At 35.0% G+C, this 262,687-nt stretch overlaps 2 protein-coding genes, 1 long non-coding RNA gene and 1 pseudogene across 5 annotated transcripts; 1 reads left to right on the plus strand and 3 right to left on the minus strand.

Annotated features, from left to right (window-relative positions):
- Positions 1-69,439: 69,439 nt before the first annotated feature.
- On the plus strand, positions 69,440-70,542 carry LOC148940305 (uncharacterized; annotated as a pseudogene).
- Positions 70,543-86,508: 15,966 nt separating this feature from the next.
- LOC148940306 (uncharacterized) lies at positions 86,509-99,748 on the minus strand. The gene is made up of 4 exons (XR_016143463.1): positions 99,688-99,748; positions 94,117-94,313; positions 90,461-90,595; positions 86,509-86,628 (listed from the first exon to the last, which is right to left on the minus strand). It is a non-coding gene; the product is annotated as an uncharacterized LOC148940306 (long non-coding RNA).
- A 6,332-nt stretch (positions 99,749-106,080) lies between these two features.
- Positions 106,081-157,341, minus strand: LOC148940307 (uncharacterized). 2 transcript variants are annotated; one of them, XM_089105831.1, is made up of 5 exons: positions 157,276-157,341; positions 146,240-146,389; positions 143,414-143,563; positions 139,533-139,682; positions 106,081-107,894 (listed from the first exon to the last, which is right to left on the minus strand). In XM_089105831.1, exons 2-5 carry the CDS (start codon positions 146,322-146,324, stop codon positions 107,224-107,226), a joined length of 1,056 nt encoding a protein of 351 aa, XP_088961957.1. In that variant the 5' UTR covers positions 146,325-146,389; positions 157,276-157,341; the 3' UTR covers positions 106,081-107,223. The 2 variants fall into 2 exon arrangements, with proteins under 2 accessions (XP_088961957.1, XP_088961958.1); XM_089105832.1 differs by lacking the exon at positions 106,081-107,894 and adding an exon at positions 135,371-135,847.
- A 9,130-nt stretch (positions 157,342-166,471) lies between these two features.
- On the minus strand, positions 166,472-243,579 carry l(1)G0289 (plexin domain containing lethal (1) G0289). 2 transcript variants are annotated; one of them, XM_089106350.1, is made up of 11 exons: positions 243,453-243,579; positions 234,813-234,962; positions 226,050-226,156; positions 220,680-220,808; positions 214,119-214,399; positions 205,812-205,933; positions 202,091-202,251; positions 199,982-200,112; positions 183,467-183,648; positions 178,368-178,498; positions 166,472-173,486 (listed from the first exon to the last, which is right to left on the minus strand). In XM_089106350.1, the coding sequence occupies exons 1-11, from the start codon at positions 243,505-243,507 to the stop codon at positions 173,421-173,423; spliced, it is 1,515 nt and encodes a 504-aa protein (XP_088962476.1). In that variant the 5' UTR covers positions 243,508-243,579; the 3' UTR covers positions 166,472-173,420. The 2 variants fall into 2 exon arrangements, with proteins under 2 accessions (XP_088962476.1, XP_088962475.1); XM_089106349.1 differs by having other exon boundaries at positions 234,768-234,962.
- Between the last annotated feature and the right edge of the window lie 19,108 nt (positions 243,580-262,687).

Genomic DNA, 262,687 nt, shown 5'->3' on the forward strand with positions numbered 1-262,687 from the left:
TGTTTGTTTTTATGTTTTATAAAACCTTATGGCAGTTTTAAATTTCACGCAGTTAAATTTAAACAAATTTCAGATATTAGATTAATGAAATCATTGTCAAACCCATGTTTGAGTATACCCTTCCTAAGCAATGGTTTTGAAGGGCTTAAAATGGAAAACAGATACCGTTGTTTTTGTAGTTTCTTCAGAGTCATAATGGCGACTAATAGTCTTTTCTACTGTTCACCGGAAGATATACTGTAATCTCAGTGTTGAAAATGTCGGTGACTACACGTAGATCCTCGGGCGTGTTCTGATTAAGATCCATCAAAATGTAACCGTAGGGCTTGATAGTCGCCTGAGTGTACGCTGAACATGGACATTTAGGGGTGCCGGGATATATCTGCTTATTGAGAGTTAGGAGCGAGCTAGAATCACGAACAACTTGATAGATAATATAGACGGTGCAATTCAAATCAAGGGTTTGTATACATTTGCTCTGATGAAACAGATTGTATAGAACCAGAGTAACGGAGATGTGTTCATGATGGGAGCGAACGGTGAACAGTTGTAGCATTTCCTGTGAGAACTGTTCAATTGATTCAGCCAAATAATCAATAATCAACCACGAGTTCGATTCAATACTATTGAAAACATCAAGCCCTCGTATGAATTGTCGTGGTATGGCTGTGGCAATTGCTTTTATTTTATCATAGGACTCCTGCCAAATACTATAGCAATAGTAAATTTTTTTCGGTTTTTTCAAAAACATTTTATAACAATTTTGAATTATTCCAGCGAACAGCGTTGTTTTCACTGACATTGAAGGGACACACCAAAGTGATCCGAATAGTGTTTTAAATTTGTACATGCTGCTGCTGTTGAAAACAGTTGGACTGCAATTAACTTTAGAACATTCGTGATCAATCAATAAGTAGCAATAATTTCCCCCATGGATCTATATATTCAAGAACAACAAAAAAAACAATATTTCATTACAGTAATTATTTAGGAACCGCATGAAAACGAATATTCAACAAGAACAGTGATAAAAATAACACTTGTTCAACAAGAGCAGTTGACAAAATTTCATGGTGGTCAAAATAAAAACTCTATTTGTTCAACATGAACAACGATAACACTTTATAATAAAACACTTATTGTCTTTAAAAACACTTTTTTTTGTTCAACATCACTTTATGTACATTAACACAGAGTAACACACTTTTCTGTACAACAACAACAACAACACTTTGTCTGTACAACAAAAAAACACTTTGATAAACAACACTTGAAACAGAAAAAAACACTTGAAAATTGCTAGTAGCACAGTTTAACATTATGAATTTAAAGGTGGTGTCCCCCCCCCCGGGGATCACAGGGCCGAAGGCTGGCCGGCTACGGACGGGACCCCCACCCCCCTGGGCGGCCGCAGGAAGGGCCCCTCCCCCCCCGGGAGTCGCGGGGGAAAAAAGAATAGTTGTCGTCACTGCGACTGCTACAGGTTTGTGGGTGGGTTAGTGGTGGTGGTGATTAGTGCTTGGGTTAGATGAGGTTGAGTTAGGTTAATTTATGTAGAGGTTGAGTGGTGGTGGTGATGGTTAGTTCAGGTTAGGTTAATTTATCCAGACCAAGTTGATTGCGATAGTCAACTCATTCAAATCTGTCTGAAATACGGTAGTGGCTATGGGGTAGAACAGTCAAACCATTCTCGAGAACATAGACCTTGTTGGATATACATGATATTGCATTCTTTTCCACTCTCACAGTATAATTTATATACTGTAGAGAGCGAATTGCAAGAACTTGTGCTCTCGGCACTAGGCTACTTTTTACACAGTCTTTGTATACGCTCATGTTAAAATTGGTCTTTACAAAATATGTAGGCACCCCTTTACACGCCTGCTTTTCATCCCCATTGTGTGTTTTAACACAATAAAATTTAGGATCCAAGAACACCCCCCTGGATATCAAATCACTCCCCGTCTCTGATTTTAACATTAATAGTTGGTTAGGGGCTTGACTTTTTACCAGCTCGGGGTAGAGTGATGGATTCCAGTTGGTGAAATCCGTTCACGTGCTGATATACACCCCCGGTCGAAAATCCTCAAATAAATACAAGTCTGCCTCATTCACATTGAACAGCAGAGAATCTTTATCACAAGATTCAAATTTAACCTCCCTCTCTCAGTGTTAGTTCACCTTGCACAATTTGTAAAAAAACAGCAATGGGAGCTGCTAGGAAATTTCCAGTAATGAAGTACCTCCTGCAATATTCTTGTTCAGTACCAAATTTTACTTTTGCCTGTGTAGAAGAACCATGCAAGTCTCTCTGCTCGTGAAAGATGTAAAATTGGGGTCGGCAGTAATTCTTGCTCACTCTCGAGTATCAGTCACGATATCACAATGAGATCCATTGCGAACGCTTACACACATTTTGCCAAACGCTGAATTTAGAATGAGCTTATACAGGTCCTTCACCACCATTGAGTGTGCCTTATAGTGTTTATCGACAAAGGTTTCGATAAATTTTTTCAAGTAGGGTTGCTGATCTTGAACTGTAGGACCCGGGGTATTTTAGTGATCTTTAAACCGTGTCTCACCATCCAGTGCAAGAGCATAATGTGAACAACGATATTCTCTTTAAGGTCCAAATAAGCAATCAGTTTAAGGTTGGAGGGGTTCCAATGCATCCCCATATCCTCAACCAATGACCGATTGTAGGGGCTCAGAGAGTCCCTGCTCAAGGGCTGAGTGATACAGGGAAAGACAAAATCTTTGACTGAGTCGTGAAGCGCCAGTGGAATGTGGCCAGCAACGTCCAAGAGCCATCCTTTCGGCCCATGGCTTTTATCAAGTTGAATTTGTGGGAAACCACAAGGTCTCCCAAGACATTGATATTTCCCCCATATCCAAGATAAGTGTTGCCTCGCCGAGCTATCCCCCTAGTTTATGTCCAAGAACACTGAAGTTTTCATTACAACACAGCGTTGTCCATATGGATTAGTTGATAAGATGCGGTCCCCATGAAAAACATACCCTCCCCTCATTGAAAGCTGGACAAAAAGATGCTGATCTACATCGGTGATTAGGCCTATTTACTCCCTGCTAATTTTAAAATTAAATCGATTACTACCTTAGGTGTAGAAAATTAGTAGCCTACATCTAACTTAAAATCTGAATAGATCTGGTCTGTGTTCTTACAGATTATTTCCAACAGAGTTAGAACGTCACAGGCCAAGTACAGTCTACAATAATCCCACCAATTTTTACAATCCCCCTTAGACCACACCTTCTTGGAAAACTCATACTCCTCGGCTGTGCATTCACTGTTGGTCAGTGAATTGTAAAAAGCTTTAATTGGAGGTAGTTTCTCCTCACTTAAGCGTGCACAAGAACAGTAATAATCGTATGCATAGATACCTTTGAAGGTCAACAGGTCATACATTTCACTGTCTGGAAAGTGCTGTTTAAGCAAGGGGAAGCTATCAAAATTGTCGCTTTTTTGCACTTGAATCAATTGAATCAATGCCTTGGGGAAAAAACTATAGGAATCTAAAAACCTGATTTTATTCCAACACATATGCCCATTATCCATTACTTGCCATTTCAGTTCGAGAAGCAATAACTTCTCGGCTGATTTGAGAATTCTCTTATAGATAAAAGAAATATTTACCCATGGACCATCTACTCCCCTTCTTTCCCTATGCCTCCGTGCCAGTGCCGGTCCAATAACTTTTAAGTCATAATTGGAAATATCAATAAAAACTGGGGTAAAAAACTGATGTCTAGCGTTTATATGACACGATTGATGCGCACCCCCCCTAAAATTACGACCCCCCAAGGATAGTTTCTGCCACAAATGATTATGATCTCTAACTTTCCCCCGCCTCCCACTGGTCCCGGTAATCCCTGTAACCACCTAGACCCCCAACCACTTCCCCAACCCCACTCTGTTTTTTTTTTTCTTATCGATACAATCCTCGGCCGACAACTCCATTGGATAATGGGTACTTCTCAAACAATATATAGCACCATTAGCCCCGCTAATCAGTTTTGTCAATTCCTTCACATTGCAATCTCACTCCTCCAATGTTACAACTATTTCTAACAATTGCAGGGTGTTAGAACAATCTCTTTGTGCAGGGGCATAGAACACTGCAATAGCCAGGTGTTCTTTGACCCTGTTTGGATCATTAGGGTCATTCACCTCCACCATCTTAGCCTCATAGTCCACAGATATTTTGTTGCACTGGAGAACGGTATTTTGGTAAATTTTGAAACGTAGAATGGCCCTACCCCCTGAAACCGTTTCAACTCTCTGGTATCCATGCTGTCTACAATGCTTCATGTGACTCCGTAGTTTCATATCACTACAAAATTGTGAGAGGCATGTTGGACAGTAGAAACATTCCCCTATAAGCTTACCACCCCCCAGAACTCTACTAATGTCAGTGATAGGGTTAAAATGACAAATTGTCTTCGGTTGACTAGGCAGTGAGTAAAGCAACCAAACCCAGTTTTTAACCAAATCAACTGAGTAGCCCCTTACGGGAAAGACCACCCCCATCTTTTTAGAACGAGTCCCATCTCCAAATTCAGTTTTATATTTTAGCACAGTACTGCCGATATTTAAATGAGCATTGGCCCTTTCAAACATATCAATAGATCTTATCGTCACTTGGTATTTCCCTTCTATGCAAGAAAAATTTACAACTGGGAAATCGGAACCTTCCTTCCCATGTACAGCCCAGTGATCTAAATTCTTCTTGGTAGCGTCATCTGCTAGAGGCTGAAAGGCTGATATGAGGAAAGCATATCGGAAACACTTTTGATCTGTTTCAAAACAAATCCGCTGGACACCTTGACAACCTACTAGATCTGGATTATAATTTAAAACTACTGCTTCTCAGACCCACCTGCCCCCCCTCTTAAAATAAAATCTTTCTTTATTTTATAAATATTTACACTTAAATTTTCAACAAAAAGAACTAAAGATCCACTTCCGTTTTCGTTATAGTTCTCAAGATGTCCTATAATTTGTTCTACCCAATCCAAGAAAACACCCTCAAAATTTTCTAAATTTGAATAAACCAACCGCATCTCGGACTGTACATAATGATAATAAACTTCACTTTTCCACTCATTCAAATGAAAAACTTTTAAAAAATGTAGACCTTAATTGAATCCCTACCTCCCCATAGTTTAATCTGGTTTTCCAGAAGTGCACGAATTTTGTCTACATGGAAATGCACAATCTCTATGGGGTTAAAAACAAATTTTCCCGCCATAAGCGAATTAAAGGGGTCCCCGAACATCGCAGTGTAAACTAATATATTATTTAAAATTCTGTTGGACAGCTGACAGTCTGGGAGAGTTTTATCCCCTTCCCCCGCTGGGCTATTACCCCCTCCTTCCAAGGGGGAACTACAAGGGCTATGGGAAGCCGCGGCCTTAGATGGAAGGGGGGCAATTCATTTTATAATAGGGGGCCGGGTTTAACCTCAAACCACCTACAAAAACAAGCAAAAGCAGCATAGTATTTGGGGTTACCAGTGCTAATTCTAAATCTGAGTCATCTACAGTACCCTGCTCAGCTGTGGTACTATCAACATTAAAAAAAATCACTTAAATGGTCATCAATTTAAAGGGTATTTCTAGGGAATTACCATGCCATTCACTGATAGTAGATGCTTCATTATTGTAAATCCCCATAGGCGCGTCCTCTCCTTCTCCAACTGACGAGCAGGGGGGGATGGCGAGTATGGAACCAGGACAGCCTATAAATGAAAAATAGCTTATTTTCAAAGTGTTCAAATCATCCCCTACTGTTTAAAATTTGGATTATTATTTACGTATTTTTAAAAATGTACTTAGTAGTAGTAGTAGTAGTAGCAGTATGCACATAGTAGCATATGTCTATTTTACTGTTCCCCCTCATCTATTTACTTTCTTAAATTTCAAATTTACAAATTAAGATATTATTTTTAAAATATAATACGTCGCTTTAAATAGAATTGTAAATTTTAAGTTGTTCAAACCACTCCCCCCCTTCCCCATGTCCCCTCTTAAACCCCCCCCCAGAGCCGGTCATCACGGTACGCCCCCGTGGCGCTCCCCGCTGGGCGTCCCGAGCCCGTCCAAGACTCCCCGCTGGCCCCACCTTAAAATAAGAAATTTACAATCTAAATCATTGCCTAGTATGTTTTGATTTGTTTCAAACATTTCCTCCAATAAAATTTAACGTTAATACTATTTCTTTGCTATGAAAAAAAAACTTTTTTCTGAAAGGATAGCAATCTCCACTCATGATAGAAAAATACTTAAGATATACAGTTTTTTTTTTATAATATTTTTATATGCAATGCGAAACATTTGCTTATATCGCGATAGAAATTATCTAGACTTACAACGACTAAAATAAAGTGTCTTTTTTGGCTTCACTAATCTAATTTAGCAAAAGGGCGAATGCACGCACTTGACGTGATTCAAAAGGTGGAACATTGTATTTCCTTTTAGGAGAAAAAATCTTTCAATATTCCTGCTGAGATATAATTTTACACAGTATTCGAATATGGTTCATGTAGAACAGGCATATAAAAGTTGGAAGAAAGTTATCAATATTTCTTTATAGAAAGGTAGGAAAAAAATACAGAAAGCTGCATACCTCAGCTACACGTTGGAATCCAAAGGACCAGGTAGTGCATGTTGGATGGCCACTTCCCGACCTTGCATAAGTGAGGCGGCTCTTAAAGGCCCAGGTAACACATGATGGAAGTTTGACGGGCCGGTGGCATTATATTCTTGTACAGATGATTGCACTTGTTTTGGCGGCTTCGGCCACCTACCATATTGCCGGAAAGTAGCCTTTGCATTGCCCACATTATTAACCCTTGCTTTCTTAGCTGGTGTTGGCAATTGGCATTCTTCACAATTTGCCTTAAAAAGAAGAGAAAAAATTAATGTTTAAATAACTTGCCCCTTTTTTACAGAAAGAAAGTTATTAACTACGATTTTATTTAGAAAAGTATTGCATTTAGTAAAGCAAAAAACCCATATTCTCCCCCCCTAAATTTAGCAAAATTAACCCACCCTAATTCTACCCTCTCATTGAGCTAATCAGGTATTTTATTCAAGTGAAAACCATGTCTTACTATCTTTTATTCAAATGTTATAGCTAAAATCAATAAATGATGAAGAAGCAATTAAGTTAAGAAACAATTATCTTTTCTATTTTTTCAGTATTAAAAGTGCTAACCCCCTCCCCAGCAAAAAATCCTGGATTCACGCTCCCCTCCCTGGAATATAAAAGAAACTTTATCGAAAGAAAGCTTGAAAATAATCTGTTTCTCTTCTCCAAAATAGCACATTGCGTCTGGGCCTAATTATTACAATTGGCTCAAAGTGTTTTAATTTTGACGGAGAAACAGTTCCTTTTGACTTTGGCTGCTGCGTTCGTAAACACAGAGGGGAAAGGGTGACAGCTAATTATAGGCCTCGTGCCGGAGAGCCTTGTGTCAAACCAGAGCGGGTTAATAACAACAGTGACGGAAGTCAATGGTCGATTTTAGCTAGGATATATAAAACTTAAAATTACATAAATTTAACGAAATGATAATTATTTCTTTTTCGAGAGTGTTGTTGTAAAACGATGAGGGGGGGGGGTTAGGTTTTGAGGGTAAAATAAAATATTTTATTTATTTAATTTTGAAGGAGAAACAGTTACTTTTGACTTTGGCTGCCGCGTTCGTAAACACATAGGAAAAGGGGTGACAGCTAATTTTAACCTCGCGTAGAGCATTATGTCAAAACCAGGTTCAGTTAATAACAACAGTGACGGAAGTCAATGGTCGCTTTTAGCTAGGATATAGACACTTAAAATTTCATAAATTTAACGAAAGAAAATTATTTGTTTTTGCTAGGATTAAGGTCGTAAACAGAGGGGGAAGGAAGGATGGGTGTTACGTAACGAAAAAAGAGCGTATTTTACAATTTTTATCGAGTATAAACATCATATCGGGACGTGTGTATCGGGGGGGGGGCGTACCAGAATATAGTAGAGGGTGACCACGGAAAAAAATTTTATTTTGAAAATAAAAATGAAAACAGAACTTACATTGCTAATTGTGGCGGCCAAGGCTTCAAGTTCATAAATAATTTCATATGTTCTATCCATTGTGTTCTGGAACTTTCTGATAATTTAATCACATTGCATGCCCGTTATATACGAAATCTCAAGGGCGAATTGTTATGTAACGGGGAAAACATATGTAACCAGTCCTCTGATTAGCTGAGAAGGAGGATGTATCCGAATCGCTGATTGGCTGAGAAGGATGCATGTGATCTAACTGTTTCCTATTCCAGGACACCTTGACATTCATCCTTCGCATGCACTTGTCCAAAACAACAATAATAAATAAATCCCTCAGGCCTAAAGATTAAAGAACCCATAATGTTTCTTAATTCCCCCACTCGTGAATTAATAATTTCCCCTAGCGATTATGTAAATCGAGTTTACAGGCTAGGTTCACCTAAAGATCAAAGAAGCCATGTTTGTTTCTTAATTCCCCCTCGTGAATCAATAATTTCCCCTAGCGATTATGTAAATCCAAGTGAGAAAACTCCTGTTTTTTCATTCTCAGTGAGAAAACCATAAAACAGACATGAATTGCTGTTGACATCCATAAATGTGACAAAGCCCCTGTTTTTCAAATTCTCACTGACAAAAACCATTAAACATCCATGAAAAACATCAAATAAATCGAACAACACACAAAACCATCCATGAAAACATACATAAATGTGAGAAAATTCATGGTTTTTAAAGTGAGAAAATTCCTATTTTTTCAGTCTCAGTGAGAAAACCATATAACAGACATGAATTGCTGATGACATCCATAAATGTGACAAAGTTCCTGTTTTTTCATTCTCACTGACAAAAACCATAAAACATCCATAATTTGATGTTGACATCCGAGAAAAACATCAAATAAATTGACCAACACACATAACCGTCCAAGAAAACAACCATCAATGTGAGAATATTCCTGTTTTTTCAAGTGAGAAAATTCCTGTTTTTTCATTCTCAGTGAGAAAACCACAAACCACGTGGTACTCGTCGGACTCAATAATGCCATTCTACTTTCAAGTTAGTTGCCAAAAATTATAGGAGCTTAACTCTCCTCAGAGGTATCATAAGAGGTATTATAGCTGAGCTTGCTATCTATGTCCTAAAAATTTAATTCTGAAAAAAACGGAAGAAAATCATATAAAATTGCCTTTTGCAGATGTGAGTAGACCTAAGATGGGTCTAAACAACGAAGCGTCTGGAGGGCAACATATTACGGTTACTAGCATTAGTGTTATCCCTATCATTATCATTGCATTGTTTCGATTATTACTATTATTATTATGCTTATTCTGCTATTATTTTCGTGTATAAAAATTTAGGTTTTATATGTATAATGTGTAAATATAAATGAATAATTTATGCTTAAGTATGATTATTATACATCACATTATTATGATTACTAGCATTAGCTTTTTCACTATGACTGTTAATTTTGTAATGTCATTATTTTTACTATTATTACCATACGTTTTGGTAAGGGTGGTATTGGGGCAACATGAGCAAAATCCATTGAGCGAAAAACAAATATTCAGGTCCAATTGAGATGTCCTTCTTATGATATCTTAATTACGAAAATTTGAAAAGAATTGGCCTCTCCCTACATTTTGAACAGTAATTTTTTTTTATAATTGAGACTGAAGATAATTTTCTGGTGCCACGGTTTATCAAGGGTGGTCCCAAACTTGGCCAAATTCTTCTTTATTTTTTACTTTATTGTTTCTCTTTTCCTCCATGTTTTGCAGTGTTGGTATATAAAGAGTTTTTAATAAATAATAATAATAATGTCCTTTCTTATAGAATGAAGAGTAGCCGACGATCTCTCATATCGGCAAACAATGCTGCTTCTATAGTTCTGTACGAGAATTGAGCTGACGAAGACATGTCTTCTGGTAGTGCTGACGGGGAGCAAAGTCTTAGTGCTTATTCAGACTGTGAAGTTTTGGCTACAGAATAAGTACTTTCAGATGCTCCGGCCACATCCTTGAGTGTGACAGATGGAGCATGTTTGGTTTCTTTTTATGTAGAAACAAAAGCTCCAAACATAGCTTGTTTAAATTTCGTTGAAGAAGACATAAGAGCTCCTACTACCGATCATACTTATCCTGTGTCCCGATTATACCTACCCTGTGACTCAGGGGCGGATCCAGTCTTTCGTTCTAGGGGGGCAATTCTTACAGAAAAGAGTGGGGTTAGTGTCCTTTTTGTCGGCCAAACAATGCTGATTTATTTCGCGTTTTAAGTGTCCCTGTCGGTCTCTTATTTAACGAAAATGGGGCTTTCATATATTACAAAAATACTTACAAAAACTGTACTTGATCAACTGACTACTGTTTACAAGAAAAATTCAAGCTTCCTAGGCCTCTGATCAAGCTTCAATGCTGATATCGATGTCACGGTGCACATTAAGGAGGGCCAAACCACTGAGTCTAGTTTGCCCTATTTGGGCTTTGAGCCAGTTTTTCAGTCAGATGTCAGATGTCAGAATAGGCAATAAATCCATGGTAAAATTCAAGTTTTGCTACTTTTTGCTATCTGGAAAAGGATTTAAATTAGGAAAATGAATCTTTCAGTAATGTATCTACCACAGTTTATATAATTAGCAGTAAGAGTACCGCAGATGATTTCTGGCTCTTCATTCTTGGTGCGAACAAAAAGCTCCTCCCACTTATTTGTGCACTTATGGATTAGTGTGTTTGCGTCAATCAATGAGAAATGGTTAGATAGTGCATTATTCGTAATCGTGAAAGCAGAAAAAAACTTGGTGAGCCGGCCAAGTGGTTTGCAACTGTCCCATCTCACAGGTATTGCTTAATTTAGTTACAAATTATTACAATCTATTATTTATATACAGTGGACTCAACTGATTGGCCTATGTAGGATTTTATAAAAAAGGGGGCGGGGGTTGATGAAATTTGTGAAACTAAGGAATTTTTTTTCTTCTAATAACTGGTGGAATAGGTGTGATGGTTTCAGGGGCGGATCCAGGATTTTTTTTTGGGGGGGGGGGGGGGTGCAAAATAGGTTTATCCGATAAACTTGCTTTAGTAGCTAGTTTAATTAATGCAAAATTGCGTTAATTAGATAAATTACACTACTTTTGGGGGGTACCCCTCGCCCCCCCCCCTCTGGATCCGCAACTGGATGGTTTATTATTTTTTTTTTCACGTCGTGATATTTATTTTCTCAGATTGTAGTTCCTGTGATGCTTGAAAAGTCTAGTTACCTGTTTTGGCGGAGAGCCGAGATAAGACTTTTTTCGTTTTCAATCAATGTTTTCGAATTAAATGGGCAGACCTTTCCTGAACTTAAAACAATAAACACCTCTGTTTGAAAATCTTTGCACATTGTGAATTTAGATAGCGATAAGGGTTCCTGATTGAGACCAATTTTATGACTTGGGTCTAATTATAAATATATATATATATATATATATATATATATATATATATATATATATATATATATATATATATATATATATATATATATATATATCGGCGCGTACAAACAGCTTCTCTCATTTGATCTGCCATCAGCGGTCCAATTACCCTGGAACACGTTTTTTGGCAGAAACTTTCTCAAAATGCCTTTGAAACCAACTTGAGGCTTCGAAACCTATTTTTAATTCCTAAAACCATCTAATAATAACATTGCACTACTAATTACCGATTTTCATGTATGTATTGGAATAAATTAATTTAAAATTAGTTTCTTCAAAATTAGTGTTCCAACGTTGAAGCCAAGTTTTGCGTTCAAGAGAAATCTGACTTGTCTACCCGTGAAAAGATCTAATGTCGCTTATGTTATAGGTTCTCTGGAGCAATCGCACCTTGGTCCGGGTTTTTATAATGGGTGAGATAGGGAAAGATCATACTGCTAATTATATAAACTTTGGTATCTACAGACTAAAGTCTCGGGATGCCACCAGGGGCATCCCGAGGGGGAGGGGTGCTACGCCCCCCCCCTCCAACTTTTCGGAATTCGGTAAAATGTTTGCCGAAGGCAAAAATTTTTGAAGTAATTTTGTAAAATCGGACGAAATTTCGCAAAATTCTTGATTTCTGCAGAAAATTCGGCATAAATCAGTTAGCAATTCGGTGAAATTTACGAAGATCGCCCCCCCCCCCAATAAAATGAGCCTTGGGACGCCCCTGGTGACCACTAGGGCCCCTGTAGTGTGTTGCTTCAGTAAGGTTTGATCTCTGGGTCCTATATCAAACAGTCCGGGGTAACAAACTGTAAGCAAGGAGCGACCCGGCTCAATGGTAACCGAAACTCTAGAAAACGGGATTATGATACCAAGAGATACATCAAAAGAATCAAAATTTAATGCTGATTTCAAATATATAAGTTTCATCAAGTTTAGTCCTACCCATCAAAATTTACGCGCCTGAGAAAATTTGGCTGATTTTCAAAAAAGGGTGAAAGACCCCCTTAAAGTTTTAGAACCTTAATGAAAATCACCCCATCATATTCAGCGTATCAGAGAACCCTACTGTAGAGGTTTCAAGCTCCTATCTACAAAAATGGGGAATTTTCCGTTTTTTGCCAGAAGACAGATCACGGATGCGTGTTTATTTGTTTTTTTTGTGTTTTTTTCCCCAGGGGTGTTGGTATCGACCCAGTGGTCCTAGAATATCTTAGGAGGGCTCATTGGAACGAAAATTAAAAATTCTAGTGCCCTTTTTAAATGATCGAAAAAAATGGAGGGCAACTAGGCCCCCTCCCACGCTCATTTTTTCCCAAAGTCGCCCGATCAAAATTTTGAGGTAGCCATTTTGTTTATTATGGTCGAAAATGTGATAACTATGTCTTTTAGGATGTCTTAATCCCCCGAAGCCCCGGGGGGAGGGCTGAAAGTTATGATCTTTACCCAATGTTAACATATAGTATTGGTTATTGGGAAGTATACAGACGTTTTCAGGGGGGATTTTTTCTGGTAGTGGGGGGGGGGGTGGCAGGGGGTTATTTGGGATGATCTTTCCATGAAGGAAGTTTTAATGGGGGAAGGGACATTGCTATGAAGGGGGCGCCGGATTCCCCAGCAATATTTAAAAAAAAATCAGAAACTAAATATAAAAAAACAAGTTTTTCAAATGAAATTAAGGAGCAACATCAAAACTTAAAACGAACAGAAAATATTTACTATATGATTGGGTTCACCCTTAGTCAATACCTCGCTCTTTAAGCCAAACATTTTTTTAGTACTTTCATAAGAGCTATTTATTCTAATTAACGGGCTTTGTGATTAAGGGGTCATTTTTAAAGAATTGGAACAAAATTCAAACTTTAGCTTAAAGAGCAAGGTATTGACTAAGGGAAGAACCCCCTAATATACATATTAAAAATATATGAATATAGAAGTTCGATACGTAAGTTAATTCGTAAGTTACGTCTATTTATTGCTAATAAAAACATTCGGAAATTAAATTAAAAAAGTTTCGAGAAAGCTATTTAACCAAATACATATAATTAATATGCAAATTTTGTTTTGATTATTCATGTACGATGAGCCAAAATCAAAACCTGCATTAATTCAAAAAAATTCAAAAATTAAATAAAAAAAACAAGTTTTTTTTAACCGAAAGTAAGGAACGACGTTAAAACTTAAAACGAACAGAAACTATTCCGTATATGAAAGGGGCTGTCCCCTCCTTAACGCCTCACTCTTTACGCCAAAATTTAACTTTCTCACAAATCAATTTTTCTAAACAATAAAATTTTGTTTAATTACAAATTTTATCTTAATTAACTTTAGCGAAAATCACACCATCAGATTCAGCTTATCAAAGAACACTATTAAAGAAGTTTCAAACTCCTATCTGTAAAAATGTGGGATTTTGTATTTTAATTAACTTTAACGAAAATCACACCATCACATTCAGCTTATCAGAGAACCCTATTAAAGAAGTTTCACGCTACTATCTGCAAAAATGTGGAAATTTGCATTTTTTATTCGAAGAAAGATCACGATGCGTGTTTTTTTTTTCAGGGGTGGTCGTTTCGACCCGGTGGTCATAGAATATTTTGAGAGGGCTCATTCGAAAGGAAAATTAAAAGTTCTAGTGCCCTTTTTAAGTGACCGAAAAACTAGAGGGCAGCTAGACCCCCACCCACGCTCCATTTTTTCCCAAAGTCACTTGATCGAAATTTTGAGATAGCCATTTGGTTCAGCATAGTTGAAAAATGTAAAAAGTATGTCTCTAAGGATGACTTAACCCCCCACAGTCCCAAAGGGAAGGGCTACAAGTTTCGAACTTTGCTCATTGTTTACATATAGTATAGGTTATTGCGAAGTATACAGACATTTTCCGGGGGGATTTTTTCTGGTAGGGGGGAGCTTGGGCAGGGGTTTACATGGGAGGATCTTTCCATAGAGGAATTTTTCATGGGGAAGGGAATTTTGCATGAAGGGGTGCCGGATTTCCCAGCATTGTTTAAAAAACGATCATAAATTAAATTAAAAAAAAAAAACGTTTCTCCAACTGAAAGTAAGGAAGAACATGAAAAACTTATGCTAACAGAAATTATTACATATATTAGGGGGTGCGGCCTGTCGTCAATACCTCGCTCTTTACGCTAAAGTTTTTCTTAGTACTTTCAAAAGAGCTATTTATTCTAATTAAACGGACTTTGTGATTTTAGCGTAAAGAGACCAGGGGGCGAACCTCCTCATATACGTATATCAAACCAAACAGAAATTATTCCGTATGTGAAGGGTTGCCTCCTCTTCAATACCTTGCTGTTTATGTTATATTTCTACTGTTTGTCCCATTTCTTAAGAACGGCTACTGAAACACAAGGGCCGTATAATTAAAACAGGAAGCCTTATTAAAAGTCCTAACAGCTATAGCTTAGACCATTCGACATCAGATCGAGAGATCACTGGTTCAAACATGTCCACTGATATTAGTCAGAAGAAAGTGAACAGCTGTGACAATTTAAGATAAAGTAACATTTTTTTTTAACACGAAATAACATTTTTTTTTTAACATAAAATAACTAAAAAAAAAATATTTCAAATAGTTATATTTTGCTCCTAAGGTAGAGGGCGAAGGTGCAGCTGGTTCTTTTGTACAACTACAACAGCAATATTACAAAGCAAAAATAAATTTGCTCTGCTCAGAGCTTCCACCATCCCCGAATTTGGGGGGGGGGGTAAAGCATAGCAAATATTAAATACGTAACCTAACCTAAACTAGGTACCTTTTGTTTGCACCTTCAACCCCAAAAACAAAAGTTTAAACATATTTCAACGAGTGAGCAATACCTCACAAGGCAGCGGAAACTTGTTTTTCATTAGGATTTCATTAGATTTTAGATGTGGTTCTTCGCGTGTTTACTGGATTCTTAACAAGTACCCCGTTTTTTCCGCGGGGGCATTTTCCGGAGGGGGGGGGGGTAAACACCTAAACCTTTAGAATCAGAATGAAAAACCAATTTCGTTTAGTTCTTGTTTGTTTTAAGTTTTAATGCTGCCCCTTACTTATAGATTGAATTTTGTTTGTTTAATTTACCTATATAGAAACCGCAAACAATATTTGTTTTTAATTATTATTAATACATTGATGACTTAATGAAAAATTGCTACTAGTATTTACAGTCCACATGTGTTCACTATTTTTCCTTAGACAATTTTGAAGTTTTCGCCGCAATATCAGCAATTAGTGTTTTCAGCTATGGTTTCCAATCCCGTGCTCTGGCTCTAAAACCTACTTTGTAAAAGGCTTGATTTACTACGCGGATCCAAGCCCTACTTGAGCCTGAAAACGAAGCTAAAACCAATTTTGGCTTCAAATTTTTGCAACGAAATTCTATTTTATTTTTTCCCCGAAAATTCCCCGAATTTTGAAGACATCTCCCGAAAACTCCCGAATTTTTAAGATTTGTCCCCAAATCTTAAGATTCGAGAGTGGAAGCCCTGGCTGTGCTGTTCTTGTTCTTTTTTCCTGTTGATTTGTATTCATTCTTTTGGATTAGATTATCCCGCTGATTAACATTTTTGAACTGGTGCCTCATGTAAATTTATTGTGTATATAACATCTATCGTCCTTTTCAAAAACTTAGTGTTGACAAAACTGTCTAGCCTACAAAACATCTGTGTTTTGTAGCCAGTGAACTAGTGACATTTTGCTGAGGGTACCCTGAATTGGGCCAGGAAATCTTTGACAGGTTAAGTGAGAGTTTACACATTTAAATATATGGGTTTAGTTTAGAATTTCCTGGTTAGCATATCTCTTGGCTAGCCTAGCAACAGGTGTGATTAGGCATAGGCTATTAAATTAGAAACAAAATGGCTAGTAGCCTATATATTTTCTGTTCCATAAGTAACAAGGCCTAGGCTACTGTTGAAAGATGCAGCTTTCCTGAAAGAGTTAAAGCCACACTGATGGTGTTTTTGAACCAAGATCCCAAACATGACATATCGTAGGCCTAGGCATTATGACAAAACACTAGCCTATGCCACAGCATAGGTTTTTGATCTATTGAAATTTTGACAAAAACAACATTTTACCTTAATTTTCAGTTATCAGTTTCAACTTCTCTAGGTTTAGTTCTGAAAATGCAATTCCTCTTAGAGTAGAATTTTAAGCCATATGAACATTTTTTTTCCCCAAAATTTAAGAAATGTATTTGTCTATCTTTTTGCATACCCAATGGCTTAAAAATCCCTCATCATATATCATATATAGGCTAGGCAAAGTAGAAATAAATGACATGTCTCACAAATTTATCCAATAATTCTCTATTCAATTTTCACACCAATCTAGGCTAATTCAATAAACAAATTATAGCCTAAATGTTTCAAAGATGCCATGTGTAATTTCAATCAATTAATGTTACTCTTGTTGAAACCTGAATACTTGTAAATTGAATTAACTGTTAAAAAACCAAGAACCTAATAAAAGATAGGAAATTTAATAATAATAATTTTATTTTTGCCCACTCATCCTACAAAACAAGGGAAAAAGCAGAGTAATACAAAAGAAGAAAAAGGAAAAAAAACACTCAAAACTAAAGAACAAAATTATGTACCATAGTAACTGCTTCACTTGCACTTGTATGCCTAGATGTGATGTAGAGGCAAAAACTCAAACAATGTTTCCAATGCCTTTTTTTCATCTAAATATAATGGTTATCTTGAAACAGGGGGTAATGTTTCAACTCTTAAGTTGCTGATCTTAAGGAGGCTTTCATGTCTTGAAGATGTTTTCTGACTTTTAATTTAGAGGTGGCTTCACAAAGGGTTTGAATCCCTTCTCCTATGAATTGAATCTATGGGATCTGATTGAGTTTTGTGGCCTCTATCTTGAGATTAAGGAGTACAGATTCAGGACTGCTTGCTGTCCTCTGATACTGATTCCCAATGGGAATGTTACCTAGAGTACACAAGAGATCTGACTGACATCTGACAATACAAACAAGAAGATCATAATAAACAATGATTTTATTGTACTTACATAAATTGACAATTGACAAAGTTAAAGATGACAACTCGGTAAATGAGCATAAAAATTGTCTCTGGATGCTCTCCTAAGACTGCCTTAAAACACCAAATTTTCAGTTTATATCTATTGTAAAACAACTGGTTTGCTGATGTCTCCCATGCGTGGGAAGATACAAAAAAAAGTTATCGCAATTAAATTCACGTCTGCATCCACAAAAAAAGTTGGATGCACAAAAAAAACATTGTTTATCTGACACTCCCACTAATTCGTTTCCACTAGATAAAAATGAAGCCAAAAAAACTTCAGATTTCTTCTTGGAAAATTCCAAATGTGCAATACTCAGGACGTATGCTATGCTTTGCATGTAAGCCATTACCCATAGCTTTTGCGAAATTGTAGGGTGCTTTAAAATGATACTTTTTTCAAAAGATGCAATTTTTGCTTTTGTGCAAAGGAAACACTTTTCTTAGCTATGCAATACATTGCAATCTTGCCAAATGAATCACATTACACTAAGAGACAAGGTAAAGCTTAAGGCTATTTATTTTTTTATTGCCATTATTATGCAGTAGGATCCAATGACATTAGCCTAGGATTTGGGCTACTGATAAGGAAGAAATTTTTATCTCATAGTATGCAGTATTATCATATTTTGAAAGAGCTGTAAATTTTTTGATTCATATATTCATATTGACTTAAGAATAAAGTAAACATACCCCTTGATGTCTTTTTTTATGCTTTTTACAAATATGATAATCATTTTTATCAGAAATGAATTTTACCCCCACCCCTATATATACCAATTCAGGGTATATATTTGCACATTAGGGGGGGGGGGTGTTGGTAAATTTTATTTCTGATTTAAATGACAGGTAAGTTTAATCCCCACCCCCTAATTTGCAAATATGTACCCTGAATTGGTATATATAGGGGTGGGGGTAAAATTCATTTCTTACTAAAATTATTATTATATTTGGAAGGAGCATAAAAAAGGCATTGAGTGGTATGTTTACTTTATTCCTAAGTCAATAATATGAATTGCAAAAAAATTACTGTTTAAACCTACCTCTCATTTACATCATAAATAAAATTTACCCCCACCCCCCTAATGGGCAAATATATACCCTGAATTGGTATATATATAGGGGTGGGGGTAAAATTCATTTCCAATAAAAATGATTATTATATTTGGAAAGAGCATAAAAAAATGAATCAAGTGGTAAGTTTACTTTATTTGTAAGTCAATAATATGAATAACAAAAAATTTACCACAAGAGCTTCTACTATACTTAACCTCCCTCCCCTATTTGGTAAATTTATAGGCTATAACCCAATTTATATATTGCCCATATTTTTTACTTATTTTTTCTGCTTTTATTAACTTTTTAAAAACGAGTGACAATTTGTATTTTGTTTGGGATATATTTTGGAAAATTAGGGGGCGGGGGGGAGGGAGGGGTTTAATATTTTCTGCATAATATGAAGTAAGCATTATTTTCTTTACATCTTTCCTGCTCTATAGTTTAAAGTTTTTGCTAATATAGTACCAAACCAATTTAGGATGGGAACTAGGCGCTAGTGTGCAACATTTACCAGTAAGTTTCAAAACTTACTCCTACCAAATAAGTTACTGGTGAATTTGGTAAGTTACCCCACAAGTGGTAAGTTTCAAATACTCATGAATTTAAAAGAAAAAATTCTCTCTTCTCTGACACATTGATAAGAAAAAATAGTTTTGCATCATTTTGTTTGTTTATTTCCTACTTTGGTTACAAATGGGAAAAAATTATAATAAATTGCACTTAAGGCTTCAGATAATTCTTTATAAAAGATACACTGTTGTAGCTGCTGCTCCTCCTCCTCATCTGGTGCATCTTCAAATGCTGTCTGGCAGATCATCTCTACTATCATTCAGCAGTGAACTATTGATAGGAAGACATAATAGCAGTGTGAACATCCCTTCCAGCCTCTCACATCAATTTCCAGGCATTTTTTAAGCTGTACGGTGATGCTCATTTTTTCCTATTGAGTAACTGACAAACAATTAGAATTTTGTTTGATGTTTCATGCTTGATGTGGTTTCTATGATGGGTCTGTACTAGTCCATAACTTGACCAGAGTCTGTTGTAGGAGTCTACAGTAACACAAATTATTGAAATTTTTACAGCCACTCCCATAAGCAGCAACTTCACAAAAAATAGCCTACCAACAGGCTGCCAATTTGACAGCTTTTGCAGTCTCAAAGTACAATGATTTGGAAAATGGGACACTTTTGGACATGTAGCTACAGAGTTCTGTGTTCAAGACCCCAACAAAGTCAACATCAGATCTTTTGTTAAATGAATCACCATCCTTCCAAAATTGATTGGAAAATATAGCAAGCACATTGATTCAACTTACTGCATATGTAAATTCACCCCTAAATGAGAGCATGGGAAACAACTAAAGACATTGAAGCAGACTTGGCTAAGATTGTAAAATACAATAAAAAAGCCAGCACAAGTATCCATTTCAAAACAAAGATTCATTTTGATTTTGTGATGACCTTCTTATAACAACACTTTATCCAGAAATAATTAAGAATCTATTGGGATGATGGGAAAGATTTAAGTTTGGGCACTAGTTGTTGCTGTGTCACCATTGCATTGCTAGATTAGAAGAGATTGGAGTGGAATATTTCTTATTTATAGGCCTTACCACCTTCATTATAGCTGAATATATAATTCACTGATTATTAATTCTATTGTTAAAGACAGCCAGTCAAAAAAAATCAAGTCAAAAACTCAACAAATTAAATTGACCTCTGCTATGAACACCTTATTCATTCAGACTGACTGACTCATTGCATATCCATTTTTTTTCTTTTTTCTTTTACTCTGGCAGGAAAGGACAAAGAGGTTGTCCAACAGAGTAACATCAGCATAAGCATTAAGGGGTATGGCTCATGCATTGAATCTGTTGAATGAAATTTTTTTTATGATAGATTTTAGTGAAGTAGCAGCTCTCTTAGGGATGGATTTGCTTCAATTGGGAACATTTCTGTTCATCAAATACTTAGACTTAGCACAACTTATTAAACTTACCAGTTAGTTAGACAGAAACAAATGTAAACCAACATCAAAGTCTTTTACTCAAGCCTACTATTACCATAGCATAGGATGGTTTTAGCTATTCTTAGTTAAACTGCAAAGTGTTTTTCATTTTTTGGGGGATTCTTGTAAATATTTCATGGATGATATCTGCTGTAGGGCAACAATAGCCTACATTGAATTTTTTGGGTTATATAAAAGTTGTAAAATTTGCAATTTTCAATTATGCCAAAGTGTAAATTATGGGCTAAATTTCTTAGATTTTTTTATGTTGTAAGCTAAACCATTTTACCTTTGAAATCATAATGCTGTTTTGGTCTAGCTTATATGGGATATTATTATATTATATAGGCCTGAATGTTTTTTTGCTTGGGGGGGAGGGATAAATGATGGGCTTTTAAGCAAGGAAATGTACAAGCTCCTCCAAATATGATGTAACTTTCAATAAAGATGTCTTGACTTAATTTATGCAGCAATGTTTAGATATGGTATGTGATATTTTTTGAATTGTCAGCTTACATTCAAGCTTTTTGATGTATACAACTTTATTGTGTAAAGTTGCTCAATGTTTAGTGTGGGGATGTATATTGAAATTAATTTGTAATTAAAAAACTTTTTTCTAGGTTGCTCTTCTCATTGAAGGTTTTCAAGTTGAATGAGCCTGTAATGGATTAAGGTAATCAGTGACATTTTTGGAAGGTGACATTATGCTTACAATCTTTTATAACCTCTAGTTTATTAGCCTAATTCTTGATAGATTATTTACGCCTAATACATGCTTCTTTTGGTTGAAGCACAAATTCCTACCTTGTAATTTTAATTTATTTTGTGCAAGACAACCTACTATTTTTATTAAGATAGTTCACTTATTTTTTCACACTTATGAAACATTTTTATGCAAAAGGAAATTGCTCATCCTGTTTTATGTTTTATATCTGCATTCCTAGAACACTAAACCAGAACCCCTCCAGTGCCTGTACCTAAGTCCAGTATGTAAACCAGTACCTGGATATTATAAGCCAAACATCCAGTTATTTTGATTCTTATAAGATTTAACATTTCCTTTAAATCACAATTGAGTAGCATCATGTATGCATTATCAGCACACTTTTGAGTACACAGACAACTCAACTAGAAATAATGACACAAGAGGTTTGAATGCAGCAGATAATCATTATAATCTTTGTATTGAGTACAAAAAATAACTATAAGACGAGAGTTTAAATTTTCTTTTATTCTTGTTTGATATTTTGTCTTTTGCAAGTATGCTGTTAAACATTCTATGTTCTTTGGAGCTTTTTTTTATTTTAGTCTACTTATGTTTCCTCTTTGGGGAATTTTTTATTTCTTATTCATACATTAAAACTTTTTCCTTTGTTTTATCTTGTCCTAATAATAAGATAATAAATTCTTTATAAATAATAACACAACAATTCTTTTGTTCTTTTTTGAAATTTTGTCTTTGGCAAGTATGTTGTTAAAGATTTCATGTTCTTTGTATATTTTTGTGATTTTAGTCTTTTTATGTTTTTTTCTGGGGGTAATTTAGATTTTTTATTCATAGTCTACCTTTTCTCTTTGTTTTATCTTATTTTGCTAATACTAATTCTCTTTCATTTCTTTTTTCAGGTGCTGTATCTAAAGTAATATTGATGGTCTTTTGTCCTAGGTTAGGATAATCATACTAATCATTTTCATATTTGCATTTCCTTAGGGATTTTTTAGCCTTTGTAGGTCATATATATTTTGAGAAAGAAGACAGCTCTAGGTCCATAGGGTATAATCTGATAGCAATTGCAATGGTTTCACAAGATCGGAGGAAGAAACTCAAAGAGAAGGAATGATACGAAAGTCGAGCCAAACAAGTAGCTGGCAAAAAGAAAGCACACTATGAGAAAAACAAGGACGTTCTCAAATTGAGTGCCAAAAACGGATCTAAGCAGGATGAGAAAGCAGCAGCTCTGAATAAACGTCGAGTTTTAAAACAATATAACACTGAGGAGGAGTATCATCAGAAATGAATCAATTCATCATCAGAACATGTGAAGAACAAATACAGAAATGATGAGTCTTATTGCCTGAGGACTATCAAGTCTGCATCAGAACGTGTGAAGGATAGATATAAATATGACAAGACTTACCGCCTGAGGACTATCACGTCTGCATCAATCCAGAGAAACACTAAATACAGAGATAATGAAGAGTATCATCAGAATTACGTCAAGTCTGCATCAGAACGTGTGAAGGATAGATACAAAAATGATGACACTTACCGCCTGAGGACTATCAAGTGTGCATCAATCCAGAGAAACATCAAATACAGAGATTATGCAGAGTATCGTCAGCATTACGTCAAATCAGGCTCGTCAAAACAAACAAACAAATACAGGAATGATGATTTGTATTGTAGAAATCACATAGAAAAGGTTACTGCTTACAATATATTGAAAAGATGCAAAGGGATTGATTCTTTTGTAAGGAACAGATGAGAAAAACATCAAACAAAGTAATCAAATTCTACAAGTTTTCTATAGAAGCCGCAGTTGACGAAAAAAACGTGACAAAACATTCTCCTTTCACTCAAATCTCCCTGAACTGGCAATAAGATCTACGCAAAAGAAAGTGAGAAGTTATCCTTCAAAAAGGATAGAGAAAAGTCGTAGCCAAGTACAAACCAGCGTCAAGTCTTTAGATATATCTTGCTTCGTAAGCCAGTCTAAGCACAATTCAACTCAGGCTAAAAACAGGCGGCAAGTTTATTTGCAAGAAATTACAGAACAAGATGGGCATATAGGTCCAGGACGTTAGCAAACATGAAATCAGATTTAGAAAAGTTAAATACTATCTTTGAAATCTACAAAAAACATAATAGAAAGTATTCAACCATTGAAATTAAACTACTGCTAGAAAAAACTAATGCTGTCATCAACATGGCTTCAAATTCGCTAGTAAAGCTATATGCAAGCATCCAAAAGCAGTGTTCAAAGTTTTTGAAGAATCTATCAAAAACATATTATGTCCCTGATGTTGAAGAATTTAACCTTGCAATGGGAAATGCCAGGGAATCATTTTGTTTATAATGAAGCATATCATCTCAAATCAGTGTATAACTTCTTTGTTGTCAATCATTGCTTGAGATGTGGTCACATTGGTGACTTTTACACAACAATTCCAATTAACAAGGAAGGAAAGCCATGTTTTTTGACTATGGTAATAATCAAGCTGTAGAAGTTGGTAACAGATGCTTGTGTGTGAGGACAACACAAAACCAGCAAGATGATGAAACTGGACACAGCTTTCCTAATTTTGTACCTACTTTTTTCAATAGGTTAGTAGCAAGACCAGAAATGGAATCTACTAAATTAGATTATGAAGAATGGAATACTAAGGTACAAAATAGCATCAGTGATATTTGTCAGCGATATAGGATGGAGGATTTAAATGAAAACATTTTAGAGGATAAGACCACTGGAATAAAATCAACTGTAAAAAGTAGGTTGACTGACAATCACCCAATTCAAATCACCCAATTAAATGGAAATGTCACCAAGACCTTTGCAAATATGAGCCTATTGACATTGAAATGTGTCAGATACTCTTTTACACAATTTCCGAGATGAAAAAAGAAGATTCGTCAATGGATTTTCTTGTAGAATTGTATTTGGATAAATTCAATTATTGTGCAAACCAGTCAATTCAGGTGACAAAAAGGGACATTCAATTTATTGTCATCCACGCAATGGATGTTACAGCTTTTTTCGTGCTCTACGAGCATTGGCGCCACATTTTCCTATTCTAGCCAACTTTGTAAGAAGCTTATACAAGACAGTAGAAAGATGCAGAATCATTAGAGATGTAATAACAATTAGGAGCAAAGGTAGTATTGTACAATTAAAATCCATTGTAGAAGCTGCAATTTCGAAATTGAGGATGAAAAACTTAAAAAACTTTCTGGAGCCTATGCGTCCTCGGGTATCTACAGAAGAATCGGAAATTATTAATTTCTTTGGGAAAAATCTAACAAAAGTAGCAGAGATAAGAGACGATTACCCATCAATTCCTTGTGATATTTGCGAGTCAAGTCTCTTACTTTTGTTAAGTCAAAAGTAAGAGGTTCTCGACCATATTTTCATGCGTTGGCTTGAAAAGTTAAGTCTATGGTTGAGCAAGACGGGCTACTAACGTTGTTTCTTATAGCCGCTTGTGCAGAATGGTTTTCTCCAAAATTCATACAACACTCAAGGGACATAACATCCCCGTTGCTGGCGTTGATGAAATGATATAAGCTGAATTAACAGTAATGTATCCTCTATCTATGGCTACACGTCTTCACAAAAAATGGAGGGCCATATTCAATGATCTTATCTCTGCAAGGTTGAATCCTGTCTTTGGTAAAATCAAGGATTACTTTTGGCGAATTGAATACTAAACGAGAGGTGCACCAAATGTGCATTCCATTCTCTGGGTAGACGATGCACCAGTAATTGGAAAATCATTACTGGATGAAGTTACAATGTACATTGATAGCATTATTACGTGTCAATTTCCTGACAAACCATTGAGTCTTACCCTGAACAAAGTTGTTGTTGATCACCAAATGCACCACTGCAACAAGTACTCCCAACGGACATTCAAAAAAAATCCAGGCAAATGGATTAGTTATTGCAGATTCGGCTTTCCTGCCCTTCTAAAACAAATTGAAGTGCATGATGTGATTGTTTGTTTGGTTCATGGGACAAACCACAAAAAAACAAGAAAGAGAATATATGACATTGCTTGTACAGATAAGGAGAGGCAAATCAATGATTACAATACCTCATTGTTATTGGCAAATATTTCAAATGTTGATGTTCAATATATTGGTCATATTGGCTCAAAGTTGCCATATTATATAACAGACAACATAACAAAAGGTGAGAAGTCAGAAATTAATGAGATGTGGCACGAAGCGAATAAATCATACACCGGTCTGGGCCCCTGGGCCCAACCATTTTTATTAAACGCAGTTAAAACACGTCACATTAGAGCAGCAGAGGTGGCAGATAGGTTTCTTGACAAAAAACTGTAAAGTTTCTTGAGATAATTTAGATTTCTGGATTTATCCATTCAACCAAATATATATATATATATTTATATATATATATATATATATATATATATATATATATATATATATATATATATATATATATATATATATATATATATATATATATACATATATATATATATATATATATATATAATATATATGTATATATATATATATATATATATATATATATATATATATATATATATATATATATATATATATATATATATATATATATATGGCAAAGCCTACCCTCTTTGCCAAGAAGAGGATGAGAATTTGGAGCATTGTCTGAGTCGTTGTCGAGGTCTTTTGGGGGTAAGGGAAAATTTATTTGGGAATGATGGAGTGCTGCTTCCAGATGCCTTGAAAAGTACGTCGTCACAATTTATTTGTCTAGTGGGAAGGTATCTTGATGAGTATTTTGCAAAAAGAAGAGAGTAGTTTTTATTTTATTTTGATTTTTATCTTTATTATTGTGACGAGTGCTGTAATTTGCTGTAATTTGTTAATCTTTTATGTTATTTGTGTACATGGCCACATTTTGGCTTGAAATAAACGTTATCTTATCTTATCCTATCATACATGATCACACTGAATACATAACTATACCTGGCACAGAGACAAGTTTGTAGTTATAACTGTAACAGATAACTGTAACAGATGTTTGTGTATAACTGTAACAGTTGTCATTGCCCAATTCTCTGAAGATTTTAAAAAAATGCCATTGAAACAGTTTCATTCGTGTTGGTACGACCAACTGATTGCAGGCTACAGGACTTAAAAAATCTTAACAAAAGAAGCTGCAAAATCGGCGGGTTTGGGGGGCGGCAGCCCCCCCAACTTTACCTCCTAATCCCTGTGTGGCTTAAGGTTCAAACTTGTGACCCAGTCTCATTAACTCTTTAGAAAACGTAGTTTTTTTCAAATCATTCACAGAAGAGTCACTTTGATCTAACCAAAAATGTGCTGTCACAATTTTGACATAATTTTGTACAAGCACCGGCAAGTTTTCAAAAACTGCAAATTTGCATACTCGCTTTTTATATACCCTTGATGGGCACCTAACAATAATTTGTTATGCATTAAGGCAATGGTTGTGGAGATAAGTTCTTTTGGTACCAAAATTTTAAACTTATTTACACGTCTTTTATCTCCAGTACTATAGACTGCACAAACTAGCCCATTATGAATTACCAGCTCATATTTTAGAAGCCACCTTGGTAATTTGTTTGCTTCAGTTGTCTCAATTTTTAGCCTGGGCTACTCTAAAACCAGAGTCAGGTACATGATTTCCCTGTGAGCACAAGCTTATGCAACCTTTGGCGCGAGAATGCCACCTTTTTCCGCATCTCCATGGATGCAACACCTTTTTTATATCCCTTAGAGGGGCCTCAGTGGCTTCCCTCGGGATTGCATCACCCTTTGTCATGACTTGCCCGTGACTAATAGGCACAATAGGACTACCCCTTACGGTCGGCCGACTTCTATAAATTACAGAATTTGGGTCCGAGTCCTGAGACTCCATTTGCCGAAAATCAAATCGTATTCTGGGTACAGTCTCTTGCAAAAATCTTTCTAGTAAGACTGAAGAGTAATGACCTTCATATATTCTTTACCTTTTAATATAGACCCACGATTCCCAACGTGGGGCACAGGCACCACCGGCTGACTGTACTCTGGAATCCCAATTTTGAAAAAAAGAAACATTTTTCATGTGAATGACGTCATCATATGAGTTTAAAGAGCACAAAAGATACAAGATAATATGGTAATAACGCCATATACACACAGCCAATATTTTTCATTAGCACAAAATATGCCTATAAAGCATGGCCTTTTAAGCTTCCACGTAAACATGCGTAAACTCTTGAGTAACAAAATTTGAATATCACGAGGGGAGCATCAGTATTTAGAAATGCCTAGGTGGAGTATGGCCCAAAATCGGTTGGGAACCTCTGATTTAGACCCATCTAGATAAAGTCTAGATAATGCCATTCAGATACAAAGCTAGCATACTCACCATCTTCATTTTTATCAATAGACGAAAACACAAGCTTTAAATTTTTCTCATGTTCCTTTAAATAGATAATGAATTCCGCCATTGATAAATCCCCACTTCTATCTTTATCTGAACGCTTCATGAATACATAAAAAGAAAGTTATGGACGATTTAAATTCAAGTAGACACAGTTCTATTCTCTGGAAACGTATATTTGAAATACTGCAACAATCGCTTTAACTCTTCTAATTATTTATATAATAATTAGAGCCATATATCTCTTATGGCTCTTTCTTGCTCCGACCAAATCCGACTTGTTACTCTCTCTCGCTCCTGTCAATATTTCTTCATGGTAGCTCCTTTTCTAGTTTTCTTTCATTTTTTTTCTTTTCTGTTTTTTCAGCTTTTAGAGTGGCATTATTTAATAGACTATGTTAACCATTCGTGATAAGGTTTTCGCAACCCCATGCGAACAAACTGGCTTTATTTTTACGCACATAATTCTAGTGGAGGCCCATTGGCTAGTTGAATGACTCAAATCTCTCAATATACGCATAAAAAATGTATCAAGATGTGGAAGTAGCAAAATGGTTCCACTTACATGAATATACATTGAATAACAAATTCTAATTCCTTTAGTTTCCACACAAGTTTACCTAGTAGGAATGGCAGAGAAGGAGTTTGCTCAGCTATGTTGGTCTCAAGCGGCATGGTATTGCAACCATACCGTTTGTAGTATTACTTAGTAGTAGTACAATATTTTAAGTTTTGTCTATGTATAAAAACTAATAGAACCGTTTAAAACAGCTTCTTTTAAATAAACATTACTACTAACAACTCATCACAGCACCAAGCCGCCCGAGGCCAACATAGCTACGCTTGCTCCTCCTCCATCCCAGTCTATTCAAAGCCTCTCTCTTTACACCCTCCGAAAAAGTTCCCATTTCCCTTAAATATTTCCTTAGAACATCCTCCCACCCTAACCGCAGATGGAATGAAATGAAATGGCAAGAAGTAGGCTTAAAAGCCTGTATTAACAGTAAGTTAGTTTAGATATTTTCCACTAATAATATGTTTTTCTATCTTTTCACAGATTTATAATTCAAAAGGCATAACTGTTTTTTCAAGCTCGTATCTGAAATTACTTAAAATCAAAGTTTATTGATAATTAGCAGAAACGTCCTTCTATAGTTCTGCAGAAGTCAGATTACGGATCTAACGAAATGTATCTGCACGATCTCAGTTGTGGGTCCATATACAACTACCCATGACAGTAGAACCTATATATTATTTATTTTTTTTTTTTTTATCAAAAATTTACTATAATATTGAAAAGATTCAAAATTATTTTTTAATGCATATTTTAAATTCTTCTTCTTTTCTTTTTTTTATCCAGCGGTATTTGGTCCTCCTTTCTGCGCTTCCTCTTCATATGTGTTCTCAATAATAAGTGGTGATACATCACGTAATGGATAGAATCAAACCGGTTTTTGTTTCCTTTTCGTACCCCTGAAAAAAAAATTAATCCTGTTTTTCTCTTCTTTTTTTTTATCTAATACTTTTTGCTTATTTGCAATCTAATTTGTACCTATTTCTCTATTATCCCTTCACTGTACTACCTATCTATCTTACTTCTTACTCGACGTCCCATTGCTTTCCTTTTAAAATTACTCACATGCATAATTTTTTCTCTCCTAGTACATTTTATCTACCTTTCTCCTAAAAACCTTTTTTTTCATTCATACAATTCTCCATCAATTAATTTACCATACAACAATTTCAAAATTCTCATTCTAGCTACCCACGGCGGCAAGGGGCTGCTCCCATTCATTAGGCCTATAACATATAACATTAAAATACAAATTTACAATGCATGTACGTTGTTGTAATTTAAAATATATTCACCTTTCTTATAACATTTTAAAACACTTTTAACTATATTTACATAAATAAAATAAAAATTTAAAATAAAACACCATTTTTTTTTTAATACATAACATTTCAACAAACTGTATTCACTGGGACTTGCGTTGTTAGGTAGCTACAATAATCCTCAAAACAATTCCCAAAAATCAAACTACTCATGACAGCACAACCTATATTTGCCGAGTTGAGCTGTGTTGAACTTTCAAGCGTAATTTTTATTTTTGGTGTCATGATTTTAAGTCGTAAGTTTTTGAAGTTATGGTTTAGGTTTCTTTATTTACCAACAGGAAAATAATTCTTGTTATTTACAAACGCTACCCAAATGAAAAAAAAGTACGTTTTCACTTGCTTGCAACCTAAAATAATAGCCAGTTTATTCATCTCTAATTGCAATAATAAATAACAATAAAAAAGCTTGAAAAAAAAGGAACAAAATGGTCAAAGAACAAACGAGACTCTTTCATTAATACCTTTCCATATCATATCCATATCACACACACCCTACATTCCTGCAACCTTATCTCCCTAGCACCCATACTCCATGCAGCCCCACCTTCACCCATCCTCCTCACTATCAACCATCATATTAAACCGTCAAAATCAATCTTTAAAATAGCAACCCCTCCCTATCTTCAAGAATCTGGTGACATATCTTTTAATACTCTTTTAGTTTTTTTATAAAATCTAAAAGATGTTCAGCCATTCTAATGCTCATTGGTAACGAATTCCACACCGAAGTTCCAAGAAACTGCAATATAAACCTGGGCCATGTACTGCTCCTATGCTCATGGTTCATTTACACATTAGGAAAATCCATGCAGAAATCCGTCCATATCTTCTTGAACGATGGCATAGAAAACGCTGCATTGTAGGGCAAACTTAAGAGTTTCATTGAAAAAGTTTCATTCGTGTTGGTACGACCAACTGATTGCAGGCTACAGGACTTAAGAAATCTTAACAAAAGAAGCTGCAAAAGCGGGGGGTTTGGGGAGCGGCAGCCCCCCAACTGCACCTCCTAATCCCTGTACGTTTTAAGGTTCGAACTTGTGACCCAGTCTCTTTAACTCTTTAGAAAACTTAGTTTTTTTCAAATAATTCAGAGAAGATTCACTTTGATCTATCCAAAAATGTGCTGTCACAATTTTGACATAATTTTGTACAAGCACCGGCAAGTTTTCAAAAACTGCAAATTCGCATACTCGCTTTTTATATACCCTTGATGGGCACCTAGCAATAATTTGTTATGCATTAAGGCAATGGTTGTGGAGATAAGTTCTTTTGGTACCAAAATTTTATACTTATTTGCACGTCATTTATCTCCAGTACTATCGACTGCATAAACTAGCCCATTATGAATTACCAGCTCATATTTTAGAAACCACCTTGGTAATTTGTTTGCTTCATTTGCCTCAATTTTTAGCCTGGCAGACTCTAAAACCAGAGTCATATACATGATTTCCCTGTGAGCACAAGCTTGTGCAACCGTTGCGCGCTGGAATGCCACCCTTTTCTGCATCCCTATGGATGCAACCCTTTTTTGCACCCCTTAAAGGGGCCTCAGTGGCTTCCCTTTGGATTACATGACCCTTTGTCATGACTTGCCCGTGAATAATAGGCATGATAGGCCTACCCCTTAGGGTCGACCGACTACTACAAATTACAGAATTTGGGTCCGAGTCCTGAGACTCCATTTCCCCAAAATCAAATCGTTTTCCGGGTACAGTTTCTTGCAAAATTCTTGCCTGTTACAGAAACCTCTCCTTTTCTATAAAAAATAAAAATAAAGGTAAGTAATACGAACTCTCAGTCCCCCCCCCCAATACTGTGTAGCTTTTTCATAGCCACAACTGGGAAACTAGAATCCCATATTTGAATATTTTACCTTTATGGTTTGGTTGTTTTCCCCTGAGCAAGCTCGGAAGCATGCTCCGGCAAACTAAAGTTTGTAGAAGTTTGGATTTAGTTTGGCTTAAATTTCCCGGAAAAAGATTTTCTCCTGGAAAAAAGTGTTATATAAGATTCCAGATAAAAGTAATTACTATGGAAAAACGTATGGTTCCTCCCATCTGTACTATGTACTATGAAAAACGGAAAGTAAGGAGCGATCTTGTTCAACGGTAATTGAAACTCTAAAAAACAGAATTTTGATATCAATAGTTGCATCAAAAGAATTTTCCCCAATGTTACGCAATCGAAACTTTGAGATTGTCACTTTTTTGGAAACAGTTAAGAGTTCCAATAAATATGTCTTTTGTGGTAAAATGTCCCCCCCCCCGCAGTCCGTGGGGAAAGGTCTGTAAGTTATGAATATTGCTTATTGCTTACGTTTTGTATTCGCTATTGGGAAGTATACTGACTTGTTTTTGGATGAGTGGGAATGCATTTTGTGATTGGGACGAGTTTCCATAGGGAGAATTTGCCGAGGGAAGGGATATTTCTGGAGGTCAGGTTCTCAGGGAAAATTTTTCTCAGGGGTTTGACAGAATTCCCATACGAAATTCTGCTTCTCTGTCTCACACTCTCTTTGCCAACTAAATTTTGCATGTGTGGATGTTCTGGGGGAACTATCCACCGGGCATTTCTAGTTTTTTTATTTTTTGGGTTAAAACTACCACGAAAGGGAGGGGGGAATCTGGAGTGTTTGAGAAAACAAACTAGAAATTAAAATCTTTTTCAAATGAAAGTATACTCAGGAGAATTTTTCAGGATGAAGCGTTCGCAAGAAATTTTACTAATGGGGGATTTACATGATAATAGTATTGGGGGCATTTAAGGCTCAAGCGCATACCCTCTCCGGATTTCTAGCGCATGTCCTCCCTTTTCACACAGGATTCAAGCACGTGCCCTCTGACGTCACACGACACCCTCGCACCTGTACAATTTGGTCAGCTTTTTCTAGCACTTGCCCTCTGATGTTACGGTACACACCCCTGTGAATTTCTAAGAGAGTCCTCTGACGACACAGAATCCATAGGGAAAATAGCATTGGATTTTTACCGGAGCCCTGTTTCTAGGCAAAATTTTCCTCTACGTGTCTAGACGCTTATAAAAAATCATTTCCAAACATGTCTCCCAGCAAGACTCCCCCACGATGCTTTCTAGACGCGTATACGAAATCACATCCAAACATGCCTCCCCGCATGACTCCTACGATGCGTTTCAATTAAACTCCTTAGAGGGCTTTCCAGGTGTCTCCATCCAAGATCCCTTTGTATACTGGGAACTCTATGAATATCCAGGGTAAGGACGAAACAGCATCCATCTCATATAACCAGTTGAAGACGTCACAAGTATCTGTAATAATGGATAATTCCTACAATGAAGTAAGTGTCTTTTTCTCTGGTATAGCCCCTCACCCCACCTCCCAAAAAAATCCTTCCACTTTTCTTTGTTTATATTCGTTTTGAAGAATAAAATACCCTCTTTTCACCCAGTAAAAACCCCATCCCCTCCATTCATTTGAAAACAATTAATCCATTCAAAAAGAATTATTCTTTAACTAAAAAAAGTGCTTTTCTGCAATCTCCCACCCTCATGTCTATAGACACTTGTTAAAACCTTGGCATAGCATTCATTAAATGTGGTCAAAATCTTTCGCGCGCACTTTGTTTAAATTAACATATGTGAATTTGTCCCAATGTAGAAAGGGTGTCTTGTAAACAATGAACCTCGGAAAGGGTTGCTGTCACTAAAGCTTACGGAATGTAATGCTATAATTCTAGGTTGTCTGAAAAAGGTTCTATTTTCCGCAAATTAATACATAATAGAGGCAAAACAATTTTTGTTTGATATTTTAGGCCCTGAAAATTATTTAAAGGAGAGGATGCTAACAGCCTTTAGAGTACACATTTTTTAGGTACTTTTTTTACCATTTTTCAGAGAATAAAACCGAGTAGGCAGAGAATAAAGGCTCTCGTTTCCCCCAAGCTAAGCCCTTTAAGCCCTTTGGGAGGGGGGAGGGGGAGGGGCTATACCTGAGAAAAGGACGCTTACTTCATTGTAGGAATTATCCATTGTTGCAGATACTTTTGACGTCTTCAACTGGTTATATGAGACTCATGCTCTTTCCTCCTTACCCTGGATATTTATAGAGTTCCCAGTATAGACAGGGATCTTGGATGGAGACACCTGGAAAGCCCTCTAAGGACTTTAATTGAAGAGCATCGTAGGAGAGTCATGCGGGGAGGCATGTTTGGATGTGATTTCGTATAAGCCTCTAGAAAGAATCGTGGGTGAGTCTTACTGGGAGACATGTTTGGAAACGATTTTTTATAAGTGTCTAGACATGTAGAGGAAAATTTTGCCTAGAAACAGGGCTCCGGTAAAAATCCAATGCTATTTTCCCTATGGATTCTGTGTCACAGGGGTGTGTACCGTAACATCAGAGGGCAAGTGCTAGAAAAAGCTGATCAAATTGTACAGGTGCGAGGGTGTATCATGTGACGTAAGAGGGCACGCGCTTGAATCCTGTATGAAAAGGGAGGATATGCGCTAGAAATCCGGAGAGGGTATGCGCATGAGCCTTAAATGCCCCCAATACTATTATCATGTAAATCCCCCATTAGTAAAATTTCTTGCGAACGCTTCATCCTGAAAAATTCTCCTTAGTATGCTTTCATTTGAAAAAGATTTTAATTTCTAGTTTGTTTTCTCAAACACTCCCGATGCCACCCCCCCCTTCCGTGGTAGTTTTAACCCAAAAATAAAAAAACTGAACATGTCCCACGGATAATTCCCTCAGAATATCTACACATACAAAATTTAGTTAGCAAAGAGAATTTGAGACAGAGAAACAGAATTTCGAATGGGAATTCTGTCAAACCCCCGAGAAAAATTTTCCCTGGAAACCTGACCTCCAGAAATATCCCTTCCCTCGGCAAATTCTCCCTATGGAAACTCGTCCCATAGGGTAACATTGGGGAAAATTCTTTTGATGCCACTATTGATATCAAAATTCGGTTTTTTAGAGTTCAATTACCGTTGAACAAGATCGCTCCTTACATACAGTTCGTTAACACGAACTGTTTGATGCACTTTGGGGTATCTTCCCCTTAAACACCTGTTTTATGGATGTTCAAAATCATGTGTCAATAATTGTATTTTAATCACTTCCACTTTTTTATACTTTTTTTATATGAAAAGTATTTTTGTTAAATAATTCCCTATGAATATTTCTACAGCAGAAATTGGAGTGGACATAGATGGATATTATTGTAGATAAGGATGAATTTTCTTTTTGTTTTTTAATCTTTTATGTAGGTGAACCTTTAAAATGCAACGATGACTTTAGCATTTGCACACACTTTCTTCGAATTTTTCATCTTAACGTTTTTTTAAATTTTATGCAAGTGTTTATCCTTCCCATGTACACAAATATGCTGATCGAAACATGCAATAAACTGGGTAATGTCGTTGACCAGCCATAGATTACCACTGAGAAAGCTGCATAAGAAAGAAAAAAAAGTTAAAAATATTTTTAACTCCAAAAAATTCTAAATAAAAAAAAATATTACTAGAAATATTATTTTTCTAACAGTAAAAAATCACGACTAACATATCTAAACCATCTTCTTTTCGTATTTTGGAAATATTATAAGTGAATTTTTTGTATTTTGTATATTATATGTCATTTTAAGACATGAAAAAAGTTGCAAAAATTGATAAGTGAAAAAACTAAAGTTAAGAAAAACTAACAAAATTAAACTAATAAAATTAATAAGAACGGAGGGGGGATAAAGTTTGGGGGAAATCGGGGCCCCTTGAAGGCTTGGTCAGGGATGACCAAGCCTGTCGTATTATTGCTTGAAATATATGTGATTTTATTAATTTCAACTTCATGCATATCCCCAATACTAAATAATATTTCCAAAAACCATCGGTCTCATACTAACATCATCAAATCCATAACCCCCTCACTACTGGATTTCTTTTCCTCGAACTTTGTGTAAAACGGTGTCCAAAATGTATTTTGTATTTTTTAAGAAGAATTTGTAGTAGCTCCAATTGTATATTGACCTAATTGAACAATCTTCTGCTAGTACCGAATTTATTAATAGAAGTCTATCTAATGAGTTATACTCGTGTATAAACATCTCTTCAAGAATTACGAGAAAATTGAAATTTCTCAGCACTAATATTATCAAATTTTTATTTTTGTTATTGACTCTTAAAATAAATTCCAGCGTAGAAATTTACTCCAGCTCCCCAGAGTTTTATTGCTTTTCTTATAATTGGTCTATTATTTTGTCAGGAATAGCATTCTGTACTTGTTCATATGCTGAGAAAGGAAGTCTCACTGCCCACCATATTTTCATGCGCAGGGAGAAAGGTCTCCAGACTCTCATTGAAAATTCAATTGTTCCTGAATTTCTTAGTACTTTTTTTTATTCAAATTATCAAATGATAATTTTTGCTACTGACTCCAAAAAGTAACTCTTATGTAGGAGTCTGAACCATCCCCTCAAATCTTATGCATCTTGACCTCCTTGAAATTTTAATTGCTTTTGAATTTTTGAGAAGTTTTTATCCAAATTATAAAATATTTATTTTTATTATTGACTCTATAAATAAATTCCAGATTATGAATTTGCTCAACTCCTCAGATTTTATTTCTTTTCCTATAATTAGTCTATTATTTTGTCAGGAATAGCATTCTGTACAGATTTATATGCTGAAGAAGGCAGTCTCGCGGCTCAGCCTATTTTTATACACAGGGAGGGGGTGATGTCAAGACTCCCATTGAAATTTCAATTGTTCCTGAATTTCTTAACACTTTTTTTTATTCAAATTATTATTAATAATTTTTATTCAAAAATTAAATGATAATTTTTGTTACTGACCCCATAAAGAAACTCTTACGTAGGAGCCTGAACCAACCCTCAAATCTTATGCATCTTGGCTCCCTTTAAATTTCATTTGCTTCTGATTTTCTTAACACTTCTTATTCAAATCATCATATATGTTTTTTTATTGACTCCATTATAAATTCCTACGTAGGGGTCTGCCCGATCCCCTCAAATTTTATTCCTTTTCTTATAATTAGCCTATTCTTTGTCTGCATAGTGCATGACGTCTCTGTAGTACACCAAGTACGACTAAGGGCATTAAGTGGAAAATTTCACTTCTGGTCTAACAATTTAACTAAATTTAAAGATAGCAAATGTATAGAGGTATTCAAAGAGCATAGATAGGATTTTTATGAATAGTATTAAGTTTTATTTTTCAAGTCAACTTGAGGAGGTCTAAAACTAAATTAAGCAATACTATTTGTTTCAATATTTTCAAAAGAGTGTATATTGTTAAAAGCTGCTGAAAAAGTTTCTCTAACCTACAAATAGCAAGTCAAAGTATTGACTCCTAGAAAAAATCTAAACGATACAAAATATTATTTTCTTGCTTTCCCAAGACCAGAACATAATTTGCGCTTTGCTGAAAGCAAAATATATTCTAAACTTTCTTAGTTTTGACTTTAAAAAATCAAAATTTTTAAGAATCATTGGAATTACTATAAGCATATGTTATTTAAACTGGCAATCCACATTCATCTTTTTTTTTATTGTTTTTCTTTTTATCAATAAAATGCAAACTATTTTCAGGTCTTCAGAGGATTTAGGGATCGTCTGTCCTACTCATCTTAATTTTTGCTCATTTTGAGTTTGAATTGGTTATTTATTGTAATTTCTGTTCTTCTTGGATTTCATTTATTTATTGATAATGAATTTTGGTAGTTTTACGCTTAGAAAGTTATTTGGCTTTATTTCTTTTTCCTCACTCTCTCTCTCTCTCTCTCTCTCTCTCTCTCTCTCTCTCTCTCTCTATCTCTCTCTCTCTCTGTTTCTCTCTCTCTCTCTCTCTCTCTCTCTCTCTCTCTGTCTCTCTCTCTCTCTCTCTGTCTCTCTCTGTCTCTCTCTCTCTCTCTCTCTCTCTCTCTCTCTCTCTCTCTCTCTCTCTCGTCTCTCTCTCTCTCTCTCTCTCTCTCTCTCTCTCTCTCTCTCTCTCTCTCTCTCTCTCTCTCTCTCTCTCTCTCTCTCTCTCTCTCTCTCTCTCTCTCGTCTCTCTCTCTCTCTCTCTCTCTCTCTCTCTGCTCTCTCTCTCTCTCTCTCTCTCTCTCTCTCTATCTCTCTCGCTCTCTCTCTCTCTTTCTCTCTCTCTCTCTCTCGCTCTCTCTCTCTCTCTCTCTCTCTCTCTCTCTCTCTCTCTCTCTCTCTCTCTCTCTCTCTCTCTCTCTCTCTCTCTCTCTCTCTCTCTCTCTCTCTCTCTCTCTCTCTCTCTCTCTCTCTCTCTCTCTCTCTCTCTCTCTCTCTCTCTCTCTCTCTCTCTCTCTCTCTCTCTCTCTCTCTCTCTCTCTCTCTCTCTCTCTCTCTCTCTCTCTCTCTCTCTCTCTCTCTCTCTCTCTCTCTCTCTCTCTCTCTCTCTCTCTCTCTCTCTCTCTCTCTCTCTCTCTCTCTCTCTCTCTCTCTCTCTCTCTCTCTCTCTCTCTCTCTCTCTCTCTCTCTCTCTCTCTCTCTCTCTCTCTCTCTCTCTCTCTCTCTCTCTCTCTCTCTCTCTCTCTCTCTCTCTCTCTCTCTCTCTCTCTCTCTCTCTCTCTCTCTCTCTCTCTCTCTCTCTCTCTCTCTTGGACTCTCACTTTCCATGCATTTTATAATCACATTAAGCTTATCCATGAATAAGGCTGCTTGTTTCCATTGTCCTCTCCAGTTTTTTTTTATACACCTCTTTTGTTAACACGTATTTTGGTAGTTTATTGTCCATATAAATTAAATCTTTTGAGTATTACTGTTTTCTTTTTATTCATCCAAAGCTGGGAGCAGTAAGAAGAACCAGCCGGACAACAAACATCAGACAAGCAGCAACAAACATCTTCAAAGCAATAGGAGACTGAATGGAATGAAGAAAAAAGAAAAACCATCTATGATCAGAAAGATGCTCAACAGGATAAATTAAAAAAAAAAGAAATGATAAAAGGTATCTTTCTTATCTTTAATTTGTACCTGCATAAGAGACTAAATTTGATTGCTGTCTTTGGAGAAAAAAGAATAGTTCCAGAGTAGTTCCAAAAAGTAGTTCCCTCCAATCTCTTTGGTTACTTAAAAAGGGCACTATAACTTTTGATTTTCGTTTGAATGCCTTCCCCAGATCTCCTAGGGGTAAAAAACCAAAAACCATCGGTTTGATATGATCACCCCAGGAAAAAAATAAATAACTAACCCTCTATTATCTTCCAGATAGAAAAAATAATCCACGTGTCTTTAGAGCTTGAGAACTCTAAAGTAAGGCCCTCTTATCGGCTGAATCGGATGGTGTGATTTCTACATTTGGGGGGGGGGTCCCCTTTTTTCAAAAATCCGATAAATTTTTTTCAGGTTTGTGGATTTTTATGTGTATCACTAAATTTAACTAATTTTAAATATTTTGAGTCAGCATAAAAAGCAAACTCTTGATCCATCTATTGTTATTAGATATTACGGTTTTTGGAGTTTTAGTTACTATTTGGCAGAGCTGCTCACCAAATTTGTTTTCTTTTCCTGCTGAGGAAAGTTACTCCTCCCTACTCTTCAATGATCAAGGAAACTAATACCTAACGTCTAGATCTTTAGTTTATTTCGTTAATTCTTTGCTTAAATATTCTTTAAAACAAAGACTCCACTCCTAATTTCCCTAAAATCAAAGGAAATAAAATTGAGAAAATTCTATCCAAATAGTATTTCAAGCGTAAAAAGACCTTATATCTCTTTCTAAAGATAAATGAAAGCCAGAACAAGTGCAACGCGATGGGTTTGCCTATAGTAAAGTTCACAAGGCTTCAATATTTTATTGTTATTATGATTTTCTAGAAGCACTTAATACAGAAAAAAATGGTTGTATATAATTCAGTGGGGGCTTCTTTGATTGAAAATCAGAAGTTATAGTGCCCTATTTAACAGTTGCAAGCGATCTGAGGGAAACAAGCCCCTCTCCACGCCTTTTTTACCCCAAATACATCCGGTAAAATTTTTTCCAATTGGAGAAATTTGTTATCAACTAAATTAGAATAAATTGATCAGAAAATACACAGAGAGTAGGACGAACACCCCAGGTGGCTTATAAAAACCGGAACTTAATTCGTACTTTACTGAAAACAAGTTGGTTTTTAGCTGTAATTTTTATTTCTCATAATAAGACAAAAAATTACCATAATAAAAAGGATTGCTGAAAAAGACAAACAAATCTGAATTGATATCCATTCCTGAAACACTCTAAGGTTTGTAATAGTTTTTGTTTTCAGTAAAGGGCAAATTAGGTTCAAATATTTAGCATAATTAAGAGAAAGTATTTACAATGACTTATAATCTAAGTGAACTGCAAATTATGTCTTTGTCTTTCAAACCCAACGGTGCATTAACGTTACTTCTCTGTGTTCTAGTTTTTTGTCATTTTAAGTTCGGAATGGTTATTAATTGTATATCATTTATTTAGGATTTCATTTATCTATTGATAGAGATTTTTATCTTTTTTTTTTATTTTGGTGCTTGAAATATTAAAAACGTTTCCTCTTTGGTTTAAAGTGGCTATTTACTTTCTTTGAAAAATCTCGTTTGTGGATTTAATTTTTTAATCATTTCTGTTTGCTTTTAATTGACATTAAAAAAAACTTTTTCCACAAAATAAGTTTTTCAAAAAAAAGTAAAGAACTCCATTAAACCAAAAATGAGCAAAAATAAAATCAAATAATCTACCAATCGTGTAACTACCACAAATCAGCATCGATAAATAAATGAAACCCAAAATGAACAGAAATTACAATAAATAACCGAGTCAAACTCAAAACGAGCAGAAATTAACATAAGTTGGGCTCAAAACTCCTATGCCTTCCCAAAACCAGGACAAAATTTGCACTTTACAGAAAAAAAATATAAATGTTTTTACTTTTATTAATTTAATAAATCAAATAATATTAAAATTTTGATTACTAGATATCAGTATATGTATATTAAACTGACAGTGCACAGTCATTTGAATTTTTTCAGTAAAGTGCAAATTTTGTTCTGGGCTTGGGAAGGCATAGGGGTTTTTCCCCGAGGATTGTGGGGGAGTATCCTTCTCAAAAACATATTTTCTATGTGGAAATCAACTATGCTGAAATAAATGGTCTAAACAACCATTTACCCTGGTCTAAACAACAACAACAACAAAAATATTACTAATCAGTTTTGACTATTAAAAGAATACTAGCTCTTTGAATTTAAATTCGGATGAGCCCTTGTCTTAAGGTTCCACGATAAAATATTCTATAAAAAAACTTAGATGCACCCAGGGCATAAATTAAAACCTTTGCCTTGAGGGATGTGGTGGAGTATCCTCCTCAAAATCATATTTTTTATCCGAAAATCACCTATACTAATCACCATAGATTTCTACACAATTTTATTGGATGTGTTGGGGGGACGGATGGGCGTGGGGAGGGGGCTAGTTTCACACCAATCTCTGTTGACTAATAAAAAGGGCACTAGTCCTTTAAATTTCCAATCGAATGAGCTTTTTTGAAGTTTCTACTACAACACCTTCTTTAAAAACTTTATATGACCCCAGGGCATAAATTAAAACCCTTCCCGTTTGGGCTGTGGGGGAGTCCTATTCAAAAACATATTTTCTATCTGGTAATCAGCAAGGTTGAACAAAATGGCTATCTCAAATTTTTATTGGATGTGATGGGGGAAAGGATGGCCGGGGGGGGGGGAGTAGTTACCCTCCTATCACTTTCGACTATTAAAAAGGGCGCTAGCCCTTTGAATTTTAAATAGAATGAGCATTTTTTGAAGTTTCCACAACAACGCCTTCTATAAAAACTATGCTGAACTAAATGGTCTAAACAACCATTTACCCTGGTCTAAACAACAACAACAACAAAAAATATTACTAATCACTTTCGACTATTAAAAGGGCACTAGCCCTTTGAATTTAAAATCGAATGAGCCCTTTTCTTAAGTTTCCACGACAACATCTTCTATAAAAAACCTTATATGCCCCCAAGGCATAACTTAAAACCTTTGCCCTGAGGGATGTGGTGGAGTATCCTCCTCAAAAACATATTTTCTATCCGTAAATCAACTATGCCAACCAAAATGGCTATCTCAAAATTTTTATTGGATGTGTTGGGGAGAATGATGGGCGTGGGGAGGGGGCTAGTTGCCCTCCAATCACTTTTGACTATAAAAGAGGGCACTAGTCATTTAAATTTCCAATCGAATGAGCTTTTTTGAAGTTTCTACGACAACGCCTTCTTTAAAAACCTTATATGACCCCAGGGCATAACTTAAAACCCTTCCCGTTTGGGCTGTGGGGGAGTGTCCTCCTCAAAAACATATTTTCTATCTGGTAATCAGCTAGGTTGAACAAAATGGCTATCTCAAAATTTTGATTGGATGAGATTGGGGAAATGATGGGCGTGTGGGGGGGGGGGGGGTAGTTACCCTCCTATCACTTTCGACTATTAAAAAGGGCACTAGCCCTTTGAATTTTAAATAGAATGAGCATTTTTTGAAGTTTCCACAACAACGCCTTCTATAAAAACTATGCTGAACTAAATGGTCTAAACAACCATTTACCCTGGTCTAAACAACAACAACAACAAAAAATATTACTACTCACTTTCGACTATTAAAAGGGCACTAGCCCTTTGAATTTAAAATCGGATGAGCCCTTTTCTGAAGTTTCCACGACAACATCTTCTATAAAAAACCTTATATGCCCCCAGGGCATAACTTAAAACCTTTGCCCTGAGGGATGTGGTGGAGTATCCTCCTCAAAAACATATTTTCTATCCGTAAATCAACTATACTAATCAAAATGGCTATCTAAAAAATTTTATTGGGTGGGTTGGGGGGAAGGATGGGCGTGGGGTGGGGGTTAGTTGCCCTCCAATCTCTTTCGACTATTAAAAAGGGCACTAGTCCTTTAAATTTACAATCGAATGAGCTTTTTTGAAGTTTCTACGACAACGCCTTCTTTAAAAACCTTATATGACCCCAGGGTATAACTTCAAACCCGTCCCGTTTGGGCTGTGGGGGAGTTTCCTCCTTAAAAACGTATTTTCTATCTGGTAATCAGCAAGGTTGAACAAAATGGCTATCTCAAAATTTTGATTGGATGTGTTTGGGGAAATGATGGGCGTGGGCGGGGGTAGTTACCCTCCAATCAATTTCGACTATTAAAAAGGGCACTAGCCCTTTGAATTTTAAATAGAATGAGCATTTTTTGAAGTTTCTACAACAACGCCTTCTATAAAAACCTTATGTTCCCCCAGGGCATAACTTAAAACCCTTGCCCTGAGGGTTGTGGGGGAGTTTCCTCTTTGAAAACATATTTTCTATCAGGAAATCAACTACGCTGAACAAAATGGCTATCTCAAAATTTTGATTGGATGTGTTTTGGGGAATGATGGGCGTAGGGGGGGGGGGGGCTTGGTGCTCTCCAAATACTTTCGACTATTAAAAAGGGTATTATCCCTTCGAATTTCCAATCGAATGATCCTGTTTTGAAGTTTGTACGACAGCAACTTCTATAAAAACCTTATTTTCCCACCGGGCATAGCTTAAAACCCTTGCCCTGAGGGTTGCGGGGGAGTGTCCTCCTCAAAAACATATTTTCTATCTGGAAATCAACTACGCTGAACAAAATGGCTAGCTCAAAATTTTGATTGGATGTTTTCTGGGGAATAAGGTGCGTGGGGGGTAGTTGCCCTCCAATCATTTTTGAATATTAAAAAGGGCACTAGAGCTCTCAATTTCCAATTGAATGACCCCCTTTTGAAGTTTCTGCGACGACTACTTCCATATGAAGTGCCCAGCTCTAAAAGAAAATAATAATAAATAATACATTGTGCCAACATCGTTCTTATATGCCCTCAGGGCATAACTTAAAACCCTTGCCCCGAGGGTTTTGGGGAAGGTCCTGCTCAAAAATATATTTTCTATGTGGAAATCAACTACGCTGAACAAAATGGCAATGTCAAAATTTTGATTGGATGTTTTTGGGGAAATGATGGGCCTTGGGGGTGGGCTAGCTGCCCTCCTGTCACTTTCGACTATTAAAAAGGACCCTAGCCCTTTGAATATCCAATCGAATGAGCCTTTTTTGAAGTTTCTACGACAACGCCTTCTATAAAAACCTTATATGAGCCCAGGGCATAACTGAAAACCCTTGCCCCGAGGGTAGTGGGGGAGTGTCCTACTAAAAAACATATTTTCTATCCGGAAATCAACTACGCTGAACAAAATGGCTATCTCAAATTTTGCTTGGCTGTATTTGGGGGAATAATTGGCGTGGGGGGGGGAGCTAGTTCAATCACTTTCCACTCAATGACATTCCACTATTAAAAAGGGCACTAGCTCTTTGAATTTCCAATCGAATGAGCCTTTTTTGAAGTTTCTACGACAACGCCTTATATAAAAACCTTATTTGCTGGGGGTTGTGGGGGATTTTTCTTTTCAAAAATATATTTTCTGTCTGGATATCAACTACGCTGAACAAAATGGCTATTTCAAAATTTTGATTGGATGTGTTTGTGGGAATGCTGGGCGTGGTGGGGAGGGGGCTATTTGCCCTCCAATCACTTTCGACTATTAAAAGGGTACTAGCCCATCGAATTTCCAATCGAATGAGCCTGTTTTGAAGTTTCTACGATAAGGCTTTCTATAAAAGCATTATATGCCCCAAGGGCATAACTCATAACCCTTGCCCTGAGGCCAGTGGGGGAGTATCCTCCTCAAAAACTAATTTTTTATCTGGAAATCAACTACGCTGAACAAAATGGCTATCTCGAAATTTTGATTGGATGTGTTTGGAGGAATGATGCACGTGGGAGGGGGGCTAGTTGCCCTCCAATCACTTTGGACTATTAAAAATGGCCCTAGAACTCTCGAGTTTCAATCGAATGAACCCCTTTTGAAGTCTTTACGACGACCCCTTCCATATGAAGTGCCCTGCTCTAAAGTAAAAAAAAATATATGGTACATTGTGCCAACATTGTTCTTTTATTTCCATAGGGGATAACCCTTGCCGGGAGGGTTGTGAGGGAGTGTCCTACTCAAAAAGATATTTTGTATCTGGAAATCAACTACGCTTAACAAAATGGCTATCTCAAAACTTTGATTAGATCTGTTTGGGGGAATGATGGGTGTGGGGGGGCTAGTTGCCCTCTAATCCCTTTTGACTATTAAAAAGGGCACTAGCCACCCCAATTTTCAATTGGATGAGCCCTTTCCGAAGTTTCTACGACAACTCCTTCGATACAAAGTGCCCGGGTATGGAAAAAAAAACTCATTGTGGCCACATCGTTCTTTACTTAGGCAGCGCTAGCGCGCTGCCTATGATAGTCTTTTTCATTGGTTAAGGAAATAATTTTTTTTTCAGTTTTTTCCCTAATATTTTAGACAAACTTTAAACTTTACAACAAGCTTTGATGCGATTGGTACGGGAAATAATATTCAATAAATAAATAGATTGAAAATTCTCATAGCTTTTCGGGTTCTATAGTTATGTAGGAGTTCTCACCTCAACCATGTTACAATTTTGAATTTAGACAAATATTAGTCACCCATACTACTGAACATGAAGTTCCCTTATCCATTCCTGATATATTACTGATCAACCCTTTTCCAAATCATAGATGCATATAGCTTTTTACGATTTAGTTAAACTTCCTACTCAAAATACCCTGACTGTTTTAACCCTTTTTAAAAAATTGAATACTCGTAGTGTCTGTTGAATTAGCACAACATCCTAAACAACACGCTTTGATGTTCCAACGTAATACCCCTGCTTTTTCCTGGGATATTGCACAAACATCCTTTTGATAATCTGGATACACATAGTTTCTTTTTGATTTTGTTTTATATTCTTGTATCAAAAAATCTTAAGTTAACAACCTATTCGGTTTCTGAGCTATTGCATTTTTATCTTTTTGATAACCTGAAGACACTCCACTGATTCTATTCTGTTCAATAGCAGTCATAGTAGTAGTAGTAGTTGTTGTTGTTATAGTAGAAGTAGAAGCAGTAGTAGTTTTAGCAGCAATTGCATTTGCAGTTATAGATGCAGTCGCAGTATTAGTAGTATTTGCAGTTGCGGGTAGTCAGAATTGTATGTAGTTGTAGTTACAGTAGTCAAGTAGTTGCAAGTAGTCAGAGTCGCAAGCAGCAGCAGTCAGAGTCACAGTCACAAGCAATAGCAAGCAATCGCAGTTGCAGTCGTAAATAGTCACAGTAGGATCCGCAGCTGTAGTAGCAATACTTTAAGTAGTAGTTGTAGTAGCAGTAATTGTTGCTGTAGTTGTAGAAGTCTTGAAAGTTTTAATTCAATACCCTCAACTGTCCCAGAGATGTTGCTGGTACGCTCTTTTTACCAATTTTAATGAATTTAGTATATTTTGATTTAGTTTTCAATCTGCATTAACATCGCCTTTAAGTTTCACCTTAATGCCCATAGCCATCCGAGAGATAATGTAGATAGGATACGGCCCTTTCAAAAACTTTATGTAGTTAAAAATCCCCCAAAACATTCTCTGAAAGATCTACCTTAATACCTTTAGCTGTTCGTAAGATATCGCAAACACGCCCTTAAAATAGGCTTTGGTGCGCATAGTGTCTTTTAATTTAGCAGTTCAACATCCCAATAACATGCTCTGGAAGTTCTCACGCAACACTCTAGCTGATCTTGTGTTACTGTACATATTCCCTTTTGAAAATCCGTCTACATATCACACTTTTTACTTATTTTCCCACTCACCTCCCTCAAATTTCAATGAAATTTAAAACTGAATATCCCATACTGTTCTTGAAACATCGTTTCAATACCATTTTGACAACCTGGGTATCCTTAAGCCCTTTTGTTTAGTTAAATAGAAGGAGCAGTAGCAGTAGTAACGGTTGTAGCCCTGAAAGTTTCAAATTAATACTCTCAGCAATTTTAAGGTATTTCAGACACGCCATTTAGACAACCCGCATGCACATGATGTCTTAAGATCTAATTTTATATTGACATAATTTTTGCCGGAAAGGCTCTAGTTAAAAGCCTAATCTGATCTTGATCTTGGGACGTTACATTTACATTTCGACAGGCTTGATGTTCTAAAAAGATTTACTTCAATAGCAAATTATCGCTTTATCATTGGCAAAGCAGAGAACAATGTTGGCAAAATGTATTGTTTTTTTTTCTTTAGACCAGGACACTTCGTATCAAAGGAGTTGTCGTAGAAGCTTGGAAAAAGGCTCATTCAATTGGAAATTGGAGTGGCTTGTGCCCTTTTTAATAGTCGAAAGTGATTGGAAGTAAAAAAAAGCACCACTTCCATGCCCGCCAATTCCCCTAACACATCCAATCAAAATTTTGAGATAGCCATTTTGTTCTGTGTAATTGATTTCCAGATGGAAATTATGTTTTTGAGGAGGACGCTCCCCCACAGCCCTCAGGGAAAGGGTTGTAAGTTACGCCCTGGGGGCATATAAGGTTTGTATAGAAATTATTGTCGTAGAAACTTCAAAAAGGGCTCATTCGATTGGAAATTCAAATGGCTAGTGCCCTTTTTAATTGTCGAAAGTTATTGGAGGGCAACTAACCCCCTCTCCCGCCCATTTTTTCCCCCAGACATATCCAATCAAAATTCTGAGATAGCCATTTTGTTCAACGTAGTCGAAAAGTCTGGAAATTAGGTCTTTGAGGATGACAACCCCCCCCCCACACAAACCTCAGGGAAAGAGTTGTAAGTAATGCCCTTGGGCCATATAAGGTTCTTATAGAAAGTGTTGTCGTACAAACTTCAAAAAGGGCTTATTTGATTGGAAATTGAAATGGCTAGTGCCCTTTTTAATAGTCGAAAGTGATTGGAAGGCAACTAACACCCCTTCCACGCCTACCATTTATCCGGACACATCCAATCAAAATTTTGAGGTAGCTATTTTTTTCAAGTAGTTGAAAGTTCCGGAAATTATGCCTTTGAGGATGACACTCCCCCCACAGCCCTCAGGGTAAGGGTTGTAAGTTGTGTCCTGGGGGTATATAAGGTTTTTATTGAAAACTTTGTCGCAAAAACTTGAAAAGGGGCTCATTCGATTAGAATTCAAAGGGCTAGTGCCCCTTTTAATAGTCAAAGTGATCTGAGGGCAACTAACCCCCGTCTCACGCCGACCTTTTTCCCAAACACATCCATTCAAAATTTTTAGATAGCCATTTTGTTCAACGTAGTTAAAAGTTTTAGAAGTTAGGTCTTTGAGGATGACAACCACCTCATAGCCCTCTGGGACAGGGTTGTAAGTTTTGCCCTGGGAGTATATAAGGTTTTTATAGATAGTGATGCTGTATAAACTTAAAAAAGAGCTCATTTGATTGGAAATTAGAAGGGCTTGTGCCCTTTTTAATAGTCGAAAGTGATTGGAAGGCAACTACCATCCCTTCCACACCCACCACTTCCCCAAACACATCCAATCAAAATTTTAAGATAGCCATTTTGTTTGACTTAGTCAAAACGTCTGGAAATTATGCTTTTGAGGATGAGAATCCCCCCCACAGCCCTCAAGGCACGGGTTGTAAATTATGCCCTTGCGGCACATAAGTTTTTTTTTTATTAGAAAGCGTTGTCGTAGAAACTTCAAAAAGGAATCATTCGATAGAAAATTGAAACGGCTAGTGCCCTTTCTAATAGTCGAAAGTGATTGGAGGGTCAGTAACCCCCCTCTGACGTCCATCATTCCCCCAAACACATCCAATCAAAATTTTTAGATAACCATTTTGTTCAACGTAGTTGAAAGGTCTGGAAATTATGTCTTTTGGGGTGAAAACCCCCTGACAGCCCTCGGGACAGGGATTATAAGTTATACCCTGGGGCAAAAAAGGTTTATATAGAAAGCGTTGTCGAGGAAAATTTAAAAAGGGCTCATTCTATTGGAAGTCGTAAGGGCTAGTGCACTTTTAATTGTCGGAACTGATTGGAGGGGAATTAACGCCCCTCTCACACCCACCATTTCCCAAAACACATCCAATCAAAATTTTGAGATAGTAATTTTCTTCAACGTAGTTGAAAATTCTGGAAATTAAGTTATGCCCTGGGGGCATATAAGGTTTTTATTGAAATTGTTGTCATAGAAACTTCAAAAGGGCTCATTCGACTGGAAATTGAAAGGGCTAGTGTCTTTTTTAATTGTTAAAAGTGATTGGAGAGCAACTAACGCCCCTCTCGCGTCCCCCATTTCCCTCGCGTCCCTCGCTTCCACAATCAAAATTTTTAGATAGCCCATTTTGTTTAACGTAGTTGAAAGTTCTGGAAATTAGGTCTTTGAGGATGACAGCCCCCTCACATCCCTCAGGGCAAGGGTTGTAATTTATGCCCTGGAGGCATTTAAGGTGTTTACAGAAAGCGTTCTCGTAGAAACTCAAAACGGGCTCATGCGATTGGAAATTGAAAGGGTTGGTGCCCTTTTTAATAGTCGAAAGTGATTGGAAGGTTTGAGATTTTTATAGTAAAGATCGATGTAGGTACAATGTATTAATATTTTATTTTTTTTTTAGACCCGGACATTTCGTATCGAAGGAGTTGTCGTAGGAACTTCGAAAAGGGCTCATTCGATTGAAAATAGAAAGGGCTAAGGCCCTTTTTAATAGTCGAAAGTGATTGGAGGGCAACTAGTCCCCCTCCCACGTCCACCCTCCCATTTGCTCATTATGTCTAAAAACTAAATGTTGCCTTAAGATTAAATGCAAATGCACTGTGTTAATGCTAATTCCCAATAAGCCATCTCAGTAGTATCCCAATAAGGACTGAGGGTATTATGTTCAAACTTTTTGGGTTACTTCTGCTGTTAAAATTTTACAAAATCAAAATAGTGTAAGTGAATCCAAGCTATCAAAGAAAGTAAATAGATTTTTTGCGAATGGTATCAAATTTTCTATTTCAGGTCAACTAGAGGAGATATGAAACTAAATTAAATACTAGTATTTGTATCCAGATTTTTAGAAGGGTGTATGTTGTTAAAAAATTGCTGAAAATTTTTCTCCAGCATACAAATAGCAGGCCAAACTATAAAGTCTTAAAAAAACGAAAAGACTTAAAATATTATTTTCTATTTCCCTGAAAAGACTATGTCAATATAAAACGAACAGAAATTAATTAAAAAATTGTTCCACAAAATAAGGTTTTCAAAGAAAAGCAAAGTACTCCATTAAACCAAAAATGAGCAAAAATAAAATCAAATAATCCACCAAGGTAGAAACTACCACAAATCAGCATCAGTGAATAAATGAAACCCAAAACGAACAGAAATTACAATAAATAACCTAGTCAAACTCAAAACGAGCAGAAATTAGCATGAGTAGGGCTCAAAACCCCTATGCTGTCCCAAGGCCAGAACATAATTTGCACTTGGCTGAAAAAAATACAAATGAATGTGCATTTTGTTTAATAAACATATACTGATATTTAGTAATCAAAATGTTAATATTATTTGATTTATTAAAGTTATAAAAGTTAAAAACGTTTATATTTTTTTGAGTAAAGTACAAATTATGTTCTGGCCTCGGGAAGGCATAGGGGTTTTGAGCCCTACTCATGTTAATTTCTGCTCGTTTTGAGTTTCACTCGGTTATTTATTGTAATTTCTGTTACCCTGAGCATGAATTAGAGATCCGAAAGCATTGCTAATGTCATATGCACCCATAGCCAAAGGACTATCTAATCTTTCAGCATCCTTTAATATTGTACATAAACTCCTTAAAGCGTGGTAGCAACCAAGATGCAGTTGAAACCCAAACTGAAAAGGAGGCATGACACACTGTTGACGAATATGATCAATATTCAACAACTCAAAATCTTTGAAAACACACTAGAAACTATAATGGGCCTGTAAGACGAACATTGAGAAAGCGGTTTCCATTTTTTCAAAACTGGAGTTACAACACCGACACATAAGCAATCGGGCATAACTCCTACTGTAAAAATCATCTGGAACAAAAAAGCAATATGGTCAAAAAGGTAATCGCTGGCTAACTCAAAATGGCGTACACAAATCTCATCCAACCCACAAGAAAACTTCTTTTTAAGCTTTAGTATGACCTCTTTAATCAAATTACCTCCAACGATTACCTGCTCAGATCTAGCTCAACTGTTCAAAATACTCTTAATTTCATCATCAAACTTTTTTGCTTGCGGAATATCAGGGGCTTTAAACTGGGCAGAAAAATGAGCCACTCACTCAGACTCGGATGTATCTAAAGCACTAAAAACAGTAGATCGACCGGGGCGAGACTTACAAAGCAAATTTGGATCGTCTGTGATTTTTGCCGCCAATTCTGCTTTGATATTGGCAACATGATTACGGAGCGCTTTGCAAAACTTTCTTTTCGTAGAAATACGGACAGCACTTACAACACCAACTCTAGGCCTATCACACTCTTGCCATATAAGTAGCCATACTTTAGCTTGGGAACAAGCACTAGCTAAAATTGGATTTCGAGACCAACCATATCTTTCCGTTTTCACTCGAGACGTGCGAACAGGTACAGCTACATGATCAGCACATCTAATAGCATGAACAATTTATTAACAATATAGTTTAAGCTGTAAGCGAAGCTGAGGCTTATCCATAACTGCAGAATAAGGTTGAAGGAGGTGGTAGAGAACTTTTATTTTAGTCAAAATATCAACACAAACTTTTCAGAAAAGTACTACGTCAGTGAGATCCCAAGATTTCCGGACAGACCATTTAGAACGTAGGGAGGCCCTTGGAGAACTAGATACTGGTATACTCACGTTAACAGAAATGTGATCACTACACAAGAAATCATTCAAAACTGAAACTAAATGCACAGGTTCGCCAGAGAACAGAACATGATCAATGTTTGAAGTAGTGTTAGCTACGGATATGAAGGTAAACTATCGATTTTTTGGGAGCACGCGGAACCCATTAGGCAATATCTTATTTAAAATTTGAGCTCGGGGGCACGATCATTTGATAAATCTCAGTTGAAATCGCCAATAATGAGACAACGTGGGAATGAATGGAGCAGTTGTTTTACATATTTAGCCAACTTACGACATGCGTTATTAAACCTCATTTCTGAGGCCTGATTGCAATAATTAGAGAAAAAAACATTCACAATAGCAAAATCATTGCAACTAACGGCAAGAAAGTGTTCATCTGAACGTAAACATTCAAATTTATACTTGCTCAAGACAGCCAGCCCTCCGCTAGGTCGTCCCTTTTGTTTTTGAAGAGAAGCAGGGTATATTAAAGTAGAATTAGCACGAGATATTTGTAGTATGTTTTGCAATCCGGTAGTAAAAAGCGTTTCTGTATGCACACTATGTCATGTTTTTCAACCATATTTTCAAGCAAGGTGAGTTTATTCAGGAGGCTACCATTTATGTTCCAAGATAACACCGATAAGAACTGTGGTTAGTTGCCATTTCTACGAATTTGCAGGGATTCTATTTGCTTTTGGTTTTTGAGATAGCTGAAAGAGTAACAGCTGTTTTTTCTAGATTGGCATGATACACGATATAGACTATTAGTGTAAAGTGATTCTTTGGTATATCCGTGTCCAGTTTGCACACAGTTTCCACACATCTGGGGAACTTGCAATCTTTGCCACGTGACCATCGTCTTTGTGGCAATTATAGCATCTGTGGGATATATACCGATATTTTTCCACGTGGAGGATCTCGTATCCAAGTTCAGGGGGGGGGTCAAAAAATTCTTCAGATCATTCTGAGAAGCGAACGATAATTTAAAAGTTAATGAAAGCCCACAACGTTCGGCCTTGATGCAGTTAGGAATCAAGGCTTGTAATCCATAATGAAATTCAAATGGTACCTGCATTAAGATGCCCAAGAACTGTTTAGCTTTAATTTTTACAGCTACACTATCATCCGAAGTTTTTAACGAACCTGCGATTTTCTCAGCCATTTTAACATTGTCTACAAGAACTTTAAACTCTGATTTGCGGTGACGAACTTTGATCTTATTTCTTGAAGGATCCGTATTACATACTGAATCGATAGCTAATTTACAAGCTTCAAGGGTCAACGAGAATTTAGGGGGATTTTTCACCACTACAGAATATAGTAGAAGGGTTACAACAGTATTTCTATCCAAATCAGGGATAGGCTTACATACGGACTCTTGTCTGAATTCGGTTAGAGTTTCTTCCATCCTTCTACACATTTGATTCACCGTAGTGGTTGTGCACGCCGAAACTAGTTCAGTACCTGCTGAGACTTCTGAAGGGTCCCAAATCATAAATTTGGGAAGTGTCTTTTTGTCTTTTGAGCATTTATGATATATTTTTGGAATATCCATGACATTATCCTCATCATTAAAGTACTTTACGTATCTATCATTAGAGCCACTTGCTTCATATAATAACTTTTCCCCTCAAGAATCGTTTCATTAGGAAAAAACTCCCCGCTACTCTTGACAAATTTATCAGTTTTTACGCCAGCATACATGCATCGGCTAATAAAGTTCAGTATAGGACGATGCAAAAATGATCGGAAGCCATAATTTCATACCAGGTCCATGCAATGCAGTCGTGAAATAATCCAACTTATAATCCTCTATAATTGCTCACTGCTGAATGAATACTGATTTTGATGGAGAGTGCAGCTGGATTTATTCTATAAATACTCTGTTGCCAACTTCTTTTTAACTCGGGAGACTCGAGCAAGCGTGGTGGGGGAACTTAAACTGAACGATTTGTGTCGTGCTATCAATGAAAAAATTTCTACTCGTAAAAGTGATGCCTTTCAATTCAACGGTAGGGGGTAATATCTATATTAGTTCACCCATTGACAATGAAAAGGTTATTCTCAACGATAATCTACGATATTTTCTTGGTTTTAAACATAATATTATCAATGGTAAAAGTTCTGGAAGCGCTAGTGTCATGGATCGTGTCCTCGGACATTTGTATATTTTTTTACGCATTCTTTGTCGAGAGATCAAGAGTCGGTAATTCGAATGCACCCCTCCTACGTGTTCTTGAACTAAAAACCTCTAATCACCTTATTCATCATTAAAATATACTTCAAGACATTCCTGTCAACGTTTCGTATCCGGAGCTCTGTCAGTTAACATTAAGGAGCGAAATGGGCAATCCTATAGCAATAACAAAGTGCTTGGCTGTAATTACATTACATTCAATTTTTAGGTAGCCACTTAGTTCAGTATAGTCGAACTATATAATAACTATGTCTTCAAAGATGACTTGTCCCCCCACAGCCCCCGGGGAGGGGGTCAAAGCTATGAACTTTGCTTATTGTTTAGATATAGTATTTGGCTATTGGAAAGTACACAGATGCTTTTCGGGGGGAATTTTTGGCAGAGCCGGGGGGCTTCGCGGGAGGATCTTTCCACGGAGGGTTTTTTTATGGGGAAGGAATTTACAATGCAGGGGAGCTGCATTTCCCAGCATTGAAAAAAAAATCATAAATTAAATTAAGAAACAAATTTTTTCCACTGAAAGCAAGGATCAACATTAAAATTCAAAACAAAAAGAAATTATCATGAATGTGAGGGGCATCTCAACCTTATCAATACCTCGCTCTTTATGCTAAAGTTTTTTTTTAGATCTTTAAAAAATTGTTATTCTTATTAAACGACACTTGTGTTTCATGAGTCATTATTAAATATTTAGAATATAACGTTAAACTTTAGTGTAAAGAGCGAGGTATTGAGAAGGGGGCACCCCCTCCTCCATCATATTTGTAATAATTTCTGTTCATTTTAAGTTTTAATGCTGCTCCTTACTTTCAATTGAAAAAACATGGTTTTTTAGTTTAATTTATAATCGAATCCTTAGTTTGGTTTGTTATTTGTATGTTGGAAAAAATTTCAACAATTTTTAACAACGTACACCCTTTTGAAATCTGGGCACAAATTGTATTGGTTAATTTAGCTTTATCCCTCCTCGAGTTGAGCTTAAATACAAAAATTAATATATTCCCAAATAATTCTATTTATTCTCTTTGACATCCTGAATACACTTAAACTCAATTTATTTAGTTAAGTCTTAAGAAAAAAAGTAGTAATAGTAGTAACTCTGAAAGTTTCACTTAATACCTTCAGTCGATCTTGGCATATTTCTGAGATTTCTTATTAGCAACCTGCATACACGCACTGTCTTTTAGGTTAGATTTAAAGCATAATGGGCAAGAAGAAGTAGTAGCAGTAGTAGTAGTAGCAGCAGTATTAATAACAGTAGTAGCATGAACATGTTGCCCATTGGTCAGTGACACCTTTTTCATCTTAATACTCTTAAGCTTGCAAGTACATGCAGTTGAAGTAGTAGTTAGAGTATTTTAGTTGCAGCACTAGTAGTAATAGTATCAATAAAACTGTTGGTGGTAGTTGTAGCTTCTACATATTACCTTTTTCTCAAATGTTTCCCCTTTCAGTAGTCTCTAAAAGTTCCAACTTAATACCTAAGTCCATTATTGAGATACACCCTTTGAACGATCTGTATAAAAATAGTGTGTTTTGATTTAGTTCAATTTCACCCTCAATATTTTTTTTAATTTTTACCTTCATAAGCGTAGCCTTACGAGTACTAGTTCCATAGTAGTAGGAGCAGTAGTAGCAGTAACAGTGTTGTATTAGAATTAGCAGTAACAGTAATAGCAGCAATATTAATAGCAGTAGTAGCTGGTACATGTTGAACATCCCTCTTATGATGTCCCAGAAGTTTCATCTTGATGAAACTTTGGTAACCGCTTCAAAAATATTGCTGATAAGCCTGTGTTAGCAATCTGTATGCATATAGTATGTTTTGATTAAGTTCAACTTTCAACTCTTCAAAGTCACCTTAGAAATTTATTCCAACATTCTCAGCCTTGATAGTACTCGCTACAGAAGCAGTATTTTTATTGGTAGTAGTAGTAGTAGCAGTAATAGTAGTGGTAGCAGTAGTAGTATTGGTAGCTGTAGTAGCAGCAGCGTGCAAATATCTCATTTTTGGTCAATTGATCATCTCCCTTATAATGTCTGAAAGTTCCAAATTATCAAATTTAGTCACTGTTGAGATAAGCTCTTTTGACAACCCTTATGCACATACGGCGAGCTGGTTGCCCTCCAATCACTTTTAACTCTTAAAATGGGCAGTACAACTTCAGATTTCCAATCAAATGAGTTCCATCCCAAGTTTATGCGACTACTCACTCCATACAAACCTTGTAACTTACAAACCATATCCCTAGGTTCTGGGGATGGTATCCACCCTGGAGGCATCGTTATATATTCTTTGGACTTTTTTGAGACAATGGCTATCTCACAATTTTGATCAGATATGTTTGAGAAAAAGAAGGTGTATGGGGTGAGGTGGGACTTTTGGCCCTTCAGTGACCGTTAACTCTTAAAGTAAAAGTAACTCTTAAAGTAAGGGAGCAATAACTTTCAATTTCCAATCAAGTAAGCCTCCTCTAAAGTTTATACGACCACCCATTCCATAAGAACCTTATAAGAACCTTACTTCCCCTAGGCTCAAGGTGTTATGCCAACCTCGAATATCTTGTTATATGATTTTTGGACTATTTTTTTTAACAAAAAGGTAATCTCAAAATTATTTTACATTCGTCTAGGGAAAAGAGGATGGGGGGGGGGCTAGGTACCCTCCGATGACTTTGACGCTTAAAAAGGGCACTAGAAGTTCTGATTTTGAATCAAATAAGCCCCCTCCGAAGTTATAGAAGACCCCTTGCACAAGAGCCATATATGCCCTCAGCACATAGCTTACAACCCTTAGGAAACTCCGAGGGCTGCTGTCATTCCCAAAGATATAATTACTCGACCTTTCAACTATGCTGATCACAAATGGCTATCTCAGAATTTTTATTGGATGTGTTTGAGGAAATGATGGTTCTGTGTTGGGGAGGGGGTATTTGACTCGGTTTTTATTGTAATTTTGGCTTGTTTTTGGTTTCATTAATTTATTAATGGTAATTTGTGGTAGTTTTACTCCTGGAAGATTATTTGATTTAGTTTCTGCTTATTTTTGGTTTAATAGAGTTCTTTACTTTTCCATGAAAACTTATTTGTGGAGAATGTTTTTTAATTAATTTCAGTTCGTTTTTCTATTGACATGTCTTTTTCATGGGAAAAATATTTTACATCTTTTTGTTTTTTTCTATAAGAATCTAAATTCTGGATTGCTATCTCATACTGACACAAATAGTATTGTTTAATTTTGTTCTATAGCTCCTAAAGTTGACCTGAAAAAAACTTGATACCATTCCCCATTCCCAAAGAATTATATCTATGCTCTTTGAAAATTTGTGTGCACTTACACTCTTTTGATTTAGATAATTTGTAAGAACAGAAGTAGTAATACTAACATCCCTGAAAGTTTCTGCTTAATGCTCCCAGTTGTTCTTGAGATATTAGTTAGATGTCTTATTAGCAACCAGAATACACACATTACCTTTTGATGCAATTTTAAAGAATAATGGCCAAATTCCTTAACTGTGGGGGGGGGTTGACATACCCAATATTTCCTAGAGACACAGTTACTGGGCCATTCTACTAAGCTGAACGAAATGGCTGTCTCAAAACTTTCATTGGATATGTTTGGAAAATGAATGAGCCTTGGGAGGAGGGCTGCTTGCCCTGCAATCACTTTTGACTGTTAAAAAGGGCGTTCTAACTTTTAATTTCCGGCCGAAAAGCTTCTTTAAAATTTCAATGACATGGCTAGCTATTATAGAACAGCACTGCCTATGATATTGCTTATATGTCCTTTTGAAAACCTGCACGCATATAGTTTATTCGTTTAATTGAAACTCCCCCTTAAAGTTTCACTTTAATACCCTTAGTGTCATCAGTTAGAGTAACGGTAGTGAGACTATTAACTGTATACACTTAGTACCTTCTGGCTAGTTGAAAATTCACCACAACTTACATTTAAAGATCTAGCTTAATGCAAGTCGTTCTTAAAATATTTCTTTGTGCGCATTAAAAGTTTTTAAATCAAAGAAGCTCATCCCCTGTAAACCATGGATAACAGAGGATAGAATTGAGAAAAAAGAATTAAGAAATCGGCATTATGAAATATATTTGGATTCCAAAAGGGATGAGTCTTTTATTTTATTTACAAAGCTGTGAAATCTGGTGAATAGCCTTAGAGGGAAAGCAGTGTCTGATTATTATGGAAATAAGTTAGCGGGAAATAAAGGTAGTAAGAAAAAAAATAGGGGAATAATTGAAATGAAATCATTGGTGGTAATAGAAAAGAGACCGCAGAAAATTTTAATTTAGGAGGGTGTAACCAAGGAGATTCAATTAAATTTGTAATTAAGTTTGCTAATTTTTTTCGAATATTGTTTCCGAGGATCAATGTAGTGTTAGCAATAGATATCATTAAATTTTGTGCAATACTTCTAATGACGTCCGTGGGGAAATATTACTCATGGAATTCTATCAATGCACGAGTGAAGAAGTTCAGAAAGTTGTGCAGTCACTTCTAAGTCTGATTCTGCTGATGTTGATGGTTTGTTCACCTGAGCTTTTAAAGTGATTTTAGGATATATTCTTCCCTGTATAGCTTTTATTATTAATCTTACCCTAGAATCGTTCTAGGGTATGCTTATTGACATTAAAAATGTCTCTCTTTTAAGAACAGCCTCTCTGTACATGCTGACGATTTCTGAAAATTTTTAGATCCATGGACAAAATGTTGAATAATTTTCTGAATTTTTGTTTGGCAAAATAGCATTTAGTTTTTACTTAGGTACAATCAGACACATTCATTGACAGGGTTTCCACTTGTACTTAAGGTCCTACAAAGTCACTTAAACTGGAAAAGGTCTCTAAAATTCCATAAAACAGCTCTCAATTCCCTAAAAGTTCCTGTTTTGTATAATAAATCCTGCCAACACTTCAGCCAAGAACTCTTTTTTAGTATATTAGTAACCTTTTGTGTCCTGAAGACTGCACAACAATTTTAAGGCTACCAGCATCCCAGTCTTATTGATAATGATGCACCAAAATTTTTGATGCGCTTCGCTTCTGAAGTCACTTAAGCTGCTGCATTTCTTTGTAATCATTGTTTTAGATATGTATTGCCTGAGATTTGATATTTTTTCTTAGCTTGCTCTTTATACACCTCAGATATTGCTTGACGAATTTTTATTGCAGTAAAAGGTTAAAATTTACGATATGAATAATAATTGTCATGTTTATTTACTTTAAAAAAAAAGGCGAATGAAAGTCAGTTTAAAACTGAATTTTTTTCCGCAGAGGTTAGGAGTGAACTTGAATATAAATAATAAACAAGTTATTACTTCGCAATTTATGCAACATGTATCAATAAAACTACCTCACTTAACAAAACAAATTAGAGTTTCAAATTGGGAATGGTCCTTTTTTGTTTCGTTTTGTCATAGAAAAGGCAGTGTAATTTCGGAAAAAATGCCTACATCACATAAACGGACTCATGAAATTTCCTTTTATTTTTCGAACTTTTTGCAATATTTGTGCTTTATTGAAAAAACAAAATGATAGGCCGGTATGATTTTGTGGAGTAGAAACATTAAGCTCTTGATTTTGTTTTACATTGCAAATGCAAGTATGTTGGGATCTTTTGTTTTGAATTTGCTTAAAATGGTACTCCTGAAAAGGGCATTAGAACTTACCGTTTCAAATCGAAACAGCAACTCTCGAAGTTTTTCGGACAACTCATTCTATATGAAGTGCCATGGTCAGAAAAAAAAACAAGTAAATAAATAACACATTGTGCCCACATCGCTTCATGGGATGTTTCGCTCTGAACTCACCTAAATTCGTATGCTTTGTGGTTATTATTATGTAAACAAATCTCAAGTGAAAGTGAAATTCTGATCGAAGCTTTAAATTCTCTTGGTACTTGTATGAAATACCTCCTACCTACTATTGTTCATATAAATTTTTCCGGCGCTCAATCCTAATAAAATATACCAAAGTAAGATTAAAATATAATACTTCAGAAACAAATTTGGGCTATATATTTGCAAATTAGGGGGGCGGGGATAAAGTATAGCGGATCTGTTTCTCTGACGATCAATCCTAATGAAATATATGATGAAAATATAATACTTTATTAACCAAATTTCTGAAACTACAGAGGTAATTAGCCCCCCTCCCTAATGTGCAAATATATAATCCAAATTTGTTTGTAAAAAAAACATCAACAAAAAAAAAACAGTTATGCTTAGGTTTTACTTAGATGAAGAATATTACTTAGGGGATATTTTATACAAAAATTTACCATTCTCTTTACCAGTGATAGAATTAACGCTATAAGTTCATTTTTTGTTTTGTGCTTATAATAACTCTTTAGTTGAAGAAATTTTTTTTTTTTTCATGAGATTTTAGAGAATTTAGAATTGAGATTTTATAGAACTAACACTATAAGTTCATTTGTTGTTTCGTGCTTATAATAACTCTTCAGTTGAAGAAACCATTTTATTTTTGCATGAGGTTTTTGGAGAATTTAGAATTGAGGTTTTATAGAATTAACACTATGAGTTTATTTTTTGTTTCGTGCTTATAATAAATCTTCAGTTGAAGAAACCATTTTTTTTGCATGAGGATCTTAGAGAATTTAGAATTGAGGTTTTATAGAATTAACACTATAAGTTCATTTTTTGTTTCGTGCTTATAATAACTCTTCAGTTGAAGAAACCCTTTTTTTGCATGAGGTTTTTAGAGAATTTAGAATTGAGATTTTATAGAATTAACACTATAAGTTCATTTGTTGTTTCGTGCTTATAATAACTCTTCAGTTGAAGAACCAATTTTTTTTGCATGAGGTTTTTAGAGACTTTAGAATTGAGGTTTTATAAAATTAACACTATAAGATCATTTTTTGTTTCGTGCTTATAATAATTCTTCAGTTGAAAAAACCCTTTTTTTTGTATGAGGTTTTTAGAGAATTTAGAATTGAGGTTTTATAGAATTAACACTATAAGTAAATTTTTAGTTTCTTGCTTATAATAACTCTTCAGTTGAAGAAACAATTTTTTTGCATGAGAATTTAGAGAATTTAGAATTGAGGTTTTATAGAATTAACACTATAAGTAAATTTTTAGTTTCTTGCTTATAATAACTCTTCAGTTGAAGAAACAATTTTTTTGCATGAGAATTTAGAGAATTTAGAATTGAGGTTTTATAGAATTAACACTATAAGTAAATATTTAGTTTCTTGCTTATAATAACTCTTCAGTTAAAGAAACCATTGTTTTTGCATGAGGTTCTTAGAGAATTTAGAATTGAGGTTGAATAGAACTAACACTATAAGTTCATTTGTTGTTTCGTGCTTATAATGACTCTTCAGTTGAAAAAACCATTTTTTTGGATGAGGTTCTTAGAGAATTTAGAATTGAGGTTTTATAGAATTAGCACTATAAGTTCATTTTTTGTTTCGTGCTTATAATAACTCTTTAGTTGAAGAAACCCTTTTTTTTGCATGAGGTTTTTAGAGAATTTAGAATTGAGGTTTTATAGAATTAACACTATAAGTTCATTTGTTGTTTCGTGCTTATAACTCTTCAGTTGAAAAAACCATTTATAACTCTTCAGTTGAAAAAACCATTTTTTTTTGCATAAGGTTCTTAGAGAATTTAGAATTGAGGTTTTATAGAACTAACACTATAAGTTCATTTGTTGTTTCGTGCTTATAATAACTCTTCAGTTGAAGAAACCATTTTTTTTGCATGAGGTTATTATAAAATTTAGAATTGAGGTTTTATAGAATTAACACTATAAGTTAATTTTTTGTTTCGTGCTTATAATAACTCTTCAGTTGAAAAAACCATTTTTTTGCATGAGGTTCTTAGAGAATTTAGAATTGAGGTTTTATAGAATTAACACTATAAGTTCATTTTTATTTTCGTGCTTATAATAATTCTTCAGTTGAAAAAACCCTTTTTTTGTATGAGGTTTTTAGAGAATTTAGAATTGAGGTTTTATAGAATTAACACTATAAGTAAATTTTTAGTTTCTTGCTTATAATAACTCTTCAGTTGAAGAAACAATTTTTTTGTATGAGAATTTAGAGAATTTAGAATTGAGGTTTTATAGAATTAACACTATAAGTTGATTTTTTGTTTCGTTAATTTAAAGCTCTAATGCCCTTTTTAAGTGAAAAAAAGAAGATTTGAGGTTAAATAGGCACCCTCCCCGTTCCTTCGCAAAATAGTCCAATCAAAATTTTGAGATAGCCATTTGAGATAGAAAAAACCTTGATATATGATCTTTGGACTATTTTGAACACAATAAAAGTCTCCAAATATCCATCAAATGCATTGGGGGAAAAAGAGGGCTTAAAGGGGGAGGCTCAGTTACCCTGCGATCACTTTTGACTCTTAAAAAGGGTACTAGAACCTTAAGTTTTCAATCGAAAGAGTAACTTTTGAAGTTTCTACGACAACTCCTTTATATGAAGTGCCTTGGTAAAAAAAAAAAAAAAAAAAATACAAATAAATAAATAAAACATTGTGTCATATATATATATATATATATATATATATATATATATATATATATATATATATATATATATATATATATATATATATATATATATAAGATGTAAATATATATACAGCCTGCATGCAAGCTGAAAAGGAGGTTGATTTGTAAGGAATACTCTGCTTAGATTGATTTGACAGACCCCTCTCTGTTAAAGAAGAATTTAGGTTTTTCACCTAAAATGGACTATTTCATGTCCCTTCCCCTGAAAATATTGAATGAAATTGGGAAGGGGAGTCCTAAGGTTTAATCCTTCGTGCTTTCCTGTTTCAAGACGATTAGGCTGTGGGGAGGAGGATATGCTGTCTGAAAAACAGCAAGGATCACTCAGCTTATTTATTAGACAATCATCCATTCGACAACTACATTACTTGCCGTTGTTTAATGTTTATAATTTTTTCAGTTGTCTGTACAAATATGGACAATGGCGAAGTTTTTTTTAAAACTTTAGGTTAGTTCAATCTACGCAGATGCGTAGGAAAAAAAGTAATGCACACCTGGATTCTGTGCCTGAAATGGAGGAACTTCAGCTGGATGAACTTGAATAATTATGTGTTACAGTCAACATTCAGGACATTATCCCTTCAGAAATAAAAGGTAAGACTACAATAATTATTTCGTTTTAAAATTGGTGGATTTCTACATGAAGTGTTTGGTCAACAACTATTCGGAAATTTTCTATTAATTAATGTTTTTTGTTTTGTATTTAATAATTTTCTTCACTGGTGGATTAAATAAACTTGTTTTTGATGTTACTTAATTAAACTTTAAAGTTACGCTCGAGTAAGCTCTCTCCAAATTTTCTATGACACTTGTTTCATGTGATCATCCCTGAGAAAAAAATAATTAACACGCGTCAACGATCTTTCTTCTGGAAAAAATAAAACAGAGCGACTTTCTCTAAGATCTGTAGTTTTAAGGAAGGGTTTTGTTTGTTTTCCAAAAATCAGGCAAATTTTTTCAGATTTTTCGCTTTTGGTAGGCAAAAATAAACTGAACGAATTTTATACATTTAGAATCAGCATACAAAGCCTAATCTGATGTCAATAAGTGTCAATTACCATCAAAATTCTGTTTTTAGTTTTAGTGAATAAATTTCCAGATCTCGCCAGGAAGTCTCCTTGGAGGGAGAAACCTGCTATTTGAAACTTTGTTTTTGTCAACTTAGAATGGTATTATTTCTCTTCTTCTATTTATATAAAATATTTTAATGTGTTATACCATGTGTATATAATGTGTTTACTAATCAGAAAATCCTATTTTAAAGGTTGTGATGACTTCACCCACATAGAAGATTAAAAAACACAAAGAATTTTCATCCTTATCTACAATAATATTCATCCATGTCCACCGCAAATTCTGCAGTAGAAATATTCATAGGGACTTATTGAACAAAAATATTATTTATATAAAAAAAAGGATAAAAAAGCAGAAATGATTAATATACAATTATTGACACATGCTTTTGAACATCCATAAAACAGGTGTTTAAGGGGAAGATACCCAAAATTGCATCAAACAGTTCGTGTTAACGAACTGTAAAAACACATGTTGTTGACTTTTTCTTTTAGTTATTATTTAGGATATTTTTATTATTAGTATTATTGAGTATAATTTCATTTCTGTCTTTATTGGTCGATAGAAAAATTTCCGTACTTAAGAAAAAGTGGACATATCATATGAAGACAGTATACCCTTGGAGTTAGAGAGAGGTTTAAGAAACTTTACTATCTTAAAAACACGATAATGGCTTCCATTGGGAGACCTAAAAACTAAAATTCACTAAATTATGCGACTGAGCCACCGAAATTTTTACATTATGAAAGATTATTCATTTTGAGACAATATTGAAAAACAGTAAGCTTGCGTGGATAAAATTCCACAAATTTTTCAAAGTAAAAAATGATATAAGGGGAGGGGGGTCTAAGAATACATAGCTTTGTCAGTACGTTATAATAAAAAATTTGATTGGTGAATTGAAACTAGAATAAATCCTGAAAATTTTAATTACTTACAAAAGCAACTAGATGCAGTAATTTCCTTCAAAATAAGGCCTGTTTTATTTGCAACAGAAATAATCCAGGGTTCCATCTTTCTCCGATTTTTCTATGGCTTCATTATAATCACAAAGAGAATAATTCACCTAAACTATCAGTCACCGGTAGTACGGTGGCTTGACGACATCCATTCAAATTAAAAAGATCTAGGATCAAATCACTGTAAGGTAACGTACTGTAGTAACTTGGAATTCTGCTCAGTTGATGTGTGCGAGCTGGCCAGATGCCTGCCCAGTGCTTGTCTCCTCCCCGATCCTAATGTGGTGGTCCGGATCCTAATGTGAATTGCAACAGGAATTCAAAGCGCAAATGGACCTCAATCCAATGGCCCCAATGGCGGTTTGAACCAAAACTCCAGGGATAAAACAGCCCCCCAGAATCCGGGCAAGTGTTGTAAAATGTGCCATGAGGGCATATAAAATTTTTATAGAAGGTGCGGTCGTATAAGCTTCGGAGGAGGATCATTCGATTGTAAATTAGCTCAATACCTTGCTCATTACGCTAAAGTTTGACTTTTTGTTCCAATTATTTAAAAATGACTCCTGAAATACAAGGGCAGTTTAATTAGACTACAAAAACTAAAAAAAAACTATAAAATTGAAAATTAAAGGGGTTTGGTGGCCCAGTTAATTCTCAATTATTAATATAAGAGTGACAGTTTGGTCATCGCATATTTGGTTCACGCACGATTTATTTTTAAATCTTTTTTTTTGTAACAAAAAGTAAAACTATAATGTTTTTATGCTTGTGACATGTTCATTATTTTTCAAGAAGGTGAATAATCAAAAATTCTATGCAGTTAACTACGTTTAGGTCATTGAGTAGCTTCATTATAGCCTATGCTATAAAAAAAAACAGTGTTTCCAACTTAAAGTACAGAGGAACATTAAATCTTAAAACAAAGAGAAATTATTATTTATATTAGGGGGGTTGCCCCCTTCTCAATACCTTGCTTTTTACGCTAAAGTTTCACTTTTTGCCCCAGTTATTTAAAAATGACTCCTGAAATACAAGGGCAGTTTTAGACTATAAAAACTTTTAAAAGTTCTAAAAAAAACACTTTAGTGTTATTTATAGGCGACTTTAGCTATTTATTAATTATAGTCATTATTTATGTATTTAGCATTATCTTTTATTCCTATGCAGGGCCTTCAAGAATATATTTTTGACAAGAAGCATTAATAAACCCTTTTTAATTACTAATCTTGAACGCCATTTTCAAAAATAGACAAGCTTTGGTAAAATACCGCCATGTTAGTGGCTGAAATTAATTTGTTTGAAATATCAAACAAATTTAAAATATTTGTATATTAGGTACTTCAAAAATGTTATTTATCACTAGACGAAATCCTGATTAATAACAAAAGTCAATTCAACCAAATTAAATAGTGGTATAGCCCAGTACAAGGCAATTATTATGCTGTTCTTGTCTAAGAAATTTTAGGACGTTTTGTAATGCAGATATAAGAGTAGAATGCGGAGGATTGCAAACTCAGTAAGTCTCTTTAGCCGCTTATTTCCAAGCAAAGAAGACGCCTGCGCCATGTCCATTAGTTTTCTAATGTACATGGTTTCTAATGCTCTGCAAAAGTAAGCCACTGAGTTGACCATCTGTGTCCGAACTTTCTGAATCCCCCGATAGGTTCAAGGTCTGATTTGGCCAGGTTCCACCAGTTTTTCCTCTGTCCTCCTTGGCGTCTCTTCCAGGAGCTAATAGGCTCGACTAGAAGTATTTGGCGAGGCAAGTATTCTGGCGGCTTCCGTAAAACATGGCCCAACCATTTCAAACGGCGTTCTTTAATAGTGAGCGCAACATCTCTCTGAATATTGCAAATTCGACGTAGATCCGTGCTGGAGATACGGTCACGCAGCTGTATTCTGAGAATTCTTCGCAGACAGGTATGCTCAAACACCTTCAGCGTATTCTCATGCTGTAGTTTTACCGACCATGTTTCGCACCCGTAAAGGAGAACGGTGCGGACTAGTGCCATGTAGATTCGAACTTTCGTTAGGATACTGACTTCGTGGCGATTCCATAAGGGTTTCCGAAGGGAGGCAAAGACTGTCTGCGCTTTCTGTATTCTCTGTTGGATATAAGCGTCGGAGGATCCGTCAATACATATTTGGGAGCCTAAGTATGTGAAACAGTTGACTTTTTCCAGTTGAACTTGATTGACAGTTAGTGTGAATGGTCCTGTGTCGTGGTTAATAGCCATGAATTTCGTTTTCTCTGTGCTGACTTTCAAGCCGATCAGGTCTGCCCAGGCCACCACGTTGTCAAGCATGTTTTGAGCTTCTACGAGTTCTGACAGGAGGCCAACATCATCCGCATAATCGAGGTCAGTCAGTGAGAGATTCTGTCCGATCTGAACTCCTGGATAGGACGACAGTGCATTTTCAAGCACCCAATCGACGCAATAATTGAACAGAGTCGGAGAGAGGATACACCCTTGTTTTACTCCGAACTCAACCAGGAATTCTTCAGTTTCTTCGCCATAGACTCGAACTCGGCTCACTGACGCGTTATAGTATGCATTCATCAGTTTAACAAACTTCAGCGGCATTCTGTCATTCTCTAAGATCTTCCAAAGTTTCTGGCGAGTGACAGAGTCGAAGGTGGCAATAAAGTCCAGGAACATTAAGATCAGGGGTAGATTGTACCTTTCAAACTGCTGGATAATGAGGCGAAAAACGAAGATATTATCAGTACAGCCTCTACCTGGCCGAAAGCCGGCTTGATTTTCTCGGGTTCTTTCCTCCCTAGCCCTTTTGAAGCGGTTCAAGAGTATGATCCCAAATATTTTGACCGCAATGTCTATAAGACTTATTCCACGGTAATTTTTGCATTCAGTTTTATCTCCTTTCTTAGAGAGGGGAAGAATGTTGGATGGCTTCCAATCTTTTGGGAAAGAATTTTTCCTCCAAACTTCTTCAAGACTGCCCGGGAGCTCTTAAGCAGTGACCTCAGAGCCGTATTTGTAAACTTCCGGGGGGAGGCCATCTTCACCAGGGGCGTTGTGTGTCTTTAGGGTCTTGATCGCTTTTAGTATTTCGGCTCTGGTCGGTGTATCCAGCTCGACGTCGTAGGGTTCTTTAGAAACGGCAGGTGGGAAAGCATCAGGAGCGGATGATGGGGATGGGCTTAGGAGGATCTGAAAGTGATCCTTCCATCTTGCTAAGCGCTCCTTCTGACAACTGATGATTTTTCCTGATCTGTCTTTGACTATTTCTGAGACAGCAGCTTTCTTACCAACGGACTCTTTCAGGATCTGGTAAAGCTTGCGGGTATCATGTGAGCGTGCTGCTTTCTCTAACGACACGGTAGCATCTTCCCACATTTGGCGGCGGTCCAGACGAACATATATATATATATATATATATATATATATATATATATATATATATATATATATATATATATATATATATATATATATATATATATATATATGTATATATATATATATATATATATATATATATATATATATATATATATATATATATATATATATATATATATATATATATATATATATATATATATATAAAGTGGTGAGAAAATCAATATTTAGCGTAAATAGCGAGGCGTTGAGGAGGGGATAGCCCCTTTCATAAACGGAATAATTTCTGTTCGTTTTAAGTTTTAATTTTGCTCCTTAGTACAAAAACAGAACTAAAAAGGACACTTGAAACATTTAAGGAATTGGAAGAAATTGCGAGTAAAGATCCCCAAAATTCGGATCTGTATGTTGCACACTGGGTAGCTGATGTTTATCCAAATAGACCAGAGCATATGGAAGACTTTAGGATATATGAACTGTTGCCTTGGCATGAACGTGAACTATGGGGCAATGATGAAAAAATGCTTCTGAAAACAGGCTCATTTTTGTTAAGACGGCGCACTCGAAAACCATATATTATACAGCACAAAAAGGTCAATACTTTTGAATCTGACGAAAAGAAGGACCAGTACTATGGTATGTTGTTGAAATGGTTCAAGCCATGGAGAAATGAATGCGATATTCCTGTTTGTGACTTCAACAACTTTGAGACATATTGCATATAAAGTGAAAAATATCCAGCCATGATTGCCTATCATGAGAAGCTGGTAAATAAAACCACATGCGATGCCGAATTTGAGACAAGAGTACGCCAGCGAGTCACAGAAATTCAGGCTCATCAAATGAATTACTTAACTGATGGGCAGCAGGAGATTGATGATCCAGAAAACGCTATACAAGGAGAAATCATTGATAGAGTGGCTGATGCCATGGAAGATTTAGTCAATGCAAATAGACAGCTACTAGAGTCAATCACAAGTGAAGAGGTGTCAAATGACTTCAATTCCCTTAATTTAGATCAGAAGAGAATTGTTGACAGAATTATAGGCAACCTAAAAAACGGCAGCAATGACAAACCCATTTGAATGATAGTTCCTGGCTTTGGGGGAACTGTGTACTAGGAGGTTTGCGAGGGAGGATTGTCCAGTAGTTGTTATGGCCCCAACTGTACTTGCTGCTCATAGTATAAAGGGTGTTACCATTCATCGATGTTTAAGTCTGCCAGTTTACCAGCAGACAACTGCAAAGTATGCATCATTATCCACCAAACAATTGCTGACGCTTCGAAAAACACTTAGACGAACTCGACTGTTCATTATAGATGAAATAAGCATGGTTTCTTCTCTTATGCTGATGTATATTCATTTGCGCTTGGCGGAAATTAAATCTAATAATTTACCAATTGGAAATGCCAACTTTGTTCTCTTTGGAGATTTTCTTCAATTGAGGCCCGTGTCGGCAAATCCGCCGTTTATTCCTCTTACTCGTCTAGAGGTCAAAAATAGACTTGGATCCATGGGATCCTTTAATCTATGGCATGAATTTGAGTATGATTAGCTGACAATCAACATGAGGCAAAAAAAGGACAAGCCTTATGCAGATACTCTTGCACACATAAGGCTTGGAAATTGTGAAGAACAGCATCTCCAGTGTCTTTCTACACGAAAGTTTGGATGCATGTCGCGAGCCACCTCAGAAGAAATTACCAAATTTTATTGTATTTTGTGTAAGGAAAGGCAAAGTGCCGGTTATTTTGATGCCCGCAAACGAGTAATGCATCAAAGAAATATTGCTGTGGATCCGTAAGTAAACGGATCTATGGGCTACGTTAAAAAGTTTAAAATTATGCCGTCTGGTGAGATAGTGAATTTTTTGGTACAATTTGATGGTCAAGAACAATTGACAAGCATAGGCCGTGCTACAGTTCGATTTGAAGCACTCAAAGAGGTTTATTATACTAGGAAACAGTTTCCATTGCAACTAGCATTTGCAATTACTATTCACAAGTCTCAAGGCCTGAGCTATTCTCACTATTACTATTCTCAAGGCCTGAGCTTGGAATGTGCTATCGTTGATGCAGGAAGTCGTTGCTTTGGACCGGGGATGATTTATGTTGTATTATCCAGGGTTACAACTAGCGCAGGGCTGCATCTTGTGGAACTTGATCCATGTTAAATTATTGCTGACATAGAAGCCATCTCAGAGTTTAATCGTCTTAGGAGCAGTTTTAGACCAGATCTTACATTACTGAAAATCATCCAAACACCAACAACTAATTTGAACGATGACGTCATGAAAATAGGTAGCATAGAAGCTGTTTCTCCTAGAAGGAAGAAAAGTAAGACTAGTGTCAACTAGTGTCATCAACTACCCTCAGTCCTCTTGGTAGACTATGTCAGTTCAAGAATAATAAATTTTTGGCCTGTCACCGCTGTAACTTGAGCCAAAGTGGTGATAATATGACAAATAGAAAAGTTTGCTATTTTCCAGTTCCAGGAGTTCTTAATCCTGAGGCACCACCTTATGAAGAGGTTGTTGAGACGTCAGCCATTCAATTTAGTGCAGTTTTAAGTCCAAATCCAGTTGGAAAATTTTGCCCAAATGAACATCAAATAAGATCACAGACAGTTTTTACTGAAATTTCGCAGTTTCTTGCGATTAACTTGGACAGGAGTGCAATGGCACATAAATTTACGAGAAGAATAATTGGTTTTGATCCAGATCACTTGTTGATGAAAAGAACAATGTGTGAGGTCATATCTGACGTTAGCTACAATGACATCGTGGCATCCTTGGAACGATATAGAGCAATACCCATTGTCGTTCATTCAGGTATTAATTTCAACTCCGGTCACTATTACGCTTACAGGCGAACGTTGGAAGGTACAAGGTGTATTTGCGATGATTCAAATATGAAATTGATGGGTCAATGAACAATGGACTGTTAAGGTATGACTTTTGCTGTTCTGCAAAGATATTGCTAAGATTTTTTTAAGTGTTTTTAAAATTTTTAAATCTATGTTTTGAACTAAAGTATACCTAAAGGAAACATAACATAAGGGAAGATATTTGAAAATGGTTTTAACTTTTTTTTTCTATTTTATGAACTGAATTCTACTGAAGGAAAATATATCAATTGCACTAAATAATAACAACTCAGAAATATTCAACTGCTTCTAGTTCCTATTTAATTACTTCATAACAAAATTTATTTTTGAAAATAATTAGGGAATTTGTATTTAGTTTTAAGACCATATGGATCGACATTTGTATATGAATGAATTGTACATTGGTTTAAAATAAGAATGCTGGTTGGTTACATACACCTGAAGCTAGAATCATAGCTGATAGTGAACCAAAGGCACACCAGCATACCCGGAAAACTTGGTGTGGAAGCCCTGTGCCTGGGCACCACAAATAAGAATGCTCGTTGGTTACATACACTTGAAGCTAGAATCATAGCTGATGGTGAACCAAAGGCACACCAGCACGGCTGGAAAACTTGGTGGTAGCCCTGTGCCTGGGCACCACATTATGGATTTGACCCGGGTTAGCCTGGATAACAAATCCATACATTTTTCTCTCCTGGTGCATCTTAATTCATTGTATTTTTATTTTTTTGGAAATTGTGATGAAATTAGGGTCATCATCAGCGGCGCCTCCACGTTATTTCATGTGGAATTAAGCTTTTTAAATTTTTATAAAAATAAATTGTAAAATTTCGAAAAATGGAAAAAATCTGGTCATTAACATTGAAATTGAGAATTTTCAAATTCATATGGAACTGCCGCGTCAACCTGCGAAACTTTGTTCTCTAACACGTTCCTAATGTCTTAGTCTTTTCAAATATATTCGTAATAGGCCTAAGGCAATAATTCTAAAGAAATTTATTATTTTTTTAATGGGGAAATAGAAAACCTTTGAATAGAACGATTTATTAAATTATATTTTTGAGGAATGCCACGAATTCATGAACAAAAGTGTTTAACTCCATTCTGGCAAAGTTTGGTGAAATAAAATGATTTCTAGTTGTTTTATATTCAACTCAAGTTCTAGGGTGAATATTGGATATAGGTAACACATGATGACTACAGTTCACTTAATAATGGCCAACTGATGTCAACTGTTGAGATATTCTGAGCCCGAGAGTACTCAAACATAATTGGGAAATCATAAATTTAAGAACATTATTGCCATTCTCATCCGTGTACACTGAATTATAACTTTTTTGTTTTTGGTTTTTTCAAGTTAAAAAGTAAAACATTTTCATTTTAATGTGTCTTAGGAAACTAGCAATGCGCTACTAATATTGTTTTACACTTCATCTTGGAATATTTCAACATTCTGCATATAGTTGAAAATATTTTTAACGCTAAATTTTTTCTGTACATTTAAGAGAGGTTCTTATTATGAAATTTTAACGAACTTTATACTTCAGTAGTCGTTCCCACAGAATTGGTAGAAAAGTAGAATTTTAGCGCAGATACAGAGGTTTTGAGGAGGGGACAGCCTCCTCACATACATAATAGTAAAAAAAAATTTTATACGGGTAGAGATTTACATTGGAAGGGTTTTTTCTGGCGTGGAACTTTCCACATACAGCTCAGTTTAGGTTATTGGATATTATAATTTGTTAATTGTTTCTTTTCCCAAACTATTTTTAATTTTTTGTAAATAATTGGTCTTACTTGTTATGTAATAATTAGTCTGACTTCTGTTGAGTTATTTTTTTCATTATATTATTTTATTGCGATTAAGCATGGGCACTGTTCTGTTTTTCTGAAGAAACAGGAAAAAATAAACAGGGCTTGAATGAAACAGAACAGGTTAACAAAAAAACAGAAGACCTGTTTCTGTTCTGTTTTTTGGTAAAAACAGAAAACAGCTGTTTTCGTTCAAAAAACGCTGTTTTTCGAACACCTAAAGCTTAAAGAAGAAAAAAATTTTAAATGATAAGTTTTGGTTTATTATCAGTACTATTGCAGCATTTTCCGCCAAAAAGAACAGTTTTTCAATAAAGGGGTGAAAAACTGTCTATGCATACAACATCGCCATCCTTTTTTAAAGTTCTTTTCTTCCATTTTCCCGTTCCTTTTTTACGAAAATGGACTTTTATTTATATACTGAATAACCTTGAATTTCCCAATAAGGTATACTAGTTATTTGATACGTTTTAAAAATAAAATAATTTTCATCGTCAAATTGCGCAGTCAACTCAAAGTCACTAAGTGTTTAAACAGAGCCCATAGTTGCTTTGGCTGGGGACAGTCTCCCTCTAGAGACCATGCTTTCCCCTTCCCCCATCCTGATGTTTGGAAGCCATCTTAAACATTGTATGAAAGAAGAAAAATGCACGGGAAAATGAAACTTCTTACCACCAAGTCAAAAATTTTCGTTGCCTCGAAGGCTTAAAATAACTTTTGAATATTAATTATATCCTAGCCAATTTGTTTGTGAGACAAATCAAAAGTAAAATTCATGGTTTAAGTGTACGTCGCATGTTTTTACGGCGCTTTGCGCTAGAAAATAATGTTCTAGGCCCCCCACCGAATTCATTCTTAAGTAAATATGTAAAAGGAAATTTCTTAAATTCTGAATTTTGCAGAAACTTAGACCCTTTGCTACACAATACTTTCTTTAAGCATTCTCTTCTCTTAATAGATTTCAAAGGGATGCAATATAAAAAAAATTGCACTTTTTGATAACTTATTTCGAAAATTTCTTTCGCTTTGCGGCAGAAAAATACTTTCTCCAACACATACACTTGCTTCATTATAGAAAGTGTTACTACATCAAACTTTCGTTTTAAGAATACGAGTGGGCATACTTTCGATTATTTAGGCACGTTTTCATGGTCCATTCCCAAAGGAAAAAGGGGTAGTGACAACCTCGACCATCAATGTTTGAGCAAGTGTAACGTATCTTCGGATCGGATAGCCTGTGTTGCAACCTCATCTTTTGACAGACTCCCAGCTCCCCACTCTTTTTCTCCATTACTTTCACCGCCCTCTTCTTTAGACACTGCATCAGTTTATTCAGATTTTTTCGCAAGCGTATCTTCATTTCCGGAGTTTTCTGAACAAGAAACAGAAAGAACCTCTGAATCGTTTTCAACAGTTGGATCGACGTCTTCGACTTCATCAAAGGATTCCAAGCAATGTTCTTCAGGGATGTCATTGGCTAAGTTTCGAGTGGACAAAAATCCAAGAACGCGTGCAACAGATGAATGAAGACAATATTAAAAACATGAATTTCAGGAAAGGTCTCATATCCTACAGGCTTCGGTGACATTGTTTCCAGAATCAGTCACAACGCGGAACATCTTATCTGTCATTGAAAACTTCCTGATTGGAACTTGGATTGCTGAAAGGATGTTAGTAGCTATATGAGAATGCTTATGCCTCTTGAAATGTGAAAGATAGTGGTGCAACCTCTGCTCATTTTCCATTTTCCAGGGGTAATAGGTAGTGATACATATAAAGCCAAATCCTTTTGCAGACCAGCAGTAAAACGCCAAGCTACTCTGAGTGGAAGATCTTAAAGCAGCCTTCTGAACTTCTTTTCTTCTGGCAGCAAATTTTATGTGACGATGGACGGTTCCCCCAAATGGTGCTTTCGAGCCCCCTGTTTTTTTTTTTTTTTTAATAAGCTGTTTCATATCTGGCTTATCAATCGTAGAAAGTGGCAATTTTTCCTTAAACAGGGTTTTGCAGCAGAGCATCCACAGACCAGTTTGTTTTGATCGATTGGAAATTAAAAGAGTCGTATCTCTGTTCTTCTTATTCCAGATTTCACTAATCCATTGCCCTATGTGTCACTTAAATTACTATCTGGAGCTCTCTCAAAAGAAGTAGCCTGACTTGATATATTTTTTTAGTTGGTTTGGGTTTGTTATTTTCTGCACCAGCCGCGTATACTTTATCTTTGTGCATATCAATTGTGTGCTCCCTTTTCAGATAATATATAAATGTCATGGCAGAGACTCCCTTAGCCTTTAGAGACGCTCTTCAGAAGTTGCACCTAATACTTCCTTTTTTCCGGAGGGTACCCAGAGAGATGTCTTGGAATATCCAAGTCGTCATCAGAAAATGACATCATGCTTGTCTTAAAACAAAGGTTGATTTTAGGATTTTTCAAAAAATTAGAAGCACCTTCCTGTAGCCTACCATTTTGAAAATTGCACCTCCAGCCAAATATCTGACCTCTTCCACCTCGGTGGCGTAATTAGGGGGAAAGGGGCCAATTTCCCCCTAAGCGGTTTCGTCTGCGCAATGAGCCAAGAAAACCTGTCGGGAAATAAAAGCAAAATGACAGCTCCTAACAACTTAAGACAATTTTTCCTAAAAACTTAGACAATTTACAGTACAGTATTATAATATACAGTATTATAAGGTTATTTTCGTTTATTATTTTTGAAGTGTATTGTGTATTAACCATGGCCCAGTAGGGATTTTAGTGTCAATAAATAATATCATATCATATTAATTTTTACGGGAATTTACTTGTCTATAATAGGTATTTAAGAGACAGATAGAAGAAATAATATACTGGTTAGTGGCATCTTTTTTAATTTATTGTGGTGTGTTGCAAAAATTACCGTGTTCAGCGGAAGATGTGTTATTCTACAGAATGAGAAAAGTGTATCAGCATTTTATAAAGACTTTGGCCAGATAGGCCAGAATCAGCTAGTTAGGCCACTGTTTCAACTCTAGGCTTTTCCCTGAAAGGGTTCCCATTGATTATATTAAGAGATGGTAGAAAAAGTATATTTGGCATCTTGAAAACGTATATGTTGTTATGTTGATGCAATAAAAAGTGTCAGCAAAAACATATATTTCTACTGGACAAGACTTCAATACATTTACATTCCTCTCTGACTAAACATTTAAGAAAATTTGCAATTAATAATTGGTATTTATCATGTATAGGCTAGCCTAGCAGCATAAATTCCATAAAAACCGTTGAACTAAAGTTTTCCCGGCTAAAGGTGCAGATTACTTCCCATGAAATGTAGGATACAGAGGCCCTACCAATTGAACCAGAATATACAGTAATAAGTGTTTTGTTTGAATCCTGCTTCACCTAGACAGTATCTATACAACTTTGCTGCTCAATTGACTGAATAATATACACTACAAAATAAGTTGTTTTAATGGAACAAAACTGCACCTATACTGTTCTCCCATTTACACACCTACCTATTCTCATCTGACTGCTAAACCCTAATTTGCCTAGCTTAAACAATCTAGCAGCATATTTGATATGTTAGACACACTGAGTGCTATCATTTTACTTACGTCTACTTTATATTAACGCTCCAATTCCAAAAACTGTATGGGGCATAACCATGCTTCTTCAAAATTTCAAATTACGATTTAAAACGCATTTTGCAAGTTCGAAATTTCTTAATATCTCATTTTCGAATCAATAAAGTAAAATCAAGAACAGAAGAAAAACAGTTAGAAAAAAAACAGAAACAGGACAAAATAGTTATTATAAAAACAGAAACAGAGAGGTAAATAAAAAACAGGTCTTCTGTTTCTGTTCTGTTTTTTTGTAAGAACAGAACAGAAACAGGTACTTTAAAAACAGAATCAAATGTTTTATTGCGATCTCTAATATATGCGTATGTAACGACACCCTAAAATGAATAAATAATATTGTCAAACAGTTCGAGATAACAAACTGTAAGTAAGGAGCAACCCGGCTCAATAGTAACCGAAACTAAAAAAAAGAAATTTTGATGCCAATATTTATATCAAAGGATTAGATTTTTATGCTGATTTCCAATATATAAGTTTCAACAAGTTTAGTCTTACCCATCAAAAGTAACAGGCCTGAGAAAATTTGCGCTATTTTCGAAAAAAGGGGGAAACACCCCTTACAAGTCTTGAACCTTAATGAAGATCGCAACGTCAGATTCAAAGTATCAGAGAACCCTACTATAGAAGTTTCAAGCTCCTATATGTAAAAATGTGGAAATTTGTATTTTTTTTTCCAAAAGAAAGATCATGGATGCGTGTTTATTTTTTTTTTTTTATGTAAATATTTTCTAAGATATCGAAACAATAAATAACATTGTATCATAATGGCATGTTCAAAATAAAGTAATAATTCTCTAGCTATAAGTCTGGTAAAAATATATACAACGTGTTTTATTTATTATAAGGTAATATCAAAATGTTTTATTTTAAAACTGTTTGGTTTTTTCTAAAAAATTATATCTGTTTCCGGAGAAATACAACTTCTCTTTAAGGATAAAGTTTTCTTCTTCGGTGTTTTCAAGGAGCAATTCTGGGTTCTTCAGCACATCTATCGTGTAGAAAAGGAACAGATATTTAGTCTTAGAACCTCAAAGTTAATACGCATCTCATAAAACATTAATTGTTAAGTCTTATAATTTTTAAAAGCAATATGGTATAAACAGACGTTATCTTTACATAATTCTAATGTATAAGATCATAAATTCAATATAGAACCCTAGAAAATTTTTATTTGGGTTCAATAAGTCCGACTCTGGGGAATTTTTTTTTTATTTAGGTAATTTACCTTCACTTCAAAATTGATTACACCAAGAAGATCTAAACGCCTAATAATGCTATTTTTAGAACTGAAATTTTTAACACGTATAACTTTTTTATTTCACTTAGTTGAACACTTTTTCCTAGGATATTAAAATAGATGACATGCACAATGCGTTTCCCTAGCTTTTTAAAAATATTCTTTATCATTAATCCTAAGTCTATTCAAGCCCTCCCACAATATTATATCATTACTATTTTTTTATTATATCATTTTTGACTATATCAAGCAAATTTAACGTTAATCAAGCCATTACCAAAAATAGAAACTAAAATGAATCAAATAGGTATTAATTGGAAAAACTTAATTCAACTACTGTGTGCATAATGCTATTATGTTTTGTACTAACGATTATCACAAAATTCGTAAATTTAACAAATAAAATTTTTTTTATAACAGAATTACTGTTACCGGGGATTAACAATTCACTATTGATTCTAAATACAAACTGTATGATGGTGAAATTTAAGGCATTTATGTTTGTGTCAATATCAAAGCAGTACTGAAAATTAGTGTTCAACAATTTTTTAACATTTCAACATTAAAAAAAAACTTCTTAAAACTGTGTTTCATTCAAATCTTTCTGTGCAATCATTTTTCTCTATAATTTACAACCAATATATTTGCGAACTAGCAATACTTTTAACAAGGGCTAATGCAAAAGTATTAAATTAAATGGTATTATTAAATTTTAAAGGTATATTACTTTTTTAATATAATTTTTCCAGTTTATGATAATAAAATACAACAAATTTCATTTAAAATACTATAAAACACAAATAACAAAAATACCTAAATTGAAATATGTGCCACTATTGTACCAGAATATGGCAATCACCATTGAATTAATTTATTAAAGCTACAATATACCTAGACACTACCCTTTATAAATTTCAGAGTTTCTCTTTCCGAGACTGGAATATTTAAACTTAAGTTTACGTGTAACACATTGAAATGTGAAAGCATTAAATGTACATTTTTACTTTCATTGTATTATAATTTAACTAAAATTGGACACATATCATTCACTTTTTCCGCAAAGTGATTATTTTATTTTGCCAATAAATTTTAATGCGAAGTAAAAATGCTCCTATTGAAAAACTATAAACTGCCATTGACATTGACATAGATATTGTAGTTTAGAAATTTTGAAGCATTTGAAAAATTAAATTTAAACTACTTTTATCCGTCAAGGTAAATTTTTCCACAAGTATATGTTATGATATCCATTTTTTCCCCTTTCGTTGGATTCTCAAATCGTTGGCTATATATATTTATAGCTCTATGTACAGTAATCTCAAGTGATTTATTAAGTAGAAATATGTCACTCCTTGACAAGTATTCGTTCTGTGAATGGTTGGGATTAACAACGATTTTTAATACTGGCTGACTGCGTTGGCTCTGCAAATTGAATGCCATTATCGAGGTTGAACTCCAGACCCAGTTTTACGTTTGTTTTTAAAGCCAGACCCCCATTAGAGGATCCAGATTTTTATAATTAATTTCCTATTAAGACGTCAATTAAAATCTGTATTATTATTACACTAGACATGTCCAATGACGATTGCATTTAAATTTGTTAAATAATTAGAAACGATCAAACAATAATGCACTCACCCATTCAGCCTTATGGTCCCTCTGCTGAATTATGATTCTTATGTTGAGTTTCTTCAATACAATTCTTCGATAAGAAAAATAAACCTTTCGGAGCCACTCTTCTTCATTGCAAAATGCTGCTGCAAAATGAAATTGAGTTGTTATTTATTTACTAAATGAATAATATTTATTTTATGTTAAGGGGATATATTGACAACCTGAGGTGAATACTGAGTTTTGTCACGCCAAGTTTGAAACAAATGGGAGAGAGTATAATTATGAGCCTTTCATGCACATAATTTAGGCTAGAACTCGATCACTGCAAAAAGTGTCATATTGTTCAAATATTATAATTCAATTAAATAAATTGTTCTAAATTATTTCTTTCTTAGATTGTTCCAAAAATATAAATCTGTCACACTTGCATATAGAACCCAAAACAACAAAAAAAAAATCTTTTTAGCATTAGTTGTAAAGATTAGTTAGCATTAATTGTAAAGATTAGATTAGTGATGATACATTTTCTTAAAGTCGTATGTTATAATTAATGCTATAATTATGCTATAATTAATTTAGTGTGCATTATAAAAGCATTTTCAGACTAATAGTAACTTAAAATGATTTCTAATAACACTCATTAAACACGTTCTAAACAAAAGTTCCAAAAATAAACGAGGAAATTATTTAAGATAAGATAGATAAGTTTTATTCTTCATTAGATACACATACAATATTACATGTTATTATTACCCCAAAGGCTCATTGGCCTGTACAAAGAGGGAAGACACATGAATTGCATACTCAGAAATAAAAAACAAAAGAAAATTTAAAATGATCACTTACTCACATATGAAGGAGAAGAAAAGAAAATATAGATAAAATGGAAACTATAGAATAAATAAACTGAATTAATTAATTAGATTAAATAGACTCAAAAAAAAAATAATAATAATAATAAAAAAAAACTATTACTATAAGCGATTTCCTATCGTCGAAACAGAATTGTATTTGTATTGTCAGGTAGAATCAACATCATAATAGCTATTACGATGTTGTTCATAACTCTTATCCAAGATATTAAGAATATCATAACTTAAGCCATGTACAGCCCTTTTAACCTTGTAATTAAAGCTATATAAATCCCAATTCAATCAGCTCTGCTTACATCTGAGGCTAGGTAGAAAAATTGACATTTATGGGTTAATTCAGTCATAAGGCTTATAATTATTAGACTGTAATAAAATGGTGCGAAAGCAATAAAATTTAACCCTTCTTCATGGATGCTTCTCCTTAGTGAACTATACAAGTTTCAGCAATAAATATTGATAGTCATACCTGAGGCCTGGGAGTCATAGCGCAGAGAAGACCACCATAAAACACAACTAAACATTCAGGGGACATCAACTCCACAAAAAAAAAAAAAAAAAAAAAAAAAAATTATTCAGTTTGATTCTTAAATAAATGGTCCTTAATAATCCTCTTGAAAGTGCCAAACGAGTGGCATTTCTGTAATGAAGAAGGCTGGGAGTTCCAAACCTGATGAAAAGCGATGAGGGGATTGAAATCTGACCGCACAGTGGGAGTAGGAGGAATGCAGATATTATGTGACGAACGAAGGTTATATGGAGCTGAATCAGAAATAAACTGAGGAGTTTTTTGAAGAGATTTTGGAAGATTGCCATGAAGCTGATTAAAAACAAAAGAAGTACAAGAAATAATGTAGATAGACTGTAGATTTAGAAGCGGTCTTGGTGAATAACGGTTGGTGTCAATAACCAGACGCGGTGTTTTATCCTACATGACATAAAGCGACCGCAGTGTAGAAGGAAAAGTAGACATCCATACTATGGGGCAATAAGAGACATATGACTGGACAAGGCAGAAAAAAAGAAGCTTCAGAATAGATCCAGGAAAGGTGTGTTTGAGTTTTCGAATGACACCCAAACTCCGTGAGACCTTAACCCTAATCATGGCTATATGGTGTCTAAACAAAAGGTTCTCATCAAGCAGGATACCAAGAAACCGGACCAACCCATTCTTTGGTCTACACAAGGAGCCTTGTGACACCTGAAGCTGTGTCAGTTGAGGGAAAGCTACACCAATTCGAGAAAAAATAAGAAAATGTGACTTGGCAACATTCAAGGCCAAGTAATTCGCCTCAAACCATGAAATTACTCTCTCAAATATTGCCACCAGATTAGACCTGACATCACATTCCGTCCTCCCTAGAGTCCCAAAAATACTTTCGTCAGCAAAAACAACGAGGTAATCTTCATTAGAAGTAGCATTGGGACACGAAGAAACATCCGGATGACACAGATTGCAGCATATTAGAGGACTGGTGTTTTTGACTACTGAAATCAGATCATTGACGCAAATCAGAAATAAAACGGGGCCAAGAACAGATCCCTGGGGGACACCATATTCTACTTCAGAAGGGCTCCGGAAAAGCGGATCAATTGAAATAACTCTACCAGAAAGATATGAATCAAACCAAGAGAAAACATTTGATCTTATACCAATATGCGATAATTTCCAAAGAAGAATCTGATGAGTCAAAGAATCAAAAGCTTTACGAACATCCAAAAATAAAGCTGCCGGGATAAGACCAAAATCTATTGCCGAATGAATGAAATTCAAGAGAGATGCGCAAGCATGCTCTGTAGAGTGATTCGCTCTGAATCCAAACTGGAAATCATGGAAAAAATTTTTGACATCCAGAAAACAAAGAAGCCTGAATAACATAGCCTTCTCAAAAATTTTGCTGAAAACAGATAGAAGAGAAATTGGCCTATAATTAGCAGGATCACTCCGGGACCCACCTTTATACAGCACTATAACCTTAGCTCGCTTGAGTGATTCAGGGAAAATTCCTTTCACGAAAGACAGATTGACAAGCTTAGTCAATGGTGACAGAATAGCAGGAAGAACGGCACGGATAACCCTTGAAAGAATGCTGTCTGGCCCTGAAGACGATGAACCTTTAAGTGCATTTACGATCCGACCTGCCATAAACTCAGAAACAGGGGGCAAGTACATTGATTCTAAACATGGGGGTCCAAGATAGGCTCTGAAATCGCAACGAGAAGTTCTAGAGCTCACAGATGAAGCAGTCGTTTTTACTATATTATCAAAATAATACGTAATCTCTAGCTGAACAATTTCTTCTCCTTGGACAATTTTAACGTCAACTATCAGCGTTGTTGGAACTGAAGGCGGAGGGGAGTAGGTTTAAGTACAGAATTAATAATTTTCCATGTCTTCCCAACATCCTTTCCACACTCAGAAAATTTCCTGTGATAATACTGAGACTTGGTCTTCCGACACAGAGAATTAAATATATTCCTATAGGCCTTGAACCGCTGATAATGAGAAGCAGATGACGAAGCCTTGTATAGTTTCCACAGATAATTTTTCCTTTTACAGCTTTTATGGAGACCTGGAGTCATCCACGGATTCAGCAGTACTATCCTTTTCGAGGTATGAGGCTTTGGATTCTGGTGGCAAACTTCTAGGATACCTTCTTTTACTGAATCATCAAAGAAATCAAAAGAGCGGTTAAAATCCGATTCAGAATCCAAACTATCCCATGGCTGATCAGTCAAACGAGATTTAAGTAGACTGATCTCACTGACACCAAAACGGAAAAATGGGAGATTAGATGGCGAAACTTTACGCTGCGATCGATTAGCAGTCCTATATCGTGAAATAGCAGGGAAATGATCAGAAATATCACTAATCATCACCGAATTATCTAAGACATCTAGTGTAGAAAAAATATTATCTAAAAGTAGTGCAAGCCTCTCAGTAATTCGGGTGGATTTACAAACTGAAGGTGAAGTTCCCGCAAAAAGCATCATTGACGAAAAACCTGCAGCCGATGCAGAATTTTGATCTAGCAGGTTAAGGTTGAAATCCCCCATAAGGATTAGTTCGCAAGGATGCTTTTGGACTCAGTCCAAAACCTCTTCCAGAAATTTCATAAACGAAGGAATAGATCCACTAGGGGATCTGTAAACCAAACCAACTACTAAATTCTTACAACCTGACTTAATCTCAATAAAAAGGGATTCAAAGACTCCTTCCTCATTTCTACTCAAATCACTTTGGAAATTATATACAAGATGATCGGCAATATACAGGACGAGGCCATCTTTTACCATCTGTTTCCGGTTCATCTTCTCCATCCTACATCTTTGGGTATCTAAAAGCATATCCTTTTTTGAATCCAGGAAAGTTTCACATAATCCAATAACATCCGGAGTTCCACCACTGACGATTCGTTTCAGCTCATCAAAAGAGGAATAAAGTCCCTGAATATTTAGGTGAAGCACAGAGAAAATACCATCTTGTTTAGAAGAGGCAGAACCACTTAATTGCGAAACATATTTACTTTCAATAACCGATTTAGGATCATTATAATTCCTATTTCTACTTCCAACTGAATTATTAATTATACTTTCTATATCTAAAGGATTATTTTGTAACTCAACAAAACGTTCCCCCAAAGAGTTGACACCACCCTGGTCACTAAAAGAATTAGTCATTTTACGTACGGTGGATACAAGGCAGGACCTCCTTTAGCCATCTTGCAGCGGTTTATAGGTTCCATTTTGTAACAATGGATATCCAATAGCATTTCATTGCCAGAATCCAAAAACGTCTCACATAAACCCACAACATCAGGCTGTCCATCCGAAACAATTTGTCTTAGATTATCTATTGCCGAGGAGAGACCCTGAATATTAAGCTGAAGTGCTGTCAGAGAATAATTTCCTTTGGTAAACTCCTCTCCCCCCAAATCCGAAACATATTTACTATCACAAATAGGGTTTATAGTAATCGGACTTTGATTAGCCTGACCCACAGAATTATTTACGATACTAATTACATCGATAGGATTATTTTCAAGCTCGCAAAACCGACTCTCATGGCTTGAAATATTCACAAATGCAGATTTTACTTGGAGTCCATTAAAGTCACCAGATGAACCAAAAAGAAATCTTTACTTAAATCAACTGCAAAAGAAAAACCTGTCAAAAAATTACAAGCACACAAATAAATAATTGGACATCAGGTATTATTGGAATGAACTATTAGCATGGAAAGAAAAACGAAAATGAAAAAATAAATAAATAAAGTAAATAAATGAAGATCAATGACCTGTGGAAGCCATATACAAATTAAGGAACATACTAACAAGTCACATACTAGTGCATTCGTGCACATAGTCTATTTTGCGTATACGAGTTTCACCCGGAACTTTAGCTAGAACTTGTCCATGATCAGACCAAACACTTCTTGGACCGAAGGTGCTGCGAGCCGTGTTTGATACATCGCGACGCTTTTTAGTTAGGTTTTCAGACACAAATACACCTGACTTAACCAACTTAATTTTTGCTGCAAACACTTTTACATCAATATCCTAGCTTGAAAATTATACCAGGATGGGGGCAATATTCACATACTAAGTTTGATTGGCACGCTCGCGGGATCAATTAGAATTTCAGAGGTCTATTTTTTTGAAATCTTACAAGCCCATAATTTGTATTATCACTTCATTAAGATTATCTATCAATTCCCCATTGGGGTTTGGTTTCACACCGTAGAAAATTAGGGTTTCAAGTAAGGTATCCTGCTCAAGTTGGTCAACCCTGTCCTCTATTTTAGAAATTTTATTTTCAAGCAAGTTCACAGCATTATAAAGTCTTTGAAGGGTTGATTCAATTTTTTCAAATTTAGCATTATATTCAAGGGAAATAGAATTATAAACTTTCCTTCACAATATGTTCACTGATAATTTCAGAAGCTCGGCGATCTTTCATTGTGTCTGATACGACACGAGAAATGTCATTCATTAGGTTGGACTTAGTGTTGATTAGTTCCTCTTGAGTTTCATTTATTATTTCCTTTAAAGTTGATGCTGCTGCGGAAGTCGGAGTTGACGGCGCTAGGCTGGATTTTACTTTAGTTTTTTTGGGTAGAGACAAGTAGGTTTTACTCTTAGTCTTGAAAATATCAGGGAATAGGTGCTGCTCTTCAAAAGCCTTATTTACATCTTTATCTGTCCTTGTACAGGCTTCTTTAAAGTGCTCATTCCAGTTGCGGATATGAGCTTCAGCTATATTATGCTCAGAGTGGGTACCGTAGAAAAGAACTAGATATCTGGCTTGATTTTTCTGGTCTTTGGTGGTTTTAATAACTACTGATGGCCATAAAGGGTATCCCTGAAATGAAGTTAGCACAAGATCGAACTGTTTGTATGTTGCCATTTTACAATCTGCAGTTACGAAGGGGGGGGGGTCACTACAGGTAACAAAAATAAACAACTAAATGTTCCAATCTTCCACCCCAAAGTACTCACGCTTGTAATATGTGCTTAGTTCCTTACACAAGTTCAACAAATTTCAGCAAGGACTATATCCGATTCAATTGAAAACTTGTTTAGCTCTTCACTCGTTGAACTCTGACAATGAACTGAATATAAAATATATACTTTCTTTCAGTAGGACACAAATTCATTTATTTCAGGAGAACTTTTGAAATTAAAAAAAATATAGATGAAACTATAAAGAGGAACAATGTGCTTGTAATTAGGATAAGTAATTGTTCTTTGTGCTTACATTCCTCGGTTGCATTTAGTGAGCTGAATATACTTTGGGCCGCTCGTAACGAGTCTTCTTTTTGGAGGAAGATTTTCCATTTTTCACTATCGTGATTTTTGTCGCAGTTTATTTTGCTTAGCTTCAGGTACCCCTCGATGTTTTCTCTGATATTTTTTTCTTCAGTAAAATTTTCACAGCTCCCACCTAAAAAAATAATTACAAATTAGTTCAGTCAAATATATATAAATATGAAAGTAAAGGTTGGAAATTTTAGTGGCTCAAAATGCCTAATGTATTAAGTACAATCATTTTGTATATTATGAAGTAAGAATTATTTTGTAACTTCACAATGTTAAAAAATTTGGGCCCCCACCCCCCATGTGAACCTATATAAACCGCAGGGGTTCTATAACAACAGTAATGTCCCGACTGGGTTTCGTTACTGACTATAATCAAAAGGATAAAAACGAAAAAACAATTTAAAATTTTGTCAATAGATGAACAACTTGAATGGTCGGCGGCCTGTCATAAACTGAAATGTTTTATTATTTATTTTCATTTGGCTTTTTTTGACAATTTTTCTTTGAATTTTTAGTTGATATATTCCTGTTAAATTTTTAAGTGGAAAATGATCATTCCTTGTGACTTTTCGTTTTCTTTACGACCTTTTTCCTATTTGGTGTTAATTTTTTCTTATTTTTAACCCGAAATTCAAATATAACCCTTCGAAGCTCGGCAGAAAGCGATTAATTGAAGTAAATGTCGTATCTTCCTTTATTATTATATTTTACTCTAAATTTATACTTCATTAAATAGTTAAGTTAAGTCAAACACCTATAGATAATATAAATATACAATTTAACCATATATAAATCTATTGAAGTAACTTGATTTAAATTTTGTTTTTGTTTCTCCATATTCAATGATTGCCTTAACTAGAATCTATGATTCTATGACATATGTATTAATTATTCATCAATTAGCTTCGAATTGCTGAAACCTGTTGAGTAAAAACTGTATTATTATAATTATGTTCTGCTTTGAATTAATATATCAAATATTGTACTAAGTAAATATCATTTGGCTTCGAATTACTGAGAAAGTGATTTAGGTCATAACTTACTCTAATTTTCATCGCACATCTCTTGTGGCAATTTCTTCCATTTGAAGAAGTACTTGGTCGTGGTATTCTAATTTTACATAATTTAATACTTCGGTAGAAAGTTTCAATTCAAATTCTGCTTTGTTCATCTAGAATATATCATTAGCACAAATTAAAAAGTAGCTATGGTAAAATCAAAAACATTTCCAATTTAAAATAATATAACCGAAATTAGTGAATAATAGATGTCGTATATTAAATAATACCACTAGGATAATTAAATTGTGAAAATGATAATAGCATAAATACATAAAAATAGTAACGGAAAGGTATTAAATGTTAATCAGAGATTTGAACGTGTTCCTTCTAGCACAGTTGACATAGCTCCTAATCGATGCTTGGAAGAGTAATGGATGGGGAGGGGGCGATGCCGTTGGATCATTTAGTGAAGACACAAGGACAACTATACATCGAGACTACTACCGTCAGGACATCAACAAAATCCGTCAGAAAATCGACAGTCAGAATCGCTACCCGTCAGAACATCGACAGTCACAATCGCTACCCGTCAGAACGTCGACAGTCATAGCATCAAATTTTTTTTCTACCAACGAAATTCCCTCAGAACAACTTACCGTCAGAATATCAACACGTCATAACATCTAACAAAATTTTCATAACGAAAATCCGTCAGAACGTCGATTGTCATAATATCGACACGTCATAACATCGACGCGTCATAACATCAAAAATTTTAAAACTTTATTTTATTGGGGTTTAGGGGGGACAAGGTACCTCGGTTAGGTTAGGTTAAGTATTTAATATATGCTATGCTTTACCCCATCACCCTGATGTGCAAATATATAGCCGAAATTTGTTTATAAATTATTATATACTTATTACTATTATATAAACCTATAAAATTTTTTCATAACGAAAATCCGTCAGAACCACTAACCGTCAGAACGTCGACAGTCATAACATCGACACGCCATAACATCTAAAAAATTTTTCATACCGAAAACATCAGAACCACTACTTGGATTTTAAAAAAGCATTCGATACAATATCCCATTGTATTCTTTTTCGTAAATTGGATAATTGTGGTGTGCGCGGACCGGCGTTGGATATAGTTAAATCTTATCTTGATAAGAGAAAGCAACGAATAGATGGAGGTAATTTTCTCTCTTCGCCTGTTCCTCAGTCCTCCAGGGTTGGGGTGCCTCAGGGCTCTGTCCTAGGTCCTCTGCTTTTTCTAGTTTATATAAATGATTTTCACCGCGCGTTGGCAATCCTATGGCTCAGCACACATTTTGCTGATGATAAGGCAGCTTCAATTTCTGAAAGGAATGACGAGGAGTTGGAGGCAAAACTTGATACTGCATTTTTTAATGTTCTTGAATGGTGTTCTGAAAATTTTATTGCTTTGAATTTATCAAAAACTAATTTCAAAATTTACGGCAGGAAGTCAAATATATGCCCTCGTATTACCCGAGTTACTTCTTCAAAGTATCTATTATCAATATCTCGGGTGAATGTGATAAAGTACCTTGGACTGATGATTGATGAAAGATTATCTTTTAAAACACACATTCAAAATATACGCTTAAAGGTTTCAAGGTATGTTGGTTTAATGCGGAGATTGAAGCATTATTTGCCCTACTCTGCTTTACGAAGCATTTATTTTGCTCTGATTCAGTCTAATATTAATTATTGTTCTCTAGTATATTTATCTACATTTAAAAGCCATATTAAACCAAAACAGATTTTACAAAATAAAGCAGTAAGAATCCTCAAACTTTTTATTTCATCGCTTATTTAACTTCCAAATAAGTCTTCTACAGCATCTTTATATACTTATTTAGATATACTTCCAGTTTCTCAACAATTTACTTTTGGAGCAATTATTTTCAAATTTAATTATGATATTAAGAAATTACCGCCATATTACCTCAATCAAAATTTGTTCTCCCAATCACAAGATTTACATCGTTATAACACGCGACAAAAAAAGAGTATCTACATTGACAAGTATAGTACCGAGAGATCTAAATTCGCCCGCCTATTTCACTTCCAAATAAGTCTTCTACAGCATCTTTATATACTTATTTAGATATACTTTCAGTTTCTCAAAAATTTACTTTTGGAGCAATTGTTTTCAAATTTAATTATGACATTAAGAAATTACCGCCATATTACCTCAATCAAAGTTTGTTCTCCCGATCACAAGATTTACGTCGTTATAACACGCGACAAAAAAAGAGTATCTACATTGACAAGTATAGTACCGAGAGATCTAAATTCGCCCGCCTATTTCACTTCCAAATAAGTCTTCTACAGCATCTTTATATACTTATTTAGATATACTTCCAGTTTCTCAACAATTTACTTTTGGAGCAATTATTTTCAAATTTAATTATGACATTAAGAAATTACCGCCATATTACCTCAATCAAAGTTTGTTCTCCCGATCACAAGATTTACATCGTTATAACACGCGACAAAAAAAGAGTATCTACATTGACAAGTATAGTACCGAGAGATCTAAATTCGCCCCGTTTGTGTCAATAGCCCGGTGCTGGGATGCTCACAAGGATTTTATTGATAAATTTTCTTCTATCCGTTTAATAAAAAGGAATCTTAAATTTCATTTAGTTCAGGATTATTTTTAATTAAGTGTCTTTTTAATATGATTAAGTTATTTGTTTGGATTTTTGTTCTAAGTGAATGTGGGCCTCTCGGCTATCTTTTAGTATGAATTTATATTTAATAATATTGATCTCTTTTTTTTTTTTATATATTTATATTTATACTTGGATCCTGGACTAGCTGCTACTTTCATATTATTGTTGTATTATTGTATCTTTGCCGTCGTAATTATCTTTGTATTCTAGCGTAAATATTTTTATTTTATATTTGTCTATGCCTAGTTTTTCGAGCTTGTCTCCCCATGGGCCTATGTCAATTATATACATGTATATGTTAATAATAAAATGATTGAACTTGAACTAACCTCAGAACGTCGACAATCACAACATTGACACATCATAAAATCTAAAAAATTGTTCGATGTTATGACGTGCCGATGTTATGACTGTCGACGTTCTGACGGGTAGTGATTGTGACTGTCCATGAAATGACGTGTCGATGTTACAACTGTCGAAATTCTGACGGGTAGCAATTGTGACTGTCGATGTTATGAGTGTCGATGTGCTGACGGATTTGCCTTGTCAACGAAATGACGTTTAGTGCTTGTGATGGTTAGCTGAAATGGTACCATCCCCTTATACTAAATGCAAACAATTATTTACAGAGTAACTTCTTATTCTGTCCATTTTTGGGATTCTATAATCCATTTTTGGTATTTTATATCATTACATGGATTAAACAGTAGCTATGGTAAAATCACAATTTCCAACTTCAAATAATGTAACAAAAATTAGTGAATAATCGATAGTATATATTAAATAATACCGCTAGAATGATTAAATTATGAAAATAATAATGTCTATAATAGACACAAATAGTAACAGTAAGGTATTCAATATTAACCGGAGATTTTCTTCTAGTCCAGCTGACATAGCTCGTGACGGGTGCCTGGAGAAGTAATGAACGGGGAGGGGGCGATGCTGTCGGATAATTTACGACCAACCACAGTTTTGACTCCCAGCCTAATCCACCAACTAGATTCTCTTTCTTATCGTCCATAGTATACTGATAATACTAAATGCAAACAATTATTTACAGAGTAGCATCTTATTTTGTCCATTTTTGGGCTGTTATAATCTTAAGGTGTAACGAACAATACGATATGTTAAAGCGAACTTGCAGTGTTAGAGGGGTAAATTGGATTTGTAACTTCAGTGCTTCTCCTGTTTTCGAATACACCATAAAAATTTATAAATAGTAAAGCGATTTATATTGAAATCAGGCTTGTACATTCGGAACTACCAAGTTTTCTAAAAACAATTTTATGCTTACCTTTTTCTCTTCTAAACAACCAAAACTGCTCGATTCTGCGAGTTCCGCAATTTCCTCATCTAATTGACTTTGTTGTCCAGATGGTAATAGTAAATCCTCAACTAACTGTAACTGGAACTCACCATTGGCATCATCCTACATATCATAAGGAAGTAACTATTTACTTTTAGGATACGATAATCGTTCTTCAAAATGTAAAATCATGCGTTAAGTCCTATATGAATTCGGATGGGGGGGGGGGAGGGGTCTCCAGTTAATCAGTTATTCGTTTTTCTAAACAAATTAATTTATGGAAATATTCCCTATTAGAATGCGATACTCTTTCTTGAAATTTGTAAAATCGTGGGATAGTTTCTAGAGGTGTTGGGATGGAGGGGGGGGGTTTACCATACTTTAGTCACATAACTAAAATTTTATTTTTTTCTAAAAATATTATTTACAATTTTACTTTTACAAATATAATTATTAAATGTATAGTAAACTTGGTAGTGATGTATTATCCCGACCCCACTCAAGAAGTGACGTTATTAAACAATTCTTACTTCAGAATACGTAGAAAATTCGTAGCTAACAAATTCTTCATGTAGTCCACCTATGCTTTTCCCCCCAAGTCCCATAATGTACGAATATATAACCTACCTCTAGTTCAGGAAAAAATAAAGATTAATGTGTATTAATCAGCTCGTTGGAACGAATTTTAATTAAGCTGTGACTCCAATCAATAATGACCAAAACCCTAAAAAAAAACAAAGTTTAATAACAATAGATACATCAAGAGAATTGAATTTATTTAAAATATGTAAAGTCCATGAACCTAGCCTGCACCCCTATGCCTCAAAAAATGAAATAAATGTTGTAGTGTAGCTTCTGCATTAAATGCATTTATATTTTTATTTTTGTCGTGACGAAAGCCGAGAATGTCATTTTTTACAACAATAACAGCAATCTTAGAGCTAGCCTAATGCCTAAAGCAAAACAAATTAGCATGTGAAACAAATTTGTTGCAAACTAACTTAGCCTTGCAAAACAAATTTGTTACAAACAAAAACCAATTAGGATTTTTTTGTTAATTACTCATTTAGTGCTTTGGAACATTGTCCTGCTGGATTTAACTGGATTTGCTGAATTTAATTTGTGTTTATGTAACTTTTCTCTTTGATAAATTAATAAAACATCAATTCCCTTTTAGCAATTATAAATTAGAGACATTTTTTTAAAGTTACCTTTATCTATAAATTCAAACAAATTATATTTTAGGAACATAATGACTAAAAAAATTAATATATATATATATATATATATATATATATATATATATATATATATATATATATATATATATATATATATATATATATATATATATATATATATATATATATATATATATATATATATATATTATATATATATATATATTGTAAATGTTTTCTTCTCAGTTTTCTCAACATTTGCCGAATTTCGGCGGGGGTGCACAAAATCGGTTTATACAATAACTAAAATATTTTTCGAAATTTAATTGAAACCATAAATTCAGGAAATGTATGGGAATTCGTGTGATTAGAAATAAGGGACAAGCCAACGACGTATTAATTTATAATTTCGTTATTTCATACATTTGGTTCTTGCAGTATTGTACGTGCCACAATTTTTCCCTTGAATAACAAAAAAACAGAAAATATGAACAATACTAAAACAGTTCAGAAACTAATTTCATTTTAGATAAATATTTTCTGTATTTACTATAATTTCCTATCTACAACAGAAAAATTACGAATATTTCATTTTTTGGGAAGGTGGAGGGGGGTTGCCCAGTTAAAGATTTAAAACATTAAGATTATAGAGGAAAAGATAAAGAAATTTATGTTGTAAAAAACTTAAAGCTAAATAGCTAGTTATGTATTAAACCAAACACAGTCGAGAAGTTTACTTAGTTGAATCGACAAAAAACAGGTTTATCGTTCTGCATTCGGGGCAATTAACTTGGCTCAGCGACATGAACTACGATATAAGTATATTTTAATTAAATACTTAATATATAGTTTGTATTTTAGTTAGTTTTTTTTGTTGCTGTCTTCATAATTTTTTTGCTAAAATATAATAATTTCATCATATTTTGGTATATTGCTTTACAATTAACCTAATTTAACTTCTCGAATTTGTTTGGTAAAATACGTATGAGCCACTGAATAGATTTAAAATACATTACCATTGCATTTACGCTAGCCATTTTTTTTCTGATTTTTCACTAAGGGCACAATCTTCAACTATGAAGTTCTATTCTTTAAATAATTTTGATTCTGATATGTCTGAGGGCGAAGATCTTTTCTTCCATTCATTCATTCATTTCAGTCATTTGAAAATTGCTCAACTTATGACTCATAGAAATAGATTCGACTTCTTTGGCTGTTCTGTTACTATGGCTTAAAAATTAGCTCAGCAATTATCGTTAATTTTAGTCACGTAGTACAATTTTTCCATGGAGACATTTCCCGTGGGGGAAGGGAATTTTCCATGGAGGGGGACCTGGATTTTCCAACTTTATTTAAAAACAATCAGCAATTAAATATAAAACCAGTTTTTTCAACTTAAAAAAAGGAGCAACATTAAAACTTAATACAAACAGAAAATATCAATCAAACAGTTCGTCGTAACGAACTGTAAGTAAGGAGCAATCCGGCTCAATAGTAACCAAAAGTCTAAAAAACTTTAAACTTTCAATCAAGGATTTCATATTTTTCATTCAATTATTTATGATTTATTATCACGCACTAAAAAAATTTATTTTAACGTACTGAGCACGCCTTTAGGCTTATTGTTTTTTTTTTCATTTTGTTTCGCTTTTAAAATAAAAATTTATTTCTTTGAAAAAAGAAGGGAAATTAAATTGCTAATCAGTAGAGTATAATAAAAATATTTTCGATTCAGAAAGGGTATATTTTCGATTCATGCACCAAAAGTAATTGCTTTTCTTCTTTTTGGTATTTAATATTTATACAAGTAAATCAGATACACATAAAATCAGCAATTTGAACTTTAGCGTAAAGAGCGAGGTACTGACTAGGGGGCGAATCCCCTGATATATGTCATTAAAACTTACGAACATAGAAGTTCGTTACGTAAGTTAATTCGTGAGTTAGGTCAGAGCAAAATTCCGAGATAGCCATTTAGCCAAACAAAAGGAAATTCTGTTCACCTGTGAAATTTTGCCTTATTTTCAAAAAAAAAATTTGGGGGGAAAGTGGCGGGGGGTTGGCCAGTTAAAGATTTACAACATTAAGATTATAAAGAAAAAGATAAAAAAAATTATATTATAAAAAACTTAAAACTAAATAGGTAGTTATGTATTAAACCAAACACAGTCGAGCAGTTTACTTACTTGAATCGACAAAAAACAGGTTAACCTTTCTGCATTCGGAGCAATTAACTTGGCTGCGTGACATGAAGTAAGATGTAGGTATATTTTAATTAAATATTTAATATGTAGAGTTTGTATTTTAGTTAGTTTTTTTTGTTGTTGTTTTCATAATTTTGTTGCTAAAATTTAATAATTTCATCATATTTTGGTATATTGCTTTACAATTAACCTAATTTAACTTCTCGAATGTGTTTGGTATAATACATATGAGCCACTCAATAGATTGAAAATACATTACCATTGCAGTTACACTAGCCATTTTTTTTCTAAAAATCTGTAACTATGAAGTTCTATTCTTTAAATGACTTCGATTTTGATATGTCTGAGGGCAAGATCTCTTCTTCCATGCATTCATTCATTTCAGTCATTTGAAAATTGCCCAACTTGTGACTTTCATAAAAATAGATTCAACTTCTTTCTGTTCTGTTACTATGCCTTAAAAAAATAGCTCAGCAATTATCGCGAATTTTAGTTGCGTGGTACAATTTTTCCATGGAGAAATTTCCCGTGGGGGAAGGGAATTTTCCATGGAGGGGGAACTGGATTTCCCAACTTTATTTAAAAACGATCAGCAATTAAATATAAATTGAGTTTTTTTTGTACTTCCGTCAGAGTCATTTATTCTAATTAACGGCCTTTGTGATTAAGGAGTCATTCTTAAAGAACGAGAACCTGATTTAGAAAGACCTTAAAGAGTGAGGTATTGACTGCGGGGGAACCCCATCATATAATTTATATAAATATATTATTATAAAAGTTCGTTACGTAAGTCAATTTGCAAATTATGTCATATCCAAATTTAGAGACAGCCATTTAGCAAAAGAAAAGTAAAATTAATGCTAATTTTGTTTACTTATTCAATGACAGTGAGCCAAAATAAAAGCTGCATTAACTAAAAAACGATCAGAAATTAAATAAAAAAACAAGTTTTTTAAACTGAAATTAAGGAGTGACATTAAAACTTAAAACGAACAGAAATTATTCCGTATATGAATGGGGCTGTCCCCTCCTCAACACCTCGCTCTTTACGCTAAAGTTTTTCATTGTTTAAAAAAATAGAGTTGTGAGAAAGTCAAACTTTAGAACAGAAATTATTCCGTATATGAAAGGGGCTGTCCCCTCCTCAACGCCTCGCTCTTTACGCTAAAGTTTTTCATTGTTTAAAAAAATAGAGTTGTGAGAAAGTCAAACTTTAGAACAGAAATTATTCTGTATATGAAAGGGGCTGTCCCCTCCTCAACGCTTCGCCCTTTACGCTAAAGTTTAACTTTCTCAAAACTCTATTTTTTTAAACAATGAAAAACTTTAGCGTAAAGCGCAAGGTGTTGAGGAGGGGACAGCCCCTTTCATATACGGAATAATTTCTGTTCGTTTTAAGTTTTAATGTCGCTCCTTACTTTCAGTTTAAAAAACTTGTTTTTTTTTATTTAATTACCAAGCCAAGGTCAGAGCTAGAGCATCATAAATTTGCAACAAAGATTTCCAAGTATCTAGACAAGTCTTTTAGCCTCTGCGTAAAAGTTGCTGCCCAAAATTCAAACTTTTGACTTCCCATAGTCTTAGGCCTCTGTGAACCAAATTGCAGGATATTACCCAAAATTTATCCAAATAGGCCTAAAATAAAAAAAAGTCAATATTTACTTTTGCTTGGCTAGAATTCTATTTGTGAACCTTTAGAATTCTTATTTTATATACTTATTTTATAGCCTACAAATTCTTATTTTTGAATGTATGCCTGAAAAGTTCAGCCAATGATTATAAAGAGTTGAACCCTATGGTTATAAACAATAACAGTTTTAGTTGAACCAGATTCTCAACCAGTCAATTGTTTCACACAAAAACACTTTATGACAGCCTGGTTTGTCATTGTTTCATGCAAAAACAACGGTTGAGCTCAACCACACCCAGTGGTTGAGCTCGAATGGTCTCTTTGGTTGATGCAAAAAAAGGCCTTAAGTGAGAGGCAAAGCTTGCATAAGCCTTTTTCAGAATTGTATAAAATATGGTGTCATTTTATTTTTGACTGATAGTCTCTTAACCATTTATCCTAGGGCAGAATTAAGGTTGATAGTCATGGAATAAGAGTACTTCAAATTGTCTATGAGCCTTTTGAAAGCAATTGGAGACTCCAAATAAAAGGTTTTCAAACATTTATGACTGACCATGTCCACATAACTTTTAAGACAATTGGGCAACTGAGATTGTTCTCATTGCATAAGCTTTGCCTACTGGGAAAGCTTACTATAATTATAATGGGGATCATGACAAATAACAAGAGGGAAGAGGGGGCATTACCCCTACTAGACTTTTAAAAATCCCTTCTTATTTCTTTTCATAGCTATTCTCTATTTTAACATGGCTAAATGGTTGTTTTTACCCCCTCCCCTAACATTTTGTGAACTGGAACCACTGGCATAATTACCATATACAAATCATACGCAGAAATTGGGTTATATTTTGTTTAGTGAAGAGTCTGAACAAAGGATTCTCAATTAGTTACTTTGTAATATATACCATTATTGTGATTAACATACCTTTAAGTTGATTTCACTACACTTTACTCCCCACCCTTCCTGATATGGAAATATACAACCCAAGTCAGCTTACATCCTTAATAAGCTACAAATGACACATTTTTCTCACTAGCAAGTTATTTTTTGGGCAAATTTCTAGTGGGCCATATAATTTTGCTAAAATGAAAGTGAAAACATCATTTGATACCTTTTTTGTGCTCCTTCATAATTTAATAATCACTTCTAGGGCTAATTACATTTTCAGCCCTTAAAGGGGCACCAAAGGTATTTTATATGAATCATAAAAGAGCATAAAAAAGCATCACATGATGTTTTCACTTTCATCTTAGCTAAATTATGTGGCCCACTGTAAATTTATAATGAACTCCCCCCCCCACCCCCCAAAAGTGCAAATATATACCATGAATTGGTGACAGCAAAGTTTTGAATCACAAAATTCAGCACTATTTTTATCAATGGCATTTGAGAAACTTGAAACAGTAGCAAAATGGTTTATATTTGAGGTCTAATAAATGAGGTTTGAATTATTATAAATAAGCATTTTTGGAATATATTACTCTTGAATAACTTATTTATAAACTAGTGACATGTTTTCAACCACTTTTCAATTATTAACTAGTGTTGATAACTTCTTTGTGTGGTTACAAAAAGAAATACCTTTGGGGCCCCCCTAAGGGCTCAAGATGCAACTAGCCCCAGGAGTGATTACTGAATTATGAAAGAGCACAAAAAATGCAAAAAATGCAAATAATGACGTTTTCACTTTCATCTTAGCTAAATTATATGGCCCACTAGAAATTTACCATTTTTTAAACATATTTTTAGGTTGGGTTACTAGGTTACTATGAGCTGTTTTGAGCTCTTTTAGCCCCTCTAAGGGCTCAAAATGAATAGTCTCCATAAGTGATTATTGAATTATGAATGAGCATGAAAAATAATCATTACTTAATTGAGCTGAAGAGCTAAATTTTGTTGAAAATTTGCATAGTCTAGGCTATTTACCAGAAATGTAGTGTACACCTATGTACTTCAGGCTATATGTTTGACCATTATAAAAGGATGGGGGTCTTAGCAAAGTTAGTCATATTTAGATTCAAAATGGAATTCTGACTACATGTATGTCTATTTCTTAGCTAGGCCAGTAAAAATTTACAATTGTGGCCTATGATAAGGAGACATGTTAAGAAAACAATTCTTACTTTAAAATATGCTTAATGATCCTAGTTAACATATTATCCAAGGGGAGAACCTTTATCCTCAAATCTATCCTCTTTTTCTTTTGTTTTTCCCACTTAAAATAAACAAATTTATATTTTTTCTATGCTTTCATGAAAATGTGTAAATCTTTTGAAATTATTGCTATAAATTGTTTTTTATAGATGGTGTTCATCCCAGTCATTGTTAGTTAATGTCATAGCATATGTTTAACAAAAAAGCAGTGGCATATTGAAATATATCCAAATCAGGGCATATATTTGCACATAAGGGGGGTGAGGCAAAATTTGTATATATTTAGAGGTTGGGGTACAGTTCATTTGGTTATATTTAGGTTCAGAATACAATTTTGGTTGTATATTTGCACATTAAGGGGGGTGGGGGTAAATACTCTGTTAATATATAGGTTTTATAAAATTCATGAATAAATAAAAAAAAATGTATATGTTTGTTTGTAGCAATATTTTGTACTTTTGTCACTGCTTTATCTATCATTAAAAAAAAAGAATTAACAACAACCAGGATGAGCTCTATCTATAAAAAAAAACAATTTATAACAACAATTTCAAATGATTTAAACATTGTGTTCAAAGCATGGCAAAAAATTAATTTTTTTCTGGTGTAAATTTTCAATTCTGGGCCATGATAAGGAGACATGTTAAGAAAACAATTCTTACTTTAAAATATGTATAATGATCCTAGTTAACATATTATCCAAGGGAAGAACATTTATCCTCGAATATATCCTCTTTTTTTCTTCTTTTCTCAACTTAAAAGAAACAAATTACTATTTTTTGATGCTTTATTTGAAAACGTTTCTGTTTTGGAATTTGTGCTATAATTTTGTTTTTATAGATGGCAGTCAATCCCTGTAATAAGTTCTGGGTTTTTTTTAAATACAGTTCTATACAGTTCGATTTTACTTAATATCTTAGAACCTATATATTAGCAAAATATATACCCCCACCCCCCTAATGTGCAAGAATGTACCCGAAATTACATTCTGAGTCTAAATACAACCTTCATTTGCAATGAAGTATGTACCCAAAATTACATTCTGAGTCTAAATTTGCAATGAAGTGTGTACCCAAAATTACGTTCTGAATCTAAATATAACCTTCATTTGCATCAAAAATGAATGTTACCCCAACCCCCTTTATTTTTTTCTTTTAAGTTGGAAAAAGAAAGAAAAAAGAGGAAATGTTTGAGGATAAAGGTTCTCTCCTTAGATAATATGTTAGCCTAACTAGGTTCATTATACATATTTTAAAGTAAGAATCGTTTTCTTAACATGTCCCCTTATCATGGGCCAGAATTATAAATTTATACCTGAAAAAGAAGGAAAAATAAGGAAAGATTTGTGGATAAAGGTTCTCCCCTTGAATAAAATGTTAACTAGGATCATTATACAGATTTTAAAGTAAGAATTGTTTTCTTAACATGTCTCCTTATCATAGGCCACAATTGTAAATGTTTGCTGCTAGGCCCATCTTAATATTCAGTTAGGCTCATCAAAAATTAAACTTCTACAGTAGTCTAAGGAACTTTAAAGTGTTTATATATGGAGTGATAGCATCAGATTAATACCAAGGGTGTTCCAAAACTATAATCTTTCTTCTGTAAGCTAATGAACAAAACTGTGAAATAGGCTACCTATATTTCTATAGGCTAAGCCTAATTTATATAAAATGAAACATTATTTAACTTATTGCTTACCATGATGATGAATCTTCAAATGAATTTTTAGGCTCCTCAGGAATTGCTAGGAAAATGAAACCTTTTAAGGATGGGCCCAGATTAAACTTTACCATGAAAAGGTACTTTTAAGTATTCAGCTCCTCCTATTCTCTCTCTTGAGGGCCCTGACCTTTGATGATATTTGACCTTTACAAATCTTTGTTTTAGGCTATAAAAGTAAAACCTTAACAAGTAGATCTTCTGCTTAAATGAAGTAAGGTAAATATCTACCACTTTAGCCTGTAGACCCATCTCTGAAAGTTTCATTTTCCTAACCTAACCCCTTTTTAAGATACCCAAAAGTAGCTAACGTAGAATTTTACCCCATCTAGTGCCTGGTCACCATCAATTACATTTTCTGACAAACAGGAGCTTGACGAGCTCATATTTATGCACTAGGTAGGTTTGCACTAGGAATCAGGTGATTTTGTAATTTGAATTTTTCCGAACGAAAAGTATTGTCAGATGCACAGCAATTTAGTTTCCGCTATATTTTTTTTTCGATTTTTTTCACTGGCAACAATGTTCATAAAAATATTCGCAGACAGAAAAACGGTCATAAAAACTAAAAGAAAATTCGCAGGAAATTCCGGTTTTCAGGTATAAATAGGCCTAGGATAGATCTAGATGGCTAAATATGTTTTCATTGTGGTGTCCTTGAACTTTAAGTAATTATTGTCAAGACATTTTTCCAAAAAAGAGACTGTCTAAAACATATACGACTTTATTAGTGTCAACTTTATGCATACTCCAATACTATGTTATCATTTTCAAAAGGTATTGGCTAGGAGTCTGAAATTTGAAAAATTATTGTCATGACATCCCTCCAAAAAAAGATTGCCTAAAATATAGGAGTCTGCATTCCCCTCTGATTTCCCTTTCTTCGGAAATTTTAATAATTGTTGTTAAGACATTCCTCCAAAAAAGGATTCCCCAAAATGTAGGAGTCTGCATCCTTTCAGATTTCACTCTCTTTGGTAATTTAAATAATTATTGTCACAGTATTCCTCCTGAAAAAAAGATTGTCTAAAATGTACAGGACTTTTTTAGTTTCAACTTTATGCATACTCCAATACTATGTAATCCTTTTCAAAAGGTATTGGCTAGGAGTTTGAAATTTAAATAAAGAGGGGGCTAAAAATTGAAGGAGGGGCATTGGTGCTCATGGCAAGAGCACCCGCAGAAAATTTTCCAGGAGGGGCCAGATACCAGAATAAAGGAGATAAAATGAAACTCAAATAAAATTCTCAAATTTGGAGCCTTTTTTCCACGGAGGATGGTGGGAGGTTCCGCGGGGGAGGGTTTTTTTTCCAAGGAGGTAATCTCCGAGGGGGGGGTAAATGCCGGCCACCAGACTGATCATATTTCAAACAGTGAGTGGTACAAAAATGTGATTCTATACCAGTATAGAAAAAACAAGAGTTTTACTATATAAAAAAGACTGTTTACTGTTTTACTAATATTTTTACTAATTACTATTAATTTTACTATTCAATTTCAGCCATTTGTTTGTAATTTAGAAATATTTGTTGATTAATTATTAATTATTTGTTGATTTATTAAAAGATACATTTTTTAATTAACAAATTCTGGTATCTTGACTAAATTCCTGTTCAGATTTAAGCTAAAAGTTAAGTTTCATTATTACAGAAGAAAAGCAAGCAAAATTCCTAATAGGATAAGACCTTATAGGATAGGATCAATGGAATAGACACAGGATATAGACTTAAGCAAAATTAGAATCTTACCCCTTAACTAGGATTATATTTTAAAAACTAAGGAAAAGAATAAAAAAAAATTGACTTATGTTTTTAGCTTGACAAAATATGAGCAAAAACCAAGACCAAACTGACTCCTGGTAGGGCACGAGGCTGTATATATATAAAACTTTCTTTGTTTATTAATTCCAAAATGCGGTAAGCTTTATCAAGCTTTTCGCACTATTGCTAGGGCATAAGAATGCCCGTGAGAGTATTTACTCTACACCATACATCGGCTCCGGTTTCAGTCTCCTTTAGATAGATAAATAACGATCTATATTGAATTAATCTAAGATCTAAGAATTGAATTAAATTCTGAATTGATTCTAAACACGTTTCATAGCAGTTCTTAAAAACAAAACAAAAATAAGAAAGTCTTTTTCTTTGATTAGTTGTTACACTTCTATCTTCTTCCTGCTCTGGTCCAAATACCAGTGGGGGAGCCATGCTCCCCCCCCCAGCGGGTGCCCATGGCTCTTGGAGATTAGGTTCTTGATGACTAAGGGCTGTCGTATCATTGCCTAAAGTGTATAAGGCTTTATTTGTTTATACTTTATGCATACTCCAATATTAAAAATTCCTAAATTCAACGCGTGTGGTCGGATCTATTAATAGGATACTACTTATTTCATTTAAATGTTAATTCATAAAAAGATATGAGAAGGTTTTTGTCAATATATTTCTAAGAACAATTTGTTAGTATCGAGTTGGTAGTTGGGTTGACTAGAACGTCATTGTTTCATTCTTAGGAGTCCCCAGTTCAAATCTTACACCAGTCAAATATTTCTTAAATCATTGGAAAATGCTTAGCGAATATTTTGGATCATTACGCAATTTGTTTCGCAATAGTATCAAGAGTACACCAGTCAAATATTCCTGAAATCATCGGAAAATGCTTAGCGAACATCTTGGATCTTGAGACATAGACAAAAAGGTGAGAAAACTTCTATGCAAAAAAATAAACGAAAAAAAGTTAAAAGGAATAAGTTAAAAAATAAGTACAAAAAAAGAGGGGGGAAGTTGGGGGGAGGGGCATTAGGTTCCTTTGGGGTTGGGACATGGCTGACTAAGAGCCTCTCCGGAATCCGGATCATTGTCTAAAATATATTCAACTTTATTAGTTCGTCGAATCCATAACCCCATCACTACTTGATTTCTCAGGATCGTTCTGGATTTCTATATAATTATTTTGCATATTATGTAGTAGGAATTGTTGTCTGCATTTCTAATGTGTTAGCTACAATTACTCTGTATACTTTTAGGAAGGGCGGACCTGTCGTATCCATAATGGGTATACTACTAAATTTCATGACAATCTGTCTTGAGAGGAAATTCTTTAATTGTTAATTCATAAGGTGATACGTGAGGTTTTTTAACTTTGAGACGTTTTTGTGACGTTTTTAAATGGGGGGGGGGGATGAGGCCAAGTCATAGTCATCACGACACCATGTCTATCCATTTCTTGTTCACAACCAGAATTTTTTTTTTTAACGGGGGTATGGACCCTCTCATACTCATAACGCATATTCTAGTAGTTTTCATGTAATGGCTTGGTTTCAAAAATTGGGGGGAGATATAGATCCGGTCAAATTAATTATCACAATGCAAGTTCTCAACTATAGAATGTTCAAAAAAAAATTGAGAAAGGTTGGACATGTCGTTTCCATAATGGGTGTTCTACTAACATTTATGACAATTTGTCCTCAGATGATTGAACAATCCAAAATAGGAAATAGTTTCCTATTCTCTAAAACTGAAGTAGTTACCTTTTCTTTAAAACAGTAGAAGTTGCCTGTCTTCCAGTTGACCACCCCCTTCTAATACTCTTTGAAAGTCAACAAGACCTCTCAGATGATTGAACAATCCAAAACCGGAGAGTTACCTTTTCTTTAAAACTAATTGCAAAAGCAATCTTATTTAAGTGCTTTACATTTCCACTATGTAATTATCTTCTAATTGCTTACATTTTATTTAAAACTGTAATTATAAAAACAATCAAATTTAAGCGCCTTAGATTTCCACTATGCTATTATCTTCTAATTGCCTATCACTTTTAGGAGTTCGCAACAGTGCCTTAGGGGATGCCTTGATCAATTTTGTTCAACCTCAAGAGGGCCCTAAGGGATGTCCTTGATAAAGTGCGTTCAAAATCAAGAGTGCCCTAGGGGATGGCCTTGACAAGTGCTTTGGAAAGGTGCCAAGGAACGTAAGGCAAGCAAAATGGAACTAGCTATCTACGTACTATTGCTACTATTGAGGCCAAGACTATAAGTACTACATAAGTAATTGCTATAAGTACTACAGCTACTGCAATTACGACCATTTGTGACTCAGACTACTGACACCAACGACTCTTACTGCAATTACTTGCTACTGTGACGACTGCTTACGACTACGACCACATGCCACTGTAATAACTTGTACCCAGAGCTGCTTTACTTGCGACCGTAAGTCTTTGCGATTGCGATTACTTGAGACAACGACTACTTTTGTCTGTGGCTGTAACTAGTTATTCCTTTAGCTTACTTTACTTGCTGCGACTGCGATCAGCTATGACTTTGGAAACTTGTGACTACAAATGGGACAACTTGCGACTAGGAATACTTCTGACTTTGACTACTTACAACTGCGACTACAACCAATATGCTACTGTGACTGCGACTACTTGCAATTGCAATTACTTATGACCATGATTGTATGCGATAGCAACTTTCTTCAATTGCGACCACTTACGGAAGCAAATACTTGTGCCTGTTACTGCAATTCATGTGACAAGCTTACTAGCTGCGATTGCGACTACTTGTAACTGAAACTGGAACTAATTGCGACTACGATTGAAACTACTTGCCTTTCAGACTGTGACTACTTACGACTGTAAATATTTAGAAGCTGCAATGATTGCGTCCAGAGCAACTACTATTACTACTTATATTGAACTAAACCAAATAATTTAGGTACATTGAAGTTGTAAAAATGGCAAATAGATGCAGTGCACAAATAAAATAGAATACAGTAATATTTCTTTATTTTGTACTATTTAAAAACATCATGGTCAGATCTAACGTTGAAGTCCCCCCTCCCTTATGGCCCCGGATGTAGTCCTATTAATGCATTTTTCGTTTGAATGATCTCATAATTTGTCATAGGTTCTACGCTTGAATAGAATATTGCAGTTTTAATTTTATAAAATTTAGTTTTGTCTGAGTGAGAAGAACAGAATTGCGAAAGTAAATATAACTTGAAATGAATTTAAAATTGGATAACTTTGGAAGGCAGCAAGATAATCAAATTCATTGAAATTTATCTTAGGTCATAACGTAAGAATATTATTGTTTAGTCTTTCTTTAAGTTTTATGCATAGCCTACATGCATTGGTTCATATTAGGAAGAGGGTGCACCATCAGAAAAGCAGCCATTAAATCCGAAAATAGTATAAAATAATGAATCTAGTGGCAGTAATATTATTTGTATAGCATGTTTCATCCAAAGTTGATTGAGCCACTCACATACGACCGAGTCTCTTGGCTTTCTACAATGACGAAGCTACTGGACACCAGGGAGAGCTGAGATGCTTGAGACTTGCTATAAGTACTAGTAAGTAAGTTTCCTTAAGAAGACGCCAACCGCTGGATATTTACAGTTTACTCTTCTAGAATTCTAAAAAGGATAAAGATCCTCTAGAGAAAAGGGATAGAGATAAAAAGAATAAAAGGAATAAATATCCTTAATCCCTAGAGATAAAAGGCATAAATATCCTCTTGAGTCCGGCTACAAGTACTAGTAAGTAAGTTTCCTTCAGAAGACGCCAACCGCTGAATATTTACCGTTTACTCTTCTAGAGTTCTAAAACTGATAAAAGAGATAAAATCCTCTAGAGAAAAGGGATAAAGGGATAGAGATATAAAGGATAAAACCCATAAAGATCCTTTATCCTTAGAGATCAAAGGGTTAAAGATCCTCCTGAGTCCCTCTACCAGTGCAAGGAAGTAGTTTCCTTCAGAAGACGCCAACCGCTGGATATTTACCGTTTACTCTTCTAGAATTCTAAAAAGGATAAAAGGGATAAAGATCCTCTAGAGAAAAGGGATAGAGATAAAAAGAATAAAAGGAATAAAGATCCTTTATCCCTAGAGATAAAAGGGATAAATATCCTCTTGAGTCCAGCTGCAAGTACTAGTAAGTAAGTTTCCTTCAGAAGACGCCAACAGCTGAATATTTACCGTTTACTCTTCTGGAGTTCTAAAAATGATAAAAGGGATAAAAATCCTCAAGAGAAAAGGGATAAAGAGATAGAGATATAAAGTATAAAAGGGATAAAGATCCTTTATCCCTAGTGATAAAAGGGTTAAAGATCCTCTTGAGTCCGGCTACAAATGCTAGTAAGTAAATTTCCTTCAGAAGACGCCAACTGTTGAACATTTACCGTTTACTCCACTAGAATTCTAAAAGGGATAAAGATCCTCTGAAGAACCTCTAAATTGATTTTTAAGTCTTTTTTTTATAGGGACAAGTAGTATCATTGTTGTCCTGGAATTCTTCCAGGAGTTCAAAATTCTTCCGAAATTTTGACAGAAGAAAATGCAATACCAATAAAACTAATATCCTTTACGTTTTATACATTTTACGTAATTTATTTTTTCCCAATTTCCATTTTCCTAATTTCTATTATAATTTCCATTTTTCTAATATCCTTTACGCAACTACAGATTTTAAATTGTTTTAATGCCCTTCCGCTTCCTAAATTTCTTCTTAAAAGTGCCATGATCAATTTAAGGATATTACCTGTAGGTCTCTCAGTAAATAATCTTTGCAAAAACTTGGTCTCCATTTGAGGGTCGCGCCATCGCCATCGCCATCGCCATCAACAGCCATCGAGATTAAAAAAACTGAATGAAAACCTTGGACAATTGTTTAAAATAAAAGCAAAACTTTGAAATTTACTTAAGATGTTAGAAGTTTATTTCTAAATTGGGTTCTGTATTTATACAAAATTTACAATTAGAGAATTTTACAGAATTTACAATTGGTGAGACTCGTTGTTACTGCGAAGTTGTCCCTGATGAAATAACAAACTAATTTTACTAGAAAAACTTAATTTGCCTAAATGATATGTTTAGTGCTCCTGTTCTGTATGTTTCATGTTCTGTATGTTTGTTCTGTATTCTTCAATGTTCAATTCCTCCATGGATAGATGAAATTGATTTAAAAGATATCTGTTTTTGACATACATCACACGTGTATGGCTTCTCTATAGTGTGAACTTTCTAATGGAACTTTCTAAAGGAAACTACATTGTATGCAAACAGAAAATGTAGAATTCCATATTGTTTACTAAAAATTGATTTCCTATTAAACTTTTTTGACAGACATCACACTCAAATGGCTTCTGATTTGCGTCACCTTAGGTGACTTCGTAACTAGACAGTACAAGTTATAATTCTTTGATGTTTAAACAAATTTGAGCTTTTGGTCAACTAATTCTGACATACGTCAAACTCCTTGATGACGGGGTGATTCTTCTTGATAATTTGCTTTTTAGTATTATTTTTAGATTTTGCCGTGCTGGGGTAGCCTCCGTTGTCCTTCTCCTTCTGTATGTTATGGTGTTTTTTGGTTTATCTTCTCTATTTTTGGTGTACTTGAACTCATTGCAATAATTGTTTGCCTTCCTTTCGAGCTTAGCTCCCTGTTGGCTCTTTTTAATTATTTGTGTTGTTTATATTTGTATGAAATAAAATCTATCTATAATCTATCCATCCTATGGCTGCTATTTCGAGTAAATTCTTCGACGAACATCCAAAGTTGACACCTGAATAAAATTTTTATGGCATTCTTCATACTCGTATGGCTTCTCTTTCGAGTGAATTCTTCGATGAACATCCAAAGTTGACACCTGAATAAAATTTTTATGGCATTCTTCATACTCGTATGGCTTCTCTTTCGAGTGAATTCTTCGATGAACATCCAAAGTTGACACCTGAATAAAATTTTTATGGCATTCTTTATACTCGTATGGCTTCTCTTTCGTGTGATTTCTTCGATGAACATGCAAAGTTGAATTATGAGTAAACTTTTTTGACATACTTCACACTTATAAGGCTACTCCTTTGTGTGAATTCTTTCATGTGCATGCAAATTTGAAACCTGATTAAACCTTTTTTGACATACATCACACTTATATGGCTTCTCTTTCGTGTGTATTCTTTGATGAACATGCAAATTTGAATTATGAGAAAACATTTTCTGACATATACCACACTTGTATGGCTTCTCTTTTGTGTGAATTCTTCGATGGATATTCAAATCTGACTTCTGACAAAACCTTTGATGACACATATCACACTTGAATGGCTTCTCTTTCATATGAAATCTTTGATGTACACGCAAATTTGAAAGCTGATTAAACATTTTTTGACATAAATCACACTCGTATGGCTTCTCTTTTGTGTGAACTCTTCGATGTTTATTCAAATCTGACTTCTGGGCAAACTTTTTTTGACATATATCACACTTGTATGGCTTCTCTTTTGTGTGAATTCTTCGATGTACATATAAACTTGAAATCATAGTAAACTTTTTCTGGCATACCTCACACTCATATGGCTTCTCTTTTGAGTGAATTCTTTGATGTCTATTCAAAGATGACTTCGTAGTAAACTTTTTTTTACATACATCACACCCATATAGCTTCTCCTTTGCGAGACTTTGTGTGACTTCGTGTCTAAACAGTGCAACAGAACCTGGAGGCACTGAGATTTCATTTTTGATTTCTGAAAAAAAAGACACATCAGTACTACCCATGGAAAAAAAAAAGATTTTCTTTGTTCTTCAAGGAATGGGACTGTAAGCTCCCTATGTGTGTGTGTGGGGGGGGGGCGGGGGGTTTGACAATGGTGATTGCAATGATGTATTTTTATTTTGCTCCGACAATATTAAGATTGCGACAAAGTAATCATGCTTTTGCAATAAACTGTGACTCTGAACACAACCCAAAACCAAATTTACTATTTTTTAAACAGCTTATAATGGCTCTTTAAACAAGCAATTGGGTATTTATTTATAAATATATTTTTCTTCAAAACGTGTCAATATTTTTTTTTTCAATTGGCAGTATAGAATTTCTGGCCTGAAAAAAAAATCTATATCGGCCACAAATTTGAAAAAAATCATTTAGAGCCATAATTTAAAAAAAAATTCAGACGAATGACGCCACATTCCTCTATTTTCATATTATTTTTTTTTAAAACTTTTGCTACAAAATAAGTTTTTCAAAGAAAGGTAAAGAGCTCGATAGAACCAAAAATTACCAGAAATAATATCAAATAATTTTCCAAGCGTAAACCCACCAAAAATCACCATCAATAAATAAAAGAAACCCAAAACGAAGAGAAATTACCGGATCAAACTAAATAGATGTTGTTTTCTTAGACCACACTGCCTTTCTATGACGAACAAAAAAGTTTTCAAATGGGGATAAATCTATTTTTTATTGGAAATTTGTTTTACATTTGGGCAAAATTAAAGATGAAAATTTACATCAAGAATTTGAATGAACTTTGTCAATGAACTTTCTCTGAAAATAATCTAGTTAATAATCCGGAAGTTCATTATTTTGTGAATGACCCAAAAAGTTATTTATTTTGTTGTGTATAAATATGCTAGTTTCAATTTCATTATTTTAGTATTTCTACTAAAGACGGTCGTTGGATATGTGACTAAAATATCTGGACTTTAGTACCCTTTTTTCACTGTCTAAATAAATGGATTTATCCCCATTTGAAAGCTTTTTTGTTGATCAAACTGAATAAACTACCGGGTCAAACTGAAAAGGAGAAGAAGCTGAGATGAGCTTGACTCCATCCTGCCTTCTAAAGATCAGCACATAATTTGCACTTTACTGAAAACAATCCTTATTTCGAGCCGAATGTTTGTTTTTCTCAGAATATATATATATATATATATATATATATATATATATATATATATATATATATATATATATATATATATATATATATATATATATATATATATATATATATATATATATATATATATATATATATATATATATGTATGTATTATGTTCTGGTGTCTAGAAGGCATGGAAAAATAAGTTTAAAGTAATACCATTAGCCTTACTAGTTACAGTAATCGTAGTAGTAGTAGTAGGCACATAACGCCTTTTTGTTAATTCAAAATCTGCCTCAACATACCCTGAAAGTAAAAACTTATTAATCTTAGCCGGTCCCGAGATACTGCTGGTACACCCATTTGACAATCTACATGCTCGCAGTGTGTTTTGTTTTGGTTCAACATCCCTCTAAATATTCCCAGAACGTTTCACCTTAATTCCCTTAGTTTCAGTCGTAGTATTAGTAGCTACACGCACATAGCACCTTTAGTTTTTTTTTTCAGCAGTCTCCTCAACGCACGCGGAAAATTCAACTTATTTCTCGAGAATGGTCCTGGAGCATCATTAATACGTTTTTTGACAATCTGCACGGACTTAGTGTGTTTTGATTTAGATCAACTCTGTCTCAACATCTCAGATTTTTCACTTTAATGTCCTTAGCTTTGGTAGCAATATTAATAGTAGCAGTGCTACTAACACTGGCAGTAGCAGCAGTCGTAGTGGTAGTAGAAGTAGCAGTAGCATGCAAATATGACCTTTTTGGTTATTTAAAAATTCCTTACAACAAGCCCTGTAAGTTTCGACTTCATATTCCAGGCCACTCCTAATATATTGCTGATACGTTCTTCTGACAATAAATATGCACAAAGTTTGTATTGATTCAGTTCAACGTCCCCCTCATTTTCCCCTGAAATTTTTACCTTTACACTCTTAGCAAGTTGTACAACAGTCATAGTAGTGGCAGCAGAAATACTGCTACTATTAGTAGTAGTAATATGCACATATTGCCTTCTGGTCAGTTGAGCATACCACTCATCAAGCCCTGAAAGCTTCAATTTAACACTACGAGCCATTTCTATGATATTGCCGATTTTGGTAGCCTATATGTTTATAATATGTTTTAATTTAGTCCAGCTTCCCTTTCAAAAACTCTTAAAACGTTCACCTAGATACTCTTAGCCTAAAACTTAGATGCAATAAAAGTGGTAGTTGCAGTGGCAGTACTAGTAGTAGCAGTATTATTAGAATCGTGCATACAAGCACTAAAACTTTCAATTTCCAATCAAATATGCTCTTTCTGAAGTTTATGCGAAAACTCTTTCTATACGAAGTGCCTTGGAAAAAAAGAAAAATAAATATTACATTGGGCCCATATCGCTCTTTACTTAGCCAGCGCCAATGCACTGCCTATGATTACAATTTCAACAGCAAACTACATCATTTTTCCCAGGGTTAGAGTCGTTTTTGGTATCTATGACGCATGCAAAATTATACAAGATGACAAACGGCTCCCAACAGCTAAAGTAAAAGCCATGAAAAAACCAAGAGCGAGAATCACACTGAATTACAAACGAAAATTTTGTACAGTAAAATCTGCGGTTAGAAGACTATCCAAAGAGCTAAAGCAAAAGGCATAGACAAAACGTTTGAGGTAAAAATTAACGAAAATGAAGCACAGCGAGATCTGTGGCTAAGAGAAATGGGAAAACAACTATTAAAAAGATTCTCAAGTGAAAATGATGGACAACATAATCTGCGGTTAGGAGCTTCTTAACTCAATTGAATTGCTTATTTGCAACCCTATGACTTTAAGCTAAAGAATAACACGATAAATATATAACTCAGATCACGCCAGAATATCCTAATTCAATTGAAATTGCTGATTTGCCACTTTACAAATCGAAACTAAAGAGTATTTATGCTAATCCGAAAGTAAAGAGTAATTCGAGCAGCTGAAGTAAAAGGAATGAAAATACGTCTGAGGTAATGATGTTCTGGATATTTCGATGACATATTCAGATGACTGAATATATCATCGAAATATCCAGAACTTTTTTATATGTTTTTCATTGTTTAATAAAAAGATCTATCCCTATTTGAACTTTTATGTGTTCGTCAATCGTCATAGAGAGGCAGTGGGATTTTGGAATAAATACCAAGGTCGTAAATATGTGGATGAGAGACCAGGCAAATTTATAACTTTGAATTCAGCAACATTTCGTTTGCAATTAGAATAAGAAGAAGATTGTGCCACTTATATTAAAAATTCATAATACATATAAACAATTTTAAAGAGCTCAAGACTTTGAATGAACTCAAATAATGAACCCTCAAAGCCAATGGATCGAAAATTATCTGTGACCCGAAAGTAATTCTTTGTTCAGTATAAATATAGTTTTTTCTTTAATTGTAATAATTTAGAGTCTCTCCTGGTGATAATTACTGAATATTTCATCGAAGTATCCAGAACTTTAGTAGATGTTTTACACTGTCTAATAAAAAGACTTATCCTTATTTGAAATCTTATGTGTTCAACTGTTCCAGGAAAGTTTCTCTCAAGTTCTCATCCTGGAGTCTACCAACATCATAGCTTCCCGGAAGGTAGTTACCCTTCCAAAATTTCAGCTTTAAATTAACCCTAGATACCACTAGATGATGATCTTTACTTTTAACATCAATGACTGCACCATCTTTACTTTTAACATCAATGACAGTACCCAAATATACCCTAGTATCTGTATCGATACAACCAGTTTTCGGTTTACAATAATCAATAAGGTTGGCTGTCTTACCACCCTGTGAGTACCATGTTAACTTATAGGGCATTTTATGATAAAATTTTACTTAGACAAATGTCGGGATTTCACAAAATCATAACTTTAAAAAAGAAAAGGTAACGGATAAGTATTTTTTTTTGGCAAAAATAACGTCCGCTTTAGTTTTTAGACGATTAAAAATTTTCTATCCGCTTTCGTAAAAATTCCACCGTGTCGAAAAACTATCATTTCTCGGAAGTCAAAATAGTTTGACGTAGCATGAAAACAGTAAAAATTACTTCTAAGCGCACAAAGTGATCTGATATATAATTGAAATCATGTTAATTCTAAATAATTTCCATAATATTCCTCGATTGAAAACATAACACACATCAGGCTAATAATTTCAGAGAAAAATCCCCAAGAAATTGAAACAACTGTAGCACATTCGAGAAAACTAAGGCTTGTTTCAGTCCTTGGAATAAACTAAGGTTTGTTTCAGTCCTTAGAATATCTAGATCTCCATTTCTGTGATGGAAAACAAATCCCATTTTCTCAAGGACACATTTTTTTCATGGATGTCAAAGAAATCGATGCGACATGACCACTTTCGAAATTATTTCTTAGTGTACAACCAATTTTTGGTTATAGATGAGCGCAAATCTTCTTGGTTGCAGTATGTGCTTGCGGTACAAAGGGTACAAAGTAAAAATTGAAATGTAACAAGGGTTGCTGATGGAATGAGGGTCAGATTTGGCTGGTGTATCTAGGTGTGTAGGTATTTTGTTAACAAACAGGGGTCAAATACAAAAGCTACCATAGCAATTACTGAGTTCTGTTTAGGGGAGGGACATTCAGCTTGGGCTGTTTAAAGAGTTGGACGCCTCCAAATAGGTTGTGAAATTTTTTCAAAGAAAATTTAGAGTAATCCGAGATTTTATCCCCAATTGGTGAGGTGAGCTATTGACAAGTTACATTCAAAACAAATTACAATCTTCCCATCGGAGAAATGATGTCATTAAGTTTCCAAAAAAGCCAAAAAAATTTGAAATTGCTGATTTTATTTCCAATTTATAAGATGATGTAACACTTTGGGTGTAATATTAGTCTGGGACTCACCCGAAGCAATGTGCTCTATTTCAGTTTGTGAGTGGTCAGTGAAATGACCGAGATTTTTCTGTACCAAAGGACAGAGCATGACCTGCTGATCCCGGGAAGGCCTGCTATACCGGTGTCAGACGCTAGCATCAGCAGCTATAGCAGTTCAAAGTTGCCTTTTCGCTTCTTTTTTTCTCGGCTAGCAACGCCATCTTGAGAGTACAAGATACATGCCCTAAGTACGCAACGCTATTGTCGAGGGAAAGTATCTGGATAGAATGATCCCACAAAAGCCAACAAGCTAATTTCATTATCTCATACATCCCAGCATATATCAGTATTTGCCAGCGTGATTCAGACTTCATCAGTGATTTATCAAGTGTAGTGTATCTAGCAAGCGTGGTCAATATATACCAAATCATATTATTGAGTTATGACTAAAGTGAATACACCATGTGATGCCTTTTTTTTATGCTTTTTGAGAATATAACAATTATTTCTGTTATAAATTAATTTCCGCCCCCCCCCCCTATATATCCCCCCGCAGGTTTTGGGTAGGGATAGCCTATATAGGGGGGGGGGGTTGGAATTCATTTAGGATAGAAATGTTTATTATATTCGTAATCAGCATAAAAAAAAGGCATCGAATGGTGTATTCACTTTAGTCCTAACTCAATAAAATGATTTGGTATATATTGACCGCAAGCGTAGCCTAGTATTAGTAGGCTATAGCATAGTAGTAGGCTATATCATATAATAGCATAGTAGCCAAGTATTTCAGGGGTTGACCACCTTTTGCATCAGCTTCCTGTTCAGTTCCGAGTACAGTTTATAGAATTAGCAGTATGATCATTCCCTATCTCACCCATTATAAAATTAGTGACTTACAAATAAAGTAAACATACTACTTGATGCCCTTTTTATGCTCTTAACCAATATAATAATCATTTTTGTCAAAATGAATTTACTCCCCCCCCTAGGCTATATATACCAATTCAGGGTATATATTTGCACATTAGAGGGAGGGGTGTAAGTTTTAAACTTGCCTCTCATTTGTATCAGAAATAAACTTTACCCCCACTGCCCTAATGTGCAAATATATACCCTGAATTGGTATTAATAGGGGTGGGGGTAAAATTCATTTCTGAAAAAAATTATTGTTATATTTGGAAAGAGTATAAAAAAGGCATCATGTAGTATGTTTACTTTATATGTAAGTCAATAATATGAACTGCCAAAAATTTACCCAATCAGAATTAGAGGGGTATTGTCTGGGTGACAACTATCATGCTGAGAAAGTATAAATTCAGGAATCTAAAAGTTTCAGTTGTATTGACATGCTTCAGGATTTAGTTGTAATAGCACTATTTCTTACATTTAGAAACAGTAGGCTAACAAAGGGGGAATAATTGATAAAAAAAAAATTTTTAACCTTGTTTCCATCAGGGGCATAGCTCCAGCATTTGATAAAATTCTACTTAAGCTACTTTTGGCTATCTTGGAAAGGGGATAGGTTAGGAAAATGAAACTTTCAGGGATGGGTCTACAGGCTAAAGTATGTCATGGGAAGGTATTCTGAAGTACCTACCTCCACTCCTCCCTCTAGAGGGTCCTGGCCTTTGATTTTGAGTAAAACCTTGCAAAATAGATCTTCTGCTTGAACGAATTAAAACAACAAAATTTTCAGCTCCACAACTTTGCTCAATCCCAAGTATTAAGGTTTTAAAGATATGCAAATACATTTCATATATTAAAAAAAAACATCAATATGGCTCAAAATTCTACTCAAATAACAGGAATTGTATTTTCAGAACTAAAGCCAGAGAATAAGAAACCAGTAACTGAAAATTAAGGTAAAGAGTTGTTTTGTCAAATTTCAATAGGTTCTACCTGTCATGTAGGCAAATTTCAGGACCCTTTAGTGGGAGAAAGAGTGGAGGTAGGTGCTTCAAAATACCCTCCCAGGACATACCTTAGCCTGTAGATCCATCTGTCTTTTTGGTAAAATTCTACTTTAGCTACTTTTGGCTATCTTGGATAGGGGTTAGGTTAGGAAAATGAAACTTTCAGGGATGGGTCTACAGGCTTAAATGTGTTCTGGGAAGGTCTTCTGAAGTACCTACCTCCACTCCTCCCTCTAGAGGGCCCTGACCTTTGATGACTTTTAAATATCTGTGTGTTATGAAAGTGAAACCTAACGCAAGTCTATCGGATCAACCTATTTTGCCCCCCCCCCTAAAAAATCCTGGATCCGCCTCTGAAACCATCCCACCTATTCCACCAGTTATTAGAAGAAAAAAAATTCCTTATTTTCACAAATTTTTGATAAAATCCTACATAGGCCAATCAGTTGAGTCCACTGTATGTAAATAATAGATTAAGTCATAATTTGTATATAAATTAAGTCATACCTGTGAGATGGGACACTTGCAAACCACTTGGCTGGCTCACCAAGTTTGTTTCTGCTTTCACAATTATGAATGATACAATTTTGAACCATGTCTCATTGATTGACGCAAACAGACTAACCTGCAAATCCATGAATAAGCGGGAGGAGCTTTTTGTTTACACCAAGAATGAAGAACAGAAATGATCTGCAGTAAACATACAGGATAATTCTATAAACTGTGGTTCCGAGTCAGTTTTCAAATGATCTCATGGTTGTGTTCTTTACTGAATGCGTTTTTTGGAGGATGTTTGTTTCCGTGCCCAACACAGTTTCAAATGCCTGGATCTGTGTTCATACCATGTTGGTAAGAGCTGGATTTTGGGAAAAGGACACTGAGGTCTGAGCATTCGCAGAAATTAATTATCTTTTAGTTGTTTTGATGTGCATTCTGCAGCTCCAATCTTTTTCTTGGATGGTTGGTAAGTGTTAAGCTAACAAGCGACTATCGTAAACTGGATTCCATGCTTGTATTCTGCCATGAAATACTTCCCTGGAAACTTTTGTAAACAGGAAACTGGACCCAGACACAGGAATCGGAGGCAAACATGGTGGTCCTGAAAACTCACCGCTACTGGAAGAGATCTACTCTTGTGAGCAACTTCATAGAAAAAAAATTTCCCAAATTTGAGATACTTCATCTGTTCAACAGACCATAAAGTTCCCAAAAACATGAGACTGTTGCATCCGACAGACCCTTCTCTTTTAATTCTTAACATCAAAAACAGTTTTGGCCAAAAGCAGAAAGAAATACTTGAGAAAAACCACGTGATATCCAAACTAGGCGTACAGTAGTGTTAGCTATTTCTGGTGGTTGATTAATTACCGGCATTTTGAACTTCATTTTTTGTTCTTTCATTAGGGAGTTCCAGATATTTCTGGCTATCTCAAAAATTGATAATTGGCTTCAACTTTTCACTTCTTTTTTTTGTCTTTTTTTGTCTGTTTTGCTTCTTTTTTTTGTCAAGATGGTGAAATATACAATCATAGAAATGGTGTTAGGGTTTTGAAAATGTGCCTGCAGTCTATTTTACACTGATCTGTGTGCTCTTTTCAGACATGGAACAGATTATTTCAAAGAAGCTGCAGTATGGCTCAAGTCCAAAGAAAATTAAAAGACTGAAGTTCAGTGAATGTGTCATCTGCCAGACAGAAACGGACGAGAAGCTGTCAAGTATGAAAAGTTCTGACCGGCTTTTGCAAACGCTTCAGAGCTGTCAAACCAAGCAGTATATGTACTTACTGACTGAAGCATCTAAGGGAGATTTCATGGAAAAGAGCCCGAAGTGGCATTTGAGCTGTCAGCGGCGTTTTTTCCACAGCTTTAGCTCTAAGGACCATGAAGACAAAGAAAACGTTAGACCAGGGAGTTCGAGGAAAAGAACGAGATCGTTTTCCACAGAGAGCTCATTTTCATATGGTTCCTCTTGTTTGTTCTGTGGCAAGAAAAAAGACTTGAAGAATAAACAGAACAAAATGAGCAAGTTCGAGTCTTCCGACGTCTGCCATAAAGTGCACGAAAAAGCTAAGACACTCATCTCTTCTAATCCAGAAGTTTTAGAGAGATGTGCAGGTAACGACTTACTTGCCCACGGTACTTCTTACCACATGAAGTGCTACAAAAAGTTCATGGCGTCAAAACCTAAGGATGAATTTGGATATTATGATCCTCTTAAACTTGTATACGATCAGTTTTTGCAAGACGTTGGATCTAGAATGCAAGAGGGCAGAGTGTATTGCATTTCTGAGCTTAAAGTTAAACTAAAGGAGGTCCTAGAAAGCAGTGGCTTTGCTTTGGTCAGATCTAGCATGAAGAGAATGAAGAGAAATCTTGGGCATCGCTTTGGCAAGACACTTGGAAAGTACGTATCTAGTGGCAAATCCTTTTATTATCTGAAGGGAGTTACTTCACCAGGTGCAGTTATTGCCCAAGTGAGAGAACTGATAACGTCGTTGGAAGAGACAATTGTAGTAGTGCAGTCGTCTGAAGAAGATAGTGACGGAAGTGAAAGTTCCAAAACCAGTTCGGACATTGCCTCACAGAGCTATCTGGAAAATTGTGAGACCGATACTGAAGCATCTGTGGACGAGCAATCAGTGCCAGTTCAATCTGGCCCTAGCTTGACTGGAGCAAGTGGCAAATCTGGTAGAGAGTGTCCAAACGTATCAGTCTTCAGGAAGTACGGTTAATCTTTCGTACGATGCAGCAAATGATCTTGTTCCTCCGCTGCTGTTCAATATCTTGGCATACTTGGTAGCAGACATCTCAAGTCCACCTGAAGATACTAACACTAAATACGAACTTGACCGTAAAACCAAAGAAATTGTGCTCAATCTTGGTCAGGACATTATTCACCAAGCTTTTCACATAGCTACTGCTAAGCAAATCGCCCTCCCTGTCCATTTGTTTCATAAAAGTCGAAGTAAGTCAAACATTCAGTTGATGAACCGCCTGGGATACAGGGTGAGCCATCAGACGCTTCAACGGCTACTGACGTCAGCTGCTTTGGCTGTGGAGGAGAGGATTCGGTAAGTCGGGGTCTACATTCCTGATGGTTTTGGCAATGCCCTCTTCAGCCATTTTGTCTGCGACAACCTTGATTGGTCTGTAAGTATTGTCTGTGCTTGCAAAATTAGTTTTTAAGGGTAATTAATTGTCCCTAAGCTTTATACTAGATGATGTTTTTGGGAAGGCTCGAGGAGCTTAGGATCCTTTGTAGGTGGAGGAAACTTTTGACTGGCCTTTCCTTCATCAAAGTGGAGTCCTTCAATACGCCCAGCTCACTTAATTATATTATTCATGCACCTTCCCGAACACTGAGAAGATTGCACAGTCTTAATATCGTCAAGACACCCAAACCCTCACGAACATGCTGAAAACATTGATATTTGCCTCGTTTTGGGCCTCGGGAGCTGGCCGCAGTAATTGCAGGGGTCGTACAGTCAGCAACGTCCAAAATTAGGGACTTAGAGACCTTCCTAACACCGAAATAGGAACCAGATCGGGACGGCATTTCAGTAACCAGGTTAGCAAACCAAAGAACAGTACCCGTCGTCAGTAGCGTATACTCCATCTCGTTTCGGGAGGGGCGATATCGACTTGACTCTAGAAACCTAAGTATGATAAGCAGTGACGTAACTACCCGATTTCCAGGGACGGGTAAAGGTCTATAATGTGCCGATAAAACGTACCTGCCTTTCTCATTCAGTAATGATCTTCAGGCAGATATAGTATTTTCTGCCGCAAGGCCTCGAAAATTTTAGAGATTTGTTATTCAACAGTGTATTATTCCTTATATTTGGCTCTTAATACAGTTTTCTGAGAAGCAAACACCCTTAAACATTTATATTGTGTTGCAAAGGGTATAAGTTATTACAAAAACGAGAGTTAGGAAATATCATTTTGTTTTTGTTTATTTGCAGACACAAGACACAAGAACGGGAGATTTGTCTTGCCAGCGGGCAAGTCCCCCAAATTCACTTGAACGATTTTCAAGTGTTGGTCGTAAGGGAATATTGTGTATCGAGGGTAAAATGGGTGGAGTACAAAGTTCTCAGAAGTGAAGGGGGATCATTCTAAATCCATTGTATGGGTAGCGGAAATTTGGATAACTCGGCGAGAGTGTCAAGACTCGTTGAATCTCTTGACACGGGCAGTGAACGGGAATAAAAACTATTCCGTTTTCTGTCTCTATGTGTTTGACAAGCCCATGCAGTAATTTTGGTCTTTTTTTTGCGAATTGAATTGAATTTTGAATTGAAGTTATCAAGTATTTTGCAATAGGTTGCATCAAGACGCTGGGTAATTGTAGACAGAGAAAAGCCAAGACTAAGTGGGTCGGGGATAAGTTGTAAATCTTCCCTGGCTTAGCTAATATGCTAAGTACAGATACAATCGAATATTCTATGAATACACGGTTTGACCCCTAGACCAGATGCTGGTGTCCTCGGTGTTAAACCATGCCAAGCCAACTTCTGCTTTTGACGCGAGAAACAATCTCCTGCTCTTTTTTGTCGCCTTTTTTTGGCTCTTCATTGTTTTAATCCACATTCTTTTATCCAGGAGGAAACTGCAGATGGCACCACCTCGCATGTGACTACCTGCATTGTGACACAGCCACAGCCAGCGTCTACCAAACCTGTGAAACAGCATGCAACTTTGATGAAGAAGTGGCAGAAGAGTTCCACTCTTCCATCCGCTCCAGCTGAAGTATATGCGAAAAAGTTTTTGAGTCGAAAGATCAGACCTTCCCGTCGAGATGTGGATGTCACCGTTCTTTGCTCGGATGGAAATTTGCCGTTCAGAGATGTGTATAACACATGGCTGATCTGCAAGACTGCACCTACCAAGCTTGTTAACCTAGCCACCGAAGGCTCGGAAGTGCCCCAGTTTGTCGGTCTCAAAGCTTTTTGTGCGACTTACAAGGCGGAATCTACGCCTGTAAGTAAGATTGGATACTTGCCCGTTGTACCAGGCCCACCGTCTAATCCAGCCGTTGTGGAAAGTGTTCTGAATAATTTTCAGAAAACCGTTCGCCAGCTACGTCTACCGTACACTGTCATTACCTGCGACCAAGCTATCTACGAAATCGTGTACGGACTGCGAGAAAAAAGTCCTAATAGTTATGCTGACATTGTACTGAGAATGGGTGGTCTTCACATCATAATGAATTGGATGTCGGTAATTGGATATGTTATGAAGGCCACCGGTTTGGAGGCTGTCATTCACGAAGCAGGACTTCTCCGTGAGGGCACTACGAAGAAAATCATGACCGGCAAGCCTTACTACAAAGCCCTCTGGGCTCATACAGTTGTGCTTGAAACTGTGTCAATGCTTTACTGGGAAGCATTCGAAGACTTCTGTGTTGAATTGGACGATTTGTCATGTGCCACTGTTTTTGACGATCTTGCAGAGATTGTGGAGTCCTTTCGGTCGGCACGTCCCTGTGATAGAGATGACCGGCTGGAACTTATTCAAAGGAAGCTCACTGAACTAGAGCCGTGGATATCCAAATTCGAAAAACACGCTCGTTTTCGAAGACACATCAGTTGTGGAAGCAGTACGAATCTATGTGTTTGATTTTGTGGCAGTTTCTTTTTGGAGAAAGAAATGCCAATTGGGAAGCACACTTGACAGGAGCTTCCTCGATGGTTCCCTTCATGGTCGCCTTTGGTCATTACAAGTATGGGGCGAGCTTAATTGAATACTTGCTGGAAATGTCAGATTTACCAGAAGAAGTAGAAGAAGCTTTCCAACGTGGACTTTTCAATGTCAGCCAGACGAGTCGAAAATTTAGCTGTATATCCCCTGATCATGTGATAGAATCTACGATAAATCTAGATTCAAAGACGGATGGTGGTGTAACAGGGATCACCACAAACCCTAGATCAATGAGGAAATGGCTGCTCACTTTGCCTTTCTGTTGCTCCATCTCTTTGGAGTTCCCTGAAATGCTAGGACTTGCAGCTACTGATGAAGAAGGCTTGCTCCACCACGAAGACTCACCTACATTCATTACTCGTCAGCAGAATGCTGTCCAGAAATTGAAAGCAATGATCGAGTCCAGGATCAACCCGTTCACAACTAGTGAGAAAAAGTTGCTAAATATTTTTACCAGCGAGCCCATCCCCGATGATATAGCAAGTGGACTATTAAGTCTTCGGCAGACTGGGATTACTGCTGTGGAAAAGTACCTGCGCGGTGACAAAACCGCATTTTCAAAAGTGAAGGTGAAAAATGCAGAAACAGCGAAAATAAGGATAAAGGCAAGCAAAGCGGCAAATTTCAGGTCTGTGATCGTTGCCGAGCTTCAGACCGTAAAACAGTTGCTGCTAAGTGTGGATTCAGCGATGGATGGTGGGTTGGAGCGTTTGAAGGACTTATTGTCTTATTAACTTCTACCGTAGTCCCCGGCTCTGTTTGAAAGAAGTGGTGACTTGGGCGACATATTTCTCCGCAGTGGAGCTAAGTCACCATTATTGGATTATATCAGGTGCAAGGCTGGCTTAGAGAGTTGGCCTGAGCATTCTTGCTCTAGTGCAGATGTAGTGGTTATTGATTCCATGGCCTATTTAAGAAGCCATCCCCCTAGTGATTTCGAAACAGTGGAAACGTACTCCCGAAGAATGTTGAAACAGTGGATGTATGCTTCTTCGGATGTGCGAGAAATTCACGTTGTAGCTGACAGATATGACGGTTTATTCGGGTATCGAGATGCCGCTGGAAATCATGTCAGCTTGAAAGACAGCAGCGGTTGCCACGAGCACAGAGGTGCGAACGCTAGAGCACAAATATTGCTGGGAAGGAATTCAAAGCTGTCCAACTGGACCTCCATCTTGGCGAGTTCGAAGACAAAAAGTCAGCTCCTTGAGGTTCTCTTTGAGATTTGTGAAGGGTCTGTGGATCTCGTCAAGCAAGGTGTGACACTGTATCTTTCGGGAGGCTTTTCAGATCGGATGAAAGTTGCGAAATTGCCAGCAAATAAGAGTGCAGAAGATTACGAAGAGCGTCTCAGCTCAAACCATGAAGAAGCGGACACAAGGATAATTTTACATGTCCTTGATGCTCTAGGGAGAAACTTCAAGGAGATTGCTGTGCTAGCAAATGACACTGACATAGTTGTTGGACTTCTGTATCACTGCTGTCAGCTATTTGAAAAGAAGGAGCTTGTTGGTCTTGCCATATATGTGAATTTTCAGAAGTATTCTGTGCCAATTCACCAGCTTTGTGAAGTCCTGCCGAACAGTTTGCTCAGTTGCCTGCCAGTGGTCCACTGTGTGACTGGGTGTGATACCGTCAGCTATTTTTATGGCAAGGGCAAAAAGTTAGCTATGAAAGCAGTTGAAAGATGGAACCTCTATGAAGATATATGGAACGTGATTGTGAGGCTAAAGAGTGACAATGCCCAAGCTGGCTTGGAAGAATTTACATCTGCCTGCTAAAGGGTAGTCGTAGCAATGTACGGCAAAGACCTTGGTGATTTCAGGTCTTTGAACGATTTGCGCATTCACCAATACCCAAGAAAACGGGACCTGAAATACTTGCCTCCGACGGATGATGCTTTTTCTTTTCACGCTATGCGTTCTTTGCTACAGGTCAAATTCCTGTTGGAAGCGAACTTGCCAAGGCCTTCGCCAGTTGACCCTACTCGATTCGGCTGGACTTTTTCGAAAGGCAAAATCTGTCCAGTTCCAATGGGGGGGAGATCCTTTCCCACAAGGTACCAGTCCCGAATACTGCCTTTGTACTGCCTTTGTTTGTTTGAGCCTGCCCGTGTGTTGACAAGAACAGAGACTGTGATTTGTTGTGTCAGTGTGCAGGAAAATGTAACGAATCGGCAGATGAGTCCTCGGAAGACGAGTTTTGAAATTTGGACGATTCGTTCTTATATGTAATAGCCATTTGTTCTTTTAGTTGTTTCATTTTGAGTTAAAAGTTTCTTAGCTGTTCAGTTTCTCCTCTTTTCTGCTGCGAGGTGAATTCGCAACGTTTCCTCTATTAGGTTTCTAGAATCGATGCATTTCTGGCTTTACCTTGACACTTACACATTTTATTCGTAGCTAAAAGCTGAAGAAACCTAAAACTTTGGTCTTACAACGACACGCTAACATTTCTCAACAATATAGCGGTCGTTTCCGGAATCAGCATGGTCAGTTACGTTGGGTCCAACCTCCGTTTCGTGGTCATCTCGCTGACCACACCTGTGTCAGTTTTCAGAGGCTGGGTCCTCGACTATATCCAGCATATAAGAATAAACGAATGAATGGGATTTATTTCCAGTTTTTAGAAAAACTTACAAACAGAGTAATAATAAATGAATAGAATAAGACAAATTAGGAAAAAGAAAATAAAAAAGGTAAATAGGAAGGATGTGCGAAACCACAGGATGGTTGACCCCCAACCCCTCATTGCACTGCCTGGTTGAAGGGCCAAGAAACGGAGATCAGAACCGCCGGTAGGGACTGTAAAGCCCAATACCGTATTCTTTAGCTTTTCTTACTCTTCAATTTGTGGCCTAAGATGGGAGTTTAAGGAGGTACTTACAATATATATAATAATAATAACGGACAGCTCTTATATTTCCTTGCGAAAGGACTGGCCAAAAGGAAGATGACGACAGGATAATTGGCACAACAAACACACTATAAAGGCAAGTAAGTAGAAAACGGTTAAAAAATAATTTACTACCAAAAAGGAGTCCGTAGGTACGGTGAGCTTTTTCAGCAAAATCCTGAATAAGAGCCAAACGTATTAATTTAAGATTTGCCGTAATTTGCCAAATTTAAGATTTAAAAATTTGCCGTAATTGGAAGACAAGAATAAGTAATAGTGCTAGAAGTGATGCAAACCAGTGGAACGAGCCGAACAAAAACGGTAGAAGCTGTTTAGAACGGGGGTCGAACACAAGCAATTCACTTTTGCTCTCATTAAACGAAAGACTAATATTAGGATCCGCAATTGCCAATCGAGAAAAAATTTTCTTCAACTCGGGAAAATGACCAGCTGGGACTCGTTTGAAATAACATGCTGAGAATATCCTCAGCATAATTCAATAAAGTAACAACAAGTCCACGAAATAAAAACTCTGCAATACAACCTGATGTGGCTCAACAACACTATTGTTGTATAAAGGAGGGGGGCTAATAGCTCCCTGTCTAATACTTTTACAAACAGGAATCAATACTACAGGCCTATTAGTATGAGTTTTATACTCATAGTTTTATAGTGTGAGACTCCCCGGAAAATTTTATTTTTACTTTTAACGTACGGTACAGATCTCTAAGCGTTACGACAATAGATCTAGACAGACCACGCTGAAGAGTTCTTAAAAGCAGATGTGCATGTGTTCCGGAGTCAAAAGTTCTCCTAACATCATGCACAACCAATATAAGCTTTTTCCTCTTTTCATTACAATTAATCAAAAGGTGTGCAAGGAGACAATGTACATGCTCTTCACTTAGGCCTACTTTAAAGCCAAACTGACTATCCGGAGTGGAACAAAATCGTTCATTATAAGCACCTCCATTAATTTACATAAAACCAGGGCAATAGTAGCAAAACACTGCCCTGGCTCTTTACTTTTTTTTTAAAACCAGGGTCACTATACCTATGCAAAAAACATCAGGCACTGATAAAAACAAAGTGATAAAGTAATGTCATCTGATAAAAAAATAATGTAATGTTAAGTAATGTCATCTGAACAAAAAATAATCTGATAAAGTAATGTAAGATGTTCGGTAAGCTTAGCACTACCATAAAACAAATGCATGCCGCAACTTCATCAACACCTCTTGAATATTTTTCTTTAGCTTCCTTATAGATTTTTTCACCCTTAACACTCATACTATGTTACGAATCAAAAGGTCCGAGCGTTTGATTGCAAGATCGATTCATACTGTAGTTGGAATGATTAGTCCAGTGGTGAAAACTCAGATTTATAAGAGGAGATCTGCTCAACCTCACTTGGGACCTCAACATCACAGTGGTCACAGGATTTCTCATTCCTTATCAGCTTCCACATCAAATTGGGATTTAAACGGACTAATTCACTATTATGATCAAACATGTTACCACGATGTTTAGACGAACAATTGACAAAATAACGTTTAGTATATAATTGGAATTCAAGTCCTTGCTTTATCATATAGTTTGGAAGAGGCTTCAGTGATGAGGGAAAAGTTGACATCCAAATAACAGAACAGCATGAAACATAAGGCTGAACTAGGCTGTAGAATCGGAGTCTAAGAAATGACCTTGAATAAATGTGTTTCTATTTTATAAGAGCCCCGAGGCTTCTGGAGACTTTCATTTTAATGAGGTCATTATACATTTCACAGTAATATAAATATCAAAATATTAAAATCTTTGGTCATTTTTAGCTCCTTTAAAACTCTGTAATATTAAAAAAAAATAAGTGTAGACAAGTAAATTCTTTTATTCTGTCTTCATTACTAATGCGCGGTTTAAAACCTTCTTTATTTAATCTGACCTATCAAAACATCACTTAGAAATTTATGAGGTGGGTTTCCGTAATTACTTTGCTAGTAAGCCAATGGATTTTTCTCTGGTTGTTAGCCTTCAGTTAAAGTAACTGATAAATAATTAAGTGGTAAATATTAAGTTTGATTAGTCATATTAGCTTAGATGTCTTTTAATTTATAATATCATCATTGTTACAGTATTCGTTAAAACCAAGTAAAGGACAAAGTTTGGCCCATAGTAGCCAGAACTTAAAATTGAATTTAAAAGAAAACCCGTCGAGTGAGAAAATTTCCATCCGAAACCAATTCAGGAGCGGCAGTTTTGGTTTGAATTAATGTTAATGGTAAAAATTTATTTCCAAAATCAATTGATGGTGTTAAGATCTTAATTGTGTCCAATCAAAACAAAAACAACATTATTAGAATCACCATACTCGAAAACCCAATCCATAAATTTTAGAGCCCTCCTCCCCAACACCTTGAACAACAAAGAAAAAAAGTTTTTGTCATAGATAGTATTCATGTGCCCACATTTTTCTGGTCTTTTTTTTTCAAAAGAAAAAGACAAAATCTCTGTGCCAACAGGTTCTGCTGCGCTATCTAGTCGAGAACTTATACAAATTCACACAAGTGTGAAGCCATATGTAAAATAAAAAAGTTTACTGAAAAATTCAGATTTGAATGAACATCAAAGAATTCACACAAAACAGCAGTTATATGAAACGTGACTTTACTCACGTTATAAGGTCGTATATACATCGAAGAAGTCACACGAAAGAGAAACCATGCAAGTGTGATGTATGTAAAAAATGTGTATGCGCATCCTAAAATGCACACGAAAGAACAGCTATATGAACATGAGGAATGTAAAAAAAAAGCATACTCAGGTTTCAGGTTTCCCCCCTTACAGGAAGGTTGGACGACAAGCTTGCTACTTGTCCCCGTAGAAAAAAAAACCAAAGCCTGAAGCGTCAATTCGACGCCTATGCGCCATCAATGGCTCTTGGGATGTTTAGATTTTTTTTTTTTTTTAGATAATGATCAATTTATTCTTTAGTTTCAATTCATTGGGTCGCAAATTAGTAATTTTAGTTAAATTAAGAAATTCTGGTGTGAATTCAAATTCCTCTTTCCTGTTCATCCTTCAGAGACGCTAAATTAACACGTGCCTTATTCCATTTTTATAAATTGTTACAAAGAGATGGGCCCCCTCAATTAAACGACCCGCAAAATTAACTCTTAATAAAATTTTTCACTGTGTTTTCCGATTTTACTGCAGACAATCTTTGTCTATGCAGCATTCAGCAAGAAATATATCATTTTTTGCCATATATTTTATCGAAAATTGCATTTTATTTCGATATTTCGGTTACTATGGGCTAGATTTCGTGCTTAACTGTAAATGCAATCACGATTATTTGCTTGCAGCGATCACAATGCACTTTCATCCCTGAAAATGAGATATTTATCTGATTTCGGCCACCTTGTCCCAGGTTCTTACGAAAACATCAATAGGTCATACTTATCGTTTTTACTTAATTTGTTACATTTTTAATAGTTATTTTGAAATCTGGTTCTTTCAACCATTCAAATTCTGCGTACTTTTCATCCTCAATAAATAACGAGTATGATTTTTTGAACTAAATTTATGAAACCTACAGCAGGGACTGAATGGGTAATGTTCAGATATAAAACATCATCGACCCTAAAATTACTCATTTAGCAACAGTTGCTATAGCACAATGGCCACAGGACCTTCCTCCACACAAGGAAGACTGAAGCTCGAGTCGGTCTATACTAATGATTTTGTAAAAAAAATTGATTATATTCTAAATTACTTTTCAAAATATAACTATATACTGTGAAATTACAAACAGAAAAAAGCCTATGGTTTTTTCTTAATTGGAATAGTAAGAGACGACCTGGCAACAACCTACGATTATGAAGTCATTGATCAATCTTGTACATGAAAAATGCAATTTTTTGTAAGAAACTGATTATATTTTAAAAATTAGTTTATTTTTTAATTACAAAAGGTTTATAACCAAAACCATTTCCTTGAAAATAAGCCATTAAACAGCTCTCTATGATGTTCCAGTTCCCCGCTATCTAGGGAAATAAAAAAGAAGCCGTTTATGCAGATATTGTAGTTCAAGCAAATTTTCTTGTTTTTCAAGCCAATAGATTTTCCTCGTTATTCAAGCCGGGGGACGGTAAGTTTCCTATATAGGGGTTTACAACAAGGCGGTTCTAATAGTGTGTTTCTTGTTTTGATATGAAACTATTTTCAGGAGTCATGGGCTTTTTTATTCCTTAGCATTGGACGTGATCGTCTCTTACTAGGTTGCTACCTACCGCTGCAACTCGGATGAGCGCAAAGAGCATAAAACAATAAGCACAAAGATTGATGTCATACAAATGATGAGAACAATCAAAATTGAATCAGAAAATGGAGTTATAATTTCTTCCTTGTTCTGAATTTAAGATTCCCTTTCAAGATTTGGCTACATGTTCTAAGCTTAAGCTCAAGCATCTTTTTTTTAGAATTATTTTTCCTAATTTTGTTTTTTCATAATTTCTTTTTTCTAATTTCCTTTTTTTTAACCTTCTATTCCGTCAAATTTTATTGACTTCTCAACTATTTTCAAATAATCCTTTTCATACAAAAAGGACTCTCAAAGTCTTTCCCACCTGGGCTGGCCTTAAATTTAAACCCTTGGAAATCACCATCAGGAGAGAAAGGATAATTAGATGCAAAGGCGCATGTTGTGTGGGATTGCTACTTTCTCCATAGACTGTAAGTCACCAGCTTGAGTGCAAATCCAGTCACTTCTGCCTTCTCTTTGAACAACTACTGAGAAGTTTTGTTCTGGGTTACGCACCACCTTTCTAAGCTATAGTGAAGATTTTTCTAGAAGAATTTTTCAAAGGGATGCCAACCTTCTTCCTTTTCTCCGGCAAACCTGGTTGAAGACTTGTCTGTGTCATCATAAGTAAATCATTGATAAATATTGGTATCTTGATAAGCAATTTGCTGGTTGTAAGCATTTGCCATCCAGAACTGGCACATTCTTCTTCTCTTCTAAGTAATATACACTCATGGCCCTGTGATATATTATATGAATTATCGTTTACACTGTGATCAAGGATCATGGAAGCAAAAGTGATCAATTTATAGTTGATATTAGCTATATCTACAGAGGGGCTTTGCAAAAAATGGTATCTCTAAAAAAATCTGTTAGAAACCTGAGAAATATTAAGGAAAAAAATGTTTGATTTTATGTATAATCATTGTATTCAAGTAATTTGTTGTGGTTCTTGTATTTTGTTCTTACTTTTTGCTAAGCTTTTCTAATTCATGTGGAAATAAGAATCAATTAGCTTCTAATTAATAAAATGAATTTATTGCTTAGTTAAGTCCGTGGAATTTCTCGGACAATCTTAGAATCAACCATGACAGGTGGTGAGCAGTTATGGTAATTCAGAAAAGATAAAAGGAAATCTCTAAAAAAAAAAAAAAAAAAAAAAAAATCGAATCAAGCCAAAAAGTCTACCATTGGAATCGCTTGGCTAAAAAACTTATACAGTGAACTTAACAGTTCCGTGGCTTGAACAACAAGGAAAATGACTTTTTTGTATAGATAGCACTGATGAGTCTTCGTTTATTCCTCCGACACTAGTGAGGCACTGAAAACATCAGTCTTTTGTACTTAAAAAACATAATGTTAAAAATAAAATACAATCAGAGGCAACGCTATAGTGTTGCCTATAGTAAAGGCTGTACTGCTCCAATGTGTCATTATTTTTTTTCCCCAGAGGCACTTCATATGGAAGGGGTCGTTGTAAAAACTTCAAAGGCGGCACAGTCGATTGGAAATCGAGAGTTCTAGTGCCCTTTTTAAGAGTCAGAATTGATTGGTACGCAACTAAGACCCCTTCCAACCCCACTATTTCCCCAAATATATCCAATCAAAATTTTGATAAAACCGTTTTGTTCTACGGAGATGATTTCCAAATAGAAATTATGTTTTTAAGGAGGACACTCCCCCACAGCCCTCAGGGCGGGGGTTGTAAGTTATGTCCTGGGGGGATACAAGGTTTTTATAGAAAGCTTTGTCGTAGAAACTTCAAAAAAAGCTCATTCGATCGGAATTCAAAGAGCTAGTGCTCTTTTTAATGGTCGAAAGTGATTGGACGGCAACTAACCCCCCTCTCACGCCCCCCTTTTCCCCAAACACATCCAGTCAAAATTTTGAGATAGCCCTTTTGTTAAACGTGGCTGAAATTTCTGGAAATTAGGTCTTTGAGGAAGACAACCCCCCCCCCCCAGCCCTCAGGGCAAGGGTTGTAAGTTATGCCCCGGGGGCATATATGGTTTTTATAGAAAGCGTTGTCGTAGAAACTTCAAAAAGAACTCATTCAATTGTAAATTTAAATGGCTAGCGCCCTTTTTAATAGTCAAAAGTGATTGGAAGGCAACTTACACCCCTTCCACGCCCACCATTTCCCCAAACACATCCAATCAAAATTTTGAAATAGCCATTTGTTCAACGTAGTTTAAAGTTCTGGAAATTATATCTTTGAGCATGGCACTCCACAAAAGGTCTTCAGGGCAAGGATTATAAGTTCTGCCCTGGGGGCGTTTATGTTTTTTATGGAAGGAATGCTCGTATAAACTTCAGAGAGGACTCGTTTGATTGGGAATTGAAAGTTCTAGTTCACTTTTTAAGCGACAACAGATATCGGAGGGCAACCAGCCCCCCCCCCCACGCCCTTCTTTCCCAAGTATCCCATAAAAATTTTGAGATAGCTATTTTGTTAGAAATAGTTCAAAGATCATATAACAAAAAACTCTGGTGTCAACACAGCCCCCAGGGCCCGGAGGGTAGGCTTTGTAAGTTATGCCTTGGGGGCATATATGGTTCCTATGGAAGGGATTCTCGTATAAACTTCAAAAAGGGCTCATTTGATTGGAAATTGAAAGTTCTAGTTCACTTTTTAAGAGTGAAAAGAGATTGGAGGGCACCTAGACCCATCCCCAACCCCCTTTCACGCCCCTTTTTCTCAAACCCATCTGATAAGAACTTTGAGATAGCCTTTTTTTTTTAAAAATAGTTCAAAGACCATAGAACGAAAACTCCGGGGTCAACACAGCCCCCCCCCCCAGGGCCCGAAGGCAGGCGTTTTAAGTTATGCCCTGGGGGAATATATGGTTCCTATGGAAGGAATGCTCGTGAAAACTTCTCAAAGGGCTCATTTGATTGGAAATTGAAAGTTCTAGTTCAGTTTTTGAGAGTCAAAAGAGATCGGAGGGTAACTAGCCCCCTTCCCACGTCCCTTTTTCCCGAATGCATCCGATAAAAATTTTTAGATAGCCATTAAGTTGAATATTGTTCAAAAGTCAGATGACAAAACTCAGGTGTAGAAACAACCCCCAGTGCCCGGGGGAAAGGCGTTGTAAGTTATGCCCTGGGGCATATACGGTTCTTATGAAAGGGATACTCGTATAAACTTCAGAGAGGACTCATTTTATTTGAAATTCAAAGTTCGAGTTCATTTTTTAATAGTGAAAATAGCTCCGACGACATCTAGTCCCCCCCCCACGCCTTCTTTCTCGAAACCCATCTGATGAAGATTTTTATATAGAGAGTTTGTTAAAAAAAATAGTCCAAGGGTCGGATAAGAAAAACTCCGGTGTGAATACAACCCTCCAAGGCCCGGAAGAAGGCGTTCTAAGTTATGCCCTAAGGGCATGTGTGTTATGAAAGGGATGCTCGTATAAACTTCATAGAGGGCTCATTTGGTTGGAAATTGAAAGTTTCTAGTTCACTTTTTAGGTCAAGAGATTTAAGGGCAAGTAGCCCTACCCCCACGATCTTTCTTCCCCAAACCCGTCTGATACACATTTTGAGATAGACAGTTTCTTAAAAATTGTTCAAAAAATTAGAAAACAAAAACTCCAGTGTCAACACAACACCCCAGGGCCCAGGGGGTAGGTGTTGTAAGTGTTGTCCTGGGGGCGTGTATGGTTCTTATGAAACGGATGCTCGTATAAACTTCAGAAAGGGCTCATTTAATTGGAAATTGAAAGTTCTAGTTCACTTTTTAAGAGTCAAAAAATATCCGAGGGCAACTAGCCCCCCCCCCCCCAACACACCCTTTTTTCCCAAGACTATCCGACAAAAAATTTTAAATAGCCATTACAATAAAATAATTCGAATCTCCTATAAGAAAAATTCCTTTGTCCACACAACCCCCCGGGGCCCAGGACAGTCGCTGCAAGTATCGCTCTGGGGTCAAATATGGTTTTTATGCACTGTGCGCTTGAAAAAACTTCGGACAGGACTCATTTGATTGGAAATTGAAAATTCTCGTTCACTTTTTAACAATCAAAAGAGATCGGAGGGCAACTAGCCCCCCACCCCCTCCACGCCCTAAATGCATCAGATAAGAATTTTGAGATAGACATTTAGTTCAAAATAGTTTAAAGTTCAGATAACGAAAACTCCGGTGTCGAAACGGCCACCCAGGGCCCGAGGGTAGGCGTTGTGAGTTATGGCCTGGGGGTATATATGGTTTTTATGGAAGGAATACTCGTATAAACTTCATAGAGGGCCCATTTGATTCGAAATTGAAAGTTGTAATTCACTTTTTAAGAGTAAAAAGTGATCGGAGGGCAGATCGGATAGCTTCCCCCCACACTTCATTCATTTTTTTCCCCAGAGGCACTTCATATAGAAGGGGTCGCCGTACAAACTTCAAAGGGGCTCATTTCAAAGGGGGCAAACTTTTTTCACTTTGATATTTTTACTTTGATACTTTGATGAACATTTGATTTTTTTAAAAGTTTTGATTTTGAAATAAGAAATTTTAAAAACTTGAAACTTTTTGCAATCAAAAACGAACAAATATCATTTTAAAAAAAAATTCCGAAAAATAAATTTTTCAAAGAAAAGTAAAGGCCATTTTAAACTTAAGCTCAGCAGATACAAATACCTGTTAAAATTCAAACTCAAAACGACCAGATATTACTATTAAAGAATAAATGAAACCCAAAACGAACAGAAATTAAACAAACAGTCATAGGAAAAAACATACAATAAGTAATTATATAGATGAATAAATAGATCTTATAGCGAGTAATGCTTAGATTGAATATGAAAATCAAGCATAAAAAAACATTTTGCTATTTAAGTATAAATGAAACTCAAAACGAACAGAAATTAAATAAACATTCAGTGCAAACAAAAATACAATAGATATTAAAGTAAATGAATAAATAAACCTTAAAAGGAGTGAAACTTAAATTGAAAATGCAAATCAAGCTTGAAAAGAACACAAATCACCACAAACAAGAGTTTAAGTACCGCCTCCTTCTCTCACTGTAAAAGTCTAAAACCTACTGCGTCATTGGCGCTTTACTGAAAATTATACGCGTCTCGAAAAGTCTTGGAAAGTATAAACAACATCAAATTGAATATTTGATATATAATGATAAAAGGTGTTGAAAGATCCATCAATTCAATAATTCATTTCATTCTAATTTTATTTTTGTTTTCAACGTTGGAAGAACTGGAAAAGAAAATATTTGTAATATAATTCATTTTCAGTGAAGCGCCAATGACTCAGTATGCCTTTAGTTTTTATTTACAGTTAAGGAAGGGGGCAGTATCCAAACTCTTGTTTGTAGTGAAACTATATTCGTCTTGAACAACTTTAGAAAGAGCTAATAAATTAATCTGAATATTTGATGTATAATAATATTAATTACTGAAAGCTCATCAGTTCAAAAGTTTACTATAATTTTAATGTTTTATTTCAATATTAAGTAAAAAAGAAATATTTGTAATAAAATTGGTTTTCAGTAAAGCGCAAATGACGCAGAAGGTTTTAGACTTTTACAGTGAGAGAAGGAGGCGATACCCAAACTCTTGATTGTAGTGATTTTGTTCTTTTCAAGCTTGATTTGCCTATTCAATTTAAGTTTCACTCCTTTTAAGATTTATTTATTCATGTACATTAATATCTATTGTATGTTTGTTTGCATTGATTGTTTATACAGTTTCTGTTTGCTTTAAGTTTCATTTATCCTTCGATAGCAAAATATTTTTTTTTGTTTTAAGCTTGATTTTCATATTCAATCTAAGCATTAATCGCTTTATGATTTATTTATTCATTTATATTATTACTTGTTGTATGTTTTTTCCTATGATTGTTTATTTAATTTTTGTTTGTTTTGGGTTTCTTTAATAGTAATTGCTGGTCGTTTTGAGTTTGAATTTTAAAAGGTATTTGTATCTGCTGAGCTTAAGTTTAAAATGGCCTTTATTTTTCTTTGAAAAACTTAATTTTCGGAAAGTTTTTTTTATTAATATTGGCAAAAAGAACTGTGTAGTGAACTTACTTGAGAAATTGTTACAAACGGAGGTGCAGCGTCTTACCAACCTTTTCTTCAAATGTTCAATGGACTCTTATTTTTTCTTGAGAGTGCACGTATTCAAAGTTCTTAAACATTTAACAATTTTGTTATAGCAAAATAATGACTCAAACGGTTTAATATAATCATGACTGTAGAGATAGCTGAAACCTAGTAAAGAACAAACTCCGGCATATAGTAACTAAAAATAAATATAATACAAGCATCTTTTGAAAAGTTGCGTATCTCGGGTATTGTGCCATAATTGACATACTTAGCAACCTGATTCTCTGAGAATCGTCTCTTACTATTCAAACCAAGAAAAAGTCATAGGGTTTTTCCTGTTTGTAGTTTTAAACTTTACATAGTAAAGTTTCTCTATCAGAATCAATCTTTTGGCTTGCTATTTTGCTATAGTAGCATATAAAACAATCGCACAGGAACAGAAAAATGAAAAAACAACTATAGTAAGAGCCCCAGGCAAAAAAAAACTAGCCATAAGTAATGCGTAGCATATAATTAAAGTAGTAATTAATACACTGAAAAATAACAAAAATAAATCAAAACTAAGCATCAAACATAATTCACCATCAATAACAGAATCCAAGCCGCTGTATTTGTGTTTCAGTGTACGAATGGTTGAACTTCAGAGTGTTTACCAAAATAATAGTGACCTACATAATTATGGAACAAGGCAAAGTGATAATATAGTTGTTGATTTGCGACATGGTATCAGGTCTTCACTTTCAATGAAACACCTGGGTCCGTCTGTATGGAATGAGCTATCATTCCACGCTAATATGTGTCAGGACCTATTTTGATATTGGTAGTATTATATGCAGTTTTGTTTTGTTAGCATTATATGGAGATATGTATGTTTTTCTGTGACCCATTTGTTAAAAAAAAAAATGAGCATTAGGGTAGCGGAGCACGTACTTTAGTTTAAAAACAATATAAAAGATTTTTTTTTGGGGGGGGGGGGGAATTTCTTGAATTTTATTATGGCTGGTAGGTTGGGTAGTGGAGGAAGAAGAGCTCGGGAGGTATGGGTGGGCTGGGAAGGTAAGGGTGGACAGGGGTTAATGTGGGGTTGGGAGGGCAGTGTGGGGTGGTGGAGGGGAGAGCAGAGTATTGAAGAGTGACGGAGACTGGATTTGTTATTATTATTTTTCTTTTATATTTCATTTATCTATTGTTATTTCAAATTCAGTTATTTATTTATTTATCTATTTTTTCATATATATAGGTTATAGTTTATTTATTTTTGGTCTATTTATAATAGTTTTAATTAAATAGTTGAGGTTTAAGTAAACAGTTGAATTAATGGTTAAGTAGTTACGTGGACTTTCGTGCGACCGCAAACCCCTGTTGGTTTTCTCCAGAACGAAAGTGTTGTTTAATTTGTTTATTTGTTTGTGAATGTGGAATAATAAACTTTTGAACTTAATTTATGAACTTTGTTGCTTCTTCGTATGATTGTGCTTCAACGTCAGAGTTAAAATTTTGCTTGAATTCTTCCATGTTTTCCATAAAAGATGCTTTCATTCTGTCTGCCTGATCAGTGTACAAAGTAACACATCACATTCTAATTTTCCATTCACATTGAAAAATTATCAAGCCTTGGTGAATGAGTTTACAAAAACGGAACTAAAACTGCATCAATACTTTTACATTATACGAAATATTCTTTCAGAGTTTTTTAAGATTATTGCAAAATTATCCTAGATGTTTGATATTCATAAGGTTATTTTGCTCGTTAACTCTTCAATTGCTATATTTAACTCGTTCATAAATTGCTATGTCTAACACATGAACAAATCGACTCATCTACTGAACCATTGAAAGGAGGCGGCTTCCATCAATCATGGGTTGTGTTAGTTCGGCGCATAAAAAGCAAGGGTGGATAGTAGCTTCGGCAGTGATCTATTTGAGTGAGGAACGTTCTTGCAAAAGATCAATTACAGACAGGAAAAAGCCTATGATTCTTTCTTAGTTGGAATAGTAAGAGACGAACCTAGGAGAATCAGGCAGCTAAGTAAGTAGAAATGGCACCTCGCGTCAGATTCACCTCTCTTGTATTCTTCCCTTTGTGTAAATTTAACACAAACGAGCTAAAGGGCAAAAAAATATGAAAAAATTTTTATACTAAAAAAGTATAAAACAAACAATATTGTACAAGACCTAATACTGCAGCGGTAAGATTAATTACTTGTGGCTGTAGCAACTAAGGCTCCAATTTTAGGTTAAATACATTTTGTTTTAGAGATGATTAAAGAGTTTTTAGTCTTAAAAAAGAATAAAAAACCTGAAGTAATATGCCTAATTTTTTCAATCATATTGAAAATAGACTAACAAGTAGAATTTTGTTTCTTAAGATTCTATGAATATAAGTGAAAATCTTATAAATGTTTAAAAATTCAATTATCCTTTGTATTGGAACATTTACATACAAACATTTACCTTAGTATTGAAAATATTAGGTCGTTTTATAAAAGGCTATAAAAACCAACAAATTTGTATCGATATATCCTTTTTTCTGACTTGATTATTAATGCGTAGTTAAAAATAAGTGTCTTAATCTTTAACCTATCAAACACAACTTAGAAGTTCGATTTTGTTGCTGGGATTATCGAAAACATGGCTACTTAAAGCAGAAACAAAAGAAGCATTAGCGCTGTTAGAAACTAAAGCTTTGGCGATATCATCTTTATGCTGTCGTTGGCCTTTCTCTTAATTCTGGAGGGTTCTACCTTCATAGTACTTGCCACAGTCACATGGTATTTGATAAACCCCTCTTTGGCGACTAGCTGGGGTAAAACCCCAGTTACTGTCATACGAAAAGAGTCCTGGTTAAACTTCGCTGAAGTCAGGATGCTACGACTGTTTTAAAAATTTTAATTTTAGTTTTAGAGGCTGCATGTTATTGTAAGTCTCATTTCTTTTATATATTTATGTTTTGCTGAGGACGGCCCTCGAACATAGGGTCGAAACATTCATTCAAACATATAGAATTCCATTGTCTTACGAAAGAATTCCATATTGTTCTTCTTGTTGTTAATGTTTATGAAAAGACAATAATATTAAATTAGTTAAAAAAAAAAAAAAAAAGACTATTTTGATACTAAAGTAACCATTCAAGTGGAACTACTATAACCAATATAGTACATAAATAATTTTTAGAATATTTTTTTAGAATGTCCCACAAATTCAGCGGGACTGATCAGTTTTAGTATACGTTTCTTAGAAAGGCCTTGACTTTTATTTGAATAGAATATTGTATATTACTAAAGAAACTTAATGATAAAAATGATGGAAAACTAGCGTTATTGAAGCCCAAGTCCCCTTTTGCTAAGATTAAATTTTCAAAATGAAAAAAAGGGGGACATCTTTCGAACAATTTCTGTTAGTTACTTTTGTACAGTGTTGCCGAAGAAATAACCAAGTTTGCTGCAAAAACGTAGTATTTCCATTCTAAAAAAACTTCTAAAATTATAGTATATTATAGTATATAAATTTAACCACACAATTTATCAAAGTTAAAATTCTATTAACATTTTATTTAAGCAAACTTTTTTTGAAGACGTCTCCCTTTTTTATGCACCCACTTATTATCCGGTTTGATTATTAATGAGTCTTAGTAAAAATAATACTTATTTAAGATTTCAAATTCAGAATTGGAAAAAGGAAAGATTCTGACAAAACCTTTTAAAGAATAGCCCCCCTTAACGAAAAATTTCTCTGCATCCCCTCTATAGAAATTAAAAAAGAAAAAAACGGGTATAATTTAAATAAATGAATCAATGGAACAATAAAAAAAAAACAAAAAAAAACAACTTATATAATAAAATTCGAATATTTTGACTCCACGTATCCGGGAGCCATTATCATCGGGAAAAAAGGACTTAAGTTAAATTAAATTAAACGCAACATATAAAGAAAAGACAAAAAAAACAAAAAAATACACAAAACAAACAAATAAATAAATATCACATCTAAATAACCTCCTAAATACAGTATTTTGGAGGTTATTAAAATGTATTATTTAATTATTTGTTTTTTTCCTTTTCTTTATATGTTGCGTTTAATTTAAGTTTATTTTTACTTTAATTTATTTTTCCCCTTGATAAAGGCTCCCGGACGTGGATTCAAAATATCCGAATCTTTATTATTTAAAGTTTGTGTGTTTTTTTTTGTTCCTCTGTTTTATTTAAATTTATGCCTATTTTCGTCTCTTAAATTCTGTAAACAGAAAAGCGGTCTAAGAAATTATTTACACATCCTCTCTGTACTAATACATTAATACTTGCTATATGATTGTTTCAAAAGTTTGATATAGAGAATAAAGCTGTTGCGATTAAGGTAGGAAATGGGGTTGGTAGCTGGTTTTGCATCAAATCAGGAGTTAAGCGGGATTGTTTCTATTCCCATTTATTTGGATCATATTGATGGACTTTGTCATAAGGAGCACGGCAAAGGCAATGGATGAACATGGAATCAAATGGGGAAGAAAAAGTTTCCTGGACTTGGATTACGCTGATGATTTAAGCATCCAAGATGAAATTGTGAGCAAAACGAATAAACTTTTAGAGGTTTTACGAGTTTAGGGTGATAGGATAGTTTTGAAAATTAATTTTAAGAAAACTAAGTCGCTAAGGCTAGGAATAGGCGAATATGATAAGAGGACATTGGGTAACGAAAAGATCGATCAAGTAGAAAGCTTCACTTACTTTCGTAATATTATTAGTTAAGACGGCGAGAGCAGTGAAGAAGTTAAAAGTAGAATAGCTAAGGCAGTTTTTTCGAAGTTGGAAGAATAGGAAGATAAGTCTACAAAACACGATTAGAATATTGGAAGCTATAGAATATTAGAATATTACAGCGATTATAGAAATTATAGAATATTACAGAGATGAGAGCAGTCAAGCATGGTTATGAAGCATGGGCGCTCGAAAAACTGAGGTAGATTTGCTAGATGTTTTCCAGAGAAATTGCCAGCGGACCGTTTGGGTACCCGACAGACTGACCGTATTTCAAACAGGTGGCTGTACAAAAAGTGTGTTTTTATCCCACTTTCTTGGGCTATAATGAGAGAAAGGTTGAGATGGCTAGGACACGCTCTGTGGATGAAGGATGGCAAATTGCCAAAGATTCCTTTTTTCGGTCTACCATCTGGGACTAAATGAAAAGCAGGTTGTCCGTGGTTGGGGTGGGAGGATGTCTTAAAGAAAAATATAAGGGAAATTGGAACTTCTTGAGATGGTGTAAAGAGGAAAGCTCCGAAATGATAGAGATGGAAGAGGAGCGTACGTAGCTGTGTTGGCCTCAGGCAGTTTGGTGCTGCGGGGAGTTGTTAGCAGTAATAAAAATAAATGTAGGTGCAGATCTTAAAATACTATGTAACTTTTCCATCACAATTTTTATCACTAAGTCAGAGGAAAATAGTTCAAACTAGACAAGCAATGAACTTACTAAAAGAAAATGTATAATGTAGTCACTCAAATATATTCTGACAATGTGAAAGTTTACTAAATGAGTTTCTATTTTTAACGAATAAAAAACCACAACTGTATTTATGAATGGAATTTAATCAAGGAATATTATTATCAAATCCAAAGAAAATTACAACGTATAGAAATTGTAAAATGAGCATGTACCGTATTACTAAGTTTAAGTTACATTTTATCTTAAAATGAAAAATAAAAATTACCAGAAATAAAACTTCAACTGAAATAAGTCAGATTTTAAAAAATTCAAGTTAATATATATATATTAGTAAAAGGCAAAATGGATACTTACCCAAACCATTGTCTGAAGATGAATTTATATGAAGTATGTCCAACTCTGGTTTAAGCTGTAATGACATCCAAAGAAGACCATTCTTGGGAAAAGCTTCGTGATCGGAGGTTGCAATAGAACTTAAGGGCACAGAAATTTCTTCTTTGATTTCTGAAAGAAAAAAAACTTTAGAAACTAAAGAACTAGTTTATTAATATATAATAAACTTTAATTATTATAATAAATTATTATAATTATTATAATAAACTATAATTAGAATAGTTTTACCCAACACTATGACAGAAATTTAATTTCTTAATCTTGCTTACTATAGGCCGTGGTTTGATATTTACTAGATTTCATGATAATATTGATGGATATTTCAAAATTTTTAGGATTTGAGTTTTTGAGGATTATGTAGGATTCAACATTCAAAGTTTTTTGAAATTTTGAGGTTTTGAAATTTTGAAGATTATGCAGGATCACCATTCAAAGTGTTTAACGGAAGTGCAGAACGGAATATTGCAGAGTGCAGAACGCAATATTGAACGACCAAAAATTGAAAAAAAGAATCACATCAAACTCAAAATAACCTGAAAATAACAGATATTGAGATAGCCTTCCTCAAAAACTCTCTATCCCTACCCTTAAAAATTCTGACACCCAATTTTGTTAATCTATTTTTTCTTTTTCTTAATGCTCAATTCGGCCCGTATTAAATGCCTAAGAATTCGAAACAGGTCAGCAAAAAAAAAAAAAAAAAAACATGTTAACCATCAATACAACAAAATTTTCTTCCTAGCTTTATTGTTCTCATTAGAAACTCTTTGATCTAGCCAGAGCCGTTCCTAGGGTTGGTGGTATCTGGAAAAAATTAATTACAGCGCCCCCTCCCGACTCAAATATAAGAAAAAAGCAAAATGATAGTGAAAAATCCTATGAAAGGGGGAAATCTCCGGGCCACACGTTCCTTCCCTCAACTTTGGTGCCCAGGGCAGCTGATCCGGTTTCCCCTCTCCCTTAACGGTTTTGGGTCTAGCCCATTTGCTCAACAATTTTTATACAAACTGGAGAAAAATAATTGTTGCCCTATTTTGGGCTATAAAGTAGTAATACATCTTTTTCCCAATAATTTGTCCTAACAGCATTGTCCTGTGTATTAAGATTCAAACCGATTTCAGAAAAAAAATTGGGTTTGAAAGAAAAAGAATCTATGAGTAAAAACATTTCTCAATAGTTTTCTTTTTCATCAAATTCCACTTTTTCCGCTCTATAATAAAATGTTGTTGCAATTGCTTGTGATATTGACTTTTTAGCAGTTAAGACTTATTCAGTAATAATTTTTTTTTTGGATTGGTAGTAATTTCAAACTGTTACCGCTTGAACTTGTTTTATCTTTGAGCTAGTGGACAATTTTAAAGTTTTCATTTCAGCAAAGCTAATTTAACAAAAAATAATAAATGCCTAAACAGTGAATTTCGACCATCCGTGTAACATACCGTGTAAGTTAAAAGAATATGGGTTAAACAAAGAGAGTTATTTTCTTGTCTGTCTTAACAGATACTCAATTGTTCGTGTGTAAACAGTGCCATTCTGGGGGGGGGGGGGGAGAGGGCAACCGGGTCAACTGCCTCGTACACCACAACTGGAGGGGATGCCGCGGCTGGTGGATTTCCCACTTCGATTAAATTTTTCACTTTGAATAGCTTTTTTGCTTAGATTTGAGTCTGGAGGGGTACTGTAATTAAATTTTCCCCAGCCACCACCAACACTAGGAATGGATCTTTGTGTAAATACCTAAGAATTCGAAACATATCAGGAAAAATGAGTCCCAATTTCTTAGTGTCAAAAGTCAATTTAGTCAATTTTTCCTCATAGCTTTATTTTTCTCATTAAGAATTCTTTGGTCTAGCTCATTTCCTCAACAATTTTTATAAAACTGGAGAAAAATAATAGGCTATTGGCCTGTTTGAGGATGTAGTGAAGCAATTTTTTCAAGAAGCAATACAGTCTTCTTTTTAAATATTTTGCCTTACCAGGATTCTTATTGTGCAGTAAGGTGCAAGCAGACTTGAGAAGAAGAATTTCGGGAAGAGGAATTTTGAAGAGGAATTTGGGAAGAAGAAGAAGAACTTTGGAATTTGAGAGAATAATTTTAAAACGAAGAAGAAAATTATTTGACATCATATCAGTGAAAACAGTCCTTAATAGTTTGGGAAGACGAATTTAGGATGAAGAAGAACTTCCAAATTTGAGAAGAATAATTTTGAAAAAAGAAGATTTTTGAGAAGAAGAAGAAGAAGAATTTTTGGCATCATATCAGTGCAAACAGTCCTTAATAATTCGGGAACAGGAATCTGGGAAGAAACAGAAGAATTTTGGAATTTAAGAAGAGGAATTTTGAGAAGAAGAAGAACTTTTCGAATCATATCAATGAAAACAGTCCTTAATAGTTTACGTACTCATCAGTCACCTTTTTCCCATCTATATACCCTGATTTTCTTTCCTCGTTTATTTCCTTCAGCAAAGTTCAAATACCGTTAATTGAAAACTGAATAATCATTGAATATATTTAAAAAAATATCACTTTATTCAAAAGGTCAAAATCAGAGTGGGAAAACAGATAGATTCAGAAACAACAAATTTCAAGAATACCCCTCCCCCAATTAGACGAAAATATCCACGTACCTCTTTTGTACTAATACATGAAATATATTCCTATATAACTGTTCCTGAAGTAACTGAAGTTTTATGAAATAAAACTTCAACTGAAATAAGTCAGATTTTAAAAAATTCAAGTTAATATATATATATATTAGGAAAAGGCAAAATTGATAACCATTGTCTGAAGATGAATTTATATGAAGTATGTCTAACTCTGGTTTAGGCTGTAATAACATCCAAAGAAGACCATTCTTGAGAAAATCTTCGTGATCAGAGGTTGCAATAGTACTTAAGGGCACAGAAATTTCTTTTTTGATTTCTGAAAGAAAAAAAAAACTTTACAAACTAGAGAACTAGTTTATTAATACTAATTAGAATAGTTTTACCCAACACTATGACAGAAATTTAATTTCTTAATCTTGCTTACTATAGGCCGTGGTTTGATATTTACTAGATTTCATGTAATATTGATGGATATTTCAAAATTTTGAGGATTATGTAGGATTCAACATTCAAAGTTTTTTGAAATTTTGAGGGTTTTGAAATTTTGAAGATAATGCAGGATCACCATTCAAAGTGTTTAACGGAAATGCAGAACGGAATATTGCAGAGTGCATAACGGAATATTGAACGACCAAAGATTTAAAAAAATAATCCCATCAAACTCAAAATAACCTGAAAATAACAGATATTGAGATAGCCTTCCTCAAAAACCCTCTATCCCTATCCTTAAAAATTCTGACACCCAATTTTATTAATTTTTTTAATTTTTAACTCTTAAAACTCGACTAAATTTTTCAATCAGAATTTGTATTACTAAGTCAAAAGAAAACAATTTATTAAGAAATTTATTTAAAAGAAAATTATTTAAAGCAAACGAAAGAAAATTATTTCCAAATTATCTCCAAAAGAAAATTATTTAAAGCAAACATATCATGCATTTACTCAAATATTGTTCGAAAAAATGCTAATATTTCTCAAAAGAATATAATTTGTCCCCAAATAAAATCATGATCAGCTTAACACATAGGATATTACCAAGGAATATTATTTTTAAATCTAAGGAAAAACATAATATATGACAACTGAAAACAAGCAAGCATTACATTGCAAAATTTAAGTTAAATTTGAATTGAGAAACAGATTTTAATAGAACTAAAAATTTAAGTGAAATAGATTAAAATTCTAAAAAATTGAAGCAAATTCATAAATTTAGAAAACACGAAAGGGATCCTTACTCAAATCGTTGTCAAAAATTGAATTAATTTGAAGTAAGTCTAGCTCTGGCTTAGGCTGTTTGGACATCCAAGGAAGAGCTCTCTTGGCAATATCTTCGTCATCAGTGAATTCAATGGGACTTGAGGGCAGAGCAATTTCTTCTTTGACTTCTGAAAGAATACAAAACTTTACAAACTAAGAAACGTGGGCATTAATATTAAAGAGAACAGATTTACGTGAAACTACAGCAGAAAATTGACAACTAGAGAAAAATCACCAGAAATAGCAAATCTTTTCATCATAGCTATTTCAATGAATGCATAAGCTGAGTTGCCACCCGGTGAGAGAAAATCACTGGATTTTAGTGATTTGTTGGTTGATTTAGTGATTTTCTTCAATATCTAGTGATTTACGTACTGATTTAGTGATTTTCTTGTTTAGGCAATATAGAAATCACTAGAAATAGTTATAAATCACTAGGAATGGCAAACCTGTACATAAGTGATGTTTCTATTGATCAAAATAAAAAAAAAAAATTTTAACTACGCAATAATATTGATTCAGTGAAAAAGGATATATTGATATATTTATCAAAATTCTTACAGGATTATGCCGAAAAAAAAAAAAAAAATCAAAGTTACTAGTTTCTATACGGCGAGGCTATTGACATGGAGGCAGAATGAAGTATTAAACAAACAAGAGTTGAAAACAATAATTATACTAAACAATCAGAGATTCTGAAATATGAAGAAGGGCTCCCTTCCTCAAAACTGTCAACCCATACTGTCATAAATCCTTACCCTCGAAAATGTTTCTTTTATTGTTTGTATAAATGGATGCTCAATTTGTCCTCTATAACTGCCCAAAAATTCAAAACAGATCAGCCAAAAAAATTAAATTATTTATCCTAAAAATCCACAGACAAATAAAAACAAATCTTCTCTTAGCTTTGTTTTTCCAATTAAAAACTATTTGGTCTAGCCCATTTGCTTTACAGTTTTTGTACAATTCGATGAAAAATAATTTTGGCCTGTTTCCGGATGTTAAAAGCAATACAACCTTCTTTTTAATATTATTATTATTTATTGGAAAACCCGTCATACAAAAAAGGAAAAGACGGAGCAATAAGCAAAAAAAAGAAATACACACAAACTTAGCAGTTATACATGTGGTTTTTAATGACAAACGCTGGAGCTTAGATCTAAATTAGCTCTTAGAACAAATTGCAAAAACGAGAAAGAAAAACTCTATTATACACTGCTCTGCAGGTACGCGACATGTTTCTTTTTTTAGGCTCCTAAATACTGAACAAACATAAGCGATATGAACATCATTGTATCAAGCCGCAATTGGTAAAAAAAAAACAAAAAAAAACAAATAATCATCAGCGAATTAAAAATATACAGTAGATATGACAAGAAACGGTGAAAACAATTAAACGACACTTTCGCCTGCTGGTCTTGAACTCAGATCACCCTCAGCAAATGATTCATTTACTCCGATATACATAGATATCAGAAACAAAGAAATTATTAAATCACGGATCCTTTTACATCTTTAGCAATATGCTTAAAAGAACCGATAATTAATAAATAATTAAATTATTAGTAATATACGCAATACATTATCAGAGAAAAATTGACACCAAAATTGAGAATAACCAGCGTCACTTAAATTGGAATCATACGAAAAGAGACTATATCATCAATCAATTTAAAATTGCAACAATTACACTAAGCGCGAAAATAAACACTTAAAAAACACAAAAAATACATATTAACTACTGGGCCAGTACTGACAACCAAGGATGGTTCAACTTCGTTAAATGGCAATTATAAGCACAAATTTGCTTTTCCACAGCTATAATGGGGTCAGCAATGCTGAATTTTCTAATTAGATGAGAATTGCGCGTCCAAGAAGGAAAACTCACAACTTTTCCGATAATAAGATCAATTTTCGCACCATCAAGCATAGATCTGGTGACAAAGTTCAGTAACGGATTTAAAATAATCTTTCTATTTTGATCAGTCATTGCGATATCTAATTATCATAGCCATGTAGTAGATCGATGTAATATGTAGGTCAAATAATATAATCCAAGTTCAAGGTGAACTATTTTCAAGTCCAAATCCGATTATGAAATTAATTCAATAAAAAACATAGGGAATCACAAATGTCTTACTGTATTAACAGTTTTACTGTATGATTAAGATTATATCCATAAAGAGGTGTTTTCAGTATGAACTCTCAATATAGACTCAATATTATGCCCTACCAAGATTGTCTTGTTCATTAGGATGCAAGCAGATCTGAGAAGAAGAATTTTGGGAGTCACTTATCAGTAAGACCATATCCAGGGGAGAGGTTAGAGGGTAGGAATCTCCCCCGACCTGCCTCCACCCCCTAAATGTCGGTACAACGCGTAAAAAATTAATAAAAAAGCATAAAACCACTTATTTCATGCGTCTAAGTCAAAAGAAAATAGGCTAGTGTGGGCTTGACAGGCATGAAAATTACTTAAAGAAAACCTCTCATGCACTTACTGAAATATATTCTGATAAGATGTGAATATTTATCAGACAAACATCTCCTGTTACAAAACAAAATCACACTAATCTTTGCAAAAATAATGTTACCAAGGAATATTATTATCAAATCCAAAAATAAATCACAATGAATGGGAATTGAAAAATAAAAAGTTCTGCATTAAGATGTTCAAGTTAAACTTTATTTTAAAACAAGAAATAGAAGTTAATAGAAATAAAAAAATTAACTGAACTAAATCAAAATTATAAAAAAAAATGAAGTGAATTGATATATTAAAAAAACGCAAGATAGATACTTGCCCAAATCATAGTCAAAAGTTGAATTCAATTGAAGTAAGTCTAGCTCCGGCTTAGGATGTACGGGTAGCTTAGGGAGGGCACTCATGGGAATATCTTTGTGACGAGATGGCAAAATAGAACTTGGGAGTACAACAATTTCTTCTTTGACTCCTGAAAGAAAACACAACTTCAAAACTGAAGAACTTGGTTATTTAATACTAAGTAGGAGAGGTTTACCCAACGTCAGAAGAAGACTAACAACCAGAGAAACACTAGCAAATGCAATAAATAATATATATATGCAAATTATAATATTATATTATAATAAATAATGCAAAAAATAATAGCTTTCCACTAAAGCTGGTAAAGGAACTAGTGGACTATGTCTTGAAATATTTGTGAAATCAAATCGAAATTGGAATGTTCATTGACTATGGTATATTTATTATCCCTTTTAAATTAAGGGAATAATAAAAGAAATTTAATTTTAAATTATTCTAGAAAAACACAAACACTCAGGAATTGGCAGAGGACCTAATTAGCACTAATTGCTGGTAATTATTAATTACCTTGCAATTACTGGTAAGATTGCTGTCTTTGTGCAGTGTTTTTACTTGGGGGATAATAGAAGCAGCAAACAAAATCAGATTAAAACAATGGGGGAAGACTTTGGGACTTCTACCTACCCAAATGATTTCATTCATAAACTGATAGATTGGGTATATTGATTAAATAAGGAAAAGATAATCGTGTACAAACTATAAGTTTCTCCGGAAACCTCAGGAAGCAGTGCCACAAATTAGCTTGCAAAGACTGTCATATACGAGGGCAATTCAGAAACTAACCTCCGATTGGTCACAGTGCGTGTAGTGGGGGGAGTAGCGCGCCATCTGTGCATTCACGCACTCAGCAGGCCAGTCGGCATCGAGCCGTAGTCGAGTGAACATCGTACCTGCGCTAGTTTAGTTATTGTGGTAGTATTGTGGTTGTGGTAGTCGTCCGGAATGATGCAGACCTTGTCTGCTGACCACGTGCCTCTGGATATGGGGTCATCCCCTAACTAAACACTCCGATCAGGGTTGCTGCAACCTCATGTGGCGGGTGGAGCCCACCCCGGGAATATCAGTATCTATGTTAAACCTAGCTCTAATCAGATTCCAGGCCTAGGGTCGGTTGGGCTAGCGACCATCCACCTGAAAATCAAGTGCTACGCAAAGTGACTACATAGCCTCGGATCCGGACCTATGGAGCTGAGACGTGGCAAGCTTCAGCCGCAACCCTCAAGGCAATTGATGTCTTTCAGTCGAAGAGCCTGAGGAGGATCGAAGGTCTACGATGGTTCGACTTTGTCAGCAATGAGAAGCTGCTGCAGCTCACCAAGCAGTCTCGGTTTTCGACCCAAGCAGCCGAGCGAACACTACGATGGTTCGGACATCTACTTCGAATGCCTCCACACATACCTGCGAAAACGATCCATGACTTCGACCCTGTCAAAGCCGGTTGGAAGCGACCTCGCGGCCGACCGAAGAAACAATGGTCTGACAGCCTGTCCGAGTTCCTGGCGATGGCAAATATCAGGTTGAGCGATGTGCAAACGCTTGCCATGGACCGAAGTGGATGGAGGAGGCAGACGTCACTCTCTACACCGAGCAGCGCCCGGCAGGAGACATAAGTAAGTAAGTCAAAGTAGTTTGAAATGTGTGCTGCAATAGAAAATCCCGCCAAATGTGAAGTGCGTGCTGTTATAAGGTTTTTTACAGCCAAAGGATACTCTGCAGCAGATATTCATCGTGAGCTTTGTGCCGTGTACGGACCAAAAGTTAGGAGTGAAGGAGTTGTCCGTGAATGGGTACGTTTATTTAAAAGTGGACGAGAAAACGTTCATGATGAAGAGAGGAGTGGTAGACCATCCTTGGTGACTGACGAACTCGTTCAGACAGTTGATGCAAAAGTTCGTGAAAATCGACGTTTCACAATGGCGGAGTTGTCTACTGATTTTCCACAGACTTCTAAGACTCTTTTGTACGAGATAGTGACAGCAAGATTGGGTTACCGTAAGTTCTGTGCAAAATGGGTGCCCAAAATTCTTACCGACCACCACAAAACTCAAAGAATGGCCTCTGCATTAGACATTCTGTCACGTTATGAGGACAAAGGAGAACCATTGTTAAACAGAATCGTGACCGGTGACGAAACCTGGATTAAGTACGTGAACCCTGAGACAAAAGAACAGTCAAAGATGTGGGCACATTCAGATTCACCTACCAAACCAAAAAAAGCCTGGCAAGATTTTTCTGCCAGAAAACTGATGGCAACGGTGTTTTGGGATGCCAAAGGGGTGTTGTTGGTTGAATTCATGGAACGTGGGACGACCATTAATCAAGACGTGTACTGTGAAACACTAAAAACATTACAACGGGCTATACAGAACAAACGCCATGGTATGCTGACTTCTGGTATCGTTTTTTCCACGATAACGCCCGTCCTCACTCTGCTGGCAGAACAACAGCCCTTCTTGAGTCCTTCAAGTGGGACGTTTTCAACCATCCACCTTACAGCCCAGATCTGGCGCCAGGCGATTATCACCTCTTCATGCATATGAAGAAATGGCTCGGGTCCCAGCGGTTTGATGATGACGAAGAGCTCAAAGATGCGGTCACAGGCTGGCTCAAGGCACAAGCGGGTGATTTTTATGCAGAAACAATTTCAAAGCTTGTGAAGAGATACGATAAGTGCCTCAATCGTCATGGAGACTATGTCGAAAAATAGTGCAAAGATGTAGTTGTAAGATGTATATATTAAAATATTTTTACTTAACTTGGTGTATTTTTTTCAATCAACCGGAGGTTAGTTTCTGAATTGCCCTCGTACATTAAGATCAAATGACAACAGAATTGGAGAAGGCTGCACAGCACTCAGATTTGAGGAAACTCTAACAACTTCTCAAAGAGGCTTCTGTGAAAAATAAGAGTCAACAACTATATTCAGAAACAACGCTAGTATCCTTCTCACACATAAGGACAATATTACAAAAAGACAGATGCCTCACTTTCCAAATTTACTTAGTCTTACAACATCAGCAGCAACCGTCCAATATCAACAATAGTTTCATAAATAGCATTAGATCTCTTTTTCTGCCCAATAGGAAAGATGGAAAAAGTCAGCATGGCCCCTATGATGATATTGATGGTAGATGATCACCTTTCCAAGAGATCCAGACAGTCATTAAGAAACTGAAGAATCACAAAGTCACAAGAATCAACTCATTCTTCAAAAGCTAACTTTTTGGCCCATGAATGTCTCCCCTGAGCATCTTAAAATGTTTCATGTTTAGCTACAGTGTGTCCATCTTGAAATCTTAATAACTTGAGCTTAATTTTTGCTCACTTGCATTACTGACCAAAAGACCCTTTGTCAAAGGCACTGAGGATCCTGTAAGTTATAATGAAAACAAAGAAGACATCCATGTAAAACATTCATATAAAATAACTAACTATGAAACCATGAAATTCATAAAAAACATAAATAGTAAAAAACTATTTGTGGGAACTTAAAGCTCATTTCCAAATGGGAATCCCCCTTCAAAGGAAATTTCAGCATGAGTGATAGTATTTTTGCTTCCTTTAGTAGCTTTTTGCCAATCAGAGTACTTCTTGTACATGTCAGATGCTACAATCAAAGAATCCAATAATTTTCCAGAATACCAGATAAATTGCTTGACATCCATGAAGCAAATAGTTGTTTGCATTGGAAGACTGGTGGTATTTTGTAACTTAGTCTTCAAATTACTGAGTAGCAAAAACTACCTCTCTTAAGGTCCTGATGTGTGTGACAGACCACACAACATGACCATAAAAGTTTTTAGTTTTTTTAAAGTAATAGTTTTTTTTATGTTTATTCAGCAGCCAGGGGCCATCTCATGTCCCTGTCAAAAAGATGTATAAACTAGCCTAAGTAATTAGGCTGTTATACGAAAAGACAAGTAAGCTTAAATAAAATAATATAGTACAACTAACGTAATCCTGTAGAGGGATGAAATAACATATGTTAGATCTAGGCTAAATAGCCAGGCTTGATCTGGTCAATAGCCCAGGGCCGGATCAAGGAGGGGGAAGCGTCTCAGGTGGCAAAACACGCTAAAGAGCACATAACAAAGAAAAATTTCATGAAGCAAAAACTGATTTGGCATTTGAAATTACTAATATTACAACCCCAAGTGTTTTGTAAAACAGTTATATATTTTTTGGCCTCTGGACTTTTCCCCCTGCTTTGGTTTAAGGGCTCATTTGTGCATTGAGTTGTAAAGAGCAATGTTATGGGCATAGGTGAGGCTTTGATGCTTGTCTGTTGCCCAGCTAGGTAGGTATAATATATAGGTCCCCTATTAATGATTTAAGAGTTTCCAGGGGTACCATACCAATTCACAAAAATGAAGGAAAGCAACAATTTGGTGTTTTTTAATGACACAAAACGCACAAAAGAGGTATTTTTCGAAATCCATGGAATATTTCCCAGCATACATGTCTAATGGCACAATGGCACTTTTATTTCATTCAATCAGTCAAAATAATTTCATACTTATGTCATTAACCCATGTTGAAACAGTTTTGAAATGCAAGTGAGCTCTAAGCTACAGAGACAAATGTTAATTATTCCCAGGCAAAGTTAACATAATCATAGCTTTGCCTACATTATTGTTAAAATTTATATATAACACTTAAGTAACTCAGTGCCAGAGAAAGAGGTGAATAAAAGTTTTTCTAAAAGCTAACAGCCTGCATCAATTGGTATCTAACTTAGTTTTAACAGATAATACTATTAATGATTCTTCATTTTTTGACACAAATGTTAATAAGGTATAAGGTATTTATTATTCACAATAAGGTAATAAGGTATCAGAGGCAGTGCAATAGAGCTGCCTAAGCAAAGAGCAATGTTGGCACATTGTATCATTATTATTATTTTAGACCAGAGCACTTCATATAGAAGGAGTCCTTGTAAAAATTTTGAAAGAGGCTCATTCAATCTGAAATTGAAAGTTCTAGTGCCCTTTTTAATTGTCAAAAGTGATTAGAGGGCAACCAGCCCCGACGTCCATCGCTTTCCCAACCATGTTGAATTAAAATTTTGAGACAGCCATTTTGTTCAGCATAGTTAAAACGTCTGGTAATTGGGGCAATGGTTGTAATTTATGCCCCAGGGGTATATAAGGTTTTTATGGAAGGGGTGGTTGTATAAACTACAGAGGTAGCGCATTGGATTGGAAATCAGAAGCTCTAGTGCTTTTTAAGAGTCAAAGTGGTTGGAGGGCAACTAGCCCCCCTCTCACATCTTATTTAAAAAAAATAGTTCAAACATCACATGAACAGGCCTTTGGGATTGACACAACCCCCCAGAGTCTGGGGAGAAGGGTTGCAATTTATGTCCTGGAGGCATATAAGGTTTTTATCAAAGGGATGGTTGTGTAGACTTAAAAGGAGGCTCATTGATTGGCAATGGGTTGTAAGTAATGTCCTTGAGGCATATTAGGCTTTTATCAAAAGGGTGGTTGTGTGGACTTTTAAGAAACAAAACTGATGGAGGGCAACCAGCCCACCCCCTGAAGGGCAGATACCAGTGCTTCCACTATCCCTGAATATTTTGGCAGCTTTTGGAATTTAAGTCAAGTTCTTATGCTGGCTGCTTTGGCACTTTTTGCATACCTGTCCCTACTTTGAGATTCCCAATGACCCCCACCTGATGTTCCTGTTACTTCACAAACCTTTGTTTTCTCTTTATAGTAATACTTACAGTTTTTCTGTTTCATTCTTGTAGACAGTTAAATTAGCTGGACTATGACCATGGAGTAAATGATGATTCATACTTGCTAAAAATGTATTTTTGGAGGGTAGTTTGGCTGCAATTTTGGATTTTGGGGTGAAAAGGAGAATTGACCCATTCAATTTAGAAATGCATTACATTTTGTAAGGGTTTGATTGGCTGTCTCTTTGCACACCCTGCCCAGGTTTCTTTTATTATGTCTGGTGACAACAATTTAGTTTTTGGGGTTCTTTTTAAGTATATACCAGTAGCAAAATTTCAAAAGGACTATGACCATGGAGTAAATGATGATTCATACTTGCTAAAAATGTATTTTTGGAGGGTAGTTTGGCTGCAATTTTGGATTTTGGGGTGAAAAGGAGAATTGACCCATTCAATTTAGAAATGCATTACATTTTGTAAGGGTTTGATTGGCTGTCTCTTTGCACACCCTGCCCAGGTTTCTTTTATTATGTCTGGTGACAACAATTTAGTTTTTGGGGTTCTTTTTAAGTATATACCAGTAGCAAAATTTCTTTTCAAACATGACACACACTTCATAGCATGTAATTAGGCTCTGAGCATAAACATCAGAACCATAGTTTCAGGGTTGTCAACTGGACGTATTTTATGTCCAAAGGACATATTCCTATGTACTGGGACATAATGGCATAATAGGGCAAAAAGGGGACAAAAAGTGGACGCATTTTCTGAATTTATGACATAAAACAAAATACTTTCATATAAAAAAGGGTCACTTGTGTCAATAAAAAATTGAAGAAAACTTTTATGAAAGAATAAGAAATACATCACCAGAAGAGAACTCAGTGCCATTAATCAAGGAATACCTTAGAAAAGATATAAATGATATTATAAATGATAATATAAATGACAATCCCACAAAAGATGTTAGTGTAGAAGCTAACTTTGGAAGAAGTAAATGCGATTCTGGAACACAGACTGACTTCTGTAGGCACAGACCCAGTTATCTGACTGTCAAACAATCAGATCAGAACATAGATGCAACTGTTACATCAAATGAATCTAATGATGCCATTTTTGCTTGTGAGCAAATGAGTGCTAACACTTTAATATATGTATTTTTTATGTTCTATGTTGAATTTTTTGGGGTTGCTTGCTCTTTCCTGAAGCAAACTTTCTGCAAATGCCTTCAAAATTCTTCATCAATAAATGATTTTATTCACCCTAATTTTACTGGTCCAAAGTCAAGATAACAGAGAAGCTGGTGCCTTTTTTGTATACACTCACTTCCAGCATCTGAGAGTCAGACAAAAACCTTACCTACCTATATTTGGTATTATCACTTATCAGATGAAAATGAGAGGAAACAAAATGAAAACTTTGGATTTTAGATGGTCTGGTATCAAAACAAAAGCCAAGTTGTCAAGCACCCACAGTAAGTTCTGTCATTTTGAGAATGTTTATCATGTAGGAGCTTGGAGAGATATTTAAGTGAGTATATAAGTGATTCTGCATATTATTAAGTAAGATTTGGTTTCTGACTTCACACTGTCCAAATACTTTACCCCCCCCATGTGCAAATATATAGCCCAAATTATATATTTCCAATCTATTCTGTCAGTTGTCTTTATCTTGTTTCACTCTTAAGATGAAAGAATCTAATGAAGAAACCGGTTTGTTGTCAAGTTTTACACAGGTATTTTCTGCAGGGGCATTTTCCACAGGGTTATTTTCTGTGGGGGTATTTTCCATGGAGAATATTTTTGGTGAGGTGGGGTATTTTCTGCAGGGTGGTATTTTCGGTTTTTTCCAGGAAGGGGGCTATTTCTGCAGGATATATATATATATATATATATATATGTATATACATGGGCGTAGGCAGCATCTTGTTTAGGGGGGGCAGCCGCTTCTGTGATGGAGGGGGAGGGATCTTACTAATACTTCCCAAGGTCCTTTGAATATAGGTCTTTAGAAAATAGTCATTCTATATTTCACTAAAACTCAGCCTTTAACATTTTCCATGTTCTACTTTTCCTGCAACAGTATAACATAAGAGACCCACTATCCTACTTCCAATTTCCAGAAAACACAAGCACCACAAAAGTGATTTGACACAAATCACATTATGGTTAGATTACAGCATCTTGTTAGAATTCAACTCAAAAGTTTACAGTTGGGCAAAATTAAATATTAAAATTGGTATAGGGGAGACTGGCCCACATCTAGTCAAAGCAAACAGTTTCAATACAAAAACCTATGGGGCTTCTGGTGGATTATAAAAGCTCTGACAGATTGCAGTGTATTTTTTTTAAAAGTCTAACCTTAATTAATACTTTTACCAAAAATTTCAGATTGGATCAGGTTTTATGGTGATTAACTCTGGAATTTTGTTCAATTTCGTCTGAAAGCCTACGCCTAATTACAAATACTAGAAAACTCGCGTTGTAAACTCACATTGTATTCTCCTATTATTTGTCTGTTTTTGGCAGCTTTCAAGACGTGCCATCTTCACCAGTTTGCTGTTAGTATTTTTTCATCCTGTAGGATAGTGAACTCTCATGTTTGGCCACAATACCCAGGGTAAATTCAGCATGCCGTACCAAAGTGTCCAAAAGTGGGCTATGCTTGTAAAAGCTGTGTAAACAGCATATTTAAAGGTTGAAGGCAAGCTTAATACCCAAAACTGTGTTATTTCTGGCATTGTTTAATCTTGTCAGAACAGTAGGTGAACTGATCTTTTTTCCTGTTAAATTTCATTCAAGATAAAATGATTAAAAGTAAAACAGAAGAGAAAAGGAAGAAAGGTGGCTATAATCGAGAAAAAAATAAAACAGCAGTATTTTCTGTCTTATTTTACAAAAAATTAGTTGGATTCTCTGGAAGTACTATGGGTGTCCCTAGAAGAACGCTGTAAGACTATATAAAAAAAAGTTGGGAAGCTGAATATCCCTCTAAAAAGTCTGGACCTGAATTTCTTTACACCCTGTTGCAACACATGATCAATATTTACAGAAGAACAAGCAAAAAGACTAAAAACTTACTTGAAAATGATAGCTTAAATGCTTTCGACTGTATTCCCCTAGAAGTGTGTAAATTTGCATACACTTATGCCATTATTAAGAGCATAAAAGTACTGGATAATGGAACTGCAAAGGTAGTGGAAACAGTGGAGAAATTACAGATTGGTACTGTGGTTTTATGGATTGACTTAAAACTCTATCAGTAAGAACGCCAATAAGTACAAGCCTATGATGGACAACTACTTTCAACTGTCACAGTTTAGGATCTTTCTTTAACAGCCTGGATTGAGACCTATATAAACAAATGTTCAGAGCACAAGACATTGGAAGTTTTGACAAATCAGGTCTGAAAAAATCCATAAGCCTGGTAAAATTATTGCACAGCAAGGCCAGAAGTAAGTAGGGAAGGTCACGTCAAAGAAAGAGGTCAGTTGACCATGATTTGTGCTGGTGTTAATGTGTTGGGAACACAGTCCCTCCTCTAATTATTTCCCCACAAAAACAGTGTCTGGAAATTTTACTCAGGGGAGCTTTACCAGGAACCATCATGATCAGCTCAGAAAATACTTCTGGCTGGACGACTGCCTCTCATTGTTTGCTTTACTGGCAGCATTTTATCAATCAACTCAAACCCAAAAAATCAACAGGAAAAATATATGAAAAACTCAGAAGTGCTCACTGACACCCCTATGAAAGAATGCATTACTGCTAGGATAAAAGCTGTATCTGCCAAAAAGCCCTAGTCCTGGAATGGAAGAAAGTCAGACAAGTGAAAAGACTAAAAAGCAAAAGGCTTGTCTCTGGCAACAAGAGTTACAGTTAGACAATTTTGACATAGATGATCCTGTATACAACAACTCTTCAGACCCCAGCATAAACATTGAAGACAAGCCCCCAACCAGTAACTTCTAATTTGACACTGAGAAAGTCAAGGCTGGTGATTACATTCTGATTGAGCTGAAGAGCAAGAAAGGGAATTCTGTTCACAATGTTATCATTATCAAAAGTAGCAACTGAAGAACTTAAGGTCCTCTTTTGGAAGAAGACTGGAGCAAGAGACTTTGTGCTAACTGATGAGATAAATAGTGTCTTAAAGACAGAAGTTGAAATAAAACTGCCACCACTGAAAGGTAGAACACCAAGATTAGCAGAGCAGCTTACTTTTGGTGTTAATCAGCAATGTATAATTTGAAATTAATACTCTTTATTTTTTTTTAAACCTTAATGAAATTCATTTTGTAGTTTTTTATGCTGACCATATTCTTTCATAATTTTATATCCAAAAAACAAGCTTTAATATTCCTCTTGTCACTTTTCTTCTTCTTTTCTCCAGTGGCCAAACATAAGGCAGAGACGACTGAACCAGTGCTGGGATGGCCCAGGTTTGGCACTCTTGACCACTTGGATAGAGAAGCATCCAGGTGGAAAAATGGCGGAGTATTTCTAATTGTCTTTTTCAAGGATGGTATTGAATGAGTTACTTTTGCTTTGACATGCTCAGCAACTTCTTATTGCTTGAATCAATTCATGAAGAACTAAACAAGTCAAAATCAGCTGATTGTGGGCCAGTCTCCTATATATATATCAGACTGAAAATCAATGTAGAAGATCAAAACATAAATGTTGATATTACAAACGCTATTTGGAAATTTCTGTTTATTTCCACCTTTTTTTAACCATCTACCAGGTAACATCCAACAAAAAATTCCAACATACAAAAAGTTCTTGCTAATATCTATTATAAATTTGAAATTCTAGGGGGGGCAGCTGGCCCCCCCTGCCCCTCTTCCCTATGCCCATGTATATATACATATATATATATATATATATATATATATACACACACACACACACACACACACACACACACACACACACACACACACACACACACGATATATATAGTAAAATATATGTATATGCATTTGTGTTGGAAATAAATTTTACCCCACCCCAATATAGGCTACTAATTCAGGGTATATATTTGCACATTAGGGGAGAGGGTAAAGTTTATTTCTGAGGCAAATGGGAGGTGATTAAAATTTACCCTCCCCCTTTTTGTGCAAATAAATTCCCTGAATTGGTATATGGGGGGATAAATTCATCTGTGCCAAAAGTGATTAGGCCTATTATATTTGGAAAGAGCCTAACAAAAGGCATTGAGTGGTATATTCACCTTATTTGTAATTCAATAACAGGAACAGTGAAATATTTACCCTAATTTCAAGTTAAATGGGGAGGAAGCCCACAAAATACCTTTATTCACTTAAGCTCTGCTGGAAAGAACTTAAAGCTGTACCCATGTTACTCAAATTTTTTAAAGATTTCTTAGGAGCATTGCCAGCACGAACTTACAAACGCTCTGAAAGATGTGTCCAAAAACCTGTAAAATTCATCAAAAACCCGTGACCCCTTTTAGAAAGTGTTCACACCTTCTTACTACAGTCAGTCTAGTCTTTATGGACAGATTCCAGAATCTGGGGCTGGACCAATGAAGACCAGTCATTTTTTATAGGTTCGTCAACATACTACCGGTGTTTATTATTCCGGAATCTGGTACCAGCATCTGTCAATGAAGACAGAACTTTTGGTAATCTGAAGTAACAACGCTAGGACGTCTTTAGTTACTAGAATGTCCGAATGGATGAAATTTCCAAATTACTGGATTGTATGGAAGGAGTAATGAAAGTGACATCAAAGTAACAACCCTCTTTGCTCATTTACCACAGCGAGAAAAAGGTCACAGAAAAATCCATGCTATCATCATTGTTTTTTTGTGACTCACATTTAATCACAAACAGCGCAATAGCGCTGCCTAAGTAGAGTGATGTGATCACAATGCATTATTCATTTTTTTTTAATACCAGGGCACCCAAGAGTTGCCGTAGAAGCTTTGAAACAGACTCATTTCAATGAATGGGGCATATAAGGTTTTTATACAAAGAGTAGTCGTATAAAATTTGGAGGGCATTCATTGGATTGATAATCAGAAGTTCTAGTGCCCTTTTTAAGTCTGAGTGATGAAGGGCATCTAACCCCCCCCCTCCCGTCATTTCCTTAACCCTTAACTGGCAGGGTGGGGTGTAATAGACCCCAGCTCACAGTGTTTTCTCAATATCGTACCACCAGGTATAGCCAGGAGGTTGATATCACGTGTATTCTTCAGACCAATTGAGCTCTAAACCGAGGTGAGACACAGAGCTCTGGGGTTGACAGACCCAACCCTGTAGTTTGTGTAACTTTTATGTGGCTTAGCACACAAACTAAGTTTAATTTTTAGAGAACAATTATTTTCAGTTTAAGCTATTTAAAATAATGCCAGACTAGACCCTTAAGGAATTTAATGTAAAGGCATTTTTTTTAAAAACCAGGCCGTTTGTCTTTGAGAAATGAATAACATTCTAATTGACTCCTGAAAAGCAACAGAATTAAAACATACTCTTGAATGAGCAAGTACTGAACATAAAACCTTCGTTTTTTCCTTATAACCTAAACTGGGTTTGACTTTAGCTGATGCAACATCTTTCTTGGTCTTTGTGACTATTTTAATTTCATCTTAACATCTATTTCACTGGTTTTGTACCAAAATTCTGTAATTTCACAATTGGGGTAAACTTGAGAAACCATGAGAGTTTTATAGTAGAATAAGAAAGAAATGGTGACAGTTTGATTGATAAAGGAAAAAAAGTAAAACTACTAATGGAAATAAAATTAATCTATTTGTAAGCCTGGAACAAAATATCATAACAAAAAGGGAAATAAAAGCAGAAAGAAAAAAACCTAAATTACAATAAGTTCCCCTTTGAAACTTTATCCGAATAGTGTTTATCTTAAAATAGTAAAATTGGTCTTGGTAATTTACAAAAAAACATAGGTAAACACATCAAAGACAACAAAGAATTATTTGACACAACAAAGAGTTATTTGATTTAACAGTCTCTGCTCTAATGCTAATTTTTTTATTTTTAAAACTTGGATCTCTTTGTAATACTTTGGGAGTCATAATTCGTCAGAGATGTAAATATTTATACCCAGTCGACTTCGAAGAAATGCATGTCTTTTTAGGCCTTCTGTATCTCTTTAGATTATTCAAGTCAGGCACTGAGGATTGCAAAAGTATCTTTGCAGCCGATGGAAGTGTGTGGGACATTCTCCGCACTACGATGAGCCTGAAGCAATTTGAGTATCTGGAAAGCTGTCTTCGGTTCAATAATAGGCACACACGCCACGAAAGAAGTGGACCTCTAGCTGCCATTAAAGAGGTTTTTAACCTCTTTGTCACTAACTGCAAAGCAAATTACTCACCAGGCGAGTACTTGATGAAATGCTAGTTGGAATTAGAGGACAGTGCACATTTAAAATGTACATTCCCTCAAAACCGAACAAAGTATGGAATGAAAAATCAATGCCTAGCGGTCTTGAAGACATTCTATCTGTCTATTGCCACATTTTCCACATTCTATCTGTCTGCTGGTTCACATTTGTAGAGCTTATAGAATTGCTCAGACCCATGGGAATTACCATGTAGGAGCAGTGAGAAAGAGCAAAATGGAAATCCCACCCATTTCTATGCTAGTCATAGATGGCTACCCAACTCATCCATCTTCAGGATTAGAGACCATCTGACCCTGGTGTCGTTTGTTCAAAAGAAAAACAAAGCAGTAATTCTTGCTTTATTGATACACTTTTCATCAGATATTGATCACGAGAATATAGTAAACTAGAGATAATCGTGACATGCAACCCAATAAAAAGTGGAGTAGACTCTCTAGACCAAAGGTGTTCTAATTACACGACCAGCTGCTGCACGAGAAGATGGTTCATGGCGGTGTGGCATGCGATCCTGGACATACCTGGAGTCAATACCAGCGTCATTTTGAGCTACTCAAGACCCCAAGAAAATGACTTGGCCCAAAGAAAAATGCTGATAGAGTTAGGACGATACCTCATTAACCCACAACTTAGGATCAGAGAAACCCTTCAAACTATCCCACGAGAACTGCGTTTTTGGCTCGACAACATTACAAGATCTTCAGCTGAGAATGTCCCTCAGGTATCTTCTTCAGAATTCAATGACCGAAAAGGTCGTTGCATCATTTGTCCCCGAAGAAAGGACAGAAAATCATGGTGTACGTGCACTGCATGTCGAAAAAGGGGGTGTATAGAACATTCCAAGTTCCTATGCCTCAAATGCGACTAGTGGGATGATTTTTGTATTTTAGTGTTTCTAGCTGATGTATCTGGGTTTGTAGAAAGTAAAATAGCAATACATTTAAAACGGTATTTTTTTCAAATTTTTAAAAACTGGGGTCCAGCAGACCCCACCCAGCAGTTACGAGTAGTGTAACTTTTTTTCACCCTGCCAGTTAAGGGTTAAATACTTCCAATCAAAATCTTTAGATAGCCAATTTGTTTACCGTAATTGAAATTCCCAGTAATTATGTCTTTGAACATTAGAACCCCCTACCCCCCCCCCCGTGGATCCCTTGGGCAAGAGTTGTAATTTACGGCCCGGGGGCACATATGGTTTTTATGGAAAGTGTAAACTTCAGAGGGGGCTCATTGGATTAGAAATTGAAAGGTCTAGTGCCCTCTTTAACAGTCAAAAGGCATTAGAGGGCAATCACCTTCCCTCCTCCACTCCCATGACGTCCCAAAACACATCCAAATAAAATTCTGAGAAAGCCATTTTGTTCAGCATATTTGAAATGTCCAGTATTTATGTTTTTGAAGATAATATCTTCAAAGACATGTTTTAATAGTGTTTTTCTTTTAACTATGTTTCTAATATTCGAAAGTGATTGCAGGGCAACCAGCCGCCCCCCCTCCACGCCCATTATTTCCCCAAAGACAACCAATCAAAATTTAATTTTGAGTGAGCTTTTTGTTCAGTGCAGGTGAAAGGTCTGGAAATTATGTGTTTGAGGATGAAAAACCCCCACAGCTTAAGATTTAAAGCTCCTATCTAAAAAAATGTGGAATTTTGCCAAAAGAAAGATCATGAATGCATTGTCTTTTTTCTTACAGGGATGATCATATCAATCCAGTAGTCCCATGTCTTGCTGTCTCTTTACTAAGTCAATTTTACACCTGGAGATGTTAAGGGTAATTGTCCTCAGTAAATTTTCCCCAGGATTGAATTGTCTAGGGGATATACACGTGGGGATGAGGGATTTTTCAGTGTAGGTAGAGCCAGATTTCCTGGCATTATTTAAAAAACTATCAGAAATTATAACTCCTCCAGAAATTAGGAGGGGTTGCCCCCTCTTCAACACCTTGTTCTTTACACTAAAGTTCAAATTTTGTCCCAATTCTTTAAGAATGGCTCCAGAAACACAATGTTAGCATACTTAGAACAATAGGAGGCTTCTTTAGAAGTAATAAAAAAATCAGTATAAAGAGCAAGATGTTGAGGAAGGAGAAACCCCGCTCACATACTTAGTAATTTCTGTTTGTTTTTAGGTTTAATGCTGCTCTTTACTTTCAGTTGAAAAAACTCGTTTGTTTTTTTATTTAATATGTGTATATATATATATATATATATATATATATATATATAGTATATATATATATATATATATATATATAGTATATATATATATATATATATATATACATAGCATATTATTATATATATAGTATGTAATATATTAAAGTAGAATAGTAAAATATTACTTTAAAAACTTTTGGCTATCTTGGAAAGAGGTTAGCTTAGGAAAATGAAACTTTCAGGGATGGGTCTACAGGCTAAAGTTTGTCCCGAGAAGGTATTTTTAAGTAACTATCTCCACTCCCTTTCCCTCTAGAAGGTCCTGAAATTTGCCTACGTGACAGGTCTGTACCTATTGAAATTTTGACAAAACAACATTTTACCTTAATTTTCAGTTATCAGTTTCTTTTTCTCTGGCCTTTGTTCTGCAAATGCAGTTCCTGTTGTTTGAGTAGCTTTCTGATCAGAAAACAGAAATTTCGTTTATCCGTTTCTGGGTTCCCTGGCACCCTCTTAATCGTCGGATAAAGGTTTGGTCCTCTTAGCGCTGAGAGCCGACTCGTGTGAGCTCTGACTGAGCTCTCGTGAGAGCTGACTGAGCGCTGAATCGTGCGAGAGTTTTGAATCAGAACACTAAAAGCAGTAGCTATTGGAACAATATTTATTCTGTTTAGAAAATGCTGGAAATTGACTAAAATGTTAAGTATGATTGAAAAGAACTACTGAACTTACCAAGCTTTTAAAACAAAAGTTCAGATTGGATGATCTCTTCAGTCATTTTTAATATTTCAAGACAAATCTCAAATTCAATTCTTCTCTGAACAGCTTTCCTTCCTCCAAAACTGGAATAGCAGTTTAGCGTTTTCCTTTCTCACTTTAAATATTTTGCCGCAATGCGTATGTTGCCCCTACTTTGGAGTGAAATAGATTACAGACTTACAAAGATGAAACAAGTTGAAGATCAGGAAATATCTGAAAGAGCTATTAACATCCAGTAGCAAGTAACTGCAGCCAAAATCAGTAGTCTCAGTTCCAAGTTATCGCACGCACAAGTGGCCGCAGTCGCAAGTAGCCAGAGTCACAAGTAATCGCAGTTACAGATGCAAGTAGATGTATTTACGGTTAAATGTATTCGTAGTCCTAATCACGCGTAGATTCAGACCCAAGCATTCGTGCAGACAGTCGCAAATAATCCTAGGCAATGCTAATAGTGTCATACTCACGAGTAGTCATAATTGCAGTCGCATTACTAACCATAAAAAGTCTCCCTTAACATTCCCTAAAATTTCACTTTAACACGTTTAGTCTAGTGTCTGTTTTGTTTAATACCCTCTTCAATCAGTTCTAAAAGTTTCACCTTGAGAGCCTAAGCCTTTTTGGAGACCCAGGATTAAGCATACCCCAGTCCCTCTCCCAATAAAAGCCCCATATGTAAACAATAGACAATTTGCGATATTTCGATTCCTTATCCATGTGATTGTGAGAAGGCGGTCCTAATCCTTGAAGATGCAGTTTTTTAACCTTTAGACTAATTTGAAAAAAACACTCTAAAAATATTGACTGGATATCTTTGGGAAGAGCAGCTAAAAGAGCGTGGGGAGGGCTGGTTGCCCCATTTGAAACGTTTAACTTTCAAAAAAGTTAAACTTTTAATCAAATAAGCCACCTTAGAAATTTCTATGACAACCATTTCTATATTAAGAGGCTCTGGGAAAAAATTTAAAGGCTTATGACAAAGGCCATATCCAGGATTTTTGTTCGGGAGGGGTTATTTTTTGTTGGGGGGGGGGGACTTAGAAATTTTTTAAAATCGTACATCAAAACTGTTTTCTTATGCATTTTTATAACGTTTTTACGAGTTGGACGAATATTTCGGGGGGGGGGAGGATTCAGACCCCCTAACCACTCTTGATTATGGCTCTTTAGTTCAAGCCACGGTAAAGCGTTGTCTCTGATACAAGAGCCTGCATTATAGAAAAGGGCTGTAATTGGTTTGGCCCAAGTTAAACTTTAGCACAATGAGTTGGAGGTTGAGGGAGGTGGTAAACCCCGTTAAATAGCCTATAGGTTAATCTAAGTTCACTTTAACTTTTTACTTTCATTTGAAAAGAACAAGTGTTACACTTGTCGAGTTGATTTATCGCGTATATCAACTTTCGAGTTGATTTTTTATTTTCTTTCCCTAAAAACTATTTTCATTTCCATCAATCGCTAAAACTAATCAATGCAGCAAAAATTAAATAGAAACTCACACAATATTTAAGGTCTTCTTGGGAAGATAAAACGTTCAATATACTAAACAACTGAGACGGCTAAAATCAAACTAAGACAAAAAGGGATATTTTGCTCTTAAATTGATATTCCATTTATGATAATTTTCATACCTTTAACATGAATTTAACTTTAGGAAATTAATAATCACGTCTTTGTGTCAAAAAGGTATAAGTGATGTCATTAAAATATAACTATGAGTCCAATTTAAAAATTATAGTTTTTCAATTATAGTTTTTCAGGCCATACGTAACAGTATCGGTTATACAAACACATTTTATTAAGGAAGTTCATTTCCTACTCACTTCAGAAAATTTATGTAGATGAAATGGTAAACTTCATTTAAAAACAACCTAATTTTATCTAAGCATGTACACTAAGAATTTTTCCAGAAAATGTTTCCAGAAAAAAATATAATTTTTCCATAGAAACTGTAGAAAAAAGAATTCATTTGATTTAAAGTAAACTTTTAAGTTGAAATAAATAGAATGGCCTGTAACGACGACGCATTTTCTTTTTTTTTTGCTCTTTTTCTGTAGTTTTGTGCTACCCCGTAAAAGGGTTGAAAGTCAAGAGCACGAAGGAGTGAAGTAAACAACAGGTAAAACAATGGGAATGTCACCCAGGACAGTGAACATTCTTTAAACCTTAAATGAACATTTCGGCCTCATATCCAAGGGCTGTCTTCAGCAAAGAAAATATATATATATAATATATAAAAATAATATAAAATATAATATATATAAATATATATATAATATAATATATATATATATATATATATATATATATATATATATATATATATATATATATATATATATATATATATATATATATATATATATATGTATATATGTATATATATATATATATATATATGTAATATATATGTATACATATGTAATATATACAATATATATAATATAATATAATATAAAGAGAATAAGACTTCAATAAAATGTCCTCGTTAAAACTAAAATTAAAATAATCCCATAATCATTAGTTCAAGGAAGTTCGTCCAGAACTCTTGACGTCTAGCTTATGGGGAGCAGTGAAGTAAAATAGATGGATAATTTCATCTCATTCATTTTTAATCTTGCATCAAAATAATAGTATCAAGTCTTGCATCAAGAACTGGTATCAAGGCTGAAGTAAATTCTGTGCCTAAGGACCGAGATCCCTAATATAAAAAAAAGGCTAAAATTTGATACCTTCTCATCCTTGCTCCTCATATTTAATGTTCATATTATCTATATTTCATATTATCTATATTTCTTATCTATATCTTCTCATCCTTGCTCCTCATATTTAATGTTCATATTATCTATATTTGAGAAATAAACATAAAAGTTTTGCTTAATGTATAAGCCACATTACATACACACTTGTGGATAAAAAACCAAAGATTTAAGAAAGAAATGCCATGCCCATTTGTTAATGTTTTACTTTGGAAAATATTCATCATGTAATCATACATTTTTAGCATAATTTCTAAGCAAGTCTTCATTTCATTCATTTATTTTACATTCATTTCAAACCATTTTGCCCTCAACTACCCATTGCACTCCCGTCCAAAAGCAGAGAATCAGGAGATCGGTACCTGCGCTACACGGATTATTGGTCAGCATACGGAAAAGTTTGTTAGTTGAGGAAGGCAGTTAGGCTAGGTGAAGGAAACTTAAGATTTTCGGGAATTGATAAATGGAATAATTCCAAAAGGCTTCGTTCATATGGCCATACTATAGGGTTGCCACCCCTAGGGATTTTTTATGTTGCCAAAAACGAAAATTACTAAATTAGTACACAAATCACTAAATTATAGAAGATCACTAAAATCTAGTAATATCTTTTTTACCTGAAGGCAATCCCGTTACACTACCTTCTTTAAAATATAGAATAAAGTTTGTCTGAATTGCCATATTTAAGTTAGAGACTAATATTACTCGCTGGAGGATCGATTTTTTTTTCTCTTTCACTTTAATAAACTAACTGCCACTTTTACCACTGGCGCTATCTGAAGAATTCTGCACCTCAATATACCATCAGTGGGCTAATATTCATTTTGTATCTATTTTAGCAAAACCTCTACCAGTTCTCTTTCCATTCTTGTTTCAAAAGCCATTATAGAACAACCATTTAAATTCTCAGTTTCTTGTGAAATTTTAATTCGATACCAAACATTGGGTAGAGGTATGGGGATAAAGCATATGGGGTTTATTAAACCATTTTATTTTTTTGTATTTCTATCACATGTGTTGTTTGTACAGATTAAAGGGTCATTATAGACGCTTGTTCTAAATTTATAATCGTACCCTGGTCCCACGCTCTGTCCATCAGAGATCCATCTACTCTGCAACCATAAGCAGGGGCGTTCCAAGGCTCGTTTTATTCGGGGGGTCGATCTTCGTAAATTTTACGGGATCGCTACCTAATTTATGCCGAATTTTCTGCAGAAATAAAGAATTTTGCTAAATTTCGGCCCACTTTACAAAATTTCTGCAAAAAGCCGAATGCAAAATTTCTGGTAAAACCAAATGCCAAAAACGTTGGGGGATGGCGCGCCCTTCCCCACCCCCCATCCACGGGATGCCCCTGGCCATAAGCTACATTGGGAAATTAGCGAAAAATCTGTGAATGAAAGACGTCAGATCTTAGTGCACTAACATCCGTTTAGAAAAGAACTATATACATCGATTATCGTTTTATTAATCTACTTTTGCACAAACCATACCAAAACGATAACAAGAGCACTTAGGTAAATTCAGCGTAATCCCAAGTGAATATACAAACAATATATAACATATAAATCTCACTTAAAGGTTTACTCAATTTTCGATTCTTTTTTTTTGTCTAAATGGTCCCTATGTCTGCAACTCTTCTCAAATTTCACTAAAACACTAAACTCATAAACTTGAAAGGCACTTTTCTTACTAATACACGACTGAATATCTAATTATAAGCACAGTTCATTATAGGCATATCTTAAAGAGCAGACGCATTGTCAACCTCCATTTTTTTTCCGGCAGAGTTTATCTTTTTTACATCAAAAGCTTCTATATAATATTTGAGAATCTCCTAATAAGAACTCTTTTCTTAAAATATAAAAATGATTTTCCTTAAAGGGTGAAAGGGCTTTCAATATATTTTTTTAGACATCCTGTAATGTTTTGTTGTTTTTCTTTTTCCTTTTACAAGATCATAGAATCTTTTAAGTTTCACTTAAAAGGATCCTTTTCCTAGAAAGGATCCTATAGCATTCCTTAAAGGGTGAAAGTATTTTCAATTAATTTTTTTTAAAGAAATCCTATAATGCTTATTTTTTTAGAGCGGAAGACCCTACAAAATCTGTGACGTTTCCCTAAGAATCATGCTCAAATCTATATCAAGGCTCTCTTTAGTTTCTTGAAGAAGACGAAGAAAAAAAGATTAATAGCTTCAAAAAGGGATACATAGATTGAGCATAAGAAAAAGTATTATGCAGAATTATATGTCAATTCAGACATAGCACGAAAAAAACAAACAAACTAAATACTCATTCGTGCAAAAAAATGACGAAAAGTAAAATATTAAAAGATAGATATGAACAAAAAGGCACAAGCTGATATTCGAGATTCTGTTTAAAAAAAGTCAAAGTAACTAGAAAATTTTGAAATATGAACACTAAATTACAGTGTTTAAACTTGTTAAAACACTTATTCACAATAATTAGTTAATACACTTAATAGTGTATACAAAACACTTATAGTGTTTAATAAAAACACTTATTCAAGAAGAAAGAAACACAATTTAGTTGTATTAGTAGTCATAACCTGCTTACTTTCCTTGGAGAAGGAGAATTGTTTGAAACTAAAACGAGATTTCAAATGATATATAAATTTGTAATTGAACTTAATGAATGTAATTTCGATACGAATTTAAATTGATATTTGAATTGCGATAATTTCGAATATCAATTATTATTTGGTATTGAAATTGATATTTGATATGAAATGAATTTCGATATGAACTGAATTTCAATATGAATTTAAGCTTATCTGTCAAGAAAAACTATTGGTCAGAACGTAGCTGTGAAGACACGGGACTTCCAATTTACTGGCAGAACTGAACAAAATGTGTCAAAAATCGTAATTTTGCAAACTATTCAGAAAAAAGAAAGAAAACATTTCAACCCCCGATGGTGGTTGGTTTTATTTTAAATTCACCTAGTAGGCAGGGACGTACGCAGAGGGGGAGGGGGCTCCGGGCCCCCGAAATCTCACAATTTTTTTTGTTTTCCCATAATTTTTCTCACAGAATAATGGGTTTGAAGGATTCCCCCCTCCCAAAAAAAAAACAACAAATTGCTGCGTACGTGGATGCTAGAAGGCATTCAAGTAATTCTGGGAGGAGACTTTTCCCTGTCCCGTCCTGTGGATCCATAGATATTATTATAGTTCGATTAAAATGGTGCAGAATTTACAGGTGTTGCAGACACAATGTAAAAAAAATTCAAAAGGACTTAAAACCCAGACTTAAAATGAAAAAAAGCTGAAAGAGCATCACTACAAAACTTGCCTTAAAACCAAAAACAGGAATTGCGTACCAAGTTAAACAAGAAAAACAAATTATCTATAATAACATACATATTTATGTTAAGACTACATATTTATATCAATTAATTATTTGTGTAATTATCTATAATTACACATCTTAAACGTTAAAAAAAAACGAATAAAAAAGTTAAATTAAAACAAACGAATTGGCGACCTGCAAATTAGCCACCTCTAATACCAAACTATGACGGGCCATCGAAAAAATTTTATATAGCAAATACTTTTTATGTGTCTATGCCATAAAAGAGGCCAAATTTAATCCTAATTTACAAAACACTGTGTGTCAACTGTACAGGTATTTCGATTGGTTAAAGTAAAGTAAATATTATTTTGCCTTGGGGACTGGACAGCATTCCTTATAATAAAAAAACTTGTATTATTATTTGACATGGTGATGCACTTGAGCGATTCATTGGTGTGTTTGAGTGGGTATACGAGCTTCAACACAGTAGCGGGTTTAGGCCTCATAATCTGGGGGAGGAGGTGCCTTAATAGGAGTGAAAAATATAAAATAAAAGGAATTTAATGTCAGAAAAACTGGTGAGGGGGCAGCGGACCCGTCAGGACCCTGATGGTTTGCAGAGATCACCTCAAAAAAAACCTAGAACGAAACTGATGGAGGACCTTAAAACAGTTATTCAGGCTATATCACGTTAATTAAATGCTTTAGCCTCTATCACGTTTGATACTACTTATAAGCGTCGCAGAGATGATATTTCCCAATTTGTTTTAAAATATGGTGAATTTGTACGAGTACAGCATCCCTTATGTCCAAAACCCCTAGATTCAATTTCATGAACTAACCTATATGAAGCAGTGTTGACAGAGACATCAATCGCTCTTCTAGTACTACATTGGACCAATTATTCAATTAAGGTAGTTTTTAAGGACAGTTTTAAGTAAAATTTATTGAAAGGTACAATATTGTTAGGCCTTTGCATTTTTTGTTAATTAAATTTTTTATTTTTATTCTAATTATTCATTAATTAAAATAATCCTTTTAATTTAAATAGTCTTTATTCAATAAGCGAGTCATTATTTTAGTAGTATACTTTACCTTATTAGTCTTAACTTTAATTTGATTTTATTTAATTTATTTAGTTACCTGACAGCTCTTCTTTTCCTTATCAAACTGCTAAATGTGCCCCAAACATCCTATACAGTATGTAATATAGTAACCTTAAAACATTCAGTAACACAGCTTATATGTCATATGACCCTAAAAGACATGTGAATAAACAGGAAATGCGTTTAAATTCTCAAAAGGTATGAAAAATGAAATGAAAATCTAAGATACGAAATTTCGCAAATTTTTGAGCAAGGATTGTACATTCATAGCAATTTGTACGTTTTTGAGCTTAACTGTTAAATTTCTTGCAGTGATTAAATGATGATTTAATAGAGGGTGCCGTTAGTGATTCAAAAGAGTGATTGAGCAGAGTGACATTATGAATGAACGTTGGACAATGAGAATAATGAGGCAATTCATAGCCAGTGAAAATAAAGAGAAGAAATACAAATATTTGGGGCGAGACTTCTAATCAGCCGTCTTCATCTCTAAGCGTATTTATTCAACACGAAATTTTAACTTAAAGAAATTAAGCAAATAAAAACCTAAAAAAGAATCAAAGGTATATGCCTATAGAAGGACCTATAGATAAGGAAACATTTTGAGAAAACAATTCTTACTTTATAATGTGCAGAATAATGATAGTTAACACGCTTTACATGCAACTAAGCTTTATCTTCACTTATTTCAGTGCTGTTGCACTTTTTTAATATTATTATCATTTTGTCAATAGATTTTGTTCAGTATTGAATCATCCCTGAAACAGAGCACCCTTTCCAAATTTTATTTCTAGAGAATGCTAAAGTAATTGCAGTGGCGTCAATACGAAATTCATAAAAAGTCTATTTACTGAAGACAACTCTATGGAATAAAAAGGTATAGATAGCGTTTTGTTTCAGAAAAAACCGGAATCTTGAATTGACAATGCCTGCATTCAGCATACTTTTCAAAATTACAAAAAATGGTACTGTGAAAAATTTATAAATTTCTTAGAAACAGTGGAAAAACACTGAAATAAATGGAGATAAAGCTTAGCTGCATAAAAGATTTGTTAACGATAACTATTCTACATATTATGAACTAAGCATTGTTTTCTTAACATGTTTCCTTATCTATAGGTCCTTCTCTAGGCATATACCGAATAAAAGAATATGCGAAAATGAATTAATATAAGCAAAAAAATAAATAAACAAAAAGAATAAAATGTTGATACGTCTTAGTTTAATTTAGGTAAGCAATTCTTCTACATTTTTTTCTTTTATTAGTACTTTCAAGAAATTATATGTCCTTACAGCTAGATGCAACAGAACACAATTTGCACGGTCCTTTAGTGCTCAAGAGGAAAAAATAGGAACATCATGCGGCTTGACGAAAAAGGGTAATACAGCCAAATAGAACAAAAGGGCAAAGGGCATGCAGCTTGAAAAAAAGGGCAATATGATCTCAACGTGACAAACTCAATAGTGATTTGATAGAGGGTGACAAAAGTGATTCAACATAGCGACATTACGAATGAACGTTGGACAATGAGAATAAAGGGGCAATTCGTAGTCAGTGAAAAAAAGAGCAAAAATACAAATATTGGGGCCAAGGCTTCCCCACAGCCATCTTTAGTTCTTAGTGTATTGTTTCAATATAGAATTTTAATTGAAAGAAATTAAGCAAATAAAAACCTAAAAAGAACAAAATTAAATGCAAATGCAAAATTGATTTTGAATTGAAGTTATCAAGTATTTAGCAGTAGGTTGCATCAAGACATGGCAAATTGTAGAAAGAGAAAAGCCAAAACAGATAGTCAAAGTAATTGAGAGGCAAATGTTTAAATGGCTGCAGCACGGGTAAATGGCGTGAGCAAGCATGACTCTCTTATTGGACACATACTTGTTTGTTAGTATTTGGAAATACTAATGCAAAAATGAAATGCAAAAATACATGAACTTAAGCATAAATAAGGAAAAAATAAAATAAAGAATAAGCGTAAAGAGTAAATGTTGATACACTGTAGTTTAATTCAGGTAAGCAATTCTTAGCGTTTTATTCAAGAAAGAATTTTAATTAAGCAAATAGAAAAAAATTAAGGATTTTAGTGCTAAAATTGAGAAGTTAAAATTGAGAACGCACAAATAACAAGTATAAGCAATTAACTAAAAACATCTTAAAGGGTAAACTCTTCGCAAATTAAGAAATCGTATTTATAATAGTAACGTCTTTTACTAAAACCACCCTAAAATTTTCTTTTCACTTATACCAAATGAACAAATTCAGGGAATTTAGTGTAGCCCTAAATACGTCCGACTTTAACAGATCGTGGAATTACAAGCTAATTAAACACAATTAAATTTACAAATTTTGTAGCGATACTCTTTTTACATTAAAGAAACCGTGTTCAATATTTCATATCACATACATAAGACACAATCGCAGAAAATACAAGGCACCTCAGCAGTCGACTGACAAAAATAACACATCTGCCAAACTGTTATGCTATCTTTTATAGACTTCTTTAAACTTGCTACAAACTTTTATAGACTTATATAGACGAGCAATGCTTTAAACTTGTTAAAAACTTTTATAGACTTATGTGGACTATAAACGTTATAACCTTGTTACATACTTTTATAGATTTACGTGGACTATAAACGTTATAACCTTGTTACATACTTTTATAGATTTATTTAGACTATAAACGTGTTACAAATCTTCAGACTTATATAGACTATCAACGCTATAAACTTGTTACAAATTTTTATAGACTTGTGTGGACTATAAACGTTATAACCTTGTTACAAACTTTTATAGATTTATATAGACTATAAACTTTATAAACGTGTTACAAATCTTCATAGACTTATACAGACTATCAACGCTGTAAACTTGTTACAAACTTTTATAGACTTACGTGGACTATAAACGTTATAACCTTGTTACATACTTTTATAGATTTATATAGACTATAAACGTGTTACAAATCTTCATAGACTGATATAGACTATCAACGCTATGAACTTGTAACAAACTTTTATAGACTTATGTGGACTATAAACGTTATAACCTTGTTACATACTTTTATAGATTTATATAGACTATAAACGTTATAAACGTGTTACAAATCTTCATAGACTTATATAGACTATAAACGCTATAAACTTGTTACAAACTTTTAGAGACTTATAGACTATAAACGTGTTACAAACCTTTATAGACTTATATAGACTGTCAAGGCTATAAACTTGTTATAGTATTAATTATTGTTTTTATAGTTAGTGCATTATTCTTTTTGTATTATTCATTTAACTTATTATTTTTCACTTTAACTTAATTTTTTTTAACTTAAAATTAATTTATTCTTTTAACTTTAATAAGTATTTACTCAATTAGTATATTATTTAATTATTCTAATAAAATCATTCATTAATTGGAACAATCAAACATTGTAGAACATATTATTTCATTATTTTAAGATACTTTTTTTAGAAGCTGAAAGACCATTTTACCAGTGTCAAAACACTAATTATGATATATATTGTCCAATTGGAGAAGAACCATATTTCACATAACGTATTTTAGTTTTTTTTAATTAAAAAACCTGGATAAACCATTAACTTTAACCATTTAATCAGATTTTAACTTGATTAGAAATAAATTGGTTTAGTCTAAAGATTTCAACTTATTATAATTTAAATTATGATTGTACGAAATATTAAGCAAATTTTTACACGGACATGGAAACAAAGTGCCAAGATCAAAGGAGACCGGATATACTCGCTTTCAATAAGGCCTTCAAATTATTTAATAGGTTTTCAAAAACTCCACAATTTTAAACTCTAACAATCTGTGTGGAAATAAAACTAAAAAACGCGCCTCGAGTGCGTTTGGTTTGGAGTACGTATTATTTTTGTCCAGAATAACAGTTGACCTAACGCAAAATAAATTGGAAGCTGAAAACTATACTATATAAAACAATAGAGACTCCCTATTACATATGGATCGCAGCAGTATATTGAGGTTCTCCTCTCCTGAATCGAATAGCACTGGGACGATACTAGAAAAAGAAGAAGCAATTAGTAACAGTATTTGAAAAACGATTAAAAAGGTTTAAGAAACATTATATTAATTCATATAAAATCCATTGGTTAAAAGCAAATAATGAAAGTGAAGATCATTACAGAGTTATACAAGAAACACCATGTGAACTGATATTACACGCATTGAGTAAAAATGTATAATGAAAAAGATACTTATTATAAGGCTATACAAGAAACAACAGTTTTGCGCTGAAGAAACACCTCCGAGCTAAAGAGGCAAAATATAATCTTTGGCTTTTCGTTTTGATTTTATAAAAACAATGAAATATTTGGCTTTAGTTACTTGACAGAAGTCCCATCCATCCCTGAAGGTCATTTTGGGACTTCTTATTTTACCATTCCGTTGATGTAACTCCTATATGAACTTCTATCCTCTGCCCAGGCGGAGAAGGTACGGAAGTTGAGCCACGAGGAGTTTTCTTTCCATTCTTTGGGGCTTCTACTAGGTCGAGAACCATGTACCCAACTTCCAAAGGCTACGTTCGGGAGAGGACTGCTTTCCGTACGCTTGTTGTGTCTTAGCCATCTATATTGCCGCCGTTTTTTTCTCTCGATGATGGTAAGTTTGACCTTGAGATTTTGAAGAAGCTTGGTGTTTGAGATTATATCATGATAGGTGATAACAGTAACGTGTCATAGTTTTATTAAGAGTCGTTTTTTTTTACCTTTCTATCTTTGCATTTTCTTTCAATGTTGGCTTTTATCCGTGTTTTTCTAGTTTATTTTATTTAAGCTTGTTTTTTCTATATTTCACAAAAGTCATTTTTTGTTTTCATTACATTTTTTGTTTTCAATTAGTTTTTAAGGCTTATTTGTTGTTCTCGTTGCTTCTGTTGCTTGTTTTGTTTTTTCATAACTAAGCATAAGAAAACAATTCGGCTCCATTGAAACTTGTGGTAGACATTTTCAAATAAATGTTTTATTTAAACAAAATGTAAATAAATGTAGATGAAATAAATTCTACGTGGCAGAAGAAGACGAACTACAGTTTCGAAACCAGTACTCCTTTTTTTTTTAATAAAAAAATACAAACCACCCCCACCCCCACTTCTCTAATAATCAATAATACTCCTTTTTAAAAACATTAGATAGCAGTCAAGCCCGACAAACCACAATATACTACAAAAAAAAAAAAATCTTCTGTCTCAGTGATTTAATAAGGAAATGAAACTACAAACTACACCGAAATGTCGAGATGGTGCCGCTTCTGGACCCGTAGTAAAATACTCTTTTGGATCTACCATATTTTATGATTGTCATTAGAAGATATTTTTGTGATGGGCCAGGGAGTCGTCACATATTTCAAGAAATTTAGATTTTAGTCGAACTTAAATTTAAAACTGGCACCCACAGACTTGACTGACTGAGGAGAGTTTTCCATTTGAAACCAGAATCATGGCCTTAATTAGCGGAAGCTTGGCAGAGCAACTTCAGATTGTCGTGTTTGACATGGACTATAGAAGTAACTACATGGACATCGAACTGCAAGAATAGGACTACATATACTATGAACTCAAACATTGTAGGGTCTGTATTAAGGAGGAGTTGGACCCGCCTTTTGACCCCGGGCAGAAATCACCCGCAACTTTCCAAACTTTCCAGCTTTCCAAGATATAAAATCACATCCCTTAGTCGAGCCAAAGACTCAACACTTTCAGTAAAAACCGTAGAGGTTATACCCATGCTTTGTTGTTTAAAACAAAATTATTTTTCAATGTAGAGGCCTGACACCTCAGACTAGGGTCCTCAGACATCCTGATTTTCATGGTGTCTTTTCCGTAAAGATCCACCGCCACTATTAGAGAGCAAATTTTGTAAAGTTGCTTCTGTTACTAGCTTGAATACTAAAATCTAAATTTAACAAAGGCATCAGCATCAGAAGTGGACTCTTTTCATGTATATATTTTTATTAAACTTAGTTATCTAAAGTTCGATATGTAATTGAGAAAGTTTGCTCCATAATTGTACTTCAGTGTCATGAATGCCCTGATAAGAAACAAGCTGTTGTCTTGATTGGATGTGACTAAGTGAGGTCCAGACACCTGAAGAGTTGAGATTAGTTGCAAACCCAGGTTGCCCTGATTTAAAAGGTGTCAATAAAACCATTGTTTTCTTTGCACATACTATATCTAAAGTAGTCCTAAGTTGAAGCTAGCCAAATGGTGACATTACTATGATTGCCGAGATTTTCTATTATATGGGAGCGGATGCAGCCTCCCTCACCCCCCCCCCCCACACACACACACACACACACTCTCTTTACACTATAGTTTGACTGTTTTACGTCAATGCTTCAAGAATGAACACTTTTACATAATTGAAATGTTAAAAATTTTAATTTAAAAGCTTAATTTTTATTTCGTTTTTCTTATAAATTAGTTTTATTTTTAAAATTAATTTTATTTATAATTTTTCTTAAGTTTAGAATTTGAAAAGCTTAAATTTTATAGCAATGCTTCGAAAAATAAAGGGATCTTTCGGTTGGATTTTCTTGAAGCAATGAAATTCCTGTCCTAATGTTTACAAGGCCACGCGTAATATAACACTTGCAATTACGATTAGATATATTTGTTGCATTCTAGAATGATTCATGAAAGCACGAACCAAACTTCAGTATAGAGCAGGGGGCTGAGTGTCTAGAAACGTCCCAGACATATACGGGGAGTTTGGCGAGTGGCTAGACTTAAAATCCTGCGTCCGTAAGAGCAGCGGTTGGAGTCCTGGTATTGCTGATTATTCGGTTTGGAACGCGGGCCAGAAGTATAACTACTTAAGCTCAGCCAGAGCTGACACAGCTCCAAATGGGGGCCTAGAGATATCTAAGAAATTAATTTAGAGATGACAAGCGGGCCTCATATTGACCACAGTTGTGTTTGTCTTTTCTAGATTTATTTCTTTGTTTCGTCATGTAGGCCAGTTTGGCTTTACATTTTTAGTCTGGAGAAATCTGGGGAGAACACTGGAAGCGTCAGATGACTTGTACCCAACCACCTGCGCTACCTGAACCATTTGTCAGCATGAGAAAAAGTATTTTCATTTTTTTTTTTTTTTAGATTTTAGCATCAGTCTTACTTTCAATTGAAAAAAAGCTTTAGTTTTGTTTACTCGAGTGAAAGCTCGGGGATTAGACAATTATATATAATTACGGCAAACGGCAAACCAATTTCCTTAAAAAATCAACTAATTATTTGAACATTTAAGCATATACACCATTTACAAGGGCATATCCAGGATTTTTGCTCAAGGCTGTATTTTTTTATTCGGGGAAGAATTCACAAAAAAACTTGAAAAAACACACCAAAAATTTGTTTATATGAATTTTTGTCATGTATTTATTACGAAGACGAAAACGCCGGGGAGGGGGTTTAAACCCCGTAACGCCCCCCCCCCCGGATACGGCCTTCACCTTGTAAAAAAAAGTAGATAAGATTTTATAGATAGATAGGAACATAATCTCATTTTTCAACCATCCCCATAATTCAAAAAACAATTTTAGTAAGTATGATATTTAACTCTATTAATTTCTTTTAGGTATTGCTTTCTTTTTTTATTGGGTAGGGGGTGAATTCTCATGGTATTATTATAATACATCAATACAATTGCTTACTTGTATGGTCTGTGGGGGTGAAAAGGAAATGTGCCCTGTTTTGATACATTGTTTTTATTGTAGTAGCGCATGAGTTTCACTCCCCCCCCCTCGGACATGCTTTTGTTTCTAGGGGTGGTCGTTAAACTAATGTCGCATTTTTCTGTTAAAATAAATTTCTCTCGCTCAATAAGGTTTATAAAAGAACCGAACATATAAAACAAACCAACATGCCCCCTCCACCATCTTTGAAAATTGTAAATAAACATTTTGTAAATTAGAACAAACAATCATTACTTCTGCTGATTTTTTAGAGCTAAGGTGAGTTGGAGGTAGAGGACCCATACTTACCACCCTAATTGAAGGGAGAGGTTATAAGGAGAGTGTAAAAGAGCGGAAATTTATCCTAGAAGGAGAAGGCCTTCTCCTAGAAGGAGGAGAAGGCCTAAATAAAGATTAAAATTCAGCCTAATCTGATTACTAAACTTGAGGTGAATATCCTCGTACTTCTAACTATCATGCGACCTATTTTTGTAACAACCTGGATATATGGATACAATATTGATATATATATGCTAGATAGATGCTAGCATATGCTAGCATAGATGCTAGATATGTATAATGGATACACGATGTATTCATTGTATAGACCCAGTATCTTTATATGTTGTATATTTATTATTTTTGTATTATCTCCATATAACCAGGACTTTAGAGAATAGACCGTATTATAATTAGATATAAGTAGTGGATATTAGAAACTAGCATTCCAATTAAGCCAGATTTTGATATTTTCATCAAGTTGGGCAAAGGGCCACGTGATTTGCCCAAGAATGTTGAAAATTGCGCCAATTAAAAGGGCAGGGAGGCGAAAAATACTGCTGGGGAGCCAAAGTTGCGTTGTTGCCCCACCCAAAGATAAATTTGCATCCCTTTCTGACTAAAACTTGATATATAAACGACTGGGGAAAAAACACGGTATACGGACTGGAAATAAAATCTCACGTTACTTCTCAAAGGTTGGATACAAAAAGAAAGAGAAATGGAAAATATCCTATTGGGCAATTTTTAGGAGCGTGGTTTGCCCGATCAGATTAGTTAGTAATATGACTGATACACCACTTAGATAACATCCATACTTAAAACGGGACCACCCATGAAGGACGTAAACAACTTCTTCCATACGGATGACTGACTGAGAAAGTGCAATCAGTGCCACTGAATAACGTTGACGATGTTAGTGACGACTTACCTTAATAAGAAACTGTCCAGATGGTGTGTGTGGATTATAGTAGGCATAAATAACCCAAATGACGCCAGTCAATAAGAGGCCTATGAAAAATATTAAACCAAGTATACTTCCGCTGCTTGAATGTGGTATTTCTGTAAAATGAGAATTGAACATTAAAGAAAGAAGAAGATAATAGCGAGCCAGGTATTTCCAGTTTGATGTTACCAATAAAATAGGATTATTTATATGGTATTAGAAAAGAAGGAAAAGGCGAACTGCTTAGTCAGGACAAAATAACACCATTCAACTCGACGTTATTGAGGACCATAGAAATCTGATTTCAGCCCGTACCCAAAAAAGTTCAAAATTTGGTATTATTCACGATAACAATGTTTTTTTCAATTGATATCCAAGCACCCTTTTTTGATAACGAAATAAATGGTAAAGTGCCATTTTGAGATTGCTAGTCTGCAACATATAACTTTTGGCAACTTTTCATACTTCATCTAGAAATATGGTTTAGCCTGGGCATCTTTATCTTCTTTCATTATGGACTTGGACAATAAAAATTTTTGTCAAAAATCGTATCTTTTACCGAAGCGATTCAAAGAACAATAGTACAAGGAATATGGCATTTATTATATTTATATATTTATTTTATCTCAGATACTTAATACAATTTAGAAGTAGTTGTAGTAGTAGTATTAGCGTGCAAATATTGCCTTTTTAGTCAATTTATCATCTCGTTTGTTATTTCCTGAATATTCTAAATTATTATACTTAGTCATTCCTGAGTTATGCCTTTTTGACAATCCGTCTGCACAACATGAATTCGTTAAGATAAATTATTACAAAAAAAGAGAAACTTTTCTGCTAAAAATCTGTAGAATATAAAAGTAGCCCTTGGTGACTTAGATTGGAATGACGTATTAGAAGAGAGAGATCTTAATAGATCACTTGATATTTTTTATAGAGTCTCAAATGAACAATTAGATCATCACTGTCCTTATGGAAAAATACATGGTAAGAAATTTTTACCAAGAAAACAATGGATCATTGAGTCACTCCTGAGGTCAGGTAATGAAAAGAGTCGTCTATATAAGATAAGAATATATATCCATCACCTGATAATATTATACGATTTAAAAATTAAAAAATTTGCTGCTGAAAACTATTAGAATGAGTGAAAAGGATATTTCGAAAATTCTTTTACGAATGTGGATTCACCTAAAAAACAATTGTAATAATTTTTACCCGGAATTATCAATACATAAAAATGGTCTTGAGTTAAAGTTACTCTTGATCTTGGCTAGACTTCAGCTCATTCTTATAAAAAGCACTTGCCTCAATCAGAGCATACAAGTATGTTTTTGACCCCAGTAATTTTTAGAGAATTCCAAAAAAATTTAAGAAATTTAAAGTATGGTAATTCACTAAGTTTGGATGGACATTCAACTAACCTTTTAAAACTCCTTTTATCTGTAATTCATATACTCTTGTTTATATTTTAAATTTGTGTTTATCTTCTGGGGTATTCCCTATTAAATGGAAAAATGGTCGAGTTATCCCAATACATATATAAGCTGAAAAAACGAATTTTAATAATTACCGATATATTGCAATACTTTCTCCTTTATCAAAGATTTCAGAAAGGATATTACAAAAAAGAATTTTAACTTATTTAGATAAACAAATTTTTCTTACTAAAATCCAGTTTGGGTTTAGATGGGGTTGTTCTTTTGAACAAGCAGTTGCAGCCCTTTTGCTGAAAATCAATGATTCACTGAATAATGTTAATTATGTATCATGCATATTTTATGATATAAACTAAATAAAAAAAAAAAAATTAACTGAAAGTAAGGAGCGACATTAAAACTTAAAACGAATAGAAATTATTCCGTATATGAAAGGGGCTGTCCCCTCCTCAACGCCCCGCTCTTAACGCTAAAGACTGCCTCTTTGTCACAGCTCTACTTTTTAAAGTGATAAATATCAACATAATAAGCAGATTCTTTTGGTATATCTATTTATATCAAAATTCCGTTTTTTAGAGTTTCGGGTCATTATTGAGGCGCATCGCTCCTTACTTACAGTTTGTTACCACGAACTGTTTGAAAAAATCTTTGATACTCTAAATTATTTCATTTTGTTTGAAAAACTGAATGACTTTGGAATTCGTGGAAAAGTATTGGATTTAATAAAGTCATATCAACGAAATCTTGGAATCCAAGTAGAAGTCTAAGGCCGTCTGTCTCAAGCGAATTCCCTGGAGGATATTGGAATTTCCCATGAGTGTATACTCGGACCATTACCATTTTTGATATACATAAATGATCTCCCTAATTGTCTATCCTATAAGGACAGTCTAGCAGTTATGTTTGCAGATGGTACAGTGGTATCTGTGGAAGCTAAAACCCTTCATTATTGATTGAGAAGTTAGCGACTGAAATCAATTTAGTTATCCAATAGTTTTTCTGTAATTGTATAGTCCGGAATTAGTCTAAGACAGAATTTATAGCCTAGTTTTTGGGAGATCTAAGCAAGGAGTTGCTAAAGTCGGAATTGAAGAGTTAGTGGCATCTGGGGGTAGAATTAGAATAGTTAAGACACATGCATATGCATATATATATATATATATATATATAGAGAGAGAGAGAGAGAGAGAGAGAGAGAGAGAGAGAGAGAGAGAGAGAGAGAGAGAGAGAGAGAGAGAGAGAGAGAGAGAGAGAGAGAGAGAGAGAGAGAGAGAGAGAGAGAGAGAGAGAGAGAGAGAGAGAGAGAGAGAGAGAGAGAGAGAGAGAGAGAGAGAGAGAGAGAGAGAGAGAGAGAGAGAGAGAGAGAGAGAGAGAGAGAGAGAGAGAGAGAGAGAGAGAGAGAGAGAGAGAGAGAGAGAGAGAGAGAGAGAGAGAGAGAGAGAGAGAGAGAGAGAGAGAGAGAGAGAGAGAGAGAGAGAGAGAGAGAGAGAGAGAGAGAGAGAGAGAGAGAGAGAGAGAGAGAGAGAGAGAGAGAGAGAGAGAGAGAGAGAGAGAGAGAGAGAGAGAGAGAGAGAGAGAGAGAGAGAGAGAGAGAGAGAGAGAGAGAGAGAGAGAGAGAGAGAGAGAGAGAGAGAGAGAGAGAGAGAGAGAGAGAGAGAGAGAGAGAGAGAGAGAGAGAGAGAGAGAGAGAGAGAGAGAGAGAGAGAGAGAGAGAGAGAGAGAGAGAGAGAGAGAGAGAGAGAGAGAGAGAGAGAGAGAGAGAGAGAGAGAGAGAGAGAGAGAGAGAGAGAGAGAGAGAGAGAGAGAGAGAGAGAGAGAGAGAGAGAGAGAGAGAGAGAGTTAAGACATATATAGATACTTGAGAATTATTCTTGATGAATTCTTATCTTTCCGTTGTCATTCTGACCACCTCCGCATACAACTAGCCCAAAAATTTAGGATGTTTACATCGATTAAAGTATGTTTTTCCTTTTTCAATTATTAGAATTCTTTACCGTTTTTTAATAGAGTCATACCTAAGATATTGCCCCGTTATTTACCTAAATACATTACCGAGTCATTTTGAACCCCTCTAGGTAATACAAAATGCAGATATAAGAATTTTTAGTACTTGCCTTGATTGTCCTACACGACTTGCAAAGTTTTTCAGAAACCGAAACTTAACTTTTATTTCTTCATATATTAAACCTTAGTCAACTTAAAGATTTGCAATTAAAGATCAGGCATTATGATATTCAGTCTCCGGCAAGTTATTTTTATGAATCACATATTATTGTCACCCCCTTTCGCTCACTCGCTTCTTCGTTGGCTCCCTTCGGAGAGTATAGAACCCCCTCGGTGATAAATTTTAAGAGCTAAATTTTCAATAAGATTCCAAATCCCTTTTATAACAATAGCATTAAACTATTAGAATATCTTATTAACCGTTGACGGGGGTTTTTTTTTCTTTTTTTTTTTTTTGGTGAGGTAGCCTCCTTTGTCCTTCTCTTGCTTTAAGTTGAGAGGTTTTTAGTTTATCTTTTCTTTTTGAAAACCTTACATGGTAGCTAAGGGTGACTACTATAATTATTGCCCTTGCCCTGAGGGCTTTCGGGAGAAGGGGGGGGGGGTCATCTCCAAAGACATAATTTATAGACCTTTCAAATTCACCGAACATAACGGGTATCTAAAAACAAAAAAATGATTGAAAGTGTTTGGGGTAATGATGGGCATGGAGGGGGGTGGTTGCCCTCCATTCACTTTCGACTTTGTAAAAAGATACTATAACTTTCAATTATAGTGCCAATCGAATGAACCCCTTTCAACGTTTCCACGACAACTTCTTCATTACGGGTCAAAAAAAAAAAAAAAAAAAAAAAAAAAAAAAAAAAAAACAAAAAAACACACACACACACATTGTGCCAACATCATTCTTTACTTAGGCAGCACTATTACGCTGCCTATGATTGTGCTTTGTTATCTAAAAAACGCAGGTAGACAAAAAGATTTTCTCTCTATTAATAAACTGTTGATTTATATGAATTCACTGGAGTTGATGTTTGATGATAGATGTTTTGTGTTTTGATGCATGAATAAAATCCTATCGATCTTATCCTAGACGAGTAAACAGAGCACAAATGGCTGACGCATTACAGAAGGAAACGAAACATTTTCCCAGTCACCGCTATTTACATAACTCTTGGCTCTCCTAATCTGAGCCAATAATAAGGTTACTGCTGAAAATTATTTCAGGTGTCTTTACTATTTGGCAAGAATATTTCAAAATTCAAAATACCGAAAAACCTAACCTGGAGAAACCCAAATATTTTAATTTTCTATTTTATTTTGTTCTATTTTTATATCTCCTTTTCATACTTCTATCTGTTGGTCTTAAATTTTTTTTAGACCAAGCTGATAGAACGTTAAAATTTTTAACGTTTCAAAATTTTAATTATAAAATTAAAAATTTTAAATGATTTTTTTTTTCAGATGATGGAACGTCAGATAAGCCATACAAAGTGGCCACCGTGGCTTCACCGCGTCCACACAAATAGTGGTTCACACAGATAGGCTGAGCCGTACTGTAGTCACCACTGGTGGACACCACCGACTGATATGGAGCATCTAAACATGAAACAGTGACAGAAGAAACGATTTAGGACTTACCTTTTTCTTCATGATCAACTATAAAGTTCTTTTCTGAGTACCTATCCCAATCATTATTTTGGGGTTCCAGAGCTTCACTTACTATTAGCAGCTCTTCTGTAGTGGGTAGAGGTGTGGTAGTCGTAGTTCTCGTAGTAGTAGAGGTGGTGACTGTAGTTGAAGATGTAAGACTATTATTTTTCCTAGAATAAATGAATTTATATGATTCATGTATCTACGAGACCCTCTAATAGTATAATAGATTAATCTGAGTTAACTTTCAAGGGCCCGGGGTCTGATCCAACCTGCCGTAATTTCTAGAATTTCATTGCGTTTATACACTGGCATTTCAAAATATTCAAAAAAGAAGAAGAAGAAGTATTTGTAAGATAATAAACAAATAAATGGAATTTCATTGTGTTTTTCACAACTCTGCACGCCGAGGGAATGAATTACTTAGCAACGTTATGGTTCACATCGTCATTGCCCAGAATTGGTAACTAAAGCTAGAAACCCCCTGCTGTGAGTATCTATCAAACAGGAGCCTTGATCTTAGAAAATTAATTTTAAACAAATGAAATGCAAAAACGTGCAAAATACTAAAATATAAGAAAAAAAAGCTAAAAAAAAAAAAAAAAAAATTGTATTTACCAAGGAGTCAAATGACTGTTATTCCTTAAAATTAATTTAAAAAAAAACGAAAAGGAGTTATTCGTATAAAAGTAAAGAGCCATATTAATTTTAAGAGCAGCAGATATAAATTTCTATAATTTTTCAAACTCGGAACAATTAGAAATTAAATAAACAATCATAGTAAACAAACATACAGCAGGTACTAATATAAATAAAGAAACAAATCTTAAAACGAGTAAAACATGAATATTCAAATTAAACTTAAATCAAACAAAAATCCCTACAAATAAAAGTTTGGCAACTGTCCCCTTCCCCCTTTCCTAGCTGTAAAAGCCTAAAGCCTACTGCATAATTTTCGTTCTATTGAAAACTATATGTGTCTTGAACAGTCTTTGGAAAGAACTAATAAAACGAAACTGAGTATTTGACATATAATGATATTGATTGCCTAAAGCTCAGGAATTCGAGATTTTGTTTCACTACATTTTCTATTTTTATTTTCAATGCTGTAAGCACAAAAGAAAATATTTGTAACATAATTCATTTTCAGTACAGCGCAATTGACGCAATAGGCTTTAGACTTTTACAGATAGGAGAGGGAAAAAAAGGAAAGATACTTAATTTTTATTTAGCTAAACATACCACTCAATTATTTTCCGAAATTTTGCTTCAATACCGACGCAGTATTAAACAATCCCTCTTTTCCCAATGATAAGTACTGCATTTAAAAAATGGACAAATCGCATATTTTGCATTCCCCACCGTAGGGACTGTGGGGGCATGGCATTCTCAGAGGCATACCTTCAATATTATTTGGCCAAAACTTTGAAATAGACATCTTGTTCAGAATAGTCAAAAGCTCAAGCAACTGTGCGTATGAGGTGTCATAACCCCTCACAGCCTTGAAGAGGGATGCCGAACACGATACAAAATACTGTGTGTGTGATCGTTGGGATGTTTAAGAGCTATCGGTCTGCAACCAGCTCCTTTTGACCTTTTTAAATGCCCCTTTCCTTCATCATTGATAAAATTTTGAAAAGGGGATTTTATTCAAAACATTGCAAATGTCTAGTAACTATGCCATTTTGCCTTTATTATTTGTAGGATTAATCATTCGGAAAAGGGGGAATGTTTGATTCTATGTGTGTTTGTAAAGGCTTAAGGGCAGGAATTAAGGAGCGTAACTAGCTCCCCCCACTCCCATCAAAAATATATTTTTGAGGAGGATACTCCCCCACAACCCTCTGGGCTAGGGTTTTAAGTTATGCCCTGGGGGCATATAAGGTTTTTATAGAAGGCGTTGTCGTAGAAACTTCAAAACAGGCTCATTCGATTGGAAATTAAAGGGCTAGTGCCCTTTTTAATAGTCGAAAGTGATTGGAGTGTAACTAGCCCCCCCGCCCCCCACGCCGATCATTTCCCCAAACACACCCAGTCAAAATTTTGAGATAGCCATTTTGTTCAGCGTAGTTGATTTCCAGATAGAAAATATATTTTTGAGGAGAACACTCCCCCACAACCCTCAGGGCAAGGGTTTTGAGTTATGCCCTGGGGGTATATAAGGTTTCTATAGAAGGCGTTGTCGTAGAAACTTCAAAGCAGGCTCATCCATTGGAAATTAAAGGGCTAGTGCCCTTTTTAATAGTCGAAAGTGATTGGAGTGCAACTACCCCCCCCCCCCGACGCCCATCATTCCCCCAAACACATTCAATCAAAATTTTGAGATAGCCTTTTTGGTCAGCGTAGTTTATTCACAGACAGAAAACATGTTTTTGTGGAGGAAATGTCCCCGGAAACTTCAATGCAAGGGTTTTAAGATATGCCCTGTGGGCATGTAAGGTGTTTATAGACGATGGTATCACAAAAACTTCAAAACAGGCTCAATTGATATGGAATTAAATGGGCGCTTGCCCTTTTTAATAGTCGCGCGTTATTGGAGTGCCCCTCGCCCCCCCACGCCCATCATTCCCACAATCATGTCTAATCAAACACTTGACAGAACCAGTTTGTTCAGAGTAGGTGATTTCCGGATTGGAAATACATTTTTCAGGATTCCACTCTTCCAGAACCCTCAGGGCAAGGGTTTTAATTTATGCCCTGGGGGCATATAAGGTTTTTATAGAAGGCGTTGCCATAGAAACTTCAAAAAAGGCTCATTCGATTGAAAATTCAAAGGGCTAGTGCCCTTTTTAATAGTTGAAAGTGATTCGAGGGCAACTAACCCCCGTCTCACGCCCACTTTTTCCCCAAACCCATCCAATCAAAATTTTGAGACAGCCATTTTATTAAACGTAGTTTTAAGGTCGGGAAATTAGGTCTTTGAGGATGACAACTCCCCCGCAGCCCTCAGGGAAAGAGCTGTAATTTAAGGATTCTCCGAATCCTTCCCATTATTTCTTATGGAAGGGATGCTCGTATAAACTTTGGATAGGTCTCATTTGACTGAAAATTGAAAGTTCTTGTTCACTTTTTAAGAGTCAAAAGCGATTGGAGGGTGACTAGCTCCTCCTCCTATTCCCCCCCCCCCTCCTCCACGCCCTAAATGCATCAGATAAAAATTTTGAGATAGACATTTTGTTGAAATAGTTCAAAGTTCTGATAACAAAAAACTCCGGTGTCGACACAGCCCACCAGGGCCCGGGGGTAGGCGTTGTAAGTTATGCCCTGGCGCTTAACTTATTGAAGGGGCTTTTTGACTTATGGGAAGGGGTTTTATAAGGGAAGAAAACATAGGAAATATATCATAATTATCCAATTATAAGGTTAAAATACATACTCTTAGATAGATGTAAAATTGCCTTTGCACACAAAATCCTATTAAGGTCAATTCTAAACAGTCGTGGTCCCTTTGTGTCAGCAAGTAAAAGGATCTAAACCCCCTTATGGTAGCTGTTTGGCAAACCTCTTTATGGTCGCTAGTCACTCTTTTTAAGTTATGGTAACTTTTAGTTTTTCATATATAAGATTCTGGTCAAAGCGGTTGCCGTATAGTGTTTGAAACCAGCATCGATTAGTATACTTTGAAAGTTCTTCATCCGTGTCTTAAAGGCAAGAATAATTGGCCATCCAGCACCCCCCCATGCCATAAAAACTTGAAACTTTTTGCAATAAAAAAGGAAAAAATAATAATTAAAAAAAACTTTCCGAAAAATAAGTTTTTCAAAGAAAAGTAAAGGCCATTTTAAACTTAAGCTCAGGAAATACAAATACCTTTTAAAATTCAAACTCAAAACGACCAGAAAATACTATTAAAGAATAAATGAAACCCAAAACGAACAGAAATTGAATAAACAATCAGAGCAAAAAACATACAACAAGTAATAATATAAATAAATAAATAGATCTTAAAGCGAGTAATGCTTAGATTGAATATGAAAATCAAGCTTAAAACGAAAACAAATATTTTGCTATTAAAGTATAAATGAAACTTAAAACTAACAGAAATTAAATAACAATCAATGAGAACAAACATCCAGTATATATTAATGCAAATGAATAAATAAATCTTAAAACGAGTGAAGCTTAAATTGAATATGCAAATCAAGTTTGAATCGAATAAAAATAACTACAAACAAGAGTTTGGGTATCGCCTCACTGCAGAAGCCTAAAACCTACTGCGTCATTGGCGCTTTACTGAAAACAAATTATATTACAAATGTTGTCTTTTGTACTTAATATTGAAAATAAATATTAAAATTACAGTAAAATTTTGAACTGATGAGCTTTTAGCAATTAATATCATTATACATGAAATAATCAGTTTAATTTATTAGTTCTTTTCGAGATTGGTCAAGACAAATATAGTTTCACTACAAACAAAATTTGGATACTGCCCCCTTCTTTAACTGTAGAAACCTAAAGCCTTCTGCGTCATTGGCGCTTCACTGAAAACGAATCATTCGTATATTACAAATTTATTATTTTCCAGTTCTTACAGCATTGAAAATGAAGATAAAATTACAGTGAAAAAACAATCTTGAACTGATGGATATTTCAGCAATTAATATCATTATATATCTAATATTCAATTTGATTTTGTTTATACTTTCCAAGACTGTTCAAGACTCGTATAGTTTTGCCATTTTTTTTAACTCTGCCATTTTTTCTAACTAATCGTGTTGGTTTGTTATATTCTATGGCTTCTAGGCATTTCTATTTGAGCGGAAAACTGCACCTCAAACTTTGTGGAACATGCATTTTCTTGCATGAATCGCCAAAATATAATAAAATGTCAAGTTTCGGAGTGCTCCACCACTCGCAAGCAAGTTCCATTGGTATTTTTGAATCCGCATGGTCAATTTAGGGGGTAGAGGGTAGGCTAATTCTCGTAGCAGCCCCATTCCGTCGTGGTATGGTTCACATTTTCAACACCTGGCGTCCGGAGTATCATATAATCTACCAAGCATACAATTATCCCAAATCAGTATCAATATATAAATGAAACCCCAAAACGAAAAAAAATTAAAATAAATATTAGAGTCAAACTCGAAACAACCATAAATTAATATGAGTAGGGTTCAAAACCCCTATGCTTTCTAAAAGCTAGAATATAATTTGTAGTTTACTGAAAAAAAAATCAAACGAGTTTACTGAAAAAAAATGTGCATTGTCAATTTAATATACATATGCTAATATTTATTCCCTAAAATCTTAATTAATGAAATAATTGTTTTCAGTAAAGCGCCAATGACGCAGTAGGTTTTAGGCTTCTAAAGTGAGGCGATATACAAACTTTTGTTTGTAGCTATTTTTATTTGAATCAAGCTTCATTTTTATATTCAATTTAAGTCTCACTTGTTTTTAGATTTATTTATTCATTTGCATTTATATTTATTGTATGTTAGTTTGCATTGATTGATTATTTAATTTCTGTTCGTTTTAAGTTGCATTTATACTTGAATAGCAAAATATTTGTTTTCGTTTTAAGCTGAATTTCCATATTCAATGCAAGCATTACTCGCTTTAAGATCTATTTATTCATTTATATTATTACTTGCTGTATGTTTTTTTGCTATGATTGTTTATTTAATTTCTGTTCGTTTTGGGTTTTCATTTATTATTTAATAGTAATTTCTGGTCGTTTTGATTTTGAATTTTAACAGGTATTTGTATCTCCTGAGCTTAAGTTTAAAATGGCCTTTACTTTTCTTTGAAAAACTTATTTTTCGGAAAGCTTTTTTTTAATTAATAACAAAAAAGGACAGGGTAGGGGCTGGTGGTCCTCCAACCACGTTTCAAAATGTTTCTCAACGCGTTCTAAAAGTTTGAACTTAATAACCTTAGCCGTTCTTAAGATAATACATGTCCTCCTTTTTGACAAACTGAATGGACGTATTCAGTATTCATCGGTCATTCAGAGCGATAACATCTATTAGTTTAAAACAGTTAACACACAATTCAGTGCGCTAGGACTGGAAGAAGTTAGCCACGCCCCCCCCCCGTATAGCAGCGTCTCCGGATAAAGATTCATTTCTTTGACAACTGAAGAAGAGAGCGCTACAAAGCTGTGTCCCGGGCTAAAGCGGGACGCAACGAATAAACTCTACTGCCGGAGAATATTGCAGGCAGAGAATAAGGTAGGCAATCTTAATTATCTTGAATACGCAAGCAGAAATGGAGGGGAATCAGATTCAGCCACCTCAACTTCCGGATGCGTCAGATCCCGACGCTATTTCTCAGTTTATGCGTGAAATAAATTTCAAACTGGATTTGATCCCACAGCTCTCAAACAGCTTATCCGGTATAGAGGCAAAAATGAATAGTTTTAGTAAACAGCTAGATACAACAAAATCAGAAATTTCAAACGATCTAGTGGAGATGAGGAACAAAATCAGTAAATCTACACTGAAAATTGACTCATTAGAGGCAGAACTAAAGCATTATTACCTCATGTTTTACAATTTTCCTGTGGCTGGTCCATTCCAGTCGAGCTTGAAGGATGGGCTTTGCAAGTTTCTTTGCTGGAGCCTCCCGAGCCAACAGCTTTCTTAAAGGGAAATAAAGGATACTTTCCGCCTCAGATAAGGCCCTGCATTAGTTAAGTGAAATACGAAATGCAGTTCTCTTGAAAAGATTTGTCTTGAAACAGAATGGCGTAGGGGTTGCTCCGGACTACAGTATGTATCAATTCAAGGTTAGAAAAAATTTAAAGTCAGTGCTATCCCAAGCCATAGTAAAAGGTCAAGATGCGCGGCTTAAAGGTGATAGGTTTATCATTGAAGGTAAAACGTACACATACGACCGTGAATGTCAAAAAATAAAAGAAATGACGGTAAGCCACCCAATTAGGGCCCCTAATGCAGCACAGAGTAACTCAGAGATCAGAGGTATAAATCCCGCTAATGTGAATGAAAATAACCAGAGTTCAGTACAGCATTTCCCTTCAGAACAGTCGGACTGTTCTGGTAATCAAAGCGACACGAACACGATAGTTGAAAGAAAAAGCAAGTTGCCGAAAACACTAGCAACAGGGAAAGGTCTTAAAAGTAGCGAGATTAGCCCCGTTGATAATACTTACAGTCGCACCGCTAGGAATGTACGGCAAAGAAATGAGGAGCCATTGACAAGCCGGGTTACTGAAGGGAGTCGGCCACCAATTTACAGACAAAACACACGCCCGTTCAGGCAGCTATAAAAAAATCAGCCTTGGCAGTACAGGGGTACTAATCGGCCTAGGGGCGATGATTACTACTGGTTAGCTTTCCCCCGAGTGATTACGGAGCCCAATAGCATCGACAAGGCCATACACAAACCCTGAAGTTTGTATCTTGGAATGTACAGGGTATAAAAAATAAGTTAAGTTCTATGGAAAGTGATTTGTCAAATTTTGACTTTGTAGCATTAATAGAAACCTGGCATTGCCCTAGTGAAACTCCAAAAGTAAGAGGTTTTAATGTGGAAACTGTATCGCGAGAGTTAGCTTCTAACAATCGTTATTTTGGAGGCATTGTAGTGTTGATAAAAGATGAGTCATTCAAAAGTTATACAAAGCTGAAAAGTAAATCAGAAAATGTTATTTTCATTAGATTAGAATGTTTGGATGGACTTTGTATTCTAATAGGATCGATTTATATTCCGCATCAAAATAGCTTGTACCGAAATGAAGATACGTGGAATTTGTTGGTAAAAGAATTAGATGAAAAAAGAGCTAATTTTGAAATTGACAGATTGAAATTAATGGGTGATTTTAATGCTTGTACTAGTGATGAAGTTGAATTAAAAGATGTGTCAATTACAAGTATTCCGTCAGCAGTCCCAGCCGTCTACAGAATTCCCAGAGCTAGCAGGGATTGAAAAAGAAGAATAAATCAATGGGGTAGAAGGTTGCTGACACTATGCGCAGAATTGGGTTTGATGATTGGAAATGGAAGATTTGGAAAGGATAAAAATCGGGGTGAGTTTACCTGCGTATCTGGGGGTAAAGCAAGTTTAATTGATTATGATTTGGTGGATATTCGCTGGGATCTGAATTACCTTAATGTGGATGTGCTTAAGCTAGTAGGATCGGACCATCTACCGGTATTTTTAGAAATTAGATCAAGGAGTGCTCCCTAAATGAGAGATATTTCAAGTGAAAGTCGTATTTATAATAAAAATGTTAGACGTCAGATACCTAGGGAATGGTCTACAGAGGAAAATGTTAAATTAAGTGAAGCGTTTTCAGAGGATGATGTAGCTATATGACTAAGCGACTTAGATAAGATAAATAACCAAGACAGATGAATAGAAGAGTTCGCGGAGCTTTTACACGAAATAGCAAGCCCGGTTCTAGGAAATATAAGAGGTCGTAAGTATTTATAATAATTTGACGGGCAATACAGAAAAAAAAAAATGGAACTGATTAAAGGAATAGAGATTTTGAGGGAAGAGGAAATAGAGGAAAATAGGCTTCGACTAGTAACAAGGTTTAAAAATGTTCGCCGGGAGTATAAACGCCTTTTAAAACAGAAGAAGAGACTGGCTATTCAAAAAGGTAAGGAGGAGCTGATCCAGTTTTATGAAAAGAGTGATACGCGGTCTTTCTGGAGAAAGCTAAAAAAAGGGGCCGCCATAGCTCAGCCAAAAGTACCTGACCCGAAAACATGGGCTACATACTATAAGGATGTGGTTCATGAAGACTATTCGTGTGAATGCTGGTTCAGCGACGAATTATCGAATACAGAGAATGAGACCAGTTTCCCACTGAAAGAACACGATTATGATCTGATAAAACCCGCATCGGAAGAAGAATCGAAGAATGCATAAGCGCCATGGAAGGTGGATCAGCACCTGGTAGCGATGGAGTCCCAACAATGATCTTGAAACAACTCCAACTTTTATTTATGCCCATCTTCTTGGCTATCTTCAACTCAGTTCTGGCTTCTGGAGAATGGCCATCACCGTGGAAAACATCCTTGATTTTGCCACTATTCAAAAAGGGAGACCCAGCGGATCACAGTAATTATCGACCGATATCTTTAGTACCTAGTCTTAGCAAAATATTAGAAAGAATACTAGATGCTAGATTAGCTCATTGGTTAGAAAAATATAGGACTTTGAAGGAGGAGCAGGCAGGATTTCGGGATGGATACAATGCTATTGATAGGGTCTTAGTCCTACAGGCGCTTGTAGAGAAATATGCAAAAGGGATGAATAGGTTATACGTTGTATTTTTGGATCAAGAAAAGGCCTTCGACAGTATTGATCGGATTTTTCTGTGCTTAGAACTGTTAAAGGTAGGCCTACCAAGACGTTTCGTTAGGATCTTCGCTGATATGTATAGAAAGACATTTGGTACAGTTAAAGTTTTAGGGAAGGGATTATCGTCACCGTTTGAAATTAGAAAAGGAGTAAAACAGGGTAGTAGTATTTCGCCTAGGTTGTTCAAGTTGTATATAAATGATATTGTTGACCATTTTAAAAAGGTATGGGCCCCTACAGTGTCAATAAGGAGCCTGACGTTATCTCTGTTGCTTTTTACTGATAATGCGGTGTTGATAGGCAAGTCACCAGAGGAGCTCCAAATCTTATTGAGTATATTAGAAGAATATTTAGATAGAATGAAACTAGTGTTGAATATTAAAAATAATGAGATTGTGGTTTTAGAGGAATTTGTGTGAATAATGATGATCAAAAAGTAGAATTTTATTATAAAGGTGAAAAAATAAAAGAGAGCGAAAATTTTAAATATTTGGGAGTAACACTTTCAGCAAAAGGAGGATGGAAAGAGCATGTAAAACAGATGATTAAGAGAGGGAAAGCAGTTTCAGCTTCCATTTTACGCAATTCAAGGCTTTCAAGTATAAAAGATCTAAAAATGCATAAATATGTTTTTAATTCTAAAGTTTTGCCTACTATCCATTACGGAGCTGAACTTTGGGGGCATGACCCGGCACCACAATTGGAATCAATTCAGCTGCAACACTTTAAGAGATTAATTGGTCTTCACGTAACAACCCACAATCAGGCTATAAAAGATGGCCTAGGTATATTTTCGCTGACAATGAGTAGATTAGCACAGATGATCCGGTATTGGCTAAAGGTTCTAAGTCTGTCAGAAGATAGGTTAGCAAAAGCAGCTTATGTGGAGATGCTACGGTCGAAACGTAAAACATCGTGGCCGTATCAAATAAAAAATGTTTTAGATGGATTAGGATGATCATATATTTGGAATGAGGGGCTAGGACCCTCAGATCAGGGTGAGTCGTGTTTTGCTATTATTGTAGTAATAATAAAATAACACGAAGTACAAATGTTGACCCAGGCACTTAAAAAATCTGAAACTTTGAAGTTTTATTCCCATGTAAAAGAGATATTTGGATTCGAATATTATTTTAAACTATGATTACCGGGGGAGACATTGAGGACTTGGTTTCGGATCCGAGAGAATTGCCTGCCACTAAAAAATATAAAAAGAGTATTTAAAAGAAATAGGGTGGCCCCAGATGCAAATGCGGATTACTCTTGCCCCAGATGTAACCCAGGTATTGAGGATATCGCCAATATTCTCACCGAGTGCCAGCAACTTTCTCTCTTAAGGGAAAATTATTTTTAGGGTGGTAATTTGGAGTGCCCGGGGATCCTGAAAACGACTGTGAAAAGGTCAATCAGGCAGTTATGTAAATACGTAAATGAAGCGTTGACATCAATGAGTGAAACTTGATATTTATGTTATTTTTCTTGTGGAGTGTGATTAAGAATACTGTTCTGTATGGCCTGTTTTTTGGCTTAGAATAAAAAATTATTATTATTATTATTATTATTATTATTATTGCCTTTTGCTTTAGTATAAGATACCCCTCAACAAGCTCCAAAGTTTCACCTTAATGCTCTTATCCTTTTCGGATAAATTCTGAGTCAAATATTTCCTCTGTCCCTAACGATAAATCCTACAAATGGGAAAATTGCATAATTTACAACCCTCTCCCCGAGTCTATGGGGGGGGGGCATGGCATTCATGGAAGTATAGCTTTAGAACTTTTGACTAGTTTGAACGAAATAACAATTTCCAAAAGTTGGACCAGTGTTGAGCAGAGGAGCACCTGAAAAGGACGGGTGGGGGGGGGATATTTGACCTCTAATCTCTCTTCAACATCTCCTCAACATACCTTGAAAGTTTCAACTTAATACCCAAACTCCTTCTTTACATATTGCTGATATTCCTTTTTTCATAACCAGCAAGCACATCCCCCCTTCAATAGAGACCTTATGACCATATTTAACAATGGGCAACTTGCATAGTTTTCAGCCTTTGTTCGGGGGCTAGGGAAGGGTTCAACTCCAGAACCATAGCCATTTGACCTTCGGACTATTTTGAACAAAATTGCCTCTGTTGAGCAGCTAAGGAGAATCTGAAAAGGAGGAGGGGGATATTTGACCTCTAATCTCTCTTCAACATCTCCTCAATATACCTTGAAAGGTTCAACTTTATACCCAAACTCCTTCTTTACATATTGCTGATATTCCTTTTTTCATAACCAGCAAGCACATCCCCCCTTCAATAGAGACCTTATACGTTAACAATGGGCTACTTGCATAACTTACGTCCCATGCCCCCGGGCAATTTTTGACTAGATCTATTTTGGGAAACAGGGCGGGGGGGGGGGATGATTGCTCTTCGATCCCTTTTTAATCTTAAAAAAGGAACTAGAGCTTTTGGTTTCAAATCGAATGAGCCTTCTCCGAAGCTTTTACGACCACTCCTTCCATTAAAACCTTATACGTTAACAATGGGTAACTTGCATAACTTACAACCCCAGCTCTCCAACTGTCGGGGGTTTTGTCAACCCCGGACTCATAGTTATATTACATTTGGAAGATTTTGAAAAAATTCCTATCTCAAAATTTTAATCGAATACATTTGGGGAAAAGAGGGCGTGGGTGGGGGCTGGTTGCCCCTGATCAATTTTGACACTTCCAATTTGACGTTTCCAATTAAACGAACGTTGTGTTTCAGGAGTCGTTCTTAAAGAATTGGGACAGAATTCAAACTTAGCGTAAATAGCAAGGTGTCGAGGAGGAGGCAAACCCTGTAGGAGGGGCTGTGGGGGGTCATTTTATATCAAAAGGCATAGTTATTGGGCCTTTCAACTATGATGAACAAAATGGCTATCTCTAATGTTTGATCAGACGATTCTGGGGAAAAATGGGGTGGGGAGTGGGCCTAGTTGCCCTCTAATCTTTTTGGTCACTTAAAAAGGCCATTAGAGCTTTTAATTTCTGCTCAAGTGAGCCCCCCTGCGATATTCTAGGACCACTGGGTCGATACGATCACCCCTAGAAAAAAAAACCAACAACAAATAAACACGCATCCGTGATCTTTCTTCTGGCAAAAAAATACGAAATTCCAGATTATTGCAGATAGAAGCTCGAAACCTCTACAATAGGGCTCTCTGATACGCTGAATTTGATAGTGTGATTTTCATTAAGGTTCTATGACTTTTAGAGGGTGCTTCCCCTTTTTTCGAAAATCAGGCAAATTTTCTCAGGCTCGTAACCTTTCATGGGTAAATCTAAACATAATGAAACTTATATAATTTAAATCAGCATAAAAATCCAATTCTTTTGATATATCTATTGATATCAAAATTCCGTTTTTTAGAGTTTCGGTTACTATTGAGCCGTGTCGCTCCTTACTTACAGTTTGATTTTGTATCGTTATAAAATAAAATAAAACAATTTTTTTCAACTGAAATTAAGGAGCAATATTAAAACTTGAAACGAACAGAAACTATTACGTACATGAACGGAGTTACCCCCTCCTCAACACCTCGCTCTTTACGCTAAAGTTTTTTAATACTTTTAAAAAAGCGTCTTATTGTTCTAATTAAACAGCCCTTGTGTTTCAGGAGTAATTCTTAAAGAATTAGGACAAAATTCAAATCAAATTGCTTTAAAACCAATCAAACAGTTCGTGGTAACGAACTGTAGTTACGGAGCCACCCGGCTCAATAGTAACCGAAACTCTAAATTTTATAATAGTAACTCTAAAATTTAAATAGTAACTGAAAACTGCAAATTTTACCGTATTTTTATATAGCAGAGGAACCAGATAGCAAAAATAGAATGGTTTTTCCTCGTTTTTCAAGATATATAAAAACCTCTAACCAACCGTTAAAATTTAGCCCCAGTATCACAATGCTCCCGCATTTCCGGGCATGGCACCCAGGACAGTGAAAATTAAATTTGATTATTTCAATTAGTTTACACAGCCACATATGTCTAAAACAAAATTAAGAAAAACTAGTAATTTGACTTTGATGAAAAAGAAGTACTTATATCCAGAGCTGTTCCTAGGGTTAGTAGAGCCCGAGTGAAACAATAATAATTCCCTTTCGACTCGAATCGAAGCAAATAAAGTCGAATCGATATGACAAATTTGATCAAAGTGTGTAACTCCTCGGCCGCCAACCAGATGCGGCACCCGGGGCAGCTGAATCAGTTGCCCCCCCCCTTCGCCCCCTTGAACTGAATCTGAAACCTGATCAACTGAAACCTGATCATTAAACTGATCAACTGAAACCTGATCATTCAACTTATCAACTGAAACCTAATTCACCTGAAACCTAATTAAACTGAAACTTGATCATTCAACTGATCAACTGAAACCGTATCGTTCAACTGATTAATTTAAACCTAATTCAACTGAAACCTGATCATTCAACTGATCAACTGAAACCCAATTCAACTGAAACCTCATCATTCAACTGATCAACTGAAACCCAATTCAACTGAAACCTCATCATTCAACTGATCAACTGAAACCTAATTCAACTGAAGACTGATCATTTAAAATCATTAAGTGGAAAGTTACAAAAGCACACAAATCTAAAAAAAAGTAAATCAAGAGCGTAATTCAACTGAAACCTTGTTCTGTTCTTGTTCTGAAACCTTGAAGTTCTTGATAGTAGCTGGTGTTACATTAAAAAAAGAAAAGAAAAGAAAAAAGAAATGTGGATGAAAAATAAGTTAAAATCATATGGCACCTACCAGCTTAAGAAGGTATAGCTTTCATTTGAAGGTGTATTTTTCCTTTGGATTCAACAGATTGCAAATGTTTGAATTTTAACGATAAAAAGCTCTATCAAATTTAACTACTCTGCTTTGCTTATCCATTTTCCGGTTCAAAGTGGCAACATTGACAAAAATGTCATGCAGCCGTAAAAAATTCATAATTTTGAAACAACAACAAAAAAAACTTTGAAAATGGCGGTTTTCCGGTATGAATTGGTCAAGGGGGCAAAACATTTTTATTTTGGTATCCTTGGTACAACCTAATAAAGGAGAATGAAAGTTCTAGAGAAAGAATTGATTAAAAGACTGAACAAAAAGTACGGGTAACTTACAAGACAGGAAACTGGCGCTAATGTCACAAAAAAATGTTAACAATATCCAGCATTTGACAGCACTTGGCATTTTTTCAAGTTTTGTAATCTTTTTTTGTCAGGAACTGCAAGAGACTTATTACCATCCTAAATCTGCCAATTATACTAACTATTTTTATTATTACACTGGAAATAATGCTAAGTGTTGCCAAACGTTAGATGGCATTGGTAGTTTATTCTGTCAACACTAGGCTCAGCTCCCACTCTTATAAGTTACCCATATTCTTCGAGACTGAGGTTAATAGATGATTTTGTTTGAAGTTCTAATTATTGTTTATACTATTTTACTTTCTATCTTCTTTTTTCTCTTGTTCTTCGTGGCGATTTTCAGTCAATAACAAAAAAAATTTGCAAATTTAAAATGTAGATATAAAGTTGTTTTAAGCATCGATTGAATCTAAATTGAACTGAACCAAACAGTTCACGGTAACGAACTGTAAGGAGTGACTCGGCTCAATAGTAGCCGAAACTCTAAAAAACGGAATTTTAACATCAATAGATACATCAAAAGAAGCAAATTATTATGCTGATACCGAATATATAAATTTCACCAAGTTCAGTGTTAACCATCAAAGGCAGCGAGCCTGAGAAAATTTGCTTAATTTTTGAAATAGGGCAGAAACACCCCCTAAAATTAAAGGGATCTTAATGACAATAACGCTGTCAGATTCAGCGTACCAGAAAACCCTCCGGTAGAAATTTCAAGCTTTTATCTTCAAAAATCTGGAATTTTGCTATTTTTGCAAGAAGAAAGATAATTTTTTTTTTCAGGGGTGATTGTATCGAAATAATACTCCTAGAAGATCGGGAATGGGTGCACTGGAACGGAAATTAAAAGTTCTAGTGCCCTTTTAAGTGACCAAAAAGATTGGAGGGCAACTGGGCCCCCTCCCATGCCCTTTTTCCCCAAATTATCTTTGGTCAGTAGAGTTGAAAGATCAAATAATTATATCTTTAGGTGTAAAACAACTCTCCCTCCCAAGTCCGTGGGGAGACGCCTGTAAGTTATGAAATTCGCACATTGTTTACGTATAGTAATTGTTATTGGGAAGTATACAGTCATTTTTTTGGGAGGCAGGAGGGGGTAATGCTTGGGGTGAATTTCTATAAGAAGAATCTTCCTTGGGAAGGGATCTGGGGGATTTGACAGAATTACTATCGAAAATTCTTTTTTATTGTCTTACATTCTCTTTGCCAAATTTTTCATGTGGAGATTTTCCGGGAGAATTATCCGGGGGCTTTTTTTTCGCGTATTTTGATTTCTGGGAAATAATTTTCGGGGAAGGGGGCATTTCTGGAGTGATTGAGAAACCGATTAGAGATTAAGGTCTTATTCAAATGAAAGAATGCTAAGAAGAATTTTTCAAGGTGAAGTGTCCGCAAGCAATTTTACTGGGAGGGGGGATTCTCAGCGAGGATGCAACTGTCCGGTGGGAATTTGACGGGGGAGGGGAGGGAGGTGCACTTTACGTTGGATGAAATTTCCACGGGGAAGTTTTCCGTGAGGGGGGTATATTTCATAGAGGGTGAGCCAGATTTACCGGCATTATTTGAAAAAAGAATAGAAATTATTCCATATATGAAGGGTTGCCCCCTTCTCAATACTTTTCTCTTTACGCTAAAGTTTGACTGTTTGTCCCAATATTTTAAGAGCGTCTACTGAAACACGGGGGCCGTTTAATTAGATTAGGAAGCTTTTTTAAAAGTGCTGACAGCTTTAGCGTAAAGAGCAAGGTATTGAGGAGGGGCAACCCTTCATGTACGGAATAAATATGCCAAAATTAAAATACAAATTTTGTTTTAATTTTTCATTTATGGTAAGCCAAGGGAGAAAATGGTGAAAAAAACTGACATATAAGGAGGGAGAAAGAGAAAAGACAACAATTTGACAAGTGAAAGAACCTAATTAGGCAGCGATGTGGAGAAACACGGACATGAGCTGTGTTGCTTGCGAGTGTATTGATCGCTTATTTTTTTCGCACATTCGGCGATCCTTGAACTTGGTAAACTTTTCTTATGCGTAAAAAAGTAAGATACTTACATCAGTTCTTCGTATTCATTACATTTTTCAACAGAGTCCAAATGATTTGAATCACATCCTTTAATAAGCCAGTCCTGTCGCTTTCTATCAATACCATCAGAGCAGCGATTAGCGAGAGGACACCAAATGCACTAAAAGCAAAACAAAGATCAGGTTCAACTACAATATAAATAAATAGTCGCTTCTCGGACAAAACTTTCTTTATCATTTCTTTTTACTCAAGCAAGATTCACAACCAGTGGCGTAATTTCGTCAAAATCCTAGGGGGGGGGGCAAATCTGGAGCCAACTGTCTCAAATCAAGCGAAAATGACAATGAAAACTGAAAAATGAGTCATATAGTACCATTAAGATAAAAATATACTAAAGAAAAAGTTTCTGTGGATGCTTGAATTATGCAGGCTTATCTTAATTTTGGCAAAATTTTGAAAAAAAACTAAATTTCAGCTGGGGAGGGGAGGGCAAACTGGGGTCGGGTGGATCGAACTCTGAGCAGGTCGGTCCCTCCCCCCTGCTCCATAACAAATAACGCCCCTAATATAGTAGCCTATTATAGCCTCTATTATGATCTGCAGGCTATGAAAAATAGCTTGAAACCAACTCGATAGTTTTACCAGCTTGAAACATCAAGGACCATCAATTAGTGAATATATATGTAGGTCCAAGATCTATATGCATGCAAACATATATAACAATTCTAGATTTTTCAAAAAAATTTCTTTAATTATTAAAAAAAAGTATACTTTTACTCTAAGTCAGGGATGCACGCAGAATTTTTTTTCGGGGGAAGAGGGAAAGAATAAAAAGAATAGTTTGACAATTTAAATAGGAATTACCCAGAAATTGTGGAAAATCTAGGATTTCAGGGGAGAAGGGGCCCTGAACCCCCAGCCCTGTTCCGGGGTAGGTCCCAGTTCTCAGCCAATAAGAATTTTATCTGCCTGAAACCTATAGAACCAATACTTCTCATAAATACCAATAAAAGCTTAAAATTCACTACTTTTGCGGTTTCTGAAATTTTGGCATCCGAGAGACGTCTGAACTCCAAAAGAGATTCCAGCGATGCTCTTAGGCCTAGTATATGCAGTCCAAAACTTTAGACAGGGTTGGATGCTTTCAAACAATATGCATCAAATGATTAAAAATAAAGCAATGACTTAGCCTAAATATCCTGAACTAGTTATATATTAAAGGATGTTTCAGATTTTCGGCTAGTCAGGGGGGGGGAGTAATTCTTTGAGGGCATCCACCCATAGTACTTCCACAAGCGTGCAAGCATGACTGTAAGTGAGATAGCCTTCATGGCTTCATGGTTCATCCATTATTCCTGGATTTTGTAAGAGCCGTTAACTTTACTAAAAAAAGACTCTTCAGAATGAAAAAAAGACTCTTCAGACAGAAAAGGCTTCAGACTCTCCACTAGTCGTAGGGAGAGGGTAAGTCCTTTTCGTATATCCATCCAATGTTCCTTTGAAGGTAAGTCAAATACACGTTGAATAATTTCAATTTTCACACGAGAAAATATTATTTACCTTTGATTTAACTTTAGATTAATTTGAATGACATATGGCATTTTTGAATGACATATTTAGTTTCAGTTTCTACAAGTTAAACACAATTAATTAAGGCAGTTTTGAGTCAGAAATACCGTGATAGGTGTGACCGGCGAGAAGTACTAGCGCTTTAGTAGAGGGTAGTGCGTTGATACTTAAAGTGCCGACAACGTGTAAGTAGGCGGTTTTAAAGTATCGGTATTGCTATTGATTTTTTCTAGCAGAGGTTGACAACCGTCAGAGTTAGATCACTGATATACTCGTATATGGCAAGAATGAGGGTTGAAACAGATCCTTGTGGAGCACCCAATTACAAATCGTAAAGACTAGATTTTTTATCGTAATTTCAAAAATTAAGCATCAGTTAAACAAAAATGTGACTTAATTAAAGATTAGAAACACCAGTGTAGCATAAATTAATTTCTTAAGCTTAAGGCTTCGCCTGGCAATACAACCTAAGATATCAGGACCACCAAATTTCAGGTGCAAAAATCAGGAGCACCATGATTGTTCTAATGGTATAATTTGTTTCAAAAGGCATATAATATAGATCCTACCTGGAAACCAATAGTTTCCTTCCCTTGAACACATTCTGAACACGTCTTAAGAGAAAGACATGTTGGCAAAGGAGTAAAATACAACAGTGTGCCATTTCCAATAAAATAGTTGTCCTTGAAGTCCACTTTGTGGTACATAAAAATGATTTTTCGTCTCACAACTAAAAGAGAAAAATATTACTGTGTATAGCACATATACTATCTCCATGTAAGTATTATCTTTTGGCTTAAAATCCACTCTATGATATCTAAAAATGCTTCCTTATTCTGATAAAAAAGAATTATTATCTCCTTACATATTACCTCCTTATAAATTCTATCTCCTTCCATAGCCTTTTTTGTGATCTCCGTAATCGTCCTTAAAGGCCTCTGTGTGACACAAAAAAATCATTTTTGTGATACCAAAGATGCCTAAAATAGTTCCTACACCTAGTGATGCTATTTATGTTACATAGCGGGTTACACAACAGCTCTCCCGGAGAGCAAAAATCATATCAGTATATTGGTTTTTGGAGGCTAAAAAGTGAGTATGCGTTTTTTCTTTGTCTAAAGTCAAGCAACTAAGGTTTGAAATTAAAATTTTGTATGTAGTTTGGTAAACATATTGTCTTTTGTCTCACGTCCAAGATTTAAACCAGAATATACTGTTTTTTTGTGTTTTTTTTTTTTTGGGGGGGGGGAGGGGGGTACTTAGTATTTTGAGGAAAGAGGGCAGATTATTTTTTCTCCAGTACTAACAAAAGAATATATGATAAGAATGTTTCTTTTTTTGTAATGTTTGTCCTCTGAAAGGCTCTTTAGCAAGTCCATAACAATGCGGTATATAAATAAAATCAATAAATTATTGATGGAAATAGATATTGATAAAATCTATAGCAACAACCAATTATCACAAAAGAAGAAAAACAAAGAAGGAAAAAGAAAAATCAATAAGGAAAAAGAGCAAGAGTGATACAAAAATGAATCTCGACTGCAGTAACCAAGAAAGCGATAAATTATAGCACATATACTTTATAGGAGGGAAGGATTGTGGAATTTTATAGGAGGGGGAGGACTGTATGTGTTGAGAATAGTTAGTAATGAAGGAGGGGGAAACCCATTGAATTTTATAGGTGGGGGGGCTGTGTGCGTTGAGCTTAAAGTTAACAATGAAGGAGGGGGGCTGTTGAATTTTATAGGAGGGGAGGACTGTATGTGTTGCGAATAAAGTTAGTAATGAAGGAAGGGGAGGACCGTTGAATTTTATAGGTGGGAAGGACTATGTTTGTTAAACTTAAAGTTAACAATTAAGGAGGGGGCTATGGAAATTTATAGGAGGGGCAGGACTATGTGCGTTGCGAATAAAGTTAGTAATGAAGGAAGGGGAGGGCCGTTGAATTTTATAGGTGGGGAGGACTGTGTTCGTTGAGTTAAAAAAGAAGGAGGGGGGACTGTGGAATTTTATAGGAGGGGGGGACTGTGTGTGTGTTGAGAATAAAGTTAATAATAAAGGAGGCGAACCGTTGAATTTTTTAGGTGGGCGACAACTGTGTACATTGATCTTAAAGTTAACAATTAAGGAGGGGGAGTATTATGGAACTTTATAGGAGGGGGAGGAATGTATGTGTTGAGCTTAAAGTTAGTAACAAAGGAGGGGGAGGACTGTGAATTTCATAGGAGGGGGAAAACTGTGTATTGAGCTTAAAGTTAGTAATAAAAGTTAGGTTAGAAATGAAGATAAAATTAATAATAATAAGGTGCATTGATGAAAATCATTAAGATATGGAGAAAATTGACAAAGAATATTGACAAAAACAAATAATAATAAAAATTATCACTAAAAATAGGGAAAAATTCATTAGGAGAAATTGAGGAGAACAATTCAAGGCCTTAAATTTGACGGACGCATACGGAGGAGGGAGGCTTTAGGGCCTATGTTCTCTTGACACTCTAAATTGTTTGTGCTTCTCCCTAATTTTATTCCAAATTTTCTCCATCCCCAAAATGAATATATGCGTGAATGCTGAGGCCCTGAAATACCGGCTCGGACAAACCCCCTAATAGTATTCTTGTCTATTTTTTCAGTTTTAGAAGTCTATACGCACTATGAATTTTGTTTATTCAAAAGCGAAAACAAGCAAGTGATATAAAAATGGAATACTGACACAATCTATATTTATTCCCAATTGAAATATGGTTAAAGACACTTCCCAACTTAAAGATATATACAGTACATGATTTTAAGCTAGTTTTCAGGTGATGATTTTTTTTTTTTTCTAAAATCAAAACACCTTAAGCATGTGTAACTTCATCTATAGTTATTAGTAGAATTATTCAATCTAGATTTACGTAGGATTAAACATTTTGGAGAAGAAATGTAGATAAGAGTTTGGGTCATGCTTCATACTCTAATTACATCTTTTGAAGGAAAAATGGAGATCAGCGTAATTTTCATACCAAGACGTCCAATTGATCTTACTCTTGTGGGATTTCGGTGTCGAAGGGTACTAAGCTTACCATTTCCAAGACTTGATAGTTCACAAAAATATTTGAAAAACAAAAAAAGGAAGAGGGGCAAAAACATCTTATCTGTTTTAGTCACCCAAACTAAATTTGTTACCAAAACTAAAATTTTCACCCGGCTAAAAATACTATTGTTAGAATTCTCCTGGCTTAACAGTCAAAATTAACGCCTTAGAAGCCAAATATCCTATACATGATATTTCCTATATTTGTCATGTAACAGTCTCTTGTTGCTCTTTTGACTACTACTACAGCTACTTACAACTCACCGCAGCGCCAAGCCGCATGAGGCAAACACAGCTAGGCACGCTCCTTCTCCATCCCAATCTATTCAAAGCCTCCCTCTTTACACCCTCCCAAGAAGTTCCAATTCCCCCCAATCCTCCCATCCAGGATTGAACCATACTTTTCATACAGCTTAATGTTTGAGAAACGGTCAGTCACACGGGTACCCAAAACAATCCGTAGATAATTTCTCCGGAAAACATCTAGCAAATCCTCCTCCCTCTTTCAGAGCGCTCACACTTCAGAACCATACTTGACCACTGTCATCACTATAGTTTCCAATATTCTAATCTTCACTCACATACTTATCTTTCTATTCTTCAACTTTTTTCAACTGTGAAAAACACCATGGGCCTTGGCTATTCTACTTTTAACATCTTCACTGTATCCACCATCTTTACCAATAATACTCTACCTACGTAAGAGAAGCTATCTACTTGATTGACGTTCTCGTTACCCACTATCACCTCTTCACCTTTACTTATTCCCAGTCTTAGCAACTATGTCTTCTTAATATCAATTTTCAGACCTTTTCTATGCTCATCCAGGTTGTCCAAAGGGCGCGTCTGCAATATCTTAGAAACAGCTAAGGGTATTAAGTCGAAACTTTTAGGGTATATTAAAATAAGTCAAAAGACGCTATGTCAAGGCCGTATCCAGGGGGGGGGGTTACCCGGTTTTAACCCCCCCCCCCCGAAATTTTTGACCGAGTCGAAAATAAGTCGAAAATTAGTAAAACCGAAGTAAAAATTAGTATAATTATTCGAAAACTGAGTCAAAAATTAGTAAAATCCCCCCCCCGAAAAATTCAAAAATTAGTAACCCGCCCCCCCCCCCCGAAAAAATACTGGATCCGCCCTTGCGCTATGTACATCCATTTTGTCAAAAAGGGCGTATCTCAAATATCAAAGGAAAACTAAAAAGATTTACTCACAAAATAGTGTTTTTTCTATAATATAGGCATCAGATAAGCCTACACGAACTGGATGCTTGTCGTCATTGATGTCTGTTATATTTACTGGCACATCTTTGTACACAAATAAAACTTCACCGGTACTAGAAAAAAAAACAAAAAAACAGACATTAACTTCATTAAGTCCCTAAAGTACCAACGCCGTCGAAATAAAATAGACATTTTTTTAAAATTAAAAATAAAATGATGTTTGAAATTAAATTAAAAAACGTATCTTTAGAAACTAAAAAGCACTTAATTCTGTACAGCATTTTCGTCAGTGCTGCCACGTTTAACCGTGGAAATAAATGAACAACAATAACTAGTTAAATCTGACAATAGTTTTTGTCTGTAAAAAAACAATTAACAAACTGTTTATTCCTGAAGACCACTAAACCCTCAAAGGAAACCTCCACCTTCTTAATCTGCTTGGTGCCCTACATTTTTAGCTTAGTTTCACTGACATTTTTTTTGTCGCACCCGCTAATACCAAAAACTGTATGACTGCACATGGAAGATCTTTTCACTATAAATTAAATTCCTAATTTTTTAAGATATATATGGCTGTGTAAATTCAACTTTACCAGTTCAAACAATTAGTTTTCATATTTAATGTACTTGGCAACTCAAGAGAGGTACATTATACGTATATATTTGCTCGTGATTTTATGTTATTATATCAATGTTTGTATTTATTATCAATAATATGTTGGTTTTAGCTATTTTCCTTGATATTGTGCAACTGTGCAAGAGCAATCGCTCAAACGTACAAAATATCAATACAGAAGTTTTCCCCCTCTTTTCCTATTGAACTTGCTTTACTCGCTTTACAAAAATTTTCATTTCAAATTTATATTTGTAGATCTAGTCCTTTAAAAAGAACTATTAATGTTGTCTTACTTTTATTTTTAGTTAATGTTTGTTCTTAAAAAAAAACAAACAAATAAACCTAAAATTCTTCAACATTCATTTCCAAATATTTTAAGAAACATTTTTTTAGCAGTAGGGTTTGAAAAATCAGTTTTATGTCAATGTAGCAAACACAAAAAAAGTATTCTGGTGTATAATTCTTATTACATATTGCCGATTCTTTTTTAATGTATTCACATATCTTTTCAAGGGTAACACTCTTGTCTTTGCCCTCTTTTAAACAAAACAGCATTTTAATAAAACTATTAATTATAATATCCTGAAAAAAACATATCAAACATACTTTTTGGGTTGCTTCCACTTTAGTCCACGTTTTCCCACTACATTTCCTTTTATTTGAAATAATATTGTTACCAATGTTAATTTTTTTTTGTTGCATGTTCCCGTATTTTGAAGGTTTCCTCCTTAAACTTTGTCTATTTCCTTGTCTGCTAAAATTAACAAACACTATTTTCAAAAGATTCCAATTTTCAAATCAAAGATTTCTTTAAGATTTTTCTGTTGAGGAACTTTGAATAAAGGTTCATATCACAAAATCTTTAAATACAAGTGCACGCAAAAGAATATTAGAATACCACTTAAAATAACGCAAAAACATGGTGGAAAAAACGTCAATTAAAATGGAAGCAATCCAGAGAATCCGTATAACATACTTTTTTTTTTTTTTTTTGTTTTTTTTTTTTTTTTTTTTTTTTTAACATAAATACATACATAAATTTTACAGGTATTTTAAAAATATGAATTTTGCTATTAATTATTTTCAAGAAGAAAAATATCTTTTCAGAAGAATTTTGTCTTCATAAGAGGGCCAAAAATTCCGAGTTTTTGAGAAAATCTTAATCTTGGGAAACAATTAGAATTCACAACCTTTCTTTGAGTGTCAACATGGTGTGGTTGTCCACGGTCCAGTCACAAAATGTGTAACTTTCTTACTTAAAATAAAGTGTCTACTTTCTCTACTCGCTTTCTGTCTGCTGACTTACTTATTGCGTTTATACTAAGGCCCATCCGATATTATCGGGCCGATATGAGGGTCAGTGTCATTAAAGGATATCGGCAAAAAAAAATATCGGTTATCGGCTGATATATTTTTTGTATGCGCAACCAGACTTTTTCAGGTACTTTTTGTTTGTCCAGTCCTTGGGGGCGGAGCCAGCTGGTAAGCCTGACCATGGTGGAGAGCCGCAGAGGTGAGTCAAATGAGGTCAAGTGTATATTTGTTGTCAATACACACCCGGTGCAGCAATGTTTTAAATGTATGGTGACTTCAGGAATGTACATCTTCTGCCAAAACAGCTAAAAAAAATGCAATGAACCATACATTTCTGTTTAATGAACGTTCACTTGCGTGGGTGAAAGATCCAATATTAAATGGACCAAAACCATGACATCCAGTCAGGAATCCAGCTAAAGGCGAGAGGGGGGTGTTTTAAGGTGGGAGGGGAAATTCCAAGATGTCAACACCACGTGTCAAATCCCTTGGAAAATTTCCCTATTTACCTTGTAAATTTAGCTTATGTGTCAACATTTGTCAGCATACTGGACAGTTTTGTTGACACAATCTTTAAATCTCTCCTCCAAACTTAGAACTCTAGCTGTACCCATGTATCCAATGTGCCTAGCATGGATTTGTTAGTATGAGACCATATTATATAAAGTAAAGTTTTCACAGTAATATGTGAATGATTAAAATTCCGAGTCCCGCTATTGAAATTTGGGTTTGGATAATCAATTTCAGTAAATATCTTATGCTTCTTTCGATCACGGATTTGTGTTTATGTAACTAAACCGGCTTCTTTGATACATTTTTTTCTTATTTGTCACTTCCGTAAACATCCGCTATTTCGTTTGTGTGCTCAGTAGCTGCTACTGAAAAAGGTAAAGAAAATCGAACAATGCTTGTAAATGGCATATTTTTTTGGAATCCACAAAGAATTATTGAGACTCCTTTGGGGTTGTAATAGACCATGGAAAAACATGTGAGTATGAATATGGGTAGAGAATAGGGGGTTTCAACTGTAGGTAAGGTTTTTTTCCGAAGGGGAATTTATCGGTAAATTATATCGCTTTCGGTATCGGACCTCAAAAATCCATTCCGATCGGGCCCTAGTTTATACACACTTACTTTTGCAGGTACGGTTTTTAAGACACTATTTTCTCATTGTACTTCACTTCTGTAAGTTACTTGACTTAAGTCACTTGCTCAACAGGATCCCCAACGTAGAGGGACCTGATTGAATGCACCGCCAGTATTCTCCAATTGGCCCAGTACAGGGTTAATGATAGGACCTAATGCGAATGGATACTGCGGCTGTCGAAGTGTTATTAAACGAGCCCATCTACTGGATAACCACTCTCGAGGATGTTGCCAACTATTTTCCAAAAAACAGTTATAACTGGGTTGAAAACATAATACTTAAATGCTTTTACTCTGGGTCCTCGTCTCCGTCAATTTTGTCTCTGTTCAAATCATTGTAAAAAACTATTTTCACCCCTGGCACCATTGTCCCATCAGTAAGATTGTGTGGTAATGATCCATCCTTCCTGAGGGAATTCTATTACTTCCCTTTTATTTTTCCACATTTGCTTAATTATGCCCAATTTCAGTATACTTTGGGGCAAGTTTATCTTACACCGACACCCTTGGGGTATGGTGCCATCTCAGAGGTAATATGTAGCTTCGTTGGTTTAGTCAATGCTAAGTAAAACTATCTTGTTTATTCTTATCATGCCAGTATTTATGGATTGTCTGTATTATGCAAGAATGATGGTTTATTTGATCTTAAAGTTATGTATAATGCTTCCCAGCGCCTTCCATATGAATTCCATCGCTATGATAACACCATTTAAATTTGGGCGAAATCTCATTCGTCAACGTTTCATCTCCCCATGTGGTTACCTCTATTTCGCTTGGGTTGACTCATCTGATAAAAAGTTTGTTGTGGTCTTATGTTTTCCTGTTTAAGGTTTTCGATGAGGCCTCATTAGAGAAGATATTGTGGATGAGGGGTTGTTGGTTTATTACATAAACGGAATTGGTTACCCGTTTAAAGCAGTGCCTCTCTCAAGGACACTGTCAGCCATTTATCAAGACAAAGTTAAAATTGTCTTTTAGGTTAAAAACATAGTATTTGGATGCTTCTACTCTAGATCCTCGTCTCCGTCAATTTTGTCTCTGCTCAAACGATGGTAAGAACTGTTTTCACCAGTGGTACTACTATTGGCCTTCCCTTATCCCTGCAGTAAGATTGTTTGGAAATGGTCTAAACCTCGTGAGGGAATTCCGTTACCTCACTCTTATTTTTCGGCATTTGCTTAATGATGCTCGATATCTTAGGAGTACATTCATCTCAGAGGTAATATGTAGCTTCGTCGGTGTGTCACTACGTCAAGTTTAGTTGGCCACATAAAACTTTCTTTTTCATTCTCGTCATGCCAGCATTTTTGATTTGTCTCTATTATGCAAGAATGATGGTTTATTTCATCTTTATATTTTGTATAATCCTTCCCTATGTCTTCCATATAAATTCCATTGCTATGCTAATATCACCGAAATTTTTGCGAATTCTCAATGTTTGATAAATGTTGACAATTCTCAATTTGTAACTGTAACAGTACCTGTGTGAATTCATCTGAGAACGAGTTGGTTGCAGCCCTATGTGATCCTGTTCAAAGTCTTCGATCCCAATTTAGCTGAAGTTGTTTGAGGTATTTGAAAATAGCTAAACTATGTTCTGCTTTATTCTACTATGTTCAACAGTGCTTAGACTTTACTGTGTTCTTACTACTATGTTCAACTTTACTGTATGTTCTGCTTTTGTTTATACCTTTAGGTATCATGTTTTGATAGGAATAAAGCAACGAATTGGATTTCAAATTGGGCTTCGATAATCTGCTTAAAATAGAGCAGCTTGTTTTAAGCAGTAGCGCCAGATTTGTTTCAGTAGATTTTTACAATAGTAAAATATTGTACTCGCATGTTAATAAATTGAGAGGGAGTAGTCAATCCGGAGTTGTCCCAGTTAAAGATAGGAACGGGGCCACAATTAATGATAAGGAAATTAAAGAGAGATAGGCAGAATATTTTGAGAATGTACTAAACCCAGATAGAGTTGCAGGAAAACATTTATGATACCTTAGATGTGAAGGAAGATTTGTTTTGTGATGAATAATTAGCGACAGTACTTATGATTTTTGAAAAAGAGGAATTACCCAATGGTTTTAAGGAAAACCTTAATTAAACCTCTGTATAAGAAAGGTGATAAGAGTGAATGTGGTATTTATCGAGGCATTAGTCTGTTCTCTGTAAGTAGCAAATTACTTAGTAAAAAAATACTTTTTATACTGAGAGATGCTGTAGACAAAGTTTTAAGAGAAGAACAGTGCTGTTTTAGAAAAGGTAGAGAATGTGTCGACCAAATTTTCACTCCTAGGTTAATAATTGAGAAGTGCCTTAGTTGTCAAACACCTTTGGTCCTCAGTTTTAAAGATTATGAGCAATGTTCGATTCTGATGATAGAAGAGCTTAAGCAAAGGTCTTATCCTTGTATGGTATACCAGACAAATGCATTAAAGTGATTAGTGCTATATACGAGAATAACCCTGCTGCGGTTAAGGTAGGAAATGAGGTTAGCAGCTGGTTTTGTGTTAAATCAGGAGTTAAGCAGGGTTGTGTTCCATCCCTCTTTATATGGATTATTTTGATGGACTTTGTCTTAAGGAGCACAGGAAAGGCAATGGGAGACCACGGAATCACATGGAGGAAAAACTCTCCTGAACTTAGATTATGCTGATGATTTAAGCATCCTGGATGAAAGTGTGAGCAAAATGAATGAACTTTTAGACGTTTTGCGAGTTCAGGGTGCTAGAATAGGCTTGAAAATTAATGTTAAGAAAACCAAGTCACTAAGGCTAGGAATGAAAAGGTGACGTCGGATAACGAAAAGATTGATCAGGTGGGCAGCTTCACTTACTTTGGTGGCATTATTAGCGAACACGGTGGGAGCAGTGAAGATGTTAAAATACAACACAGAGATGTTAAATTCTTTTCTAGTGGCTTTCCTCACTTTGTTGGCGATTCTGCGATAATTTCTACGATTACTTTCGGTATCAGTCTGTTTGAGCGTCTCCCAGGCTTGTCGCTTGGTTTTATTAGGTCAAGGATCTCTCGTTTTAGAGGCGGTCTTTTAGATTTTTTGACTATTGGTACATACTTCTTTGTGAGGTTTATGATTACGGATTCAAACTTTCTGTGCATGCCATCTACTAGATCTGTGTTGTTTAACAACAATATACACGGCTCAGGGTGTTTTTTCCACAGTTAAAAGAAGTTTCAAAGAATAAAAGTCTGCAAAAAAAGATTTGAATATTGGAAGCTATAGTGATGACAGTGGTCAAATATGGCTCTGGAGCATGGGCGCTCCGAAAAGCGGATGAAGATTTGTTAGATGTTCTCCAGAGAAATTGCTTACGGATTGTTCTGGGTACTCGGCTGACTGATTTCAAATACTAGGCTGCACGAAAAGCGTGGTTCCATTTCGCTATCTAGTGTTATAATGAAAGAAAGATTGAGATTGCTAGGGAACGTTGTGGGGATGACAGATTGCCGAAGGTTGCCCTTTTCGGCCAACCGTCTAGGGCTAAACAGAAAGCAGGTCGTCCTCGTCTAGGGCGGGAGGACGCCAAAAAGAAAAATTTAAAGAAAATGGGAACTTCCTGTGAGGGTGTAAAAAGAGAGGATTTGAATAGATTGGAATGGAGGAGGAGCGCCCGTAGCTGTGTCGGACTCAAGCGGCTTGGTGCTGCGGTGAGTTGTTAGTAGTAGTAGTATATTTGCTTAGGCATCATTTTTGAATTTCATAAATGGTGGCATAAATAGTGGCTTTAAATGGTGGCATTTCTTGTTTTCTTTCTTATAACTTAAGGCAACGCTTTGATATCAGCCACGTCTCCATTTACTTTTTCAAGCCAAAGTTGGCCCGGTGCCATCAGAAAACGACCTATCACTTCACACATTGATAGAGTGGAAACAAAACGACCCTATTTAGGCAGACATTGATTAGTTACCCATTTTGGCGTCAAATTGCCAGCTTCACCAGAAGAAGTAAAATGACAACAGGGCTTTAGTAAACAAGACTGTGAAAAAAATAATCGGTTTTACATCATAAGGATTTCAAAAAGATACTAGCCCAAACCAGCTGACAAAAAGCCATATAAATATAAATAATTTTCCGCTGAATATGCTAACTGTAATGCTAAGAAGGTTATTACAAAATTGATAACCAGTTTTCTCAGCAATACGCGCATTGTCAAGGATAGTCCAAAATTACACGTTTTTGGGGCATTTGCAAGATTCAGACAATTTTAACTGCAGAAGGAATCCAAATGATGAAAGAAGTGCAATTATTGATAAAAATATTGAGTGAGTGCTTCATCATAAATTGCGACTGCATTGTTATTACTACTACTACTAACAACAACTCACTGTAGCACTAAGCCGCCTCAGGTCAATACAGCTACGCACGTTCCTCCTCCGCCCCAATTTATTGAAAGCCTCCCTCTTTACACCCACCCAAAAAGTTACAACTTCCATTAAATACTTTCCTTAAGACATCCTCCCACCCCATTATCAGACGATCTGTTTTTCGTTTGGCCCTAGATGGTTGGCAAACAAGAACGATCTTCAGCAGGCTCCGCACGTCAGCAGAACGTGTCCTCTCGTTATAGCCTGCACGTCCGCAGAACCTTTCTCTCGTTAAAGCCCAAGAAAGTGGGATTGAACCACATTTTTCGTACAGCTTACTTTTTTATTTACGGTCAGTCAGTCAGGTATCCAAAACAATCCGCAGGTAATTTCTCTGAAAAAAAATCTAGAAAATCCTCCTCTGTCTTCCAGAGCGCCCACGTTCCAGAACAATAGTAGACCACTGTCATCAAAACTACAAATAAAATACCAATAACATAGCTTAAAACACTTAAATGCTTGTATGATAAATGTCGATGACTGAGATCAGTGGATGAAACCGCGAGATCAAATACTAATATCAATTAAATTAAACGCTTACCAAAATTAAACTTAATTAATTAATTAAATGCTAGCATGATGTCGTATATTACCCATATCATACGTATTTACATTAAATATAATACTCATTTTTGCGGATCTTACGGCTATTGCCGTATATTATGCAAGTGTGGCTTATTGTTAGGTCATTGGGTGTTATGATATCAATCAGGGGTCATACAACTGATATTATTAGCCTACACAGGATACAGCACCTAAAACTGATGCATTCCATTAACAAAAATTAAAAAAAAACAGTAAAAAAAAAACACAAAAATAGCAGAAAGAAAACTTACTTCTTCAAAATTAGCTGAAAAGTAAAACTTCCTAGATCGGTCCGGTTATGAATAACAACTTGATCCCACTGAACAGTCAGCGCCGTTCCATTATCCTTATATCGTATGGACGAATTAGGATTAGACATAGTGTCAAAATCAGCCAATAACGGTGCAGCATACTGCGTTGCGGCCAACCAGGGGTGTAAGTAATCTCCCATATACAGAAAACCACCTGTGGCAATCGTAACGTTGTTGACAATGTGGCCGTAAAACGGGAAATCAAATGTGACGTATATTGTCTAAAAAAAGAGGAAAAAAAGATAAATAATGATTGTCCAAAAGCGTAGATGCATATATACAGAACAAGAAACGGCAGTAAGAAACTGTGAAGCCTGCTACTGGGGCTGTGAAGCCAGAATTTAGTGCATTTTCTAGCCCAGATATTCAGTCTTTTCCAATATGCGCATACATTATAATGCTTATTTAACAGATAATTCAGTATAAAATCTAACATAAACAGTTTTCTATAATTGCTACTCGAAGCAAAAGTTGCTTCGAGCAATTTTAACCTCGAAGAAGTTGCTAAATTTCCAACTTTGGAGGTGGGGAGCAAAAACGGTCAGTTTCGTTAAAACATATCGTTGTAGTACTACCTCAACTGTCAAATCATCGCAGCATCAAGCCAGTTTAGACAAAATATCACGCTGCTTTCCCGTTCGAATCTACATACTAGCAGAACTTCATTCTTAGTAATAAAGCTCCTACTTGGTTTAGATTTTTTCTTATAACCTCTACCTACTCCGTTCAAGGACGTTCCCATCTTGGTTTAGCCCCTGCTGTATTTAAAAAAAGAACTGGTTTTTCAAAAAATAACAATTTTTCAAAAGAGAAAACGTCAAAGACGATCGAATCCTTCACGCATTCTAAGTTTAGCTGGCCAATTTAACAGAACTGATTAACTAAAACGTTACTGAAATAACTTATGCTTCAAATAGAGGTTATTTAACGCGACCTTAAAGTTGCGCGTTTCAGACGAGTTTTTTAAAATATTCTTAAAGTCTAACTTACTTCCAACTAAGAAAATAGAAAAAATCTGATATAATCAATAACTTAAAATTACATTACAATAGATTTCGTAATCAATTTAAAGTGACGTATGTGTTGATTTAAATTATATAAATGCAAACCTTCAACTTTTTGGCATTATAAGATTCTAAACTCTCTCATTTCATATCCAACTAGTTCTTGGAATGTTCCTCTCGAGTTGTTATCCTGAAGTCTATGAATGTGTTAAAAAACGTGATAAAATTAGGTTTTTAGAACTGCTAGCTTTAGAAAAAACTAGTAGTAGGGACTATCGCCAAATGGGTATAACAAAAATCCATGTTGTATACCCTTTAAAGAGAATTAGGATAAACTACCCCCCCCCTAAATAAACTGTCATTTAAAATTTCAACCCGATCCCCTATTGGCGAGATAAAACAGGATAGACTAGCCAAAACTATAACTTGAACGTATTCATTTATCGAACAGAAAAGATCCCCCTCCCTTCCCGTTAGTCGAATTCTTTATCCATGCAAAAAAAGTCACACGTAAAAAAGTCAAATATTGGCTTATCTCCACAAATGCAAATTTTACCTCTATACCTATTTTCAATATTTTTGTTTATCGACGATGGCAAAAAGTGAAACATCAGAATCAAACCAATCACTCCAAGGTTGAGTTTGATGTTCTACCCTCCAAGCTAGTCGGGTGTGGCCTTTGGTTTTGTACCCTTGGTGTATTCATGCATATAACTAGATGGTTTCCCATAAGCAGTCTTTTCTGGAGTTAAAGAATATACCAATAATGTAGAGGAAGTCCGAGTGCGGTGTAGATGCGTTAAAATTTGTCGAAAAAATAATAACATTGAATGTTCAGGGTCCAAAAATTCAAACCGTAAAAGTTATATTATTTACATAATTTTTTTTGTTTATATTACCATATATTTATTATAATTATTATATTTACACTTATTATATCATGTTTATTATATTATAATATTACTTATTATATTATTATTTATCTATTATAGGTTATATTTATTATATTATTTTTTTCCTCAGCAATATCACTTCAATATAAATATATATTGAGCAAATAAGTCAAAATGCCATTCCACACCTTTTTGTATATTCACCAGCGTGAAACTTTTTCAATTAAATTCAATTAGAGACTCAACTCAAAGGCTGGGTTGTTGGGGGTTGATTTAATTAACTAAATAGTCCATAAATAATGACAAGCACATTCATGAAAGATATTCATTAAGAAAGAACATTCATTATCATTACTCAGTTCCTAGAGGAAGATCAATGCAATTTAGATTTGTTCAATACATTTTCTTTATTCATATCCTACCCACGAGGCAAGTACCCAATCAGCATTGAGAAAACTATTAAACTTAAGGGGCTCTCCTATGGCACCATTACGATCCCCGCAAGATTTGTTATCCCCTAGCACCCGAGGTTTTAAAAATATCCTTTTTTGGTATTTTCATTAAAAATGGCTTTTTTGGGTATTTCACTTAAGAATCAAAAATACACCCCCCCCCCAAGATTAGAAACATGCATTTTAGTACACCCCCCCCTAACTTATGTGAATTGACGTCAGTGCTCAACTGCTTGTAATTTGAATAGATCGGTACTTAAATGAGATTTTAACATTCTGTCACAGTTCCAAAAGCAGATAATGAAGTTGCAAAGTTAAATCACAAACAGAAATGACTCGGCAAAAGATGGCAACACTTTCTAATCCTTTGAAGAATACTCCTTTTTTAAACTATAAATTCTTTTGTGGAACGATTCCAAAAGAATATTGTGGCGACAGGGTCAGGAGATCGTCACATATCTAAGGCAATTTTAGATTTTAGTCGAACTTCAAATTAAAAGTAGTGCTGCCAGCTAGCCTGCCTGCTTAAACTGATCTTTCCACTCGAAACCAGAAACATGGCTCGAAGAAATGGAAGTTGGTTGGAACAACCAACTTCCATTCAGGAAGTTGTACCCAACGACCAACAAGGTCGTACCCAAGATTTTTTTCGGGAGGGGATTTACTCAAAGATTTATTTTTCGGGGGGGGGTTAAACAAAAACAAAAAAAATGAAAAAACGCATAAAAAATTTGTTTATATCAATTTTGTTTACGTTTTTAAGAGTCAGACAAACATTTCAGGGGGGGGGGGTTCAGCCCCCCCCCCTGGGTACGGCCTTGACTACAGATGGTCTTGTCAGAAAAAATATATAAAAATCCACTTCAGCTCTGAAATGGTAGGATCTTGCTCAAAAACAAGCGAAAGAACAAGACCTTTTTTCTGTATATACTTTGTTTCAGGTAATTATTTGGTAAAAAAAAACAAAAAAAAAAAAAAAACAAGAAGACAAAATACTTAAATAATTAGATTATATTATTATATAAGATTCTTTAGTAGCAGATCGATGCATTCACAGAGCCAGAACTATTACATTGCTTAGAAACTTTACTTCTTAGATATTTTATTACTTAGATACTTATAATACTTAGATACTCTTCTTAAAGAAGAGTCTCAACATGCTCAAAAATAGCTTATCCTTTTTTAGCGTTTTTTTTACGAATCCACAAAGTATTTTGGATCAGAAAAATTCTGTGGACGGAAATTTGAAATCCAATCCGTAATTAAAATCCAATTAAATTCAACTAAAATCCAAATTAAAAAATCTATCTGTAGACAGATAGAACTGAACTTAGTTATGGAGCAGTGGCATAATTTTCGTCCTCCATTAATATATTAAAACCGTTGGGAAACAGAAAAACCACATACCAAGACCTGGACAGTGTACATAAACCTTAAGTATCTAAGAAGAAGCCATTTTGCTCATTTTAACATATTTGCATATAATTTACATATATACGTTACGGTGAATGTCCGAAATCTGGTTAATGTCGACATTCATCGGTTAATGTCTGAAATTTCTATTCCTCTGTTTGGATTCAATTAGCTTTGCGAATCAGCTGTTTTAGTCTTACGCAAACTTTGATGATAAAAGTTAAAGTTAGGTTAAAATAGGTTATAAATCTAAGAAACGGGTTAAAGACCTAACGTAAACTGTCGCCATCGAACCTTGCATAAAACTGAAAATTTGACTGGCAACACTGACTAAATCCAGGAAGAAAAAAGGATATTTCGAACATTCACCAATTTAGGACATTCACAGTAACATATACAAAACATATGTTTACATATAAACATATATGCAAACATATGTGCATAAACAAATTTGCTCTTTAAACATTATGATAACATATCATTACAAATATTACACTTAATAATACTATCTAAATTATTCATATTATTCATAATTATAAAACTTTAATATTATTACCATTGATTTAATTATTATAATTTAAATATTATGTTTATCTATAAATATTATAATCATTAATACTATTTAAATTATTTATACGGTTAATAATTATAAAAATCGTGTGTAACTATTATATTTAATATTATGATAAAATTTATGCTAATACGATATGTACAATAATTTAAAGAGAATTCAAATCTTACAAAATAGAGCTGTAAAGTCGATTTATTTTAATAGACTTAATACTAAATAAATTTTTCTTAAATCTCAGTTGCTAACCCCCAGGCACCCCCAGGACTAACACAACTTGTCTTTTTTCATTTCTCGTCATATTGTCGTGCTTATCCAAACTTATTATGGACAAATTTTTCTCGCATCCTAGACTTGCGTTAATTACAAAGAACAACTTATCGTGTACAACTTGTTGGAGTAAAATTATGGAATAGCAATCCGCTTGAAATAAAGCATTCTGTTTCATTTATACCATTTAAATATAATTATAAGAAAAATCTTATTTCTACTATTACAAATAAATATTTTTTTGGAGGATTCTCTATTTTTCATGTATTGTATATTGCCTTTCTTTTTTTTTCTTCAAAGTTGGTTTGTTTGTCAATTTTTAGCTTGTCAATAATTAGTGATAGTATTTGTATGAATATTCGAGTTCTCCAGGGATTACACTTAGGCCCTAGAGATCATTGATCAGTCTTTTTTTTTCAAAGTTTACTTGTTTGTAAATTTGTTGTTTTTCAATAATTAGTGATAGTATTTGTATGAATATTCGAGTTCTCCAGAGACTACATTTAGGCCCTAGGGATCATTGATCAGCCCCTGGAGTTGTGTTTTATTTGTGTGTTTATATTGAATAAAGTCAAAGTTCAAAGTTCAAACTAATTTACCAGCTTTCAACACCTTGAAAGGCAACGATATTCCAGATACAAATGTAAATTATTATTATTATTTGTTCTTTTTTTTTTGGGGGGGGGGGGAGGGGGTCGTTTTCTCGAGACTTGATTTCTCTCTTGTTGTAACATTGATGGTTGAAAAAAAGAAGAAAAATTATCTTTTTTGTATATCGTCGGGTGGGGTGTCTGCTGTGGCGTGGTGAGAATTGATACCATGTCTATTATTTTTTCTCTTTCCTCTTTGTCATATCTTCCTTTGGTTGATTATCCATTTACTTTGTTATTTATTGCTTTAGTTGTTTTATCTCTGCAAAACGAGCTTGTCTCTCTGCCAGATATTGATATACTTAGTATGTTATGTATATATGATTGGAAAATAAATAAACCTGAAACTGAACCTGAAATCCATCCCTAGGAAGGTTATAAAACTGTTCAACAAATTGAGTTGACAAGAAACAAAAGAAATAGCAATGAAAGAATTATGATCTAGTTACGTAAAGAATGAAAGAAACATTAAATGAGAAACAAATAAAAACAATATGTGATATATAACATGCGAAATAATATATGAGATACAACAAATGAGAAATAAATGAAATAAAAATAATAATGGGATATGAGGCGTTTCCTATTGACAAACCGGATTCTTACAGCAAGATTGACGTTTATCAGTGGAACAAAGAAGTTTGTAAAACTAGAGGGCCGAATCTCAACTGTGGAATAACAGAATTTATATACCAACTCATATTATACCCGTATTATACCAATACTAAACCCATATACCTGTATTAAACCCAACCCGTATTGTAAAGATAAATAAAAGTTTAAACAAGGATAAAATCCTTTCAATCGACAGTGATAAATTTCAAAAAAATACTAGATATTTCGGCCAAACATGCAGTGACCGTCATCAGAAGTAAAACTAAACTAAAAAATTACAAACAATAATTTATATACGATATAAAATAAAACTACATATTTTTTAATAATCTAATTATTCTCATTATTGTTTTTCCTTGTTTTAGTGTAGTTTTACTACTGATGGTCACTGCATATAAATAAATACAAAAATAAAATATAAAATCAATAAATATAATATATATATATATATATATATATATATATATATATATATATATATATATATATATATATATATATATATATATATATATATATATATATATATATATATATATATATATAATATAAATATATTTAATAAATATATAAATATATAGAAATAAATAATAATACATAAGAAATAAATACATAAAATAATGGTTAAGATCTTACAGCCGTTTTCCTGTGGGCACCTGGCAGTACTGTGTGGGATTGAGGGTCCTTTGTCAAATCTAACCAATATTCTTTCCATGTCCCAGAGACCTCAGGATAAAAGGAGCTGTTGTAATACATATGACTATCCTGAAAAAGATAAATATTTATTACCGTACGTACTTGAAGCCCTAACCCAAAGAGAATGGGAAGCAAATGAAAAAGAGCAGTCAAGTTTGTCTTCTAGGAAATAGAATGCCTTCTAATTTTGCAAAGCAGAATTATACGCTAATCAAAAAAAAAAAATCAGTTTTTCATCGTGTTTTTAACACTGGCTCTGCATTGGGCCGAATAATAATTTATACTCGGGCTTGTACTATACGGAAAAAATTCATTTAACATTGTTCAACAAAATTATTATAAAAAAAACAGAAATTTAGTTTTTTTTTAATCTCTTTGTTAACATCATCCCAAGATTGGGCTGAATGATAAACTAATGAGAACGGAAACTCGGGTTTCTCTTCTAGGAAATAAAACGCCATCTAGTGTTACTTAGCAAAATTATACGGATAATTGCAAAAAAAAATAAAATCAATTTTTTTCATCTCTATTAGCATTTGCCTGCATTGAATTGAATAAGAAGTTATAATAGAAGAAAGGTTGAAGTGGCTAGGGCACGTTGTGCGGATGAACGATGACAGATTGCCGAAGATTGTCCTTTTCGGCCAACCGTCTAGGGCTAAACGGAAAGCAGGTCGTCCTCGTCTGGGGTGGAAGGATGTCACAAAAAAAAGATTTAAAGGAAACGGAAACTTCGTGGGAGGGTGTAAAAAGGGATGCTTCGAATAGGTCGGGATGGAGGAGGAGCGTGCGTAGCTGTGTTGGCCTCAGGCGGCTTGGTGCTGCGGTGAGTTGTTGTTAGTAGTAATAGTAGTAATTATCACAAAACAATTTAAGAGCCACTTGAAAGCTGACCTTTCAGGTACACACGTGCAGGTTTCACATACACACCTGCGAAAGATCCTTCATCATACTACCAAATTGCCTTAACCTCATGCATAGCTAAACTTTTGGAGAAAATGATTAAGCTCAGGTTTGAATCCCTTATAGATAATCGATTTATTGCTGAACAAGCTGGTTTCTGGAACAGTAGATCCACTCTTGATAACCTATTTAAACTTCAGTATGATACTAAAAAAGCTTTTTCTTTTACAAGAAAGTTGTATCAGCACTTTTCTTCGACAAAAAGAAAGCTTATGATAGTTTGGACCCCTTTGCAATCCTTAGGCAGGCTCAAAAATTTAATGGTGTAAAAAATTTTTGGAATTGGTACAGGGCAATGCTTTTTAATAGATCTATTAAAACTAGTGTTGGATCAGAAAGTTCCTCTACTAAATTGGTTTCATTAGGCGTTCCTGAAGGAGTTTGAGCCCTCTTCTTTTCAACATGGTGATTAACGATATTACTTTAACTGATATACCCTCGATAAAATTTGCCTTGTATGTAGATGATTTAGCCATCTGGAGTGATGGCCCTTGTCCTGAAACTTGTAAACCCAAGCTCCAGGGAGCAATCGATAAACTGTCAATATGGCTCAATAAAAAAATCTGTTTTTTTCTATCCCAAAAACTACTGGCATATTTTTTCTAGGAAATATGATCATAGGCAAGATTGTCCCTAAATCGGTTTGACTCTGTACAACCAGTTCATTCACTTTGACAGTAATGTGAAGTTCCTTGGTGTCTGGCTTGATAATAAGTTAAATTGGAATATTCATATTTCTTATCTGACCGATGCCCTTGAAAAACGGCTGAGCTTTATTGTGCTGCTGCAGGGCAAATGTGGGGTGCTAGCCGAGATGGACTTCGAAAATTGTTCATTTTCATAATATATGGAAAGATCGAATATTGTCTTCCTGTGTATTACTCAGTTTCAAAAAAGTTACTTTCTAAAATGGAATCAATAGCACATCATGGCCTGAGACTAATCACTGGTGCTCTTAAAAACACAGCCACTGCAGCACTGTTCAATGAGGTGAATATCCCTTCTTTAGAAGAAAGGTTCTTGAAACTATCCTCTAATTACTTTATGAAAGTTAACACCAATCAAAACCACCATGTTTTCAAGGAGTGTCCCACAAATAACACATTTTCATGTGAAAATTGGAAGCCATACAGTAGTCCAACCATTGTCAAGTTGACTTCCTTGCTGGATAGTATTGGTGCTCCTGAAATCTTATCTTGCCAAACTCAGACCTCCTCCAATCCTCCCAATAACGTTGATAATGCTATATATATATATATATATATATATATATATATATATATATATATATATATATATATATATATATATATATATATATATATATATATATATATATATATATATATATATATATATATATATATATATATATATATATATATATATATATATATATATATATATATATATATATATATATATATATATATATATATATATATATATATATATATATATGTATATATATATATATATATATATATATATATATATATATATATATATATATATATATATATATATATCCCTGGCATGGATTGTCCTAAGACTAAGATAAATACTCAAATCCTTCGTCAACTAACATTAGCTAAAATGGCAAAATTTTGCAATTGGAAAAATATATTCACCGATGGGTCAGTTTCCAACGATGGAAAGGCTTCCATGGGCATTTTTCTAAGTGGAATAGTTCATCAGTTGGGATTAGGGTTTCAGGTGGAACCTCTACTTTTCATGCAGAATGCCTTGCTCTCCAAAAAGCTCTGGGTAATGTGCTGGAAGTTGGATCGGTTGCCTCTGTTATCTTCTGTGATTCTAAAAGTGTTCTTTCTGATCTCAAAAAGAGCAAAGGTAAAGTTATTCCAATCATTGTTCATCTACAGGAAAGGATTAAGAAAATAATGTCTTTCCATGCTCTTCAGCTGAAAATGATCTGGGTTGCTTCTCATATAATGATTAAGGGAAACAAAATTGCTGATAGTATTACGAAACAGATGATTCACCACTCAATTACTTGGAAGGTCACTCACTGTAAATGAATCCTCAAAGTTAATAACCTCTGATGCAAATTTTTAGAATCAGTAAAACTTGTGTTGCAGCCACAAATACATATGTTTTATGTTTTGCCGGGCATTGTATCCCCCATCACCTTATCCACCCAAATAGAAAAACTGCAAACGCTATCTTACGTCTGAGAACTGGACGTGCAATGACTATGACACGTCAAGCATGATCTTTCAGATAGCAGGTCATGCCCTTTTTACAGGTGCGTAAATATTGACGAGTCGGGTGATCACATCCTCTCAGAATGTTCTCGTTCCACAATTGAGAGAAATATTCTAATCAGAAAAATTTAATCATTGGTCCACCCCTCTTGTTTTAGGTTTTACCCGTGTTCGTAAATATAACGAGATAGAAATAATAGAGGCTTTGGGAGTTTTTGTGGCTTCAACAAATATTTTCAATTGGTTGTAGTTTAATTTGTATTAATAGGATGTTTATTTGTAACCGGTAACGGTAATGGGTTAGAAGAGAAGAAGATTTTATTTGTATAATTTTTGCAATTTTAATTTTATTTGATTTGTAATATGTGGATCCTTAATAATTGTTTAAGTTTTGTTTGGTGACGCAGAGGGGAAAAGCCGAGTGTATTTTCTCTACAACAAGAAAAAACGAAATGCAAGCGGGATACTGAAGCCAGCCTTGAACAAGTTAGAAAAAATATGAATAAAAGAAACAAAACAAAAAAAACAAACAAACAGATACCTTAATTTTTCACTGGGAAAGGAAAATAAACATTCTTTAATGTTTTCTTCCTTAAATTAAACTGAGACTGATCAACTGGAATTATGTCTTTCTATTCGAAATTTGAGACTTAGTTCCACCGAACCATCTGAGCCGTATCAAGCATCGACGAAGCATGGTATATACAACGAGGACATCTTCTCACTAGTCACTAGGGTTTGAGTGATGTATATGCACACCAGACTTCACGGCTGTATGCACGTCTGAGTGTGCTTCTCAGTCTCCCACTCTGTCGACGCCCACACAGCTGCTTCTTCTTCACTTGGTGTGGCATCCTCAACTCCTCCCTCCAAAGAACGTGGCCAAGATAACCTCATCTTTTCTCCTCCACAACTTCAGAAATAAGCGGCCTCTATTTATTTTCAGCGTCTATTTATTTATACTAACAGTGTATGTTATATACTGTTAAGGAGGCTTGAGGTTTTGACAAACTTAGGAGGAGATATCTTTTTTCAGTACGTATTGATAGTTACAGGAAGAGCTTGAAGGAGGAGTTTACATAAGAGGAGCTGAGAGGAGAATGCTACTTGTATATTAACTTTGACAAATCCAAGTATATGCTCTCAAATTGAAGGGGTTAATCACTTTCACAAACTGTGTGCGCTAGGTTTCCGCTAGGTGCACAAGATGAACCAGACTTCACAAAAATTCATGGCCGAATCAAGTCACAGTAATTCAAGCCTTTCCGTAAGAGGAATAAGCTCAAAATACAGGTGTATCTTCCCCCCCAAACGCCCCCCCCCCGCCGATCACACTCACCAAAAGACAGATGGAACGGGTCACTTTTTCACGGGTCTGTTTAACATCATAAAGTAATTGTAGATCGTGTTTGTGTGATTTTTGTGATCGTGTTTGTACCTTGTAAACAGCTCAGTTGTAGTGCTGCCTAGTGCTATGTCGAGTGTGTCAATGAATATGTCTAGATGTAAGAAAATTTACATATACATATATATTTGTTTGAAGATGTACTAAAGAAAATCAAAATGTCATATAACTGATGTTTCTGATATTTGCTTTTATTTTGGCTCTCGTAACGAGAGATAATCGGAATACGGTTTCACTTGTAGTAGCACTTAGTCATCTCTGGTATATGACATCTAATGACGTTTGACAAAAAAGAAGAAAAAATAAGAAAAAACATAAAAAGTATTGAAAGACCAAGAAACGAGGGTGATTTTCACCCACTTGAATAGAAGCGAGACGAAAAGTCAAAGCAGATCTTTGGGCAAGGGTCTCCGTCTAGTCGTCTTCAACGCCTAACAAAAAAAAAAGAGAATGAAGGAAATAAAACTTAAATGTGAAACAAGAAAAATAATCTTTTGAAGTAAACTGCAACTCGATAGAGAAAAACAGATACACAGGAATAATTTGCTATAAACACATTATTTAGTAGTATGTATTAAAGTATTTTTTATTTCATATGATTTATGCTTACTTTTATTTAATTATGGATTTTATTATCTCAAAATATTAGTATTCTTTGTATTAACGATTTCCACTGACCAGAATACTTTGCGAAAACGCAATCAAAAGCAGAATTACCTCAGTTGTGTTCGTAATTCCAATATCAGTTCCATTAAAAGATTTCATGTGCCTATCAGGGTCAACTGTGTACGCATCCTCATATTCTTCTCCTGTCGGGTATTCATCTAAAAAAATAGAAACAAATTCGAAACCATACACAAATGAAACGCTCATTTTAAATTAATTTGGCAAATTCGACATTATGAACAGGGTTTAGCACTAATCAAATTAATCCTTGAGCAACACCGTAGTTAAAAATGTGCCTATCAGGATCAAATAATTTCTTAGACCACACTACTTTTCCATTCATGAAAAATTAAGTAAGAAAAAACCGGGTTTTAATTTCAACAAAACAGTGAGACAAAAATAAATAAAAACAAAACAACACTTTAATTAAAAAATATTTAATTTGTATTTAAATATTTATTGTAACTAATATTAAAATATTTAATTAATATTTATTTTAATTAATATTAAAATATTTAATTAATATGTTATTAAATTAAATATTAATTAATTAATATACATTAAATATTAATATTGAAATATTAATATTTAATTAATATTTAATTATTTTAATTGATATTTAAATTATAATTCATGAATTATAATCTATTGTTCATGAATTTGTTGATTAACCTGTGAGACTTAGTTAGGGGTGATGGACCTGGGGATAGGTGATCTCTTTGTTTGTTCAAGTAAATATAGTCTTCGCTTTGAATAGATTCCCATTTATACACTAAAAGGTAAGAGGAGACTGAACCATGGTTTCACTATAGAAAGGCAGTGTGGTCTTCGTCGCTATTTTTACTATAGATATTCGCTTTGGTTTTATTCTTGTGTTATAACGTCAGGGCTGGAAGTTTGTTTATAATGTGAGTTGTTCTTATTTAGTTATATTTTCTTTGTCTTCTTCGTGTGTTTAGTTGTCGTTTTTTTTTTTTAGGTGTTTTATTTTTTTAAACAATTTTTTCCTTTTTTCGTTCTTTTCGGTTTTTTTCCCGTTGAGAAAGGCTCCCGGACGTCGGCCCAAAATATTCGGAATATTTTTAAAATAAATTGTTGTTTTGTTTTTATTTATTTTCATTTCACTGCTTTGTTGAAATTAAAAGCCGTTTTTTCTTGCTTAATTTTTCCTATCAGGATCAACTGTGTACGCACCCTCATATTCTTCTCCGGTAGGGTATTCATCTAGAAAACAGAAATGAATTAAAAATTAAACACAAATGAAACGCTCATTCTAAGATTATTTGGCAGATTCGATGGTATAAACGGGGTATACAATTAATCAAATTAATCCTTGAGGAACGCAATAGTCATGCTTGTCAATAAAAAAAAAAACTCAACTTATGGATGGTATATACTTTCCTTGACTTTAATGTCAAACTTGAACTACAGAAGCAGAGGTTAGGAATACCTTTGTGAATCACCAGATTTATCATACAGATGGTAAAATTACTATTTCTAGCCAAGGGCGTACGGAAGGGGGGGGGCAGAAGGGGGGCAGCTGCCCCCCGAGAACTTCAAATTAACACTAAATATGGTTGACAAAGCAGTTGAAAAAAGGAAGTTGTTAAAGAGGCAGTTGATAAAAGGTAGAAGGTTGAAAAAGATGGAAATAAACAACTGGAATGACAGAATAAAAGTCAAACAAGAAGCAACTAGCCTATGTCTTGGAAATTCTTGGAAAGATTTAGCCCCAATCCAAGAAGATTAATGCTGAGGCTTATTGATGACTTATGATTTTTGGTGATTACTTACTCATAAAGATTTCATAGGTATGATAGAAATTGCTGGCAATGTAAGGTTTTGTGAACTGTCAATATAAGTTCAGCCACCCACCCTTCATCACAGAATCGGCTCCCCCCTCCCTCATAGAGAAGAAGCTATGTACGCCCATGTTCCAAGCTTCAATCTTTGCGAATTTCAAAACATGATGCCTTAAATCTTCACTATGATTGGTTTTATGACTGGACATATTATTGGTCACATTGGTTTTATGATCGGTCATATTATTTGTCATACTAATCATATGATTAGTCTTGACGTTTACGCTAGAAGGTTGAACATAGCTCAACTTAATAAATTACAAACGGGATACATTATTGACGTTATAGTTGAGCGTGATTTTGAATTTATCGATAAGGTTTGCAATAGTGAGGGCAATATGAAAAATACAGAACAATAAGATGATTCATAGCCCATGAAAAAAAAAAGAAAGATACGAATATTTTAGCCAACGCCTTCACTCAGCTATCCTTATTATAAGTGAATACGTATACGTAATTTCAAGCACGGGCACAGTTCGAAGCAGTTCTTTCTCTATCTTTTTAATAATACTGAACTTAAACGTGACCGTCATTTTAAGTAGAATTTTTCTAGATGAAAATTTATCTTTCCGAGAACTCATTAAAATCTTGTCGCTGAAGATAAAAAGAAATTTTGGGATTTTTTCATGGTTGCGCCATCATTTTCCTCAAAATATTTAGAAGACGGTTTATTTTTCTCTTGTTCATCCTTATTTCCTCTATTGTACTTCAGTTTGGGCATCTGCGTATGCATCTATTTATGAACCAATACAAATTTTGCAAAATAAAGCACTTAGGATCCTTTTTAAGATTGATTTTTCAGTTTCAGTAAGACACCTATACAGGTCTTCTGGTATATTTTCGACACATTAGATCCATCTGATTTCTATTTGCTCGTATTTGCCATAAATTTGCTTTTCATCAACTTCCATTAAGATTTTCCACAGTTTTTATGACAAACTCGCAATATAATAATCACCTCATATTTCATAAATCATATTTTTCATCTGAATTGCGACCTACGACTAGGGCCAATTTCAGCTTTCGTCACATGGGACCAAAAATATGGGACTCTTTACCATTATCGATTCAAGAGTGCCCTGACGAGGCTGAGTTTTTTTAAGTATTAAAGAAACAGGTTGCGACATTATAGTGTGAGGTTATTTTTGTTTTTCACGTTTCATTTTGGGAAGAAGTAGTGTCAGGTTGTTATTGTTTCTCTTGTTTTATTTTGTAAAGATGTAGCCTTTTAAATTATTGAAAATCTAGTCTGCATTATGATTTTTTTTTCTCTTTGTAACAGGTAATGCGCTTAAGTTTGCCATATGGCATTTGCGTTTATTAATAGTGTTTATGTCTTGTTGTAAATAAAAAAAAATACTCTACTCTTAGCGTAAAAAAAATTATAGTTATGAGCGTCACAAAACGAAACAAAAAGAAAAACCTCAAAAATGTCAAAATGAAGAGTAAGAAGGCGACTTTTTTGACTGGCTCGTTTTTTCGTATTGTCATTTTTAAGCAAGGTGGCCACAGAACTAAGGAAAAACCAAAATACAGCCTATGGACATTCGATTGCTCTAATGATCTCTAGAAATCCCGTTATAGCTTCGCCTAGGCCTCACTATAGTCTCGCTTTATTTAGAACCTCGATTTTCTTTTTTAAACATAATGGTCATCTTTTGATTTTTTTTTTACTGGCTGTGAACTATCTCGTTTCATTTTTCAGGGTACAACGTTTTTCCGTATTGTCTTGTTCAGCCAGTGTGGCCTCAAGGCCACACTGCCGAAGAGGAGAAAACCAAAATGTATAAGTAGGCATTATAGCTCTAAAAATCTCGCTGGTAATCCCATTATAATATCACCTTGAACTCATTATAATCTCGTTTTATTTGAACCTCAATTCACTTTTTTAACAACATTGATTAACTTAAAATTGTTCCCCTCAAATCAGTACGGGTTGTCTGACATAAACCCGTGGTATCTGATACTCCCGCGAGGGCATGAGGTCAGACACTATTTTGTTATTCGTATAGTAATAAAGATATTTAACATGGTAAATTTTGTTTCTTTGAAATGGCGATAATAATCTCCAAATTCTAGGCTCGTTAGATTTAATAGCTTAAAATTCCTCTATCCATTAGCTAGTGAATATTTTATGCTATAAAATCCTATAGCATGTCTTACTAGTTATTTGAAAAGATTTTTTTTTTCATGCATTCCAATACGAGGAAAAACAGGCGTTTCAAACTTCTAAATTCATCTATATTATTATTTAAAATAAAATAAAAATTTATATATATATATTTTTTTATCAAAATACAAATCTGTACAGAGGAGCTTGCTTAGTACAAGGAGATGAGAAAATACAAATCACATAACAGCTTTGTAAATTGCCGCAGTCAAGCTTTCCCCTGGCACTTACCATGTGGCACCTACTGGCCCGTAGGTGTTTTGATCAAACATTACAAAGCAACGAAACAAGAGACTCGTTTGTCAATTAGTGTTGTTACATCAAGTTATACGATCGTTAAACGAAACAAAACGATCAATAAAAAAGGCCAAACAGTAAACTTTAGGGCCTAAGACCCCCCCCCCCCTGATAAGGAATGTGTTGATTTCTGACCATATGATCATTTTCACTCCTAAATAAATTAGTTAAATCGATTTGTTTTTAAGCTACAGGTGTCTAGGACACAAGGAATGAACTTATCCTTAGTCAAACTGGTAAAACGGTAAAAAAGATAAACAGGTAACGGTACATGGTAACGGTAAACAGGTGAAAACGGGAATATCCGTTTTCATCTGTCTGGTGCAAAGTGGGCCAAAATAGTGTTTTGGTGAGGAAAAAAGAAGTAAGGTTTTTGATCGCAAATTTCCCATTTTTGACACAAAATCGGTGATAAGGGGACCCAGGCCTCCTATATACTTTTGCACCTCCCCCAAGATTCTGAAAAATACCTGTTTTTGGAATTTTCATTCAAAAACATTTTTTGGATTTTCATTGCAAAAAAAGTAGAAAAACAGCAAAATTCCCCCCACTATATTTTGGCAAAAACAATTTGCCCCACCCCCTCCCGTATATTTTTGTGATTTGGCACCCCTGGTTCCACATTAAAAGGGGCAAATTTTTGTCATCAATGACAGAGATTCTACATCCCTTAATACAAACATCCCCCCACCCCCAATATCATATTCAGAAGTTAGGACCAGGATTAACACACTTTTCTCCCTCACAACCTTCATCAAAGATCCCCAAACTTGCACAAAAATGTATACGTTTCCAACATTCCATTTGCAAAAAGAAATACTTCTTCAGTGGCCCCTTCCCCGAATTATAGCTTCCCTCCCCCTTGTGTGCGGGTACAATCAATACCCAAAACAACTACAATTCCAATTCTGCAATTCCAAACAAACCAAATGACGCAATGCTTCTTGGTTTTTCCAAGAGCGCCACGTGCTCATTCTGACCAAAGTATCGATCAAGATAACCCCATAGCCATGAGAAAAATGCAATACAACTGTTTTCTTATTTTTATTGCACAAAAGATGAAGATTTTACATTATATAACACATAAAGCTTGCTATGAATATTTTGACATTGAAAAGGAAAGATTATAAAGGGAAAAAATAATAACAATAAAGGGAAATAAAGGGATTATAAAGGACTATATAGGGAAAAATAAAGGACTATAAAGGGAAAAATGATAAAATTTATATGCATTTGTTGTAGGTTAGGAGCAGAAAAATTGTAGAATATACCCAAAACGTGGAAGAATTTCTGCATAGATCAGAGAGAGGCGGTATTCTGCTGATGGCTAATTCAAGAAAATATTAGGTTTACCTAATAAAATATTATATATATTATATAAATATTAAATATTATATATACCTCCCTTGACTATGCATATCCATGACTAATAATGTTTAAGGTTTACCAAGTAAAAATACAATTTAAGAAGCAAAAGGTTATGTGGAATGACGAATTCAATCACCTTCAAAACATCACTCATTCCACACTACTTCTCGTTTCCCGTATGATGAAAGGCAGTGTGATTTCTATCGTTGAAAACAATTATTTTAGAATTACTTGTTGTTAAAGCCAATAAAGATATATAATATACTATGATATATATATATATATATATATATATATATATATATATATATATATATATATATATATATATATATATATATATATATATATATATATATATATATATATTTGATAATTTTATATTTGAGATGAACTTTCCAGGAACAGTCAAATCCAAAATTGGAGAGTCTAAAACCTTACAGTCTAAAGATAGAAACGGGGCCTCGATTAATGATAAACACAGTTTTATAGACAAATGGGCAGACCCATTAGAGAATGTGTTAAACCTTGACAAAACTATAAGAAATGATACAGAAAAGAATGAAAAAATCTGTAACAATTTAGAAGTGAAGGAAGACATATTATCTGAAGAAGTATTAGAGACGGTAATAAAAGAATAAAAAACGATAAGGCCTCAGGTGCTGAGATTGCGGTAAATGGGTTTCTAAAATATGGTGGTGGTGAAGTTAGAGGTAAAATATCAAAGAATATGAAAATGATTTTTTAAACAGGTAAAGTACCTAGCAATTTTGGTAAAACTTTAATTAAACTCCCGTACCGACTTGAACATTAGCTTGGTTTCAATAGGAAGCAAATGACTTACTTTTTAGATTTAGAGATGTTGTGAATAAATCTTTAAGAGAAGAACAGCGTGGGTTTAGGAAGGAGAGGGGATGTGTCAAGCAAACTTTATCTCTTAAATTAATAACTGAGAAGCACCTGAATCACCAGACACCTCACTAGTGCCCAGTTTTGAAGATTATGAACAGTCGTTGGATTCAGCTGAAAGAAGAGCTCTACTGAAGGTCTTAGTATGGAGCCAAGAAAAATTATTTGAAGTGATTAGTTCTGCGTATAAGAACAATATTGCTACAATTAAGGTAGGAAACAAGGTTGGTAGCCGGTTTTGTATTGAATCAGGAGTTAAGCAAGGTTGTAACCCCCATTTATATGGATCATTTAGGTAGGATTTGCCTTAAAAACACAGCAAAGGCTATAGAAGAGCATGGAATCAAATGGAATCATGGAATCAATGTAAAACACTCCTTGACTTCGATTATGCAGATAATTTGAGTATCGTAGATCAAAATTCTAGCAAAATGAGATTTTTTGGAGGTTTTGGGAGTTCAGGGTAAAGGAATAAGTTTGAAAACTAATATCAAGAAGATAAGTTGTTTGGACTAGGAATAAATAAAGATGAAGAGGTGATGTTGGGAAACGAGAATAATTAAGTGGATAACTTAACTTACCTGGGTACTATTATTTTAAATATAGTGGACACAGTTAAGATTTAAAAAGTAGAATGGTCGAGGCCAAGTGTGTTATTTCAGAGCTGAAGATAAGTTTGGAAGAATAGGAAGATAGCATGCGAACCAAGATTAGAATAATAGAATCTATAGTTATAAAAGTGGTCAAGTACGGTTCTGAAAAGTGGGCAGTATGGTTCTGAAAAGTGGGCAGTACGGTTCTGAAAAGTGGGCGGCTTGGAAGACGAGGGAGGACATAATAGATGTTACAGTATAGTTATAGGTGGAGGATAGTTTTAATTCTTCTAATTTTGGATTTTACTGGCTTTGTTTTATTTTTCACAATGACTTTCCACGTTTCCTTTTGGTATTTTCTATGTTTTGGTTTGGGCAGACTACAAGTGACATGGTTGATGTCTCAGGATTCTACAAAAACCTGAAACTGCTTTGGGCTCTGCTGTGGAACAAGACTGAAATTAGCAGCAGTAGCCTACTGCTGCTAATTTCCTACACTGTTTGTGCCTATTACTCTCATGGGCATCATGAAAAGGTTGCAGCCACTACCCCATTAACTATTAACACTAACTATTAACAAATTTAAAACTTTCAAATTGAACTTGAACAATTTTAACCACTTAAAAATGATCAAATCTTCATTTATTTCTTTATAAACCCAGTTGTAAAAAACATAATTGAAGATGGATTGATGTTTTCCAGAGGAATCGTCTATGGATTCTTTTGGGCACCATTTGCCTGAAGGTATTTCTAACAGTAAATTGTACAAAAAACATCTTTTTATCCCATTCTTATGGCTATATTGAGAGAAAGGTTGATATACTCCCAGAGCATAGTTATCTTTGAAACCTGTAAAGAATTTGTGATTTGACTATAAATTTCGATTGAAAAGACATTGAAATTGTGTATGCAAAGTTTTCAATCAAAACAGGCCAAAATGATCAAATGGCATTTCTTTTGTGGTGATTCTTGGCATTTTCCTAGCAGGTATACTAGAACTTTTTAGGGACTAGTTTTTCCTTAATTCAAAAAGAGAATTCTGCCCTACTTAGCGAAAAAAAAAAGATCCACCCTTTCTAATGATACAAATCTCATTAAAACTCAATATCATTATCTCTGGCACAAAACAGGCAAAATTACAAGGTTGTTCTAAGATTTCAGGGAAAGTAGGTATCAACTTCTAGTTTTCTGCCGTTTATACAGTTGTTCATCCAAGCTCTACAAGTTAAGGCCAGACTGCCCAATCAATTCTAAATAGTTCAGCCACACAAATTAAAAGTTTTATAATGGACGAAATAGGCTGATTCTTTATGGTATTGAATCCCCTTCATTAGATTTTGGTTCAAAAGCAGGTGTTATTTAAATATAAGTAATATTGGAAGGTTTGTCTGGGTAACTATGAGGCATTGTGAAGATTTTCTTGAATAATCAGTTTTAGATTTTGTCAGTCTACATTGTTGTTATATTTTTTTTTTCACTCTTTTGTTGTGTGTCACCATGGCCGAATATGGCTTTTGTGTGAAAAAATCTATCTATCTAAAAATTGTGGCTTGTAAACAAAAACATTTACCTGAATTACCAACTGTCGATCTAAAAAAGTCATGGCCATCTTTACCTATTGGAGCATTTTTGTCACTAGGAAACGAGGCCACATCATCTAAGTTTTCTGTAGACACAGTTTCTCTCTTGGTCCGAATCGTCAAGTCTACAAATTCAATCTGTTCTCGTCCTAAACCACCATTGTTATATGACGGCAATTCATATCCTGAAAAGAAATATTCTAGAATTGTCAAGGAACTTGCTTGTGCTTATGTTATGTATAAGCCACCCAAGAGCCAGATTACAACTCCTTTAGCCAGAATACAACTCCCTTCGCCAGAATATACTCATATCCCCTAGTACTAAAGCCTTTAAGTTAGCTGCAGCATTGCCAAAGCGGTACAATTGTACCGTTTTCGGTACAATTTAGAGGTCCTGGCACAGTGCAGTATATTTGGAATTTTGTTGGTACAATTAGAATTTCCTGGTACATTTAGGTTTTACTTGCTCCTTTGTTACTCAAATATCTGTTCCAAGTTATAAATTATTGAAAATTATTTTATTGTTATGGCAAATTTTTAACCTATTGTTCTGATGGTACAAACTACTTTCTTGCAGTACAATTTTAATCAGAAAACTGGTAGTTTATTTCAAAGCGTTGGCAACACTGGTTAGCTGTCAACAGAGATTGGTGCAGCAAGCCACAGTGCACAGTTTGGGATGCGCCCAATGAACTGAGTCACCATCATAATTGACTGGCATATACAGCATTTGTCCTTATTGCTGGCAAGGGTGATTTAAGGTAATTAAGGGCAAAAGCTCATCCCGACATCCACCAAATGACAATATGCTTCCCTCAGTAGAGTTCTTAAAACTCAAGAATTTCCAAAAAAAAACAATAGCAAATTTTCAAAAAGTGACAAACTCAAAAATTTACAGAAAACAGGTTGCAAAGCCTAATTTGATATACTTGGCATAGAAAAAAGCAAATAAAGAAAAGAGGAGGAAAATAACAGACAAATAATTATTAATCTACAAGTAAGTAAAACTACAAGTAAAGTATGAGTAAGTATATAAGTAATATATAAATATAAGTAAGTATATAAGTAAAGTATTATATAAGTAAAAATAACTATTTTGATTTTGCATAAACCTTCCGTGCTTTTGAATATCCAGATCATTTAGTTGTTTTTGACGAGGTCACCTTTGTGTCCATAATAAATGCTTTACCACAATTTTTAAGGAATCAGCTGAAATAAAAAAAAAAAAATACATGCATAAAGACTTTGATGTAAACTGAGACATTTTTATAAACCCTTGTTCTGATGTTTTAATAAAAAGAGACTTTGCGCACATTCCTCTCATTAAAAAAAAAAAAAAAAAAAAAAAAAAAAAAAAAAAAAAAAAAAGACAAATCGAATGACAGACATCATCTGTAGCAATGGAAAGAATTCATTCCGTATTCAATTTCTTGAATGGTCTTTTCATTTTTGTCTTTTTTTCGAGTCCCTTTTTTGGTTTTGTAAGGTTATTTCCAAAGGATACTTATTTATTTTTTATAGTGCATATATATATAGTTTTTTTTAAGTACTGAAGACGGATTAGTAGAAGTCATTGCTTGAATATTATCTTTGTTCCTCCATATTCACCGGCTGAAAAATACCCTCATTTAGCTTGTCTTTTTGTTTCTTCATGATTTTTTTTTTTTGAATTAAATAAAAAAAAACTAGTTTTTTCATCTGAAAGTAAGGAGGATTATTAAAACCTAAAACGAACAAAAATTATTACGTATATAAGGGGTCTGCCCTCCCTCCTCAACACCATGCTCTTTACACTAAAGTTTTTTAGCACTTTTAGAAAAGTTTATTGTTCTAATTAAATGACTGCTGTTTTTCAGGATTCATCTTTAAAGAATTGGGACAACATTCAAACTTTAGCATAAAGAGCAAGGTTTTGAGAAGGGGGCAGTCCCCTTCATATACGTAATAATTTCTATTTGTTTTGTTTTACTGTTGCTCCTTACTTTCAGTTGGAAAAATTTGTTTTTTGTCTAATTTCTGATCGTTTTTTCTCAATAATGCCAGGATATCTGGCCCCACCTTGGCCAGAATTTAGAAATTCTGGGAAGGATCTAAATTCATTGGGGCGACAAAGTGGGGTTTATCAGATCCCATGTACTTGCGGAAGCTCATATGTGGGACGTACTAACCAGAGTTTGGAAATGAGATTATTACAGCATAGAGATTCTATTTGTTTGGCTTTAAAGTATAATTCTAAGTCTGAAGATTTTACTTTAGTCGTTTCAGAACATATTTTCAATTTTCCAGACCATTTTATTTTATTCGATAATGTCTCTTTGATTTCTCAGGGTGTAAATCAGGGTTTCAGGGATCGGGGTTTAAAGTAAAATTTTCGTCAAACTCTTGAAATAAAAAAAATCTTATTCAAGATTATTGCTTTGAATCAGGATACAGGTGAATTTGGGCTGAACTCTATCTATGATAATTTATTAAAATCTGACAGAGTAAAGTTCAATTCACCCAATGTAATTGACCTGTCCAAATGTTATATCATTGAACACTAATGAACCAAATCCAAGAAGGTTAAAGAGGCTAGCTTCCGCCTTTGCTTTGAAAAGAATTAGAGAATTAAACAATATATAGTTTTATTTGGTTTTGTATATAAACTCTTGATTTAAATTGTTTTTGCTTAGTTTTACTACTGATGACAAAATATCTGGTATTTTTGTGAATTTCTATACATTGTCTATTAAAAAGGATTTTATCCCTATTTTGAAATTTTGTTTTATCATCATGGAAAGGCAGTGTGGTCTCTGAAATTATCTATGTACTTCTCAAGAAGTGTCATAAACTACTGGAATGAATTGAAGGACTCAACTGTCAGCACTCCCTCCATCCAGTCTTCCTAATACCAACTTGACAAGGAGTAGGAGAAGCAGCAGTGGAGGTTTGACTGAGAGTTGTCAACTCAAGAGCACTACAGGTCCAGAGGACCTTAAAGCTCTCAAATGGATAAGGTAATTAAAGTAAGATGACATAAGACTTCATAAACCATTTACTTATAGCTGGAACCAGGGAGAGCGCCTTGAAAGACATCAGTTAAGATATTGTGGAGGAGCTGATAAAACCTTTCAAGGCTTAAGTTAGAATTTATGTGAGTGCCAGTCCACTCAATAAGGCTGACCAGTAGTCAGAGGAGTCTATACAAAAGTACATTACCAAGTTCATACAAGGCATAAAGGATACTGAGCATTCAATTGTTCTTGAGAGGCTCAAGCTTTCCACCAGGAGTTGCAGAGAGAAGAGGGGAGATATCATTATAATGCACTACTGAATTTTACAGAATCCCCCTTCTAGCAAGACATTGCTTCCAACAAAAGAGGTTGCTCAAAGAAATGATTTCAAATGAGACCAAACACAAAGAAAGAAACAACTTCTTTTCAAACTGCATTATGAGCTTGTGAAAACCTCTCACTGAGAAAACAGTAGCTACCCCTAGTGTTCATACTTTCAAAATATTTCTGTTGCAAAAAAAAAAAAAAAAAAAAAAAAAAAAAAACAATGGCAAAACATTTAGAATACTTGTGATGTTACTACTCACCTTCATCACTAATTGGCATCTACACATTTACCTTGATAGCTTGATGTTGTAGTTTAACGTACTAGCTCAAAAAAATTCCAAGATAGCAAAAAGGTTCAAAAAAAAAAAAAAAAGAAAAAAAAACACTAAAGGTAAACAGTTTGTATTAAATGAGTGGCAATGACACACCCCCCTTCATTAAACTTACAGTTTAACAGTTGTTGAGTGTTTTTGAAGTGAAGTTGTTGAGTCAGGTGAATAAAACTTTCAGGAATGGATCCAGAGTCCAAATGAAGGCATGAAATTATATTGTTAGGCTTGTTCAGCTACTTCCTCCCTACTTATTAGGTTTTAAAATTACAAGAGAAAAGATCAATTGCCCCTCTTAACTAAAGAAAAAATGGCAAGAATCTGCTTCCCTTGTAGCCTACTGTAGGCCTTTCAGAGCAGTTTCTTACATGTGACCTGGGACATTTCTATTTCAATTTGTTCAATCTATTTCAATTTTTGTTCAATGTTAGAAGACATTTCTGTTTTTCTTTTTTTTTTCATTCCTTATCAGCAGGGAGGAAGTGATGGGGATGGAAATTCCTTCCCATATGATTATTCAGAGTTTAAATATATTTCTGAAAGATCTGGTTCATCTAGACTAACAATATAAGGCCTTAGAGAGAAAAGGGGTCAAAAGGGTACCCAAAACTTCTTCCTAGGCCCTTATTTAAACTGCATATCTGCTCCCTGAAAGTGTCAAATATCTCACACATGCTTCCTAAAATAAAAAAGAAAATACTCTAATCTATTATTGGTAAAATTCTGGGTGATGGGTATTTGCTGTCTTGGTGAGTAGTGGAGTATAGATACATCATGTATGAGGAGGGATGCCCAATCTCAAATGTTCTATGTCTCCCAATGTCCATCCCAAATGTTCTATTCAAATGTCTGTACATCTGTTCCCTGAACGTGTCAAATATCTCACTCCTGCTTCCTAAAATAAAAATACTCTAAACTGGTATTGGTAAAATGTTTGGTGATGAGTATTTGCTGTCTTGGTGAGTAGTGGAATAGATACATCAAGTATTAGGGGGATACCCCATCCTAAGTATTGGTGTCAACTAGGTAAAACAAATTGAGTCAGTAAAATAGTGGTGCAAAGCATTGTGATCTTATGGGGTCATCATTTCAATTTAATGAAAAAGGACAATAAAATTATTACAATAACAAATGAATGAATGATAAAAATGCTGACATGATAATCACTGTTGCCTAAATCTTGTTCTCAGAGAGCAAATGCAGCAATTTTACCAAATCAATTTCTAAATTAGGAAAAAAGACAAATAAAATAGATGAAATGTTAGAACTAATGAAAACACCAACAGAATCTCTTATATTATCTAGATAATATTCAGTAATTAGCCTACATTGGTTTTGCTGGCTGGATTGGTGATTCCATGGAGACTTTAGCATTTGGTGGCAACTGGCTGGGAAACAGCCAGTGAGCTGGTATCCATATTAAATTAGATTATTCAACCCAGCATAAATATGATGGCCCAAAATAAAAATTACAAAACCAAAGCAATGATATATTAAAGCAACTGATACATTAAAAATCATGATTTTAAGTTTATTTAATTTGAAATGTCCAAATGATGACCCAGAACAGATAAATATAGTATGAACATTGTATATTAGCAGCCATAATTTCTTTATGAAAAACAACTTTGAAATAAGTAAATGCAACCTGGATCCTATTAAAACTGAGCTTTTGCCTGATCCAAAACCTATATAGCCCTAACTGTGACCATATAGAGTTTAAGTATTTCTGAATCTTTTGCTGGAGGGAGGGGGCTAAAGGGGGAAATTAGCTTTTTTGGCACCACTACTTTTAGTCATAATTGTTGCAAAAATAGCTATAACTTAGTAATGAGCAAAGCACAACTAATAGTAAATATAAAATAAATAATGTTTTAAATGGACTTTTAATTGTACAATAATTGCCATTTGCCACAATCTTTTTCCCCAGAGACTAACAACTGACTTCAGACAATTAAAAGAATTAGCAAAAGAGCCTTAAACTTGGTAAAAGAGAGAAAGATTTTGTACGAAAAGTTATAGTGACACATCATGCAAGAATTATGGCAGCCATATTTACATATTAATATACCACACACAGGACAAAGCTTTACGCATTTTCTTGGCTAGAACCTATCAGAGTGAACCATTTTTGACACTACGGCTCTTTACTAGGATTAGTACCAGAAAGAAAATAAAGAGACTCATCAGTGATACACAGGCTAAAATTTAACTTTCAAAAGGAGGGACTTAAAACTTCAAATCAGATTTAGACCATGATGATTTGAATTGTGAACTTTTTCTTTTGATCAGTCTCTATTTTCAAGGGTAAACAGAAATGACATAAAATAATGTACTTGTTTGTGAAAATTTAATTTTTCTTTCCTTTATCAAGATAAATAATTTACTTTCAAGTGAGCATTTTAACAGGGTGCTACCATTTTGAATAACCATCACAAGCATTAAACATCATAGCATCTAAAAGGAAAATAATCAAACCACTAACTGTCATAACATCTAAAAAAAATTATAATATCTAAAAAGATTTATTAATTTATAAAAAATTATTATTATTATATAAAACTTATATAATAATACTAAGTATATAATAGTTTAGAAACAAATTTCAGGTATATATTTGCACATCAGGGGGGTGGGGGTAAAGCATAGCATATATTAAATACATAACCTAACCTAGGTACCTTTTCCCCCCTAAACCTAAAAAAATAAAGTTTGAAAATTTTAGATGTTATGATGGTTAGTGGTTCTGATGGATTTTTTTTGTTGATATTACTTTTCTTGCAAATTCAATTTTAAGGTTTTTTAGACCCTTGAAAGGATAAATTTTTTCTATGGCTTTTGGGTATATATATAGGGTTAAATCAATTGTTTCAAGCTTATTATTACATAAAATCCATTTTATTAAAGTTATATAATCAGCAAACATTGATTTGTCATAATTAAGTTAGATAAAACAATTCAAAAAACCATTTTTCTATCCACTATGTTTCTTCTTGTCAGCTTTGATCTTCTTTTTTTTTACATAAAGGTGAAATGGCAGTTCTTAAGCAGCCTAACAGAATATAAAGAAACATGGCAGAATTGTTTTGAAATTTTTTATTCAACTTAATCTTGACAAATCAATTTGTGTGAATTATACAACTTTTGCAAATGGATTTATAATGAAATACTAAGTATGAAACAATTGTTTAAACCAATTTTCATATCCAAAAAATATAGAAAGAAATTATTATTTTCAAGAGTCTTGAAAGGGCTTAAAATTGAATTTACAAGAAAAGCAATTATTATATTCAATTGAGCATAAAAATTCATGATGTGCCTGCTTGCATTGAGTATGTCTGCTGTTACATATTGCTTGTGCTTTGCTTAAGATTGTATTATTTCATGTTTTGTAACCTGGGTTTTTGAAGAATATGTTTGAAGAGACAAATTGTTACATGGCATCAGAGTAGCCACCATCCCATATCCTGAGCTTAATCAGGAATAAGACAATCTAAAAGAGGTGTGGATCATATTTAAAAGTTATGCTAATCTTAATGTTTGATAGACCATTGAATGTTAAAAAAGAGAAAATAAAGTGTTCATATCTGCTAATTTGGCTTGGAGAAAAGGGATGTGATGAGTTCAGCACTTGGACACTAGCAGCTGATGAAAAAGACAAAATTAGTGTATACCTTGCAAAATTTGATGACTACTTTAGTCCACAATCAAACCCCATATTCTCCCAATATACATTCCACAAATGTGACCAAAAGGAAGGTGAAACTATAGAACACATGCAACTGAACTGAAAATCTTAGTGCATGACTGCCCATAAGGAGCTATAATTGTTGACAAATGGCCTCATCTTTGGAACATCATCCCAGAAGATTCATGAAAGACTACTAAAGTCAGGATCCAAATTGACCCTCTCAGATGCTATCAAAATAGCAAGAACTTACACAGAAACCCAGGTGTAACTTAAGACTATGTCAATAGAATCAACTAGTCATGGAAAACAAGAAATTGATATCATAAAAAAGAATCAAAATAGACTGTGGAAACCTAATTGTAACCAAATTGAAAACCATGAATGTTATTTCTGTGGTAGAGCTTAGACCCATTTTTTAGCACTAAGATCTTACATCTTTCTGCAAAGATTATCATTTTTTAACTCATCTTTGTTCTAAGATCTTACAGCTCACTGATGATAGCAAAAAGTGTGAAGAATGCCACTGTTCTGCCATAGAGAACAATGATGAGAGAACTTTGATGATCTACTCGTCAATATTCTCAGACTGCTGATTAGAGCAGAATGATGAAAGACGTTTGCACAAAAACGACAAAAGATGTAAGATCTTTGTTTAAAGATTTCACTTTTAAACGTTTTTTGACAAAAGATGTAATATTTTAGCACAATGATCAGTGACAAAATAGGCCTATTATTCACAGAATCACCAGTGCCCTGCAAAAGGGAAGATCTGCAGTAACTGAAGAAAACCAAACCATTTTGCACATGTCTGTTGTGGTAGCAAAAAAACTGTTAACATCATTAGTTCTGAAGTTCAGTGTGAAATTCCAGGTTGACACAGGGGCAAAAGCTAGCATCATTACCAAACAGAAAGTGGAAAGACTAAATCCAAAGCCTACAAACCACATTTTAACAAGCTTTTGTGGTCAGACTATTCCCATTATGGGGAAATGTAAGATCAACTGTGCCTACAAAGGAAATAATAGCCAACCTTTAGAGTTTTTAAGATTGTCCTAAGCTACAGTAACTGTAGGCAGTAACCTAGCCAGGGGCATTGCTTGGGGGTGGCAGTTGCCCTCCCAATAATGTGGAGAAAAAAATATTATAGATGCCATGCCCTTTGACTATCCAGATATGGACCCCTCTTGCTCCCCCCCCCCCCCAATAAAAATGCTGGAGAATCGCCCCTGAACCTAGCCTAGGTTTAAGCTATAAAAGAAGATAGGCCTAACAAGAACTATTAGGGAAACTCATGGTATACTATACAACGTATATTTATAAACACAGAATATTTACCATTCACACAATAGATAAAAATAATGAAAACTCCAAGGTTAGGCAACAAGTACATCTTCGACAAATTTCCTTTCACTTCTTCTTCAGATGAACCTGACGAAGGCGAAATTAAAGATATATAAGATGACCAAACATTATCAGCGTTAGAAAAAGCGGAAAACACTGAGCACAGACACAAAGTATAGACCTTATTCGTTTTTGAAGCGCCACCCTCGGAGAAAAAAAGAACTACTCTTGGCAGCCATGTTGTTGGTAAAAATCGCTCATCTCTAATAGGAATACAGAAGAAAATAACAACAAAAGTCTACTTTTTTTGGTCTTTTTCGAGTCTCATCAATGGGAGGATCATACTGTTGTGTTCCCTTGTGCAAAGAATCTTGAAAAAAATCCCAAGACCTAAAACTACCTGACAGAGTAAGTAAAACAGCTTCTTTTAGCCTTTAGCCCTAACATAGAATTTTCAGCTCCAAAGCCTGGTGAAGTATTTGTTGAGTTATATGTTATAAAAAGCCTGATTGACTTTTAAATAAGTCAAATGAACTATAAAAAGTAGCCTAGATTGTAATTTAACTTTGGGTTGGTAATACTAGTGGTTAAAAGGGCTATCTAGGCCTACATGGTATTGCCTGATAAGTTTGTTTAGGCCTATGCTATGCAGACAATGCACCTCCCTCCTAATGGTTCCAGATATGGTCCTGAACTATAAAGGCCATTTTTTATTGCTCCTTTGCTAATACAGGTTTGCTATACCCATAAAAATCACTGTAGACTATAAGGGGTTTCAAAGAAGTTATTGAATAAGTATTTTTTTAAATGTGTTTAAAATGTGGGTTGGTAATACTAGTAGTTAAAAGCGCTATCTTTGTGGTATTGCCTGATAAGCTTGTTTAGGCCTATGCTGTGCAGGCAATGCACCCTCTCCTAGTGGTTCCAAATATGGTCCTGGACTATATAGGAACTGCAAAGGAATTGTTGAATAAATATTATTTAAGACATAGATAAATATGAAGAAAACTATGGTAATGTAATTAATAAAGTGTATTACACTTTATAAAGGAAGACTGTTATGGTCTTATTGTTTTCTTTTTGTAGGCCTACCCATTATATATCTGATAGACAATCAGAGGTAAATTTTCAGCAGTTCATATTATTGACTTACAAATAAAGTAAACATACTACTTGATGCCCTTTTTATGCTCTTAACAAATATAATGATCATTTTTGTCAAAATGAATCTTACCCCCATCCCTAGGCTATATATTCCAATTCAGGGTATATATTTGCACATTAGAGGAAGGGGGGGGGTATATTTTAAAAGTACCTCCCGTGTGTATCAGTACAAAACTTTACCCCCACGTCCCTCTGGAGCAAATATACACTCTGAATTAATATATAGAGAGGCGGGTGTAAAATCCATGTATGAAAAAAATTATTGTTCTATTTGGAAAGAGCATAAAAAAGCATCATCTCGTATTATTTCTTTGCATTTACGTCTCAGAGAATAACTATCAAAAATATAAAAAGACAAACGTATCTGTGCATATTAAGAGCTACAAATGTCATGGTGAGTAATTATAAGTTAATTTTTTTAAAATGTCACGTAGTATCTAATGGGTGCCTTAGGTATTTGTAATATCGATTCTTCTTAAAATTAGAAAAAGTAACAAAGGGTGACGAATTAATAAATTTCTTTTTTTTTATAATTGTTCATTTAAGGAGTATAGCTCAAGTATTTGATAAAATTCTACTTAATATACTATTGGCTATCTTGGACAAGGGACAGGTTAGGAAAATGAAACTTTCAGGGATGGGTCTACAGGCTAAAGTATGTCCTGGGAAGGTGTTCTGAAGTTCCTACCTCCACTCCTCCCTCTAGAGGGCCCTGACCTTTGATTTTGAGTGAAACCTTGCAAAATAGATCTTTCTGCTTAAATGAATTACAACAACAAAATTTTCAGCTTCACAACTTTGCTCAAGCCCAAGTATTAAGGTTTTAAAGATACACAAATACATTTCCTATATTAAAAAAAAACCATTGATATGGCTTAAAATTCTACTCAAATAACAGGGATTGTATTTTCAGAACTAAAGCCAGAGAAAAAGAAACCAATAACTGAAAATTAAGGTAAAGATTTGTTTTGTCAAACTTCAATAGGTTGTACCTGTTATGTAGGCAAATTTTAGGACCCTTTAGTAGGAGAAGGAGTGGAGGTAGATAATTCAAAATAAAATCCCAGGATAAACCTTAGCCTGTAGATCCATCTGTCTTTTTTGTAAAATTCTACTTTATCTACTTTTGGCTATCTTGGATAGGGGTTAGGTTAGGAAAAAGAAACTTTCTGGGTTGGGCCTACAGGATTAAATGTGTCCTGGAATGGTATTATGAAGTACCTATCATCACTCTCCCCTCCAGAGAGCCCTGATCTTTGATGACCTTTAAAAATCTGTGTGTTATAAAAGTGAAACCTTGCAAAATAGATTTTCTGCCTAAATGAAGTACAACAAAGATTTTTTTTAGGTTCGCAACTTTTCTCAATCACTAGTTATAAGGTTTTAAATTTATTAAAATACATTTCCTATATTTTGAAAAAAAAAAACAATGATTAAAATTATAAAAAAATAAAAAAAATTTCATTTTAATTACTAAAGCAAGAGAATAATAAAGTGATGACTAGAAATCAAGGTAAAATGTTGTATCGTCTAAAGTTCAATAAGTATAGACCTGTCATGTAGGCAAATTTCAGGACCCTCTAGAGAGAGAAGGAGTAAAGGTAGGTGCTCCAAAATACCATCCTGGGACTTACTTCAGCCTGTAGATCCATCCTTCAAAATTTCATTTTCCGAACCGAACTCCTTTCCATGATAGCCAAAAGTAGCTAAAGTAGAATTTTACACCACACATTTATTGGTGGAGGGGGGCACGACCGATATCTGACGTTTCTATATTATATTTTATTTTGTCACATGGATGTTAAATCAAATTTTTACGGTGTGCTTGAAGATACTTTTGAGTTTAATTTATAAAGGACTGTATTGCTTTCCTTAGTGTTTTCTTTTTTAAACTGACATCCTCAAACAACACCACTGGTTTTCATCCCAAAGAAAAATTCTAGTTTAAATGCTTGTTGCTGTCTTGGAAAGGGGTTAGGTAAATGAAACCTTCAGTAATGAATCCAGGACCAAAAACACAATCTAAAAAGGTATTACTAAGCTTCCATTTTAACCCTTTTCTGATTTCCAAGTCTAGAAATTTGCCTACTTGGCAGGTTATACCTATTGAAATTTTGACAAAACAACATATTACCTTAATTTTCAGTCATCAGTTTCTTGTTCTTTTGTTTTAATTCTGAAAATGCAATTTTTATTATTTGAGTATAATTTTAAGCCATGTACATGGTTTTTTTCTTAATTTATTAAATATATTTTCTGATCTTTTTAAAATAATTAATATGCATTTAGTAAAGTTGTGAAGGTGAAAATAGGTTTATTATAATTAAATAAATCAGAAGATCTATTTTGCAAGGTTTCATTATCAGATCACAAAGATTTTCAAAGGTCACTGCTGTCTAGAGGTGGAAGGAGTGGAGGTTGGTACTTCAAAATACCTTTATATGACGTAACATATTCTACCTTTCCATGAGGTAAAAGGTTTCTGTGTTTAAATTTCAAATTGTATAGACAAGAGAAAGGTAAATAAGGCAAATGCATAATAATTATAAATAATAATCTGATCCATGTTGACGCTTCTTAGTAAATGCACAAAGCGTTTTCTTTTACCTGGAGTTGTAACTGAAAGTTTTATTTTCCTAACCTAACGCCTTTTGAAGATAGTAGTGACGCACAAAAAAAGAATCACCGTGAAAGACGCGAAACGTCGGAACTGTAAAGACTACAATTTTGTGTATTACCTACATATTTCTGCTGGAGAACTCATGTTGGTAGTGAGCTAAAAGACATATCTTTCAACTTTGGGATACATCAATCCGGAAGTCATCGAGGTAATATTAAGAAAGCTAAAGACCGAGGGCGTCGGATTTTCCTCTTCAGAAAAAAGAGGAGGTGCTAGAAAGGTGGATGTGGACCGCGAAGCTATTCGTATGCATATAGAATCGTTCAAGCCGTGTCAGCCCCACTACAGGAGGTATAACAGTCCGTATGTGAGATATATCCCAAGAGATATTACGTTTGAAGCTATGTTTGCTGACTTTCAAGAAAAGTTTCCCGAGCAGCGTTGTAGTCAGAGTTCTTACCTTCAAGTTTTGCAAGAAATGAACATATCAAACAAGATGTCAAGGTTAGATGTATGTAAAATCTGTGACTTGTTCAAAATAAAGGAATCCAGGCAAGGTGTGTCAGACGAAGAAAGGGAGAAGCAACAGGAGCATAGAAACCAGGCAGAAAAAGCTAGGCGAGAACTTGACAAAGATGCTGATCACGCACACGGCGAGGAGAAGGCAGTGTTTACAGTTGATATGCAAAAAGTCCTAATTTTTCCGATACAACCAGCAGTTAAAGAATCGCATTTCACAAGCAGGCTAGTGTGTTTCAATGAAACTTTTGTTCCACCAGTTTCGAGTGCTCGCACCGGCTCGTCACCAGAAGTGGCATACTGTGTAGTATGGCACGAAGCAACATATGGTAGATCCGGGGATGCTGTCGCCTCTGCTTTTTTTGGTCTTGTGGATGAGCTACGGGATACAAAAGAATTTACATTCTGGGCCGATAACTGCTCGTCACAGACCAAAAACTGGATAATCTTTTCCATGTTTATGCGCATTGTAAACGAATCATGGGGTCCAGAGAAGATCTCCATCAAGTTCCTGACAAAGGGACACACACACATGGCAGCTGACAGCTTGCATGGAGTGATAGAGAAGAAAATCCGCGCGAAGCAGGTTGTTGAGGACTTTCCCGAGTTGAAAAAGGTTATGCAGGATTCCAGACAAAATACCCGAGTTAAAGAGCTCCAAATAAGCGATTTCTATGAATGGAAGAATGAGAAGTTAGGGAAAAAGTCAATTGATATACAACTTAGAAAGATCGTACAGGCAAGTTTCATAAAGAAAGACTTGAAACTATATTATCGATAGGATTTTGACGACGAACTGAAAGCTGTAGATTTTCTGACAGTGAAAGCCAAAACTGCTCTAGGCAAAGGTTTGCCTAAGAAGCTGTCGGTCCCAAGGGGGATTTCAAGGGACAAAAAAAACAACATCCTGATGAAACTTGTACTCCACATTGCAGACACACGGAAAAGTTCTTTCTGGAAGAACATTCATACAGCCAACGTGCAAGACTTGGTTGACGAATTCGAGGGCTGTGAACCAGAAGACGAGTAAAAACACGCAGAATTTTTTTCTTTTTTTTATAACATAAATGAATATCACTATTACCTTTATAAAATTAAACGAATTCAATGTTGTGGAAACGCTTGTGCCGTAGTTTGACTTGATCTTAACGTATTCCTCTGAGATGCGCTTTTTCCCGCAGTAGAAACCATCGAAGACCAAGACCAAACTACAGCCTGAAAACAAAGTTATTCTACATCATGACATAGATGATGTTGCTGGCAAGCAAATACGCTTATTGGAAACTGCGTTTCGCTTTGATTTAAAGTCGTTTTGTAAAACGGTAATCTCGTTTTTCTTATATGGAATTTTACTGTGGCGCTCTTGCAGATACCGCCTTTTGTTGACAGGTTAAAAGGCGGTATGTGCACTATCTCGAGAACGAAAAGGAATTGTCTAGTTTTTCCTTAACAAAAAAATTTGTCTTGCTCTGAAACCTAGATTTGATGTATTTGTTTGCAAAACAGGCACCTCCTATCATGTTTTCTAAGGCTTCAAACTTTTTTTTGTTTTTTCGCTCTCCTGTAAAATCGAGTTTATGTCAGATATCGCCTTTTGATTGACGGCAGCCGATTTACCTTTCATCATATTCTTGGAGTTAAAAATCCTACTGACTATTTGAGCCGCCCTATTTCCAAATTTGTTGAAAAACACAGAAAAGTAAATCTTGATGAATTGGAAAAGGAATTTGACTGCCTTCTAGGTGAAAATGCTGATTTTAAATGACTAGGCGAAAAGGAACTCAAAGGAACTCAAAAGTGCGATAAAGAAATAAAAGTAGCGTATGATTCTTAGAAACTATACCTGGAAAACGGTTTGATTTTCGGGAAATGGAGTCTCAGAACTCGGGCCAAAATTCAGTAATTTGTAGTAGTTGGTCAAACGTAAGGGGTAGCCCTATCGTGACTATTAGTCACGAGCAAGTCATGAGAAGGGGTGATAAGTAATCCAGAGAGAAGCCACTGAGGCCCCTCTAAGGGATGCAAAAAAGGGTTGCATCCATAGGGATGCAAAAAAGGGTGGCATTTCAGTGCGCCAAGGTGGCACAAGCTTGTGCTTACAGGCAAATCCTTTACATGAATCTCGAATAGAGTCTCCCAGGCTAAAAAGTGCGGCAAATGAAGCAAACATATTACGAAAGTGGCTTCTAAATATGAGCTGGTAATTCATAATGGGCTAGTTTATGCAGTCGTTAGTACTGGTGTTAAAAGACGTGTAAATAAGTATAAATTTTGTGACCAAAAGACCTTATCCCCACAACGATTGCCTTGATGCATAACAAATTATTGTTAGGTGCCCATCAAGGGTATACAAAAACGCTAGAGTGATTACGCGAATTTGCAGTTTTTGAAAACTTGCCAGTGCTTGTACAAAATTATGTCAAAAATCGCGATTCATGTCTTCGTCGAAATATGACAGGTCCATTTTTTGTAACAAATATTCCAGGGGGGGAGGGTTCAAACACCCCTGATCCTCCCTCTAGGTACGGTCTTGATATTTATTAAAATATCTATTTGTTATACACATGCCTATTAGTTATAAGTGAACATCTTTAATCAGTGTTTTGTTAATATATGAATCTGTTGATATTCTGTTTAGTTAATGTTCTATTACTAGAGGAATTTATTCAGTTACACGAGGATTTGTTTTGGAGGAGGGGGGGCGGGTAACAACTTAAAAAAATGGAAGACTGATTTTTACGAAGTTATCTATTGATAACTTTGCAGCTAAATAAAGTTATTTTATTTAAAATTTTCAGGAAGTATTCTAGTTTCAGTTGACAAATGAGATTTTTTTTTTTCAAGGAATCCGGCAGCTAACAAAGTCCAATATATGCAATGGTATGTTCTTCGCATGATCTCTTTTAATTAGGTTGCTAGCTACCGCTGAAACCCGGAACTATTAATAAAATGCCCAGCTAGCTGAGGAAGAAGAAAAAGCGGAAAGAAAAAAATATGCCTCCACCGCTGCACCCGGATAATGACGATTTGTCTGCCAGGGATTATACTACCTCTTATTGGTAGTATAATCCCTGACAGACAAATCGTCATTTTAGAACCGTTACCGCAGACAGGCTTGAAATTAAATCCTTTATGTCTTCCCATTACGCTACGGCAGCTATTAGTCAATAAGATATTATCAAGCACATCATGATTTTGCAAACAATTAAATAAAAAAAACAAGTTTTTTAAACTGAAAGTAAGGAGCGACATTAAAACTTAAAACGAACAGAAATTATTCCGTATATGAAAGGGGCTGTCCCCTCCTCAACGCCTCGCTCTTTACGCTAAAGTTTTTTATTGTTTTAAAAAATAAAGTTGTGAGACAGAGTCAAACTTAGCGTAAAGAGCGAGGCGTTGAGAAGGGGACAGCCTTTCATATACGGAATAATTTCTGTTCGTTTTAAGTTTTAATGTCGCTCCTTACTTTCAGTTTAAAAAACTTGTTTTTTTATTTAATTTCTGATCGTTTTTTAGTTAATGCAGCTTTTATTTGTATAAAAATTTTACTTTTCTTTTGCTAAATGGATGTCTTTACAAATTAACTTACGTAACTAACTTCTATATTCGTATATTTTTCTTCTGGCAAAAAATACAAAGTTGCAGATTTTTGCAGATATGAGCTTCAAACCTATTAAATATGATTTTCTGATGCGCTGAACTTGACGGCATGATTTTCATTGACATTATTCCAGTAGTAGGGGATGTTTCCCCCCTCTTTCAAAAATCAAGAAAATTTTCCCAGGCCCATTGTCTTTGATGAGTAATGCTAAACTTAATCAGTTGTATATATTTAGGATCAGCATTATAAACACATTCTTTTGATACTTTTATTGACATCAAAATTTCGTTTTTAAAAGTTTCGATTACTATTGAGACGTATCACTTGTTTTTTTATTGTTTTTTTTATTACGTATATGTTATTACTTATATGAAGGGGCTCTCCCCTTAGTCAATACCACCCTCTTTACGTTAAAAGTTAAAAAAAAATTTGATTCACAAACCGCTGAATCACACTGGCCTTTTAATTAAAATATATAGCTCTTTTGAAAGCACTAAAAAAACTGTAGCGTAAAGAGCGAGATATTGATTTGGGGGAGAACCCACTCAAATACTTTATAATATCTGTTCGTTTTAAGTTCTAATATTCCTTCTTACATTTCAGTTGAAAAAACTTGTTTTATTTTATTTAATTTCTGATCGTTTCTTAAATAAAGCTTGGAAATCCGGCGCCCCCTTCATAGAAATGTCCCTTACCCCAAAGAAACATCCTCTACGGAAATATTCTCCAGAGTAACCCCCTCCTCTAGCCCCCCCTCCAGAAAAAATCCTTCCTGAAAATGGTTGTATACTTCCCAATAACCAATAAATAATGCTGGCAAGTCCGGCGCCCCCTTCATGGCAATTTCCCTTCCCCCATGAAAACTTCCTTCATGAACAGATCCTCCAACATAACCACCGACCCACCCTTCCCTCCCACTACCAGAAAAAAACCTCCTAAAAACTTCTGTATACTTCCCAATAACCAATACTATATGTTAACATTGGGTAAAGTTCATAACTTTTAGCCCTCCCTCTGGGAACTTCGGGGGATTAAGTCATCCTAAAAGACATATTTATCATATTTTCGACCATGCTGAACAAAATGGCTATCTCAAAATTTTGATCGGGTGACTTTGGGAAAAAAATAAGCGTGGGAGGGGCCTAGTTTCCCTCCATTTTTTTGGTCAATTCAAAACGGACACTAGAACTTTTAATTTCCGTTCCAATGAGCCCTCCCACGATATTCTAGGACCACTGGGTCGATACGATCACCCCTGGGAAAAACAAAAAAAAACAAAAAACAAACAAAAAAACAAATAAACACGCATCCGTGATCTTTCTTCTGGCAAAAAATGTAAAATTCCACATTTTTGTAAATAGGAGCTTGAAACCTCTACAGTAGGGTTCTCGGCTATGCTGAATATGATGGTGTGATTTTCATTAAGGTTCTGTAACTTTTAGGGGGCCTTTCCCCCTTTTTTTGAAAATCAGCCAAATTTTCTCAGGCGCGTAACTTTTGATGGGTAGCACTAAACTTGATGAAAGTTATATATTTGAAATCAACATTGAAATCTGATTCTTTTGATATATCTATTGGTATCAAAAACCCGTTTTCTAGAGTTTCGGTTACCATTGAGCCGGGTCGCTCCTTACTTACAGTTCGTTACCACGAACTGTTTGAAACGATAGGTGAGTCATAATCAAAGGTTACAACCATCATGGTTGAAGGGGTAGATGCAACCTAAGAAAGGACAAACCAAAGCCCTTAGTAACAATAAAAATTGCTAGTTACATTTTTTCTTACGAAGATTAACACGAATTTGACCCCAAATGATATTATTTGATTTATGTCACACTGGTTACTTACCTTTGAGGTTTTAGCTTTTATTTTTCCTTGAAAGTCTCCTGTAGATTGAGCTCAGCACTTTAAATTTTAATATTTAACATTAAACAAATTAATATGGTTCACTTTGGTGTTGCATTTGGTGGGTTTAATTAAGGCAAGGTACATATTTAACCTCAACTTAGTGCTTGGTGAGAGTTTATTACGGGAAAATGAACTAAGGACCAATAATGATTATTCCTAGCATGAATTAAAATTAGAATAAAAATCCAATTATTTTGATATATCTATTGATAACTTTGCAGCTAAATAAAGTTATTTTATTTAAAATTTTCAAGAAGTATTCTAGTTTCATTTAACAAATGAGATTTTTTTCAAGGAATCGAGCAGCTAACTAAGTCCAATACATGCAATGGTATGTTGTTCGAATGATCACTTTTAATTATGTTGCTAGCTACCGCTGCAACCTAGAACTATTAATAAAATATTTTATCTTTAATTAAATATTTTTTAGCTTTCTATGATTTTCCAGTGCCCAGCTAGCTGAGGAGGAAGAAAAAGCGGAAAGAAAAAAAGATGCCTCTACCGCTGCAACCCGGATAATGACGATTTGTTTGCCTGGGATCATACTACCTCTTATTGGTAGTATAATGCCTGACAGACAAATCATCATTTTAGAACCGTTACCGCAGACAGGCTTGAAATTAAATCCTTTATGTCTTAGGGATTGTCTCCTTGCCATTACGCTACGGCACATCAATGCCTCTACCGCTGCTAGCTACCGCTGCACCCGGATAATGACGATTTGTCTGCCAGGGATTATACTACCTCTTAATGGTAGTATAATCCCTGACAGACAAATCGTCATTTTAGAACCGTCATTTTTGAACTAACTACTACTACTACTAACAACTCATTGCAGCACCAAGCCGCCTGAGACCGACACAGCTACGCACGCTCCTCCTCCACCCCAATCTATTCAAAGTCTCCCTTTTTACACCCGTCCACGAAGTTCCCATTTCCTTTAAATCTTTCTTTATGACGCCCTCCCACCCCAGACAGGGACGACCTGCTTTTCATTTAGCCCTAGATGTTTGGCCGAAAAGAACAATCTTCGGCAATCTGTTATCCTTCATCTGCACAACATGCCCTAACCACCTCAACCTTTATCTCATTATAGACCTAGAAAGCGGTATTGAACCACATTTTTCGTATAGCCTATTGCTTGAAATACGGTCAGTCAGCCGGGTACCAAAAACAATCCTTAAGCAATTTCTATGGAAAACATCTAGCATATCTTCATCCGCTTTTTGGAGCGTTCATGCTTCAGAACCATATTTGACCACTGTCATCACTGTAGCTTCTAATATTCTAATCTTGGTTTGTAAACTTATCGTCCTATTCTTCCAAACTTTGTTTAACTGTGAAAAAACACCCTGAGCCTTGGCTATTCTATTTTTAACATCTTCACTGCTCCCACCATCTTTACTAATAATACTACCAAGGTAAGTGAAGCTGTACACCTGATCAATCTTTTCATTACCCAACGTCACCTTTTCGTCTTCACTTATTCCCAGCCTTAGTGACTTAGTCGTCCTAGCAATATTCTTCAAACCTATTCTAGCACCCTGAACTCGCAAAACCTCTAAAACTTCATTCATTTTGCTCACACTTTCATCTAGGATGCTTAAATCATTACCATAATCCAAGTCCAGGAGACTTTTTCCTCCCCATTTGATTCCGTAGTCTCCCATTGCCTTTCCTGTGCTCCTTAAAATAAAGTCCATCAAAATAATCCATATAAAGGGGGATAGAGCACAACCCTGCTTAGTTCCTGATTTAATACAAAACCAGCTGCTAACCTCATTTTCTACCTTAACCGCAGCAGTGTTATTCTCGTACATAGCACTAATCAATTTAATGTATTTGTCTGGTATACCTTACAAGGATAAAAACCTTTACTAAAGCTCCTCTATCAACAGAATCGAACGCTTGCTCATAATCTATAAAACTAAGGACCAAAGGTGTTTGAAAACTTAGGCACTTCTCAATTATTAGCCTAAGAGTGAAAATTTGGTCAACACATCCTCTACCTTTTCTAAAACCGCACTGCTCTTCTCTTAAAACTTTGTCTACGGCATCTCTCAGTCTAAAAAGTATCATATTACTAAGCAATTTGCTACCTACAGAGACCAGACTAATGCCTCGATAATAACCACACTCACTCTTATCACCTTTCTTATACAGTGGTTTAATTAAGGTTTTCCTAAAATCGATAGATACTTCCCATTTTTAAAAAAACAAATTAATAATCTTCAATAACTTATTTCTAACCTCAGAGCCCCCATATTTAAGAAACTCATTTACCACCCTATCAGCACCTGGAGCCTAATTATTCTTTAAACCTTTTAGTATTGTTGCTAATTCCTCCTCACAAAACAAATCTTCCTTCACATCCAAGGAATCACAAACTTTTTCATTTTCCTGCTACTCTATCTCGGTTAAGCAATTTCTCAAAATGTTCAGCCCATCTCGCTTTAGCTTTTTTCCTTATCGCTAATTGCCACCCCATTCCTATCTTTAACTGGGACAAGTCTAGATTGACTACTACCTCTCAATTTGTTATCGTGCCAGTACAATATTTTACTGTTATGCCGTCTAGCTGCATCTTTTAAATCTTCAGCAATTTTATCCATTGCCTCCACTTCACACCTCCTTAGCTCATATTTCAATGCTTTCTCCACTTTCTTTACATTTCTTTTGTTTTCATGCGATCTATCACTCAGATAATTCTTTTACAAGTCCTTTCTCCTTTCTATTAAAAATAAAGCTTTTTCACTAATATTCTTAGCTGCAGTTCTATCTTTCTTCCCTAATAAACTTTCAGCAACTTCACAAATTATTTTTCTAAAATTATTCCAACCATCTTCCACATTATCAAATTTTAAACTCTCAAGTTTATTATTCAACTGTTCCTGGAAAGTTTCTCTCAAATTCTCATCCTGGAGCCTACTAACATCATAACTTCCCGGGAGGTTATTACCCTTCCGATATTTCAGCCTTAAATTAACCCTTGACACTACTAGATGGTGATCTTTACTTTTAAATTAACATCAATAACAGCACTCCTATATAACCTAGTATCTTGTATTGATCCTGCCAGTCTTCGGTTTACTATAACATAATCAACAAGGTTCGCTGGCTTACCATCACGTGAATACCATGTTAACTTAAGAGCCATTTTATGACCAAACACCGTTTTGGTTATAACTAGATTGTTATACCTAGAAAATTGCAAGAGTCTGTATCCATTACTGATTTCTTTTCCTACACCAAATTTACCTAGGCTAGCGTACCATCTATCCTTATTTCTACCAACCTGGGTGTTAAAATCTCCCAGTTAAAACATCATATTTCTACCTGGAACCTTGTCTATTTGCTCCTGTAACTATAAGTAAAATTCATCTGAGTCACTAGTATCTCCGTCAGTCGGTTCTACAGGAACGTATGCTGTATATATATATATATGATTAACCTGATTAACCGCTGTGTCTTGACTTGTTACTTCGTTATTTGTAATTCTGTTCCATCTGTTGATATGGAGAATATAACAAAGGCAACGGTGATCAAACACGTCCAGAGCTCTCCCCTCCCCTACCTTCTGTCCCCCCCATCCAAGCCATAAGTTGAATTCTCCTTACTTCCCTCCTTCATGATTAGAGCTTTTGGAATTATTTCAGAAGCTCATTTTCTTAATTTAAAAATAACATATGTTGAGAAAGAGGACTTCGGTCTATGCACGTTTTCCCCTGCCACAAAACCTGAGATCAGAAAATTCTTATGATTTCTCCTATAGTTTACCCTAGGTTATATACCTAATATATTTTTTTAAATCGCTGCACCCCCTCCCCCCTCCATAATTATTTTCTTGTGTAACTGAATGGACCCCTGTATTAACAGAACACTAATTAAAGAGGTTCACTAACAACTATTTCGCAAAACTCAGTCTCCCATTTTTTTAAGTTGTTATCCGCCCCCCTCCTCCAAAACAATTCTTCGTATAACTGAATAAATTCCTCTAGTAATAGAACATTAGCTAAACAGAATATCAGCAGATTCATATATTAACAAAACACTGATTAAAGATGTTCACTTACAACTAACAGGCATGCGTATAATAAATAGATATTTTAATAAATATCAAGGATGTACCTAGAGGGAGGATCAGGGGTGTTTAACCCCCCCGCTCCCTGAAATGTTTGTTACAAAAAATAGACCCGTTATATTTCGACGAAGACATGAATCGCAATTTTTGACATAATTTTGTACAAGCGCTGGCAAGTTTTCAAAAACTGCAAATTCGCGTACTCATTGTAGCGTTTTCATATACCCTTGATGGGCAACTAACGCTAATTTCTTATGCATCAAAGCAATGGTTATGGAGATAAGGTCTTTTGGTACCAAAATTTTATACTTATTTACACGTCTTTTATCACCAGCACTATCGACTGCACAAATTAGCCCATTATGAATTACTTGCTCATATTTTAGAAGCCACTTTCGTAATATGTTTGCTTCATTTGCCTCACTTTTTAGCCTGGGAGACTCTATTCCAGATTCATGTACATGATTTTCCTGTGAGCACCAGTTTGTGCCACCTTTGCCCGCTGAAATGCCACCCTTTTTTGCATCCCTATGGATGCAACCCTTTTTTACATCCCTTAGAGGGGCATCAGTGGCTTCCCTCTGGATTACATATCACCCCTTCTCATGACTTGCTCGTGACTAATAGTCACGATAGGGCTACCCCTTACGTTTGACCGACTACTACAAATTACTGAATTTTGGCCCGAGTTCTGAGACTCCATTTCGCAAAAATCAAACCGTTTTCCAGGTATAGTTTCTAAGAATCATACGCTACTTTTATTTCTTTATCGCACTTTTGAGCTCCTTTGAGTTCCTTTTCTCCTAGTCATTTAAAATCAGCATTTTCACCTAGAAGGCAGTCAAATTCCTTTTCCAATTCATCAAGATTTACTTTTCTATGTTTTTCAACAAATTTGGAAATAGGGCGGCTCAAATAGTCAATAGGATTTTTAACTCCAAGAATATGATGAAAGGTAAATAGCTCACTGTCTATTAAAACAGCAATACGGTATAACTTGCTATTTACGTCTTTAGCTCTCTTTAAATAGCGTCTTTAGTCTTTTTGAAAATGTTTAATCCCGGAATAAAGTGCGAATAATTCTCTATCATGATTGTCATATCTAGATGCAGGTCCGTTGAGAATTTTGAAATAGCTTGCAACTATTTGAAAGCGATCTGTGGTTTTGCGTTTTACACAAAGTAGAGCGCTAATTGTTTTCATGCTAGAACCTGTGAGCAAATGAAAATCTTCTGATTTTGACGGAAAATGGAGTAGAATTGTGTGTGGACTTGTAAGTTCGGATTTTGGTTTTCCAAAGGCCTCCATTTCTGCAGGTCAAAAAACAAATGGAACATCTTTATGAGTTAGGCGAACTAAAGGATATGAAATTTCTGCGTAGTTAAGGTAGAAACTTCGTAAAAATGAAGGAATGCCTAGGAAACTACGAACGTCTGAAACGTCCTTATTGGTGTCATCGCCCTAATCGCTTCAACCTTTGATTTCTGGGGAGGGATTCCTTCGGGTGAGACTTTGAATCCTAAAAGATTGACTGAATTTGCGAAAAAGCAGCATTTTGATAAATTGAGTTTAAGGTTGAATTCACGTATCCTTTCAAAAACAATTTGTAAATGTCTCAAATGATCTTCAAATTGTTCGCTTTCTGTATGTATTGTTAGGTCATATACGTACCAACTCAGAAAATCAGAGAAATTTATTTCGTCATTTGTTTTACTAGGGACGTTCCAAAAAACTATTCCCAAGAATTCTAAAAATTGTCTAGGATCTGCTTTTAGATCCCAGTTGTGCTATCAAAAATCGGTATGACATACCTTTAACATTGAAAGAAAATAATTGGTGACTTTCTTCGGACAAATTGCATGCATAAAAGGAGTGTTTGATATTAATGTTGAAAATTGTTTTTTCCCTGCCATGTCAGTTAGAACTTCTTCAATTCTGTGAATTTCCCATTGACTATCTTTGATGCCTTTATTGACTTCTTTAAGATCAATTAAGAACCTACTGTTTCCTTCGTTCCGAAGATGTTTCCGTAGGATTTTTCTGTCTTTATTAGGTTTGCCAATGACAAAAACAGGTGAGATGAATGGTGATTGACCCACTTCAATAATCTTAGCTCGAAACTTTTCCCTAACATGCTTCATTATTACTTCCTGAATTAAAAATGGTAGCCTAATGGGAATTGTTTATTGCTTTTAATTGGTACTGTTTCATCAATTGGAATGACAATCCCATCTAACTCACTACCACCAATATCATAAGCAGTGCGAGCGAATACAACTTTAAATTTACAAATGAACGTTTTAAATTTCTCAATATTCTCATCGGCTAATTCTCCGGTTTTGATATGTATTAAAAATTCATCATTAGGCCATTCGGTTTTTAAATCTACCTGAGTTTTATTGCTTTGGGAAAAATCTTTTTCGGTACAGGCTGCAATTAACCCAGAGATTGAGGCTAAGTCTTCGGGGACAAGCTCAAAATATCCAATGGATTTACTTCTTAATAAGGTTACTTGATATTGCGTTGGGTTAAAAAATACTAAGGGATGTGAGCAATGAGACACTTCACTGATTGACTCTGAAATACAGATTTGCTACGCTGGTGAAGGCGTGAACATCAGACCATCCCCATGAGCTACAAGATTTTAGTCACTAGATTGCGATTTTACTTTGATTATTCTAAAAGAGTTTGGGTGAAATGGTTATCTGTTTAGCTACATTTACATTTCCTGTACAAGTGTTACCAGTATTTTCGGAAAAAATGCGCTAAAATTTTCTTGGGGTGGACTATTAGAGCCTAAACTGATTTAATTTCGACGGGTATCAAGAAACATTTCTAAGCAATTTAAGAAACCATAGCCTACTATTAGAGGATACTTGAGTTCACTAATAACAAGAAACTCCCAATGAATTTTCCCTTGTTTTACTCCGTCAAATATAGAAGATAGAATTTTGACTTTCCTCAAAACAGGCAAAATATTTCCACTAAGTGATTTTACAGCTGAAAATGACGTTTTAATTTTCTTTCGTATTTGCTCAGGAAGGCTGTAGAATAGATTCTCTGATAATAGCGACCTTTGACAACCGGTATCAATCAATGCCAATATTTTAATAGATTCGCACAATTTTAGATCATACAAAAATGGAAATGAGACTCAGGAGGTTGATTCTGGTATACTCAAAAACAAATTTGTGAATCAGAATGATTCACATAAGAAATATTATTTATTGGAGGACTTTGCATAAGGTTCGACTCGGCCTCCGGTAAAGTCGAATAATTTAGTGTTTTTTTTTGTTTGCTTGTGGTAGATTTATAGGCACTGGAGCTAAACAAAATTTTGATTTGTGCCCTATCTATAACTCTATTTTCGTATACAAGATGAAAGATGAAGTCATAACCGGAGCATTCAACCATCCTTGACGCAAATACTGAAAACTATACAATGACACTGCATAAAAACGTCAGTATATAATGACGTCATATAGTCAATAAAAGAAAGAACTGCAAGTGCGTTAGTAATATTTGTTTATAAACAGCATTAAAGTGAGCATGTCAGAAAAACCGAGTTCGTCTCGTGACATAAAGAAGAAATCAACAGTTCACCTTGTTATACAAATGAAAGAAGAAGCTCTTCCTTCAACAAATAAAGCAGCTTCTTCAGAAGCAGAAAATGATGCCACTTTACAGAAAGACTTACAGATAAATGCTATATTTGGATTTTCTCGCAAGCTAGCCGGTTCAGTCACACAGAATACACAATTGAAATATCAACCAAAATTACCTGAGAGTGTTAAGGACATGGGACTATCGTCGAAGACTATTGTTGAAGTCAAAACAAAGGTGAATCACTTGTCCACGATAACAGTCAAGGCACAATGTATTTCCAACCGATTATCGGATGAACCAGGTGCAAATATTCCTAAACTTAAACAGTTAAAAAAAGGCTTTTCGAAAAAACAATTGACCCAGGCAACAAGGCTGTGAATTCAAAAAAAAGAAAAACTCATGATTCGAGCTTTGAAAATTCGAGCTCATCAGTACCAGTCAAGGCTGGATCTAATTTCTGTCTTATTATGTGATGAACCAGGTGCAAGCGCAAAAAATCTTCCCCCAGAGCTGATACAGCATATTGCAAAATTTTTGGATGTGAAGTCTGTTAACAATTTTGCGCGTACCTCAAAATATATGAATAACGTATTAAATGACATCTCTTTATGGAAGTGTATCTATCACAGAGACACGATACAAATATCAGAACAATGTCAAATAGAGATGCAAAAACAGTTTCCTTCCCCATTTTTTCGGAAAATAGAATGGATACGCGAATTGACGATTATGTGGGTTTCTTACAAATTAAGACAAAGTAAACTCTTGGATGTACGACTCTCGAATTGGAAGACATTCTATAAATCAGTAATAATGAAATAAAGGATTGGCTAGAATTCGCTAAGTATGGAAGGACACGTTTGGAAAGGACGCTTAGGCAAAGGTAACGCTTGTCTGTACAACTCTTGAATTGGACTATATTCTTTAGGTCAGTGAAGAATGAAATCAAGGATTCGCGAGAATTCGCTAAGTATGGAAGGACACGTATGGAAAGGGAACAAGCGTACGGATATGTAAAGAAAACCAGGACTTATAGATTTTAAAGGGATAAGTGATAAATTTTACCAAATGTAGTAATGAACAAGTACCCTTAGTTCTTTAACTCAAGCCCCTTTATCACAGATTAATATTATTGGTTTCGAACTAGTTATAATATTTTTATGAAAAGAGGCATTACACTTGTCAGACCTTAGGCTCAATAAAATGTGTTCTTGCAATTGCTATAGTGTGTCGCAGTTTTAATCTTTAATTAGATACTTGTCGGTTATTGGAAACACACCCAAGAAGCGAAGTTAGTTTAATCCTAATGAAATATTCTCAGGAGGGGGGGGGGTGTCAAATGTAGACTTGGCCATCCTCTGTAGGACCATCGAAACTGTGAATATTGCAATTTTTGCCCACAAATCTTAATATTTAAACTTGTTTGCAACCCCTGAAGCTTGCCCTCTCTAGCCCCCCGCACAGCTTTTCAGCTTTCACACCAATAATAAATTATTCTATCTATCCAACATTGTTAATTTTCTTCTTTTACCAATCAGACCAGCACTGTCAACGCTTTGAAATAAACTGCACCAGATTCCTAACTAAAATTGTTAAGCAAGTGAATAATTTGTACCGTCTTAACAGCAAGTAAAATTGACCGTAACCCAAAGAAAATTTTCGACAAACTAAAACTTCAATATATATCAAATGCAGAGAGGAGTAAGTAAAATCAAAATAGACTGGAATAG

This window comes from Artemia sp. Qi Xiang Cuo, chromosome 20 (assembly GCF_049724085.1).
Source record: "Artemia sp. Qi Xiang Cuo chromosome 20, ASM4972408v1, whole genome shotgun sequence".
Lineage (NCBI taxonomy): Eukaryota > Metazoa > Arthropoda > Branchiopoda > Anostraca > Artemiidae > Artemia > Artemia sp. Qi Xiang Cuo.

Excerpts from the sequence above, each read along its gene's own strand:
- LOC148940307 (XM_089105831.1), bottom strand. The coding sequence starts at position 146,324 with ATGAGTGCCCTCCCTAAGCTACCCGTACATCCTAAGCCGGAGCTAGAC. Across the intron at positions 143,564-146,239 it reads AACTTTTGACTATGATTTGG|AAGTCAAAGAAGAAATTGCT; the intron begins GCAAGTATCTAT and ends GTATTCTTTCAG. Across the intron at positions 107,895-139,532 it reads ATCTTCAGACAATGGTTTGG|AAATCAAAAATGAAATCTCA; the intron begins GTAAGTATCCAT and ends CTTTTTTTTCAG.